Source organism: Mirounga angustirostris, unplaced genomic scaffold, assembly GCF_029215605.1.
Source record: "Mirounga angustirostris isolate CCGP_5_RB_7025 unplaced genomic scaffold, mMirAng1.0.hap1 SCAF_2, whole genome shotgun sequence".
NCBI classification, from domain to species: domain Eukaryota; kingdom Metazoa; phylum Chordata; class Mammalia; order Carnivora; family Phocidae; genus Mirounga; species Mirounga angustirostris.
Genome location: NW_026991710.1, coordinates 133729572 through 133978393, shown reverse-complemented (window position 1 = coordinate 133978393; position 248822 = coordinate 133729572). Strand labels below are relative to the sequence as shown.

Here is a 248822-nt window from a genome sequence, read left to right as displayed (position 1 = left end):
CCCGATGTGGGACTCGATGCAGGACTCGATGCAGGACTCGATCCAGGGACTCCAGGATCATGACCTGAGCCGAAGGCAGTCGCTTAACCTACTGAGCCACCCAGGTGCCCCCTCAGCTTACCTTCTGTTCCCTCATCATAAATGAGTAAGGAAAAGGTTAAGGTCTAGGCAGGGAGAGGTAGGGGGCCCCTGACTAGGCTCTGAAACACTTCCTGGCAGACAAAACCACTAAGCCAGACTGAACAAGAGATAAGGGACTAGACCAGACCACCTGGCCCCGGTTAGGGAGTATTTTTCTTTGGCGGCTACAGTGCAATCACAGAAAATGACCAGACCTCAAAGAAGTCAGTCATTAAGGGGGTCATCAATAGTCCTTGCTCAAACCAAGATGGCACAAGAATCTCAAGGCCACAAGTTCCCTGGTCAAGTTTTCAATAAAAGACCGGCCTAAAAACCTTCAGGGGCAACCCATTCGGGACCCCTCTCACTCTAGAGAGCTTTCTCTTTCCTTTCTGTCCTCATCTTCGCTTTAAAAACTTTCACTTCATTTCAGCCTTTTGTGTCCATGAGATTCATTCTCCGACTGTGTGAGACTAGAACCCTGCAATCCTGCAACAGAAACACACCAACAAAGAATTTTATTTATTATTTTTTTAAGATTTTATTTATTTATTTGACAGAGACACAGCGAGAGAGGGAACACAAGCAGGGGGAGCGGGAGAGGGAGAAGCAGGCATCCTGCTGAGCAGGTAGCCCGATGTGGGGCTCGATCCCAGGACCCTGGGATCATGACCTGAGCCGAAGGCAGATGCTTAACCGACTGAGCCACCCAGGCGCCCCCATTTAATCAAAATTTGACAGTTCATTTTGCATGACTTATTTTTAGTGTTTTCCTTCTTATTTTATAAATAACCACAGAGATGAAAATCTAGCTTTCAAGTCTGATACACATTAAAGGTACAAAAACTACCATAATACTTAAAAAATATTAGAACAATTATCTTTTTTTTTTAAGATTTTATTTATTTATTTGAGAGAGAGAGAATGAGAGAGAGCACATGAGAGGGGGGAGGGTCAGAGGGAGAAGCAGACTCCCTGCCGAGCAGGGAGCCCGATGCGGGACTCCAGGATCATGACCTGAGCCGAAGGCAGTCGCTTAACCAACTGAGCCACCAGGCACCCGATTCAGTCCATTGTTATCTCTTGTCTCTTATCATAGCCTCCTAACTGATCTCTGACCTACTCCTTTGTTCTTATCACAACAGCGAGAATGATCTTTTTAAAAATGTAGGTTACATCAGGTCACTCCTCTGCTCAAAATATTCCAGTGATTTCCCTGTTTCCTTACAGTAAAAGTTGAAGTCCTTAAAATGACCTATAAGACCCTACATAATCTTATTCTAATACTTCTCTGACATTTCTCCCAATATTCTCCCAATATTCTACCCCCTACTCAGGCCATGCTGGCCCTCTTAACTGTTTCTGTCACATACCTCCTCTCAACTCACCCTAGCATTTGATGTTTTGCTTGGTGTGTTCCTCCCACATTTTCAGCTTGGCTCACTCCTTCAAAAGGTAAAAGATTTTACCTTTTAAATGGGTCCTTTCCTGACCACCCTCTCTAAAATTACATTTCTCTAAAATTGAGGAGTCAAAGAGCATAAGCATTTGTGTTTTGATAAATATTAAAATATTACCAAATTACTTTCACCAATTATGTATGAGTATACAAGTTTTCCCCATAACCTGGCCAACTGAGGCCATTAGCAACTTTTGAATTTTTGACAATCACAGTGAAGTTTTAATTTTCATTTCTTCTCTTATGAGGGAGTTTAAATATCAATTTAAGAGCAATTTGTTTTTCCATTTCTGAAAACTGGAAGTTCATATCCTTTGTCCACTTTTCTAAGGATGTTGGTCTTTCTCTTATTTATTTGTAGAAGCTCTTTGTATGCTGTGGAAATGAACACCTAGTCTGTCATATGAGTTAGAATAAAATTTTCCCAGTTTGTCATTTGTTTTTGACTTTATTTATGGTGCGTTCTTCCATGCAGAATTTTTAAAAATTGGAAGTCTAATTCATTGATATTTTCTTTTATGGATTCTGAGTATAGTGTCATACCATGAAAGGCCATACCATATCTCCCACCTGAGATAATTTTTTTATCATCCTTTTTTTTTTAACATTTAAATCTTTTATCCATCTGGAATTCATTTTGTTACAGGATGTGAGATACGGTTCCAATTTTATTGTTTTTCCAAATGGCCAACCGTTTGTCCTAACAATTGCTCTGATTTATTGAATGCTCTGTTTTCTTCATTGACATGAAATGCCACTCAGGAGATTCTTAGGCAGACTTTAATGGCCGTGAACTTAGGTTGATGTAACACTGTTTTCTCTTTGTGAAACCTCTGCTGGCAGGCAGAGACCTCAGACTTGCCACTGAGAGCTGCAAACAGGTCAAACCTGTAAAATGCTGAAAGCCCACACCCAGTAAATGAATACATTATGTCTTCAAATTGTAGCTTGAAATGTTGTGAGCACATGATTCTCATATACTTAGTTGCTCCACCCCACCCACATTCTTTCCAATAATGCCAAAAGGTGGCCGGAAAAGAGTCACATGGTTTTTGGTTGTTCAATATTTGAAGAAAACCAGAACTTAATATTTGCAAATCACTTTGAACTGCGGAGGAGGGCGCTGCTACTGTAATCCTCATGTTACCTTTTATACATCAAGCATGTTGTAACATCAGCATTCTGGGCTTAATGAGGTTTTATTCTAATTAGTATAAATTCATCTTTGTTCAACTAGCTGTGAAACCAGGTCACCAGGTGTAGATTATGAGGGTCAAAATTTGGGGGGATGGAATGAAATTTTTCAGAATTGATGATGTCGTATGAGACCATTAAAGCCAGTTCACCTGGCACCTACCTATTAGGATGTTTTTAAAACTAGGACACATATGTATTGTTCAGTGATAATTATACTGATAATGCTGATACTAAGATCCTGCAAAATACTGCTATAGCTTTTGAATTAAGTGCTGACTCATAAAAAATAATTATGAGATGGGCGCCTGGGTGGCTCAGTTGGTTAAGCGACTGCCTTCGGCTCAGGTCATGATCCTGGAGTCCTGGGATCGAGCCCCGCATCGGGCTCCCTGCTCGGCAGGGAGCCTGCTTCTCCTTCTGACCCTCCCCCCTCTCATGTGCTTGCTCTCTCTCATTCTCTCTCTCTCAAATAAATAAATAAATAAAATCTTTAAAAAAATAATAATAATTATGAGAAATATAATTTAAGTTTCAAGGTTATTTGGCTATGTTCCTTAATGGAAATACTGTATGACATAATAGGGGTTTTGTTGACAATGCAGACAGGATAAGTTTATTTTTATTTTAATTTTTTAAAGATTTTATTCATTCATTTGACACAGAGAGAGCACAAGCAGGGGGAGCGGCAGGCAGAGGGAGAAGCAGGCTCCCCGCTGAGCAGGGAGCCTGACGTGGGACTGGATCCCCGTGAAGGCAGACACTTAACTGACTGAGCCACCCAGGTGCCCCAGACAGACAGGGTGAGTTTAATCTTGATTCTTCCACCTTTTATCTAAGTAATTTGAACAAGTAACCTTATTTCTGTAAGCCTCAATTTCCTTATATATAAAATAATATGATACTATTACTTACTGCTTTAGGGATTAATAAGAAAATCCACATAAACCGTAAGTAAGGCGTTTCCTCCCTATCTGATTGGCAAAGACCAAAAAATGTAATGATATATTGGGTGGTGAGAGTATGGTGGAGACAGGTACTCTCATACATTGCTTGAGGGAGTGTAAATTGGTACAACCACCATATAAAACTGTTTGGCAATATCTATCAAAATTACAAATGCACATACATACTTTTGACCAGCAATTCCTCCAGCTGGAATTTATCAAGCAGATGTACTTCTATTTTATTTATTTATTTATTTATTTATTTTTAAAATATTTATTTCACAGAGAGAGATAGCGAGAGCAGGAACACAAGCAGGGGGAGTGGGAGAGAGAGAAGCAGGCTTCCCACTGAGCAAGGAGCCCGATGTGGGGCTCGATCCCAGGACCCTGGGATCATGACCTGAGCCGAAGGCAGACGCTTAACGACTGAGCCACCCAGGCACCCCCTATTTTATTTTCTTAAAGATTGTTTTATTTGAGAGAGCAAGAGAGCACGTGAGAGAGAGAGAGTACATGTGTGTGCATGCAAGCAGGAAGAGGAGCAGAGGGAGGAGAGAGTAATCCTCCAGCAGACTTGCTGCTGAGCACGGAGACCCAGGTAGGGCTCCATCCCAGAACCCTGAGATCATGGCCTGAGCCAAAACCAAGAGTCAGACACTCAACCAACTGAACTACTCAGGTGCCCGCAAGCAGATGTACTTTTAAATGAATAAATTGATAACCATATGCTGATATTTATTGCAGTACTCTTACAATAAGAAAAGAGTGGAAACAACCTAGATTTCCATCTAAAAAGGGCTGATTTGGACTCATGCAATCAAATACCATGCTGTAATAAAGAACAAGGAAACAGTTTTATTATTAAATGAGATATTACCAAAATATATTATTGGTAATCAGAAGAAGCAAAGTGTAGAACAGTGTGTAAAAACAGGGGATGGAAAGTACATAACATATATACATATTTGCTTGTATAATCACAGAAATGCTCAAGAAAAACACTCAGGAAGTGGTAGCATTGATTTCCTCTAAAGCTGGAATTGCCTGGTGGAAATTTTCTAAGAATTTCCTGAGTGTCCAGGAAACTCTTCACTATATATCCTTTTCATCCTTTGATTATATTCTGTGAATGTGTAACTTATTTTTTAAAAAATAAATCAATAGACGGGCGCCTGGGTGGCTCAGATGGTTAAGCGTCTGCCTTCGGCTCAGCGCATGATCCCGGTGCCCTGGGATGGAGCCCCACGTCTGGCTCCTGGCTCAGCAGGAAGCCTGCTTCTCCCTCTCCCTCTGTCTCTCCCCCTGCTCATGCTCGCTCTCTCTCTCTCTATCTCTATGTCTCAAATGAATAAATAAAATCTTTAAAAATCAATTAATCAATAGGGAAACACCTGGCTGGCTCAGTGGGTAGAGCACGCGACTCTTGATCTCAGGGTTGTAATTTTGAGCCCCATGTTGGGTGTAGAGATTACTTAAATATAAGATCTTCAAACAAAACAAATCAACAGGGGCACCTGGATGGCTTGGTTAAGTGTCTGCCTTCGGCTAAGGTAATGATCCCAGGGTCCCAGGATTGAGCCCCATGTTGGACGCCCTGCTCAGGGGGGAGCCTGCTTCTCCCTCTACCTCTGTCCCTCCCCCAGCAGCACCCTCCCCCCACTGGTGCTCTCTCTCTTTCTCTCTCTCTCTCTCTCTCAAATAAAATAAAATCTTGGGCGCCTGGGTGGCTTAGTCGGTTAAGCGTCTGCCTACGGTTCAGGTCATGATCCCAGAGTCCTGGATCAAGCCTTGAGTTGGGCTCTCTGCTCAGCTGGGAATCTGCTTCTCCCTCTCCCTCCACTCCTCCCTCTGTTAGTTCTTTCTTTCACTCACTCTCTCTCTCAAATAAATAAAACCTTTTAAAAAAGAAATAAAACTTTTAAAAAAATTTTTAAAAAATGAACATAAAGTATATAGAAAACTCATGACATATTAAGTGTACAATACATATTAGCACTTAATATAAAATTTCAACTTAATTGTAACTATCTTGCGCTAAAATAAGATACCCAGAAAATTTTAAAAATCAGCTGCTTAAAAATCTAAATACTACGTTTTTTGTTTTTTTTTAAGATTTTATTTATTTTTTTGACAGAGACACAGCGAGAGAGGGAACACAAGCAGGGGGAGTGGGAGAGGGAGAAGCAGGCTTCCCGCTGAGCAGGGAGCCCTATGCGGGGCTCAGTCCCGGGATCTGGGATCATGACCAGAGCCAAAGGCAGACGCTTAATGACTGAGCCACCCAGGTGCCCCTAAATACTACGAGTTTTATAATATATGAGTAATTTTAAACAAGAAAATTGGTCTTACTATAAATTGTAAAGGCATTTCTCTTAGCCCATTAAGTCTTACAATCTGGGTCTGTTATCATTTAGATTTCTCATAAAGGTATTAAAATAACTAGTAATTTTTTTCAAAGATTTTATTTATTTGAGAGAGCGAGAGAGAGAATAAGTGGTGGGGTGGGGGTGGGGATTGGGAAAGGCTTGAGTCAGAGGGAGGAGCAGTCTCCCCAAGGTGCAAGGAGCCTGATGTGGGACTCAATCCCAGAGCCGAAGGCAGAAGCTTAACCAACTGAGCCACCCAGGTGTCCAAAATATCTAGTAATTTAAAAAAATCTTACTTATGCAAAGAACATGATTAGAACGAAAGGTTTTCCATATACAAATGCAAATGTCTCCTGTTAGTCATTGAGCAATTAAGAGTTTTGATAGATAAGAGGTGTCATTTAAACTTCTCTCAAACATTACTGGGTTTTGGGGCGCTTGGGTGGATCAGTCCTTGAGCGTCTGCCTTGGACTCAGGTCATGATCCCACCAGGGTCCTGGGATCGAGCCCCGCATCGGGCTCCCTGCTCTGCGGGAAGCCTGCTTCTCCCTCTCCCACTCCCCCTGCTTGTGTTCCCCCTCTCACTGTCGCTCTCTCTGTCAAATAAATAAAATCTTTAAAAAAAAATTACTGGGCTTTGAAGAAGAAATGAAAATACTTAGAATCATTTATTTATTTATAGTTGCGTTTGCTTATAGTTCTGAGTTTTGAGCAAATTTGGATAAACTGAGAATAAATGGAGAATTTTCTATTTTACTTATATGTACTATCAGGATGCCCTAGTTTCTTTTCGGTAAACTGTGCATCTAGAGTTGTCACACTTACCACATATTCTACTATTAATATCTTGTTCTCCCCCATACTTTGGTAATAATACTTTCTCTGGTTTTTAATTTCTTAGACATAAATAGTTTTTAGGCTATGCTGTATATGTAATATTAATATGTGTCCCTCTAGACTCTAATCACCCAGTCTGGTAAAGTATTTTCCAGAGTGTAAGAAAGACTTCGATCACATGGCGTCTTGCCTATGATATTGTTAGAGATCTCCAAAGCTGGGTCTCCCAATTTTTTCCCAGTGTCTTGAGTCTACCTCTCTATATTATATATATATACTGTAATTGCTTTGTCTCTTTTAGCAAGCAGGAAACACCTTAAAACATCAACTCTATTTTTTTTTAAAGATTTTATTTATTTATTAGAGAAGGAGGGAGAGAGAAACAGCATGAGAAGGGAGAGGGTCAGAGGGAGAAGCAGGCTCCCCGCTGAGCCAGGAGCCCGATGTGGGACTCGATCCCAGGACTCCGGGATCATGACCTGAGCCAAAGGCAGTTGCCCAACCAACTGAGCCACCCAGGTGCCCAAAACATCAACTCTATTTTTCATCCTTATAACTGTGTGCCAGACCTGGCAACCAAGTATTAGGTACTCAATAATATTTGCTGAATAAAGACCAATCTTTTCCAGTAGATGTTATACTTCTAATGAAAGTGCTTCAGCAAATGTTATCACTTTATTACATTTGAGTATTTAATTAAGTATAAAAGTAAATCAAATATAGAGTTTTTATCTAGCATGTCTCAAAAATCTGAATACAGAGGAATTCTGTTTTTCTCAATCAAATTCCAATTTAATAGTGTAATAAATAATTGTGATCTAAATTCCCCATTTTAAGCTTAAAAGATTCGTTTTTTGTTTTTTTTTTTATAACTGAGTGCACAGCCTTCTTCCAACAGCTTGGCCCAGTGATCACTTTTAGGGGACTATTGAAGAAGCAACTGAAAATGTTGGCTATTTTTTTCTCAAAAGCAACAAGTCACCTCATTAATGATAAAAAACAAAATTGTTGGGGCACCTGGGTGGCTCAGTCGTTAAGTGTCTGCCTTCGGCTCAGGTCATGATCCCAGGGTCTTGGGATCGAGCCCCACATCGGGCTCCCTGCTCCACGGGAGGCCTGCTTCTCCCTCTCCCACTCCCCCTGCTTGTGTTCCCTCTCTCGCTGTGTCTCTCTCTGTCAAATAAATAAAATCTTTAAAAAAAATTGTTATTGGCAGATGTAGATGGACAAATAGGGAAATGCTTTTTCTGACCTAGGGGGTCTGTTTTGTGGTCTGAGATAGAAGCAAGCAGGACTCTGACAGTTTGGCCCGGAGGTACATTCTTCAGCCTCCCTCAGCCAGGTTCTTCTTCTGTGAAATGGGATCCAAACACCGGCCTCAAAGTTTTTATAGCCAAGGTTGTCTGTTTTTGGATGATGCTCTGTAGTACAGATTTCTGGGGCTCCCAACAGACTTCCAGAATCTAAATAGATCCACTGTTGCAAATTGAGAAAAGTCCTAACCCCCTCTGAAAGGTTCCTCCTTAAGAAGGTGAGCTATTCTTTCGGTCGGCAAAAATACAGACTCATTTCTTTGCTGCCCACTGGTCTGGTAGCTAGGGCGCTTAAATTATATTCTTCAATCAACAGCACAGAAATCCCTTATTTCACATTGTTACCTGTGATCTCAATGATGTAGCCACAATGCAGAAACTGTTAAAATCTTAGCTGGTAACAAGTAAAAGTCAGCAGGAATTGCATTAGGAACATAATAACCATTAAGTCCTATGGCCTCACTAATATATCCATCCTTCAAATTTGAATTCTAGAAATCTGTACACTTAGGTAGACAGCACTATTCTGGCCGCCTATAAAAATGACTTAACAATATGTTCTTTTGCATGTTTGTTTTGAGGGTCAATATAAGAAAAGACCTGGGGGAGTAGTACATTCTGTGTTTTTGGTATTATCAGCAACACCATCCATCATGTTATTTAATGTTCCTCTTATAAATTAGGGGAGAACCTAGAGATGGCAGACCCATTAATAACTATTTCATTTAAGTTTGAAAGCTCCTGAACAGGAGGGAGGTGGCTTTGAGAGACATAATTTGAAAGACAGGAGGAAGAATAGACAAATTGTGACAATGAATGTTACTGACCTACTGTGTGCCAGATGCCTTAATATTTCTAGCCTATGGTACCTTTTAAAAAAAATAGAGAAGGGCATGTAATTTGAGTGTGGGGATTTGTAGAGGAGAGTTCAGATTTGAACACAGCAGCTTTGGTGGGACAGGATATAAGAAAGAGGACTTAAAAACTTCCATGTGCTAACTCATCTCTTTAAAGAACTTCAAACTGTCACCACCAGTAATCAATACTTATCTAGAATGGTTGACACTGACATTAGGATACAGAAGATAAGTTATTAGATATGTAAATCATCTGGCATACAGTATATATTCAGCAATGTTACTTTTACTTTTAATTCTCACAAATCATTCTGCCAAAGGTACTGGATCTCACCATGGAAAAAATTTCTTTTTCCAAAGACATTTATATGTCTACAGGAATTCTGTATTGTACTTTCTATTTTCAGTAAGTTTAAGGACATTCAAATAATATTGATTATTGGGAACAAATGTCAATATTATGAATTTAAGACATTGATAAACCCAAATTATTCCATTAGAGATATGATGACATTGATTATTAATATCTCAGCAATGTCCCCAAAGACCTCCATGTCACTAAATTCAGTGGGTATTTATCAGTCCTCTTTTTACTTAACCTCCCAAGTTTACCAGTCAACCTGTTTTTCACTCCATCCATCCTTCTATGTCACATCCCATGTCCAATCTATTACTTGGAATTGTTGATTTTATACCCTCTCCCTATATGCCTTTCTCATGCATCAATTTTTGTCCATCTTTACTATCATCACTTAAGTACAAGCTAGATTCATGTCTCATTACCAGTAATTGCCCCACTGCCCTCCCTACCTCCATTATGGCTCCCTTTGATTTTGTTCTCCATGTTAGAGCCAAAATAGTCTTTTAAAAATGCAAATCTTTTAATGTTAACCCTACAAAAATTCCTACATTGGCTTACTTAACAGGTCACAAAAGTCTCTTGTCAATCAATAGGACCTAACAGACCCTCTCAATATAAACTCTTCTACTTTGTGTATATCTTTTTTTTTTTTTTTAAGATTTTATTTAGTTTTCAACAGAGAGAGAGAGACAGTGAGAGAGGGAACACAAGCAGGGGGAGTGGGAGAGGGGAGAAGCAGGCTTCCCGCTGAGCAGGGAGCCCGATGTGGGACTCCATCCTAGGACCCTGGGATCATGACCTGAGCTGAGGGCAGACACTTACCGACCGAGCCACCCAGGTGCCCTTTGTGTAACTCTTCTGTCAGAGTCACCAGGATTTATAACTACCTGTCTTCTCTTGGCTTCTTTTGCCTTCTATCTCTGCCTCAAATTAGGGAAATTCATGGAGATGCCAATAAGTTGGCACCAACTCTCCTACCTCCATGCAAAGTGATTAGGAGGAAGTTTTATTATTGCTTTCATTTTCTGTGGAAAAAAATGGTTTTTTTTCTCACTTCACAGTCTATAGATATAGAATACCTTTCAGAAGGCATAGAAGCCTAATCTGTTTTAGGATGCCAGATCAAAGCCAAGTTACGAAAGGATAAAACAAGTCCAGTGTTAATGCCATGAGGAGCTCAAGGATCCTTTATATGTCATTATGTCTCTTATACAATATCTAAACCTTGTATATTTAAAGATAGATCTAGTACATAGGGAAGTGGCTTTGGAATCAGATCAGGCAACTTTCTTAACCTCCCCAGCACTCATCTGTCTGATAAAGTAAATAGGATAGTAAGATTACTGCTGACACAGAGTTATTTTGAGGATTAACTAACATAAAGTAAGTAAAGCACTTAGCAGAGAGTCTGGTACATATCAATGACCAATATGTTCTAGTTACTATTTTTGTTTGTGATAGTCATAAAATCCATTTTAAGGAAGTCCTTTTAGATTAATGTAAATTTTTTTTCTTTGGAGGAAGGGAATACTAGGATTTGAACAATACTTTTGTTGGTTCAAATCACTGTATTATTGATTTTGTTGTATTAGATAAATACACATTTCACAACTGAAAACAGTTAAAATTAATCTTATTACTATTCTTCAGGAAAGGAATACACAAACCCTGTCTTACCTGGTATTATTGTAACCTAATAATCAATATCCATTTTTGACCATATCACTTCCAGCTCCTAGAAGATTCTTATCATTTTGGGAGCTCTCAAGCACAAAGTTCACTGCACTATTTCTGTCTGTGGGATGATTTCTGTTGGTGGCAGAGACTCTACTGTCCCCTGGTGGCATCTGCTGTCTTCCATTGGTTCAATGTTCTAGCTCAGAAAAAATTGTAATTATTCTTAGTCATAAATTTTAGCAGGCAGGCAGAACTTGAGAGTTGCTTTTCCATTCTGATATGGAAGAGTAGGGATTCTTAGTTAGGCCTCTCTCCTACACATTAGTTAGTATCTCAACACCAATGCTTCCTCTAGAAGCAGAATCGTTTTGTCTCCTTAAAGAGTTATGCATTAGCCTCTTGGAGTTCCAATTTTGCAGTCAGAGCCTAACTCAACAGATAGAACCCTGAAACTTTCTCCCCAAACTCTGGTGTCCTTTCTGACTTCTTACCTGTGATGAAGCGGTTGGGTGTTATTTCAAACTTGTGACCAATCTATGACCCTATAAGGGTATGAACTCAGGTGTGTGAGACACAAGTTTTTCCTATTACTTACCTTAAGTTCAATTTGAATCACCTATTCCGAAGGGTTGGTAATGCCATAATTTTGCCAATTTCTGGTATCTCACTTTTTCCCTCTTGGGATTGGATCTAAACTTGATAATGTCTAGCAAATTTTCGGGTTGGGAGCCTCTGGTTCTCAAAGTCATCTGTCTACATAGGCATCCAATGAGAAACTAGACATCCTTTTCAATTGTCCCAGGCTCTTGAGTTCAGATTTCCCTTCTGCAAGCTCCCTTGAAGTATGGAGGCCATCTTTCCTTTTCTATGGGAATACAGGGGTATTGTTTTGCTCCCACTCCAAGTTAGGGCATAGGAAATCTTTGGGAGTCTGTCTAGTTCCCATCTACCTACTCACACCATTAATCCATATTCTTTCTAGGGCCTGCTGCCTTCCTGAGGCTGTATTTCGGAATCCAGGCACACCGTTCCCTCTGCTCTCAGATCTCATAAACTTTTGGAGGTTTGCTGACTTCCCAGGGATGTGACTGGGGAACATGGTTCATAGACTTCTCATCTCTGGGATAGTGGAAATCTGCCCTGCCATTGCTGCCCCTCCTACTCTCCTCACTCTACCATCTGTAACCCCCTCATTCTCCAGCATGGGAGATGGATTTGTTTGAGTTTTACTATTACTATTTTTTGCCAGTGGAAAGCCATGCTCTTAGATGCTCTTACAGCCATTTTTGTTCCGATCTCTTGCTATGCCAGGAGTCTTTCTTGTTTCTGTAAAGCCAAGCTTTTTGCACTCCAAAGCTAGGAAAAGACTCTGTTTTCCCTAGTTTTCTTTGCTGTCACATGTTTTCTCCTTAAGGAATGAGCACAGAATGCCTCGCTGCTTGTTTGGGTGGAGTAATGAGAAGAGATCGAGAGAGGATATTGGGTGGGGGATGCAATCTGTTAATATTATCCTCCCAAACTTATAGGGAAAATGACAGAAATAACAATAATGATAATAATGATGATGATAATAGAGCTCTTAGAGCAAATATTCATCCCTCTTTCCAGATGAAATTGTATAACCTTAGCCCTAATAAATAGTGCATGCTCCTTAGTCTGTCTTTCTACACATAGACAAGACTTCAGAACTCAGAAGACGGGTTTTAAGTAAGCAGACTGACAATGGGACAGGTTGTCTTCTAGGAGGATTTATCTTTTCACTAGAGATCAGTACTGGAGTGGTTTCGAAAGGTACGATTCCGTTATTCAAGTTTGTTCTAGGAAAATGACAGTTTACATAAAGCTGTTACATTACTGTGAGAAATCTAGACACAGTGAGAGTAACATTTAGTCTTTTACACCCAGAAACCTGTGTAACAGAAAGAATCATGTTATATTTTCTGAGAATGCAGAGGCATCTTCAAAGTACCTTTGCAGTTTTAACTTTCATTTTGAAATACGTTGATACTAGTAATTATTTTAATAAAGTATTAGCTATTTACGATTAATAATTGCTTATACTTGTTGAGTACTTACTATGTTTCTGATACTACAACATCTAAATAATTCTTCACCTAATCCTCATAAGGCACCTGGCTGGCTCAGTCAGTGCAGCATGAGACACTTGATCTTGGGGCTGTGAGTTTAAGCCGAACACTGAGCGTAGAGCTTACTTAAAATAAATAAATAAACAAACAAACTTAAGAGATATATATCATTATCCTAATTTACAGATGAGGAAACTGAGGCACAGAAAGGCTAAGTAACTTGTCCAGAGTCACAAGTTAGTTAGTATCTATTAGTGATTGAATTTGAACCCCAGAAGTGTGATGGCACAGAAGTGCTTAACCATGTTATCTAGTTAATGATAATAATGGTTAGGAGGATATGGAGTAAAGTGACAATTCTTGGACTTAATGTGCTAGAGGCTAATTTTAAGCTAGTAGAGCAGAATAAAACTTTTAATGTGAATTTATCATTTGATATTTGTGAGACAAAGTGTAAATTACCAGTTTGCAGCCTGGAAATGAGACTGGATTAGTGAGCAATTTATTTTGACTCATATTCATCAAAGGACACAGAGGTTATGTGCTGGGCTGACCTAGATCCTCGGGGAGCTTTAACGAATAATCACTATGGAATTCAAGGGCATCAGCTCATAAGGAATTAACATTTTACATTAATTTTAATGTGCTGGAATTTGAAAGGATCAGCATGAAGTGCTGATAATCTTCTCAAATTATACATAAATACACATGGAAATGAAATTTCTTATGAACATTCTTATAAAAATTCTCAAGGCCATTCACATTCTGTATAACTTGTTCATTCATTCAAAGACATTTATTGAGCACCTATGGGGTGCGTGGGTGATGCAGTTGGTTAGGTGGGATTCTTGGTTTTGGCTCAGGTCATGATCTCAGGGTCCTGAGATCCAGCAAACCCCTCCACCCCAGCTCAGCAAGGGGTCTGCTTGAGGCTGTCTCCCTCTGCTTTTCCCCTCCCCCCACCCCGCACTCTTTCTCTAAACAAAAAAAATAAATCTAAAAAAAAAAACCCATTTATTGAGCACCTACTATGTGCTGGACACTTAGAAGTGCTCTGAATAGAGCAATGAACAAAACCAAATTCTTGTCCTCGTGGAGTTTAATTCTAATGGGAGGAGATAGATGAAATAAATGAATAAACAGAATATTACCAAGTGCTAAAAAAACATACCACTTCTCTCCAAAATTAGGCTTTATCAAGAGGTGAGTCTATGTTCATATAAACAGGTAAAATGTTTACACAAATTCCCAGAAGGGAAAAGTGGACTATAACACAGTTTTATCAGGAAACTAAACTGTGCTCTCTTCTGGACGTTCAGCTTCAGAGCCTTTGCCTAACCTCTTTATCACTTACACAATGTTAATAGCAACTTGTAACAAAACGGCAGCAGTAACACGGTCACTACAGATTAGCTACCACCTGGCTGTGTTAGGCACTGTGCTCAGCAATTTGCGTCTTTAATTCCCAAAACGACCCTCCAAGGTAAGCATTTTTATTCCTATTTTCCAGACAAGCAAGTTGTGTGTCAGAGAAGCAGTCACACGCCCGTTATCACAGTAGGAAAAGCGATGAAACACGCAAAAAGAGTAAAAAGGACCGGGGCTGCAACTTCAGTACACGAGAAGAGAGGAAGGACAGAGAAAAGGACAGAAAACTACGGAGTACCAACGCCGCCTACACCACGCGCAGACGCCGCCGGAAGGCGGCGCCGGAAGTCGGGGCGCGGCTTCCGGACCTCACGCCGGAAGGGGCTCGTCAGCGCCGCCGACAGATCTTCGTGGAGAAAGTCGCTTCTGGGTTGAGCTGCCCGTTGTCCACGAGGTTCTTTGAGTTCGCTCCCAAGCGTATCTGCAATTCAAAATGTCGCACCCGTCCCCCCAAACTAAGCCCTGCAACCCCAGTAACCCCAGAGTCTTCTTTGATGTGGACATCGGAGGGGAGCGAGGTGAGCGGAGTCTGATCCTTGCGGGATGGCCCCGAGGAAGCTCTGCTTCCCGGGATTCGGGGGATTCCGATGGTGGCGTGCGGGTCGGGCCAGGGGCTGCTCTGTGGTGTGGAGGGGACGGCAGCCCAGACTGGACTGCTGGAACAAATCCAGGCTTCAAAGGCTGGGTCGAGCCAGCGCCCTTGTACCAATGCCATCGGTCTTGCGGAAGTTTCTGGAAATTTTTGGTTTGGGGATTGTGGCGGCCTTTATGTTTGCCTCCTGATTCGGTTGTACCTCCTCGCCACCTTGCACTCTCGAGCAGGCATAAAATAAGATTATTTTATGTTTGCAGTGGGACATTCAGAAAACTGATAATGGGTTTGTTGGGTTCCAGTCACGCCGTGTCTTAGGCCACGCGAGATACACCAGCAGTTGCCAGACTGTAAATTAAAGCGACTTTTGCTGGTTGGTTTTTCTTACTACCGGTCTTTAACTTAGAGGTCCCGTCAGATTGGCGAACGTTTTCTCTGTGTTGGCACTGGGGAGAATGAGCTCAGTGTAGCAATGTGGTTGCCTAGGCTACGTCAGCATCGGGAGCTCCTGAGGTCTTGTGAATTTAGCGTATTGCTTTGTAACTGAAATACCCTTGTTCTCGAACAGGTTATAATCGTTAGCTGGTCTGTGTGAATGCGTATATAAACGGGCACATCGGGATTCAGGGACCCCCGTGGCTGATTATGGACACACACATGTATTTATATATACATTTATTTTGTTTTGAAGTTAGTGCGAAGTTTGTTTTTACCTGCCTTTAGGCGTTGTCTAAAATGGGAACTTTTTCATCTTTTGCTTCAGCGGCTGCACTAGGGGGGGTTCCATAGAGCACAAAGGCTACAGCTATACTTAAAACTCAGCCAAGCCGACCACTCAAAGGATATTTGATTTTTCTCCTATTGGTTACTTGGTGGTTGGAATTGCTGAGTACAAGTATAAGAAATTACTCAGAATTTAAAACCATTTGTACTTCATGCTGTCCCTTATATGGTCCTAATCTGCTGGCTCTGTATTTTTGGTCCTTTGTTAACATGTAGAAAAATGATTGTTTCAAATTCATCTAGATACATGACACTTAACATTAGACTAATTTTGAATATTTAGAAAAATGACCAAAAAGAGAACTTGGTATCTCAGTCACTATACTTTCGCCAACCATCCTTTTATCATTTCCTTATTTAGTTGCTTGTTTTCCATACTGACATGTTTTCATTTTTTCTTTTAGTTGGTCGAATTGTCTTAGAATTGTTTGCAGATATTGTACCCAAAACTGCAGAAAATTTTCGTGCATTGTGTACAGGGGAAAAAGGCATTGGACCCACCACTGGGAAACCTCTCCATTTCAAAGGATGCCCTTTCCATCGAAGTATGTGTAAATTTTTTAATCTGATTCTTATAAATAATTCTGTTCTATAGCAGTTAGGGAAGAAAATACTAAGTAAAGGGAAGTAAAGAGTGAAAGTTAAAAATTACTGTTAGTTTCAGGAGAATGCTCTAACATCTGAGGCAGTAGCTCAATTTCATAAAGGTTGGGCTGTGAACAGTGGACATATGAGAGGGTACTAAGGTTTACTTATAGAGAAATGGACTACCTAGCTTCACCAGTGCCCTAGCTCTTCACTCCATTGGGATTAGATTGAGAAAAAAGGGTGTGCCATGATAAAGAAGCAGACCTTAGATAGTTTGACTGCCTGGTGGCAAAAAAGTTATAACTACCACTTGGGCAAGATTGCTTGGGAAGGCTGTAGCCGATTTAAAGATTCAGTGTCTTGGTGTGATATTTAATTAAAAAATGACATTTCAACAACAATGCTTATCACACTTTGTAACTATACCTTTGTTTAGTGATTATTTGATGCTTCCCCTAATAGACTGTAGGTTCCATGAATTAAGGAACTGTATCTTTTCACCATCTTGTTTTCAGCATGTAGTATAGTTCATATACTACATATTCAATAAATATTTGTTTACTGAATAAATATGTTAAAATATAATCATGAGTAGTTTATTAAAAGCAACTTAAGAAAAAACTAACATTGATTTTAAAATGTTTAAACTGTTGGTTTATATTCATGTTTAATAAAATACTAAAATGTACTATAGAATGTAGTATTTGGAAAAGAGTTGACATAGCAGGCCTGAGACTGCTCTCCTTGGAAAGGTTTGCTTGCAGCCTGGCCATTAGCTGGAGTTTAGGAACTTGGCACTGGAACCATTCCCTGAATCATAAAGATGGTTTACTGTGCCTGGATTATTTTACAAACACTTTGATTTATGCTAAACACCTGCTTTCCTTTTGGGAGTCTGGAATTTTGGTACATGCTAGGTAGAGAGTAACTGCATGATCTGGCCTGGTAAAAACCTTGGGCTTACTTGGGCAACAACATTGTGCATATGTTGCAGCATTTTTTTTTTGCTGGGGGAAGAATGTGCTCTCTGACCTTTCATGGGAGGGAGAGAGTATAAGGAAGCACATAGATTTCTCCAGACTCTGTTGTATCTTTTCCTTTTATCGACTAGCTCTGTGTCCTTACTTTATTGCTGTAATATGACCAAATGCTGAGTCCCATGAATCCTAGGAAATTTCTGAACATGAGGGTGGTCTTGGGAACCTTTGACACCAAGTGATAATACTTGCTGAAGTACTCGCATTATGGTATAACAAATCTGGGAATAATTGGTCTTAGTAGACATCAGTGAGTAACACATGTCTAGCCATATACACAATGAAAAACAGTTGCTGTACTTAAGGAATTAATGTTTCCTGGAAGAGACATCATTACGATATACGTCATGAACGTTATAAAGTGGAGGTAGAGTCAAGATATTGTGGGAGAAAAATTATGAGATCCAACTTTGGGGTCTCAGTGACAGTTATATAGGGGAGGTACCATTTGAACTAATTCTTATGAGTGATCAGTCAATAAAAGTAGTTTGGACCCAGGCTATGAAAAGTTTAGAGTTATAGGGATGGGTGGGGAAAGACAGGATAGTGGTATGACTAGAGTCATGTTTTAGGAAGTTTCTTTCTTACTACATGTTCATTAGTTAACATTGCTGTAGTCATCCATATTTTAGTTTCTAATAGTTATTTTCCTTTTTTGTAGTTATTAAGAAATTTATGATTCAGGGTGGAGACTTCTCAAATCAAAATGGGACAGGTGGAGAAAGTATTTATGGTGAAAAATTTGAAGATGAAAATTTCTATTATAAGGTAAAGTAGGCAAAAGTGTTTATTGCTAATAATAAAGGTCGTTGTGTGGTCTGGGTTACTAATTGGATTAAGACACCAATAAATGTCTCAAGTGTGCGTAGATTCGCCTTTTCTTGTAAAAGATACCATATTTGTGAATATGCTCTTTAACAATCAAAAATTTCATCCACAAATTTTATTTGGCAAAAATATGATGGTTATGTCAGTATGATCCAGGTTTACATACTTCACTAAAGCCAATGTTTTTTTGTTTTTTTTTTTAAAGATTTTATTTATTTATTTGACAGAGAGAGAGAGACAGCGAGAGAGGGAACACAAGCAGGGGGAGTGGGAGAGGGAGAAGCAGGCTCCCCGCAGAGCAGGGAGCCCGATGCGGGACTCGATCCCAGGACCCTGGGGTCATGACCTGAGCTGAAGGCAGTCGCTTAACCAACTGAGCCACCCAGGCGCCCAAGCCAATGAGTTTTTAAGAGCAGCCACCATATGGCAAATTGTTTCCAGGAAAAATGTTCTCATTATCAGAAGGATGGTAACTTGTGCATTTTTACGCTTGAATTTGAAAAGCAACAAAACCATCGCTAACATCCAGATGTCAGGGGATTTGCAAAGTAGCGGATGTGGTTAATGTCCAAGCTCCTAAAGGACATTAGTGGTGCCTGCGCCTTCTTACCTTCATTGTCCCAAGATGTAATCGGGTATATTGCATCATTCAAGTTGTAAGAATGGACATGTAAGTACAAAAGTAGAGTACTATCTTTGGAAATGAGGAATATGAGCAAGGTAATTAGGATAATTTGAAAAGAAAATGTCATCAGTCTTTTAAACAGTATTTATTGGCTGCAGCTGTTAGGTATTTAGTACTGTCACTGGCACCAAGTTTATAAAAATGAATAGCCTTGATAACAAGGAATTTATGATATTTACGGGGAAGACAAGATTAAAACACATGGGACAACAGGAGAATAATATAATAATGGGCAAATAAATGCTAAATTGATTGAGACTTTCAGTATATATTATAGGAGAAAGAGATGATTTATATATTCCAAATTATGAGGGAAGATATTGAAGAGGAATGGGTACTTAAGCTGGGCCTTGCAGGGTGGCCAAGACTTGGTTAGACAGGAACTAAAACATAGATTCCAGTTTGAATGAGGGATATAAGTAAGTAAAGACAAAGGCAATAGGAGGCTGAGAAAATAAAGTTAATATTCTATTTGTTATTATGGGAAAAGCACCACACTTTTGGAAAGGAGAAAGGGAAGCTACCTCTGAAGGATGAAAACTAAGATTATGTGATTGTTTGATCAAAAGAAAGGACATAGTTTTTGCCTTCTGCAAACTTGGTAGCCCTGAAAGCTGAATTTTTTGGGTTGCAGGGGTAAAAGACATTTTCAGTGGGAAGACTAACATGAGAGTACAATGCATGGCCCAATGATGAATAATAATTTAGAAAGCCTAAGGATAAAGTGGAAAGATGAAGAAATCTGGTTTCACAGCACTTTTGAACAGGTTGATGCCAAGTAGAAATTTGATTTCAAGATGTATGCAGCAGTTTCTTTAGGTCATTCCCTGAAGAATGGTTCTCTGACGATTCACCTGGGATGAAAGCCATGTTTGGATTCCTTTGAGGTTAGGGAAGTACCTAAGGAATGTCCTGTCTAAATTGAATATCCCATCACTGTTCCCAGTTTATTGATGTGTAAAGGAAGAATCATAGCGTAGGCCCCTAAAAATGGGAAGATTATTGAGTTCTTCTCAGAAAAGAGAACATTCATTATAAAAAAGGACAAAAGTGTAATCATTAGATTTCCTTAATGCAGCGTCTTTGTCTTAAAGTTGAGATATAAGCCTGTTCTAAAAATGGCCAATTTAGGAATCTACATTGTTATTTTATTTGGTTTCATAAGGTTTTTTTAAAAGCCTAAAAGGTGATTAAGTACCCCATGTTTGTGAATTAAAGGTTGCAATTTATACAAAATAACACTACATTGTTTGCTCTAAATGATATTACAGCCTGCCCTAGTTTTCTGTGAATGGTCAGTAAAAGAACAGTTCACACTAGGACCTCTAACCTTCGTTTTCTTTTACTGATTTGTATTTCTACAGCATGATCAGGAAGGTTTATTGAGCATGGCAAATGCAGGCTGCAATACAAATGGTTCTCAGTTCTTTATCACAACAGTCCCGACTCCTCACTTGGATGGGAAACATGTGGTATTTGGCCAAGTAGTTAAAGGAATGGGTGTGGCAAGGATACTGGAAAATGTAGAAGTGAAAGGTGAAAAACCTGCCAAAGTAAGTAAAAAGTTACAGTGAAATACACTTGTTATCTTAATTACTGTCTTAAAGAGATGTAAGTAAAAGGATCAGATGATTATTAACTGGGAAAATGTTAAGATGACTTTTGGCATAAAAGCCTAGACCTGCCACTTTTTCTTGAAACTTTTCTACAGTGGGAAGGATAACATCAGGGTAATTTAAAAAGAGATTTTTATTATTTCCACTTCAATTTTGGTGATTTTTTTTGTAGGTTTCTTAACTCTTCTATACCTGCAAAAGTTTGAATCAGTATGTACACTAGTCATAGTAGGAAGAGGATAGGAAACCAAGAATCCTGTTGAGACTCTGCTGTTTAACTGGTGGTTTGGCCTTGATCTGGTTATTTAAATTTTCTGGGCATGTTTCTTCATCTTATATAAATTTCTTTAGGGTTTAGACTAGATTATGTAACTCTAAAGAGCCTTGTGTTCTAAATGTCTGTGAAATCACAGTGGCCACAAAACTACCTAACCTAATTGGCAGGGCTGTGATTGGGAATTGGAAACTGAAATACCTGCAGGAAGTAGGCTGTCACCATTGTATGAAAGAAACAGTAGTGGAATTGCAGTCAAATGCTCTACCACTGAGCTATACCCCCGAAACAGTAGTGGAATTGAAAGGACATGCCTCACCTAAAGAAAATTACATAGAGAATGATAGTATTTTCAACATATTCTTCGTATACTGAGCTGCTGAATAGCAGTAAAACACTTTCCTAAAATAGTGTCATGGTATTACTGGGAATGTATATAAAGGGCATTATTGTAATTAGAGCAGATAGAGGAGACTTCTGTCAATCTGTCATTTGAGAAGTGACTTGGACAGTGTTGCACATGACTGACAGCTGTATAGCTTTTAAACCCAGATTTCTTGTTTTTAATCTCATTAATATGGTAGTAGACCTCTACAATTTAGGATTATTTTTACAGTTGTGCGTTATTGCAGAATGCGGAGAATTGAAGGAAGGGGATGATTGGGGCATATTCCCAAAAGATGGCTCTGGTGACAGTCATCCAGACTTCCCTGAGGATGCAGATATAGATTTAAAAGATGTGAGTACTTTCAGATTAGTCAAATTTTAATTATTAAAAATAGTACTAAAATTTTGAATTACTCATATCAATCTGTCTTAGTGATAGAACCTAGCATTAATTACTAAAATGCAACATATTTGTATTTTTTAATACAGGTAAATAAAATTTTGCTAATAACAGAAGATGTAAAAAATATTGGAAATACTTTTTTCAAATCTCAGAACTGGGAGATGGCCATTAAAAAATATGCAAAAGTTTTAAGGTAATAAAGTATTTTTAATTAATTAATTCTAAGAGTTTGTAGATTGAATTATAAACTGAAATTCAGAGTTGTTTATTGTCTTTTTGGCAAAATTACTTTGCAGAATAACCAGCTGTGTTGAAATAGTTTCACATCTTTTGTTTCCTCCAGCTTCTTACTTTGAAAAATTTCAAAATACAGGAAAGTTGAAAGAATAGTATATGAATACACCTGTACCTTTATTTCTTTACACTATTTTTAACTCTTACTATATTTGTTTTTGTAGAATCATTTTGAAAGGAAGTTACAGATACCATGACACTTTACCCCTAAATAGTTGAGCAGGTAATTCCTAAGAAACGAAAACGTGCTTCTACGTAACCTTGATACACAATATTATCTAATATGTAATCCATGTTCAAATTTCCACAATTACTTCAATTTTCTTTTTTTAGTCCAGAGTCCACTGTATCATTTGGTTTTATGTCTTTAGTCTCTTATCTTTAGTAGTCCCTACTCTGCACTAGGTTTTTGTAGTCATTTGTATCTTGTGGAGTCTTAAGTCAGTTGTCTTATTGAATACCATCTGTATTTATTTGATTACTTCCTCAAGATTAGTTTGAGGTTCAATATTTTGGTAAGAGGACTTAAATCGGTGGTGAATATTTCCTTTGATATCACATCCTGAAGGCACACGTCAGTTTGACCTATTTTGAGTTTTGGCACTTGGTTAAAGTGGTGTCAGCCAAATGCTTGTGTCATAAAGCTACCTTTTCCCTTTCGTAAATAAGTACTTTGTGAGGTGATCCTGTGAGATTGTGTGAATATCCAGTTCCTAACCTTTCTTTCATTCAGTGGGTTTTTGCATCATTGAAGATCCTTCCCTGAATCAATTACTATACTGGTCACAGAACTGATGTTCTAATTTTTTCATTCTGCAGTTATTTTCTTGCATTCTAATGTTTACAAGAGCCTCTTCCTTCTCCCCAGCCCTTTTTAGTATTATATACTTGGGATTTTTTTTAGGTTCAACCTATTATACTATCATTCTTTTTGATGCTCAAAGGGTTCCAGATTTGTCCAGTGGAAGCCCCCTTTTCCTGTATCCTTTGGACATGTTCCTATTAGTCTGTGAGCACTTGCTTTCTGGTACAAGGTGTTTCAGTTTCATCTTTTACTTAACTGTTTCCAGATCTGGTATTAGCAGTTTCTCCAAGGAGCCCTGGTTCTTGGTTCTTTTTATTGGGTTCTTGGTTCTGGGTTCTGGGTTCTGGGTTCTTGGTTCTTTTTATCTATCGATTTTAGAAACCATATTCTGAGGGCCAGGTGTGCCCATTGTTTCTGGGCCCTTTTCCGTGGGCAGAGCCAGGAACTGTATTCAAATACAGTTCAAAATCAACACTGCAAAGGTTCTTCACCTTGCCTCATTCTGTTCTCTCTCCCACGGTGACAACCTTGGCCCAAACATACTTAATGTTGGAAAATACATAATGGAGACCTGAGCTTTAAAAATTGGGAAGTGTTAGTAGTGCATAATTATCTTTAGATTTGAGGAATCCTGTTAAATTGGTTTCTTTGAACACTTTGGGGAAAAAAGTTGGAACAAATAAAAATCTTCTAAAGGAAAATAAGATTGTGATCATTAAGAATATTAATATTAGCATTTGATGAGCTTTTTATATCAGAAATGACCTAACACTTTTTGCCATAGTTGAAGGAGCAGAGTAAGTTGTGTGTGGCATTATATGCTACCTTTATTAATGTATTCTCCAGATATGTGGAAGGTTCAAAGGCTGTTATTGAGAAGGCAGATAGATTGAAGCTGCAACCTATAGCTTTAAGCTGTGTGCTGAATATTGGTGCTTGTAAACTGAAGATGTCAAATTGGCAGGGAGCAATCGACAGTTGTTTGGAGGTAAGTCTCTTTGACATCAGACTTTTTGAAGGAGTGGGATTATGATTTTTCAACTTGAAAAACAATTTTATGTACAGTAATATATTTTATTACAGAGGACCAAATGAGACTTGATGAAGCATAACTTAAAAGTCATTTTATCTCTAAATATTTTGGACCTTCAGTTCTTCTGTTAATCCATTTATTTAGCTGATGACATTATGTAACTTAGTATCTGTGAAGATACTTTCCTTTTTTCCTCAGAGCACATGTATCATTTATTCATTGAACATATTGAGCACCTTTTGTGTGCAGGGCATTGGAATATGAGTTGCAGAGCTAGTCAGACTTGGTGTTTTTGTTAGACTTCTGTCACTAACTTTGTGATCTTGGTTAAGTCCTAATTTTAGAGTTTTTTTTGTTTTTTTTTTTAAAGATTTTATTTATTTATTTGAGAGAATGAGAGAGAGAGCATGAGAGGGGCAGGGTCAGAGGGAGAAGCAGACTCCCTGCCGAGCAGGGAGCCCGATGCAGGACTCGATCCCAGGACTCCAGGATCATGACCTGAGCCGAAGGCAGTCGCTTAACCAACTGAGCCACCCAGGCGCCCTAATTTTAGAGTCTTAACATCTTTGTATTAAATGAAAATAATCCGTGCCTCACAGGATTGTTACAAAGATTATATAACATATGTAAACCATTTAGCATAGTTTTGGGCACATGTTAGGCATCTAATAGAGATTAGGTGCTTTAATTAAAAGACTCAGACTTGTGTTCCCTCTCTCACTGTCTATCAGAAAATAAATAAAAATCTTAAAAAAAAAGGGGGGGGAGCACATAATAGAGGAAAAAACTTATCCAAGGAAACGATGGGTCTTCACTCTGGATTTCTTTCTTTAAGTAGGCTCCGCACCCAACATGGGGCTCGAACTCATGACCCTGAGATCGAGTCGCATGGTCTTCTGACTGAACCAGCCACGTGCCCGAACTCTGGATTTCTTTTTGACCTTTGAGAGGCAGATAATACAACTTTTTCAGTAAAATCTTAGTATTGACCTTTAGAAGATGTGAAGTAAACAAAATTATTTGTAATATGTTTATTTTAAAGGAGAGACCTATTCAACTTTACTCACACTCCTTAAAAAACCCTGTAGGTTTTTGTTTTTTTTTTTAAAGATTTTATTTATTTATTTGACAGAGAGGGAACGAACACAAGCAGGGGGAGTGGGAGAGGGAGAAGCAGGCTCTCTGCCGAGCAGGGAGCCCAATGTGAGGCTCGATCCCAGGACCCCGGGATCATGACCTGAGCTGAAGGCAGACGCTTAACGACTGAGCCACCCAGGCGCCCAACCCTGTAGGTTTTAAGTAAAAGAGTATAACAAATTTTTTATTCATAACAGTTTTCTGTTATCATTTAGAGCCCAATCAGGAGATAGAAACTATACAGTAATTTGAAAAGAGAAAGTTTAATATAAAAGTATGTAAGAGGGGATTGGAATAATGAGGGAATGGCTAATAAAGAGAATTCTAAAGAATATGGGAAAGCAGATATATCTATCTGCTATATATATGGAGCAGTCACTCCCCCTAGGCTAGGATGGAGCCCCCAAGGAAGAGGCACCTCATGACAGCCCCTAGGCTGATGTCCAGATCTCACTGGGGAGGGGGGATGGCTGTGACTTACTGGGTGGCAGAGAAGTTCACTGGCTACCATACTTATGGGACTCCGCTGTAGCGCTTGGGTAAGTTGCCTGCAGTGAGCTGCCGTGTGCTCTCGACCAAGCTCAATGCAGGAGCCTGCAAGAAGTGTACTGGAACCTGGAAGAGAAACAGCTTTTCTCGTCTGTGTCCTTTTGGTGCCCTCTACTGATAAAATGTAATGTGCCCGCTGGCAGAGAGAAGAAATTTACAGGGTCCATCCAGCTCCATTATCACAGAGCAGTGAAGGGTTGATTTGGAGTTGAGTGGCAATAAATTGAAATTTAGTACATATATTTAATAATATTTAGGTAAAAATAATAATTTTATAATTTCTTGTAGGCTCTTGAAATAGACCCATCCAATACCAAAGCATTATACCGTAGAGCTCAAGGATGGCAAGGATTAAAAGAATACGATCAAGCATTGGTAAAATTTTGTTCTAAGCTTTAATATTTTTAGACAATCACCTTCATAAATCATGTATCTAATATTTTTTTAAATGTCTTTTTTCAATTAAAGGCTGATCTTAAGAAAGCTCAGGAGATAGCACCGGAAGATAAAGGTAAGTTGGCAATTTTTATGGTCAAAGTTCATTTTGTCCTGTTAAGAATGTATCTTTATGAACCATTGTACCCTTTGCCACTTAGATATTTGTTCAACAGATACTACATAATGACTGTTATTGGTACTGATCATATGGCAGTGAACAAGTCAAGGTCCCTGCTCTCAAAAGAGCTTACATTCTAGTTACTCTTCAGAATACTGATTTTCACATACCCAAATATTTTTCTCTCATATCATTTGAGATCTGGTTCCTATTACTTTAATTCTAGTTGAAAGCACAGCAGTAAAAGATACAGTATTTATGATGAATTTAATGTGTGGGACCATTCCTTAAGCTGAATGAGGCCATAATACAAGTATTCTAGTTACTGGATGTGTATTTTAGGAAAGCTTTGGGAAGTTAGGACAAAAATTAGTTTGTTTTTTTCAAATACGCCTGCTACAAATAGTGATACGAGATCTAGATGTTAAAATATATCTTCAGTCTCTCACTGCTAAAGTAAAACAGGGGAGGCACTTAATTGCCTTCTCTCACAGGGAGAGAGAAGGCAAATCTACACAATTCAGTTAGACTTCTCTCAAATTGACAATCTTCTAAAGTTATGTTTCATGGTTTTTGTGTTTGTGTGATTGCTTTGTCAGTAAAATAGTCTATTAATTGAGCTCAGTTACTTTACAGAGAAGAGTTGTATCAACGGGGAGAATTAACTATCATATGTAAAACATTAGTTGTTGGGCATCCTAATTTTTTGGATGTTTTGAGAAATAACCCCTATTACGTATTTATTTTACAGCTATCCAGGCAGAATTGCTGAAAGTCAAACAAAAGATAAAAGCACAGAAAGATAAAGAGAAGGCAGCGTATGCAAAAATGTTTGCCTAGTAAGAAATTCAGTTTTATTTAAATATGCATTGATTGTTATATGAAGGCAGTAAGAAAATTTAAAGGTTTTTGTCAGTTATATATGATCCCTGATGTGTTTCCTTTGATACTTCAGTTTCCCATTGTTTACATTTCAGGAATACTGAAAAGAGTTCACTCTTAATAAAACAGTGTTGCAAAATACAGTGAAGTTTGATTTTTTTTTAAATGGCTTTCTGCATTAATCACAAAGAATAATGGTGTCTGTTATTCTAAACTCGGTACCTGTTTCTAAACTCCTGAAGACACATCTTGTTGAATAAACAGTTTAAAGCTTAAGTTTGTATACTGTTTCCCTCAATTCTTTGATGTATTTCTCTGTGGTTGGTTTTTGCTGGTGTTTTGTACTTATGTACAAAATATTCAGGGGTCAACCCACTTTCTCCAAAGGGCCAGATAGTAAATATTTTAGGTTTTGTGGACCATTGTCATCTGTCACAACTGCTCATTTCTGCAGTTGTAGCCACAGACCGTATGTAAACCATTGGGTATCATGTGTTCCAGTAAAACTATTCATGAGAAAAGTGGTGGGCTGGATGCTAAACTGGTATAGAATATACATTTATATTTGAAGTTTTGAATTTGACAAGTCAAATCTACATTAAAGGCCAGTAGTGTATTTGCTATTGGTACTGAATCTTTGAAGAATTATAGAGGTAAGCAGATGCTACCTCATTTGTAAAGTTTTATGTAGGAGGAATATTCATAATTTCAGGTTTAAGTATAAAATGTTTATTTCTTTGATAATTTTATGAACATTCTGATCAGTAATATGCAGTAAAATATTTTGACACCTGTTGACTTCTTAGCATTTAAAGTTAGTTTGCCATACGTTTTAAAGAAACTATCAAACGTGCCTGCAAACGAAATCAGTTGCAGTTTACATTCCATTGTAAGCAGGTCCTCCACCACCTTCGGGTACCACCCAGTTAATATTCTGACTTGGATCTTTAATATCACATGTTTTACAGTGCACGCAGTTCTGAGCATTTATCTGTAACCGAAATCCATCACCTTGTTCCAAAGGTACAAATTCATAAACTCCTATAAGGAAAAATAAATAATATTATGAAGTACCTGTTTTAACTTCTGAGATTCAAAAGTAGAAACTGAAGTCCTGGAAACAGTAGCTACAGAAACCTTGAAGGTTTGTTTTCTTAATGTTTACCCATGGAGAATATTATGAAGATCTTGGTGTGTGCTATTGCTATTAGTATAAATTAAGTATGGATAAAAGCAGAAAGTATACAGTTATTTGGCCGAGTCAGTCTTACTAAATAAGGGAACAACATTTAGCAATTTTTGAGTTCCAATTTTATATGTGTGTTACAACTAAAAAGACAAATTGGATCCAATGCTTACCCCTTGAAGAGTTTACAAACCAGTGTAAGGACAGAAATGATTTAAGAAGTCAAAAGACAGTCAGGGTCCCTGCCCTCAGAGTTTACATTCTAATTCTAGTCCCTCCAGAATATACTGATTTTCATATATCTGCATACTGTTCTACCATATTAGAGATCCAGTTCCTATTATAATTCTAATTGAAAGTTTACATTAAAGGATAGAGTATTCATGATGAATTTAATGTCTGGGACCATTTTTTGAGCTGAATGTGGCTATACCCTAATGTTTTAGTATATATATAATGTGTGTGTGTGTGTAGGAGCAGCCATGACAAATGATTTAAGTCATGGAAAGAGGTATTAGGTGTTCCATAATCCTTGGTCTGAGGGTAAGGGAAAGGCTTTTTTTTTTTTTTTTTTTTAAATTCATGACCTGGAGATCAAGACCTGAGCTGAGATCAAGAGTCAGCCACTTAACCAACTGAGCCACCCAGGTACCCCAGGAAAGGCTTTGAGAAATGTCAACTGCATTAGGCTTACCAAAAATTCCCTATTACTTTAGCATTGCTAGAGTAAGAACCACAAAAATGAGTTTTCTAATGGAAGCTGGATGTACGGGGTCATTTACAGTTTCCATGCAGTGGAAGGAGACATTTCTTAAAATAATGGAAGCATATTTCCAACATGGTTAAAACAAGTATGTGTGTTTTAGGAATGGACAGAAATCACATTACTGACCTGCAGGGCAGAATCGCTGCTCCGGTCCATCATATATTGACAGATTTCTATTTACCGGAATACTGTCGTCCTTTAAGGTTAAATGTGCTGGCTGGTCATGTTCATGGTTAGTACCACTCAGAGCCACAGATGACAAAAGGTCAAAACTGATCTGTCCATCAGGTTTGGGATACTCAATAGGTGTGCAGTCCTTGGCTGGCTTGAGCTGATCAGAGTCAGAACCTTAAACAGTTTTGAGGAAGATTTTGAATAAAAATAACACTAATGTAAAAGTACTTTCTCAAACATTTTTATGAAAACTTGAAGATATTATACCAAAGAAGTAAGACTTTAGTCCTCTTATAGTAATGATAAAGATTAAAGATACTGAATTTATTATTTCTCTAATAAAACAAGTTTGAAACAAAAAACTCACTTTATTACTTAATGGATCCTATTCGTGAGGTTTAAAAAAAGTAAATTTTCTTTTTTTTTTAAAGTTAACTCTACCCTCAACATGAGGCTAGAACTCACAACCCCAAGATCAAGAGTTGCATGCTGTACTGAATGAGCCAGCCAGGCGCCTGCATTCATGAGTAGCATGAATAATGATTATAATATTAATACTCAAATATGTTAGAATTACCTTTATGTTTTAGAGTCCACGGCTCCATTCCTCTCAATATCCAGTAAAAGACTCCAGTGTAAAGCATCCCGCCATATACACCCAGTATCCCATGGCAGGATGGTCTGATATTTCTAACAGTGTATAGCTCTTTCCACACCCAGGATTTCTTTATATTGTCTTCATATTCAGGTACATGAAGTCCTTTTGTTAAAAACATGAAATTAACTGTTAAGTGTCAAATTACCTTAAGGAGTATAAAATACTTTATCAGGAAGGTATTTCGCTACTGAAATACCTGATGAGTGAATCTTAAATTTAAACAGGTGGTCATGAAAGACCACACTTGAAGACTCTTTCACATACAAATGCTGGCATCTTCCAAAAAGATAACCATTTGATATATGTTAACAGGTGGTAACGCATTTGATTTCTTAAACTTAGTAGTATGGAAAATTAGTTTTAAAATTCAGTGAACCTGAAAAGGTTAAAGAGTTCATGCTACCTATAAAAGTGAAAAATTTTTATAGTTGATTAAATGAAACACTTCTACCTGTTAAACGTTGAACTGTGCCCCCCCCCAAAAAAGATTATTTTCAAGTCCTAACCCCCAGTTATCTCAGGATGGGTCACAACAGGGTCACTGCAGATTAATTAGTTGAGATCATACTGGAATAGAGTGGGTCCTTAATCCACCAACTGGTGTCTTCATGAGATACACGGAGAAGAGAGGAGAAGACGGAAGCAAGAGATTGGAGTTATTCTGCCAAAAGCCAAGGAATGTCTGGGGCTCTCAGAAAGCTGAGGGGCAAGAGGACTAAAGACAGGAGAGAGTAAGGTGCTATCAACACCTTAATTCTGAACTGCTAGCCTAAAGAACTCAGAATAAACGCCTGTTGTTTTATGCTGTCCAGTTTGTACTTTGTTGTGGCAGCCCTAGGAAATTTATAATACCGAAATGGTGCATGCATTTAATATTTAATGGGACAAACTGGTTCTTCTTACTAACTGGCCCAAACTCCGTAGTGGCTATACACTTTCCAGTCACTGTTCTGTTCTGGCTCCATTCCCTTTCCCTCAGGCTTTAATCCTCCCTCTGTCTGGTCTTCATTGATCTACTTGCACCAGTACTGTCTGTGCTGGTACTGTGTGTACATGAAGTGCAAGTATGGCTTGTGGTCCCAACAAGGAAAGCTACTTGGCAAGAAAATGAGAAAAAAGTTCCACTACTCAACAATTACACTTCTTACCTATTCTGTTCTCTCTGGCCTCGCCTATGTTCTACCTATCCCCTTCCTCTCCCACAACCTAGGCCTCCATTTCTACAAAGACATTTGAAGGCATAATCAGGTTTCATATTTCTCCCTGGAGGAACATTTGTTTTCTGGAATTCTAAGGAATAAGGTTTATTTATCAAATATCTACTAAGTTGTTACTATGTGCCAGGGATTTGGGATTCCTGGTGAACAAAGTCTCTGCTCTCTCGGAGTTTTCCATCCAAGAGGCAGGAGACAAAGTTGGTAATTATGTGCCAAAAGGGGGAAAATACTATAGGAAAAAAAAAACCCAACAGTCTGTTGGGGGAAGGGGTGGGAGTGCTCTGTGTGCATTGCAAATTAACTGGTACAGTCCATATAAGGCCACCATGAGGGAGAGATCTGAGCAAAGGGGAAGGGAGCGAGGGAGTCAGCCATGAGTAAAGATGGTCTTACAGTCAAGAAGCCAGTGTGGCTGGAATGGAGAGTAAAAAGAGATGAAATCAGAGGAGTGCGAAAACTTAGGCTCTTATTTTGAGAAAAATTGAGAATTACTGAACGGTTTTCATAGATTAAGGGTTTATGGAGGTAGAAGAGTTTAGCTCTTCCTCTCCACCAGAGCAGAAGGGTCACATCTATGGCTGTGCTTGCAAAGCCTGCAAAGGAAAAGGTGCTGCTGGATTCTGCAGTCTGCAAAGAAAGCTGTTCTGTTTTCAGATTGAAGATACTGCAGTGTTTCTGAGGTATCTTAGTGTGTATATGATACATACAAAATGTAACAAAGTACAGTCAAACTTGAAATCATTTTTTTTAAATTTTTTAAAAAGTTTATTTATTTAAGCAATCTCTGTACCCAACTTAGGGGTCCAAACTCATGACCCCAAGATCAAGAGCCGCATGCTCTACCAACTGAGCCAGTCAGGTGCCCCAAACTTTATTTATTTATTTTTTTAAAGATTTTTATTTATTAATTTATTTGACAGAGAGAGAGAGACAGAGAGGGAACACAAGCAGAGGGAGTGGGAGAAGGAGAAGCAGGCTTCCCGCTGAGCAGGGAGCCCCATGTGGGGCTCGATCCCAGGACCCTGGGATCGTGACCTGAGCCAAAGGCAGACGCTTAACGACTGAGCCACCCAGGTGCCCCAGGTGCCCCAAACTTTAATCATTTCTAAGTAGGTGGGACATCACTGGTACTATTCTACTTTTGATGTGAATAAAACAGAACATTGATATAAAAATCTAATTACTGAGATTAAGTCACATAGTCATATAGTTCTTTGCACAGCATACACCTGAATGCTTTGTGAAAAGGGACAGATCTTTTAATGTCACCTGAAATATGCATAAAGACCTCAAGATTTTTAATTGTATTTATTTTCATCCTCTATCTATATACTAAGTGTATGTTTAAATAGCTTCTTTTTAAATATCTCAGTGAAGAACCTGACAATTTTCAATGCTTTAAATAGGAAGTTCTTACCTATTGTCTTTGATTGGAGATTTTCACTAGTTAGTTGATTAAAAATAGATTCTGCTGCCAAAATTCCACTTTTCATTGCTGTGTGGGTACCTTTGATCTTGGGAACATTCATGAAACCAGGACTACAACCAATTAGTAAGCCACCAGGAAAGGTGAGTTTTGGTATAGACTGAGGAAAGAAACATTCAAAGTGCATTTTCAGCTTAAACAAAACTGAATACTACAGATTATTATCATCTCTTAAAGTCTTCTAAAGCTGTAGGGAAAAATGTGAAGGGAAAAAATCAGAGCAAGGGCAGTTTTTTCCCCATTTCCTAAGAATGAGGATTAGAACTATTACTATTTTTCTAAGACTTTTCCCTCTTCTTCCCCATGACTAACCTATATGAGACAGATTTAGGACCATATTAAATAAAATGTTATTTTTACATATCCATGTCTAAAAATACTCCCTAAACCTAAACAACTATTATCTAAATTGTAATGTGCTTTTATGTGCATTCTCAGTAACACATGATTTACAAAAGGATGTTAACTCTATATGCCCTTTTTGTTTTACTTTGATATCTAGGGATGGAAACTTAGGTTCTCATCATGGCATCATTACAATTAGCTACTTCCTTAAAGAATATATTTTAATATATGAATTTATGATTATGGTTCTCAGACTGAATTCAATATTAGAACCACCTAGATAAAAGAGCATGAAATCAGGATCACAGAGTAGATAAGATGGGGGAGGGCTTTCTGGAATATTATTAGCTGAAAAGAGAGAATAAGAATTTGGATAATGGCAACATTTTTCTTAAATAGGGCTGTGGCCTTGCTAACACTAAGTTTGATTTAATAACCAGAAGACTGTGAAGTTTAAGAAAAGGGCATGGATTACTAGTGCAAGGTCTTCCAAACTGGTGCATAAGTCCTACGAATAAAAGTCTTATGGCCCAAGCAAACATATTTTTACATCCTGGGAGGATCCTACCCTGTAGGGGCAGTGTTACTGGCAGCTGGGTATCTTGTTAAGGAACTGAGGAAAAGTTGCACTGAGAAATGTATTCTAGGATATTCATTAAACCACAAATTATTGGAAACCCTCCCGAAAAGGTAAGTTTTGGTACAAACTGAAAAAGAAAAAGTCATGTATATAGAAACAACCTTATTTATAAAGAGAACTGGTGGTTGCCAGAGGGGAGGTGAGTGGGGGGGACGGCAAAATATGTGAAGTGGATTAAGAGGTATAAACTTCCAGTTATAAAATAATGATTTAAAAATTTTAAAAAGAGGGAAAAAAGTCAGGTTATATTTGTTAGCTCAAAATAAAATCAAATGTTTTAAATCATTGCTTAAGGTTCTTCAAAAACTTACTAGAACTAAATTTCTGAATCTTTGACTAACTGAATCAGAAAATTTAAGCAAAAAGTGAGTGTGTGTGTATAAGTGCATGTGTGCGGTCAACTCTTCCTGCCATTCCAAAAAATCACCTGAGATGTTGAAACACACAAGGCAGATGTTTTTAAATACAGATCTGTATGTCCTATTGAATATACTGGGAACTTTATAAATTAAAAAGAGTAGAATTAGACTGACATTATAGAGATTGTGCAAAAGAGCTGAATGGGCTTGAACACAGTTATGCAATTTAATAAATATTTGTTGCAAATGAGTTACTACAGAAACAAAACCTCATGAGAAGTAATCCCATAGCAACAGAAGTTAGGGATACTGTTATTTTAAGATTCTAGTGATTACATTTATAATTTAACTATGATTTTACTTGACTTTATGAATTATTGTTACAGTAATAAAGTATTTGGAACTTCATTTTAAGGGTTAACTCCCCTCTCCCCCAATTTTCTACCATCTGTTACTTCTACAACAGAATTACGGAAAAAAAAAAAAAAGATATCCAATCTATCAAATGGCTCCAGATTCCTAGAATATTAGAGACAGAAAGGATCATCTATAAAATAAAGGCCAGAGAAGATAAGTAACTTGCTTTAAATCACTTGGTATAAATTTTAGTAAGCTAATTTTTTAGATCATCTTACCTAATATTTTTACAGCAGTACTAACAGCTTTTATCATAGCTACCTAGGTTTTTTATCTCATTGACTATATATACTTAATACATTAACATTTTTTTTATAACCATGCTGTTTTATAGCTTGTTTTTTTTATTTTTACTTAATGTCGTATCTTTAACATCTTTTCCATGTCAACATCTGCAGATGTACCCATCATATTTTTAATGACTACAAAATTCTTTGTATAGACTTGAGCTACCAGTTTCTTCTTTTTTGTATGTTATATGTATTATATACTGTATTCTTTTTTAAAATTTAAATTCAACTAATTAACATATAATGTTACATTAACATAAGATTTATTATGAACATATACTAAAATAGACAATTAAGGGCAAAAGCTTGCCAGAGGCCACCTAAAAGGCATGGATGTTACTAGGTAGTTGGGATGGGTTACTAGGTAGTTTTGAAGAACAAAACTAAATCTTTGTTTCCTGGCAGCTAAGGAATAAAAGAAAATATCTTTGGATCATATAGTTTTAATTTTCTGGCTAAAAACCAACCAACCAACAAAAAGCCTATAAATTTATCTCAAGAAATCAATATATTCTTAAAACTAAATTCATGGTGTAATTTTATTTAACTATGGTGTAACACAGTTTTATAAACACTAGATGCTCTGATTAAAGTTTCTTCCTATGACATAATTTTCTATTCTTTATCTGAATTTTTTACTTTATAATACAGAAATAAGAAAAAGTTGGATGAGTTACCTGAAAGCCACCTTCATTCAGGGCTCTGGCTCCATATGCAATCCTTTTTCCACCTTCCAATGTTGGCTGAATGCTGGGATGGTGTTTCCACCTCTGGAACTCTTTAAATGGACTCAAATATGGATTCTGGTAGTCTAGACCAACCTTAAAATTTTTATATTTGGTAGATTTATACGATTAGACATTTTTATTTCAAATTATATCAAGCTAAAATGTGATCAATATTTATAAGAAAACATGTATGTTAAATTTCTTATATTCAAAGTACTTGGAGAAATATATGCAGTAACCCAAACTTAAATAAATGAATAAAATCTCTTTGGAAAAGAAAGGGTAAACAAAAAGATACCTGTGTTTATAATTGGCCAAACTTTAAAAATTTAGAACATATTAATAAATCATTGTGCTCTGTAAATAAAAGCCCAAATTAGAAAAATATTTGTAGGTAAGTGTCTAACATTATGTTTCTACAAAAGGAGTTGTAATTATTTTTCATTTTTCAGTACCCATTCTAGTAATCAACTAATAAGCTATCTGTGGTACTAATGAGGCAAAAATGAAGAAACAGAACGTAATCATACTTAGAAAAAAGAGGACAAGAAATATAAGAAGTTACATTTTATAAGGCATTATCAAAATGCTGGAATTAATAACCAAATCTTTTTTGCTTTGAAAAAATTAAGTCACTGGAATAATCATACAAAGATGAGAAACTGAACACTTGGCTGGGTGTCAAAAAACACCAATAATGCGAAAACTTAATAATACATATACAAGTCTAGCTATGACATTAAATTATAAAGCTGCCACCAACTGTAAGGTGCAGAAACCCTTATTTTTCCATTCCTTGCAATGTTCAAGATGTAGTTACTGCAAAGATGTAAGTGGCCAAAAAGGGAGAAAATGCTTACATTTTTTAAAAAGTTAAAGATTCAAACCCAGTGCTGATTTCATTTTTCGTGACAGCATGCCATAGTGAAAATGGGCTTGGAAGTCACGCAAACTCAGGTGTGGATCCTGCCTCTGTCATTTAATGGGTGTATTTGGGAAAGTTGTGTAACTTGTTTGGACTTCAGTGTCCCGTCAGTAAAATAAGGATATACATACTTCATAGGACTTTTATGAAACTTATAATTCTCCGTGAAGCCTAGGGCATAGTGTTTGGCATTTAGTAGCTACCACCACAAAAGCTATGTGTGTTTAAAGCTACAGACCAATGCCTGTGAAAGCCCCAAGCACCTTACCTACGGACAAAATTAGAAAGTGACCTTTAAATGAAAAGCATTCTACATGCTCCAGATTTTATAACACTGATGATCCAAGGACTCTAACAGTAGAGTTTTCCAGAATGGGGCATGTAACTTACCACAAAACCAAGGGCTACCAGAGGTTCGCCTTCATTTAAATGGTAGAGGAAGGAGCCTCCATAAGTGTGTCTGTCCAAGGGCCAGCCGACAGTGTGATCCACTCTCCCTGGTTTCCACTTCTTTTCATCAATAATCCATAACTTAAAAAAAGAAGTCCTAGGGCATTATTTAAATTTTTTCTACCACCACAATATATCAAACTTGCCAGGTTTTATGTCTTAGTTATGAAAATTTCAAGGGAAAAACTGTAATAAGAGAAGAACTTCACATATCAAGAAAATTGTATCAAATAGCAGTATGATGAACCGAACTAAAAAACAGGTCAAAAAAGCTATGAACTCTTTAAGAAATTTCTTTAAGAAAATGATTAGATTTTCAAATTGGTAAGACTTTCATGCGATTATAGGGAACACCACTGAAGAGATGAGGAAAACTTCTGGGGTGTTGGTAATGTTCTAGATCTTGATCTGGGTGGTGGTTCCATGGGTATGCTCACCTTATAAAAATTAATTGAGCTGTACACTTATGATCTGCTGCTTTCCAGTATATATGTTGTTCTTCAATAAAACAGCTTTTGCTCTCCTGCACTCCCCTTTTCCCAAATGAAACAAACTGTTCATCTGTTTTCAGAATGGTAAGCTTTGTTTTTTTTTTTTTTTTTTTTTAAAGATTTTATTTATTTATTTGACAGAGAGAGAGTGAGCACAAGCAGGTGGAACGGCAGGCAGAGGGAGAGGGAGAAGCAGGCTCCCCGCTAAGCAGGGAGCCCGAGGCGGGGCTCGATCCCAGGACCCTGGGATCACGACCTGAGCCGAAGGCAGACACTTAACTGACTGAGCCATCCAGGTGCCCCTGGAATGGTTAAGTTTTAAATTTTTAAAAATTTCCATTTGAAATATCTAAAAATCAGATAATATTATGTGCTACGTGCAACCTACCAAAACAATAAAGCCTTTACTCACAATAAATCTAGCTATATACAGAATTGGAAATGTTCTGAGTTTTACCCCCAAAAAATTTAAACAGAAGCATTGTAATGAATCTTTTACACTCTAATAAGCCTAAGGTTTGGGAAAACAGAGATTGGATAAATTGAGAAAATATATTAAATTTAATCTAATTAAATTTTAGGTTTCAGATCAATACACTATGGCTATATTAAATTATCTTCCTAGTGCAATTTTAAAGAAACAATTCTTGTAGGATGTGGTCACCCTACAAACAGCATAGGGGTATTAAGTCAAATCTTATTAGGACAGATGGCATTACAATGAAAAGAAATTCATATTACAAATATTTTTGTGATTTCAAGCCATGTTTCTTAAAACAATTACAACACACAGAAACAATTTAGGTAATAATGGAATTTGATTAGTAATATTTTCTAGCCCCTTAAAAATATCCCAAATATTTTTAGTTATGATGAACATTTCAAGTGAATGAAAAATATAGCAATTATAAAATTATATCAATGTTACAGACTACATTATAATACAAATGAGTTTAAACTCCATAGTTTAAAATTAAAATTACAAAAACAAATCCGGATACCTCCTTCAGTCCAATTCCATAGGTCTGGGGATCACAATTGGCTCGCAAATCAAACTTCTTATATAATTGCTTGGCTAGATGTCCATGGCACCCCTCTGCAAAAACTGTGACTTTTGCATGTAGTTCTAGTCCTCTCTCAAATGTTGTCTAAAAAATAAAAAAAATAATGTTAAATTGCAGCATTTGACAATTCAAAAAATATTCACAATCTGGTCAGTTTTGAATTGAACTATGATTCAGGTATAGAAGAAACAATACAAATACATAATACTAGAAATAAAACTACTGTTGTAAGTGGAATCTAATTTAAATTTTATAATATATCCTATGTCTTTGTTTTATTTTTCTTTTTTACTTCCAAAGTACCTGAATGGTTAAGTGTGTAAGAATTAAAAAAGCAAATAAAGCATGCTCATGCTAAAAATATTCTCTACAAATGAAAATAAAGTGAAAAGTGAAAATCCATTTCCCCCCTGCTCCTGGTTTTCCAGCTCAATCATCTGAAGCAAAAAACACTATCAAAAGCTTTCTTGTGAATCATGACAGAAAATTTCCATGAATAAAAAACCATATAGAGCCTATTAATATCCTTCTAACACAAGTAGAATGATACTAAATATACTCTTTAGTTACTTGCTTTTTTCACTTTAATTTTACTTGTTCTCTATTGCTGAATGTATATTCTAAAACAGAATTTTTTTTCCAAGTGGAAAAAAAGCCGTAATTAAAGTCTTTACCTCTCTTTTGCTCTCTGTATTTTGTACTTACACCTACCACAAGGCACTCAATAAAGTTACTTAATAAAGGAATACAGAATAATCAGTGAAGTCTCTTATGAAATATATCTTTTCTGATAGTTCTCTATTCATTCTATGTGCATGTCTGTGTATATGCAAAGACAAAAAGTAGTTTTACACTGAGTTTTATAACTGTTTTCACATTAGTTGAATGTATACACCAAGAAAAGAATTCTTTTTTTTTAAATAGAGAGAGCTCACGAGGAGGGATTGGGGCAGAAGGAGAGTCTGGAGAGAGATTCCTAAGCAGGCTCCATACCCAGCACAAAGCCCGATGCTGGGCTCAATCTCAGGACTCTGAGATCATGAGGTGAACCAAAATTAAGAGTAGGGCGCTCAACTGACTGAGCCACCCAGGCGCCCCTAAAGCATTCATTTTTAATGCTTGAATAGATTCCCCTAATTTTTCAAATAATTTTCAATACTGGGACAGTTAGGCTGTTCTAGTGTGTTTCACTATTATAAAGCATTGCCTAGATGAATATACTTGGTGCTAAATATTTTCAGTCTGAATGGTAAGAATTATCTCATTATTAATTTAATAAATTGATTACTACAAAGTCTGAACATCTTTCACACATTTATTGGTAACTATTTTTTTCTTGTGCAATGCTTATTAGTGTCATATATATGCATACATGTATATTACACTTACATACACATCCTGTAATTTCACTCAGTATCTTTTTATTTTGTTCTTGCTTGCTCACTCTCATTATACTTCACTCATCCATAAACCATGTTAACAATCCAGTATGTACAGTTTTACCCAAATATCTAAACACACATACATACTGAGATACATATACACTTAAGCTTTTTTGGTTCCTGATTTATTTTACAAAAAATAGGATAATTTAATACTGTATCTTACTTTTCTCACTTAAGAATACTTCATGGAAATCTTTTTACACCATTGTAGAGCTCAAATCTTTCTCTTCAATGGCTGGATAGTAGTCCATGTGAAAATACCATAGCTTATTCATCTATTCTGCTAATGTTTAATAGCCATTCACTCTGTTCCCAGTTTATTTGTGACCAGAAACAGTTATAAAACATACACCCTTGTGTATATACCTGTATCTATATATATATTCTTTTTTTTTTTTAAAGATTTTATTTATTTATTTGACAGAGAGAGAGAGATAGCGAGAGCAGGAACACAAGCAGGGGGAGTGGGAGAGGAAGAAGCAGGCTTCCTGCCGAGCAGGGAGCCCGATGTGGGACTCGATCCCAGGACCCTGGGATCATGACCTGAGCCGAAGGCAGACGCTTAACGACTGAGCCACCCAGGCGCCCTATATATAGATATATTCTTATAATATTGGTGCTTTTATTCCTGTAAGGTAGATTCCCAGGAGTGGCACTGTTCGATCAAAGGGCACACCTATTTTTATTTTACAATATTACCAGTTTGCATTCCACCAGCAGTGTATAAGAAAAGCCTTTTCCCACAGTATGAAGGTTACCCTACAACCCAGCAATTGCACTAATGGGTATTTACCCAAAGATACAGATGTAGTGAAAAGAAGGGGCACATGCACCCCAATGTTTACAGCAGCAATGTCCACAATAGCCAAACTGCGGAAGAAGCCAAGCTGTCCTTCAAAAGATGATGAATGGATAAAGAAGATGTGCTTCATATATACAATGGAATATTGCTCAGCCATCAGAAAAGATGAATACCCACCATTTACGTCCATATGGATGGAACTGGAGGGTATTATGCTAAGTGAAATAAGTCAATCAGAAAAAGACAATTATCGTATGGTTTCACTCATATGTAGAATATAAGAAATAGTGCATAGGATCATAAGGCAAAGGAAGGAAAACTGAATGGGAAGAAATCGGAGAGGGAGACGAACCACGAGAGACTCTTAACTCCGGGAAACAAACTGAGGATTGTGGAAAGGGAGGTGGGTGGAGGAATGGGATAACCAGGTGATAGGTATTAAGGAGGGCACATGATGTGATGAACACTGGGTGTTATACACAACTAATGAATCACTGAACACATCAAAAACGAATGATGTACTATATGTTGGCTAATTGAATTTAAATTAAAAAAAAAAAGAAAAGCCTTTTCCCTACAGTCCAGTTACTGAGAGATATAACTGTTTATTTTACATTTTTGCTAAGTACAGTGCTAAGTCACTGTTATTTTAAGTTGCATTTCCCTGATTACTGTTTTAAGCACTTTTTCCCTTTTTGAGTCAAGAAATATTAATGAGTACCTACAGTGTGCCAGGTTTTATGCTAGGCAATGGGAATACAGAGATGAATAAAAGTCAGGTCCTTTTCCTCCAGGCTAGTCATAGAGGGAGATATTAAAGAAATACATGAGCATATAATTACAAATTATGATTAAGTGCTATGAAAGAAAGCACAGGGTGTTATGAGAGGGAATAAAAGAAGGAAACTGTCAGGGACTGGGTGAACAGGAAAGGCTTCTTTGAAGAAATGACATTTAAGCTGTGGACTCTGAAGAAAAGATACTTAAGTATCTTTCCTTATGAGTTACAGTAGTCATCTGGATTTGCTCTTCTGTGAATTGTCAATTTTTTAGATATTGCTCATTTTTCTAAAATGCTGTCTTTTTTCTTAATGTATATGTGCTATTTGATATTACGGGTAATAAAAAAAAACCCAATCGACTGTTTATCTATAGACTTTATAGTAACTTTGGTATACAGAAGTGTTTAATTTTTATACAGTTAAAAAGGTCTCTTACAGGTTTATTATTTCTTGTCTCTATAGGATGGCTTAGCTTCCCTTTAGGTTATAATTGTAATCTAGGTTTCCTTCTAATTTTTTTATTGTTTTAAGAAATCCTCAGAATTTTTTAAAAAAATAAAGGCCCAACTCTATTTGTTTCCAGATGGCCATCCGGTTTTCCTGGCATCAATTATAAAACAATTCAATCTTTTTTTCTTTTTTTAAAGATTTTATTTATTTATTTTATTTATTTATTTTAAAGACAGTGAGAGAGAGAACACAAGCAGGGGGAGTGGGAGAGGGAGAAGCTGGCTTCCTGCTGAGCAGGGAGCCTGATGAGGGGCTCAATCCCAGGACCCTGGGATCATGATCTGAGCCGAAGGCAGACGCTTAAAGACTGAGCCACCCAGGTGCCCCTAAAACAATTCAATCTTGATGAACTAAAATGTTACTTAATATATTTCAGCTTCCTCTTAGAGGCAGTATGTCCCCTAGTTTTCAAGGGGCAGGCCCTGGAGCCAGCCACACTGTTTATATTCAAACCCCAGCCCCACTATTTATAGCTGTCTGATCTTGGGCAAATCACTTAACGTCTGAAACTTAAAAATGTCCAAATCAGAATTCTTATAATAAGATGGCCATTAGATGTGGCACAGAGTTACTGAATAAGCAGTAGGACATAGGATTCTGGACTTGGGTATTTAGAGCCATGTGACCAGATGTGTGTATGCCTTCACAGCGTGCTCATGACATTCGGTTACAAAGGTGGTGTGAGAAGCCAACCGTGTCAGTGCTGCCTACTAGGATATCAAGTAAAAAAGAGAAGTGATTACTGGGTTGACAAGGTGGGGGTATTTGTGACTCCGACAAGCTGTTTCAGTGAAATGGCAGGGAAGAAAGCCTAACTAGGTGTGTTAAATAGAGTGGAACAACAGAATAAACACAGTTCTCAGTTCTCCCCACGTCAAACCTGTGGCACTAAAACAGTTATTTTAAAAATTTAGATTCTGGAGCTCATATCACCAAGACTCCATGTACTCTTCTATGTTTTTATATCTATATGAATACAATATAGGAAAGATATGTTTCTTTTTTCTTTTTTTTAAGATTTTATTTATTTGTCAGAGAGAAAAGAGAGCACAAGCAGGGGAAGTAGCAGAGGGAGAGGGAGAAGCAGGCTTCTCCCTCTGAGCAGGGAGCCCGATGCGGAACTCAATCCCATGACCCTGGGATCATGACCTGAGCTGAAGGCAGACGCTTGACCGACTGAGCCACCCAGGTATCCCAGGAAAGATATGTTTTTATAACTACAAAGCCCAAAACACAAAAATTTACTTTTGAACAAATTTGAGAACGTACAAAAAATGACATATCAGAATAGTAGAACTTGTGTGCCTCAGTTCTGTTGTAATATTAAATATAAAAATCTTAAAAGAATAAAGTACACTTTAAAATTAAATGACCACAATACAGGAAAGAATAACTATAACACAGGAAAGAATACAGGAAAAACAATATTCTTTTATCATTATGAAAAGCAGTAGGAGATAATAGTTGTTTACAAATCTAGCTATGCACCAGAATTCTTTGGGGGCTTGTTAAGAAATAGCTTCTTGGGCCTACTATAGGACACAATGAGTCCCAGACCTCACAGAATTCTGATGAAACCAGCCAAACACTTAGAAGAACAATGAAGTAGGTAAGACTCAAGAGTTTTGCCACTTGCTTATCTCTAAGCAGGAAGTAATGAGAAGCAGGAAAATCCACTGGAGGAGACTCAACTAGATTCCCCATTGTATTCAAGAATGGCAGAGAGAAGGATAAATTCTAAGTTAACAAATACTTATTGAGGACCTGACATGACATGGCGCTATGGTAGGCACTGGAGTAATCCTCCATGATCTCTGCCCTTATGGAGCTTATGATCCAGTTGAGAAATTATGACAATGAGCAAATAAATATGAATTGACAAATTAATTTACTGAGATGTTAATTTATGTTTTGTTCTGTTATTATGGGAAAGCAAGGTGTTTTTTTCTTATCCTTTCCAAGGAATCTTACACAGTGAGAGATCCAGATCCTGAGAGGTTTTCTTTTGCAAATTCAAAAATAAAAGTTGTAAAACCTGAAAACCATCCAGGATTATATCTGAATGAGAGGAAAGCAATCAGTTTTATATTTGCCAAGAGATATTAAAATCACTCAAAGACTCTATCAGCATTACTAACAGTAATGCAAATGATTCTTGTCCATAGAAATGAAAATTATGGAAGTGGCAATGCAGTTGACTGATGACCTACATATATGTATGTTTTTTTAATTCTCCTTGAACTGGCTGTAACATATTATTGATTCTGTCATTTATTAATGAGTGAAATAAAATCTTTGTCCCATGTTTGTTTTATATTTGTATGAGTCATGTTTTTATCTTTAAAAAAAATTATTCTTAAACATGTTATATCTTCTTGTCTAAGTCCTTTTTAGTTCAAAGATGCCTCTATATTTTTTTAAGAGAAAAATTCCACATTAATAATTATATTCTAACATATACTTTATTAATGTGCAGTTTGTAGCAAAGCTAAATTATTGCATTTAAGTCGATTCTTTTTTTGTCAGTTTGTTAAGCACATAACTGTTAAAATGTTTACCTTTGGTGCACCATCCTTTTGTATCCCTACATCGTTAGTGGCAATTCCTTTTACACTGCTATCTTCGTGAAAAAGTACCTAAAATGAAAACATATTTGGTTATCACCTTAGAGGATTCATAACCAACCTGAAAAGAAGCAATAGATATTTAAGAAAGTGAACATGTTCTCTAGATTACAGAAATAACAGGCTTTAACATGTTTAGGCAAAAAAAGAGACATGTTTTAAAGATACTCCCTTCTAGAGTATAAAAGAACACAGCTCAAACAGTTGGAAATGAAAGAAATGCCACAACCTTGATGAAGAAGAAAAGGGGGAAGCTACTACAGAGGTCACTTAAGAAACCAGTGAGAATAAACAAAGAGCTCTGAAGAGATCAGGTATCAAAAACAAGTATACAGACCCTGAAATCAGGGCCTCTAACAAATGAAGACCATCAGTGTTGGGTGGGAAGACAACAGTGTCAGGAAAGCCTCTGTTCCAAATGAGCGAAGATCCCAAAAAAACAAAAACCAAAGCAAATGAAACAAAACAAAACACAAAGAGGTTCAAGACAGTCCGAAGGTGATTAAAGTTTATTTCTGGTGCAAGCAGTATTGGCAAAAACTTATCAAAATTGTAATTCTGAGGATGAGAAATAGCAATATTCTATAATTCTTACTTAGTTTCTGTTTCTTCTCCAGAGGAAAATGCCCTTTAGATAGGAAGTACAAAATATACATTAGACACACAGAAGGCACAGGAGTGGAAAGGTAAAGCAAGCATTAGCAGCAATGGATATGAAAAGAAAAACATAAACCTTTTATTTCATACCCTGAAAATGAATCAACAGTATAACCTGGCTTTGAACTAAAACTGAAGTCTGGCTCAGAGATAAAAAAAACTTGACAAACCTGACATTAATCTATTGATGATGATCTTTAAGGGACTGAGGAAAAGAGGAGAGTTATGACACTGTGTGTGTATGGGGTGTGTGTGTGTGTGTGTATAAAAACTGAAAATCATAGATTCTATAAATCACCTACTTGTGATTTTGATATTAATCCCAGTCAAGAACATTTTAACCAGGAGAAATAAAAAACCCACACTTGGGTCCAAAAACCCAAATGTATGTATGTATGTATATACCTGACTTCCTGCTTGTCAAAAAATTACAAGAAATTTTATTTTTTTCTCTGGATAAAGACAATTAACTTGTATGTAATGGATTGTATCTGTGTGGCTATGTAAGAGGGTGAGATTTCTTCGTCTTGGCAATCTCCCTAGCAGAGTGCCTGTGACATGCACTGCACTCCTGGTTTAATGCTTACTAAATAATAAAACTTTTAAATAATTTATAGAGGTGATTTTTCTGGGTTGGCAGGATATTTATTTTTAGTCATTTCCCCACTAATACTTAATGAGAGTTAACTCTATGATATGTGTGCCAAAAGAGTTATTTGGAGAGAATTAACAGAAGAACAGTTTCTAGAGTGAAGAAAGCAAGAGCCCTGCTCTACACTAGACTTGAAGTAGTTTTTTCATTCTGGATGCCACTTTATAAAGGGGATAAAAAGGCAATGCATTCAGAGTGCACTGAGAATACTGAAGGAACTCAAACTAATGTAACATCATGGTTGAAAGAACTGATAATATTTAACCTAGGAAAGAAAACGACACCAGAGTGAAAGTGGGGAAGAAGAGAGTGGGGCATAATTATAATTGGAAAACTGTCCTTGGAAGAGGGCATTGATTTGTTCTATGTAGTGTAAAACAGAAGATATATTTCCATTCAACAGAAGAAAGAGAATATTATCAACAATCCAAACGTCAGATAGAGATGATCTCATCCCTGATGGTGTTCAGTCATAAATTAGACAATCACATGATATATATACATACAAGATCAGGAATTCAAGTACTCTTTGGATTAGATCTTTCCAAGATTCCTTCTAATCTTACAATTCTAAAATCCTATGGCTTTTCTAAAATATTTATTTACCTCTGTACCATTCTTGGTTTATATTCAAAAGAAAAAGAGATTATTTCCCAGAAATATTAAAAACAAAATACAACTATACAAACCTCAGCAGCAGCATAACCAGGGTATACTTCAACACCAAGGGCTTCTGCTTGTTCTCCCATCCAGCTCACTAAATGTCCCAAGCGTACAATGTAATTGCCATGATTATTCATTGGAAGACCTACAAATACATGCTTAATTTATCAATCTGACATTTTATCGGTAAAACATCTCAAAAACATAAATACTTAATTTAAAAATTCTAAGCAATGTGTAATTTCTGTGTAAATATACACATCATCCTATGGTCATGATTTCACTTATATTCTACAACTTTGGCATAGAGTTCTAATTATTAAATTAAAAAAACATTACAACACTACATTAAAATTCTGGGTTGCCTTACAAGGCTAACCCAATTCTTCTAGACTGGAAGACGAACTAGGTTCTAGTCCTGTTTTACTACAAGCTAGCTATATAACTTTGGGTTAGTCCTTCAATCTCTGAGCATCAGTTTTCTCATCTGTAAAAAGAAAAGATTTCACCAGATGAAATGTGGTTTCCTCCAGGTACGGAATTCTATGATTCTACAAATATTTATCATACCCTACCTGGAAGAATTGGCACAGGAATTCTGTATTTCTTTGTTAAAATTCCAAATCTGTCTTCTGTTACAGGAGTGTTAAGTGGAGCCTAAAAACAAAAGAAGGAAAGAGAAGGAAGTTTTTAGTTCATATTCATAATGGTAAATACAAATAATAAAAAAACTGTGTCAAAAGGGAAAGTGAACTACTCTCCTCACTTTTCTCTCATCATTTCCTTTAGAAAACTTGGAACTGTAAATCCTCTTTGTCTCTTTGAGATGTATGGGAATCTTTTTAGAATCTAAATAAGCCAGTTTTATATGCCAGAAATCTTTCTTGGGGGCCTTGGAGACATCTTGGATAGGGCTTCCTGTCTCCCTGTCTCTGTGGGAGTTTAGCCTAGGTGCTTGCTCCAAGTTGTAACTTCCTGCTTGATGAAAACATAAGAGAAGTTTTATTTTTCCTTTGGATACAGACAATTAACAGGTATATCATGGATTGTATCTGCTCAGTTATATAGGGCTCTGAAAACCTTTTTCTATTACAACTGCTATGTCAATAATAATTCAATAGTATCTATTTTTGGTATAATATTGAAAAGAGAAAGTTAATTAGATATAACTAAAGTATTTCTAGTTTAAAGGATCTTGGTATTTTAGAAAGAAGAACATAGATGAAATTTTTGGAATTCAATTTACTCCATAAATAATAAAGAAATCATGTAATTTTTTACCTTTACATAGTATATTCACAGGTAGTGAATATTCTAACCTTGGCAGGCATAACATAACCCATCTTACAGAAGAAAAAGCTAAGATATGTAACATGTAAAATTTTAACCAAAGCCATACAAATTATGAAAGGAGTAAAATTAACATTCAGTTCTCTGTATATCATACCAGTGCCTTTTCTTCTTAGGTTATGAGAGGCCATATTAATTTATTCTTTAGAACATCTGATTAGATTATCCTCTTTGGTTTTAGATATTACAATGTCCCAGGAAATTTACATAAAACTTTATTAAGAACAATGATATAAACACCTATGGAACAAGTTAGGAAATACTCTCAAAATCAAAATGCTGTATTTTATTTGGTACAAATATTCTAGTATCTTCTCAAGATAAGACCTTCTCGCATATCCAGTACATAAATACAACATGTAGAAGACATTATACGAGTGTATGAGTTAATATCTTAAAATTATAAGTATAGTTGATATGATTCCATTTTTTGGCTCTTTTTAAGTTAAGAAATACATATCTATAATAATCCTTTAAGAGACAGAATTACATAAAAAGGGTTTTCTATATTCTAGTAGTTTGGAACTAGAGATACGATAAAGATTACATTTTGTATAAGAACCAATTTTTCATACTCCCTTTTCCTTCCAGTCTGGGAATAATTCTTCAAAAGCACGTGGATCAAGGCAAGCCCCTGAGAGAGTATGAGCTCCTATTTGAGCGGCTTTCTCTACTAGACACACACGGATGTCCTTTTCATGTTTAGTAGCCAATTGCTTTAGACGAACAGCTGCAGAGAGTCCTGCAGGGCCTGCGCCAACTATAACTACATCTGCTTCTTCTGCAAACCTCTCCATGTTCACTCCTGGGAGGAAAAAATGATTTAAAAAACACATGAAAATTCTGGGATGACTATGATCTGTTAAAAATCACAAACTGGGTTACAAACACTCACTATGCTTTAGAGCATTTATAGAAATTGCCCCTCTGCTTTGTATGAGAATTATACTAAATATATTATTGTATTAATTGGATGTTCTCTTAGGTTCTGTTCCAGTATATATCTTATTTTGCTTCCATAAACCAACTTTTGGCTTTGAGATTTACTACTACAAACTACGCAGGTATTTTCTTATCTCAATATCAATATGTAATAGATTTGGTAAAGCTATGAAATATTATTAGATGATTTTATACTATCATGACAAATATTTCCACAAAATGATACAAAGTATCTAGAAAAGCCTTAACACTTCTACAGAAATTATTACTTACCTTCCCATCGCTTGTCCTTATCCCGGGGATAAATAGTATAGTGGGTAGTAATTCGAGGTACAACAGAAGTTGAAGACCATCTTGTTTGACACAGAGGTAGATAATTTTTCTTAAATTTTAAGGCATGAAAGCACTGATATGCTGCACAAAAATTATAAACATTAGTATTATTTTTTCAATCAGCTTTCCTCAGAGTAGACTAAAAAAACCATTTTTTTAAAAGGAAAAAATTCTAGGATTGGGAATCAGATCTGGTTTCTATTTAATTTTCTATTAATTAGCCCTAAGACCTTAAATCATTACCTTCTCTAGATTTCAGTTTCCTCATCCCAAAATAGGAAAGGTCACTAGATGATCTCTAAGGTACTTTTCTCATCTAAAATTGTATGATTCCACGTGATGTCTTATATTTGGAAATTTGTGTTTATAGTCTCACCATATCAACACTACAGACAGTGAATAGTTAGATCTAGGTTGTTGAGCCATTAGTTGTGATATGACCTGAAATAGACTGTACTATTTCCTAGATGAACAACTTAGCTTCTTCTCATAAAGCAATGTTTTCAAACTATATTTAAAAAATATCAAATAAACTAACTTATTCAATTTAGCTCATATCAAGCTTAACCTATAAATAGGATGACCATAAAATTTATCAACCAAACTGGATACTTTTTTTTAAAAAAAGATTTTATTTATTTGTCAGAGACAGAGAGAGCGTGCGCACACAAGCAGGGAGAAGAGCAGGCAGGGGGAGAAGCAGGCTCCCTGCTGAGCAAGGAGCCTGATGTGGGACTCGATCCCAGGACCCTGGGATCATGACCTGAGCCAAAGGCAGACGCTTAACCGACTGAGCCACCTAGGCTTCCCTAAACTGGATACTTTTGAGAGTAATAACGGGCAGTATTAATGATTATGCTGGGACAATGTGGGCTAAACTAGGTTTTATGGTCAGCTTTTTAAAAACCTGACTCTCCCATATGGCAATATCTGTACATATTCATCAAGTTAGCAAACAGAAATAAACAGAAGTGTGCAAAAATTTATCTGCAATAATGTTCATTAAATCTCTGTTATCCTTAAACCTTCAATTCTACTTCTTCCTTCCCCTATCTGAAGCAGATACCCTAACACACCAAACATCAATGAAAGATAGAAGCAATTAAGTGGGAACTTTCCTATATCCTTGGCAACAACCTCTAAAGTAATCTGTATTTGTGTCCACTCTTTGTTCATTTTCTCAGGTTATAACATATCTTTTCACTTAGATTACTGATGATGAGGCTTATCTCTCCCATTTTCATAGGGACATCCCTCCACCTGAAGCCTTCGCTTTCACCTGTATCTTTAATTTCTGTCTCCCTTCTCTGGTACTCTTCTCCTTGACACTCTATCCCATTATATAAAAAAAAGGACAGAGAATACTTCCTTGGAAATAGCCCTGACAGATATAAAAACTTATATTTGGAGTTAGAGTAATTAAAAGTCTGTTAAAGGAGAAGAGATATGATAATCAAAGGAAAGGAAAGGAATAAAGAGTTCAGAAATAGAATACACATAGGACTTGGTTTATGCTAAAAATACCATTTCTAATCAGGGAAAAGAAATGGTTACTCATTAAATGGTCAAAGATAGGGAGAAATTCATTTGGAAAAAAAGTATACCTTCCTCTTCCTATCAAAATGAATTCCATTTGGTCTATGGTTTTAACAGAAAAAGTCAAAGTATAAAAGATTATGTTGATATGTCCACAGATTATTTGTTTCTCCACTTTTGAGCGTGGACTGCAACTAGTGACTAGCTTCCAACAAGGAGAGTACAAAAGGGAAAAATATTAACTTTACAGTGGAGAAATATAGCAGACCCTTTAACCAAATGATCAAGTTTAACATTACTGGCAATAAGACATGTTGGTATCACACGCTCCCTGATAGGATAAGAAGGGCTTTTTACCTCTGTGGCATACTTCCCCAAAATCTGTATCCTCAGTTTAAACATGAGAAATCATCAGACAAATTCAGATTGAGTGACATTCTACAAAATGCCTGGCTAGTATATAATATTGAAAGTAGCAAGGTCATGAGAGACAAGAAAAGATACATTACACATGTCAAATATATATAAAATGTACAACATAGAGAGTGAATTCTAATATAAACCATGGACTTGAATAATGATGTATCAAAATTGGCTCACCAATTGTAACAAATGTACCACACCAATGCCAGATGTTAATAGGGAATGGGGGAAAGTTACATGGAAACTCGTGTATTTTCTGCTCAACTTTTCTTTAAACCTAAAACTGCCAAAAAATTAAGTTTATTAATTAAAAACAAAACAAACAAATACAAAAGGGCAACATGGAAAAAGACAGTGGTTAAGTGCATAGGTTTTGGAGTCTGTGTACATTGTGTTTGAATTCATTAACAGTAATGAAACCTTCAGCAAGTGATTTTAACTCTCACCCCATCAGTTCTAAAGCCTATGGTCAATTTTGTCTTGGAAATATTATGGTAGAAGATCTAGTATAACTCTTACACAAAACAAGTGGCTAATACATATTTGATAACTAGATAGATACCTTCCTAGTTACATTTTTCACTGTAATTTAGGAACCTGCAAATCTCTGGTGTAATTTCCAAAAACTAACCTGGGTTATAGAGCAATAAATATAATGAGGCCTTTCCTCATTTTTAACTTGTCTCTTATAATGAAGCATGTATCTGCAAATGAACAAGTTTCTAAAATGGACTATAACAAATAATTAGTAAAGATCAACAAAGACTTTTGCATGGATTTGAAATGTAAAATGTAATAAAATTTACATTTTAATGGATATACTGAACAGTTAAGAATTTTCAATTATAATATCACACCTTATCCTTCAGGACCTTATGAAAATTGTGGGGCAGCTACAATGCCCATTTACAGTAGATACATATGAATTCAGACGATCCCACCCAAGCTCTCAATCCTTCCAACATCAGTCAAGCTCTGAGACTACAATTGGATTTGAAATGATTTGTGAAGTAATGGAAACTGAGCTGTGATGAAAACAAGATTTTTCTTTCTTTTTTTCTGATTAAATGGAGAGAGAACAGCCTGGCACATAGGCTAGTTATTATTTAGCACCCAAATGCAGAATTAACATATTTTTATGTTTTACTCTTTCCAATAAAATAATTTTTTAAAGCAAAAATCTGGCATCAGACGTCAATAAAGATTATGATGAATACAGGAAGGGAAGAGATTTAGAGTGGCTGAACTCTAAAGGCTTTTAAACACTAAAAAAATCTGTTTTTGATAATCTTATAGTGGCAAGGAAACTAATTTTCTCTACTTGCAAAGGCATACTAAAAATTATAGTATTGGGAATAATTTTTTAATTATTAGGTAACCTTTCACATATCCTAAGTCTTGAAAAAATGTACATAAGGCACATAAATAAAGATATTATAGGAGAATTCAGTTCTAGAGTTCAAATAAAGCATTATCATCATTCAAAAGAATATTTATTAAATAATTATTTGTATTATTTATTATTAAAAGATATTAAAATCTTTGTCTTATGATGAATTGTAGTTTAGTGTGTACAAGTTATCATTTGCTGCTGAAAGTGATGATTTGGTATCAGATAAAAGTAATTCTATTGCTTATATAGCTAGTTATTTTCTTGAGAATATTTGGAACTGGGTAGTTTGATTTCCCCCACGGGATAAAAATTAAAAAGTCACAACCTTTACTCCCTTTCTGAAAACAAATCTGACATTCCACTTTGGGTATCTGAACAGTTAGGCACCTTGGCTGAATTTTGGTAGAGAAGTAAGGTCAAAAAGTCCATTGAACTCATAACATCACCATATCAAAGTCACACTGCCAACACATTTGTGTCCATCTCTTTGCTGCCAGTAGTGTGAACACTCAGGTATGAAAATGGCAATGATTTAAGTATCCATGGAAAATGGAAATGCAAATTTTAGTGGACTGTAATTAACACTTGGTCCAAGAATGATTTCAGCTAAATTAGGCAATAGGGCAGACAGCATCTGACTACTTTGATATTTCACAAAACATAAAGTGTATCTATCTACACATTAGGTGTAGTAATACATGCACAAGTATCAGGAACTTTAAATAAAATTCTAATTTAACCTATGGTGGCCAAATCTGACAAACTTCTACTTTCATGAAATATACATAATAAGAACATCCTTGAATTTGCAGTATGTATACTTGTTTATTCTATAACCAAATATTAATTTAAAAAACTAAACCAAAAAAGCTAAGCCAAATGTGACAAAATGCAAGATCCTGTACTGAACCTTTTTGAATTTTTAAACTTTTAAGTAAAACAAAACAAAGACCGTCCAACTGCATTATTATTTTTACTTAAGAGAAAGGGAAGGTAATGAGGTATTTTCACAAGTCACCGTGATGGTTCTAGGAGCACCCATAACACGATAAGCCTCTAAAGTTAATTTTAGACAATGCAGAAAAACTCCTGGCTCCAAATATAATCTGGTGACTTGGGTAGCGCATATGGATGTTAATCATGCTGTGACAGATCAGACTTTAAATTCTTAAGAATGGACTAGGATGGATGGCTGCAAAGACGAAAGTCAGGGCACAACCAAGAAGAAAAACCGTGCAAGTATTATTTTATCCATTTCCAACAATGCAACAGAAAACACCTGAGCTTTGGGTAAGAGTTAGGACCAGGATTTGGAAGATTCAGCTCGGGAGTCCACCGGAGGGCCGTGTTGCTAAGTTTCCTCCGCTCGTGACCTTTAGCCTAGTTCAATTCTTCCAATTGAGGCAACTCTATGGGGAGGAATCTAGGATCCACTGCCAGGTGCAGACAGCGTGACCTTTACCCGAGTTTAACCTGAGGACGTCAGGAGAGCAGGTGCAGAAAGGTAGGTGTCTAGATTCCCCCCACGTGTAGCCCTGTCCGTTTCGCCCTAACTCCTCGACCTTCCTCCACTTATCCCCGCCCGGAGTTCCCTCTCACCCGGGCAGGAGAGCTTGGCTAGCGGCACCAACATATTCACTGGTCCCAGGACTCTCGGTGGGACACAACGGAAGGGCTGTCTGTGGCTCACCGCGGGTGCTGGACCTCTAGGCCGCGGGGGGCGCCATCACCTGCCGAAAAAGACAAACACCTCCACTGAAGTTTGCCTCCCAGCTATGCCCAACGCTTTGGCTTCACGGTGCTCCCGCCTCTTTCTCGCTCTGCGCCGGCGCCGCACATGACGCTATGGCCAGCAGAGACATCCGGGTCACGTTCCGAAGGAGGAAAAGGAAAGGGACTCCAAGTCCCAGCACGATCCCGGCTTCAAGCTGAGGATTGGTTCTCCGTTTGCGTCTCACCAAGACATGGTGAGGACGCGGGAGTGCAGGTGAGAGAGACCCACAGATCCCGTGGTATACGCGCGCATCAAAAGTAGTGGGAGGTGGAGCGACGCATACAGCATTCTGGGAGTTGTAGTCCTCTACTGAAGTGCCTTCCGAGCCTGACTGGAGTTTTGCGCAGGCGCGATGAACCGCCCAAGGTGATTGGCTGTCCCGAAAACATGACTGGTATTCGCGGACTTGGGCGGAGACCCACAAGGAGACTGGGCGGGACTTCAGGCGGGAGGAGGCGGGGCTTCTGGGTGTTGGGCGCGAGCAGTTTGAAAGACAGTTGGTGTTGGTTCGGCTGCCAAGGTCCGATTCCGCAGTGCCAGCCCTGCTCAATGGCAGACCCTGAGGAGGTGCGGATTTCTTCGCCGCCCCCGCCGCCTCCTTCCTCTCCCTCGTCTTCAGACGCCTCCTCGTCAGCATCTTCCCCCGGCGTTCCAGTGAGTTTGGGCTGGCCGGTTGCGAGCAGGAGCAGCGGCCGAACGGTGGACCCTCTGGAGGAAGTAGAGCTGCAGATTGGAGACGTGAGTGTCGCTCGACAGGTCCCGGGCTGCGTCCCCACTTGGCCCTTGTGGAAGACAGACCGTTGCTGTGCAAGGGAGGGAAGGACCAGGAATCCGCATCTCGCCCTTCTGCCCCTGAGGGTGTGGGCTGGGGGGTGGGTAGGTAAACCGGAGACCCGATGCCCCCTGTCCACCATCCCTGAGGACTCCGCCTTTAGAATCAGTGTTGAGGAGTGAGGGGTTATCCCTCCACCCGCCCCACCCTTCACTGTTCTCTTTTTGTCTCGCCTCCTGGTTTCAATCATGCTCTGTAACCTGAAACCACGCAGCTTTGCTGCGCCGGCGCGTGTTGGCGGTGTCTGCCCTCTATTCCTCCTCCTTGTCTGTTGGTGCCTTGGAACAGGCTGTGATTTCTTTTCGTGGGTCTTAAGATCCCGCTGCTCTAGTTGGCCACCTGCCAGAGCCTGCTGGCGATGCTACGATTGCCTGTCTCAGGCTTGCTTCGCGCTGGACCCATTTGGAGGGTTTGCTTAAGGCGCGTGTAGTCCAGATTGGTTTCATTAACCGCTAGGTCAAAGGCCCCTCCCTATGACTGCTGGAGTGCATAGTGTGGTTTCTGTTGAATCTCGAACTCCACTGCCACACACACACACACACACACACACACACACACAGTCACACCCACCCACCCACCCAGAGGAGTTTCAGTATATAAGGACTCTTGGGTGAGTCAAGTGAATGAGGTATGTAGGATGTAATCCTCCTGGGAGAAGTTTGTGGAATAGACTCTCCTGTGCAGATTGGAAACTGGGTAATGAACTCGGTTATCTCTCATTGCTTAATAAGTACTTTTTTAAAAAGATGACTAAAGTGCTGATACAGCTTCTGCTTTTGTTGAACGAGACTGGCATCAAGAGAATATGTAGAATGGGCTGCTGATAGGTTATCTAGAAACAGTGTTATTTTATATTCTAGGTGAAGAAAACATTTGAGTAAGAAGTGAATTCCACCAAGAGTTGGGTATTTTCTGTACGCTGCTTTTGTTTGTTTTGATTTTGTTGATGTTATTTGTCCCTTCAGAGTATCTGTTCTTTGGTCTATACATTTTCATGGTCTATATAGTGTTCACAGGTAAAATTAGTGGGACAATGTCCTTGTTACCTAAATATCAGTGAGTTGTTTGTGATGAAATCCTTCAGATATTGATATCTGGTACTTAGTGTCAAGGGATCCAAGTCCTCTTTTTGAGCTATATGAGTCTAGTGTATTTTCTTTCTTTCTTTTAAAGATTTTGGTTTTGTTTTTTTTTTTTTAAAGCAATCTCTACACCCAGCGTGGGGTTTGAACTCACAATGCTGAGATCAAAAGTCACTTGCTCTCTATGACTGAGCCAGCCAGGTGCCCCTGGTGTATTTTAAGTTAAAAAAAAAAAAAAGTACTGACTTGTTATGTCTGGTGCATAATGGATATCTTCCCAGCAGACATATTTCCTCAACGCTTACTTCATAATAAAGAATTTCTTAGGTTCTCTGAAAAAGCTAGTGTTTCAGTTTGAAGATTTTTTTACCTTTATGGAAAATAAGTTGGGCATGGGAGTCAAAGTTTTAAGCTATTTTTAGACTATTTATAAAATGAGATGAAAATCTGAAAGATACACTTATATGGTTTGACTCTTTTATTTTTTTGAATTTCAGGCAGCATTTTCACTCACCAAACTTCTTGAAGCCATATCTGCAGTATCAGCTCAAGTAGAAGAGCTTGCCTTCAAGTGTACAGAAAATGCACGTTTTCTTAAAACGTGGCGGGACCTCTTGAAAGAAGGCTATGATTCTTTGAAGCCTGACAACTGATTTGGCTGTGTACTAATTCATACGTCCTCATTTATGATGTTTGAACGTGGTATCAGGTTGTCTCCAGCAGTTCTGTGTATTCAGAATGAAATTTTCTGAGTGGTTGTCTCACTTTTGTGAAAGCAGAATACCGATGCTATTTTTGATTCTGGCCAATATTTATCTTTAAATATTTTCTGTCCTCTAAACTTCCATAGACTCTTTTATGAAAGTTAATTTCATCAGTGGATAATGGTAATAATGCTACAGTGTGATCAAACTGAAAGGCTACACTTCCTGGGCCATTGGACTGTCTGTGGCAGATTTGGCAGAAAGTATAATGAAGAATCTTAGGCGGGTGCATCCAATTTCCACCATGATTAAGGGTCTCTATGGAATTAAAGATGTCTTCCTTAGTGTCCCTTGCATCTTGGGACAGAATGGAATTTCAGATGTTGTGAAGGTGACTCTGACTCCTGAGGAGGAGGCCCGTTTGAAGAAGAGTGCAGATACACTTTGGGGGATCCAAAAGGAGCTGCAGTTTTAAAGTTTTCTAATGTACCACTTCACTGTCTAGACTACAACAGGATTTTAGTTGGAGGTTGTGTATATTGTCCTTATTATCTGATCTGTTACTCAAGTAATATTAAAATGGCCTAAGAAGAAACATCCGTTTCCTAAAGTTCCAAATCGGAATGGTTCACCAAACCCTGCAGCTGTATCCTGATGCTGGATGCTACCTGTCTTTGTAGCCCTAAATTGGTTAATGTAAGTTAGCCCCACCGTCTCAGAGTCACCACTGCCAGGACTGCAGAGCTGCGGTCGTGTGTTTACTGTGCGTTCTGTCACTTCGGGTTCCTTCCCCCAACACCCGACATGCCTAGTCCATCTTTTCCAGTCAGTCACATCCTGGGATCCAATGTATAAATTCAGTATTGCATGGACGGTGCATAACTGTTCTGAAGGATCTTATTTTGTGTACCATATATGTCAGAATATAGTGTACATGGCCATATAATGTAAAAAGACAATGCAAGCAACTATCCTAAGTGTCATACCAACTAAAATACCAAATAAATTCTGAACAGTGACTTTTTTGGGAAAAAAAAAAAAAAAAAAAAAAAAAAAGCTACAGTGTTAACCAATAGGAAAAAATGGGTAGACCATTATTCTATTTGATTTCCAAGAAGATGCCAAGAGTTTGAAGTTGAGCTTCATTTTCTGGACCAAGGGAAGTAACTTTAAGGTTACCAGTGTTGGCCCAGCTCCACTAGGCCAACTTCCCTGGGACTAGACATTGTGTCTTCTTTATCTTCAGCACCTAGAACAATGACAGTGTCACACAACAACCAGTAAATGTTTGTTGAATAAAAGAGTTGACAATACAATTAAAAGCTGTCTTTTTTTCCTGTTTTTTAGCGTGAAAATTGTAACTTTTTCTAAAAAGTATTTTAATCAGAACCTCACTGACTTGAAGGAAAACATTCTTTTCTTTACGGGAATTTGAAATTTAACTGATGACAACTTTTTAAAATATATGATAAATACTTTTTATTCTTTTTAAAAAGCTTTTAGTTCAGAAAATAAAAGCCGTCTGGAAAGAATGTATATATATATATATATATATATATATTTTTTTTTTTTTTTTCCCTGTTCTGTTTCTCAGGTTAATTGCTTTGTGATGTTGTATGTTCAATTGTTCTCTTTAAAGTGCCTTATCAAAATTATGGCTCTGTACTATTACTCTTTGAACTTTGCACATAATAATTCTAAATTCTAAACATAATTCTAAAGATACTTTGTTTTTAATGCATCAAATTTAAATGATGTGATTGGTTTCATATTTGACTTTAATGACAATGTTCTACTTTACTTGTCCCATATCTTATTATTGTTCTCTTTTTGTTGGTTTATGTCATATGTGTCAGTGATTAAGCCAACTAATTCTCCATAACTTATAGACATCTTTGATGTGGATCTTAATTCTTTGTCGATATGGAGATGTGTACAGAACTATATTCTAAAGCTCTACAGTGGGGTTATGAAAGGGGACAAATAGATGGACAAAGAATTGTTTAGTATATTAAGTCATAGTTCTTGATTAATTTTTTTTAAGTTAAAAATAACACATATGGTGTGTTTATACCAAAGAGATACTTATTTTGATATTGGAAAAATATTTTTATGTGTCATCAGAAGTGCAGTTTTTAAAATGTACAGAAATAAAAGTGTTCAAAACAAATTTTATTTCCATTTCTTTGGGTTCATTATTTTAAAACTTTTATATAAATATTTCAAGCATAAGAGTAAAATATTAGAGATATATTCCCACCATGCAGATTTAATAAATGTTAGTATTTGGCTATACTTTCTTCAGATCTACATATGTTTGTAAATGTTAGATACATTTGAAACTTTTGTTACCTCTTTGATCCCATCCCTTCTTCTCTCCTAGAGGTAACCATTGTCCTAGAAGTGGTGTATATTCTAGTTTGTGTTCTTATATTTTTAATGCATACGTATGTTTTCAAAGCACTACAAAATACTGTTTTGTGTATGTGGTAGCTAGCCTCCAGATGGCCACAATAGTCAGCCTCCTGGTATTCATGCCCTTGTATAGTCTCACACATTGAATAGTGCTGACTTGTGTATCTACTAGGAGATTGAGGAAACGCAGTGTGTGATTTCTGAGGCCATACCTTTGTCCATTTTTCTATTATGTTTTGTCTTTCCCTTATCAATTTGTAGGTATTACATATTTTGAATACTAAATAATGATCTGTTATCTATGTTTCAACTATCTTTTGTAGTTTGTGATTTATCTTTATATTTGATTGTGGAGTTTTATGAAATAAATGGTTTTAATTTTAATGAAATCTTACCAATTTTTCCTAATAGTGCTTTCTGGGTCTTGATTGGAAATGTCATAAAGGTACTCTCCTTTACATCTTTCCAAAAGTTAAATTTTTGTTTTTAATGTTTAGGTGTTTAATCCATCTGATTTTTGCTTATGGTGTGATTTTGGGATCTTGTTTATTTTTGTATGTGTATTGGTGTTCCTCCAAGTATCAGTATTTTCAAATGCTACCTCTGTCATTCAATTACCATATAAGTGCTTGGTTCTGAGCTCATTATTCTATTCTGATCTATTTGCTTAACCCTATGCTAAGATTCCCTATAACTTTTGTTATAGCTTTATCCTAAGTATGATATGTACTACTTTGATTTTTGTGTGTGTGACTTCCTTCCCCAACCATGTATATATTTTTTTATGTTAGAAAAGAAAAACCATGTTAGTTGATTTCTAATTTTGTTGAATTGTGGTCAGCTGAGGTTAACCCCCGGTTTTAGGCAGTGAGCTTTCTGTGGACACTTAACTTTATTCCTCAGCACTAAAACTCATAGCTGCTAGTGTCAGGAGTCAGGGAGGCCCAGAGCTCAGCTCTGTTTAATTTCTGTTGCCATGTGTGGCCCACAGAGAAGTTCATCTTATTTTTAAGAGTTGCTTTTTAAAAAAGCATTCCTTTTTATATTTCTTTTTGCTCTGCTTCATGGGAGGGGTTGGGAAGGCTTCAAAACATAAACGTTTTCTTAGAGACTTAAATTTTTTTCTTAGTAGCTCATTACCAACTCTATATGAACCTCAGAGGAAAACTTAGTATTTTGACTAATGTAATTAAAGTCTTATGAGGCCAAGGTGAATATGATGAAATTTTTTTTTTAAGATTCTATTTATATATTTATTTGACAGAGCAAGAGAGAGCAAAAGCACAAGCAGGGGGAGCAGCAGAGGGAGGGGGAGCAGCAGAGGGAGAGGGAGAAGCAGGCTCCCCGCTGAGCAGGGAGCCCAACAATGGGCTTGATCTAAGGACCCTGGGATCATGACCTGAGCTGAAGGCAGAAGCTTAACCACCTGAGACACCCAGGTGCCCAATATGATGACATTTTTAATATTAAAAATAATGTGTTTCAAAACTTCTGAGTATGAAATATGTGTTAGGCACTATGCTAGGAGGTTTATAAGCATTATTTCATATTAGCTTTCTGAGGAAAGTGATATTATTCCTATCTACAGAAACAGGATAGGAAAAAGGCTGATATGAAATAATTTGCCTGTGGGTCTCTTACACCAAAATTAATATGCCTGTCTATACCATACCTAGCTACCTAGCTCTTGGTTAGACCTATTAGTATTCAAGCTTACTTTGTGGACTCTCCCCAATCATGATGGTTTATTTTATGTGTCGACTGGGTCACAGGATATCCAGATTTTTGGTAAAACATTATGGGTGTTCCTTTGAGGGTATTCTTGGATGAGATTAACATATTGGTAGGTTGAGTATAGCAGATCGCCCCTGGTAATGTGGGTGAGCTTCATTCAATCAGTTGAAGGCCTGAATAGAACAAAAGCCTGCTCCTCCCCTAAGCAATAGCATTCTACCTGATGGCCTTGGAAAAGTGGCTGGTCTTGCCGGAAGACCTTTGAACTAGGACATTGGTTTTTCTTAGTTCTACAGTAGCTTCTGGCCTTTGGATTCAAACGGAGACATGAGCTCTACAGATTTTGGACTTGCCAGCCTCCATAATCATGTGGGACAATTTCTTATAAATCTCTCTATAAATATATAGATTCGGTGCCTGGGTGGCTCAGTCGTTAAGTGTCTGCCTTCGGTTCAGGTCATGATCCCAGGGTCCTGGGATCAAACCCTGCATCGGCTCCCTGCTCTGAGGGAGGCCTGCTTCTCCCTCTCCCACTCCCCCTGCTTGTGTTCCCTCTCTTGCTGTGTCTCTCTCTGTCAAATAAATAAATAAAATCTCTAAAAAAAAAAAATATATATATATATATAGATTCTGTTTCTCTGGAGAATTCTGACTAACACACCATTTAAAAATGGAACTTACATGTTTGTCCGTTCAGTCACCCATCATAGAATATTTGTGCTAATAACTGTATTATATTCAATTTTTTTTCCCTTAGATTAATTTGAGAGCTCTAAATACTTGAGCAAATTACAACTGGAGGTATAGAAACTTGTTAGAAGGTTATTGCAAATATAGTGATGGGACATGATGTTGGCCCAAACTAAGGTATTCAGAATTGGAATAAAGAGAAGTACATAGATTTAAGAGCTGTTTATTAGATAGAATAAAGGTGAGGCTAGGTGAGTTTGATACGATGGATAAAGGAGAAGGAAGAGCCAAAGGATAACTCAAAGATTTCTAGGTTGGGCTGTTGGTACCATTCACCCAGATAGGGTCTTGAAGAGACTCAAGTGTCAGGGTCAGAGTCCATAATAATGACATTAAAAAGCCAGTGAGATACCCAAGTGTAAATGTCTAGGGGTAGTTGTATGCATAAGTGGCTAATTTAGGAAAGAGAATAAGCTAAAGGCAAAAATGTAGGAATCATCAGTATATACATAGTAATTGAAACCACAGGTTTCAATAGTAGGTAAGACTGCTAGTCTTTGGATAAAAAGATTTAAAACAGGGTAAATGAGGCTTCTAGTGAAAGATTTTCTCTTTAAAAGAGGGGTACATCAGTAAAAATTAAATACATTTTTGAAGTATCAATTCACTTATTACTTAGTTTATTAAGCAGTGAAATGCATGGACCTCACCATTTTAGCTGCATATATCCCTTTCCCATTTGTTGTTTTCCTTTAACTTTATCAGTGTCTAAATTGCTAAAAGTCAGTAAATAAGTAATTGCTTTGTGAGAGATTATGTACTAGCCTGATGTATTAGGAGCCCTTAAACTAAAAAGAGAAAAGAAAGAAGGAAAGAAAAAGGAAAGAAAGAAAGAAAGAAAGAAAGAAAGAAAGAAAGAAAGAAAGAAAGAAAGAAAGAAAAGAGAAAAGAAAAAAGAAAGAGAAAAAAAGAAAGAAAAAAAGAAAGAAAGAAAGAAAGAAAGAAAGAAAGAAAGAAAGAAAGAAAGAAAGAAAGAAAGAAAGAAAAAAAAAAGTTGAGGTCTTTCTGATATTTATTTTTAAATTTTAAAACACTTTGGTTTAACTTAGAGGATCACTCTGACCTAGAGCATGGTCCATGAGTTTTGGAACACAGTTTTTTTTGTAAGAAAACTATGACTTGTATCTGCATTAATTTAGTGCTTCTATTGCACCTTCCACTGATAGTAGGAACTAGTTACATGGTATGCTAGTAATTACATATCAAATTAAATTAAATGGAAGTTATTCTGTTTGGGGAGGTGGAAGGATGGAAGAAATGAGTAGACTGAATAGACAAACCAAATTGCTTCTAGAAAATTATTTGAAAATATTTTAAATGCTAAAAAATAGTTTCAGATGTATATTTTGTAAAGTCACTGCATTCTAAGACTCTTAAACATAGGTTACAATCATAATTTTTATAGGATTACATATTGTCTAGCCTTCATGATTATTGCTTTTTTCTTTTTAAATTTTTTTTTTTTTTTTTTTTTAGAGAGAGAGAGAGCATGTGGGGGTAGAGAGAGGGGAAGAGTGAGAGAGAGAGAATCTTAAGCTGATTCCATTCTCAGCAGGGAGCCCCATGTGGGCTCCATCTGGGGCTGGATCTCAGGACCCTGACATCATGACCCTGAGATCATGACCTGAGCTGAAATCAAGATCCGGACACTTAACTGAGCCACTCAGGTGTCTGTGCTTTTTTCTTTTTCAGAAATTCTTTTCAGTCTGTTGAGCATCTGACTCTTGGTTTCTGCTCAGGTTGCAATCTCAGGGTTGAGCCCCAGGTAGGGCTTCACACTCAGCCTGGAGTCTACTTGTCCCTATCCCTCTCCCTGCTGTGCCATACCCCTCACCCCCATTTGCTAGCAAGCGTGCATGCTCGCACTCTCTCTCAAATAAATAAAATCTTTAAAAAAAATATTTTTCTATTCTATTACTTACTAGTAATAAGATTCTTAAGAATAATAAGTAATCCCAAAATAATCTTATAAGAGAATTTAAATATGTTTTCATTTTTGTAGGCTTTAAAAAATTATATAGTCTGAGTAGTTAGAGAATTGACTATATATATATTTTTAATTTTATTATGTTAGTCACCATACAATACATCATTAGTTTTTGATGTAGTGATCCACGATCCATTGTTTTCATATAACACCCAGTACTCCATGCAGTATGTGCCCTCCTTAATACCCATCACTGGGCTAACCAATCCCCCCTCCCCCCTCCCCTCTAAAACCCTGTTTGTTTCTCGGGTCCATAGTCTCTCATGGTTCATCTCTCCCTCCAATTCCCCCCGCCCATTTTTCCCTTCCTTCTCTTAATGTCCTCCATGTTATTCCTTATGTTCCACAAATAAGTGAAACCATATGAGAATTGACTTTCTCTGCTTGACTTATTTCACTTAGCATAATCTCCTCCAGTCCCATCCATGTTGATGTAAAAGTTGGGTATTCATCTTTGCTGATGGCTGAGTAATATTCCATTGGATATATGGACCACATCTTCTTTATCCATTCATCTGTTAAAGGGCATCTCAGCTCTTTCCACAGTTTGGCTATTGCGGACATGGCTGCTATGAACATTGAGGTGCATATGGTCCTTCTTTTCACTACATCTGTGTCTTTGGGGTAAATACCCAGTAGTGCAATTGCTGGGTCATAGGATAGCTCTATTTTTAAATTTTTGAGGCACCTCCACACTGTTTTCCAAAGTGGCTGTACCAATTTGCATTCCCACCAACAGTGTAAGAGGGTTCCCCTTTCTCCACAACCTCTCCAACATTTGTTGTTTCTTTCCCTGTCTATTTTTGCCAGAGAATTGACTATATTTTTTTAAAGATTTATTTATTTATTTTAGAGAGCGTGAGATAAAGACCATGTGGGGGAGTGAGGAGGAAAGGGAGAGAAAGTCCCAAGCAACTCCAAGCTGAGCACAGAGCCTGAGGTGGGGCTCGATCTCATAACCCTGAGATCACAACCTGAGCTGAAATCAAGATTCAGATGCCCAAATGACTGAACCACCCAGGTGCCTTGAGAATTGAATATTATAAGAAGAACTATAGCTTTCTATTCTGATTTTTTGTTGAAAGCATAACCATATTCCTCAGGTAGAAAATTTATTGGTATTATTCCAAGTAAGAACGGAAAGCACTCAAAGCAATCCATATTTTTAATAGAATTAAATTGTAGGCAATTTACTTTCAAAAGAAATCTATACAATTATATATTCAATAAATATATTTTTGATTCCAGTATTTTCATGTTTCAAACATTTTTGGTGTATTTAAAAGTACCTGAAAACATTTTATTCCTATTTAAAGATTTCAAATTATGAAAGCAAAAAATTCCAATAGCTCAGAGACCAGAAGAATAACTAGCTAAAAAGTTAATCTCTTATGAACTGGCCGGCCATGCAAAAGGCAGGTAAATCCATCTCTTGATGACAACTACTTCCTCTTTGAAGTAAAACATGTACATGCAGACCTTTCCTTCCTTAACTTCTTGAGTCAGTTCATTCTAGCTCTTTTCTTTCTTTTCCCTCTTACCAGCTTTACTGAGATCTAATTCAAATTCATCCACCTAACATGTACAATTCAATGGCTTTTAGCATATTCACACAGTTGTTTATTCATCACCACAATCAATTTGAGAATCTATTTTTTGCCCAAGAAAATACTCTGTACTCTTTAGGCAGCATCCTCCCAACCCAGTCACCCCCAGTCATCTCTAATTTACTGTCTGTCTCTATGAATTTGCTTCTTCTAGATATTTCATGTAAGTGGAATCATACAGTAGTTGTCCTTTTGTGTCTGGCTTATTTCATACTCATCGTGTTGTAGATGATGTGTCAGAACTTCTTTCTTTCTTATAAATGGTTGAATAATATTCCATTGTATGTATATACCACACTTTGTTTATCCGTTTATTAGTTGATGGGCACTTGTGTTGTTTCCATCTTTTGGTTACGTAAATAACTAACACAATGAGCATTTGCATACAAGTACCTGTTTGAGTCCTGTTTTGTATTCTTTTGGGTTTATACCCAGGGGTGAAATTGCTGGATCACATGGTAATTCAATGATAAGCTTTTGAGGAACCACCAAACTGTTCTCTATTGCAGCTGCATCATTTACATTCCAACGAGCAATGCAGAAGGGTTTCAATCTCCACATCCTTGTCAATACTTATTTTCTTCTTTTTTCTTTTGTTGTTTTAATTACAGCCTTTCTAGTACGTGTAATCTATCTCATTGTAGTTTTAGTTTTCATTTTTCTAATGATTACTGATGTTGACCAACTTTTCAAGTGCTTATTGGCCATTTGTGTATCTTTTTTGTGGAAATGTCTTTTTAAGTCCTTTGCCCACTTTTAAATTGGGTTGTTTATCTTGAGTTGTAGGAGTTCTTTATATATTCTGGGTATTAACTCCTTCTCAGATATAGGATTTGCAAATATTTCCTTCCATTCTGCAGATTGTCTTTTTACTTTTTTTTTTTTTTTTAAGATTTTATTTTTAACTAATCTCTCTACCCATTGTGGGGCTCATACTTACAACCCCAAGATCAAGAGTTACACGTTCCACCTACTGAGCCAGCCAGGTGCCCCGTCTTTTTACTTTTTTGATAACATTCTCTGGTGCACAAACTTTTTAATTTAGGTAAAGTCCAATTTATCAATTTTTTCCCTTATTTTTACTTACGATTTTGTTGTCACATCTAAGGATCCGTTGCTAAATCCAAGGTCTTGAAGATTTACCCAAATGTTTTCTTCTAAGAGTTTTATGTCTTATATTTAGGTTGTTTAATTTTGAGTTAATTTTTTGTATATAGTATAAGGTAGGGGTCCAACCTCAATCCTTTGCATGTGAATATCCAGTTGGCCCAGCATCATTTATTGAAAAGACAGTTCTTTCTTCCTTTGATTGTCTTGGTATCTTTGTTTAAAATCAATTGACTGTAAATGTGAGGATGCATAGAGAAGTGCTATTTTGAGTTTATATCAGAACATCTTTTTTCAGAGTAACATTGTGTATTACCTCTCAAGCATACAGGGACTTCAAGAGAGGTAAGATGAATTCTTAAAACAAAATATCTATTTTGCCAACAATCAGATATTTTCTCATTCCTCATTTTTCATTATTTTGAGTATTCCAAAACCTTAAACCTTTATTTACAAGTGTCCATGATTATTGTGTTTGCTGACATGCATGACAGACAAAGCTCTGCCTTAAACTAAGAACTGCAAATGGCCTTCGTATATTCTGTTGTAGCTACACATAATTTGACATTGCAAATTGAAAAGGTTCTATGCTGTGCACTTCCGGAAATTTACTGCAGTGCTACGTGCATAATGGGTACTCAATAAATGCATGGTAAAAGAATGAATAAATCTTTCTGAAATAGATTTCTCTTAATTTCTTATGCAAAATATGTACTAATATATACACATTGTCGATATAATTTATTTCCCTTTATACGGGCCCCCGTCACTTTGATTTTTCAAAAATAACCTCATGTCCTTGTAATAGCTTTATCTTAACCATTATAAATTATTAATTTTGCGGCATTCATTTTATACTAATAAATCCATCGTGAAGCATCCCACAACATTCTCTGCATAGCAATGGGTTTCAGAGTCAGTTATGAATAGGAATTGAGTCTAGTTGATTGAGAAATTAGTGACAATTCACAGGGGTCTGTGAAAAGAGCTGGCTTTATTAACTCAGATGGTATCTCTTGCAGTGGCCACATTTCTACCCAGATGAATGATGGAGCATATGTTTTCTGACTTCCTTTGCTGTCAATAGATCTTCTTTGTCTGTAGTTATACCAAAACTGATGGATCATTTCTTTGAATGGTCTTGTGGTCAGAGTATACAGAATTGGGTTCAAAGCACTGTTGATAGGCAGAATAAAGATCACTACCCAAGAGGTTATGGTACCTAGAAGAGAAAAATGCAGTAGTTTTAGTGTTCAGGGATGTTTACAAGGTACAGAAACCCCTTTCCCTTGTTTCTCCCCCAGCCCCCTTTTGAGTCTTAATTTTTTCCCTTTGATGTCACATAATTAAATACCAAGTCTAATGTGTTTCCAGGATGTCTTTCCAGGGTGCCAGTGTTTGAGGGGAGTGCTGGTGCTGCAAAAAGACAGGGTTCTTTGCTAAGTAGCTTTTCTTGAATACATCCATAAAAGTATTCCATTAGGTAGAAACATTTTCCACCAAGTGATTGCATATTATTGTGATATGATTCCATTTTAGGAAAAACAGTATCGTTTAGCATTCAAATCATACCTTTTCCAGTATTTTAATTGCTGGATAGTACATATAGTGTTTCTCAAAATATATAGATAGATTTCTGCTATTTCTTTGGTTTTAAAAATAAGTATGCATTTTTAGACTTTTGACTAGATATTTCGGTAAAAACATTGTTGGCTAAACTTATCTTAAAAATCACTGTAGTACACAGGTAACTACCAAAAGTTCAGATTTGTTATTATAATTTAATTGATGCTATTTTCCCTCTTTGTTGTTTATAAAATGTAAGATACTATTACCACCAACCATAAGATAAAACAAAATTAAAATTGTATGTTTATAACTTTTAAAAATGTGAATATATACTGCACTATACTTATAATTAACAGCATTTTGCACATTTTTTATTGTGATAAAATATACATAACATAAAATTTACCATTTTAATCATTTTTAAGCGTGCCATTCAGTGGCAATAAGTGCATTCACAGTGTTGTGCAACCATCACCACCATCCATCTCCAGAACTTTTTCATCTTCCCCACTGGAAACTCCATACCTATTAAACAATAACTTTTCACCCCCTCTCCTCCCAACCCCTGACAACACATTCACAAACTTTCTGTCTCTATGAATTCGACTACTCTGGTTACCTCCTACAGTGGAATCACACAATATTTTCCTTTTGCGACGGGCTTATTTCCCTTAGCATGATGTCTTCAAGGTCCATCCATGTCGTACCATGTTTCAGAATTTCCTGCCTTTATAAAGCTGAGTAATAAACCATTTTGTGTGTATAACACACTTTGTTTATCCATGCATCCATTGATGGACACTTGGGTTATTTCCAGCTTTTGGCTATCGTGAATAATGCTGCTATGAACCTGGGTGTACCAATGTCTGTTTGAGTTCTTGCTTTTAGTTCCTTTAATTCCCAGAATTGGAATTGTTGGGTCATATGGTATTTCTATGTTTAATTTTTTGAGGAACCACCACGCTGTTTTCTATAGCAGCTGTGCTATTTTGCATTCCTACCAGTGATGCACAAGAGCTACAATCTCTCCAAATCCTCACCAGTTTGTGTTATTTTTTGTGTTTTTATTTTTTTTATTATTTTTAATTTTTTTTAAATTTTTTGTGTCTTTGGTAGTAGCTATCCTAATGAGTGTGATGTACATTATTTTTAAATACCAAGAATGCATTCTTCAATCATCCCTCACACTCTGGGGTAATGTTCTCTAAATTGCTATGCAGGGCGCCTGGGTGGCTCAGTTGGTTAAGCGACTGCCTTCGGCTCAGGTCATGATCCTGGAGTCCCTGGATCGAGTCCCGCATCGGGCTCCCTGCTTGGCAGGGAGCCTGCTTCTGCCTCTGGCCCTCCCCCCTCTCATGTGCTCTCTCTCTCTCATTCTCTCTGTCTCAAATAAATAAATAAAATCTTTAAAAATAAATAAATAAATAAATAAATAAATAAATTGCTATGCAATCTGGGAAGAAAAATGTCTTATGTTCTCAAAAAAAATGAAGTAAAAAAAGAAAAAAAATGAAGTAAATATTTGATAGTCATTTTTACCTGTTTGGTCATCTTAAGCATGACATTATCAGAATTACAAAACACAGAGTGTTATTTATTTGAGTCGTTACTTTGTTCCAATAATAATTGTGCTTTAGGCATTTACGGAAATAACTGGACAGTTTCCTCCCAGTAAACTTTTGATTGATGAACAGAGCCTGAGGTACATGTAACTCTGACTTACAATTCTTAAAATGAGTTGGTGTTAAGGATCTTAATTTTCTTTCTTAGAGGAACGCTGCAGAGACAGACTTATTAATTTTTTACAGAAAGAAAAAAAGTTGTACCTGGTATTTCTACCTGAAGCAATGAAAGAAATTTCAGTACAAAAATGGGTATCCAGCATAATGCATCAGTAAATACAATAAAGAAAAACCGTTTGGCAAGGATCATCTCTTTTTTAACTTGATTCCGTATTTCAGTTGCTGTTATGGCACTTTGATGAACGCTGTAAAACATGCTTCCATAGGAAAAAACTATGATGATAAATGCCGCCAAGTTAACACCTGTTTAGAACGTAAAGATTATTATTGATGTGTATTAGCATCCTTTCAAAACAAACACACACACTCTTAGCTGTTTGAACATGAATATGTTTTTTTGTTCTTCATAAGAATTACTAAGGTACACAAAAATAATGAATTTTTTAAAAATTTGAAGTAATGTTGAACTAATGAGGAATAAGGGAATTTTAATTTAAAAATGGCATATTAAAATGAGATCATAGTGATTCAGTGAATATCCTGGGTCTTTTAAATTAATCTTTATAGGTTTTTTAAATCATTCAATTAGTTTAAGTTATACTTTGAGAATATATATATATATATATTTTTTTTTCTTTACCCTCCCCCTGAGAATTTTTTTTACAAGAGAAAAACACTTGTATGTCTATTTTCAAGGCAAAGACTTGTGTGGCTATTTTGAATTTGTTCATATTATAAGTGCAAAGGGTTAAAATATGTTTTATTTAGTATTATTAGGGTGACTGCCCAAAATACAAGTATTTACTGTTTTGTCTTTTATTAAGGACCATGTTGGAATTTATATGATAAAGTGGTAATTCAGGGCAAAAAATCCCTTTAGGGATATTCTGACAGAATTCGTCCCAATGTCAGTGAGAAAAACTGGTTAGAAGATCTGAAATAAAAATTTATAAACTTTAGAAGAAATAATGAGACTGACATTATGATTTATTCTAGTCATTAAATAAAAGGACTTATAATCCAGGGTTTCTCACCAAGAAAAATTGTCACTGAATAAATCTGGGCTCCAGTACTTCCGGTATCTTCTGAATGAAGAGGGAAACACACTCCATTGGTGCCATAGTAGTTTTTGAAAAATTCCTTATTGGTCAATGGAATGAGAGCCACTATAAACCCAGTAATCCAAATGAGAATCAGAACTGTAATTGTTCTGCATTTTCTAGGTCTTAAACACCTAAAAGGATAGACAATGCAGATATATTTTTCCAGTGTCAGAAATGTTAGCAGTAACACTGATACTTCAGTGGACAGAATGGCCAAAGATCCCACAAGCTGACAGTGAATACTCTCCATCCACAGCTGCGCATGCTTGTTGTATTCTCCACGAAACTTTAGGTCAAAGGCTCCGATCAGAAACAGATATATTCCCATTAGGCAGTCAGCACCTATAGGATCAGTAGATGTTGCAAATTTAGAGAAATAAATAGGTATAATGGAATTAACAATAACTGGTAATATTTTTAGTATTAGCAAAAAATGCCTAATTTACTTCCATCTTAGGAGGAGGTACTTTTATTCTAACAGTTCATTTATGGGTAAGGACCTCTTCAGCAACTGTCTTCAAAAACCACTCTTATAGCACCCTCTATAGCTAATTATGTAATTATTTCCTCTGTTTTTTAAAATTTTCAAGTCTGTGTGAGCAGGGATTTTGTCTGTTTTGTTTTCCATTCTGGTCTCATCACCTAGAGGTGTTGTTGAGTAAATGGATAAAATGCAATTATGTTGAGGGGCGCCTGGGTAGCTCAGTCGGTTAGGTGTCTGCCTTCAGCTCAGGTCATGATCCCGAGGTCCCGGGATTGAGCCCAGAGTCAGGCTCCCTGCTCAGTGGGGAGTCTGCTTCTCCCTCTGCCTGCCACTCCTCCTGCTTGTGCTCACACTGTCTCAAATAAATAAATAAAATCTTTAAAAAAATGCAATTATGTTGAGCATTCGATTAGGGACCAATATAGGGATGTTATTATTTGGATCACCTCTTCTGCTGAAATATGCTCCTAGCTTAACAAGCTAAGGATATCAACCAAAATCCTAGAGAAAATAATTCAGAAGTTGTTGTGATAGACTAATGACTATGAATTTGGGGGTCTATAATTTAGATGATTTGCATAATTAAGAAGAGCTCTATAGGGGCACCTGGGTGGCTCAGTCAGTTAAGCGTCTGCCTTCAGCTCAGGTCATGATCCCTGGGTGGTGAGATAGAGCCCCACATGGGGCTCCCTGTTCACCGGGGAACCTGCTTCTCCCTCTCCTCTACCACTCCCCCTGCTGTGCTCTCTTGCTCTCTCTCTCATATAAATAAATAAATAAATAAAATCTTAAAAAAAAAAAAAGTGCTCTATAGTCAGTATAATTTTGAAGGGCTTAAGTTATTTACCCAGAGCTGGTCTAAGCAAACCTGTTCTCTTTGATTCTCTCTTCCCATTTTTACATCTTTCTCGGTCTCTTTTTAGGCTCCCCCATCCCCAAAATCAGTTGTTAATGTGATGCACTATTTGGTGATTTTGCTTTTTAAGCAAACATTTCATATCAGAGAGTAGGTGAGATTTTTTGACTACACAGGCAATCTACACAAGGTTTCTGAAATCACATCACTGTATAAATCATAAAGCTGTCCCTAATCCTTAAACACTGAAGTTATATTCTAGCCTTCACCAGAGAAATTGAGCATACTCAAGATTTTGTAATTAACAATACAAAGTAGTAACTAATTTCTGACTTCTATTTCTTAGGTAGTTTGCAATGAATAAAACAAACATTAGACTTTGAATGAGTCTGGGGGGAAGACATGGACAGCACACATGAAGCAAAACATCATGTAGATTGATACTTGCTGGAGAAAGTATGAATACATTGTAGGTCACTTGACACTATGAACAGCCTGACCACTTGCTTATTTCTTGCTTATTTTTCTTTGTAGTCCTCATTTAACACAGTACTTGGCAGTCACATTTCAAAAACTTAAAAAAAATTTAATACTATGTAAAAACACTTTCTTATTCAAATATTTCAAATTACGAATGGAAGAGATTTTAGTAGCACAGAAACCAGAAAAACAGCTATCAGTTAAGTCAATATCTATGATCCAGACATGCAAACAAAAAAGTAAATACAATTCTGAGTGTAAAAATATGACTGTGAAAAGTTGCCATTTTATTCATAGTAGAAGAGTTTATATGCTTTAACAAAACATGCCTTCAGAGAAGAAAACTAATGAACAAGATATTTTTTATGAGACAAAACTAATAAACAAGACCTTCATTAATCTGTGTAAGGTAACTGAATTTTCCTGTTTCAAATACTTATTTTCCTTCTCACCAAAGTCATTTTATTTTCATTACAGTGAATGTGAAAACAACATATAAGCAAAAAGGAGAAAAATGTAAAATCTTGTAATTCTACCACTCTGTTTACTTATTTTTAATACCAGTGCTTTTATGTATTTCAAAACTATAATTCTTCTTCAATCAGGAAATACTCACAGCAGAGAGAAATGATTGACATGGCATGTAGCTTGTTCTCAGACCTGATATAAGGTCTCATACAAATGACAAAGATGTTTCCAAAGCATGTAACTGCAGATACAACCCAGACAAACACTCTCTGAATAATGTTTGCCAAGAGGTTTTCTAGAGATGAGATCCCATCAGTGTTTGGTTTACAGCTGCGAACATGGGGTGCATACCCACAGTACTGGAATTTCTTAAAATATCTGATGCACAAAGAGAAAGTTAAATAAGATTTTAAATTTAATTCAGTGTCACTATACATTCATATTTCTTTTCTACATTTTCTCAGTAGAAAGAAAATGTCTTAATATGAGGCTCACAGTCATGTAAAACATTAAGGATACTGAAGGTTTACATTTTAATTCTTGTGAACTTGATTTCACTGCAAAAGAATATGTGGGTCAGAGCAGCAAATAGGCATCATGAATATACAAGTGTGCATCATGCCTCAAAACATAAATAAACCATTAGCATGGGATCAAGAGAATTAATCCATCTAAGGGAACTTTTATTGGATTTTTAGTGTTTATGTAGCTCCTATTGTTGCTTCATCTAATCTTTTCAGCCCTCTGGGGAAGAGGAAGCGAAATGTTTTCTCCTCTGGCTTCCGAGGCTTTTCTGTTATAGAAGTTATTATGTGAGCTGAACCTGCCTGTTCACATGCTTATCTCTCGACCAGATTTTGGTACGTAATAAGGTGTTCAATAAATATTTGTTGAGTTAATTTTTTCATCAATAGAGAGACCTCTCGTGTTGATGAAGACACTACCCAGATAACCAGTAATGGCTACTGTGTTACCAGCAACACCAACACCATTTATTGAGCATCTTCTAGGTATCAGGAATCAATTCTCAAATCAACTCCATGAGCAAGGTATTAGCATCACCATAGGAGGAGATGAATCTTCAGTGGAGGCAAATTATTTGCTATGAAATTTTCTAATAAATGTAGAAATTGGAGATCAAATTAGATCTATTTGCCTCTAACGCTATGTACTCTGGCAAAAATTATAAATGATCATTATAGTATAGAGAGCTGGAGTAATATAAGATAAAACCTTGACAATTACAGTATATTGTCCTGTTTTTAACTCTTGCTGCCTGAATTCCTTAGATCTGATATGGTTTCTGCCCAATTCAAGTCTGTTCCTTGAGTTGTTTCTTGGGTTTTATGAGCTATACCATTTTCTCCCAATAAACTATGTTTGGCTTACACTAGTTCGAGTGGTATGTGTTGTGTGCAATTAAAGAAACTTTTATAAGCATCTCTCTGAAGAGTTATGGAAAACAAAAGAATGTCCTGCGTTAGACTTAAAATATAAGCAAAATTATAGAGTGATGTTGGCTGACATGACACTTTCTAAATTGTCGACACTTAATTACCCTGGCACGGAGATCATTCTAATCTCTGCTGTAAGACTGCATTCAATTAAAGAAAAATGTTTCCAAAGCATGGAATCAATGGTACCATAATACACACTGTTTGAATAAAAGATTTTTCAAAGCTTGCCATTTTATCCATACACACTTGCTCCAATCATGTCCTGACATTGGCGGCAATTTTTACTGAGGATTTCTCCATACTTTCCTCATTTACAGCAATTATTTATTTACAATTATTTTGTGTTGCTTATATAAGTTCCTATTTCTTCACCTGGTAACACTTAGACCATGTGTGTGAATTACTAGCTCATCAGACAAATATCACTATGTATGAATGGTATCAGTGCTAAGGAGAGCTTATAAGACTGAGTGTGTTCTCTCCACACTCATGTTCTCTGACATTGAAAAAAATCACCTTTGATTCTACCAAACCATGGAACACTAAAAATCATCCCACCCAATAGCAACACTTCAAGAATAATATTGTTTAGGCAAATGAGTCGGCGGAAAATTTGATAGATTGGATGCATTGGGTATGGATATATTAGCACAGTGCACGTGGAAACATAAGATTGAAATCAAGGTGAAAAACAAGAAAAACATCTGCTTACATGTGAGAGAGATTCATTAGAGGTCTAAACATCCTGTGTTGGATATTTGAAATTTCAATTCCTTCCAGGCTGCTAAAAATATCAAATTAATTATCAAAATAACATATATCACAAGGGTGTAATAAAACGAGTTTTTGTGAAGGACAGTTAAATAAAATGCTGTCAGTTAACACTGATTGTGAACCAAACGTTAATACTCAGCCTGCCCTATGCACTTACTTCCCCAACTCTTTCTTGATTCTGACATTTTTACACAAATATCTCCTCTATTTGAATTTTTTTGATCCTTATAGGTCATAACACATGCTTTGTGCATAGTAACTACTCAATAAGGGTTTGTGGAATAAATGAACACACATTATCTTTTAGATAATATTACAATAGCAGAGAGGTTTGACATTTTTCTAATAATTTTTAGATAATATATTTTTTTCTAATAAGATGCCATTTTACTGAGAGAACATTTAAATTAAATGAACTGAAGCTTATCTTTTAAAGGCAATTCTTAGACCACAACAGATTTGTGTGTGTGTGTGTGTGTGTGTGTGTGTGTGGTGTAAGTACTGATTTATATAATCTAGAATATTGCATCTTTGGGATAACGATGGCTATAATAAAATCCTAGATACCAGTGCTAATGGAGAAATGAATATGCAGAGTTGCCTTCAGAAGATCAAAGCAAACAATCTAATATAAGCTCATGGTGATTACAGAAAAATATAAAATCATTATCTGATTTTTAGTTTATAAACTTGTAAGATAAAACTGTTTGTTCATAGTCTAGTGAGCACTCATATGGTTTCATGGTGTTTAACTCATATCCTGGGAATAAAGCTTCTGATTTGAAAGATTGTATACATTTTATTTTATAAAATTTATTAGCTATTAGTTTATAAATAACAATTTCATCGTAAAACTATCCCCATAGGTATATACTTACAGAGACTTGAGTTTGACAAGATAATCAAATTGATCTGCTTGAATTTTCTGGATTGGGTTATAGGAAAGATTCCTGTTTTTAAAAAAAAGGCAGCAATAGGTCATTTCTAGAAACTGCTTAAGTAAAGAGACAGTGTTATCTGTTGACTGGATTACTTTTAAACATTAACAAAAAAAGTGTAGTAACAACACTTGCCTTACAGAGTACATCAAATATTTAAATGAATTAATGGAGATAAAACACCTAGAATTGTGCCTGGCTCTTAATTAACACTATGATTTTATTAGTGAGTGGGAGCTAAGACAACACAAGAATGAAAGTGGACTTGTCAAGAAATGGCTCTCACCATAGACACAGTAGGGTGCTCTGCAAGAAACCGCACATACCTCACCTTTTGCTTAAGATCTCATTTAGTTAAATGAAAAACAATCTCATTTTGTCAAAATTTGAACTGATAGAATCACCCTGAATACTTTTTACAATAAATCTTATGCCAAAGAGTGACATTTGTGCTAATGGTTTGTGAGGCATGAAATGAAAAGTAAAAGGCTATAGCTGGGAACAAAGAGATAGAGAGCAGAGTTACAGTGCAGCTCAATTTCGATAGAAAAGAATTTCAGAATCTTTGTAAAAAAAAAAAAACCTTGAGACAAAAATCATTGATTAAAGGGAGCTTCTCAGGGCAAATTCTCTTAGAGAAATTTATTCTAGTTTAGATCGTTAGTTAGGTGGGGAAGCTTCTGGGAGGCAGTGATTGTAGAAAGAGTGGAAGAATGACAATGAAAATTGAGTTGTATAAAGAAACAAAGTGGACTCAACAGTCTAGGACTAGAAGGAAACTATCTGAACACAATACCGGCCATATATGAAAAGCCTACAGCTAACATCATCCTCAATGGTGAAAGGCTGAAAGCTTTTCCTCCAAAATCAGTAACTAGACCAGGATGACCACTTTTGCTTCCATTCAACATAGTATTGGAAGTCTGGCCAGAGTAATTAGGCAAGGAAAAAAAAAAAAGGCATTCAAATTTGAAAGGGAGAAGTAAAATTATCTCTGTTCACGTATGACATAATACTGTATGTAGAAAACCCTAAAGAGGGGCGCCTGGGTGGCTCAGTTGGTTAAGCGACTGCCTTCGGCTCAGGTCATGATCCTGGAGTCCCGGGATCGAGTCCCACATCGGGCTCCCTGCTCGGCGGGGAGTCTGCTTCTCCCTCTGACCCTACCCCCTCTCATGTGCTCTCTCTCTCTCATTCTCTCTCTCTCAAATAAATAAATAAAATCTTAAAAAAAAAAAAAAGAAAACCCTAAAGATTTCACACACACACAGAATTGTTAGAACTTATAACTAAATGCAGCAAAGTTGCCAAATACAAAACCACTACACAAAAGTTGAATGTGTTTTTATACACTAACAATGAACAATCCAAAACAGAAATGCAAAAGGTAATTCGATTTACAATAGCATCAACAGAATCAAATATTTAGGAATAAACTTAACCAAGGAAGTGAAAGACTTGTGTTTGAAAATAAAATGCTGCCAAAAGAAATTTGAAAAGACACTGTATGTTTATGGATTAGCAGACTTAATGTTGTCAAGATGTCAAACTCCCTGGGGCGCCTGGGTGGTGCAGTCAGTTATGCATCCAACTCTTGGTTTTGGCTCAGGTCTTGATCTCAGGGCTGTGATCTTGGGCTCCTGCGATTGAGCCCCAGGTCTGGCTCCACACTGAGTGCAGAGTCTGCTTAAGATTCTCTCTCTCCCTCTGCCCTCCCCTCCACTCCCGTGCTCTCTCTCTAAAATAAATAAATACATATTAAAAAAAAAAAAAGATGTCGATACTCCCCAAAGTGACCCATTGATTCAGTGCAATCTCTGTCGCAGTCCTAATACTTTTGGCATAGAGAGAAAAATCCATTTTGAAATTTGCATGGAATCTTACAGGAGCTTGAATAGCTAAAACAATTTTGAAAAAGAACAAGGCTGGAGGCTTAACACTTCCTAATTTCAAAACTTATTACAAAGCTACAGTAATCAGTACCAGGTAGTACTGTTACAAAGACAAGTATATAGGCCAATGGAATAGGATAGAGAGCACAGGAATAAACCCTTGTATATATGGTGTCAAGACTGTTCAGTGGGGGAAAGGACAGTCTTTTCAACAAATGGAGCTGGGAAAACCAGATTACTATCCACATACAAAAGAATGAACTTAGAACTTACCTTACATCATGTATAAAATTAACACAAAATGGATCAAAGACCTAAATATAAAAGCTACAGCTATAAAACTCTTAGGAAAAAAACATAGGGGAAAAGCTTCAGGGCACCGGATTAAGCAATGATTTCTTGTATACAACACCAAAAGCATAGGCAATGACAACAAAATAGAAAAATTTGACTACACGTAAATTAAAAACTTTTGTATGTCAAAGGAGACTATCAACAGTGTAAGGGCAATTTACCGAATAGAAGAAAATACTTGCAAATCATATATCTGAAAAGGATCTAATATCTAAAATATATAAAGAATTCCTACAATTCAACAACAGAAATCAACCCAATTAAAAGATGGGCAAAAGACTTGAATAGACACTTCTCCAAAGAAGATATATGGCCAATAAGCCCATGAAAAGATGTTCAACATCATTAACCATTAGGGAAATGCAAATCAAAATCACAATGACTTTCACATCCATTAGGATGAATATAACCCCCCCAAATAGAAAAGAACAAGTGTTGTTGAAGATGTAGAGAAATTGGAACATCCGTGCACTGCTAGTAGGAATGTGAAATGGTGTAGCTGCTTGGAAATCAGGGTGCTGTTTCCTCAAAAAGTTAACATGGAATTACCGTATGATCCAGCAATTTTACTTCTGGGGGTATATACTGAAAAGGATTGAAAGAAAGGTCTCAAACAGATATTTGTACACCCATGTTCATAGCATTACTCACAATAGCTAAAAGGTGGAAGGAACCCAAGTGTCCATTTATGGATGAATGGATAAACACAATGTGACATATATATGTCACATTATATATATAGTGAATTACTATTCAGAATAATATTATGAATTAATGCTATTATTCAGAATAATATCCAGAAATTCTGACACATGCTACAAAACGTATGCACCTTGAAGACATTATGCTAAGTGAAATAAGCCAGTCACAAAAGGTCAACTATTGAATGATTCCATCTATATGGGGTACCTAGAGTAGTCAAATTAATAAAAACAGAACAGAGATGCTGGTCAGGGGAGGTGATGAGGAGATATTGTTTAATAGGTATGGAGTTTCAGTTTGGGAGGATGAAAAAGTTCTGGAGATGGATGGTGGAGATGGTTGTACAACATGAATGTACTTAATATCACTGAACTGTACATTTAAAATGGTTAAAATGCTAAATTTTGTGTTATGTATGTTATTACAATTTAAAAGATAAAAGACATTAAAACAAAGAAGTGAAACGACAAAATTAGTATCAATCTTACAATTGTGAGAGCTCCTTCAGATCCTTAAATACTTGCGGTGGAAGATTTTCAATCTTATTACTTCCTAAATCCCTAGGGAAATAATTGCAACCATGTCATATCAGTTTCTTAAGACTTTATTCATTGTTCTGTAATTTGTTAGGAAATGATTATACAACTTTTTTAATAGTGCTGTTAGTGAGTTACACTAATTACCAGAAGTCTAAAAGTTTTAGAAAAGTGAGTGTAATGGGAAAATATAAAAATAATTTATCCCATTTCATCACTTCTTCAGAGACAAATGCTTGCTGATATTTTTCTATTTTCTAATTTAATTAATGCATGTGTTGTGCCTCTTTTCCCCTTCCCTTCATTCCCTTCTTCCTTTTACATTAGAGTAGGACTATGATTTGGAACCTTAATTTTTGCACAGTTCAAACCCAAGTTGTTCAAGGGTCGACTGTAGTGGCTAGTCCAAACTTTAGCAAAATCCAATTGAGAAAATTAATAGTAAAACATAAAAAAATTGTCTGAAGGACATGTACTTCATCCATTGCCCAACATATATTTTATTCTGATAATCAGCTCCTATGTGCTCGGGCCACAAAGCTTTGGTTTATCAGAGCGTTGTTTTAATGCCCTTTGGAACTGGGTCACTGATCTTAAAAAAAGGACAGTGTAGACAATTGATTTAACTTATGTCTCTCTTCCATTATTATAGGTTGGCATGTTATCCAAGGATGTCTAATTTCTTTGTGGATCCAAGATTATCTCTTATTTCCAGAATTAGCAAAGTATGTCTTTTTATCTTATAGTCTCTGAATCCTAACTCTTTAAGAAACTTAAAAACAAATATGCTGTTCCTCTCTAGCAGCGGGACAGAGTGATGTAGGATGTATTTTATTTATTAAATTTACCCTGACTTTATTATTTCTTTGTAGCTGTGTTTCCTTTATCTCATTTTCCTCAAGTAGTTATTATATATATATATATATATATATATATATATATATATATATATTAATGTGTATTTTGTAAGCTATATAGAGTTCATTTATGGCTCAAAGTACATACAAATAATGCTAGGAAAAGAGATAAATGTTTCTCAAATGTATAAAAGCATATATGTGTAACAAGTTTGAACTAAAACCGTAGAAACAAAAGTCTTATCAAACTTACAATTCATCTAGCTTCTGGAGAGGTGCAAAAGTATTTTCATTTAGGTGATTAATTTTGTTTTTCCTCATTACCCTGAAAGTAAAAAGAAAAATATGTTGTGGCTCCTTGAGATAAGAGGTAAATGAGTTTTTGGAGGGAAGATTAACAATCTGAAAAAAAAAAAGATAATTATATATAGTGCATTTTCACATCATGTATTTTGTAGTACGGTTACTTACCCAGTCTAATTTTAGTTTTAAATTTCTCAAGTCTTTTAACGATGATAAAAATAAAATATTATTCAAATTTTTAAGTGAGGTAGGGAAGAACTCTGCAAGGGAAATAGTGAAAATGTGAACCCTTGAGAATACAGACTGAATTTCGTGCACCTGGAGCTGTGTTAGAGAGTCGCCTCTTCTTCAGTCCGCCCAGCACGTCCCTAACAGAAACCCCGCGCGCATGCGCACAGTAGCACTCATATGCATCTGGTAGCTGATGCGACTTGGGGTGGAGTTGCCTAAGGATGTCTAATCTAAACTGGACCAATTCAGAAGGTCTCTAGTTTGGGATGTTGAACCAGACTGTATGTAATTCTTTTTTTTTTTTTTTTTTTTTAAGATTCGTTTATTTATTTGACAGAGAGTGCGAGAGCGCACAAGCTGGCTCCCAGCTGAGCGGGGAGCCCCCACTCCAGGCTCAATCCCAGGACCGAGATCATGACCTGAGCCGAAGACAGATGCTTAACGGACTGAGCCACCCAGTTGCCCCACAGACTGTACGTACTTCTTGACCAGGACATTTCTGCACTGATCTCGTGTATTATGAGCCAGCATAAAGGAGTAACTCATGGAAAAGTTTTAAAATCCCGTGGCCTGGGTTGCTCAGTCCCTTAAGCGTCTGTCTTCGGCTCAGGTCACGATCCCAGCGTCCTGGGATCGAGCCCTATATGGAGTTGTTTGCCCAGCGGGGAGCCATCTTCTCCCTCTACCTGCAGTTCCCCCTGCTTGTGCTCTCTCTCCGACAAGTAAATAAATAAGATCTTTTTTAAAAATGTCTTAAAATGTTTCCAATTCTTTAAATGTGTGATATTCTCAGAGGTTGGCCTTGTTCCATCTTGAAGTATTTATTTTCTCTCTGCTCTCCAAACCATTACCACCTCCTGCCAGTATCCCTAGACCAGAAAAGCACAAGCCCCTGCCAAGAGGAAACTCACAAATGATTTCCTCACACAGAGGCTTCTTTAAGAACAAATAAAAGTAGAACAGCAAAGAAGTTGCAAGTTTTGGTCTATGTCCTTCAGGTGCAATTTGGTTTCTTTTGGGCAGTTAGTAGGAACTGTTTTGCATGACTGATATAAAGCATCCCGCACCCGAAGACTGCTGAGCTCACTGTGCAAGAATTCAAACATCTTAGTGGCTTGAACTCATTGGAATGGGGGATGCATATTGGAGGAAAATTTTTCTTGTATCAGTGATAGCTATTGCATTGCCTGTACACAGAGGTCCTAGTATTATGTTTCTAGTATGGATTTCAAGATGGATTCTGGGATGTTTCCAGAAGGATTCTAGTATAGTGGTTTTCAAAGTTTTCCCCTGGTAACTGCTCTTAAAAACTTTGGGACATAACATACACCCACAGAACCCGAGACTCAAGAAACAGTACATTTAATTACCTGACCTGCACTCTGATATTTCTATTCAATTCAATTAAACTTTGTTTCATTAAAAAAGCAAGTCAGAAGACACCATATTGCTTTCATCACCCACTTGTGACTTTCAACTCACAATTTGGAAAGCACTGTTCTGAAAGAATAACCCATAAATGAGGCAGTCGTGTTTTTATATTGAAAGAAGCTCCAGCATCCTTTGCTTTCATGGAAAAATCAGTGTGAGTTTAAAATAGGCCAGAAAGACGTAAGGAGAAATCATACTCAGTAACATTCTGAAGTTTATCCTGGTGTCCACAATTATATATCTTCAGGGGTGTAGACATTCTGCAGTATTTTAAAAAATTTTGGTTGTAATTAAATTTTTTCTGCAATCTCTACAGTAATAATTTGCAAAGGGCAAACATTCTTACAGATTAAGACTAACTTACTGTTTCTCAAACTGATATCCAAGGAGAGATTTTAGGTGGTCAATGAAAATTTCTTTCCATTAAAATGGGCATTATTTAAGTGTGAGAAAAACAGGTCTCATAAATAGAGTACTGTTGTGATGATCCATGCATGTTGTGAATCTTGATGAAGCTTGGTGTGAACTTCAATAATTTTGCCAATGCACTTCAGTTTCAGAAAACTTCAAGTCATAAGTGAACATTTGCCATAATTACTGTGCATGTTTATGCTAACTTATGTTCGCATAAATGATTAATTTTGTTTGTAAAGATATTTAACATCACTTCAAAAGGATAAAACACTACTTACAAAACAGTTAAATTACTGCAGGAAATGAAAGTCAAATTTCTTAAATTATGGATATGGTTGCCTTCAAGGTCCCTGAAACATAAAAACAAGAATGATAAAGCTAAATTTTAATCATAGAAATAAATTGGTCAAGAATTATTTGCTTTCTCATAAAATATCTTTTTTTCACATGCTGTTTATTTCATATAGATTCCCACATGTAGCCACTTACATAAGAGCTGAAATAATACATATATGTAATGCTTCTTTTTCTGTGTTCATAGTAAAAATGTTTTGAGTCACATCTGTATCATATGTTCATATGGGTACATATGTTATCCTGAGAAATGTGAAGAGAATGAGAAGTCAAATTAAAAAATTTGTTATGATAAATATCCACTTCCTTACCAGATATTTAATAGCGATATGTGTTAAACATCTGTCTACACCTCTCCCTTGTGGTATATTCAATAAAATCCTATCTCCTTAAAAAACGACAACAACAACAACAAAACATGTGTCTAGACTTACCAATGGCATTTCTCTAAGTGGTGTGAACCTATTTGCTACAGAAGTCTGCAGAAGATTCTAACATTGCTGCAGAAGCTCCTGCTGTCAAAACAGTGTTTCACCTCTACGTCCCTTGCCTAAACACACCCTAGGAAAAATTCTCAATAACCTTTTACCACTGAGAACACCATTGTTTGCTTTATTATATTGCCACACAGGCTACACTGTCCTTGGTTTTCCAACTTCCAGTTCAGGGAGATGCATAGAGACCCTTGCTGTGTGATGCCGTCACCAGCAGGAGTCTGGTCTGAGAAGTAAAACGTGTCAAAAACCATATATTTTAGTGTCTCTTCTTTATGGTGATCATGAAGGCATTCTTTTATTGTCCCTGTTTTGTCTTATCGTTAGGTTTATGGTGGAAGTTTGTAGAACAGAGAGTTAGCCAAGTTTAGGGATATACTTTCAGGAGTAGGTCCTTAAATCTCTTCTTTCTACCCCAAGACTTAGTTTTCTGGTCACCAAATAATATAGAGCTATTCAAGAACAATTGTGACTAAAGTGTATGAGCTGAAGTATGACACAGGTATCAAAATCTGCCAGGGAAACATGGGTAACCTTAAAAGAAACACCTATATTCTGCTGGGTAGGCTACATCTGGAATAGTCAGTTCTATTTTAGGCATTGCAATAAAAATAGACTTTGACCAATCAAGGCATATCTGAACAATCTGGAAGACCAGGATGTAAGGGGCCTAGAAATCAAGTCAATTGAAGAAAAGGGTGTATTTGTAATAGAAAAGAGCAAAATAAGAGAGCTATATTTGAAGTCAGGCTGTAGAAGATATCATAGGGTTTTTCTATGTTGCATCAGGTTGCAACATTAGATTTACTGGATGAAGGACACAAAATATGTTGAATTTCAGCTCACAATCTAGTGTCTAGAGAATAATCTTATTATTGCTATAGATATTTAGCAGAGGCAATATACCACAACTCAAGAATTTTGTAGACAGGATTTCTGTACTATATGGAATATTGTATTAGGTTTTAAATCTTGATTCTAGATCATCCTTCTAAAGAAAAAATTCTATTATCCTATGAAATTGGAAACTAAGTACTTATAGTACTACTTTTTTTGGTCATTAGCTTTGGTCAAAACTTCTGGTCTCTCACAATATATATTGTCAGTGACAGAGACCATCCATTTCTTTCCTCTTTTATTGCTGTTACCGAGAATCTACCACCAGGTGGTGATGCTTTCTTAAGTCTCACAAAGTATCCTTAGGTGAGTTGATATATTTTTCTTGTTAGTTACTATTATAACATCTTTTTTCCTATTAAACCAATAAAAATATTTAAGTTTTAATTTATATTTATATATATACTTATATAAATACATATATATAAGCATTAATTTACTAATTTGTAAAAATCAGTAAGAGGCACACCTCGAGGCATCATTTAGGGACTTTTGATTAAATTGTCAGTTTAGTTTAATTTTGAATTCATTTTAACCTTTATTGGGGAATTTGTTTTTGCTTTCTTCCTAAAATGAGAGGTTTTGGTCCTTGATACACAGGGATTTGGTTTGAGGCATAAACTTGAAAATTTTTTCTTTGATCTGAAGAACAACAGTAACAACACCAAAAATCTTGCCTGTTTCTTCTCAGCTTCCTCTCTTATCCCCTAGTGGCATTCTAAACATGCAAATCTCCTTAACCTCTACTTCCTCCCCCTACCTTTGAAACATTTCTGACTCCTATTTCAAGGAGAAAATTGAGGTGATGAGGCAGGGAGAACCTGCTGACCTTCTACTCAACATCTACACACTTACCTGTATATGCACCTGGTCTCCTAGTCTCAAGAGGAAGAGATGACCCTTCTCCTGTTTTAAGCTAATCCCTCCATCTGTTTTCTTGAGTTTGGCTTATGTATGTGTATGTCCTAAAATATATTATCAATTTTGGTGAATGTTCTTTGGACATTGTTTGCTTTCAGGTTTATATCTATTAGAACTAGGTGCAGGTGGGTCTGGCAGACACCCAACCATAACAGCATAAATACGTAACTACAGTTTGGTAGTCCAGGGCTAATTTGGTGGTTTTACAAAGTTGTTTCATGTTCACTTTTTTTTTTAAAGATTTTGTTTATTTATTTGAGAGAGAGAGAATGAGAGACAGAGAGCACGAGAGGGAAGAGGGCAGAGGGAGAAGCAGACCCCCCGCTGAGCAGGGAGCCCGATGTGGGACTCGATCCCGGGACTCCAGGATCATGACCTTAGCTGAAGGCAGTCGCTTAACCAACTGAGCCACCCAGGCGCCCCTCATGTTCACTTTTTACATGCCCTTGTCTTCATGGTTCGGGATGATGCTAAAGCTTGAGCCATCATATCCATGTTTTCTGGATAAGGAAAGAGAGGAAGAGCCTGCCTATTTCTCCTTAGGGAGAAGTTCCACACTATACTTCTTCCACCTTATTCATTGGAGCTTAGTCATGTGGCTATATCAAGATGTAGGAAAATCTGGGGATGTCATATTTTTGCTGGGCACACTGCTGTCCCAAATAGATCAGTTCTATTATTGAAAAGGGACATTGCAGTTTGATATACATAAATTAGAGTTAGCTCATTAGTTATGTTATTTAGTTCTTCATATTCCTTTTGGTTACTATATCAATTATTTGGTGCATATATATTTCTAATGTAATATCTTTCGTGAGAAATTGCACACTATAGCATTTAAATGTCCTTCTTAGTGTTGTTTAATGCAAATAGGCCAGAATTTTACATACTTAGATAAAAAAATATGATGTCTGTTTTTTTTTTTTTTGGTTTGCATCTACACGGAATACTTTAGAACAGCCTTTTATTTTTGATCTGTCTTAATCACTTAGTTATAGTTGTATTTTTTTTTTTGTAAATAGCAATGAATTAGGTTTTGTTCTGTGAGCCAATGTGAAGATCTCTTTTTTTTAAAAAGATTTTATTTATTTATTTGACAGAGACACAGCGAGAGAGGGAACACAAGCAGGGGGAGGGGGAGAGGGAGAAGCAGGCTTCCCGCTGAGCAGGGAGTCGGATGCGGGACTCGATTCCAGAACCCTGGGATCATGACCTGAGCTGAAGACCGACGCTTAACCATCTGAGCCACCCAGGCACCCCCTCTTTTCTTTTCTTTTTTTTTTTTTAAGATTTTTATTTTTATTTATTTGAGAGAGAGAGAATGAGAGACAGAGAGCATGAGAAGAAGAAGGGTCAGAGGGAGAAGCAGACTCCCTGCCGAGCAGGGAGCCCGATGCGGGACTCGATCCAGGGACTCCAGGATCATGACCTGAGCCGAAGGCAGTCGCTTAACCAACTGAGCCACCCAGGCGCCTCCCCTCTTTTCTTTTTAATAAGTAAGTTAAACCTGCTTAAGTGTACTGATATGACTAATTATCTGACTTCAGTCTGCTATTTAAAAATATTACCACATGGTTTTATAGGTTAAAAAAACTCAACAAATTAAAAAAAACTTTCTTTTAATCTTTAGAAAGGTTTGTATATTCTATTGGTTATCTTTATAATTATAACTTTACCTAATAAATCGTATCTTCTCTTTCTTAGAGAATAACAATACTTATTAATTTCCTATTATAATTTATATTATAAGCAATGATAAAATGAGAATATATTGTCTTCGTTTCTGCTCCTTTACTTTTCTCCCACCATATGATTTTGATCAGTTATATGCTTTTTATTAATGTTTGCCTTAGGAATATCAAATATCTACATATTGGTAGATTTGTTGGTTTTAAGCGATGTATTTTGATTCCTGGATATTTTTCTTTATAGTTCCATGGTTATCGCTTTATTCATTTTGAAACTGTTTACTCATCTAAGATTATTATGTCTTCTTGCTGAATTGACCCCTTTATCATTGTGTGATATCCCTCTTTATCCCTGGTTATAGTCCCTGTTCTAAAGTCTATTTTTTCAATATTATTTTGTAGATGATAAAGTTCCTTCTCATCCATGCCAAGGGAGCAATGTTGTTTTGTGGCTTTCCATAGCCTAAGCATAGTCTTGTTGGAACAGAATCGTAATATATGTACTCTTTGGTGACTTTTTCTTTATAATTCATATTACATTCTTGAAATTGAGCCATGTTGATTGAAGTAGGGCTAGTTCATTCATTCTAAATGCTGTGTGTGTATCGCATTTTATTTTTCCATCTGGGTCCATGTCTTCCAGCACCTTGCTCCATAATGTATTTTGTTGTTTTCTATAATTTCAAATTCTTCATATTAGCTTCTCTTGCCTATAAATAAACCTACTTCATCTCCCATCAAAATAAGTTTAATTTACTCTCTTGATCTTTAGTTCACCTTTGGCTATTGCCCCATCTGTTCATGGGCTTATTTATTACTTATATTTCTAACTTTTTGAATTTCCAAACTTCTATTGTGGTGTTTACAGTTTTTATTTTTTGCTTTGAAAGAACTATAATAAAGGTTTTAATCTGTTGTCTGTCATATATCTTGCAAGCATATTATCCTGGGCTGTCATATGTCTCTTATTTTATGCATATTTTTCCACTAAATCAGTTAAATATTTTTTTTTTTACCAACATACCTAACAGATTTTTCAGTTTATACTTTGCTAAATAAAAGTTCATGTGCAAGGTAAAGGTATTGTGATTAGTTTTAAAAGAACTGAATATTTATAAAGCAAAAATTATTATTACTAGCATTAAAATTGGGATAATACTATCAGGAATGCATATGAGATGACTTGTTTGGATAGTTAAAATTTAAAGATAGTAACTTTACTGATGAAATTGTAAAAAGTCTGACTCTATAGTAGTAAATCTTTTTTTTAGATTTATTTATTTATTGTATTGTGAGAGAGAAAGAGAGCTGGCATGTGGGAGTAGGGGGAGGAACAGAGTGGGAGGGAGAGGGAGAAGGAGAGAGAATCTCAAGCAGACCCTGCACGGAGCATGGAGCCCAACCTGGAGCTCGATCTCAAGATCCTGAGATCATGACCTGAGGTGAAACCAAGAGTTGGACGCTTAACCAGGGCTGCCTGTGTGACTCAATTGATTAAGCCTCCGACTCTTGATTTCGGTTCAGGTGGTGATCTCATGGTGGTGGGATCAAGCCCCATATGGGGCTCACAGGTCAGTGGGGAGTCTGCTTGGGATCCTCTCTCCCTCTCTCACTGCCCCTCCCCCTACTTGCGCACATGCTCTCTCTCTCTGAATCAATAAATCTTAAAAAAAAAAGAAGTTGGAAGCTTAACCGATTGAGCCATCCAGGTGCCCCTTTAGTAATAAATCTTAATTATTTAAAGGCACCTGGGTGGCTCAGTTGGTTAAGCATCTGCCTTTGGCTCAAGTCATGATCCTGGGGTCCTGGGATCAAGCACTGTATGGGGCTCCCTGCTCAGTGGGGAGTCTGCTTCTCCCACTGATCTGCCCCCCCCAGCACACATGTGCTCTCTCTCTCTCAAATAAATAAACAAAGTTTTTAAAAAAATAGAGTTTTATCTGGGATGTAGATTTGGCTGCCTTTTAAAAAGCAAAGGAAATGCTTATTAATGTATTGCACAATATCTGCTACATTTGCTTCTGGTCTCAGCGCATGAATTTTTAATTGCTAATTTACTTATGTAAATATTAATCAATTTTGCTTTATTACTAAGTTTGGATTACTGAGCATGTAATAACTGTTTAATGTGTTCATTTGAAAAAAATTTAATTACAATGAAGGATATTGAACTTAATTAGCTCTTTTCTTGAATACTTTAGCTTGTCAACAAGGGGGGTACTATGCTGTCATACCAAGACGCCCTCTGGACTCAGTAATGATTCTGGGGATGTTTGTCTTCCTCTAAATAGTTCCAAACTAGTGTGTTTTGAATTATTATGTCTGCTTTTTATAGCACTTCCCACTCCTGCTTTACTATCAGGTTGAGAGTTGTCACTTCACACTAATGTTTTGAACTTATCTTTCCCCTCTACTTTTTTTTTTTTAAGATTTTATTTGTCTATTTGTCAGAGAGAGAGAGAGAGAGAGCACAAGCAAGGGGTGAGCAGCAGGCAGAGGGAGAAGCAGGCTCCCTGCTGAGGAAGGAGCCCAATGCAGGACTCAATCCCAGCACCCTGTGATCATGACCTGAGCCAAAGGCAGATGCTTAACAACTGAGTCACCCAGGTGTCCTTTTCCCCTCTACTTTTAATCTGGCTCTTCTACTCTGCCATGAGCTTAGAAATCAAGCAACAAACAAAACTTCTGAGAATTTCCTACAGAATGAGAGACAGCGGAAGTTTTCATATAATACTGTATATGTGGTTTATTGATTGAACTTTTAAATAGTTATTTTGGTTACTTATTTATTCATTTTTACCTGCATTTTAAAAAGGCAAATTTACTGGGTAACTGAGCTCTGAATAGGTAGAATGATACTTACTACCATAAGCAAAGTTACTGTAAACATTTCCATGAAACATATTCTATTGTGATTAGACTTCAAAAATAAATTCTAAGTATCATATTCCCATGAGGCAGAATTTAGGAATGAGACTAAAGTGACTTAGTCTTTCTGTATCAAATTAATAGGTGAAAACAGACCGACAGAAGGAAGGAAGAAAGAAATGTTCTATAGCTGCTGGACATCCCTTCTGTTTTTCTTCTTCCTGCCTCCAAATTTTTTTTGTGCATGTGGGAGGTGTTTTATCTTGGCGAGAGTCTAGAGGAGTTCGTTTAGACAATGGGCACGTTTAGTAACAAAACCATGCTAAAGTAATTTGAGGAAATGTGATATGACATTAACAACTTATAATTTTTAGAAACCCAATATCCAAAATGAACTAGGCAAAACCAGGAAAGTTAGCTGACATCTTTAAGAAAAGGTTCATCAACTTACAGCCAATGCAGTCTTGGCATGTGCTGGCAAAGAGGTTTATCTGGTAAATGGGTAAAGACGTTATTCATCAATGTTCTGAAAAAGAAACGAAAGAAAAGAAGTCACATTTTTCTGGTTCTTTTCTCATCTTAAGTCAAACATGGTATTATCATTATCCTTTATGAAACCGCAAAAATCTATTAAGTTAGTTGTCTTCTCTTTTTTTTTTCTGTAAGTCTTGTTATATTTAAGTGCTTGTTAGTAATAAAATTTGACAAATGATAGTTGTCATATGGAGGAAGCAGCAATGTTAGTAACTGAAAGAAAGCCTGTGCCCTTCATAAGTGGGTAGTGAGAAGGAGTTGATTTTTCATTAATGTTATTTTTCTTTACCAAGCATAATACCCCGCAGTAATGGTGTGCTTGAGAATATTTCAATAAAATATGCCAGTAAGGCTGTATTTAGTTTTGATGGGCTGATGTCCTAGAAGACAGAAGATCTTATAAAAATCATTAAAACTACAAAAATAGCCTCACAGAAAATGATGAAAAGATGGCTTATAGTTGGAAAGGCCTTTTGGGGGCTTTAACAATTCCATATTTAATGCTGTTAAACTTAAAGCAGTAATTTTTTTTCATGTCTTTTCCTTCAATTGAAATATTTGCTTTAATTTTTAGTACTTACAAGAGAATAAGAGAATTTAGTCCATAAAATGTTAGTGGGGAAATTCGACTGAGGTGATTATCTTCAATTATCCTGCCAGCCAGAAGAAAAAATTGATTCATTTATATATTTAGAATGTAAAAACTAATACTATAAAATGCATGTAAATTAAACATACAGCCATTCTAGTCTGTGGAGATCTTCAAAAACACCCGGCCTCAAGGAAGTTATTCTGTTATGACTGAGATACCTGAAAAAAGAGAAATGACTCCAATAAATGTGTTACCTTCTTTTTTCTTGATTCTTTTTTAAAGATTTTTATTTATTTATTTGAGAGAGAATGAGAGAAAGCACATGAGAGGGGGGAGGGTCAGAGGGAGAAGCAGACTCCCTGCTGAGCAGGGAGCCCGATGCGGGACTCGATCCAGGGACTCCAGGATCATGACCTGAGCCGAAGGCAGTCGCTTAACCAACTGAGCCACCCAGGCGCCCTTTTCTTGATTTTTTAAAGATTTTATTTTTCAGTAATCTCTACACCCAACGTGGGACTCAAACAATCCTGAGATCAAGAGTCGCGTGCTCTTCTGACTGAGCCAGCAAGGTGCCCCAAATGTGTTACTTTCTTGGTATCTTACAATAAGGAAAGGAAAAACAAGAATCATCCATCTTAGATTTTCTTATATGCTATTCTCATCACACCTTTTCCCTTCTTTTGGGTCTCTAAAACGTCTTTGTCACGTACCTTTTTATGTCTAGGTTTTAGTTCCCCTTTAATCAATCAATCAATCAATCACTCTATTCATTCATTCACCTGTGCCTTTACTCATCAAATTGTTTTCGCACCTACTCTGTGGCACTATCATCCCTTTCTCTGAGGAGCTTTGAGTCTAGAGGGAAGACAGAATATGAACAAGTTATTACAGTAACGTGGGGAAAAGAGAGAAGTTTATAAGGTATGGTTGTTCTGACGTTGCAGCGGAGAACTTGGCTTTGTTGGGGGTGGGGAGAGCAGAGCATGGAGGAGTCAGGACACAGAAGCCTTTACTAAAGGGGGCACAATTGGATGAACGGAGATTTGGATGAAGATGTCATTCGCAAAACAAAGAATGGGTAGGAGTTCACATAGGCAGAGGAGATTGCTTATGCAAAGGTAAGAGGTCGGAGAGAGAGCAACAAGTGAAGGGATCACCAGGCATTTCAGTGCAGTCTCACCATGAAGGGGCTGGGAAGAGAGACTGAAGATGAACCTGGGAGGCAGGTGGGGGTCTGTTCTGGGAAAAAAGGACATTGCATGCCTTACCAAAGAGTTTGACCCCACCTTACCTACCCAACTTTACTTCTTATCCTTCTGCAGAGTGAACCAACTCTGTTCTGTTCTGTTGGTCTCGCCCTCCCTCCGTGTTTATTCCTACCTCAGTCTCTTTAGGACAGCAATGCGCTGCCTGACTCTGCTGTCAGCTTGAGTCCTGGCTTTGCTACTTATTTATTTATTTATTTATTTATTTATTTATTTATTTATTTATTTATTTATTTTTAAGATTTTATTTATTTGCGAGAGAGAGAATGAGAGACAGAGAGCATGAGAGGGGGGAGGGTCAGAGGGAGAAGCAGACTCCCTGCCGAGCAGGGAGCCCGATGCGGGACTCGATCCAGGGACTCCAGGATCATGACCTGAGCCGAAGGCAGTCGCTTAACCAACCGTGCCACCCAGGCGCCCCGAGGCTTTGCTACTTATTAACAGTATGACCCTAAGCAAGCCGTTAACTTCTGAAAGCCTCAGTTTCCCCAACTCTAAAATGGAGGTAATATTAGTACCTGCTTTATTGGGTTGTGGTAACGTTGGAGGCAATGTATGTCATAAGCACTCAGTACATATTTATTACAACAGCACCTCTGTTCATGCCTACAATTCTGATTTCTTTCCTTTCCTTTTTCCTCTCTGCCTATGACTCATATGCAAGTTTTAGTTGAAATTTTACTTCCACGGATACATGGACCACACTGATTTCTCTCTTTTCTCCATTCTGACAGTTTTTAGAGTTGACATCTTATAAAATTTCTCCTGCCGGCTGTCTTCCCTGTCTCCAGCAGGTTTGACTTTTGCTTAGGGATAGCAAGAGATGATGCCCCGTATTAGAACCACTTCTTTCCCTCTCCTGTAAACCTGGAACCCCATTTAGGCACAGGAAGGGTAAAGAATAACTACAACATTTCTCATGACCACCTCAGGGCTCTCTATTTATTTATTTATTTATTTATTTATATTTATGTATTATTTGTTTACTTGTTTTTTCTTTCAAGATTTTATTTAAATTCAAGTTAGTTAACATATAGTGTAGTACTAGTTTCAGGAGTAGAATTTAGTGATTCATCACTTGCATATAACACCCAGTGCTCATCCCAACAAGTGCCCTCCTTAATGCCCATCACCCACTTACCCCTCCTCCCACCCCCTCCCCTCTAGCCACCCTCAGTTCCCTATAGTTAAGAGTCTCTTATAGTTTGCCTCTCTCTCTGGTTTTATCTTATTTTGTTTTTCCTTCCCTTCTCCTCTGTTCATCTGTTTTGTTTCTTAAATTCCACATATGAGTGAAATCATATGGTATTTGTCTTTCTCTGACTGACTTATTTCCCTCAGCATAATACCCTCTAGTTCCATCCACGTTGTTGCAAATGACAAGATGCCATTCTTTTTGATGGCTGAGTAATAATCTATTGTATATATATACACATTTTCTTTATCCATGCATCGTTTGATAGACATTTGGGCTCTTGCCATATCTTGACTATTGTGGACAGTGATACTACAAATATTGGGGTGCATGTGCCTCAGAGGTCTCCTTTTAAAGCCAATAGCAATCCCCTAGGTACATTTGACCCACTCCCATATCCTATACCCATCTGTTTAGCCTAGTTCTGTTTATTTTCCTGAGTCATCCTTCACTGCTCCAGACCCCAAATGGTCACTCATTTCAGTGAATCTTTTTTTTTTAGATTTATTTTATTTATTTATTTTAGAGAGCAAGAGAGTGAGAGAGAGCATGTGCATGCACAAGTGGGGAGAGGGGAATAGGAAAAGGGAGAGAATCTCAAGCAGACTCCGCTCTGAGTGAAGAGCCCAATGAGGCCAGGCTCAATCCCACGATCCTGAGATCATGACCTGAACCAAAATGAAGAGTCGGACGCTTAACTGACTGAGCTGCCCAGGCGCCCCTTTCAGTGAATCTTAATAGCGGTTTTGATCTGAACAACACAGGTTTAGGATTTAATTAAGGAACTTCTTTTCATCATTCTTTAATTGTTGTGTGCATACTGGTTTTGTTTCCCCACCCTAGATCGTAAGCTTCTGGACTGCAAGAGGCATGCCTCTCTCTAGTGGTAGCATAGCCCTTTACCTGAAACATTAGGGTGTAAGCTGCTGGAAGGCAGCCTGTCTGACTTATCTTTCTATCCCACCTCCCCATGGTGTCTAGCTGAAAAATTACATACTATAAGGGCTAATGAATATTTATGGAAGAATGAAAAGCAGGAATCCAATGATTATCGCTGATAACCTGGAAGTATGTAACATCTTTAACAACCAAACAATATTCCAGTGCTATGAGTAACCATGGAAGGAGATGGAGGACCCTTTAAAATTTGTGGTACTATTCTTCACATCCGTTGAACTTTATACCAAATCTGGACTATCTTTCACATCCATTGAACATTAAACCAAGCAGAAGTTTTGAACAGATTCATGGGGGATTAGAGAGAAAGATAGTCAGGAGTCTAATGGGAATGAATCCAATATCGACTTTGGGTGATTTGCCAAGACAGGAAAGAGCAGGGATGGGATAGAAGGGAAGAGGACTTGACAAAAGTGGCTACTCTTAAGACATTGAGTTTCCAGGGCCCTTCTTCCATTTTGCTAGTGAAATGATTAGACAGCCTTTCCTCAATCCCAAACCCTCATGCTACAAACTAGGAATCTGACTGGAGTGACTTTCTTGGATTAGGATTTAAAAAAAGTGGTATAAGATAGAAAGCAAGGGGGGCAGAAATAGAAATATAGGGAGTTGTTGATTTATGCGAGTTTTGGTTATACTTCCATGCCATTACTTCTTACAGGAGGTTAGGTTCAGCTGCTTAGTAAAACTCAGTGAAATGGAACTTTGAGAAAGCCGATTTTAAAAAACTTTGCTAACTACAATGAAATATTACTTCATACCCATTAGGATGGCTGTTTTAGAAAAAAAAAAAATCCCCAAACAGCAAACCCCCAGAAAATAAGAAGTATTGATGAAGATGTGAAGAAATAAGGGCTGTTGAATTCAGGACTCACACAGAAGCTTGTCTGAGTCGGAACCCCAAGGGCACAGGGCTGTGCTGACCCTTCTGCGGATGTGGGCAGGAGGGCTGTGTGCAATGGACAAACTGTAGAATGGGCAAAGTAATTGGCACGGGTACTTACAGTTTAGTAAGACTGTAGAGTCCTCTGAACGCATAGATGGATATGGATCTAATCTTATTGTTTTGCAGGCACCTGTGGAGAGAATTATAAAAAAAATCATAATGAAACAGAGTTTCAGTTTTGCAAGATGTAAAGAGCTCTTTGGATGGGTGGTGGTGCCTGTAACACAATAGGAATGTATTTAATGGCTCTGAATGTACCTTGTAATTGGTTAAGATGGTACATTTTACATCCTATGTATTTTAGCGCAATAAACATTTTTTTAATTAAAAAAAGGTAAACATAGCACAATGAGTTAGGGAAACTAGATATCATGTCATTTTGTTTTGCTATTAAGTTCGGGTATGATTAGGCAAGTTTTATTTAGAAATTCTAGTTATAAACATGAACATGTAATAGTTAAAATTTAATATTTGAATTTTCTATAAGTAAAAATTTAATGCACAGTAAGGCACTCAATTATCAAACAGGCCCAGAAGTCAGACTTTTTAACATTTCCTGCTATAATAGGAAGATCGGCATTTAGCAAAGATCTGGCAAAAGTACAAGTATGTGATATCTTTAAGGCCTTGGATCATATTCTATGTTAATCACAAATCTGCCCAACAAGTCAGCTTTAATTTCATTAATTTGACACCCCAAGCCTTGCTCCAAAAAGTGTTTGAGGAAGCTTATAAGGAGTATTTATGGCAAAAGAAAAAAATGAAGTAAAAAGACTCAGGACTAGAAGAATATAAATTAGACTGGCACGTCAAGACAAGAATGCAGTCTTAAATAGTTAACTAGTCATCCAGGATGATTGGCCTTGGGTTAACTGGAGGTCAAAGGAGATAGGTACCAGAGCGCAAGCAAATGCATCAAAGGCACCCTTGCAAAGTTTTGTACCTCTGCGTGTACTGGCCCAGGTTGTAAGAAATGACAAAGTAAGGGCTTTGAGCCTGACTTCTTGTTCTGAATACAGGTTATCATTGTCCTTTAGGGCGTTCTGAAGTTTATATATATATATATATATATATTTATAAATATTAGGAGCAATTAGGAAGAAACCAATATGAACACATTTTTTTTTTTAAAGATTTATTTATTTGAGAGAGAGAGAGCGAGCGTGGGGTGGGGGGGGCAGAAGTAGAGGGAGAGAGAATCTCCAGCAGACGCCCTGCTGAGCACAGAGCCCACTCGGGCTCGATCTCACAACCCTGAGATCATGACTTAAGCCAAAATCAAGAGTCGGACACGGGATGCCTGAGTTGGCTCAGTTGGTTAAGCGTCTGCCTTCAGCTCAGGTCATGATTCCGGAGTCCCAGAATCAAGCCCCGCATCAGGCTCCCTGCTCAGCGGGGAATCTACTTCTGCCTCTGACCCTCCCCCCTCTCATGTTCTCTCTCTCAAATAAATAAATAAAATCTTAAAAAAAAAAAAAAAGAGTTGGACACTTAACCAACTGAGCCACCCAGGCACCCTCAGTATGAACGAGTTCTTAGTTAATTAGAAATTTTGACTAAAAGGGGTTCCCTATTTCTCGAACATGCAAGAAAGCCTAACTTTGATTGTAAAAATGTTATTATTAAATTTATTATGCTTTTAACAATTTCACAGAACATGCCGTGGTTCCAGTTACATAATAGGGAATGCATCTTTTTCACTAATACACAGAGAAGCTTTAGCATGTGTTTATTTGTTTCTAAGTATTTTAATGATCAGTGATTAATAGACTGTATTGCATGGAGGTTGAGCAAAGCTATATCTCTAATAATCAGGTAGAATTTTTTTTGTAATTAGGCTATTTTGATCTACCAGTTAAAACAAACTGGCTGTTCAAGAAGTAATTTGGGGCACCCAGCTGGCTCAGTCAGTAGAGCACATGACTCTTGATCTCGGGGTTGTGGGTGTGAGCCCCACTTTGGGTGTAGAGATTACTTAAAAAGAAAATCTTTAAAAAATTAGTTCAATGTTTATTGTGTAAAAATACTAAACTACTGTGTTATATAAACCTGAATTTTGATATTTAAATTGGGAGTATTAACGCCTTTTAGACATGTGGACATAAGGTGGTGCTACAGATCCAAAAAATTCTTCAGTCTCCAAAAATCAGAAAATAGAATACCGAAGCAACCTCTTGAAGTTTTTACATAAGGCCTAATTTTGAAAAGCTCTTCTCTGCTGACTGTTAAACATCCAGAATAAAGTTTTGAAAGTCATTTTTATTGAAAAAATTTTTTTTAAATATGAAACATACTTTTTTGCAGATTATCTGGGTTTTGAGTACATTTCATTGGATGAAGTAGATTAATTTTTCTTCTGATTTTGCTCTATTTCTATTTGTTTTCTTAAAGAAGAATGTACAGATAGATATAGATCTATGTGTGAGGTTTCTTCAGTGTAAAACCAGAACTAAAACCGACATAGTATGAAAATGAAACTAGGAATTCTGGGATGTTTTCTAGTTAGCATGATTCAGGCACAGGATATTTAAACCCAACAGTTCAAGTATGATATGATTTAGTCACAGAGTTGCACTAAATAACAGGTAAACATACCCCGGGCCATTATGGATTTTTGGAGTATACATGAAAATGCTGAACTGATGGGAACCTAGCATGTCAGATACTACTTGAGGCGAAAATAAAACAACCTGCACGGCAGATACGAAAATGGAATGAAGTCCCCCAAACAACATGCTCTGGGGTTTCAAACCACCACAACTTGCTCTCTTAGCTGGAGACTGAATTTGCAAACGCGGAAGAAAATTCTTCACAGGCTAGTGTGTGGCAGGAGAACTCAAAACTTACGTGCTCCAGTTTTTTTGGAAATAAGTGTCTGTAATTTTTCTAGAATGGCTTCTAGAACACCTCAAAAAAACGAGTTGCCTGGTAGTGTCTAGCTAACAGCTAAATAATTTCTTGAGGAGGCATTAGACTTAAACAGTGGTGTAGTGCTGGTCCGTGCAGAAGTGGGAAGAGATAGGGGCGCCTGGGTGGCTCAGTCGGTTGAGCGACTGCCTTCGGCTCAGGTCATGATCCTGGAGTCCCGGGATCGAGTCCCGCATCGGGCTCCCTGCTCAGCAGGGAGTCTGCTTCTCCCGCTCCCCCTGTGGTGCTCTTTTTCTCTCTCACTCTCTCTCTGAAATAAATAAATAAAATCTTAAAAAAAAAAAAAAAGAAGTGGGAAGAGATAGGCCAAAACAATGTGAGTTAATTTTAATGCTGGGAATTAAATTTTTTCTTACAGCTTCTGAAGATCACGGTACTTCTTGAAGCCGTCAGGAGGAAGCTTCCTTATTAAGTTCCACTGAAGTGACCTGAAATAAATGTAAGTTGTGGTTCTTAAAGTGTTTTTTTCTTTACTTTTATACTACAACAGTGTAAATAATTATAAGCTTCATTTACTTTAGCACCAGCCTTCAGGAGACATTTTATTTCACGATGTTACTCTCGTATCCATAGTACCATTTGAACTAGGTCTAACTGTTAGTTTTGTATTATTACAGATATTTATCTTTTCTTAAATTTAGGTTACAACATTGTCATTCTAACAAAACACAAAAGTAATGAAACTGGGAAAACAGTTGTCAGTTGCATTTTCCTTTCCTCTTTTTATTTAACAGACACTAGAAAGCATCTCGTTTTTGAAGTGGCAGTAAAAACAGTATGTTCTGTTTAAAGCACCTTCAAGAACTTAAGTAACTTTATATTCTTCAATATTGCATTGCTCACATCCCACTACCTTTACTTCCTTTTAAAATTTTTTATGAAGGCAACTGTCAAATGGTAAGTACAACTGAACCGTCTTTATTCAATGTGATTTCATTTCAATTTCTAGTAAATTGTATAGATTCACTTGAATCACAATTTGATATGTAGCTTGCCGCAAACCAGGTCCACATAATTGTGGTTGTACTGGGAAGGATTTAAACCTTTAATTTTTTAAAGAAAAGCAATGTGAGGTAGTAGGAAAAGAAAATTAAAGAAGCAAAAAACCAAACCAAACAGAACACCCCCCAAACCATTGCAGTTGGAGTCTCTTGCATGAACCATACATAATCTTTCCTTGTCAGTCTCTTTAACTGTGAAAGCATCTATTTGTACTAAATGACCTGTAATAATATAATGCAGTTGTTACTGTCTTTATATAATACGATGGAGCAGATGCTCCTTGTTAAGTGAACGATAGACTGCATTGTGTGCAGGTTGTCCGCTGTGGGATAAACCTTTGGAGATGCTTGATAGGCAAAAAGGACTCAGGTTATGACAACATCATACAGTAGGCATTACCAGTGTTAGTTGTTATGTTGGTTTGGACCAGTGTTGCTTAAACTTGATAATCAAATGAAGACTTCTTAAGGCAAAATAGTTTCTCAGACTCCTCAGGACACAGTTTTGGAATCTAATTTGAGAAATGCTATTCTAGGGTTTAGGAGACCATGTATTCTCAATGGGTATGTTATTGCTCCGAGGTGTGAAAACCGGTTCTTAAGGAGGGAAAAAACATCTTACCTTTTTAAATGGATGAAGAACAGGTATACATAAACAGAGATACAGTATATGTGTTCTATTAAAATTTCACAGGAGGGGACAAATAGGAAAAAATGTCTGAAAGGGCTTGGGGGGGGCAGTAATGAAAAGAAAAAAAATTTAAGAAACACTGTTCTGGACTATGCATAGCAGTCACTTAGTGGTTTTTAATGAATGAATGCCAAAGGCTGATTAACTACGAACTCTCTCTTGAAATCTTTCTTAGCTGCCAGGCGATCACTAAATGTTCTTTCATTCCTTATGTTAGCTAATTGAGAATTCCTGTTCTACTAATCATTCTTCCTTGGCTTGGATCTTCAATTCTGCTTTACATCATGTACTACATGTTTGTGTTGTATAAAAATGAACAGTTGAATATTTGAGTTTGATTTAAAAATATGGATTAAGCTTAGTGTGTTTTCAAAAATGTGTTCATTCATTCATTTTCTCAACATATGTTGAATTCCATTTGCACTTTGGAAGAAAAGGATAATGTCACTGCTCTTAAGAAGCTTATACTCTATTTGGGTGACAAAGAACATAGTTTGTCTATAAATAGAGAGTTTTCTTTGGACCATGACTTCAGTTTTATAGCCCAGGGCTGAAAAGGCCATCATCTTGTTTTATTTTTATTTTATTTATTTTCTTTTGACTTCAATTAAAAAACACTGTTTAGAGCTTATTATATTCCATTAGGAACTTTGGAGGATATATAGAAAAGCCAAGTTGTAGGTCCCCATTGAGCTTATGGCACTTCCCTTTTTCTGGTAGAGAAGATTAGGACCCTAATCACTATAGCGCAAGGAAGAATGTTTGATGATCTTCAAAGAGACACAAGTGGGGTTCTATGAGAGAATCCAAGAGGAAGAGGCTAATTGCACCTGAGTGGGAAGGTTACTCTGGAGGGAAGGAAAGCTCATTTAAGGATTCCTAAGTAATGTTTCTTAGAAAGTTGTTTTTTTTATTGATAGTGCCTAGGATTTATAGGCTACTTCTTTCCAAATATTTTAACAAATAGCATTCTCCATATTTTCATAATAACCTGTTGAAATGGAAAAAGGTAGGTGGTATTATTCTCACTGAATAGGACAAGCCAAAAAACTTTTTAATACGATAAATTCTTGTGTTTTAAAGTGTAATATTCCAAGTCTGACTCTTTACAAAGTGGTGTGTGTATGCGAAAGAGAGAAACTAACCTAGTTTAATTATTATTGTCAAGGCTAGCCACAGTTTTGATAAAGTTCTTACAATCAGATTATGTAGTTTAGTGATTGAATTCTAGGATCTTATAGTCAGCCCTCACACAGTCAAAACTAATGTTTAGGAAGTCAGAACAATGTATAAATAATCATATTTATTTGTTTGTCTCTTTTGTTCAATTGAGTTTATGTGAAATGTCTTAAAAATCCCAACTTCAATACATATTACTTGGATTATTGGTTTCTTTGATACTTATATATGATTTAGTCCATTTCTGACATTTCCCTATGAGAGTTCCAATTCAAAATATGGAACGAGCTCAGTAATAAAATTTGATATTTACTCTTCTAATGTATTTGCTGTAAAGCCCACAGTTCCTTTTCTCTATGGAATTGAACGAAGACTGGGGCGAGGTGTGATGTTGAGTCGGAGTTCTGCAGAGTAAAGTAGAAATGGACAACCTGAATCAAGCTGCTCAACCCAAAGCACAAGAAATTACTATTTTTTTTTTTAATAAAGTGTTACAGACACAAACTCCTGAGCTTTATTTCTCCATCTCCAAATTCCTGTTGAGAATTTCTACTGACTGACCTGTTAACTTCAAGTTGAAAAAGGCATCTAAAATTGGAGTCCTAATCTTTCCCACTTACTGTCACCCAGTCTCCTCATTCTCCCACCGCTCTATTACTCAGGATGGAAACTCTGAAGTCATCTTGGACCCTTCCTTCTCTCTTGCTTTCCTATAGACCATCTTCACGAGGAGCTGTCCCATCCCAGTTTCTATACCAAGGCTTGAAAACTGGTGGCTCACAGGAGTGCACGCACTTCTTTATAAATATATGTACGAATGGTTGTACTAATGGCTGTATGAATGTATGTATGAATGTACTGAGCCAGAACAGTTTTTTACTTTAATTTGAATCCGAGTACCTTTGGGTATTCTTTCGGGGCATGCATCTTCTGGTTAGTATTGCCTATCTTCTTCCATCCCTCCAGTTCTGTTCCTCTCTTCCTTTCTTATGCAAAGTTTGGCTAAGTTGTAGAAGAACGGATTCAATTCTTACTTTTAGGAAAGTGAAAAATGAGATTGGCAGCATCAGGGTATTCTTTGACTCATTTTCTGATAATTTGATACAAACAGTGGGGGTGATAAATGTTTCTCTTTGAAAATAGAATGAAATCATCTCAAGTTTTATACCAAGCAGGTCAAGTCATGATTTAAATCATGGAAACTCTCCACAGAACCTCAGATTATTTTTTTATTCTAGTAAAATATTATTATTATTTTCTAGTAAGACTAATCACTATGAAAAAGAGCTCTGGTGACTTGAGGATAGGATAGAATGCTAGCCTTAGTCCGAGTGGGACTGTCACCTCCTTTGGAAAACAAGTCTTTGTGGTTTAACCTGCTTGATGTTCTTAGCTCATTGCCAATTTGGATAAGTTCTTTAGGTCTTACTTACTCAGTTGAGTAAACCCACCCAGATTTTGTTAATTTAATGCCACCACTGTCTACAGGAACTCTGAGCTCTAGCTCTCTCTGCCTCTTATAGTTCAAGCATATGAGCTGCTCTGTTATGTGGTTTGGGTTGGCAAAGGCAGGACTTATTTGTAAACTTAAGAATTACTCCTATTTTGTCTTCATATACTCAAAAGTCAGAGCCATACAGCACTAAAACATCTGGATGAAACAAAAAACTCAGCAAAAACATTGGATTAAAGTATCTACCCTCCCCTTATTTCTTTTGAAAAGTTTCAAACAAATGTGTGTGACTGTGTTGCTAAAGTTTGCTGAATTCAAATTAGTACTGGATCAACAAACCACTTATTATGAGGATAATTTTCTTCTACATACATAAGTTTGAGTTACTCGTGGGGGGAAAAAAACAACATCAACATCTCTGTGCCAAATGTGATTCAGAAGAGTTAGATTTTAAATATGAATTCATAAAAATGAATATGTTATCCAATTTATTTCACTTGTTTTCTTTTTTTATTTATAGATAAGAGTGTTTCCAACAAAGTCTAAAAGAGCTTTCAATAAATGTCAGTTCTTGTAATAAGAAAACTCTATATAATAGTTTAGCTGGCAGCCCTTTTTCTTTAGTAGCACGTAAATGATGACATCTTTTGTTTAGATAAAATATGATACTAAATACTAAATAAGATTATTATGAAGGTCTAAATAAGTTACATATCTAAATACTCCATAGGTTTATTATGAAGGACTAAATAAATGAATATATAGAATAATTTAGAGTGGGGCCTAACATTTAATAAATGTAAAATAAATAGCAGCAATCATTATAATTGACCGAGAGCAATGACATCATCTTTGAATAAAAATGCATTAATAATGACAAGGCCTTAATTATGATACAATTTTACAGGTGCTATTCTGGCTGTCAGGATGAAGCCATTCTTTTCTACTTACATTACAGTCACATTTGAAGAAACTGATGGAACAGCTCGTAAATTGGTCTCATCACAGTCAACCTCTAAACCTCGGCAAAGACATTGCATGGGCACAGAACCGACCACTGAATAAGGAGGAAGTTGTAAGGAATGGGGATAGTGAGGGACCAGGAAGAGGAGGGTAATGAAAAGAAAGAAATGAAAAGCTATGAGAAAATTATTTAGTACAAAAGTGTTTTACCTAAGCAATATGGGCAATTAAGGTTACAAAGTTTGCTTTTAATTTAATGTTAAAATGATGCTACAACATTAAGATAAGAAAACAGACACATTTACCAGCCCATGCATTTCTGTAAATAGCTGACTGCTCTTCTCTATTTACTGCAAAATGAATGAAGTCATCTGCTTTTACTCACCCGAGGAGAGTGGTTATGTCCAGGGGTGACATGATAGTGTGTGATGGGCTTTAATGTCCACATTAAAGCTGCTACTTAAGAATAAAGTATTTATTAATAGCATAATCAAACCCTTAATGGAAGACTAAGTCATTTTTAACTAGTGAGAAAGAGGACTAAACATGAACTTATAGTGTTGGTAGAATTCTTTTTTTTTTTTCTTCTGGAAAATTCAGGAGTTCTTTAAAGGATTATTTTTAAATGATCTTCTTTTGGCTTATGTAGGGATGTAAGGATGTCTAAAATGTCATTTATGGGAGTGAACTTTTTTTATGCATAGCCAGCCATTCTATTCTCCCTGCTAGTGTCAGGAAGAGGGAGAATTGGATGTATGACTTTGGCCATCTTGTGGGACTGCAGTCATAGTCTTAAAGATGTGATCCCATAGTTCTAAAGTCTACTAGAGACTTGCAGTGATGTGTTCATCTAGCTCAATAGTAGAATAGGATTGTTAGTCAGTTTAATAGAGTCTGATTCCTGCCTATGTGGGGAATGATTGATTAACGAGAACCATGAGGAGTGCTTCCCCTCTACATTTACTTTGAAACCCTAACCCGTAGAGCAGAGGTTACAGACTCGTGTCTGCAGGGGACTGGTGAAATAGGTGTAGGCCTTGTCCAGATGTCCCAGTGGACCAGCTTCTCCTGTTGTCATGTTGGACGGGAATACATGTAGCCAAGTCAACAACTTTCTCGTAAGAAGCCAGAAATACAATGTTGTATAGATAATTACCTATTTAAAAAATGAGGATAGCCAACTCAAAATATTTTAAAACATCACAGAACAAACAAAACTTTCTATGAGAATTTTCTGCTTGTAGGCTTCCAGTTTTTGATCTTTTACAGTAAATCTTCCAGAGAGCAGAAAAGTGTCTGAATGGCAAAGTAGAGATTTCTATGACAAAGCTGGTGGATGATTGTTAATGAGCACAGTTGGCTAGTAAATAGGAGACTTTGACCTAGTAAATATCCCTTTGCTCAGCTATGGGATGACAGGTGTTCTTCCTCTCCTCCCAAATAACTCTACCGCCTATTTTACAGGGTTATAAGAGATCAAAATCATAACTTAGGTTTTGTGTTTTCTGTAAACAGAGTCTCCGCCAAGGACTTTTAAACAGTTTTATGGTTGTAAGTAACCATTTTGGCTGTGGATCTCAGAAGCTGAAAACTGATTTTGTCTCCAAGTTATAAGCCACATCCAACATGAGTGTTGTGGGTTGGGAAGAATGTGGGTTGGGAAAGAGGGTGGAGGTTTTGAGAGTGAAACTAGGAAGGGTAAAAATGGAAGGAGTGAAATTAGCATTACTTCCAGCATGTTTTTTCCATTTATATTGATGGAGTTAAGATAATTCATATATGTTGATTACAGGGTTACCTGTAATAGGGAAAAATGAAAAAAATAACACCGAAATATCCAACATCAAAAGAATGATTAAGCACATTATGACACTTAAAAATATATTATATAGTATATTCAAAAGGAGCTTGTAACAGCATGGATACCTGATTATGCTAAAATGCTAAATGAAAATATGATAAAAATGGTTTGTACAGGAAATTTCAACAATGTTAAAATAAAAAAGATGAATAATGTGCCAGCAGGTTAATGCTGGTAGCCTCTGAGTGGTGAAATTATGGTTGAGTAAACAAACAATTCTTTCTAAATCTTTGTACTTTCCATATCCCTCAAATTTGAACTCTAATACTATGTTAATGATAGATATATTTTCCATGATATTGTTCCTGAGAGGTGACTTTATAAATGTGAATTCCTCACATTCTTTCACCCAGCCAAAAATTATTATAAGCCATTCTTAGTTTAATTTCCAATAAATCCTTATAATAATCTGATTTAAATAAAGTGGTAAAATAGGAACTGTAAGTTTCACCCCCAAATTTTACACTACACTTTCCATTCTGTTTTATACTGCTTTTTTATTACCACCCTTCCTGAACTGTCTTTAAAGAACTCTAATTGAAAATTACATATTTGTTCTTTACCAAAAACTGATAAATTTTTTTTTTGATATATCATTTAATGTATAGCTCCATTCTTCCCATTAGTTATACTTAGGACACATTTCTCCCAGAGTTCAAGATTAGGCAAAAAGTTATCTCTCTTGCTGACTTGATCTATTTTTCCCCACCATTTGTTTGTTTTTGCTTTACAAGCCAGGCTATAAAAGTTATGTAACCCATTGTCTTCCTTCTTTAGCTTGATGACTACAAAATTCAGAACTAAGCTTTGGACACAGGTATTGAACTTTTCTCAGTGAGGATTTCTTTATATAATTTTTCTTCCCATTCCTTTCCCCATTCACTGTTGATTTTTTTGTCTTATATGTTATACTAATGGCTTAAGTCTGTTAGTAGCCATATTTTTATTGTAAATTGCCTAAAATCCAGTTGGGAATAAGGAGATATAAAAAGATTCAATTAAAATTTAAGAAATGAAAATAAAAGGCTATCCAATAAAACAAAAAAAATAATAACTATGTTTTGAGATAACATGGCATAATCCATTAATTTTTTTGCATTATATCAGCAGGTAAATTATACCTGCTACCTTTTTTCTTTCCCAAAAGGTTTTAGGGATCAAATAATTTGGTCTCTGTGAGAAAATGTGAGGCTGAGACAGATTGCTGAGTAGCCTGTGGGTTTACAGGATGGATGTATGCACCCTTAAACTGGGGACTGTTAGTAGCTTTTTATTAATCTCATTTGAATACTGAAGACAAAAAATATATTAAACCTTTTTAAAAAAGCTGGACTTTACAATTTGTGATAGAACATAAAGGAAAAATTATTGTAAAGGGTCCCCCTCCCCCCCCACTATCTAACCAAGGACCAAATTATAACTCCAAGGCACAAATTTACATTTGCATAATTTATTAGAATAAACAAAATTTCTTTAAAAGGAGTTGTTTATGAGATCTTCCTGTTCTAAAATATCACAGTCAGTCCTGAGGTTATACCCTCCCACAGCCCCTCCCGTGTTTTTGGAAGTTTTCAGCATGTGACTAAGCATAGCAGGTTATAATTAATGAGGCTTTTTTGCAGTTCTAAAGTAGTTTAGACCCCAGAAGCTTTTTCACTTGCAAATATTAAAATGCAAACAGCTTCTCTGTTCTTCTGTTTCTACAATTTCTTTTGTATCAGAGTCTATAATGATGGTGAAAAAGGGACATAAGATAGCAACCCTGACTGATGGACATTAATTTTGTTCACAATATCTGGCATGATATATTGCTTTTATACTTAAGATCCCTGAGTCACTTTTAAATAAAATCCCCAAATTAAGGCTGCATGTCTAATAGAGTTTGCTGTTAGAAAACTATAGTTTATCATTTAAAAAATATGTTGAATCCAACTTTTAAAAACATGGTATCTTTTTATGAACTCATGGAAAAGGAGACTCAATCCTTCTGATTACTTACAGCATTTAGATGTTCGTGTCTCAAAGGGATATGGGGAAGTCATTCTGTAGTAATTGGTGAAATACTTGTCAAATTGAAAAGGCCATCCATTGTTGTCTCCTAAAATAAAAATCAGAGAGCAGAAAATTTCAAGAAAACAGAAATATTCTGATGTGTTGGGAAAAACAGTTCTTCCCTTTAAAAGAAACAAGAGATTCTCAGACCTAGTGAGATAAACATCATCTGGGAGCTTATTGACAAATGCAAATTTCTGGGTCCCCCACCTAGAGGTCCTGATTTTATAGGTCCAGATGGGTCCCCAAGTCTCCATTATGGGCACTGTAGGTGATTCTTCAGCAAGTAGTGTTTGAACCACATTTAAAGAAACAGTACTTTCTTAAGTATTGAAATACAACACACTGTTCCTAGCATATTAATTATGATTCCCTCAGTCTTCTTCTATCATTTAAACTGATGTTGGAGGTGTGTCGACATGGATAGACAGTCATGATTGTTAAAGAAAAGAAGAAAAAAATAACATGCCCAGCATGATTGCATTCCATTTTTTTTTCTTTTTAAAAGGGCACTATGGTGTCACATGGGTGGTTTTAAGAGGAGTTCTCTTCTGAATGCTTACCATATTTTCTCATCTATATTTTCTGATTTTGATATTCAACTCCTGTATAATTTAAAAAAACCCACAAGAATAATAAATGTCTTTCTTTGGGGAGAAAAAAAGAAAATATTTTTTTTTCTCAAAATTACTTATGACCTTAGTTATTTTCAAACATAAGAGACAATGAAGCCAATCATGTGATAGAATGGACTATGAATGGGGGTGTAGGCACAACTTCTCTGGAGATCTTTGCAGATGGTACAAGCCTTTACCCTACTGGGGGAGTTTGAATGTGATCCTTTCCAGAGGTTCTAAAATTTTTTCAGAATGTTGCCAGGACTCTTTAAGGATGCATAAACATATGAGCAGATGATAAAAACTATAAAGTTTATCTTGTTTTTATAAACTAGTATTAAATCTAGCACTGATTTTTTTTTTTTTAAAGATTTCACTTATTTATTTGAGAAAGAGTGACAGAGAGAGAGAGAGCAGGAGTGGGGAGGAGAGGGAGAAGCAGGCTCCCCGCTGAGGAGAGAGCCTGACTTGGGGCTCGATCCCAGGACCCCGGAATCATGACCTGAGCTGAAGGCAGACACTTAACTGACTGAGCCACCCAGGTGCCCCAAATCTAGCATTGACTTTATAAATTATTTCTGCCATGGATGTGTAATTCAAATCTGAGGCTTAAATCCAGATATTACAACTTTGTACAGTTGCGTAGATTTGGTGACATGGTCTTGATCCATGTCTTGAACCATGGTTCCTCGGTTTACTACAACATCTCAAATTCAACATTTCTAAGATGCAATTCATTATATTTTTCCATATAATCTTGTTACTCCTCCTAAATTCTCTGGATTGGTGAATGGTCCCCACAATCTATCAAACTGCCTGAAACTGAAAGGTTAAATTTCTGGGAATATGCTCATATCTGAAGAAATATAATTCATACGATTTCCCCCTTCTCCAGGTTATTTTCTTATTTTATTTTTCCACACTCATTAACTCCTCCATGAAGATCATCTTTGGAAAAGGAAAGGTATAGTAACATAAATGCTATTTATACTCGTAAAATTGACTTCCTTTTGTAAAGAAATCTCATGAAAAGAAGAGATTATTTAAACATTGTATTTAAAATATTCTCCTTCTTTTAGCATGCTTCATTAGTTTTAAAACTTGTCTGTTACAGAAGACTTCAAAATAAAGGTAGCAAAGTAATAGAATGTGACCTCAATTCAGAGGGAGATAAGTGATGGATGGCCCTCAAGTTTACCAACCGCGTTGGTAAAACCGTTATTTTTATTTTTATTTTTCATTTGAATACAAATTTTATTTCACAAAAGACAACATGATTCCTCCAAAATAAAAATCGGGAACACCTTTAAAGCTTTCATTCCAACCAGGCAGACGCATCGTGCCTTCCTGTGCCACCACGCTCGTCACGCATTCACGGCGGGCCCTCGCCTGTGGAGGGTTGGGCACCACGAGGCTGCCCGGAAACCTCCGGAGAAATGCACATGCTAAATCCATTTTCCAATCGAACTTTCCAGTGAATGTTGGCATTACCCGGGGGGATATGTGAGATATGTGTAAGACTGAAACGCCAAAGGATCAAAGTGGTTAGCCATCAGACATAGTCCAGTCCCCGGTGTTGATTAGGCAGGTCTGGAGGGGGATGACTGGGGTTCAGGGTGGCACTGGTAACTGGCCTGTCCACAAACTCCACAGTGCACAGCTCTGGGCCATTGTCGCCACAGGGTGCATGCCCCAGTTCCAGAAACTTGATGGTGTTTGGGGCCGATGTCACCAGGCTGTGCTGTGGCACAAATAGAGTCGTATGGAGGCCCCGCGCTGGCCATTATTGCCTGAGGTTAAAGCCATTCAGCAGGAGACCCCAGCTGGGCACCAGTAACTAGGTGGCCAGGAACAACATCCTAGAAATAGCAAATACCAGCCATCGAATACCCAGGAACCAGTTCAAGGTGCCTCCCCAGCCTTTGACATCATGAGGATGACTTCTCGGGCAGAGTAACAGGAAGAAGGGGAGGAAATTGGAGAGACTGAACTTGTACAGCCAGAGACTACAAGTTATTGAAACCATGGTGGATTTTGTGCAGTTTGCTCCTCCTCTGTTCTATACTGGGCTTAGAATGCTTTCGTGTTCTTTAGAAGTTGGTAACTCAAATCTATGTTTTCCAGACCTCGAGCAGCTAGGGTTCTTGTTATAGATATGTTTCTACCGTTTGGATGCACGCAAGTGAGACTGGACGTTTGTAGATACCCGTCTTGTGGGTCTCCAGCACGAGTTGGGGCAGTTACTGTAGCCTGCCTCACGGTTCAGTTTCACAGGTAAAGAGATGATTAGCAATACTAGTGACCAGCGGCAACAGTAGCAGATGCTTCTCGATCTTGAGCTTGCATGTGGTGATTTGTCTCCACTCTTAACTCCTGCTTCTATAGCCTTTACAATGATTCTATAAACACCTTCTTCTTTGTATGAAATCTCTTTTTTCTTAAGGGCTCCTCCCCAGACCCCAATCTGGAGTGGTTTCTGTTTCCTTCTCCCAGAAGAGGTTGTGGATAAAGACTCTCAAGGATGGAAACATTGGATTGATGATCTGACCTGGTTGGTTTTGAAGATAATGGCAATACTGTTACTATCAGAAAATAGGATGCTCAAAGGTTATGGCACACTGTGACAAAGGAGTTACTTAAATGATCATTTATGGCTTCCTTATGACACGCCTCTTAGAAGGCTACACTCTGGCAAAGTGGTTGTTATGATAAATCATTAGAATGAAAATGAGGAATTTCAAGGGTTATGGAATAAGATAGCTATGGAGATATCCTGGAGAGATTAAAGCAAGGAAATGATATGCCCGGGGTTTAACATTACCAGTTCGAAAAAGTTCAGAGAACCAGGGAGCTTCCATGACCACTCTAAGATAATCTTTTATCTCTTGTGGTCTCAGAGTTGATGTAACCTCCAATCAGTAGAATCTGATCCAATGGGTTACCAGGTTTATAGTATAAGCCTAATTCATGTGTAGTTATCTCTTTTAAGTGAACATGAGGACACTGGTTTGGAAGGAGACCCTGTGAACTGTGATGGGACATTTGAATGTGTTGAGTTGAATTTGAATACTCTAAATCCTTAGCCCAGGCAACCTCTCCTTCAGCAGAAGTAGCTCCCTTCCCCTGTCCCATGAGGTTGGCTGTAGTTTGTGGGAGACATGTGAGTTACTTTACTTGAGGTGAATAACTTATGAAGTCTCTCCAGACCCCACACTTTAAGCATTCTTCTTTGACCCCCAGCCTATTATAAGCACATCCCAGAAGCCAAGGACAAGTTGGACTTAGAAAGTGAAGATTGACATACCAAAAGATTTTGCTCTTTTAGATAAACAGAAACCCAAGGAAATTGTGCAGGAACAATTTCTGAGCGTGCTAGACCAGGAGGAGAGACTATAACTTGGATTGGGCAAAGCTCATTAATACAGGTTTCTGGATTCAGTGTGCTAGCTCAAGCAGTAGTTTGCCAGATTGTTGACTGAATCCAGACTCAATGTTGCCTGAGGCTAAATAAAGTTGAGAGGGTAATCCTAATGGGTACTGATTGAGTCACTGAAGGGGTAGATCACGAGGAACATGGCCATTGTGTTGTAGAGCTGCAATAGACCTGTGGTGGATACTGTAGATTGACTTGCTCAACCTCCATTCAATTCCCCCTTCATTGGTGTGTTCCTGGAAAGCAGAGACTGAAAAGCTTACAATAACATCTCTCATCTCCTTCACGGCCAGGATGGGGTGCACTCACAGATATTTCGGCTGCTAGAAGAGAGGTAGAGATCATTTTCCTGCTGGTATGTCTAAAACAGAGACACCGTGTTAAGAGGCAATCACGGCAGTGGCAGGGCAATTTGGGTACCAGCAACTTTGTGGGTGCGAAGAGGCAGTTGTGTTAGTGGTAAGGGCGGCAGGATCAGCAGTGGTGGTGGTAGCCACTGTCTCAGTCTCTGGATTGCAGCTATGTTGGTGCGCTATTGGATTCAATGGCACCAAGGGGAGCCTTGCGGACGCCCAGTCCCAGCCAGACTGGGAATTTTGTAAGTATCTGATTTTTGCTTAACATACCTAGAATGGGTTCTGTTTTATGCATTAAAACCCTGATAGATACAGAGACCCTTTGAATTATTGGATTAAAATATGGTTTAAGTGTGATTGGACATTTACAGCATTTTGGGAGCTCAAGTGGAATCTCAAGAGTAAGAACAAATAAGTGCATTTTTTCTGAAACTGAGTTTCAGTGTAGTTTAGTTTTGTGGTCTTGCTACAGAAATGATGACACTTTTCAACATTTTTCTGCATCTCCCATGTGGGTTCTGGGGACAGGGTCAGGAGCCTTACAAAATGTTCTACTCTTCTGGGCTCCAGAATTATCTATTTGTATTGCTTCTTGGCCTTTTGGCTAAGATCGAGTGCAGAATTTTCTATTTGTTTCCTTGCCTGTCAGGTTTTGGTTTATGGCATTGGCTTGTCCCCCTTTCCTGGTTTGGTCGTGTTTGTTGGCTTTTTGGCAAGTTTTTATTTTTAAAAACTTGGTTCATATCTTTAGATATAAGAAAGGAGAATTTTGTGAGAGATTTTGATTCCCCCATTTTATTTTATTAAAAAAATTTTTTTTATAAAGATTTTATTTATTTATTTGTCAGAGAGAGAGAGATACACAGAGAGAGAAAGCACAAGCAGGGGCAGAGGGCAGAGAGAGAAACAGGCTCCCCGCTGAGCAAGGAGCCCGATGTGGGACTCGATCTCAGGACCCTGGGATCATGACCTGAGCCGAAGGCAGATGCATAACCAACTGAGTCACCCAGGCGTCCCTTGATTCCCCCATTTTAGCAGAGAAATTGAATATTAGCACTTAGCACTGAGAAAACTTATACTTAGCAAATACCTACTACACTGTAGTAGGTACTTTATTTTGTCCACATAACTCTATCTGATCATTATTGTCATCTCCATTTACAGGTGGAAAAACTGCTTCTAAGAAGTTTAAGTGAAACAGATTACTAAAAATTACTAAAGAGTTAAAATAATAGAATTATTTTCACATTCTAAGTCAAATACATGATTTATCAGTTGATAGTCTACCTACAGAATTCCAACTTCTGCGTGATGTTGGCTTTAAATATCTAGTTATTACTGTTTACTACCTATTTTTCTGTTGTCTGTTTCATTTCCATTATTGAGGCTCTTACATCAGAATTGCGTGAGCTATACAAAAATTCATTAAAATAACAACCAGAAGTAGTTATTAACTGAAATTTACGTTCATTGCTTTGTTACTTATGGAATAAATCATTAAAATATTACTAAAAATTAATTTAAAAAACAAATTAATTTTCATATTTATGTTATGATTTTTTATATATTTATAAATGTTATAAATAAAACAAGTAAGATAAGTCATTTGGCTCTGGCTATGTTGAGGCATTAATTATTTTTATAAGCAAGTTTGTTGTGTATCTACAGAGCAAGGGAGGAAGTGGTTTGCAAAGGTCTGAAGAATTTCTCCTTGCAGGCTGCCAGTGCCTTGTTGGCTTTGTAGGAGGGGAATGTACACACCCTATGTTCATGTTCATGTTCTGAGACATCCACCCAGACCTCAGAAAACAGCAATGGAAATCAGGTGAGGTGACAGCATTCCAGAACACAGGGCTGTTGCTGTGGTTAGTGTTTCACAGCTGCTAGGAAATTTATGAGATTAAGGGGTTGGGTCAGTGCCAGTAGATGTTGATTTTCCTTCACTCTGGTTCTTAGCAGGCCCTGTATTGAACTTAACTTTTACAAATGAACTATTTCAATGTGCTGCATTTTTACCATTAACTTACAGTGCAGTGCTTAAAATCACGGGTTTGGGGCCTTGTGCTAATCCTTTGTCCCTCACCATTGCTCTGTAATTTAAGGGGTTCACTGTATATGGCCTTGGTTGCAACATTTAGGTCCAACAAATTCAGACAGTGTAGTTATTTATGCTGCTTCTCTTTTCTTTTTCTTTTGTTAAAGATTTATTTATTTGGGGTGCCTGGGTGGCTCAGTGGTTAAGCATCTGCCTTCAGCTCAGGTCATGATCCCAGGGTCCTGGGATCAAGCCCTGCATCGGGCTCCCTGCTCAGTGGGGATCCTGCTTCTCCCTCTCCCACTCCCCCTGCTTGTGTTCTCTCTCCCGCTCACTCTCTCTCTTTCTTTCAAATAAATAAATAAAATCTCGGGGAAAAAAGATTTATTTATTTATTTTAGAGAGAGAGAGCAAGCGGGAGTAGGGGGATGGGGGCGGAGAAGGGCAGGGAGAGGAAGAGAGAACCTCAAGCAGACTGCCCTCTGAGCACGGAGCCCTAGGCAGGGCTCTATCCCAGGACCCTGAGATCATGACCTGAACTGACACCAAGAGTTGGGCATTTAACTGACTGAGCCACCCAGGAGCCCCTCTTTTCTTTTTCTTAATCTATTCCTTTTCTCTCCCTTCCTACCTTATTGTACCTCAACACAACACACACACATAAAAAAAAGAGAGAGAGAAAAGAGGAGAAAAAGAAGTGATATCAGGATAGATGTGGGGAATTTTAGAATGCAGAAAGAAACGGGACAAACCTGCTTATACTTCCCCAAGATAGAACATACATTTTCCGGGGAGATCTCTTTTTCAACAGCAACATCTTCAAACACACAAGCTTTTTAGTAATTAGCTTTTACCTTCCCTTCTGTTTTCCCAAAGCATTTGCTTCTTCCCACCCATTACTTCCTCCCACCAGAAGGCAGGAACATAGAACCTAAGAATTGTAGCCAAAATTGCAAAGTTGGAAACTTAGCATTTTTAAGAAAACAGCTTTTGGTATATGTGTTTCTATATTTTAATTCCTTCATTTTTAAGGACGTCTGGGGCAGTGAGCAGAATGGTTTTTCATACTTGAGTAATGATCCCACTGAAGTTTTTTTTTTTTTTTAAAGATTTTATTTATTTATTTGACCGAGACACAGCGAGAGAGGGAACACAAGCAGGGGGAGTGGGAGAGGGAGAAGCAGGCTTCCCGCCGAGCAGGGAGCCTGATGTGGGGCTCGATCCCAGGACCCTGGGATCATGACCTGAGCTGAAGGCAGACGCTTAACGACTGAGCCACCCAGGCGCCCCGATCCCACTGAAGTTTGATTCTCCGATTTCTCTTGAGGTATCCCAAGGTAGTGTAATGAGTGCTGTCCTTAAATCACACTGTGGTAGGGACTATGGGTTCCTATGTGTCAATGTTGCTACGTGAGCAGCATTGAGGACAGATATATATGTTTACTAAAAAAGTGATTTTTCTAGCTAAAAAATGGTGTAATGATGCTAGTGTTAAAAAGGAGACAGCAGGCCCCAAATGGTGTCACTGGTACTAATCCCCACATCAGCAAACCGAGACTTAATACCTAACTTAACTGCAGTCTTAACTCCCCAGGAATGTGACCTTTAACCAGCCAACCTGAAATTTCTCGGTCAGCACTAGGAGGTAATCTGCTGATAACCCCCTTCGGTTTCTCTTAGGAGGGCAACCTTGCCGAAAACAATGCATTCTTTGTTAATAATTTCCTTTTTTTGGTTCCCTCTGCCTTTAGAAAACTTTTCTTTCTTTTTTTTTTAAAGATTTTATTTATTTATTTGAGAGAGAGAGAACATGAGCAGAGGAGAGGGGCAGAGGGAGAGGGAGAAGCAGACTCCATGCCGAGCAGGGAGCCCAATTCAGGACTCGATCCCAGGACTCTGGGATCATGACCTGAGCTGAAGGCAGACGCTTAACCGACTGAGCCACCCAGGTGCCCCTAGAAACCTTTCCTTTTCTATGGCTCAAAAGAGCTTCTTTCTACCTGTTAGCTTGGATGCTGCTCGATTCATGAATCATTAAATAAAGCCAATTTGATCAATTTATTCAGTTGAATATTTGTTAGCTAACACAGTGTGGATAAAAATTGATGACACAGACCAAGAAAAATCTGGTGTGCATGCTGCATGGACTCAGTAGATATTCGCTGAGTGAATGAATGAATGAACGAATGAATGAATGAATGAGGCTCTATCCTCAAACACACTTCAGAGAAAACCCAGTCTCTTCTTCTACAGTAAAATTTGGGAACTGGGGCACTTATCGAAAACACAGTTTTCCAGGATCTTCTACTGGACATTCTGATTTACGTGGTCAGTAGGGGGTCTAAGGATCTATATTTTTCATAGGTGTCCCAGCTGAGTCTTAGAGCAAGGTTTGGGAGAACTGCATTAGGAAATTCACCACAGTCAGCTAGAGCCCTTCCCACATGCAGTGGAACACAGCTAGATTTCGTAACAGAAAAATCCTGTCAATCAGAGGAAGCATATTTCTTTTCCTTCAGCAAAGTTGCTGACTGTTAATAACGAGTAGTCCAAGCACTTAAATAAGACTAATGCAAGTGGTCCCTCATTTAAGGGCACGTTGCTTATATCTTTCTTATTACACTTACTGTAATCTGCTTCATACTATGCTTATTTATATGTGTATTTTATCTCCTTATGAGAGTATAGTAGGAAATCTTATAAACGTAAGCATTTTTTATATACTTCAGTGACTACAGAGTACTTTTTAGCATATTTAAAATGTGGTATAGGAAATACTAAAACATTATTTCACTTGCACCAAGTATTTGTTATAATTTAGTTTTATGGAAAAGTGAATTACACATCAATTAGAATTCTGGACAAGGTACCTCTCCCACCCATGTTCTCAGATTCTCTTGGCACTGGTGTGGGGTGCGGGGCAGGGGTGGAGGATCAAGGGATGAGGTCTGGATGTGAATGGGAAAGGTCCAAGTTTCTTTGCTTTCTTCTTCTTCTTCTTCTTCTTTTTTTTAAAGATTTTATTTATTTATTTGAGAGAGAGAGAATGAGAGACAGAGAGCACGAGAGGGAAGAGGGCAGAGGGAGAAGCAGACCCCCTGCTGAGCAGGGAGCCCAATGTGGGACTCGATCCCAGGACTCCAGGATCATGACCTGAGCCGAAGGCAGTCGCTTAACCAACTGAGCCACCCAGGCGCCCTGCTTTCTTCTTTTTTTTAAATATGTTTTTATTTATTTTAGGTAGACTCCATAGCCAACGTGGGGCTTGAACTCACGACCCTGAGATCAAGAGTCGCATGCCCCACTGACTGAGCCAGCCAGGCACGCCCCAGGTCCAAGTTTCTTGAATGCACTAATTTGCTATGGTGCTATATCACGCTTTCCTCAAATAGTTTCCTGGGTTTCTCCATGAGAAGAGAGCTCTGTGGTGAAATATGTTTGGAAATGCTGCGTCCTATATCTCCACTTAGGATTAATAATGCATGCTGGCAGGAGGAAAGGAGAAAGGCATTAAAGAAATATCTTGAATTTTGTTGAATTCTTGTTAAAGACGCCATACGTTTTGGAAAGTGTTTGCTTTTGCATTTGCATAAGAAAGAGTATGCCTAGATCACTGGTTTTCAAAATGTAGATCCAGGACCAGCAGCATCAGCATCACTTGGGGACTTGGAAGAAAAGCATATTCTTGAGCCACACTCCAGAGGCACTGAATCTGAAACCGGAGATGGGGCCGAGCCATGTAGGTTTTAACAAGCCTGATCTGCTGCCTGCTCAAGTTTGAAAACTGCTGCTGTGCACTGATTAATCACTTTCTAGGTGTTCTGAATACGGCAATAAAATTGTCTGTGCATCGGAAAGTGAATCATTTCAAAATGTTAATGAGTGTGGGGTGCCTGGGTGGCTCAGTCGTTAAGCGTCTGCCTTCGGCTCAGGTCATGATCCCAGGGTCCTGGGATCGAGCCCCACATCGGGCTCCCTGCTCGGCGGGAAGCCTGCTTCTCCCTCTCCCACTCCCCCTGCTTGTGTTCCCTCTCTCGCTGTGTCTCTCTCTGTCAAATAAATAAATAAAATCTTAAAAAAAAATGTTAACAAGTGTGGTACTCATCTGCTGTGTTTGTTAAACGCAGATTTCTGGGCTCCTGTACCACCTACAAGATCAGCATTTCAGGGGGTGGAGCTCAGAACTCTAGCGCCTCTCACCAGCCCTGGGGACAATGCTGCAGCTGGTTCTGAGACCTGGCTTCCCAAAAGTTCCCACGGATTTGCAGGAGCCACTCCTGGGTACTTTTGATATTTGGATTTTGAATAATCAAAAGTTAAGGGACTTGAGTCTCTGAGAGGAGGCCAGAACAAAGGAGGATATAAGGATGCTGCACTGAATGGTCTCCTCTTTTATGCAAACGAAGGCATATGTCCTATGGGTTACAGAGCATACCTGCTTATTGACTAATGAATGAATAATTTATAAAGTTTGGATTTAGGTAAAGTGGGGCATTCCTGATTCTTAAACATTTACTCAATTCTCAGCACCCGTTCTTGGGATATATGGAGAATCTTTTTCTCAGAAAGTAATGATCCCCAAAGTAAAGGAGCCCGGGGCCATTAGAATCAACCTTTGGACGCTGGCTGGTCAGGCAGAACAATTCTCCCAACTAACTATGGGACGGTAGTAGTTTGCTGGAAAGAATGCGGTAGCCTCTTTGTAGGCTCTTAATACCTGTGGGGCAACGCTGAAGAAATTAAGGTGTGTGACGTTATCTTGGGCCTATTTTAAAGGAAATTAAGGCCATTAAAGAAACCGTCCTTTGTGGCCTCTCTAATAGGAAGTGCTCTGAGATGGAAGCCTTGGTGAAATTGACCCAAACATTGTTAAGCATTGTTGGATAAACAGTGAGGTTAAATTGAGGTTTGTCAGGATGCCTGGGTGGGCTCAGTCGGTTAAGCGTCTGCCATCGGCTCAGGTCATGATCCCAGGGTCCTGGGATTGAGTCCGCATCGGGCTCCTTGCTCAGCAGGGAATCTGCTTCTCCCTCTGCCTGCAACTCCCCCTGCTTGTGCTCTCTCTCTCTTTCTCTGACAAATAAATAAAATCTTAAAAAAAAAAGAAACTGAGGTTTGTCGAGCAAAGGGGAAAAAAAAAAGAGAGGGGCAAACCAAGAAACAGACTCTTGACTGTAGAGAACAAACTGATGATCACCAGACAGGAGGTGGGTGGGGGGAGGGGTGAAATAGGTGATGGGGATTCAGGAGGGCACTTGTCGCGATGAGCACCAGGTGTTGTATGGAAGTGTTGAATCACAGGTGTTGAATCCATACTACACTGTATATTAACTAACTGGAATTTAAATAAAAGCTTAAAAAAATAAACTGAGGTTTGTCTGTATAGAAAAGTCAAGGGTTCAGCTACCTAGGTAGTGTCAATGCTATTGTGAGAATAAGAGATCAAAAACCACGTATTTTTGAGCATACAATGCATGTTTGTGTATTAATACATACTCATGACCCATGTCACTTTTCCTCTTGCATTTTTAACCTTAAAAAAGGTAAGTCACCGGGCGCCTGGGTGGCTCAGTCGTTAAGCGTCTGCCTTTGGCTCAGGTCATGATCCCAGGGTCCTGGGATAGAGTCCCGCATCGGGCTCCCTGCTCCGTGGGAAGCCTGCTTCTCCCTCTGCCTCTCTCTCTCTCTAACTCTCATGAATAAATAAAGAAAATCTTAAAAAAAAAAAAAAAAGGTAAGCCACCAACTTTAAATGGAATATTCTAAAGTGAGAAGAGCTAAGTTCTACATCAAACTGCCTGCCATTGCCATCATTCTGACAACTGGATAAAAAGCTGTATTTAGGAAATGAAGGGATATTTGATGTTCCAGAATTTTCAATTCAGGCTCAGTTACAAATTAAAGGAGTCCTTGAATACACTTCAAACATTCTTAACATCTTTTTAAAATTTAAAAATATATATCATCACCTTCACACTCGTAAATAAATACTGTGTATCTAATTCTCATAGGTTAGGAAGTGTCAAGCCAGTGACAGGAAAATATTTTGGGGTATGAGCAAAGTTTTTCTTCCCTTGAATTTTTTTGCATTCTCTGTCCTTTTTCCTACAGCAGGCAGCTAATTTTTTCCACTTTCATTGCCTTGGGGAAAGGATAAGCAGAAGCTTGCAGATAACAAAAGGAGTCAAATTCTTAGCATTTGATTTTCAAAGGCCTATATTTGAGCATTGAGATTTGGAAAAACAAAAAAGGAGGGCGGGCTTTGCTGTTCCTCCTCTGCACAAGATACCTGGACCAGAGAAGGAGAGAATGGAAGGGTCTTCTTGCCCTCCCTTTTCCCTAGGCAGCAGAATCTGGGGGAAACCAGAAACTCCTTACCTTCATTACATCTGCAAAGACCTTATTTCCAAATAAGGTCACATTCTGAGGTTGTAGGTGGACATAAACTTTTAGCAGATACTAGCCTACTGTGCCACTCAAAATGTATTAGAAGAGATTTCTCTTTCCCCTGTGGATTATAGAAATACTAACATGGAAACAGAATAACAAATATCTTCATCCTTTTTCCTGTAGACATCCTTTTCCTCTGCTAAAGTGAGGAATGTTCCAAGAAAGAGTCTACAGAGGGACTCTGTAGAGGCACCCAGGCACCTGAGAGATCAGAGCTCGGGTCTTCATGGTAGAATAATTCAACTTGGATCCAGATGAGGTGGGTTGATGTGACTTCGACGGGGAGCCCTCTTTGTATGACCATCTGCTTATAATACAAAAGAAGGAATACTAGCAAATTTCTAATCTGGAAATGCAGAGTTCTTTTTAAATAAGAATCTAGAGGTAGTGAATAAATGCCATAGCATCTGAGAATTTGATTCTACTTTAATATTTCATTTTTACTACTGAGTTAGCACTCAGTTTAAAATGGACATAAATGATTTCTCAGTGAAGGCCCTCACCTTTTTTGTAATCCAATTCCCTCAGTATTTACCCAGATGTATTCTCCCAAGTATCTGAGAGTTTTAGCCAAAAAAGCAAAAGGTCCCACTTTTTTTGGTTTGTCATTCTTGCAACAAATACTGCTCTAATGATTCCTGAAGACTTTTTTTTTTCCTTTTTTGGGGGGGCTCTAGCCTTTTTGATTGCATCTGTGACAGTTCTGAGAAGAAAAATGGGTTAGTGATACATGGCAAAAACATATGTAAATTGTATGGGAATTATATCAAATGGTATAACTCAGGGGAAAAAATTGTTCATTTTCATGTTGAAGTTTATCAGTAAGGATCAAAGTTATAAAAATGGTGCAAATGATTTTGACAAATGTATGTCTATATATGTCTATAAATTCTGTATTGCCCAAATATTTTAGGAAGAAAGGGATTTTTTTTTTTAAAGATTTTTTATTTATTTATTTGAAAGAGAGAGAATGAGAGAGAGAGAACACATGAGAGGGGATAGGGTCAGAGGATGAAGCAGACTCCCTGCCGAGCAGGGAGCCCGATGCGGGACTCGATCCCGGGACTCCAGGATCATGACCTGAGCCGAAGGCAGTCGCTTAACCAACTGAGCCACCCAGGTGCCCCAAGAAAGGGATTTTTGTGCATGCAGTGGAAAACTTTAAATCTATTGCTTTTGTTTTCATTGTGTCCATGAAAAATATTCAGTGAGTAGATGTGTTATATTTTTTATACTGAGACATTTTATTTTATTTTTATATTCAGTAAACTATCCCATTATCGAGAAATTATTTTTTAAAAGAAAACTGGGAATTCAATAGCCAAATCAGAGTGCTTCTTTAAAATGCCTGTGATAATACAAAGGTTGTATTTTTTTTCCAAATATATTTAGTTCATATTCCAGTTCAATACATGCGGAATCAGTTTAATTTATTTAATGGTGTTTCATTTTTTTGGTGACTCTGCTAAATTTTATTACTACTATTTTGATTTGACTTACTTTTCCACTTTAATAATTATTATTGGTGTCAATGTTAAATAGCTTGGAGGTATTTTTTTGGATATATCTTAAAAATTCTAATTAAGGAAAAGTAGCCCCCTTCCATTACAAAACAATTTTTATTTGGCAATATACTGTTAAGTTGTAAATGATCCCTCTCAAATTGATTTTTAGGTGTGGGCTTTTCTTTAATTTATATGTTAAGATACTGTATTTTATGTGATTATAAATATATTTAATGCTGCTTATTCAAATATGCATGAGGTTTACATATTTTGAAAAGAACCAACTTTCTGACTTAATTTAATTAGCATTAAACAGAATATAAACTTGAATATCTTAAAAATGAACAGCCAGGGGAACACAAATTATCCAGATACTGTAAAATGAGAAGAAGGAAAAAAAAAAACAACCCATAGCTGGTGAAGGGAATTCAGTAATAAGATGCAAGAGAAATAACTGCATTTCATCATTTTTATCACCCGGGCCCTCTCAACTTCCCTTTCATGCTTGTCTTTTCCTCTATTCTTTTCTCTCTCAAACCAAGTCCATCACACTATCCATTCAGGGAAGTTGGTGGTAAAATTCTGTTATCCTTCCTGAGATGTCCCAGCCTACTCACCCATGGACAGCAACAGCATGTCAGCTGACCATGGTTGAGGTTTTGACCAGAGTTCAATTTTTTAAAAATATATTTCTAGATAGATGACTGCAACCAATGCAGTGTCAGGGTTTCTTACGGAAACAAACACATTTGATTATAATTATAATGGAGTTTGTTAGCAAGTGAGCATGCTGGCGTACCATATGGAACACTTGATTCTAGTTTATTTCTACTGATGCTACTATTTCACATGTATTCCTTATTTTCTGCTCACTTGGGTGTAGGTCAGTGGTTCTCAAAATGTAGTGTGCATCAGAATGACTTGAAGAGCTTGCAGAAACATCGTTGAGCCACTGGCTGAGTTTCAGATTCAACTGGGCTGGTCCGGGGCCTGAGAACTTGCATTCTTAACAACTTCATGGCTAATGCCATGAGGGGTTTGGTTCAGAACTACACTGGGAGATTCGCTGGTCTAGATGAATTTCAGGAGAGATATATTTCTTTTCTTTTCTTAAAGATTTTATTTATTTATTCATAAGAGACAGAGAGAGAGAGAGAGGCAGAGGGAGAAGCAGGCTCCCCGCTGAGCAGGGAGCCCGATGCGGGACTCGATCCCAGGACCCTGGGATCATGACCTGAGCCGAAGGCAGACGCTTAAACATCTGAGCCACCCAGGCACCTGAGAGATATATTTCTGACATAAGACCAGTAATAGTTTAACATAGTATTTGTTACATAGACATGTTTTCATAAGAAGAGATTATGATTTCACCCATATTTCCAAAACTGGATTTGAGGGTTTTCAAATGTTGGCAATGGTGAATAAAGGAGGTTTTAAAATAGCATACTCTTTTTGGTCTAATAAAAACATTTTAATATTAATTGCTTTTCAGATGTTACTTGTATTTTTAATAATTAGTATTTTTGATTAAACAAAATGTTGTTCATTTTCATATGCCAAGATTTAAGGTCTTTATATACATCTATAGCTAGAACTTGAGTTATTTCATCTGTGATCTGAATATTTTATTTTAATGAATGAATTCCCTGCTCATGTCAGAGGTCCTTAAGACAACAAATTAGCAAAACTTTCAGAAGAGGGGCACCTGGGTGGCTCAGTCGTTAAGTGTCTGCCTTGAGCTCAGGTCATGATCCCAGATTTCTGGGATCGAGCCCCACATCAGGCTCCCTGCTCAGCAACAAGCCTGCTTCTCCCTCTCCCGCTCCCCCTGCTTGTGTTCCCTCTCTCACTGTCTCTCTCTCTCTCTGTCAAATAAATACATAAAATCTTAAAAAACAAAACAAAACAAAAAAAACCTTTCAGAACAGATTGCTTATACTATTTTGACTCAACTTGCTTCACACTTCCCTTCATACATACAGACCAGGATTTCCCTGTTTTGAAGTCCAATCAAATATAAACAATTCCTGGGATCAAATTAAAAAGATGTAAACTCCAGAGTAACTACTGAATATAGGGGTCAATAATCTGATCTGCACAGATTGATTCCCTGATCTATCTATCTATTTTTCATCTACCTATCTATCTATCTATCTAATCTATTTATAGATACCATACCATACTATATAGATATAGATATAGATATAGATATATGTAATTCACTTAATTCTCACAACAAATTTATCATTCCAATCTCACAAATAAGGAAAATGGGACTGAGTCAAAAATGATTTGCCCAGGCAGGTAACAACAGATAGAAAGAGGCACTTCTAGGATCTGAGCCTGAACTTTCTGATGCCTGGTTGAGGAATCTTCCAACAATTCTGTTTCTATTTAAAGAGAAATCAAAGAAGATAAGGAAAAGTCATTACTGTTGTGGTTGTTTTTGTAAACTATTGACAATATAATAATTTTACATGAGTGAATTCGGAGTGCTAATTAGGGGAAATTGATTCCAACTCAGGATGAAATAGTTTTTTAGGAGATTTCTGTTTTAGTCAATGACAGGGATTAGGAATCTTTTTTGCCTTTTAAAAGCTATAAAACCTTTTGCAAAGGTTTGATGTTATGGACACTGTTTTCACTGAAAGTCTATATGTGCACAAATACACAGCATTTTATAGTTTCCAGGCAATTCACAGAACCCCCTGAAGATTTTCTTTCTTTCTTTGTTTTTTTTTTTTTAAGATTTTATTATTTATTTGACAGAGAGAGACAAGAGACACAGCGAGAGAGGGAACACAAGCAGGGGGAGTGGGAGAGGGAGAAGCAGGTTTCCCACCGAGCAGGGAGCCGGATGCGGGGCTTGATCCCAGGACCCTGGGACCATGACCTGAGCCGAAGGCAGATGCTTAACGACTGAGCCATCCAGGTGCACGCCCCTCCAAGATTTTCTTGAACCTCCGAGTCTACTTACAATAAAATACAAGCCACTATTCTGGGATACAAAGCCCAAGGGTGCAGTAGGGGTAGTGGGTATCTATTGAGTGCCACATGGAAATTAAAAGCAACTGCTTGGCTTTTTTTTCTTTGGAGGTAAAGATATTAAAATCTTTTTAACAACCAGTTTATAAACTTAATGAGGTGAGAGAAATGATAATTAAAGTCTAATTTATGAATATTGTGATGGACTTGGTTTGAGAGAGAAAAGAATAGAGGAAAAGACAAGCATGAAAGGGAAGTTGAGAGAGAGTGAAAAAAGGGATGGGGACAGTTACGGGGGCAGAATGGAAGTGGGGAGACACATGGAAACGATAAGATGGAAGGAGAGAGAATGGCCTCATATCCACAGAGAGTTGAATAAAGACTGGGAGGGAGAAAAAGTCAAAGAGGTGGAAAAAGAAGAAACCATGATGGGTGGATACATCTCTAACCTGGTTTTTATTCCGATTGGTATTGTTTTCACAAGAGTTAAGCCCATGCTTGTCACCAGAACTCAAATTCTAAGTATAAAGAAATAGGCCTTAATATTTTCTCTGTTATATTCTCTCTATTAAAATTCACCAAGATAATCAGGATAACTAACATAATTAAGGTACAAATATACAAATCTACACAGTTTACCTCCCCCCCCCCAATAAACTATAATTACATTTTCAGGAGATGTGGGAAAACTTACCCACCTCCTGACTATCCCATAATCAATAGGATACAGGCGCATCCACCAACCCACACACATGCACACACACATCTACTTGTATAAACATATAACTACAAAAGCAAGCATATGGAAAAATATAATTCCTTCAAATATGCTATTTCAATAAGTAAATAGACAAACCATGGTTGTTCCTAGAGATATTTAAATTGTTTAACTAACAGGACTTCCTAAAGTCACCAGGTGGGGACTCTGAGTCACTGAGAGTTAATACCAATGCTTGTGGGAAAAGCAATGATAATAGCACCTGTGGTAGAATTTGCAGAAGAGGTTGCAGTCACTGCCCTCCCTCTGCCCAAGCCCCTGGCAGTGTGCCTTTACAGCCCCTCTTAGCAGGGGTAGGGGCCCATTTGACCCCTTGAAACAGGGCCGACCTTGTGACTCGCTTTGGCAAGGACGTGGGGCGAGTGCGCCATTTTTGAGCCTAGGAGTCAAGAGGCCTTGTATGCTTCCAGTTCACTCCTGGGTGCCATGTCTCTACTGCGAGAACAAGCTTGGCTTAACCTGTAGGAGGATCACTCTGGAACTGAGTCACTCTAGTTATCACAGGCATGACGACAAAGCTGATCCACAGATAACCGCAGATGCCTGAGAAAGTCCAACTGAGCTGAGTTGTTGACCCACCGAATGGCCAGCGAAATAGATGATTACTTCTTTTTTTTTTTTTTTAAAGATTTTATTTATTTATTTATTTATTTGAGAGAGAGAGAATGAGATAGAGCACGAGAGGGGGGAGGGTCAGAGGGAGAAGCAGACTCCCTGCCGAGCAGGGAGCCCGATGCGGGACTCGATCCAGGGACTCCAGGATCATGACCTGAGCTGAAGGCAGTCGCCTAACCAACTGAGCCCCCCAGGCGCCCAGATGATTACTTCTTATGTCACTAAGTTTGTAATAATAACAGCTCGCTGATACACAAGTTAACATTTACTGAATGCTAATTACGTGTCAAGTACTGGGCTGAGGATCTTAGATACAGGATCTCACTGAATCTTTTGAAGACTGGGTGGTCACAGATACTTTTATTATTCTCATTTCACAGAGCAGAAAACAGCCATTTTTACCTTCTTCATAGCCAGAACTGAAGTCCAGATCTCCCGAGCCTGATCTCCACACTCTAATGTCATAGTACCTCCATCTGAATTTGCTGGATGGTAAATCCTGAGAAACTTGAGTAACTGAGTATTATCACGGTGAGGATTGTTACTTTTGTTACTTGGTTTCTTTAAATTTAGCACTCAAGCAGGAGCTCCCAAGCTTTTTTTTTTCGCTGAGAAACTAATTTTGGTGGCAAATTTCCTGTCCCACCAAGTTTTTTCCTGCTTCTGACCAACATTTCCATTGGTGGGAAGCCCTGAAGCCACTCCCTCTATCTGAACTGCTTGCAACTTGAGAGTGGCTGGCAGTGGGCAGAACACTGTTTTCTTTTCTTCTTCTTTTTTTTTAAATTTGTTCAGTATTCAGGTATTTTAACAAGATAGAATATATATTTTTATATTACATATAAAAATTTATATTTATGTATACGTATATCTAATATGTATTTATATATTATATTCACATATATATTTATATATATTTAAAAATATTTTTAAAGAAGAAAACACATATGTATAGCCATCCAAATCAAAGGCAATTTTAGCTTAAGCTCACCAGTTTAGAAAGTGTTTTTGAGTTAACCTCCACCACCTAGAGACAATGTTCCAAACATTGAAGTGTTAACTCCTTCAAAGTGGTGCCTTAAAAAGTCTCTAATACTTTAGGGAGTGAAGACATCAAGTCCTCCTCAGTGTATTATTTAGGCAGCACTTCAAATTGTCATGCATGTTTTTGTCCTCCAAAAATAGTACCTTGTTTCTCCATGAGTGAGAAATCTTATTATATTTACATTATTAACCAAAGCTCATTTTCCTAGTGAGTCAAATCCAGGCCACTGAAGTTCTTTTATACATTTGTGTTTTTGAGGTTTCAGAAATTTGAACAAAATTCTAACTGAAAGCCAAGTTTTCCAGATATTCTAGCTGGCCGGAAGCCCTACTTGTTGGCTTTATGAGATTATAAATAATGATTGTTGGTTAAGTAATAGGTAGGCTGGACTTAATTGTTTGTTCTTTTCTAGGAGGTCTCATTTGTCCTTCAGAACGGTAGTCAGCAAAAGATAAGAAAGGGCAATAGCTGTTAACACTTAACTAGCACCTGCTGTATGCCTCTTTCTTCTAATCTCTTACATATAATCTTCCCAAATTCAAAGGGTCAATTTCCAAACCCTTTCCTAACATGAGAAAAAGGAAGCAAAAAGAGGCTAAAACACATTCGCAAGACTACATCATTGGTTATCGTTGTATCCAGGTTCAAACCCAGCAGTCTGGCTCCAGAGCCCATATTCTCAGTTTCTACACCCTTACCTGCAGAAGGGTAAGACGGTAAGACGCTTCTGCCGGTAGGAGGCTAACTGGACCGGTTTGCGGGATAAAAAACTATGTGCACAATCACCACTTTCCTGAAATATTGGCCGTGAGACTAACACATTGAAAAGAATGGATGCTTTAAGCTAATAAAAGAAATGGAAGATTTCCCTAAGTGACATCTATTTTGTATTTCAACTTAGTTTTCTCTTTCCCCTTTCCTCCTTACGAGATGTCTCAGCGACTTCACCTTCGCTGCATCCGCCCCGGGTCCTGCGGTGACTACGGGCAGGGGCTTCACTCACCGCAGTTGTCCTCATCTGCCTGGTTGCCACAGTCGTCCACTCCGTTGCAGTGAAGTAGCTGAGGCAGGCACTTGGTGATATTCCCACAGGGGAAATAGCCGAGGGAACACTTGACATCCTGCCCGCTCCCAGGAACCACTGATGAAGAATGAGGAGAGAAGGTTAATATAAAAACATTTCAAAAAGTGGTTTTCTCCCAGTATCCTAAAACAGGTACTCTCATTCTGGCAGGTACAGCTCTCTATGTGGGAGCCCCACCTTGCTCACTAGCCCGAGGCCAACTCTTTTCCAAGAACCTCCGTGCTATTGGGACATTCTTTTCCATGTTCCCAGAAGATGCCAGGATTCTCCTTTCTTTGTCTTTTCTCATGTTGTTTCCCACGTGGAACGTCACAGATAACCATCCCCCTGTGGTTGGTTGAGGGAGCAGGGTTGGTGGGGGTGGTGGTGGCGTCCCCCCTGCTCCCGCAACCAATCCTTCTTTTTCTATGCAATGTCTGCCGTACTTTAGAGTTGAACTCAGTTCCTTTCTTCTCTTTCAAAAACCTCTCAGCCAATCATTTTAAAAATCAGGAATTTATTGAGTTCTCACTCAGAATCAAGGTTGATCTGGTACTAGAGGAAGAAGACATAGAGACCATCAGGAAAGTACATGCACCTGTTCACTCACAGATTGGATAGCTCCAATGTGTGAGGCTTTGTGCAAGATTTTGTGCAAATGGCATTGAATGAAATAAAGTTCCTGCCCTTTTCAGATGGGCTTCTTTCACTTAGTAACATGCATTTAGGGGTCCTCTATATCTTTTTATGGCTTAATAACTAATTTCTTTTTAGTACTGAATAATATTCCATTGTCTGAATGTACCCACAGAAGGACATCTTGGTTGCACCCAAATTTTGGCAATTATGAATAAAGTTGCTATAAACATCCACATGCAGGTTTTTGTGTGGATATAAGTTAATTATGCCACTTTAAAACCTCAGATTTATATAAACTTTAAAGATTACTGGAGACTCCAAATGTAATTCTGTTGCTTATTATCCTTATCAAGTTTGTAACCTGTTTGGAACTTTCTTGAATATTGTCAATTATAAGAAATAAGATCAGAATAGTTTGAACTGTCAATAGCATTTAATTTGTAAAAATGTATTTGTAATCTGTCATCAAGACATGAAAAGAATAAAAGTGGCTATTTTCTTTATAAGATGCAGCAGGACATTTAATAACAGGGCAAGTGACATTTTTATAGAGAAGAAATCTAGCTATGTCAGGTTTTGACTGTACTTAGTTTTTCAGAGCACATCATTTGTTGAAGGAAATGGTTAAATCTATGTAATAATGAGCTATGTTGTAAATAGTACCTTCACTTGTGAAATTATTTTAAAATTATCAATATTTTTTCAACAAACTGATTAAAATGAAGTCAAAGGATTTGTGTACCACTGGATGTCACTGGTAGAACATCATACATTTCAGAGACTTCAAGTGTACATAAAATAAGGTTAATCTGTGTTGATACTGACTTTTGATATCTTTATTAATTTCTTAAGAACAAAATTTAAAATTTAAGGGTTTCAGGGGTGCCTGGCTGGGTCAGTCGGTAGAGCATGAGACTCTTGATCTCAGGCTCATGTGTTCGAGCCCCACATTGGGTGTGCAGCTTACTTAAAAAAATAAAAATCAAGGGTTTCAGAAAAATTCCTTGATGAATTGTCAGCCTTCAGCCACAGTTACTGTTTGAAGATGTTTTAAGTAGACATACCTGCCTGTGTTTTCATGCTGCCGTTTTGAAAATTCTTCTGGAGTAACTTATTTTTATGGATATTATGCTCTTATGTCCTATCTTTTAAGTTTATCTTTAGAAGCAGATACAGCTCTTCAATGATTGTGCCATGAAATTAGTTCCACGTTTTTATAACATTATGATTCAAAGATATATTTAAAGTCTTAAATAGTGGTATTTTAAAAATAACTTTATTTTGAGATGGTATCAAACTTAAAGTTTCAAATATAGTATAAAGAATGATTCCCCCCCAAATCATTTGAGAATAAGTTCCTGATCAGATGCTCCATCACACCTAAAAACTTTGGTTGTGTTTTTTCTATAAGCAAGGACATTCTCCTACATAACCAAGCTAGAACCATCAAAATAAGAAATTAACATTGATGCCTTACTACCATTTCAACCTCAGAACCCATTCATGTTTCACATATTGCTCAAAAGTCCTTCATAGTAAAAGAATCTAGTTCATAATCCTTGCATTTAATTGTCACATTTCTTTAGTTTCCTTTGATCCGTAGTTTCTTAGTCTGTCTTTACCTTTTATGACCTCAACACTTTTGAAGATTGCAAGTTAAATATTTTGTAGAATGTCCCTAAATTTTGGTTGTATGATATTTCATCAAAATTAGATTTCGATTATGCACCTTTGGCAAGAAATTCACAGAAGTGATGTTCATTTCAGCCTGTTAGGTTATGCAAAATTTTGATTTGTCCCATTACTGATGATGATCATTTTGGTCACTTGGTTAGGGTGATGTCTCCAAAACTCCTCCACTATAAAGTTAGCTTTTGTAATTAATAAGCATTTTGTATAGGGGATTCCAATTCCCAGCCAACACCAGAAGATTCAGTCTGGTTTTTTCCCTTTACGTAGCTCTAACTCCCTCCTCTGACAATGAGAAACTGCTTTCTGATATCCTTAATATAGTTATTATCTTGACAGATCCTCTTCCTGCATGGTTGCCCTCCTCACCCCCATTCAGTTCTGAGTCCTGGTAATGGGCATTTTTCCTATATGAGCACTCTCCTTGCCCTGTTAGAAACCTGATACATGGTACCAGACACCAGCTGCCTCCGTGGACACCTCCTCACCCCAGCTTGGCCCCAAAATTCCTCTCTGGGCTACCACAGCTCCTTTGTCTCGCTCAGCACAGAAGAATACCTTTCTCTGATCACCAAATAGCTTTAGGGCTTCATTGTTCAGAAACAGAATGATAGAGTAAGGGGACAGTACATGATGGTTATCGGATAATTTTGCAGTTGAAGGGGATCATATTATGCGACCCCAAAATATGCCACTTTGGCCCAAGTATTATTTTAAACTGAAGACAGTTAAAAACAAACAAACATAGGGAGGGCTCTCTGCCCTCCCTTATCAGCCTGAAAGCAGGGCAAAAATTTCCCTTTGTGAAGGTGTCTTCTTCCACCTTCCATACAAGGAGGAGAACAACTCTTGTCACTGGAGATGGAAAGTTGGCACCAAGGTGAGTCTGCACAAACAAACCTTACTAAAATAACCCTTTTCTTCCCTCTTGGGACTAAAGTCTTAATAATAAACATTTTTTGGAGGCAAAGTTCCTAGTGGTTTATCATCAATGGAATAAAACTTAGCTTTTACTTTTTGACAGACCTTGACATAAATGCACAAGCACTTACAATTGTGTCTAGGGAACTCATGAAAATGCCAGCTCAGGGAAATTATAACCCTTATTGTGAAACAACCTTAAATGTTAATATGGAACATTTTAATATGGTTGCTCTGAAGTCAATGCCTTAAGGGCATTTCTGTTCAGTTAAATTTAAAATAAAGCAGGTGAGTGTAATTGGTACATTTCATTAAAATGTTTATTGTGTTTCTGTTCAGCTATGACTCGTGTAAGCACTAAGGTAAGAGTGTCATTGGATTCTATAACTTATTTCCCGCATTTGAAATCCTTTTTACGACCTCTGGAAAATATGCAATATTCTATTTTCTTAGATAATTACAGCATCAAAAGTATAGAGGTAGTTTACTGAATACTTTGTTAGGAAGTAAAATAAACACGCGTGCACGCACATGCATGCACATGCACACACAAAGACAAACTTTCCCTACATTCAGTCCTTTTATTTTATTTTAATATTTTATTTTTTTAAAGATTTTATTAATTTATTTGAAAGAGAGAAAGGGAGAGTGAGAGGGAGAAGCAGACCCCCACTGAGCAGGGAGTCTGACATGGGGCTCAATCCCAGGACCTTGAGATCATGACCTGAGCTGAAGGCAGATGCTTAATCGACTGAGACACCCGGGTACCCCCAGTCCATTTATTTTAAAAGATAATTTCTATCTTAAATGATGACTGCCAATAACTATTTAAGATATATTTTTTAAAGATTTATTTATTTGTCAGAGAGAGGGAGAGCGAGCACGCGCATGCGCACAAACAGGGGGGAGTGGGAGGCAGAAGGAGAAGCAGGCTCCCCGCTGAGCAAGGAGCCCAGTGTGGGACTTGATCCCAAGTCCCCGGGATCATGACCTGAGCCTAAGGCAGACGCTTAACTGACTGAGCCACCCAGGTGTCCCACTATTTAAGATATTTAAAAACAAAACAAAAATATCAGTCTCAGCAGAGGATTGTTAGATACATGGGGCAATTTCAGAACTATATATTCACATATGTACATTGAACAGTAGTCTGTATTGTTTGATCTTATTTATATAAAATAAAGGCTATAAAATACTTGTGTTTATAAAATGCTGATGTATTCACAACAAACCATCAACAGTGGTTGTCTTTGGGAAATGGGACCAGTAATTTCAGGAATAGGGGAGATTTTACTCTGCAGTTTATATCTTCAAGAAAATTTGGACTTGTTTTTTAAAAGCGAGTACTGCTTTAATAATAAAAAAATAATCTGAGGTTATTTACAAGCAGTTCAAATGTGTGAAAATTTGGTTTCTTAGCTATAGATTAAAAAAATCTCGTTTGTAAAAAAAAAATCTCGTTTGTAATAGTAGTTAGCTCTCTTTAGACCTTTTGAAACAAGGTAGTATAAGGTCAGTGGGTCTCAAATAGGAATGAGTTTTCCTTGTACCCCAGGGATCAAATGGTAAAGTCTGGAGACATTTTTTATTGTCATGACTGGGGGGGGTGCTGCTAATAGGTAGAGTCCAGGGATGCTGGTAAACATCTCACAATGCATAGGAAGGCTCCCTCAAACAAAGATTTATCCGTCCTAATGACAGTAGTGCCCAGGTTGAAAAACCCAGGACTCGGCATTGTTGAAGAATCAATGGGAAAGCACTCCATGCCTGCAGACTACTAACACATGAGCTCAATTTCAGAACAGGCAATCGATTAATTAATACTCAGTGGCTACTCATCTTCTAGTAGAGACTTTCCAATAGATTTTAAGAGATTTTAGAAGTAGAGGGACATTGCCAAACAGAGGGACCAGCGCAGCTGTTGTGTCTCTGGATTGCTGTTGTTTTGACAATTGGGAAAGCGGCTGCACCTTGTTATGCCCACTAATGCCAGGGAGGGCATTCATGGTAGTTAGAAAGAATAATTTCTTAGCTATAAGGATTATTAAACAATGGATTGGGTTACTAAGACGGTCTCTGGAGGTTCTGAAAAATTGGATAGATAATTTAAGTATATTTTGCCAAAAGTAAAAGAATCAGCCACAAAACATTTTCAGGCCTCTTGAACTAGTTCCATGAATCTATGAATAACAAAACAGATGTTTAAAAGGAAGTATTATTTGGGGCGCCTGGGTGGTTTAGTCGGTTAAGTGTCTGCCTTCAGCTCAGGTCATGATCCCGGGGTCCTGGGATCGAGCCCCGCATCGGGCTCCCTGCTCGGCGGGAAGCCTGCTTCTCCCTCTCCCACTCCCCCTGCTTGTGTTCCCTCTCTCGCTGTCTCCCTCTCTGTCAAATAAATAAATAAAATCTTAAAAAAAAAAAAGGAGGTATTATTTAAAAGGACAGTTTAGACTTCAAATTTGAGCATTTGAGATGTGTGCACTCTGTACACACACAAAAAATCTTGAAAAAAATTCAATTGTCTATACCTCAATAAAGTTGAAAAAATAGCCAAAAAGAAAGTTCATTTGACCTGACAAAATCCAGGTACTCAACAGCTCTTAGTGATATTGCCTCAGCCCAGTTTCTCATTTTAAATATTTTATTATGATTTTTTTCATAACTTACACTGCTCCGGATAAATTAAACTTAGTTTCCCAGGAATTATGCCTTTCTCTAGGTGGAGAGGATTAAGAGCGCACTTATCGTGGGGCACCTGGGTGGCTCAGTCAGTTAAGCATGTGACTCTTGATTTCGGCTCAGGTCATGATCTCGAGGTCATGAGATTGAGGCTCTGTGCTGGGCGTGGAGCCTGCTTGGGTTTCTCTCTCTCCCTCTGCCCTTTCTCCCCGCCCCCCACACATGTGTGTTCTCTTTCTAAAAAAAAAAAAAAAATTACACTTGTCATGATGAGCACTGAGTAATATATAGAATTGTTGAATCATTATATTGTACACCTGACAGTAATATAACACTGTATGTTAATTACACTTGAATAAAAAATAAAATACCATTCTCCCACTAAAACAAACAAACCATGCTTCCAACAACAACAAAGAATTATGACTTTATCGTTGCCTCTCCCTATTCCAGTCTGACTTAAGGTCTCACACAGAACTGACCCAAGGACAGACTGTTTGCAGTCTCCAAATGTGTCATGCACATTGCTGTTTCCTACTGACAAAATGGCAGTAAATAGGCAGTGTGATTTCCTTATTTACCTGCCAATATCCTATACTTTCTTTAGGATTCACCTATCACCTTCCTCTGAAAGCTTCTATTTCTTCTCTAGGCTGGACTGTATACCTCTTCTTTGTTTTCTTAGCATCCTGTACATATCCCATTTCAACAGCCTCCTTTTGCACTATGTTGTAGTTGTTGTCCACATATGTCTCTTCTGTCAGCATTCTGGGGGCAGAGAGACTGTGTCTCAAATAATGGTCATATTCCTGTGCTTAGGTAGTATAAGATAGCAATCAATACTTATGAATGAATGAATGCATAAATGAATGAATGAGAATGAGTGATATGTGGTGAATTGAATTAACTGGAGATGGACTGAATTTTCATTAGCATTATCTACTCATTCTCACCAGCTTAATAGTTCATGCCCTATTTCACTCATATCCTCCCTATATCATTAGCCTAGGAGTACATGCCGTTAAAAATAACTTCCCATACGGAGGGGGGAAAGATGGCAGAGGAATAGGGGACCCTATTTCAACTGGTCCCTGGAATTGAGCTGGATATCTACCAGACCACTCTGAGCACCCACGAAACCAGCCTGAGATGTAAGAAGATCTGGATCTCTACAAACAGAATATCGCAGGTGGTTGGTTTTGAGGTACGAAGCTGAGAGCCGTGATCCTGCGGGCAGATATCGGAGGATAAACAGCAGTGGGAGGGTGCCTGGCCATGGGGATCCTACACCGCTGGTGAGCGACAGCCTCGTGCGCTGCGGACGGGGCACAGACTCGTAGACCAGTGGCGTCGGGAAAGGACTTTATGGCAGTCCCTGGGGTGGAAACCCGGAGCCGCGGAATCGCACCTGCGAACTGCAGCCCCCAGGGCGGAAATCAGAGCTGTGGGGTCACGCAGGCAAACTGGGAGCGGCTAGTGGTTTTAGAAGCACAAAGGGCAGAGACGTGCCCTGACCTGGAGGCAGGACTGGGGAGCGCTGCGGAGGGGCGCACAACCCAGGCTGCCGCAGTTTATAGCAGCATGGACAGAAACGGAGACGGTGTGGCCTGGAGAGCTCACTGAAGAACAGACTGAGGTCTCTCTGCTCTGAGGCAGAGGGTTGGGAACGGTCTCTTCTGCTCTGACTTGTGGAAAAGACGCGGAAAGCCACCAGGGAAAGGCGCCAGAGAACAAAAGCCCCCAAAACTGATTCCTGCTGAGCCCATCCCCCACCACAGGGGCGCAGGGCAACTCCGCCCAAACAGGGTTGCCTGAGTCACAGCATGGCAGGCCCCTCCCGCAGAAGACAGGCTGGGAAAACAAGAGGCCAGCAACCCTAAGGTCCCAAGAAAACAGGTGCATCTTGCTTGGGTTCTGGTCAATAATTTCGACTCTATACATTCCCTCAAACACCCATAAACAGAATGATTAGGAGGAGGAGCCCCCAAAACAGAAAAGACTCAGAGATTATGACTTATGCTGCAGATTTGCAAATGGATGCAGATATAACCAAGATGTCGGAGAAGGAATTCAGGCTAGCAATTATGAAGACAATGGTTAGAATGGAGAAATCAATTAATGGCAACATAGAGTCTCTAAGGGCAGAAATAAAAGGTGAATTGGCAGAATTTAAAAATGCTATCAGTGAGATCCAATCTAATCTAGATAATCTAACAGCCAGGGTAACTGAGGCAGAAGAGAGAATAAGCGACATGGAAGACAATATAATAGATAAAAAGGGAAAAGAGGAGGCCAGGGAAAAACAACTCAGAATCCATAAAAATAGAATCAGAGAAATAAGTGACACCATGAAGCGTTCCAATGTCAGAATCATTGGAATCCTGGAGGGAGTGGAGAAAGAGAGGGCTAGAAGATGGATTTCAGCAAATCGTAGCTGAGAACTTCCCTAATCTGGGGAATGAAACAAACATTCGCATCCTAGAGGCAGACGGGGCCCCTCCCAAGGTCAAGGAAAACAGGCCAACACCCTGGCATGTAATAGTAAAACTTGCAAATCTTAGAACCAAGGAAACCATCTTAAGGGCAGTTAGAGGGAAGAGATTCCGTACGTACAGAGGGAGGAACATCAGAATAACATCAGACCTATCCACAGAGACCTGGCAAGCCAGAAAGGCCTGGCAAGACATATTCAGGGTACTAAATGAGAAGAACATGCAGCCAAGAATACTTTATCCGGCAAGGCTTTCATTTAGAATGGGTGGAGAGATGCAGACCTTCCACGACCGGCAGAAGTTGAAAGAATATGTGACCACTAAGCCGGCCCTGCAAGAAATATTAAGGGGGGTTCTATAAAAGGAGAAAGACCCCAAGAGTGATCTACAACAGAAATTTACAGGGACAGTCTATAAAAACAACGTCTTCACAGGCAACATGATGACAATTAATTCATATCTTTCAATAATCACTCTCAACGTGAATGGCCTAAATGCTCCCATAAAACAGCACAGGGTTGCAGATTGGATAAAAGGACAGGACCCATCCATATGCTGTCTACAAGAGACTCATTATGAACCTAAAGATACATCCAGACTGAAAGTGAAGGGATGGAGATCTATCTTCCATGCCAGCGGACCTCAAAAGAAAGCTGGGGTAGCAATTCTTATATCAGGCAAATTAGATTTTAAACTAAAGTCTGTAGTTAGAGACACAGAAGGACACTATATCATTCTTAAAGGGTCTATCCAACAAGAAGATCTAACAATTGTAAATATCTATGCCCCCAACATGGGAGCAGCCATCTATATAAGCCAACTGTTAACCAAAATAAAGAGTCCTATTGATAACAATACGTTAATTGTAGGAGACCTCAATACTTCACTCTCAGCAATGGACAGATCATCTAAGCAGAAAATCAACAAGGAAACAAGAGCTTTGAATGATACATTGGACCAGATGGACCTCACAGATATTTACAGAACATTCCACCCTAAAACAACAGAATAGTCATTCTTCTCGAGCACACATGGAACTTTCTCCAGAATAGACCATATACTGGGTCACAAATCAGGTCTCAACCGATACCAAAAGATTGAGATTATTCCCTGCATATTATCAGACCACAATGCTCTAAAACTGGAACTCAATCACAAGAAAAAATTTGGCAGAAATTCAAACACTTAGAAGCTAAAGACCACTCTGCTCCAGAATGTTTGGGTCAACCAAGAAATCAAAGAAGAACTTAAACAATTCATGGAAATCAATGAGAACGAAAACACATTGGTCCAAAACCTATGGGATACTGCAAAGGCGGTCCTAAGGGGGAAATACATAGCCATCCAAGCCTCACTCAAAGAAAAATAGAAAAATCCCGAATTCACCAACTAACTCTACACCTTAAAGAACGAGAGAAAAAGCAACAAACGATGCCTAAGCCATGCATTAGAAGAGAAATAATTAAAATTAGAGCAGAAATCAATGAATTAGAAACCAGAAACACAGTAGATCAGATCAGCAAAACTAGAAGTTGGTTCTTTGAAAGAATTAATATCGATAAACCACTGGCCAGACTTATCGAAAGAAAAGAGAAAGGACCCAAATTAATAAAATTATGAATGAAAGTGGAGAGATCATGACTAACACCAAGGAAATAGAAACAATTATTAGAAATTATTATCAACAACTATATGCCAATAAACTGAGCAATCTGGATGAAATGAGGGCCTCCCTGGAAACCTATAAGCTGCCAAGACTGAAACAGGAAGAAATTGACAACCTGAATAGGCCAATAACCAGTAACGAGATTGAAGCAGTGATCCAAAACCTCCCAAAAAACAAGAGTCCAGGGCCTGATGGATTCCCTGGGGAATTCTACCAAACATTCAAAGAAGAAATAATACCTATTCTACTGAAGCTGTTTCAAAAAATAGAAACAGAAGGGAAACATTAAACTCATTCTATGAGGCCAGCATTACCTTAATCCCCAAACCAGGCGAAGACCCCATCAAAAAGGAGAATTTCAGACCGATATCCCTGATGAATATGGATTCCAAAATCCTCAACAAAATCCTAGCTAATAGGATCCAACAATACATTAAAAGGATCATCCACCACGACCAAGTGGGATTTATCCCCGGGATGCAAGGGTGGTTCAACATTCGCAAATCAATCAATGTGATAGAACACATTAATAAGAGGAGGGAGAAAACCAGATGGTCCTCTCAATTGATGCAGAAAAAGCATTTGACAAAATACAACATCCTTTCCTGATTAAAATTCTCCAGAGTATAGGGATAGAGGGAACATTCCTTAAGTTCATAAAATCCATCTATGAAAAACCCACAATGAATATCATCCTCAATGGGGAAAAGCTGAGAGCCTTTCCCTTAAGATCAGGAACACATCAAGAATGCCCGCTCTCGCCACTATTGTTCAACATAGTACTAGAAGTCTTAGCAACAGCAATCAGACAACAAAAAGAAATAAAAGGTATTCAAATTGGCAAAGAAGAAGTCAAACTCTCTTTTCGCAGACGACATGATACTTTATGTGGAAAACCCAAAAGACTCCACCCCCAAATTACTAGAACTCATACAGATTCAGTAATGTGGCAGGTGTATATACAAAATCAATGCACAGAAATCAGTTGCTTTCTTATACACTAACAACGCAACTGTAGAAAGAGAAATTAAAGAAACGATTCCATTTACAATAGCACCAAAAACCATAAGATACCTCGGAATAAACCTAACCAAAGAGGTAAAGGATCTATACTCTAGGAACTACAGAACACTCATGAAAGAAATTGAAGAAGACACAAAAAGATGGAAAAATATTCCATGCTCATGGATCGGAAGAATAAACATTATTAAAATGTCTATGCTACCCAGAGCAATCTATACCTTCAATGCCATCCCGATCAAAATTCCAATGACATTTTTCAAAGTGCTGGAACAAAGAATCCTAAAATTTGTATGGAATCAGAAAAGACCCCAAATCGCCAAGGAAATGTTGAGAAGTATAGCTGAGAACCAAGAAATACATGACTACTGGAATTAACTTATAAACTTTTAGTTGAAGCATTATTATTGAAAGCCTGGATTTCCATTGCAAAAGCCAAAAATTTTTCTTTAAACTTTAATTTATTTATTTGAGAGAGAGAGAGAGAGAGAGAGAGATCATGGCAGGAGGGGCAGAAGAGGGAGAGAAAGAATCTCAAGCAGACTCAGTGCTGAGTGCAGAGCTGGTCTTGAGGCTTGATCCCATGACCCTGATATTGTGACCCAAGCAGAGACCAAGAGTGAGATGTTCAACTGACTGAGCCACCAAGGGCGTTCCTGCAAGAGCCAGAATTTTGAGGAGAGAATATTCCTTTTCCTTTAAGCTCCACAGGCTGATTTGTGTGGAGAACTTAGAACATAAAATTTATACATAAACCACAGAGTGAGAATGCCTATGTGATGGTTAGTTGTTCGTGTTAACTTGGCGAGGCTCTAGTACCCAGTTTTTCATTCCAGTACTAATCTAGGCATTACTGTGAAGGCATTTTGTAAATGGGATTAACATCTGCAATCACTTTAAGGAAAGGAAATTACCCTTGATAATGTGGGTGGGCCTCATCTAATCAGTTGAAGACTTTAAGAGCTGAAATTGAGGTTTCTCTGAGGAAGTCTCTATGGACTACAGCGTCAGTTCCTTCCCAAGCGTTTCTAGCCAGATGGATTTCAGACTTGACCAGACAGACCCCACAACCGAGTAAGCCAATTCATTGAAATAAATCTTACTATATATCTATATCTACCAATCTATACATGTATATGCATATACACATACATATATATGAGCATATATGAAAATAATATGAACATAAAAATCACCATATGTATGTATGTGTATATATATATATATAGAATGAGAAATATATAAAAATAAAAAAATACATATCCTATTGCTTCTTTTTCTCTGGTAGAACCTTGACTTAATATGGTGAGGTAATTTTCCTGCCTCCCAAAGATACAAAGATTCATCAGAAGAAGGAGGAAATGGATTGGACAGAACCTCCATTCCTCTGGGCTGGGACCAAATAATCTGGAGGGAAGATCAAAAAGTAGTAGGAAATTATACCCTTGGTGAGTAAAGAGATTACAAACTTCAGTGGACCTTCTTCACCCCCACCACATAGTTTAACCACCGTAGAATAAAACAGAGATGTGTTTAAGGATAAAGACCTGAGCACTCCTTTTTACACTCTCTTATTTTATGAAATCCTGGAGTGGAATGGAAGGGTGTCCTGAAATTGACGGCACTCCCCAGAGGGGAGAGAAGTAGGAGGGAATGAGCCAGCCGACTCAGAGAGGTCTCATAAGGGGGGAGAGGAAGCTGCAGACTGACCCGTGTGAGGCAAACTGCGGAAGAGTGTGGGGGAGCAGATGTCTCCACAACAGAGATGACAGGAATGGAGAACCAGGTACCAAGCATGCGTGGCGTGGTTTCCTGTGTGAACGATCCAGCAGTGGACAAAAGGACCAAAAGCCAGATGCCCCTCCCACCGGAGGCTAGATGACACAAAAAACATGGCCCAGTATAGATTCCACTTCTGGAGAGGAGAGGAGACATTGGAGGCGGAGAGCTTTGACTCAGGCAAAATATCAACCCAAAAGATACTGAAGGGAAAAAAGTAAGAAGAAAACAGAAGTGATTGGATTACCTGGAGGCACATTAAGTTTTCTGTTATACGCAGGAGGAGTGGGCATTCAGGTTAATTTCATTTATTGAGAAATGAAGTTCCATGATTCTGCCCCTAAGTTCCTAAAAGGAGTTTTACTATTTCTGTATTACTTGTGTCGAAATTGTATCGTTAGATCCACATTAAAAAAAGGCATATTCTATTGAGTGTATATTTTTAAAAACATTTAAATCAAGCATTGTGGAGTTCAAAGTATATTTTAAATGGGTTCTTTCCAGAATTACAGAATCACTGAGATGAATTCCAACCTTAATCTACTCAAAGGCTACCAAGCTGCTACCATGCAAATCCTTTCTGGAAGAAGGTAACTCCTTAAGCAGTGTGTAGGATTAGCTCGTCTGTCATTGCTGGGAAAGAGCTGCTTGGTTTATTTTGCATGCTCAGTGACGGGCTATTCCTGGGAAGCATTTGGAAATCTTCATTGAAGGAATGAGTAGTAGCTCTTGAAACAGAGCAGTTGAGATTCACGAATCTGGCTGTTGCTGATTTGCAGCATTTAAAATGTATCCCTTCTACATTTACTTTTATGGCAAAGCTGAAACTTCAGTTCTATCCAATTCTCTTTCTCTTGGACCTGCACATGTAGGGCTAGACTTGGCAAGAAAAAGCACATGATCCATTTCATAACAGGACCTGAATATTGGGGGGCTCTTAATGCTGCTCAGAGGAGCCCCACTATTCCCCCCACTGCCTCTCCCCACAGACCACCCTCACATGCTCCACCTCCCCGCCCTTGTTGCAGATGAGCCCTCTGCTCTTGCGGAGAGTCGGCCCTTCCCCTGAGCTGCAGGTATCACCTCCTCTCCCTTACTCAGGACACAATCCACTGTTTCCTCCTTCTCGCTAGGCATCATCAATTTTTACCGCTTTCCTGGCTCATTCTCGACAGCCTGAAAACGTGCTGTTACGTCTCCCTTCCAAAAAACAAAACAAAAGAAAAAAAAATTCATGACTCCATTTTCCATGCCAATTGCGTTTCCATTTCTTGTCTCCCCTTTTTAGCAAAACTTGTCAACCATGTTCTATACTGGCGTCTGTGATAGAATTTTTGTGTTTAGCTTTACCTCCAAAGTTTCGGAAAGCTATCAAATACTATCTTAATCTCCCTTGTGAATTTGGGTTATCATGTTGAACAGCACAATGATACCTTTGGGGCCTTTTGAGGGGATTTGTGTCCTATAAATTTGACCACAGACTCCTGTGCTTTGTAGAGTTTTTCTTTGTAGTTCTTCACCAGCTGTCTGCTTCACCCATCATTAATGTTTGCCTCTGTAGTCTTAGTCCTCTAATTACCGTTTCTAATTTTGTACTTGAACTGGCTGTAGCTACAAATGCAGATACTCAGGCATGGTAAACTTCTGTGTAAAAATGAGCAAATATGCTATGAACGAGGGCCTGAAAAAGGACAAGATTTCTTTCCTCTTCTTTTGTTTTTTAATGGTTTTTAAGAATGGTTTTTAATGATTTTTAAGAATTCTGAGGTTCCACATAAGTGATCTTCAGTTGGATGAGATGTTATAATAAACATTTCTTAGGGCTTAGTATTCTGCCGTAATAAGTATTCAGTAAGAATTTATTGAATGGATGCACATATTTCCCAACACAAAGAGTAGCCAAAGTTTCTGAATTCTCTATTTATGCATTTCTAGTATATTCCTCAAATCATGACAAAACTGTTTTCTCGACTATCCAACCATCACATTTTATTCCTACTCACTGGTAGGACAGCAGTCAGTTTTATTGATTACTCTAGTGGTGTAGCCAAGAAATAGAGATCCTAAATCAAGGGCAGTTATATTTCTTAATAGCTCTTCCATCCAGCACCTTATTTCCATTCCTATTGTCTCAACTGATTCCAGTCTGTATTATGTCCAGGTAATAAATTTTTAGTGGTTTCCTTTTGATTACACTTTCAGCCTTATAGTCAAAGAGGTCCCAACTCACCATAACCTACTTTTTTAAACCTAAGAATCCATTACTTTAATCTTTTGCTCTGACTGATAGTTTTTTTCTTTCATGTTTTTGAGCACTTACAGTATGTGAGGGCTAGGCTAAGCACGTCACATGCCTTGCTTCATTTTATCCTCATGACAATCCCATGAAATAATTATTAATATTATCATGACTTTACAGTTTAGAAAGTAAGGCGTAGAGGAGTAAGTTGCGTGGGATCGCAGAACTGCTAAGTGGGAGGATTGATGCAGACTCAGGTCTGACTCCCTTCAGAGCATGTGTTCTTAACACGGTGCCTCAACTCATTCCCCCATATTGACCTGCTTGTGAGCCCCTGAAAACTCATTCATATTTCAGCCTTCCTTTTTTGGCTTATGACAGGGTCTTCTGCATATCTTTTTTTTCTGAATCTTACCCTTCATGATCAAGGTCAGTTATAACTTCTGACTGACTTCCTCTTTGACTTCTATTCTGGGTGATCTGTCTTTTGATTTGTCTTTCCAGTGCAAGGAAGAGATATAACTTCATCAGGGTATTTTATGTTTGTGTTACTTCTAACATGGATTTTCTAAGATATTTCCCCACAAAATCAAAGACAAACATAATGCATCTAAATAGACATTTTCCTATTGTTTCTTGGCAGATGTGTTGGAGATGGCATCTTTATAAATTCAGACTCATGGTTCATATGGTGTAATGATTTCCGATGAAGACAATGACTTCTTACCCTGGTTTCTCCTTCCTTCATATTTAGAGAGCAAATAAAAAATTAAAAAAGGGGGAAATACAATTCTCATGATCTTTCCTCTTAGAGAAGTTTCCAGAAATAAACAACTGAATTGATGAATCCTTGTGGAGAACTTTATATTTAAATGGCCAAGGTATGGGCAAGAGGAACCATCAGAATGAAGTGGACAAATATGTACCATTTATTCTGATATTTAGTATCAGTACTGATGTTCAGTGGAGTTATGTTTTATTCTTGGGTATGCCTCTAAATCGATGGGCAAATTTGGGCAAGTCACTTCCTCTTGCTGGATTTCAGGTTTCCTCACATGTCGAGAGAGGAGACAGTACCAGCTGTTGTAATATTATTTGACTCTGGGTAGAAGATAAAATGTTAACAAAAATGTTTGAAAGTTCATTTTTCAAGGGGAAGTACTAGGAAGAGAAGATAAATGAAAAAAAATCGAGAAGAAATATAGAATGAAAATGAGAAGTAGAGAATGGATCCAGTTAAATAGTGATTGGGAGGAGATAGAGGAATTTCTAGTTGCCTGCTCATTATCCATTGCCCCCTTCCCTTTCATAATGGGATTCTACCCCCCGCCTTTTTTTCTTGTGGTGACACTGTATTCAGTGCTGGAAAATGAGATGACAGGCCTCAACAATAATGGTACTCCTATTCCTAGCATTCCCTGCTCCCTTGGCTGTTAGGCAGGCTATGTGACCAAATTCCTACCAATGAGATCTAAGAAGTAAAAGTTTTCTTGGGGAATTTCTGGACAAGCTATTGCTTTCCTGATTGAAGGGGAAAGATGGAATTTCACGTCAGTCTTTCCCTTCTTCCTGCTTTGAACATGGACTTAATTCTGGTGTTACAGTAGCCATCTTGGCATTAGGAAATAAGCATTTAACACAATAACCAATGCACAAAAGAAGGTGGAGTGAAAGAAAGAGCTTAGGATCCTAATGGTATGGTATGGCTGAACAGCTGATCCAGTGTCATCAGGCACTTACTTCTGGATGGTGTTCATGTGAGAAAAATAAACTCTTATTTGTTTAAGCCACTGTTGCTTGGTCTTTCTCTTTGTGGCACCTAGAATGCATTTCTGATGCAGAGGGGATTGATGAAAATAGTGATACAGACTCCCTACCCCGGAGGGGAGCATGAGAACTATAAGTGCACCTAGGAAAATGAAAATCATTGCCAGCGGGTGAAGGCAAAGTGTGGGCTTAGGTTAAGGCTTCAGAAATGACTTTTAGCCTGGGTGAGTCAGTTAAGCATCTACCTTCGGCTCAGGTCATGATCCCAGGTGTCCTGGGATCAACATCCTGGGTTCCCGGAATAGAGCCCTGCCTTGGGCTCCCGGTTCAGCGGGGAGCCTTCTTCTCCCTATACCCTGCTCATGCTCTCTCTCTCACATAAATAAATAAAATCTTAAAAAAAAAAAAAAAGAAATGACTTTGAAAATTAGTCAGGATAGATAAGTGTGATGTTTTTGTTTGAAAATTGGCGAACAATGCAAAGAACAAGTGAGATATGGAAACAGGGAGTTCTGTGAGCCCTATTTTAAAGATAAAATGATGTATGTAGTATGAGGAGACAACTTTAACAAGAGATGAGCCCCCAAACATAGCATGTAGCTTCCCCTGGTATATTTCTTTCTTTCTTTTTTTTTTTTTTTAAGATTTTATTTTATTTATTTGACAGAGAAAGACACAGCGAGAGAGGGAACACAAACGGGGAGTGGGAGAGGGAGAAGCAGACTCCCTGCCGAGCAGGGAGCCCGATGCGGGACTCGATCCAGGGACTCCAGGATCATGACCTGAGCCGAAGGCAGTTGCTCAACCAACTGAGCCACCCAGGCGCCCTCCCCTGGTATATTTCTATGACAGCTTCTGTAACAGTCTTGTGTTTGGAAAAAAGGTATTATTTTAGGTATCTATAAGAGTGTACCCTTGAATCAGACAAACCTAAGCTAAGGAATGTTCTACAGAACAACATTCTTCAAAACTCACGTCATTGTCTTCAGATTAAAGGAGACTACAGACCTGTGGCTGCTGAATGCAAGGTGTGATCTTGGATTGGAGCCTGGATTCGAAAAACAAATAATTTTTTTTTTCTATAAAGGTCATAATTAGGAGATTTGATGAAATATGAATGTGGACTTTATGTTAGAAAGTCTGATTTTATCAGTGTTAAAATTTTCTGACTTTAATCGTCGTATGGGGGCTAAGAAAACGTTATTCTTAGGAGGAAGGATCATGATGTCTGCAACTTACTCTCAAATCGTTCAGCAAGAAAAACATGTGTAAGTTTGTGTGTTTGGTGAGAGATTTAGAAAGCAAGTGTGGGACAATGTTAACAATAGGTGAATCCAGGTGAAAGGTATAGGGCTGTTCGTTGACTGCTTTTGTAATCTTCTTGTACGTTTAAAATTTTTCAAAATAAAATTTAAAAAGGTTTGGTAAATATCTTAATCTTTTAACTTACTGTAGCTAAAAAGCTTTGTCAAGTTCTGTTTTAAAAATGTTTATTATTATATCTAACCTCCCCTCTGCCTGGTATTTGGGCACATACCCACACAATTTTTGAATAAATATGAAATTACCTGGACACCATATGTGTGTGTGTGTGTATGTGTAATGTATGTATACTTCAAGTTTTCTGAGAATTACGTGTGTGAGACACAAACAACTTTAAATGCCAGACATATTATTTATAAGATACGTCATTCCATATCATCTGTGTGTTTATGACTTGGAGTCTGTAGTTTCTTCCCCATCTTTAACCCAAAGGACAATTTGAAAGGCATATTTATAGACCATGAGAGTTGGACAAGTTTTAATTGGATGTGACATAGATGTCTCAAGGTACACAGTGGGGATATTACCTCTGAGGGAGAAATACAATAAGCGAGACTCTGAATATTGTTACAGGACTGTTCCGCGCACCACTATTGACTGACTGCATGTCTGCAAGCTAGGTTGACCACAGCTTCCTTTTTAGAAGTCCCATGGTGGCTATTATTTTGTTAATAAGATCTGTTATGGACTTAATTTTAATGCTTTTCCATATAGCTACTTATTATTCAGCAAAGTCAAAGAGGCTTATTTAAATTGGAATATTTTCCTGCTTGTGCCTTTTCTTAGAATTACCACAACCTCAGACAATGGCAGTCCTCAAGACTTGCTCCCCACATGGGTGCTGCATGTTCCCAGTGTAAGCTAAGCGTGGCTGCTGCCGGGTGGGGGGGAGTTATTCTTGGAAGTTCCCATTTGTGCCCTTGTGGATTTTGTGCAGGTTTCATAACTTCTCAGTTTCCTTTTCTAGAACACGGGGATTAGTAAAATCTCCCTTCCAGGTTTTTTGGCATGATTAGATGAAGCTAATGGATGTGAAAGAGTCCCTCACTGCCTTTCACAGAAGTCACGAGTATTATGTGCGAATTTCCCTTCTTTCTAAGTCCATTGTTTTTAACTTCCAGATTATTTCTATTGTGACTAACAACTGTGCTGAGAATATCTTTAAAAGAATCCCTTCCATCCAATCAATCATGGATCCATGAAATTGTAAGCATCATGGGCTGAATATTGGCCCAGCTGCTAAGAGTCACATGTGGCCCACTTTGATACTAAGACCCCCTCTGATACCAAGGAGTTATTGCTTATACCTTTCTTTTCTTATTGATGTCTATCAGGAATTAGTTAATACTCTCCTTAATCTTTTGTGGGGCACCCCCACCCTCAAACCTTTCATGATTGATTTCTAATGAACATGGTTCTCCTGGGTACTGATTTGTGTTGTTGACTGCCTGACTGCCTATTTCTGTCCACGCTGCCATCTCAAATTAAGCTGAAGCTTGTACTGGGAGATGGTTACTACTTCAGGTCACCAGGTTAGGCAGTGAGGAAGGATTCATATTCTCTTCTTTGGTCCTACTCTAGTATGGCTGTTACCAGCTGGGCTCCTTCTGAGTGGCTGCCTGCTGACCTGCCCACCTGTACCCAGCTCATTAGACCAATAAATGCATTGGATGCTCATCTGTGGCAGGTGAGGGGAAGCATCATTCCTCCAGAATTGAATTATTAAGCAGAGAATCTCTACTTCACATGGACATTTTCCTATATATTCTTCTCTCCTTTTAAAAGAAAATTCCTTTGGCTCCTCTCTGACCCTTATAATTCCTTTTGCCTTCTCTCACCTTTTAGAGATAAAAGATTCTCTTTCTCGTTGCCCCTCACCTCCCACCTGTGATCCTTTAGCAAGGGCTGGTGACTTTCTCTTCACAGCTATCCTGAATGTGCCAATGTCTCCTCATCTCGGCTTCTTTCTTCCCTCATAGGGTTTGCCACTGTCTTTTCTTAACTGCAGTTGTCTCTCACTTGGACTTCCTGCTTCCCTTTTTACCCGTTCTACGTACATTAGCCAGAGGGATCTTTCAAAAAGAAGTCAGATCACAAAAATATCCTCTTTCAAAACTTATAATGTCACCCCATTATTCTTAGGATAAAAATCCAAACTCTCTACCCTCCTCTTTCGACCTTCCATGAGTGAGACACTCCTGTTCACTGATTTGGTTTCTTTCCACTTCTCCTGCTTTACTTAATTTCAGCCATATTGACTGTCCTCTGGATGGGCTGTTTGTTCCTACTTTAGAGTCTTTGAGTTAGCTGTTCTATCCACCTGGATACCTGCATTGGTCTTCCCCTGGGTCATGGCTGACTATTGCTCATTACTCAGGTTTCAGCATAAATACCCCTGCCTTACAGAAACTGGGATCACTCTATCTCAAATCTCTCCACATTCCTTGCTAGTTACTATCCTATTACACTGTTTTTTTTTTTTTTTTTTCTTCCTCCTCCTTCTTCACAACACTTATTACTAGGAGGGACATTTTATTTATTAGTTTATCTTTTTGTTATTTTTTTTAAGATTTATTTATTTTTGCGCGTGCGTGGTGCAAAAGAAAGAGAGAGAATGCATGAACAGGGGGGAGGGGCAGAGGGACTAGCAGACTCGCCGCTGAGGAGGGAGCCTGATGTGGGGACTCCATCCCAGGACCCTGGGATCATGACCTGAGCCAAAGGCAGACGCTTAATGATTGAGCCACCCAGGCATCCCAGCAATGGTTTTTACATAATGTTTACAATATCTGCAAAAGCAGCCCATTTTCAGTTGTGTACCCCTTTTAGCACCACAATCTAACCAATTGAGCTAACCAGCCAACTCACTCGTCTATCTCCTTTAGTTCAATGCTTGCAGGAATAATACTTGGAGGAATAATAAAATATACTCTTATTTTGAAGATGTTCTGGGCAAGCTATTTTTCTAAATAGCATGACCATGGATCTGTAATTTTTAGGGAGAGCAGAAATTTGTTGAGGGTTGAGGGCATCTTTGATGCATGATCAGTAACGTGCCCTAAACTTTCAGCACCATTTTGCCCCATTCTTACTGTGACCTTCATCAAGGAAACTCCAAGAAATAAAGTAATGAATGTACACTTGTGCCCAAAACTTATCATGAGTAGTGCTACTGATTAAAACACAAACATATTAAAACAGAGAATAAAATTATATCTTACAGATATTATGCCTTGACCCTATGAACACAATATTTTACATTATTTATATCTATACTGTTTTCCCACTATTGTGAGGTTACTGTGTATTGTGAGTTGCTGAATAAAATCCCGTAAGTTTGTTTACTGACACTTTCTTAGTAACAGCTTTGTGTTGCAAGGTTACTCATTGATTAAGGAGTAGAGATTGTACTTCTAGATAATACCTTCCATTTGATTCAAATAAACACATTGTTCACCTATTGTCCATTATTGCACGTACGTTTGTTAACAATGTTTTCTATTGCGTTTTGTCTTTTGCCTTGTTTTTAATATGGATCCAAAAGCTTTATGTGATTAAAGAAAACAGTGAGAAAATAACACAAGAAAAATAGGAAACATGTAAATACAGGCACAGAGTGGATCAAAAGACTCTTTTGGGAACTAGAAGTAGGGATAATCATTGGATGTTTGTGAAGTGCAATGTCAAAAAAAGCCAGTCATATCATAATCGGGGTAGTAGACGAAAACTTTGTCTTGTATTCCACACATATTTTGTGTATTTTATAGGTAGAAGTCGGGAAGAAAATATATTAAAAATATATTAAGGACCTATGAAAACAATGTAAAAACCAGCAGCCAAATTGATTTGGTCATAGCCTCTACCTTTCTAGTGACTCGAGTGCAGTGGACACTTTCTTTAGGGATTGTTTTCAGTGTCTCACATTCCAGATCATTTTTGGTGAGTTGCCAGAGTAACTTCCTAAACAATCAATCTCTTCATATCATTCTGTGCATAACTTCTACTGAAACACTTATGCACTATGGTCCAAAGTCCATTCTTGAGAGTGGCTTACAAAGACTTCATAATCTGGTTCCCATGATCCTCTTTAACTTTATCTGCAAGTGTTTGCTCCTGAGCTATTCTTAAGCCACCCCAACTTCTCAACATTTCCTGCGCCTGCCTTGCCCTTTCCTGCCTCTGTGGCCTTGTCCACACTCTATCTGTGCCTACCAGTGACTTCTCCTTTTCCCCAGGAAGCAGTCAGTGGCGGATCTGAACTGAGTTCAACTTGCTTGATCAGTTTGCTCATCTCTAATTGGGAATAGAAATATTTGTTCTACAAAATGAGAGATAATATGCTATAATTATGTATCATGATTTTGGCATTTGTATGAGGAGTGGAAAGGACTCAGACTTCGGTGTCAGATACACCCGAGTTCAAGTTCTAAATTAAGCACTTAGTAGCCGGTGATGTTAGCAAATTCCTAAATCTGAGACAGTCCCTCGTGTGGAGAGGTGAGAACACATTTACCCTCCAGGGTTCGTGTGAGGATTTAATTAGACAATACCTTCAAGTGTTTATCTTCAACCAGAACTTCAATAATGTAACTGACTCTATTTATAACTTAGCAATATAAATAATTCATGTTAATAATATAAATATGGTAACTTTGGTCTAGCACATTTTGTGTATCTAAGTACACAGAATATAGCACCTTATAATATATATTAAACATTTGCAGCAATTTCCCCAGAATAAGTTTAAAAGTAGTGTAGGTTCCTGGGGACCCATTGGAGAAGGGTGTTTTTGATAGCGCAGTTTCTGGTGGATGAGAGCATCATGTCAGACTACTCTTTGTTCCTTCCTAATGTTGAGCACAAACTCTATTGTTTCACACATTCTATTAGAAGAAAGTTAATGGGTAAACACAATGATTAGGGATTTTTCACAATTCAAATAAAACTTTTGTATTTTGGTGTTTTCATCTATAATATTGTGATCAGTGTTGGCTAGAACAACAGGAAAAGAAAACATATAGTAAAATGTAGGGAAAAAAGATTAAAAATAAAAATTATGCAAAAGGTAGGTTTAAGTAGAGTAAGAGGAACGAGTTTGGGCAACAGAATGGAAGGGTGGGAAAAAATGGTACCAGCAAAAATATGGGATATAGTCATTATATTTGGGTTAGAATCCAGATAGAATAGGTACATTTTCATGTGACTTAAAAAAAACAAAAACAAAACACCAAATGAAGATATTCCTTTGATAAAGTGAATAACCCTATCCACCATTATTTAAGTTGTGAATATTTTGATTTTCCTTTAGGATTTTCTCAAAAGTGAGAATAAACATGTATATTCACTTGTATCCACTTACCATTATTGGGAAATCCAGGTAAATATTTGATATTAAATATTTTGCAAATTCTCAAGAGTTCCTATTTTACTAAAGTATGGCATTATAATTAGTTTTTCAAATTACTATGGCTTTGTATATATAATTCCTGCATCAAATGCTGCATGCTTTTATCACGTATCCAAATATGCTTCCTTCTTAGTTATTCATTTTTTACCTTCTGCCACTAACACAAGGCGGCTGGACTGGGCTTTATTGCTCAAAGAAGGCAGAGCACAAAAGGGCCTTTCTGGAATAGTCAAATTCTTGCCTGATTTGCAAAGCTTAAAAGTCATGGCTTTCAACTGCAAAAGCCAGGTACTTGAGAGAGCGTATTTTTTCTTTTTATTTATTTTTTTGAATTCTACCATCTTGGTTTTGACTGTCAAGACCAAATGCTGAAGGACTCAGAGAACTGAGTGTTTCCCCAACCTATAGAAGTGGGTAAGCATGTGTGATACCCTCAAAGCAGTTTTCTTGAAATCAGTGGAAACAAAAAGTGAGGATGAAAGACCCTGTCAACTTGGAATCTAAAGCTCCTTTGGGGAAGAGGGGAGGTGGAAATCACCAAGAGGGCTTGGGGGGTTGCCCAAACAAAGGGGATTCTTGTCCCAAATCCTAAGACGCAGCTCAAGGAAAGGACAAGTCTCTAGCAGGAGCCATATGTCCTGCGTGATGCAAGGGGGCAGGGGAGCTGTGGTGCGAGGTAAGCCAGCATGGGGGCTGAGTCTGCCCCAAATCTCCCTGGGCTCCCGACAGGTGAAGGACATTTGAAGGTTTCCTATGCTCTCCGGAGAAGCCTGCTATGAGCTGACCGTCAATGTAGAGAGGCATTGTTGCCGGCTGAGAAGCATGTGGATTATTCGGCCCTGCTAGCTGGAGAACATGGGGAAGTGTCTGAATGCTTTGGTGAGTGCTGATGCCAACACCTGACAGAGGAGCTAAACCTCACACGGAGCTGGCGAAGTTACTGTAGATGTTCATCCCTCCACCTGCCCTCCACTTCCATGTTTCAGAAGCCGCCTCTGAACCTACATGCTACTGGGTGGAGGGGGGAGAATGCGTGGGTGGACTGGGTAAGAATTCTTAAGGGATTAAGATTGTACTTTAAAGATAAAGTTGCCAATTTTTAAACGAAGCTACTTCAAATTAGCAAATTTAAATGTCTCTCATTTTTTTGGGAGTCACAGGCTCTGAGTTGAGTCACAGAAACAAAATTTTACCTTTGCACATCTGAGGTTTGTGGCCTAAAAATGAAAATTTGTATATTATATCCTATATCTGGTTTTGATATACTTAATATTAATGATCGGATAAAGCCATTACTCTGGTGTCTTTGTGTGTGTGTATGTGTTTAATAGTTTACACCTTCTCCTCAATCCATAAATTTCATGACCAATAATGTTGGCATTGCCTTTTAACCTTCTTCTCTGAACTCCTCCCCTACCCTCTCCTTCCTGAGGGGGGGAAAAAAACCCAAAAACTGAGAGATGAATTTTCCTGAAAGAAGTAGTCAGAATAGAAAACAAATTTTGTGCACGAGGAGGCCATGGGTCAGAGGAGCATATTGTATCAGAAGTGCATGAGGAGTGAGGGCTGAGTGATGGGGGGAAAGGAGGCAGGAGGGTGTCCACGCGGTCTTGCATCAAAGAGAGAAATCTGGGGAAAGAGTCAAAAGTTCTTGGAGATTGAAGAGTGATAGAGAAAAGACTGCATGGGACTTCAATAAGACTCATGTAGACTATATACAGTAAATGATTCTTTAAATCTTTTCAGAGGCACGAATAAAGATGAATGCCCTTGTTCTATAGGAGTTTCATTAAATGTGAACCCATTCTGAGACTGGATCACATATAACAGCTTTATAAATGTTACACTAACACCATCACCAACACATACATGCCTCAGCTTGTTCCTTATGCTGTCTCTCCATCATGGACTGCTGGGAGATTTCACTGAATTCTCTAATCTCTTAGAGCTTACTCTCCATTTGCGAATACTCCTTATTTTTATTCCATACAACGTAGCATCATTCTTCCTTTGATTCCTCCATAACACACTGGCTTGTTAAGTTCCATTCTTCTTGATCAGTACCACATTCATTCCTTAGTTATCTATTCAGGTATTCATTAGAGCTGTACCACTGGCAAAATGTCAAGGGGATTTAATCATGACAAAATGTTTGCCCTTGACATATCTGTTCACATAAAGTTAATAATTCTAGCCTGTGCCTATTTGGATCTATCTTATAAGACAGACATTAAAGCTGTCATAGATTGTGAACTCCTCGAGGCAAGGGAATAAGTCTATTTAATTTCTTCGTGCAGCTCCTTCTAGGTAACGACTATAATGGACCATGAGAATACCATTGAACCCGCTATATATTACCAGTGTGGAAACTTTGAAAAAGATCCTAAGAGCCAGCAGCACTACAAGAAGATTTGTATAGATTTTTTTTCCATTAAAATGGATTTGATGGACAAATGGTTTGCTACATTATTTCAGGTCAACTCTGGGGATGAATGCTCAGTTGCTGAGAAAAGTTATTGAATTTCAACAAACAAAAACAATCCCTCTTTCCAGGGAGCTCTCAAGATCAGGGGTGAGGGCTGCAGGCAGAAGGGGAGAAATAAAAATCTAAATTTAACTTGGCTAAACTAGTCACCTCTCTTGATTTTAACACAAAGAGAGAGGTTAAGTGGAGGTTAAGAGAATCTAACAGAAAGCATGACTAATGACGTCTTCTTGTCTAAGCTGGAAATGGGTGAGAAAGTAGAAACATTTATAAACCATGAAACAGTTTTGCCGCTTCCAACAAATCAGCCACAACTAGGAAAGTAAAAATGGCATATCTTCTGGACCATTGAAAATGAGTCAAACATTTCTAGCCCGCTCTGGATAAGCCTACTAAATATCAAAAGGCTGAGGGTGAGCAGGTGGAGAGAAGAGGCTGAAAAGGAACTACAAGGATCCCAGGTTTTGTGGTTGAATCTAATGGCAGCACCAATTGTGTTCTATCTCAGAAGCTGGTGCCTGATGCACCTGAGAATGTAATCAGTTATTTTCATTAATTTATACCTGCGCCATGGAACCTGGATATAAGCTTTCAAAACGGCTTTGTGCGGTAGCTTATGTGATGTCTCTCAGGCGATCCAGGCATGTACATTTATAAATTTTGTTCAAAATTTGTCAGTTGGTGTCCATCAGCATGTTTTATTCTCTAACATTTCAATTTCAAATCTATAAAGTAACATTTATCTGTTTAAATGGCTACACCTAGAGGAGCCCACAGGGTGATATCTCCCTTTACTGCTATGAGGATCAGATGTTGGAACCATCTTACTGAATGTTGCAAAAATTAGCCAAAATATCCACTGCAAAATGGGTGCATATGTAATCTACAGAAAGTGTGTTTAATAGGGAACTATCCTCTGTGAATGTCCTAACTCATGGGGAGGGGATCTTAAGGATAAGAGGTGGGTAGAAATAAGAATTCTGGTTGCAAGACTGGGGGCCAAGAGGTGAGAGTCTCTCTTGGTGTGTGTTTTGTCAAGAGGTATGGTGAGTCGGAGGAATAGAGACAATGGTTAAGATGAAAAGGGAGACATCAGGTGGTGGTCAGGGAGAAGAGAAACTGGTTGATTAGAATTGGAAATCAGTATCTGGGCCTCTTGGAGATCAGGCAGGGAAATGCTGCTGATTCCACTCGGCACGAAGCAGACTGTAGGTGGGAGAGATGAAAAGGAGGAGAAAGTGAGCACACAGCAGGATCAAAGCCTGAAGGAGGTGGGAAAGTGGCTAGGGAGACACGCTCAATTTTCACATACCCCCTTCATCTCAATGCAAAGACCGTCTCACCCCACAGGATAAGGAGGAAATCAGACTGGCATGGTAGCAGATAGCTTACTACCAGTGTGGGAATTATTTGCTACCAAATCATGAATTGTTAATGCCTTTGGGTAGCTTCACACAACAGTGAAGATGCATTGCATTGCTTCTCTAAGTGTCCTTTCAATCTCCGTGAAGTTGGAAAACGTGTTACTCTATCACAGGAAATTGTGTGTGCTGAGGTGGGGTGAGGGACAAAAAGAGCTAGTTAGGGTGACTCTATTCAACATGAACATGGTCTCAACTGTATCTCTCCTTGCTGGCACCAGCCTCAGCACAGGCAGAAAGACAGAAGACGTGGTATTCTTTTTTGGGGGGGGGGAGGTTAAGGGTATATAGGTATTTGATGCCTAAGCTATTTGGGGGTACCTAGAGAAAAGAAAGCATCTGTCTGGAAACCAGAAGTGTCAGGAAGATTCTGATAGTCTACAAATCACTCCTGAGGAGTTGACAAAATTTCTTCCACCATAGCTTCAGTGGACACCTGGATAGCAATCCTCAGACTCCTCCATCTTAGAGGGATGGCCCCAAGGGCCAGATTCAGTATCTGCAGGGCATATGATGGAAAGGGTTGTATCTTTGAAGGCAATTTAGTTGTGGGGCACTGGGTGGCTCAGTTGGTTAAGTGTCTGACTCTTGGTTTCAGCTCAGGTCATGATCTCAGGCTCGAGATTAAGCCCTGAGTCGGGTTCCACTCTCAACGGGGAGTCTGCTTCTCTTCCTCTCCCTCTGCCCTTCCCCCCACTTGTGTGCTCTCTCTCTCTTTCTCTAAAATAAATAAATAAATATTTAAAGACAATTTAGTTGTCTGAGGAATAGCATGGGAACACGGACTGGAGAGGGAATACAGATAATGAAAACATCTACTGGATCTTAATCTACTCTAAGATTGATAAAAGCCCCTTTCATTAAAGTTTCTCTGGGTCTGACGGCAAGCATGGACTTGGAGAGGCGTGATCAGACCCTTCTATCCCTCCCATTCTCTACCCGGTTGTGAGAATGATTTAAAATGTTTAGCTACTAGGCAGGTATGTGAATAATGATTATACTAAGCTAGGTGTATTGGCAAAGTCTTAATCTTCGAGGCTAAGATTTTGGTGGATAATAAATTTAATAACCTTGGTGTAGTTTCTCTCTACTTTAAGGTGATGTTCTACGTTTCTGATATCTCCTGCCCTTCTTGCCCTACACATGAAATTTGAAGGCCCATTTTTAAGAGGGAGTAAAGGATAATACAATGGACAACAAAAGGGAGCACAGCTATATGACCTCATTTTCTTCCTATGTAAAAAATGAGGGTGTTGTACTCTATAAGCTTTGACTTTCTCTTAAACTCAAAAGCCTAATTTTATGAAACTTAAGTTAAAAAAGCATTTGAGAGACATAAGATGAAACTGCCTATCTAGATAGCAATTCACTGGAGACTCAGATGCTGGAAACAGAAAAAGACATTATTTTTCTTTAAATATATTAGTTAAGAGTTAAGAGAAATGATGGTTAGGGGACAGCAGCGTAATTAGATGTTTTAATGAATTAGCTCATGTAATTGTATGGCCTCTCCGTTCAAGTGCATATTCAATTCTCTAGCAAAACCAAAATAAATATTTTAACTCTTAGCTGCCTTTTAAGAAGGGTGAATCTTACTATTAAAAATATATCAGATTATCTGCTGTCCCTTTTTGTAGCTAATCATATGGGTGATACTTGGTTCAACTGAGCACCTTGACTAAAGGTGGAGTTGAGTTTGGAGACAGGGATTCAGGCCAGAGAGCTGTTTTGTTCTTCACCATGGAAGGAGAACTTGAATTCCAGGGACAATACTGGGGGGAAGTTGGGGAGGAATGATGGAGACAGAGTGGAGAGAGGAGCTGGGACGATTGCCAGAAGCAGGGACTCCACATGGTGTAGAGCTGCAGGTGCAAAATCCCCAAGAGTCCTCCTCACAAAGGATGATTCTCAGAGGGTTTTTTTGAGAGTACTGATTATTTAAAAAAGATATATTCGTTATTATGGAAGATTTAAGAAATCAGGTGACCCTAGTTAATTCAGGTAAAACTGAAATATTATAAAATGAATTGACTTAGCAAAAAAAAAAAAATCAAACAGCCAAATTACTATAAATTACAACTGTTTCTTTCTTTCTTTCGAGAGAATGTCTGCACAGGGGAGGGGGGTGGTGGTGAGGGACAGAGGGAGAGGGAGAGTGAGAATCTTAAATAAGCAGGCTCCACGACCAGCATGGAGCTCAATCTCACAGACCTGAGATCACGACCTGAAATCAAGAGTCAGATGATTAACCAACTGAGCCACCCAGACACCCCAGGAAAATATCAATTTCTAACACAAGTAACAGGAGATCTCACTTTATACTATCCTTTTTTTTTGTTTCTTCTTAACTTGACTTTTGGCACTGTTGTGATCGACAATAAAACCCAAATTTGAAATATTCATGACTTGCTGGCCCCTGTTTATCTCCAACGAAGGAAAAAGCTTTTGGTTATTCTGATCAGGGTGAAGGGTGAAAGTGCAAAACTGAAGAGGATGAGAGAGTATCAGCTCCCTATGTACAAGACAAGAAATAGAGCTACTGGTGTTGTGGGGATAGTGAGGGGAGAATATATCCAGGAGGACGGAGAGGTAGGCTAACATAGGAATTGAGTAAATATTTATTGGTACTTTTTATGTGCATAGTTCTGTGTCGTGTGCTGAAAATAAAAGTGCTTTCTAATAAAAATCGTGGGGTCAATACAGGTTGAGTTTAATTTTTCTATACATTCAGATTATTTACATGTGTATCCTAATTCTTCTGTTGGTGTACACTGAGAGATGTCTGTAGGGCAGATGGCACCAGCTTCTAAGAGGAGACCCATAAATACTGGGCATGGATTTCTTGAACTTCCCTGGAATGGGGAGGGCCTTCCCTCAGGTTGTGCAAACTTTGTTTTTGTTTGGATATACCAGTTTTGTGACTTTGGGCTGGTCAATATTTGTTTATTGCTTAATCTCTAAAATGGAGAAATATCTAACTTGCCTCAAGGCCAGTGAATTAGAGGAGACGATCTTTTAAGGACTCTTTTAATTCTAAGATATGATAGTATTGGAAAATATTAGAACTGAATCATGTTTTACTAACATAGGCTTTTCAAGGAGAGAGGCTTGGAATGAAATCTCTCTTGCAACAATTACTAGGGAATGATGCCGGGCATGCTACTCAGTATTTCTCATTTTCTGTTTCCTCTTTTGCAAAATGAGAATATCTCTTAGGGCTTTTATAGGGATAAAATCAGATAATGTTTATAAAGCACTTAGTACATAGTTCATGGTCCATGGAAAGCTCTCAATAAATGGTAAATATAACAACTACAATTATAACCACAATCATAGTGCTTGAAATAAAAATGGTATAAGTGTTTATAGTTTTTCAGACAAAACAAAATAAAAAAAACAAACCTAAGTAGAACACCCAATTCCAAGCACATTTCGATTTAACAAGTTTGTCCTAATGTGTGAAATTATGTTTGCAAAACTATTTAGTTCACAAATGTAGTACCTTGTTTCCCTTTATACAGATGACGATGATGTATTTGCACAGACTTGTTACTTTTCTTTCTATTTAATATTTAAAAATATGATTCCAAACTCAAAGAAAGAACAATACAAAATTATTAATAACCTTCAAAAATAAAAGGTGGAATGATACATAATTCTGTAGTCTGCATATTGGAGAGTTTATTCTCTCATCTTTTGGAGGTGGGTAAATAGATCAGTATTCTCTTTTTTCATATCCTGATGGTCTGTTCTGGGAAAGCCTCTTCCTTTCTCCTTCTTAATGGTTAGAGAAAAATTACTAGAAGATATGCCTGTTGTAAGACCTAAAGAAAAGCCCAGATGATCTTGTGAGTATCCATTTGGAATCTAAAAGTGAGGACTTTCCCAGCTGGATCAGTTCTTGGCAAAATACTGAAGTGGAACAAGTTTATGTTTGGACTTCTTCTGTTTCCTATTTCCTCACTGGTTCCCTGTCTCTCCGAAGTATTAAGTAAAATGATTGTTTTTGTTTAATGATACTGTTTAAGTAATAAGTAAAGCATTTGCTGATAAGGACTTAAGATACAATTCTTCTTGGGGATTGTTTTTTAACTTTTAATTTTGAAATATTATAGACTCACAAGAAGTTGCAAAAATAGCACAGAGAGGTCCTACTCTTTACCCAACTTCCCCTAATGGTGAAATCTTACATAACCACAGTACATTATCAAAACTAATAAATCAACATTGGCACAATATAGCTAACTAGACTACAGGCAGAGGAATTTTTGGAGAATTAGAAATTCTCCCCAAGGGTGAAAGAAAACCTTTTCTAAATCTTCATGTTGCCCTGATCTGTGTACATCTAGGTTTTTGCCCTTGTCTCACTGATAATCCTGGATTAACTTTCTGTCTTCTCCATTCTCCCCTTCAGACCAGGGATCATGCTGTAGTCATGCTTAGTCTCATGCTTAGTAAGGTAACTGGCATTCAGTAAATATTTTTGGTTAAAAAGGTAACTAATAATTGCTTACGTCTTTACACACATGATCTCTCAGAGTGTTCACAGTCTAGGGGAAAGAATATAGGCTTTAAAAGCATGCAAATCTTGAGTCTTATTATTATTTACGAGCCTGAGTCTTGTGACAAGGTACTGAATGTCCTTGGGTCTTGCCTTCCTTGTGTACTTCATTTTATCTACATAATAGAGTTGTAAAGATTCAAGAAGGTAATTTATGTAATAAAGAAACAAACATAAGGCTCTGGGATGTGGATAGGGTGAAAGATTTTATTGCCATTTTACAAACTAAGGCTTGAGAGGGTAACTCATTGCTGCAAATCTTAGAACCAGTATGTGGTGGTGCTGTGAAGCACCTCGGGCCAGCAGTCTTCCAGGAGATCCCATTGCCTTTCCCAGGCAACAGAAGAGTGGATTAAAACACAAACAAACAAACAAACAAACAAACAAACAAACAAACAATAACCACCAAAGGGTAGTTACAGAGATTTAAGATTTTGTTCTTATGTAGTTGTTGACTTCTTTTGCTCTGTGCATAAGAAACCCTCTCTTGGTGGAGCTGGATGGTGAGATAAAATAGGAGATGAATTATGGGTGTGGGTTGTTATTTTGGAGGTTCCTGCCAAATACCCTTCCATCCTCCCCACTCAGTGGACACCCTATAGCCAGGAATCCTGCTTGCCAAACTCTGCATCAGATGTTTGTGCCTTCATCCTTTGCAGATGGTGTGGAAGGATGAGAACTTGGAGCCCTTAAGTACACACACTTCAATGTCAAAAAAATATTTTTTAAATCACAAGATAACTTAAGTTTTAAAAAGTTGGAGGTTTTTGACATCATCATCATCACCATCATTATCATCTACTTTTTATTTTCTGTTCATGAAAATAATTTTTTTTAACAAAAGAGAATATGTAAACAGGGAACTTTTTTTACTAAGCTGAATTGGCTGGTAACACATTAGCTAAAGTTGCTTTTCAACCTGCCCTGAACACCTTTTATATATCCTTGAATTTATCTTGTTAGAATTCCATTTTCCATTATTAGAATGCCTAACTTGGAAGTATTTCTTTGGCTTATTTAATCTATTCATTTCATTGAAACGGAATAGGAAACAGTAAAATGTTTGATTTATGAGGGTTTGGGCTACAAATGTTAAAAACTCTGGTAGCTTAAATGCTTGGATTATAATGAGAAACATTCACTTTTTAGTGGTGGTTTGCAATTTGGCTTTTGGCCCTCTAGTTAAGAAAATGGGTAATGCCATCTTAAACAGAGGAACTGAAACCATGAAAATTCTAGGAGAAAACATAGAAACAAAGCTCTTTGATATGGATTTTGGTAATGATTTTTTGGATATGGCACCTGAAGCACAAGCAACACAATAAAAAATAAACAAGTGGGACTACACCAAACTTACAAGCTTCTGTGCAGCAAAGAATGTCATCAACAAAGTGAAAAGAAAACATACAGAATAGGAAAAAGATTTGCAAATCATGTATCTGATCAGGGGTTCATATCCAAAACATAACAAGAACTCATACAACTCAATAGCAAAAAACCAAATGACCCAATTAAAAAATGGGCAAAGGACCTGAATAGATATTTCTCCAAAGAAGACGTATGCAGGGCCAATAGGTACATGAAAAGATGCTCAACATCACTAGTCATACGCTAGGAAAATGTGAATCAAAACCACAATGAGATACCACCTCATACCTTTTAGAATGGCTATCATCAAAAGGACAAGAGATAAGAAAGCTGGCATGGATGTGGAGAAAAGCGAATTCTTGCATGCTGTTGGTGGAATTGCAAATTGGCATAGCCACTATGGAAGGATCCTCAAAAAATTAAAAATAGAACTACCATATGATCCAGCAATTGCACTTCTGGAAATATATCCAAAGGTAATGAAAACCCTAACTCATTATAATATGCACCCCAGTATTCACAGCAGCATTATTTACAATAGCCAAGGCATGAAAACAAGCTACATGTCCATCCATGGATGAGGGAATAAAGAAGTAGTGATATATATAGATGTGTATATATATATATATATATATATATATATATATATATACACACACACACACACACACATATGTATATATATATACACACACACACATATATATATGTATATATGTATACACACACACACTGCAATATTATTCAGTGATAAAAATGAGAAAATTCTACTGTTTGTGACACATGGAGGGAACTTGAAGGCATTATGCTAAAGTGAAATAAGTCAGACAGTGAAAGACAAATACTGTATGAATTCACTTATATGTGGAACCTTAAAAAAAAAAAGTTCTCAAACTTGTGGAAAAAAGAGATAAAACTTTTGGTTACCAGAAATAATGGGGGGGCGGTGGAGAGTGGGGGAAGGGAAGGAAAGTGGTCAAAAGATACAAGCTTCCAGTTATAAGGGATAAAATGCTAGGGATGTCATGTCCAGCATGATGATGACAGCCCCCAATGCATTATGATATATAGAACAGGTGTCAAGAGAATAAATCCTAAGAGGTCTGATCGCAAGGAAACAATTTTTTCCCCTTTATGCTTTTCTCTTTTTTTTTATATTGTATCTATAAAGAAGATGGATGTTCGCTGAACCTATTGTGTAGTCATTTCACAATATATATAAATCAAACCATCGTTCTTTTTGACTTAAACTTCTCCAGTGATGTATATCAATTATTTCTCAATAAAACTGGAGTGGAAAATGGAATTTCAGTTACCGAGATTAGAGACAGAGAAAGCTAGGAGCTAGAATGTTTCTCCAGGATTCTGAATTGTTGCCTCGGTTTTGATGCTGTTTCTCAGATTTGACCATCAAAGTAGAGCATACTGGAGGTCAAGAGAGGAAAGGGGAAAAAAAATCACTTTGATGCAGGACATGTCATCAGAACTGGGAGAGTTCGGATGGAAATTTACTTGGAGACACTGTCAATAGAATATCTTAGGGAAACCGACTTCTGCAAACTTTTAAGATATGGAGGGATGTAAACATGCACGTGAATTCTAAATTTGTTAAAGCTTACTCACTCCCAGCATCACAAGGTATGAAAGATACACAGAAAGTTTTCTTTCTGGATTTGCTTTGGCTTTCTCGTCATTTATTACCTAGGAAATCTGATCATTTTATTTCTACTTACATAATATCATTTAAATAGGGTTGAATGCAGAATGACTCTCTCTCGATTTACATTTTTTTTTTTTTCTGAAAAATAAACTATAGCACACATAGAGAGAGCAAGAATTGTCATTATAACAAAAGTAAAAATGCCCATCTGGGCTCCTGGGCTGTGCTTTTCATTGCTTTGTGCTTTTCCCTGCTTTTCTTTCAAGGAAGAGTGAGAGATCTTGTTAAATAAAAAAGGAGTTTTATGAATGCATTTCTCAGTGAGAAGGCACACCTATGATATCAGATCACAAAGACTGGGACCACGAAACGTTAAAACTACACACAAACCGGAATAAACGTAGACTTTACCAGAATGTTTCAAATGGGCATCTTACTTGAACACAGTCTCTTTAAAGACTGCTTCTCTTGAAATATTATCAAATTATTTATAAAATAATTGTTGCTTAAACAAATTGGTTGTTATGAAGCATAGGTTTGTATGCCATGTTAATCTTGCTTAACTACTGACTCTGCCAATATATTCCAGTTTCTAATATATATACCAGAAATGACTTAAGAATAATTCTGAAGTGAAATCACAGTTTTATCAGAAAAAAACAGTTTTATATTAAAAGCATAAATGTAACTAATAAACATTTGTAATTGTGATTAGTTCATACAATATTATTAAGGTATACAAAATTAAATACTGAGCATACTTACAATATTTACCCAAAATTAAGATGTAGAAGAAGACAGGACCAGATGTCATCTCCTTCTTTCTGAGCAACTGATTAATAAAAGTGAGTACAATTTGGTCTTGGTTTCTGAGTCGCACACAGCTCACGGTGGTTGTGTGCTATTTCTGTCTGCAATCTTAGCAGCTACAAAGCAGTCCTCCCTCCTTCCTCTCTCATTTCCTCTCCCTCTCTTTCCATTCCCTTTTCTTTTCTTTCTTCCTTTCTGTTTCTCAGAATCTCTCCTCCCACCCGCCTTCTCTGAAAGTCTCAGTATCCTTCTTTACGCCCCCTCCACACCAGCCCCCCCCGCCACAGCAAACACACACACTCCAGCGTGAACACAGACAGAGCTGAGCAGTGAGCAAAAGTTTCAGACAGAGAACACACAAGCTCTTCTTGTTGACTCTAAACATCTTTTCTTCTATGTCCTGCAACAGTCTACAAATGAGGGTGCGTGTGAACTGACAAGCGTCCGAGCTGATCAAAGTCACACTACTAGGAAGAAACTGAGAGATATAACACAAACGAAAAATATTTTTTTCCCTCAGTGACTTGGGACTAGGAAAAGAACAGAACTACACGGAGCAAAATGCCTTTGTGGAGTTAACTATAAGGCGAGAATTAAAATGTAACTATAGCAATCTTTTGTGATCTGAGTTTAGGCATTTGAACGATAGGCTATTGTGTAAAGAAAAATACAAAGGAATAAAAAACAGATCTTAAATTTTCTTGAGCTCGTGAATTTTACTACAAGTGGAGACCACGAGAGGTCATTGGTTGGGGAGTAAAGCCTTCCTGGGTTTGAATCATAGTCTGATTCAAACTGTTAGTAGTGCAGGTGCTTGCTCTTGGCTGAGCTTTTGTTTTCTGGGGGAAAGTATCTATTCAGCAAGGTGGTGGTGATGATCAGCTCCATGCATACTGAATGTCTGGAATAGGTTCTAGCACAAAATAGGTGGTTACCAAATGGCAGCAATTCATATGATGATGACTTTTATCAGGGGGAAAAAAAAGCATGCAAATGTCAAGAACATTTCCATGCAAACCTTTTTCTTTTAACCAGGCTATAACATTCTTATTTTGCAGCTTAATAGCTTATGGCTAAAACAACTGGGTAGCACCTTACCAGGAGAAATTGGCTTGTGAGGTTAATGCCTCCTAATCACTCTACATGTAGAATCTATTTAAATTACACGTCTCTGTATCATCGACATCAACATAAGAAGCCTATTTCTAAATGGTAGCTAAAAGGTTATATTAACACTACTTTTCTTTTTTCCTGTAGAGGTAATTAATACCACGAAAGGAGAAATGAGGTATAGGAATCTTTACAAGCTTTTTATATGTCAGTAGATTTATTTAATGAAGACATTGTTATTTTAGTAGAAATGTTTATGGTTAACTGAATTTGAACACTCATTTAATGCTCATTGTTTATTCTTTATAATAATACTTGAAATGTTTTAAGTGGTTAATGATTTTTTACTTATTGTAGAAGTAGTGTTTCCTAGAAGGATGCTGAGGGACATATCAAGGGCAATATCTGAAGAGGAACCCATAGGAAGCTTCTCAACAGTAAAGTTAAGGAATTTGCTTTGAGAATTGTCCAGCACAAAGTAAGCTCTTGACACTGGGTTTTCAAAGAAGTCCGGAGGTTATTTTGTTAGCTTTGAGCATTTTGCCTGAGCTGATTATTGCAGACGTATACAATTAGCAGGCCAATAGCCAGGAAGTAGTCTTTAACAATATATACATGCACTGTATTTTTAATCTCAAATTATCCAGGCAAAACTTCAAAATAATTTCTCATTTCACTGAGACTATGTTAGATTTTGCTAAAATAGATACTTCTCTGAAGGAACAATTTTAGACTTCTTCTTCTTCTTCTTCTTCTTCTTTTTTTTAAAGAATATCACTTCTTTCTTATTTTAAGCCAAGACAGTGAATCTGGAATATTAGTCTCATATAGGTATATTAGTGGAAAAAACCCAGGAGTGAACATAGACTGCCCCTACCACACATTGTAGCAGGCAGTATTGGTATTTTAGGCCAGAAAATTCTTTGTTGTGAGGTGCTCTCCTTTCCATTGTAGAATATTTTGCAGCATCCCTGGCCTCTACCCACTAGATGTCAATAGCACTCCCTAGTTGGGACAGTTAAAAATGTCTCCAGACATAGGCAAATGTCCCCTGGGGGCTAACTTGCTCCTAGTGGACAACAACTGCATTGTAGCAAAAGACTTGCCTGAGCAATGTTTGAGTATTGATTTTTACTAAATAATTAAAATAGAATTCTTCTCACTTAAAATTTTAATGAACATGTGTTTCCTCATTTTGCTCTTTTGCAGGTTGAAGACCTACATTAAAGAGTTTTAAAACCAAACAGACAGTGTGTGTTCCTAACCTTCTCTTCCTGCTCATATTATTCAATTATCAATGTACACTAGGGACCTGATACAATCTGTGATGTCATTGCCTCTGTTTGGCTGAGTACTTCATGGTTATCCACATTAGATTTGGTGCTGACTCAGGCTAATAGTTAACACCGTTTCTTACCTTGGAAACTCTTCGAAAATCTTACTGAGGTTCTCTGAATAATAACAAAACTTTCTATTTGAAAATTACTTCTCGGGGCGCCTGGGTGGCTCAGTCGTTAAGCGTCTGCCTTTGGCTCGGGTCATGATCCCAGGGTCCTGGGATGGAGGCCCGCATCGGGCTCCCTGCTCGGCAGGAAGCCTGCTTCTCCCTCTCCCACTCCCCCTGCTTGTGTTCCCTCTCTTCGCTGTCTCTCTCTGTCAGATAAATAAATAAAATCTTAAAAAAAAAAAAAAAGAAAATTACTTCTCAGAACAGCCTGGTGAGTCAAGCCAGACAAGCATCATCAATCTGTGTGCACTATATAGATTCAAGTTTCTAATCTGTGGTGTTTCCATCCACTGAAATCACTAGTACGTTCTTCAGCATCAGATTTTAAAATTAGATCGTGACACTTAAGGGCTTTTTGTCTGTGTCTCAACCTACTTGCCACCATCATTTCCAGTTGTAGAAATAGCCATTAAATGTTTGACTCCTGACATGGGCAAGTCTCACTGAAAGACGTTGGTAAAATCTCAGTCAGAGCCTCATGATGTAGGCTCTGTAGATATTCAGGCAACAGTAAACCAACTCATGAACCTAGAATAAGCACAATCCCAGGGCTAAAATGCATGCTGTCAAATTGTTCATCCTATGGATCCATTCCTAACTGACAGGTGTCAGTCAGGCAACACTCTTGAGATCCTCATCATCTCTAAATCACACCAAGACAATTTTAGGTGCCTCGATTTAGCATTAATTGCACAATTCTGAAATGAAATGCCTTCTGGTGAATGATATCAAGCAAAATGTGCACTGGGACAGAGCCACAAATAGGTACAGGTATTTCAAAAGATACTTTATACAGAATCTAAACCATTTCACCCTAGATGGAAGTGATCAGAAGGTATTATGTCAGTTAGCAGATAATCAACCATTAAATGGTAAATCAAATCTCATGTGGGTTCACGTGTTGTCTTTGAGGGATATAATAGGGATGCAACAGAATTGAACAAGCCTCTGCAAAGTTGATAGTGTGAAGAAGGTAAGGACAGGATTAACGAGCTCAACACTATCCCTGTATGCATCTATCTGTTTATCTATCTGTCGATCATGATCTAATGCAGTAAATATCAGTTGCTGGCTTTCCTTAAGTGAAAACTATGTACAGAACTTAGTACTATTAACCTTGCCATACTTAGTTCCCCCAAACTATTGTAATCAACGACATTCAAGTTTTAGGCTCATTCTATCTGGATTGAGCCTACGTCGTTCTAGATCAACAGTATAAAAGGAGAAATGTCGTCTGTTGATTGAGACAGTGGGTGGGATCTGGAAACTGCAGTTGCTGTTTCATCTCTGGCAGCCTGCGTGCTCGCTGTGCCACATCTTCCTTCCTTCTCCTGCACGTGCTCAGCCATGATAGGTTTCAACTGCTCTAGGTTCCTAGCTTCATCTTCAGCTCCCCTGCTGCCAGAGAAGCTTGCCTCTAACCCTGGCTCACTTGCCTACGGTTCCGCTTGTTCTGCACTCTATGGGGTCGACCCTACAGGAGATTTAGTGCTCTTAGCCCTAGTTTCATAATCCCGGCGTTCTCCCTTGAACGCACTATCTTATCGGTCTGCTGCCAATGCCGCTACATGGCTCACCTGAGGCTACGTGATTTATGCGAGGGGCATCTCCTACATGCTAGAAGGTGAAATAGAATAGAAAAGTAAAGGTTGCTTGTTCTAGTAGTACCAGTAGAAGATGGGCAGGCAGGTTCCCAATTTTGCCACTGATTAGACATGTAACCTCTGATAAGTCACTTAAATGCCTCTGGTCCTCGGTTGTTTCACTTGGGAAATAATGAGTTGATCTTTTATTTATTTATTTGTTTAATTTTCCTTTTTTTTTTAAATTTTTAAGTAATCTCTGCACCCAAGGTGGGGCTTAAACTCACAACCCCGAGATCAAGAGTCACATGTTCTACTGACTGAGCCAGCCGGTTTCCCCAATGGTTGATCTTTTAGATGAATTATAGCTCTGTTGTTTTAAGAAACATAGTACTCTGCTTCAGAAAAATTTATAATTTAGTGTGTAATGCATATACATGATTTACCTAAAATACAATTTTACTGAATCTCTCAACGAATGTGGATTGGTGCCATTGAACATAAGGTAATAAAAAAGGTATGAGAGGGCATCAAGGAGGCTGGTACAGAGAACTAGGTGGAGTCAACTACAGAAGCTTCTTTTAGAAAATTTGTGTGGTGCGTGTAGAAGGCAGAGAAGGTCATGGGCTGATAGGGAGTAATAAAAGCAACATTTCACTTCAAAGACAAGTGCGTGCAAACGTGCCAATAGTGATTCTAGGTGAATCTAGGCCAATATAACAAGAAATGGTCGTAAAGTTATGGGGTAATCAGCTGGGAGAGTGTCAGACATTAGGTTGACTAGATACCAAAAAGTAGGATATAAAAGTTGCTATCAATTTCTGAGCAATAAATTGATAAAATCAAAAGAAAACGAGGGGCGCCTGGGTGGCTCAGATGGTTAAGCATCTGCCTTCGGCTCAGGTCATGATCCCAGGGTCCTGGGATCGAGTCCCACGTCGGGCTCCCGGCTCAGCGGGGAGCCTGCTTCTCCCTCTGACCCTCTCCCCTCTCATGCTGTTTCTCTCTCGCTCGCTCTCTAAAAAATAAATAAATAAAATCTTAAAAAAAAAAAAAAAGAAAACGAATAAAGAAGACTGGTCTCATGACCATGTGATGCAGAAGATGAGAAAGAACAGACTTTAGCCAGGGAGACGAGGCTGCTGCGTAACAGATGTAAGTCAGCTATTAGGGTTTGGTGTGATTGCGAAGGCTGCTAACACCAGCCACTCCCAGAAAGAAAACAGTTTTAATCATGGTTGATTCTGAACAGACTTTGACTTTAAAACAGGGATGTCTAATAGGAGTACAAAGTGAGCCACACATGCAACTGAAAAGTTTCTTGTAGCCACATTAGGAGAAGTAAAAAGAAACAGGTAAAATTAATTTTGAGAATATATTTTATTTAACTCAATATATCCAATATATTACCATTTCAACACGTAATCAGTATGTTCCTTTGTTTTTACTGTCTTTGAAGTCAGGGATATATATCTTACACATGCAGAACATCTCGATTTGGACTAGCCACCTTTCAAGGGCTCAGTGGCCACATGTGGCTAGTGGCTACCATACTGGACAGTGCAGCTCTAGAGAATGGTGCAAGAGGTTTCTTTAAGATTCCACCAGAAGGGGCGCCTGGGTGGCTCAGTCGGTTGAGCGACTGCCTTTGGCTCAGGTCATGATCCTGGAGTCCCGGGATCGAGTCCTGCATCGGGCTCCCTGCTCGGCGGGGAGTCTGCTTCTCCCCCTGACCCTCCCCCCTCTCATGTGCTCTCTCTCATTCTCTCTCTCTCAAATAAATAAATAAAATCTTAAAAAAAAAAAAGATTCCACCAGAAGTTTTTAGATCTGAAGGTCAAAGAAAAATGATCGTTTTATAATTAAGTACAATTTTAATAACAACAATGGGAACAACATAAGGTTACTAAACAGTTCGTCAAGTACAAAAATTAACAACAACATAAGTGTTACTTACCACTTTTTTGCCATCATTTTATAAATATAAGGACATTTGAATACCACAAAATTAGGGAAGATACAATGTTCAAACATAAAACAATCCTTTAAATTAAATATATTTAGTTTCATAAAAAATGATGACATTGTCTTTATTTTTCTTGTTTTGCTGCAAATAAAAGTAAAGACTTCTCCAAGACCCTATCTGTGGACCGTAATTTAGGGACTACTGATTTGGTCTAGGCTCAGAGTCTCTCTGGCAGCTCAGGTCCTTTAAAACCCTGATGGACTGACTGCTAGTGCCTTCGACTTTGAGGCCCTCAGCTATTACCCTCAAAATTTAGAGTCTTGGTCAATGAATCTAGGGACTACGTTTGTAGGTCTCCCTTTTAGTATGTGCTGGAGTCCCCAACCCTATTTTAAAGGCTACTACCTTGGCTTCTGCTTCAAGGCAAGGAGAATAATTCGTGGGTTCACGTGGCAGAGCTAATCTGCCATTTAATGGCAGGATGCATTCCAGGGATTGGCACTTGATGAAGGGGGGCATTGTTACCTCTGTAACTCAGAGATTGTCCTGTGGGGCATCTTGGAGAAAGGTTGGGAAGTCAGGGTTTCCTTATTTCTTTAGTTCTTTCTAGGTGTTCTTTTTCTTAGTCAGGGCCCTAACTTTTGGTTTGGGTATGTAATTGGATTTTTGCAATGCTGTAAAAAAAAAAAAAATCATCATCTGACCTATAGAGATCTTTGTAGAAAAGGCCTTTCTTAACGCAGGTTTTTTTTCTTTTTCTTTTAGAAGGTCTCTGTCAATATACACTAGATTATATGCTGTGATAAAATGTAACCACAAAAATCTCAGTTGCTCAAATCACCAGAAATTTGTTTCTCACTCTACCATGACCATCATGGGTCAGTAGGGGGCTCTAATCACTATAGTCTCTCAGGTATCAGGCTAATGGAGGTTCCATATTGACACAAAAATCCATGATCATCAGGGCAGGAAAAAGGTAAATGGTAAATTGCACACTGGCTTTTAAAGATTCTACCTGAAAGTGACACACATCATATCTGCTCACATTTCATTGGCCTAATTTCAAAATTGGTATGGGAAGGACAATTCAACCATGTGCCTGGAAGGAGGAGAGCAGAAATATTTTGATGAACAGCACTAACAACAACTTCATTCTGCCTTTCTGATTATCTATAAGTATAATACACTAATCTCTTTTCTAAGGGAGACATTCCAGCAGTTGAATCCAGTCACAGTATCAAGCCCACAGGTCATGGTCTCTGAATGATGTATTGTGGGTACTTCTCACATGATGTCTAGCAATGGTTTCTCTTGACTAAACAGCTATGAACTAAACATCTATGAACTAAAAAGATAGTTGTAATAAACATTCTTACTGGAAAGCGGAAGGTGAGGACAAACCCTGCAGATAGTTGTGTGCAGCAATTCTGAACTCCTGCTGGGCAGATGAGATGGGGCTCCTTACCCTGAGGATGGGGAATGTCCTTTAATTAGACTGAGTCTACTCCCTGGGAGGGGCTCCCCTGTCCATTGTTCACTGTGGCCCTTGGTCCGCACTCTGGAGGGTCCTTCCTTTATATTATCTGATTTTCCACATCCACACTGGACATTGAAGAATATGCCCTTCAATGTCCAGAGTTGGGGGCTGAGCAGAATTCACAGCTTCTTTTTTGCTTTCAGAAGGTTGGGTATCACCATCTTTTTTTTTTTTTTAATTTAAATTTTTTAAGCTCGGGTTGATAGTCCTTGTAGCAGTACTTCTCTCTCAAGGGTTTAGTTGTGTTATTTGATTCCAATTAATTTCATGTGTCATGGTCACCTCTATAGTTCTTTTCTCAGAAAAGTTTTGTGGACATAATTCCCTGATTTACCATACTACTTTTTTTTTTTTTTTGCCCGCATGCTTTTGTATCTCTCTGTATTTAATGGCTTAATTGCAAGTAACTTGTCCATTAAGTTTTGTTGGGACAGCCACTTCCTGTGTTCTCCCTGAGCCATTTGGTCCAATTGAAAGGATTTACAGAATCACAATCTTAATTGGGTCCTGACTCTTAGAAATTTCAGTGCCCTTTGGGGCACCTGGGTGGCTGAGTCAGTTAAGTGTCTGACTTCAGCTCAGGTCATGATCTTGAGGTCCTGGGATCGAGCCCTGTGCCAAGCCCCTGCCAAGCAGGGAGTCTGCTTCTCCTTCTCCCCTCTGCCTTCCTTCTTCCCCTACCCCCCTCACCCCTTCCCCTCCCCTCTCCTTTCCTCCTCCCCCTTCTCCTCCCCCCTTCCCCTCCCCCAGCTCACTCTCTCTCTCTCTCAAATAAATGAATAAAATCTTATACGAAAACAATGGATCGTGGATCACCACATCAAAAACTAATGATGTATTGTATGGTGACTAACATAACATAATAAAATAAATTTAAACAAATGAATAAAATCTTAAAAAAAAGGAGTTTCCCCTCATGTTAACAATAGATGTAGGATTTGATCCTTACTACAAGGCTGATTTTGATTGGCCTTTGTTGCTAAGAGATTTTTTTTTTTTCTTCTTGCTAAGAGAATTTTTCAATTTTATTTTTTACTGGTTGTGGTTGGGAAGCACACAGTTCTTTCAGTCCTTCAAGTGCTGAATTTCTGGATTCTATTTCATTTCTTCTTCCTTCCTCCCTCCCTCCAACCCTCCTTTCTTTCTTTCTCTCTTTCTTTTTTCTTTCTTTCTTTCTTTCTTTCTTTCTTTCTTTCTTTCTTTCTTTCTTTCTTTCTTTCTTTCTTTCTTTTTCTTTTTTTTCTTTCCAAATTGGCCAATTCTTTGCTAAGCTCACTTGCTTTTTGTAAAATCTTGTGAGACATAGACAATGGCAACCAGCAATGGCAACAGCAGCTACTAAATTTCTATGATCTCTTGTCCTAGGATTACAAATTCATTAGGTACACTGCTTGCTGGGTTATCATTGGTGATAATATTATCAAATGCTTTGTCACTATGTAACATGGATAACTATCCTTACAGCTTCTACAACAATTTCTTTTCTATATGTCACTTGGCCTTTCAGCCAATGCTACATATTCTCTTTTTGTTGTTATGACAGCACACCATGTCTAGTTACCAATTTCTGAATCAGCCAGCAGATGCTAAGTTGAGCTTCAGTAAAAAACAGTTCCTATGGAAATTTATTTCTCACATTGTGATCACTCAGTGACCCAAACTGACAATAGTGTCTCTTGATACTCATTTTCACAATTGTTGTAGGAAAAAGGGAAGATGGCGTGCCATGAGCTGTTCCTAAACCTGACAGGTGGTAGTTTAATCAGATGAGTTTTTGTTGAATAACTAAGTTGCCAATTTCCCAGTCTGGGATAGAAGAATCTTTATTGCTTTCCACCTCTTATCAACTCAGTTATGCCCACATTTTAGCTTCTCTTATTTATGACAATCCACTTCCCATTTTTCTATTTGTCAGGACTCCCTGGAGGGCAGGTGACAGAAATCCAACTCAGCCAAGCTCATCAAGTCTCTTTATCTATTTCTACAGATCTCTTCCTCCTTTCTCATTTTTTTTTTTTTGCTTCTGCTTCTCTCTGTTTTATTACTTTAGATAGATTTTCTCTATATGTTGACACAATGGCTACTGTTAACCTCTGGTTCTTATCTTTTCAGATCCATGAATTAAGCATTGTGTCTAGGGGAACAGGGCCTTGCAATTATCTGAGACTAGATTATGAATTTATCTGGATGATTAGAAGGTAGTATAGGACAAATTATCAGAAGATGGAGAATGGGTAGTGTTGGTGGGCAGGTACACAGTCTACCACAATCCAGAACTTTCCTCCGCCAGTAAGTATAGATGGTCAGAGTTAGTGAGTATAAGTAAGAAGAAAATGGGGCAGGGGTTGGGGGTGAGGACTGAGAAAAAGAAAGATTGACAGAGGTAAAGACAGATGGTAAATAAATGGATCAGTAACTAATGTACATTGAATGAGAATATTGTCAGGTTTTATGAGTTGGTGTATATGAACTTATGAAGACCATGAAAAGTGACTGCTGTTATCACAATAGTCATAAATGCAAATATTAAAAAAGCAGTATATCATCATGCAATTAAGTTTATGATTTTGCTATGTGAAGACAGATCAGTTTTGTCATACTACTCTCCTTCTGGTGCGATAACACTCTTCAGGCTGTGTGACTGAAATAAGGTGTGGGAATAAGAAATTCTAGTTGTGAAAACAAAAATGTGTCTCCTAGTTCTCATTGAATCTTCTTTTAGAATTACTTAAGGTCAAATCTGAGTTCCTGGGATTTCTAATTAATGTGCCAGATAACTGGCTGTTGCCCATGTTAGCTCATCAGGAAATAGCTATAAGGAATTTCTTTGCTATTGTATCTTCCAGAAACTAATCAAACTTGGGTCTGGGAGTAAAAATCTTAATGAAGACATTTTTTTGGCAGCTCCTCATTCTTATCATGTTTATAGGTTGCTATTTGCCTTTTGAAATGTGAAGTTGGCTTTTCTCCACAACCTGTCAATCCACAAACATATCAAATAGTCGTACATTGATAAGGGTCAAATATCTTACCAGATTTGCTATAGGGAAAAATTTGCTATATTTCTGGATGGAATATTGTGGGACACGGGTACGTGTCGGAACTAAGGGGAGGTGGAGAGGAGGTACGAGAGGAACAGCAGCTTCAATCATGGCACAAAGAGACAAATTATGGCCTAGAGCTAAGTGGAATCCTGAAAATTCAAACTGGAAACACCAAGAATCAAATGCACTTAACAAAAGTTAAGGCACTAACAATTATTGGGTACTAACAATGAATGAAGAGGATAGGAAGGCAGGTGGGATGAGAATGAGACTCTGAGTGTGTATGGCAAATGAGCCCACCTTGTGTGCTGGGCCTCTTGCCTCTGAGACTATTATTAGCCAGCAGATGGGACCCCTTAGACTGTTCCTGATAGTCATGTGTGTCTGGAATCCGATCCCTGGTGATTTCCTGGAGGAGAGAACCTTGGGAAAACAGTGATGCATTAAAGGATTAGGAAGAGGAGGGTTGGAGAGATGATGAATCCAGGCGTGTTTTGTCAAATTAGTCAATTGATGGCAAACTTTATTTACTTGCGTATCTTTGATGATTGTTTTTGGACTTATCTTTTTTTTCTTCCTTTAGGATAAGTAGTATCCATTCTTTAACTTCACAATTTACTCATCTTTGTCAATTTTGCCCAAATTAACTTTATAAGGTAATTAGGATTTAGACTTTATAAGTCTCCACACCATAGTTGTAATTTATATCCTTTTGAAAGGCTGGGAGAATTGGCGTTTTTAGCATGGTTAAGATGAGTTTTTGAGCAGGGTTGTTATTAAGACCATGCTTGATTATTAAATGACACATTAAGAAAAACAATCCAAAGTTCTGAGAAGTAAACTTGTCACCTTGAAGTTATCCTTGTCACCACAGAATTCTCTTTATCTGCACTAGTCAGTGTGCAGCAGAGGAGTTAGTTTTCAGAAAACTGAACAGTGAGAGGCAGTCAACAAACACACTAATTTAAAAAAGTGCTTCAAATTAACATAAAAAATATACAGAACCTAAAGTCAATTAAAACTAAGTTTTCAGGCAAACATGTTTAATAACTTGAAGTTTCAAATCTTTAATGAATTAAAACATATTTCCTTTGGACATTAATTTACACCATAAGATTTAGGAAACTGATGTGAGGCACTAATTTATTTCAAGGGCTACTCTTATTTATTCTCTAACATAGTATGTGCATTTAATATAAGTTGATTTTTTGATTAAATGCCATTTCTTACATTATCACATAAATGGTGATAAAATAATATGTTGTACAAATTGGAAATGAAAAAAAGGTGGCTTTGTTTTAAAAGAGGTACAAATAATTGGTAGCAAACCACATCCATATAATCATGTATGACTTGGGGCGCCTGGGTGGCTCAGTCATTGAGTGTTTGCCTTCAGCTCAGGTCATGAGCCCAGGGTCCTGGGATCGAGCCCCGCTTCGGGCTCCCTGCTCCGCGGGAAGCCTGCTTCTCCCTCTCCCCCTCCCCCTGCTTGTGTTCCCTCTCTCGCTGTCTCTCTGTCAAATAAATAAAGTCTTAAAAAAAATCATGTATGATTTTAGAAAAATTTTACTTTAATTGAGTTGTTTTTTAAGGGTCATACAGTGTCTTTAACCTATTATTCTGAAATGAAAGATACATGTTCTTTGGAAAACTGTCTAAAAACTAAAGTAAAATTAATAGCTGTGCTTAAACTTAAAAATAGATACAGTATAATAATGTTAGACACATTTTTGATTTGAAAGAATGGGTATTTATAATATTATTTCTTACTAAAATTCTTTTAAAAAATAGTGTGAGGTCGGGGTGCCTGGGTGGCTCAGTTGCTTAGGCATCCAACTCTTGATTTCGACTCAACTCATGTTCTCAGGGTTGCGAGATCGAGCCCCATGTTGGGCTCTGACCTCAGCATGGAGCCTTCTTAAGATTCTCTCTCTCACCTTGTCCCTCTGCCCCTCCCAACCTGCTCACACGCACACACTCTATTAAAAAAAAAATTTAAAAAAATTAAAAACATTTTTAAAAAAATGTTGTGAGGTCTTGATAAATTTTAGAGTCAGAAGTATGAATGTTTTCATTTTCTTTAGTAGTAATTTAAAGTTATTTTTTGTAACACTTTTTATTTCCTATTGGGCCTCTAGGACAGCCTCTAACAGTGGTTCTCATAGTGTGGGCCTGGGAACTGGTTAGAAACACAAATTGTCCAGCCTCATCTACTGAATCAGAAATTTAGTGGTGGAACCCACTGATCTATGGTTTAACAAGCCTTTCAGGTGATTGTGATACATACTCAAATTTGAGAACCATTGGTCTAGGTGGAGTGAGATCTTTCTTGTCTCATTCGAGACGTGAAAAAATAGTGAAGAATTTTTGTCCTCACGTATAGGTCTTTTGAATGGGTAAAACCACATTAGTATAGAATGCCCATCAGCACAGATTAGACAAAAACAATGAGAGTTCTTCTTATGTTGGCTTTTCAAGTTGGCAATTTGGAAAACAAACCACAGTAGCAATGCGGGGGGACTGCGGGGAAAAAGTATGTTTATTTAATTCCCAGAAAAATGTATTTTTGAAAGTGGTTAGAAATTGTCACCTGGCTTTGGGCCAGATGCTAAAAAGAAATCAAGGTAGTCTAGAAGACCAATCAGTGATTTAAAATAAAAAATATTTTATCTTTTTAATTGTTTATTTTGGAAAATATGTCTTAGGAATCTGTGAAGGAATTTTAAGAATGTTAAATGTTCTTTTAAATCAGTAATGTAGGGAGCAATGGGGTAGATATATATAGGAATAAGCAGCTGGTTTTACACTGCCTGCTTTTGATGGGAACAAGACAACTTTGTATTTTAAATACCACATTTGAGGTCCAGTGATTTTAGAAAGTTCTGTTATGAAGACCTAAAGCCAAGCTCTATTGCTGGAACCAAACCTGGGCCTGCTGTATCTTTAATTCCAAGTGAAACACCTGCTTGTAGATCACATTGCCATTTTAAGTGCAGTGAAGCAAATGTAATTGTGAAACTCTCTTGCAGAAGGACTTTGATAGTTATAGGAATAAGGAATATTGCCAAATGCCATATTACATCCTGATGAAATATTTACTGAACTAATTTACATTAACTGATTTACTTTATTAAAAAATATACACAGTTCTTAAAGAATCTCCAAGTTAATGTATGATTTCTCCCACTGAACTAAAAGTGATTTCAACTGCATAAGTAGGCTGTGGTTACCAGCCAAACAGATTTTCTTTATCTAGAAGGAAATGATGTAAGTAATAGTTACGAATGTCTAGTGTATAAGGAGATTTGGTTTTGCTGAGTTCTGAATTTTAATTTAAATACCTACTTATGCTATTTAAAAGAGGTTTCAGAATTTTGCAGTTATAGGAAATTGTGTGACTGGGATTTATGTTCTAATCATCTAATTTGAAAAGGTAAAAATAAATAGAGGAAGACAAATATTGTTATGATATTTATATGTGGACTCTTAAAATGCTGAACTTGTAGAACTAGAGAGTAGAATAGTGGTTACTGGGGGCTGGGGGGTGGAGGAATTGGGGAGATGTTGTTTAAGGGCATCAATCTGAAGCTAGATGAATAGTTCTAGAAATCAAATGTGCAGCATGGTTATTATAGTCAATAATACTGTATTATGTACTTCAAAATTTCTAAGAGACTAGATCTTGTGTGTTCTCACCACAAAAAGGAAATGATAATAATGTGACATAGAAGTGTTAGCTAAAGCTAAAATGGTAATCATATTGCAATATGTATCAAATCAACATGTGGTACACCTTAAACTGTAAAGGTGTGTAACAATGTTATATGTAAATCATGTCTCAATCAAAAAGAATAGACTGAGGTGCATTTTTTCTTGAGCTCAAGTAAGAAGTGGTTATGAGACCAATGCAGGTTACTTTCCTTTATTTTTCTAAATAAATTTTTCGTTCTATACCCACCCCCACCTGGCTTCATTCTTCTCTTCCTTGGATGACAAGGGAATCCCGGACCCTGGATGTCCTGGGTGGTTGCCATAGTTACCATTGCTTTTTCGATATGTGACTGCAGATGTCAACAACTTTGCAGCCCTGGTGCTTGAGACAGTGATGCCATTTTCAGAGTCTGCTCCTCTATAAGACAAACATAGTAGACATTTACCCTTACTTTCTAAGCCAGGTGCGTAAGGCTCAGAACTCTGGAAGCTCTCTACTTTCTGCTTTAGAATTTTCTTCCCCTTTGAGATGTTGCTTATGAGCTGGGCACAGGTCCCAGCACTTATAAAGCCTGCCATCCTATGGACCTCCCTGTCTTGCAGAAGCCAAACCCATCGCTTGAAACTTAAGTGAAGAACTTCTTCTGGCCTAGAGTAGCCCGTTCCCCTACATTCCCTCAGGGATTCTGGAACCCTAACATTCCTGGATTGGCACAGGAATATTTTTTTTTTTTTAAGGGTAAGTTTCTAAAATCGAACCTCTAGGGTGCCTGGGTGGCTCAGTTGGTTAAGCGACTGTCTTCGGCTCAGGTCATGATCCTGGAGTCCCGGGATCGAGTCCCACATCGGGCTCCCTGCTCGGCAGGGAGTCTGCTTCTCCCTCTGATCCTCCCTCCTCTCATGCTCTCTCTCTCTGTCTCATTCTCTCTCTCAAATAAATAAATAAAAATCTTAAAAAAAGAAAATCTAACCTCTAATATCTCCCTCCTCTAGTCAAACTGAGACTGGGAACAGAAAGATTTGGTTATTGTTTAGGAAAAGGAGATTGGTTGAGACTCAAGGGAGTACAGAAGAAGCATGCCACACCTATGACTGAGAAGGTGTGGTGCTGAAAGCCCTGAGGGACTCACTTTCCTTTCCAACTGGATTTGCTCCAAAAGTGGGCAATGGCTGGGGCTCCTGGGTGGCTCAGTCGGTTGAGTGAACGACTCTTGATTTTGGCTCAGGTCAGGATCTTAGGGTCCTGGGATTGAGCCCTGCTTTGGGTGCTGCGCTCAGTGCAGACTCTGGTTGTCCCTCTCCCTGTGCTCCTTCCCCCACTCTCTCTCTCAAATATTATGCATGCATGCATGCATAAATAAAATCTTCAAAAGCGGGCAATGGCTTCTAAGAAACACCATCGTCCTAGGGGCCCTAGCAGCATATCCTTGCTTACTGCCATACTAGCTAACCATTCACCCGGAGAACCATGACAGAGAATGAGAGTGAAAAACAGAGCGACTCAGTTCCTTTTCCTTTCAGCTCTTCCTGATTTTTCAGTAAGCCAAAGGTGGAGAGTATTGCAGAATGTGTGGTGTCAAGAGATGACGTGAAAACAGTTAAGTTAGTTCTGCACAGTGTTTCCAATGTTTCACTAAGTATTCACGTATGAGCTACAAAACATAAATCCTGTAAGTTTGGTGATTTTGCATACAAGTTAAAGGTTCTTATAGATGCGCTTAAAACCAGCATTATATGATGTAAAGGTGGATGACAAAATTCATGCAAATAATTTAAAATTTTAATTTCTTGAGGCACTGGGGTGGTTCATTCATTAAGCATCTGCCTTCAGCTCAGGTCATGATCCCAGGGTCCTGCGATCCAGTAGCATCCGGCTCCCTGCTCAGCGGGGAGTCTGCTTCTCCCTCTCCCTCTGCCTGCCCTTCCCCTTGCTTGTGCTCCCTCCCTCTCTTTCTCTCAAATAAATAAAATCTTTAAAAAAAATAAAATTTTAATTTCCTTTTACTTAGAACAGAGAGAAACAGAGAGAAACAGAGAGAGAGAGAAAGAAGCCATGGGAAAAAAGTAATGTTTTATATTTTCATACTTTTAACGATGGTTTGCTCTGCTTTTTAAAAAAGTGGAGTCCCACATTTTCATTTTGCATCTGGCCTTATACCTCGTGTAGCTGGCCTTGTGCCTGTACCAACGAAAATGATGCCCACATGTCAACTTGCCTTTTTCCTTTCTTGGCTCTTAGGAGTCCTTATACCAACGAGGACATGGCTGCCACTTCAAAAATACAGCCATCCCACTCAGTATTCCTTTGACTCTTTAATAAATGCGTTCGTTTACAAGCTCTTTGATTGCAGAGACCACCTCCTACCTGCACTGTTTATTACATAGAAACTCTTTTCCTTATTGTCAGATAGATGTATTTGTTACACCTGCATCTCAGAAGCTGAATTTAATATTTTAAAATCTAACCAACTGTTGTTCTGAGCGTCTAAGGGCGGAAGTATGGAGTATGTTGCCCAGGGTGGGATCTCTTCTTGTCTTGCTAAGTTTATTTATAGCAAGTGGTAAGCAGGACTTAAATATCAAAACTAAGGATACGTGTCTACATTCAATAAGATAATTTTCTACAATTCTGAGAAAGAAGATATTTTGTTGAAAATGAATGTGTAGCATCATGTTAAAACTGTTGAAATGCCTCTTAATGTTGTTTAATGACTTTAATGTTCTTGTAACTCAAATTGCCCTCATAAAGCAGACTTCATTTTTCCTTGGTGACCATTTATAGCCTAAATGCCTTAGGACATTATATTTCACAGCATTTAGCTTATAATAAAAGCCTTTTGAGTTGTCCAGTTTGGTTGGCCTTTAGCAAATTTTGACAAGGGCTCCATTGGTTCCTATTTAGCATTATAGAAAGCATAGCTCACATAAATAATAATTTTTATTAACAGAAAAGAAAACTGACAAATGAGTATAAATTTCAGTGATGAATCCTTTTCATTTTTTATTTAGTTATCTGTTTTATTTTTCTCCCTTTGTCCCTGCAGTCCATGATGGTACCGTGCCTGAATTGCTTTTTGTAGCGTTAGGAAATAAATGGGAAGATACATGTTCCCGTGTTCACTTAGTCATTCATTCAAAAGATATATATGAACCACCTGAATCTAATCTATTTTTGGAACAAGAAAAGGCAAAAATCAAATGGAAAAAATGGCAGATGGTCTCCGATACCAGTGGATCAAATAATCACTCAACAATTAGATTCCTTGTGTTCCAGGTACTGGGGACTCAGGCTTCCTGCCTGCAGGAAACTTTCCTGTTACTGGTGGAGGTATACCATAAATATGTATGTGTGCTTGAGCTAAGTGGTGGAGAAGGCCTTGCTGAGAGTTGGCATTCAAGCTGTACCCTGAATGATGGGATGGGGACATTCTCATACTTGAAATCCTTCCTTCTCTTGGACCCCGGCCTGAATCTTTCTGCTTCTCTGTCTCTCTTGCTGCCAGCAACTTTTCAGACTCTATCTTGGTCATGATACCTTTTATGTGTATGAACATGATGCCTTTTATGTGTTCTTCAGGGTGTGCTTCCTAGAGGTCTTCATTTCTGAATCTAGACCTCTGGTTAAAAACCTTTTGGGGTAATGAATTTTGGAGAATCTGAAGAAAGATATAGACCCTATTCCCATGTGAAATGAACATGCTCACAGAATCTGTACATAATTTTTAGGGGATTAAAAGAACTTGCTGAAGATTACTCATAGAAACTATAGGGGTGCTCGAACCCCACACTTGAGGACCCCTCCTTTACGTGCTCTTCCTGGTTAATTTCAACCACACTGATGGCTTTAGACACACCAGGGACTCTGAAATCTGTGTCCTCAGCCCAGCTTTGGCTCTGTATAACTGACTGTCTTCCAGTCATTTCCACTGCTTGTCCCTAAGTTACCTTGATTCAGTCTGTTCCACAGGCAATACACTCACCCGCCACCTCTTATTATCACCATTTTGTAACAGGCAGAAACTTAGCATGTTTGATTCTGTATTGCTTCTATCTCCTTGCTGCTGTGATCTATAGCTTAGAAACCTCTGCCGAGCCCTGCACATAGGCAAGTTACAGCTAAGATCTGTAAAAACTGCTTTTTACATGAAATCTACCTCACCTGAGGAGATAAGGAAGTATGTATAGAAATGACTATGCTGGGTTAAGATTTACCGGAACAACATGACCACACAAAGATCAACTGACCAAGGACAAAGAAGTTACATGACCTTCCTCAGAAGTCTACAGATGTCAGTCATCTTTTGATTCCAACCCCTTCTGTTTCCCCCTTTTGCTAACATAAAAGAAGCTCAAATTTCATGCCGAGGAGAGATGGTTCTTTGGGACAATAGTCTGTCATTTTCTTGGTTTACTTGCCTTCTGAATGAAGTCACTTTCCTTGCCTCAACATCTTAATCTTGACTTATTGGCCTGTTGTGCAGCAAACAGAAAGATCTGGGGCTCAGTTACAATTCCTTCCTTGCCCTTTCACCTTCAGCTTCTTCTTACATGCTCTGTCTTGGTGAATAGTAGCACCATTCCCTGAGCTATGTATCAGTTATCCTTTCTTGTTCTTCGGAGCTGCCACACCGATTATCTTTCCCTCATTCCCAAAGCCACATCTGCTCTGTAATCCCACCCCCATTGCATTTATTTATGCCTTTTAATCTTTCCTGGATATTACTGGAGACTGGGAATGCCATAGAAATCTTGAAGAATGTGGCAAATGTTTGCAAAAGCCATTCAGAAGAATAGGCGAGTTTGCAGTCTTGGGATGGCTGAGTAGCACTGGGGGTCCAGTCAGTTCTCATTAAGAAAGAATTCTCCTCTCTTTCCCGACTTAAATTCCTCATGAAATAGCAAGGGTTGAAAAGTTATTAATACATAATGCTTGTTTCCCCTTCTAACCTGAAGACGGTTATTGAGTTTCTCATTGCATTGTCATTGACCAGTTAACCAGTTCACAGGTTCTCTTCCTTTAATTTCCACATATTTTCATCTGTTATTTCTTTTGAATCCTTTCAATAGTTTCTTCATACATAATGTTCAATTTAGAACTGGATGTTTCGTCCTAGTACTTTAGCCAATTCAACAATTATATATATCTTTTATCCTCGAAAAATTGAAGATCTTGTGGTAGATGGGAGTTAGGGAATGTTGATTAGATTTATACATGATACTACGAGACAAAGCAATTTAAGGCAATACAATACAGAAAGTAAAAATGCTGAGAAAATATATATGGTTAAGCATCAACATATCTGGCATTGAGATGAGTAGAAAAAAAGTGAGGCCAACATAAAGTATTGACCAAGCCCTGACTATATGCATATCAATGAGTTTTGGTAGTGGGGAAATCTTAATGGGAAACTATTAGGGCAGTGCAAAGAATGGCAGCCTGAGATTTCTTTCCTGTGATTCTTCCACCTGTGCTTTCATTCTCAGCTGTGCTCTAAGAAGCCCACTTGAGGAAGGACCTGTGCTCTGATTTTTTTCCCAGGTGGAATGACATCTGTGCTTCTATCTCTCACCCCCACAGAAGTAGTTCTTATTTCATTTGTTTTGCACTTTTGTCTTCTCTGGAAGATTTTATTTAAATGCAGAGTTCCAGGAAAGAAATAGAAAGAAAATCATTGTTATGGATGATGAATAAAGTTACTTTCTACACAAAATATTTCTTTTCACTGTTTGGATTCTTCCATCAAAAATCAGAATGTTAAAATGTTATTTTATTTTAAAGATTTTATTTATTTATTTGAGAGAGAGAGAGCTCCAGCAGGGGGGAGGGACAGAGGGAGAGGGAGAAGCAGGCTCCCAGCTGAACACCCATGTGGGGCTTGATCCCAGGACCCTGGGATCATGACCTAGCCAAAGGCAGATGCTTAACTAACTGAGCCACCCAGGAGCCCCAAAATGTTGCTTTAGATAGCATTATTTATGTTTACTATATGAATGTATGATGTGTCTGATTCGAGAGTTCTAAGATTTACAAGATTTTACTGTCTAGATCTTAAGTGAAAAATTACTTTCATTTTTCCTAGCTGTAATTTTGTAGAATCATAGGTTTTAGCAGTGAAAGAAAACCCAAGGCAATGTCTGACCACCTTCTGACTTGGGTGGGTTAGTTATAATTATTTACATTTTATAGATGTCATACCTGAGGCTCAAAAAATGACTTGGCCAAGATGTATTATGACAATGAGTGCCAATGAAAATTAGATCTTTCATGTAAGTGTGTATAGATTTTGCATTAAATATGGTTGAGTATTCACATCTTGAATACTTTGCTAATTAATACCAAGCAAGGGCGCCTGGGTGGCTCAGTTGGTTAAGCAACTGCCTTTGGCTCAGGTCATGATCCTGGAGTCCCGGGATCGAGTCCCGCATCGGGCTCCCTGCTCGGCAGGGAGTCTGCTTCTCCTTCTGACCCTCCCCCTCTCATGTGCTCTCTCTCTCAGTCTCTCTCTCTCAAATAAATAAATAAAACCTTTAAAAAAAAAAAAAAGAAGGTTAATACCAAACAAAATACGCATAAATCAGTGGATCAAGTTTTCACAATTTCAACATGGGGTAATATATTCCTTAATTGCTAGATGTCATCAGTTTTTTATTTCTTTAATAAATATTTTCTTTTCTTCTTTCCTTTAATAAAAACTGGTTTTCATTTTATGGTTACTGCTCCCTTGCAGAGAAGTCTATATATTCTCTTATGTCAGGGAGACATTGGAAACACATCCTGCATCTGCCTTTATTCTAATAGCACTTGCTGATTATAATACCCCCTGAGTAAATCTTACCTCCACCCTTCTGAGATTTATCCTTTCAGCTACCCCTCTTTCTTCACCTCATTTCCTTCCCTCTCAGTTACTTCCTCTCATTCAGGGCTGACTAACCAACTAGCTAATGATCTCCTCTAAGTCTTACCATTATCCTGAGTGACTTCCAGGTCCACAAGAAAAACCCATACCATTTTCTAGAAGTTTCTTTCTTTCTTTCTTTTTTTTTTTAAAGATTTTATTTATTTATTCATGAGAGACAGAGAGAGAGAGAGGCAGAGGGAGAAGCAGGCTCCCCACAGAGCAGGGAGCCTGATGCGGGACTCGATCCCAGGACCCTGGGATCATGACCTGAGCCGAAGGCAGACGCTTAACCATCTGAGCCACCCAGGCGCCCTTTCTAGAAGTTTCTTGACTTTTTCACCTCCATTGACCCTCCTTCCACTTCATCAGCCTTCTGTGGATATATCTGGGATATCACCAAGGATTGTTCCAATTTGGATCAATACCTTATGGACATGGTCCCAGTCTAGAATCTTTAATCTCATGGGAAATTCATGGCTGAGACAGCTAGCTATGTACCAAAAATTCATGTCCCCCTTCCTTAATGTAGAGTCTTGTTTTTTTTTTTTTTGGTTAAGAAGTGGCTATATAACCAAGTTATTATATTTCTTAACAGCTCTTACATTTAGGTAGGGGCAGTAATTCTTGCCAAGGACCCTGAATGTAAGTGATATAATTCCAAGTCCAGGTGATTAAGAAGCAAATGTACTTTCTTCAGTCTGCTGGATGAATTTCATGTCCAGGGATGACCTTGGAAAGCAATGTTGAAAATATTAGGTCATCTGTTAGCCTATGTCCCTGAATGCCTGTTGGAGCAGAAGCCTTCATCTATCCTAATCATCACCACTCAAGTGAGTGTATTTTTGGATTAAGCTATTGGAATACTGGTGCTTGTTACAGCAGCCAGTAATGCTCTGATTATTATTAATAGCTAAATATATTTTCTTGATCTTCCCCTGTCTACCTTTTTCACTTTTTTTCTATAATCCATTTAGAATACCTGGCTAACACTTTCTTGCTAATCTTTAACCAGGTAAACGTTTGTCTTTAAGTCCCTCCTGCTGAGAAAACCCACGAACTTGGATCTATCTAATCATATACTATTTTGCTTATGTCTCTACTATTCTGTGCTGTTGAGGGAATATCACATAACTATGTAGATTTGCACACTACAAATTCATGGTCTCCATTTTCTACTCCATTCTCTGAGTGGTTGTTTTTAAATGCTAATTTTTTCATATCAATCTCTGGCTTAAATGTCTTTGTCAAAGCAATCTTGAGAAAGAAGAACAAAGCTGGAGACATCATGCTACCTGATTCCAAATTATGCTACAAAGCTATAGTAATCAAAACAGTATGGTATTGGCATAAAAACAGACAATATAGATCAATAGAACAGAATGGGAGGGCCCCAAAATAAATCCAGGCATATATGGTCAATTAATTTTAACAAAGTAGCCAAGAATGTACAATGGGGAAAGGACAGTCTCTTTAATAATTGGTACTGAGAAGACTGGAAAGCCACATGCAAAAGAATAAAACTGGACTACTATCTTACACCATACACAAAAATTAACTCAAAATAGATTAAAGACTTGAAACTAAGACATGAAATCATAAAAAGAAGAAAACATAAGTGAGGTAAGCTCCTTGACATCAGTCTTAGCAATGATTTTTTGGATTTGCCACCAAAAACAAAGGCAACAAAAGTAAAAATAAATAAGGGGGACTAAAGTAAACCAAAAACTTCTGCACAGCAAAGAAAACCAACAACAAAATGAAAAGGCAACCTACCAAATACAGAAAATATTTGTAAATCATATATCTGATAAGGGGTTAATATCCAAAATATATAAAGAACTCATACAATTCAATAGCAAGAAAAAACAAAAACAAAAAAACAAAACACAAAAAACCAATTAAAAAATGAGAAGAATATCTGAATAGACATTTTTCCAAAGAAGATATGCACATGGCCAATAGGTACATGAAATGATAAAACATTATAAATCATCAGGGAATGCAAATCAAAACTGCAATGCGATATCACCTCATACCTGTTAGAATGGCTGTCATCAAGGAGACAAGACATAAAAAGTGTTGGTGAGGGTGTGGAGAAAATAAAACCTTTGTGCACTGTGGTGGGAATGTAAATTGGTGCAGCCACTAGGGAAAACAGTATGGAGTGTCCTCAAAAATTAAAAACAGAACTACCATATAATCCAGCAATACATATGCACCCCCATGTTCATTGTAACATTATTTATAATAGCCAAGAGCTATTATAAATAGCAGCCTAAGTGTCCATTGATGGATGAGTGGATAAAGAAATTGTACATATATATATGTATACACACACACACACATATATATATTTGGAATATTATAATATCATAAAAAAAGAAAGAAATTTTGCCATTTGTAACAACATGGGTGGATCTTGAGTACATTCTGTTAAGTGAAAGACATCAAACAGAGAAAGGCAGAAACTGCATGATCTCACTTACATGTGCAATCTGAACACACACACATACACACAGACACACAAAAGGAACTCATAGATAACAGAGGATAGATTGGTAGTTGCCAGAGGTAGGAGTTCAGGGTGGGTAAGATAGGTGGAGTGGTCAAAAGGTATCACTTCCATTTGTGAAATAAATGAGTCATGGGAATGTACATAGAGCATAGTAACTATAGATTATAATCCTGTATTGCATATTTGAAAGTTATGAAGAGAACATATCTTAAAAGTTCTCATCTCAAGAAAAAAAAATTTGTAACTGTGTATGGTGATGGATATTAATTAGACTTATTGTGGTGATTATTTCACAATACATGCAAATATCAAATTATTATGTTGTATATCTAAAGTTAATATAAGTTATGTGTCAATTATATTTCAATAAAAATATTTAATGGTTCTTCATTGCTTTAAGAATAAAATAATAGTAGATGTCTACACACTGATATTGTAAGGGTAAATAAATGCAATTATGCATTTTTGTTGATCATTGGTAGACATTGTTCCATAGATTGATAACAGCAAAACCATTGATCTAACTTTTTTTAAAGATTTTATTTATTTATTTATTGGAGAGAGAGAGGGAGAGAGAGAACGTGTGTGTGCAAATTTGGGGAGGGGCAGAGGGAGAGGGAGAGGCAGAGAATCTCTAGCAGACTCTGTGCTAAGCATGGAGCCTGATGCAAGGATCAAGATCACTACCCCAAGATCTTGACCTGAGCTGAAGCCAAGAGTCCTATGATTAACTGACTGAGCCACTTAGTCGCCCCACCATTAGTCTAACTTTTTATTATCTTAATCGGGTTTGGCTCTTTTTCAGAAATCATTTATGTTTCAATGAAATTTTTGAGTCATTCTCTCTCTTGCTGAGAGTGGAGTGGTAAAATCTGTAACTATGATTCTGGAATTGTCCATTGCTACATTAATGCTATTTTTTTCATATATTCTAAAACTGTTATTAGGTGCATACACATTTATGATTGTTATATCTTTCTGATATTTTGGTCCTTTTATCATAATAAAATGTCCCTCATTATCTCTGATAATACTGTTTGTCTTGGAGTCTAATTTATCTGATATTAATGCAGACACTCTAGTCTTTCTCATGCTTACAGGTGGCATGGAGTATTTTCCCCAACTATTTAATTTCCATCTATTTGCATATGTATATTTAAAGTACATCTCTTTAAAGTAACATATATTTGGGCCTTTTAAAAATTTATTCTGATAATCTCTGTCTTATAATAGAGGGTGTTTAGTCCGATAACATTTTTTTTTTAAAGATTTTATTTATTTATTTGAGAGGGAGAGAGAGAGAGAGAGAGAGCACCAGCAGGGGGAGGGGCAGAGGGAGAGGGAGAAGCAGACTCCCTGCTGGGCAGGGAGTTAGACCGGGGCTCAATCCCAGGACCCTGGGATCATGACCTGAGCTGAAGGCAGATGCTTAACTGACTGATGCCCCTCTGATAACATTTAATACAATTATTGATATGATTACATTTAGGTCTATCATTTTACTATTTGTTTTCTGCTTGTTCCTTTTTTGGTTGTTGTTGTTCCTCTGTTCCTCCTTTCTTCCTTTCTTTTAGATTAATTGGATATATTTTTTGGAATTCCGTTTTTGTTTACATGTTTGGTTTTTAGTTATACTTTTTTTTTTTTAAGAAAGAGAGTGAGTGAGTGACAGTGTGTATGAGCAGGTGGGTGGGAGGGGCAGACGGAGAGAGGCAGAGAGAATGGTAAGGAGGCTCCACAATCAGCACAGAGCCCAATGTGGGGCTAGATCTCACAACCTTGAGATCATGACCTGAGCCAAAATCCAGAGTCGGTTGCTTAACCAACTGAGCTACCCAGGCACCGCTAGTTAGTTATACTTTTTTGCGTTAGTTTTAGTGGTAGCTCTTGGGATTACAATATACATCCTTAACTTCCCCAGTCTATTTAAAGTTCATATTGTATGACTTCATGTAAAATGGAAGCACTTTATAACTCTGTAAGTCCAATCTGAATACCAGGAGTCATCTCACAATTAGCTAAGTAGCAGAGAGTTTAAAAGCTGTGAACATCGGGGCGCCTGGGTGGCTCAGTTGGTTAAGCGACTGCCTTCGGCTCAGGTCATGATCCTGGAGTCCTGGGACCGAGTCCCGCATTGGGCTCCCTGTTGAGCAGGGAGTCTGCTTCTCCCTCTCACCCTCCCCCCTTTCATGCTCTCTCTATCTCATTCTCTCTCAAATAAATAAATAAAATCTTTAAAAAAAAAAAAAAAAGCTGTGAACATAAACTAAGCCAAAGACCAAATGGCACCAGCTCTTCCAAATATGTTATTATGGTGGGTGGTGGGATGGTGGTGGTGGTGGTGTGTGTGTGTGTTTGTAGTTACAAGCAAGAAGACCAGACAATACTATTGGCAACAAAAATGGTATTCTCGCTGGATTTGTCTCCAGCACCATGTAGTGTTCTTTACAGCACGTAAGATGATGAGATATAAATTCTATTTTTTTTTTATAAATTCTATTTAATAATCAAAATTTATTCTTCTGGGTTTTATTACATGATTGATTATGACATTTGAAAATCAGCACATACCATTTACTTTGGTAGAGCTATGCAAGTACTGATGCTCTGGCTCCCAGTATGCTATGATTATATTTTCTTTTTAGGTATCTTTTGGGTTTTTTTTCTGAAGATTTTACTTATGTTTCTGATTTGTTGAATTGACTGTCTTTGTTACATTCTGAAGTTCTTATTAACTTCTCAAAAATCATAATAAGTCTACACATATTTTTCTCAGACAGCTTCTTCCTGGAAACCTGTGTCTTCTTGCTTCAAGGTTTTTAGTGAGTTTATATCTATTTTATTCTTTATAATATAATAATTTTAAGGAGTCTTGTTAAGGAGCAAAGATAAATACTTGTAGTTACTCCTCCATTTTAACCTTTATTACTCCTTGACATTTACTGTAGCAGGAAGATGCTTGCTAGAACTAAATTCTAAGCTGGCTTCTTTTTGGATTTTTTAGTCTTCTTAAACTTTGGATGTATGAAATGGAAGTCATTTTCTACCCAACCCATATTTCAATTTGCACTTCTTTAAAAATGTAAATGTTTGAAATCATATGATAATTGTCTTTTTCTGATTGACTTATTTCACTTAGCATAATCCCCTCCATTTCCATCCACATTGTTGCAAATGGCGAAATTTAATTTTTTTGATGGCTGAGTAATATTCCATTGTGTGTGTGTGTGTATACCACATCTTCTTTATCCATTCATCTGTCTATGAACATTTGAGCTGTTTCCATAGTTTGGCTATTGTGGACATTTGCAATGACGTGGATGGAACTAGAGGGGATTATACTGAGTGAAATAACTCAATCAGAGAAAGACATGTATTATATGATCTCACTCATATGTGGATTTAAGAAACAAAACAGAGGATCAGAGGGGAAGGAGGGAAAACTAAAATAAGATGAAATCAGAGAGGGAGACAAACCATAAGAGACTCTAAATCATAGGAAACAAACTGAGGATTGCTGGAGGAGAGATGGGTGAGGGGTATGGGGTTACTGGGTGATGGGCATGAAGGAGGGCACGTGATGGAATGAGCACTGGGTGTTTTATACAACTGATGAATCACTGAACTTTACCTATGAAACTAATAAACACACTATACATTAAATGAATTTAAATAAAAACAAACCAACAAAAACAACAACAAAAAACCCCAAATACTCTCAGACATTAAAGTTATTTGCAGTTAAAAAAACAGAAATGTTTCTGAGTGGGTTAAATCTTCCTCTTTCTTAAGGTGTTCTCTTAGGCCTTATTCACATCTTATTTTTACTCTAAGGGAAATTTCATCATATCTTAGTTTCAGTTACCATCCATTTGCCAATAAGTCCTGAATCAGTATCTCCAGCTAATATCTCTCTTTTAAGTTTTTTTTTTTTTCCCTAGTGGCAGTCTCAGAGACATCCCAGCATCAGAATGTACACAGCATGTACACAGCCACATCACCATCTTTCCTCCCGGATGTGTTTCTCCTCATGTGGTCCTAGCCTTGTCAAGTAGAAACATCATTTATTTGCTCAAGCCAGATGTCTGGGAGTCACTGTTGGCTCCTTTTGTTTCTTTACTCACCTGGATCTCACCAATCACTAATTGCTGTCAGATCTATCCCATAAACCTTTCTCAAACTTATTCCATTTTTTAATCTCTGCTGCCACCACTTTAACTGATACCACCATCTGAATGATGCCAATAACTTCCCAACTAGTTTCTTTGGTTCTCTTTACCTTTGTTTGGGCACACTCCCCCCTCCATTTGCTCTGACTAAACTGCTATTCATCTATTGGGTAGTTTTCCTTTAGGAAGATGGGGAAAAAAAACTCATATATGCGGTTAGATGTTCTTGCTAAGTATTTTGCACATCACATCAAGCTTTTCTTATCTGTAACAGTATCTTGCTTTGTAGTATAATTTTCCTCTGCTGACCTTTTCTGTTGATAATGAAAATTGTACCTATCTTACTCAACATTGTGTCCCTGATTCCTAGCATAACATCTGGAATATAGCAGAGGCTAAATACATATTTTGTGTGTTGAATAAATGAAACTTGTGTTTGGTATTCCTCTGGAAGCTCTTTTCCCATTGTAATCTTTTTAGTGTCTGAATATCAAATTAGGTTGATCATGTATCAAGAGACAGGTCTTCGGGTGCCTGGGTGGCTCAGTCCGTTAAGCGTCTGCCTTCCGCTCAGGTCATGATCCCAGCCTCCTGGGATCGAGTCCCGCATTGGGCTCCCTGCTCAGTGGGGAGCCTGCTTCTCTCTCTTCCTCTGCTACTCCCCCTGGTTGTGCTGTCTTGCTCTCTGTCAAATAAACAAATAAAATATTAAAAGAGAGAGAGAGAGACAGGTCTTGACTAATGTCTCACCTAGTTATTAAGTACCTGTTATCGGGGAACCAGGGTGGTTCAATTGTTAAGCGTCTGCCTTTGGCTCGGGTCATGATCCCAGGGTCCTGGGATTGAGCTCCCCATCTGGCTCCCTGCTCATCGGGAAGCCTGCTTCTCTCTCTCCCACTGCCCCAGCTTGTGTTCCCTCTCTTGCTCTCTCTCTCTTTGTCAAATAAATAAATAAAATCTTTAAAAAAAATACCCATTATCCTAGGAATATGACAGGGATGTCAACTATCACAACTCTTGTTCAACATAGTACTAGAAGTCCTAGCCTCAGCAATCAGACAATAAGAAGAAATAAAAGTCATCTGAACTGGTAAAGAAGAAGTCAAACTCTCACTCTTTGCAAATGATATGATACTTTATGTGGAAAACCCAAAAGACTCCACCCCAAAATTGCTAGAACTTATACAGGAATTCAGCAAAGTAGCAGGATATAAAACCAATGTACAGAAATCAGTTGCATTTCTACACACTAACAATGAGACAGAAGAAAGAGAAATTAAGGAGTCGATTCCATTTACAATTGCACCAAAAACCATAAGATACCTAGGAATAAACCTAACCAAAGAGGCAAAGGATCTGTACTCAGAAAACTATAGAATACTCATGAAAGAAATTGAGGAAGACACAAAGAAATGGAAAAACGTTCCATGCTCATGGATTGGAAGAACAAATATTGTTAAAATGTTTATGCTACCTAGAGCAATCTATACATTCAATGCAATCCCTATCAAAATATTACTAACTTTTTTCAAAGAAATGGAACAAATAATCCTAAAATTTGTGTGGAATCAGAAAAGACCCTGAATAGCCAAAGGAATGTTGAAAAAGAAAAGCAAAGCTGGTGGCATCACAATTCCAGATTTCAAGCTCTATTACAAAGCTGCAGTCATCAAGACAACATGGTACTGGCACAAAAACAGACACATAGATCAATGGAACAGAATAGAGAGCCTAGAAATGGACCCTCAACTCTATGGTCCACTAATCTTTGGCAAAGCAGTAAAGAATATCCTATGGAAAAAAGACAGTCTCTTCAACAAATGGTGTTGGGAAAATTGGACACCACATGCAGAAGAGTAAACTAGACCATTTCCTTCCACCATACACAAAAATAGACTCAAAATGGATGAAAGACTTCAATGTGAGACTGGAGTCCATCAAAATCCTTGAGGAGAACACAGGCAACAACTTCTTTGACCTTGGCCACAGCAACTTCTTGCTAGACACGTCTCCAAAGGCAAGGAAAGCAAGGGCAAAAATGAACTATTGGGACTTCATCAAGATCAAAAGCTTTTGCACAGCAAAGGAAACAGTCAACAAAACCAAAAGACAACTGACCGAATGGGAGAAGATATTTGCAAATGACATCAGATAAAGATATACCAGATACTTGCAAATGACATATCTATAAAGAACTTATGAAACTCAACACCCAAAGAGCAAATAATCCAATCAAGAAATGGGCAGAGGCATGGACAGACATTTCTCCAAAGAAGACATACAAATGGCCAACAGACACATGAAAAAATGCTCCACATCACTCGGCATCAGGGAAATACAAATCAAAACCACAATGAGATACCGCCTTACACCAGTCAGAACAGTTAAAATTAACAAGTCAGGAAACAACAGGTGTTGGTGAGGATGTGGAGAAGGGGGAACCCTCCTACACTGTTGGTGGGAATGCAAGGTGGTGCAGCCACTCTGGAAAACAGTATGGAGGTTCCTCAAAAAGTTGAAAATAGAGCTACCCTACGACCCAGCAATTGCACTACTGGGTATTTAACCCAAAGATACAAATGTAGGGATCTGAAGGGGTACGTGCACCCCAATGTTTATAGCAGCAATGTCCACAATAGCCAAACTGTGGAAAGAGCCCAGATGTCCATCAACAGATGAATAGATAAAGAAGATGTGGTATATGTATACAATGGAATACTATTTAGCCATCAAAAAAAGAAATCTTGCCATTTGCAATGACATGGATGGAACTAGAGGGTATTATGCTAAGCGAAATAAGTCAATCAGAGAGAGACAATTATCATAGGAGCTCACTAATACGTGGAATTTAAGAAGCAAAACAGAAGATCAGAAGGGAAGGGAGGGAAAACTAAAACAAGATGAAATCAGAGAGGGAGACAAACCATAAGAGATTCTTAATCACAGGAAACAAACTGAGGATTGCTGGAGGTGGGGGTGGGGGTGGGGGGATGGGGTAACTGGGTGATGGACATTAAGGAGGGCATGTGATGTAAAAAGCACTGGGTATTATATAAGATTGATGAATCACTGAACTCTACTCTGAAACTAATAATACATAATATATTAATTAATTGAATTTAAATTAAAAAATGCCCATTATCTTGAATTTCATTCATAAATGGAATTTTTCTTTCATTGCCTGCAAAAAGCATCTCTCACTTTCAAATTTATTTTACTTTCTATTTATCAGGGCTATGACTCTGTTTTTGCTGTTCTAGAGGCCTCCTGGTTTCTCTTGTAATAAAGTCATTTAAAAAAATGTATGAAGATAAGTTTTCAATTAGAAGTTTGGCAAAGGGTTTTTATCTACAAAGGCAAAATATAATTGAATAGAGATAGAAACCATGGAAATATACCTGACAAATTAGGATATATATTATAGTAAACCTTTGAACCTTTGAATAATTATCTTAACTTAAAAATTTTAAATTAGAAGCTGCCTCAGCTATGAGTTTAATACGTGAAATGACAAATATGTGACAGCATGATGGCCACTTCATTTAATGACACTTTCCGTAGGTTACAAAAGTTATATCCTGTATATGTTGAAAACTATTTCATTCAGAGTGGGAAATTTGGGCAAACCAACACAGTATATAAAGTCACTTTCTTTTTTCAAGTCAAATGTGTGGGAACTGAAGAGGATGAGGAGAACATGCCACCCCCCAAGTACGCTGATTTGGCATAAGGATTATTTTGAACTGAAGGCAATTGAGCATCAGCAGATGTAGGAGGAGTTCTCTTCCCTCCCCCTTTTCTGCCTAAGAGCAGAGCATAAATTTTCCTTTGTGAAGGTGCCCCCTTCTCCTGTTCCAGAAAGAGGAGAGCAACTCTTATCACCAGTGATGCAGAAATGACAATAAGGTGAGTCTGCATAAACAAACCTGACTAAAAAAACCCTTATCTCCAATTAGTTCCCCCATAGATTTCCTAGTCACTTAGCCACTATTTATCATACCTCAAAGCCCAAACCCCTTTTCCTTTGTTAAAATGATATATACAAACCCCTGAGTCTAAGTGCTGCTTTGAGTTTCACTTATTTTCTGTGAACTCCTATGCATGTAAGATATTAATAAAGTTTATGTTCCCTTTCTCCTATTACTCTGTCTTTTGTCAGTTAAATTTGCAGGCTGCCAGGCAATGAAACTAAGAGGGAAGAGGACAAAACAAAACAGTTTTAACACTATGTGAGGAAGAAAATTATGCATCCCTATCAAAACTGTTTAGAAGCCTCTGCTTAGTGATGCTTATTTCTGGCTAGTTGCTGGTACAGCCAGAGGTCCCCCAAAATGGGTTTTTCAGGATGGAAAACTCTTTGCTTTTTTACAAGCTTAGGGAGATGAGTCAGTGGGAAGGTGAAAATGTTAGAGAGGGAGAATGTAGTGGGTCTTCAGGTCCCTTAGTAGTTGCGGAAGTTTGGCATCTAGGACAACGGAGGAATTCGAAGAGTGCAAGGATAAAGTATATGTGAGAAATTATATATAATAAAGAGGTGAAGAAGTTGGTGGTTGATGGAACTTTTATGGCATTAACCTTGTTTTCACACAAAGTAGGAGGCCAAGGCTTTTGGTTAGATTTGGGGAAGGGAGGTGTTACATGGGGGAGTTTTATCCTCAATTTATAGCACTGCATCTGCCTATTAGGAGTTAAATTGTCCCCTTCTTCCCCTATGCAAATTCATATGTTGAATTCCTAATCCTCAATACCTCAGAATGTGACTTTATTTGGAAGTAGGGTCCTTGCAGATGTAATTAGTCAAGACGAGGTGATACTGGAATAGGGTAGGCCCCTAATCCAATATAGCTGGTGTTGTCATAAAAAGGGGGAAATTTGGGCACAGACACACAGAGAAGGAAGATGATGTAAAGAAGCATAGGGAAAAGATGGTCATCTACAAGCCAAGGAGAGATGCCTAAAACAGATCCTTCCTTCACAGCCCTCAAAAGGAATCAACTCTACTGACACCTAGATTTTGGACTTTTAGCCTTCAGAACCATGAGACAATAAATTTCTGTTGTCTAAACCACTTAGTCTGTGTTACTTTGTCGCGGCAACCCAAACAAACAAATATATTGGCCATCGTAGTAGAAATTCATCCTTGGTGAATTGAATGGATGAATGAATAAATAAATGCATGGACAAGCGCAAAAATGACTCTCAGGGTTGAGGATAAGAAGAAAAATTTCTAATCAGTGGTGAAGTTTTCCCAGAGGGTTGAAATAGTCCTCAGAGTTCAGTCGATGATTTGGAGAAATAGTGAATTTGAAATTCAAATGACTGGAAGGAAGGTGATAAATTGTTTAGAAGTAATGAGGTGGAGTAAGGCAAGGATAAACCCTTTATCCCGTAACACTGAATTAAGGAGGGATTGGAAAAAGTGAATCTTAACCAACTGAGCAGCTGGGGATGTGGTTTAAAAAGTATGCATTATCTTCACTGTCCTTGGTTCTTCCTATTGGAAAAGGCTTCCTATTTCTCATTTCTGTTCTTCCTTTGCAGTTGTTATGCTTCTAGTGTTATAGAGCTAACTTTAAAAAAAATTATCTCTTGAAGTCACACAATTGACTCCTATCCCCGGGATCATACAGAAAATATGTGTTAAAATGCTGCATTTTTTAAAAAAGATTTTATTTATTTATTTGTCAGAGAGAGAGAGAGAGCATCAGGCAGAGGGAGAAGCAGGCCTCCTGCTGAGCAGGGTGCCTGACTGGGGGCTCGATCCCAGGACCCTGGGATCATGACCTGAGCTGAAGGCAGACGCTTAACCAACTGAGCCACCTAGGCATCCTTAACCTGCTGCATTTATGGTGGGCTCATTAACCTGGGAAGTAGATAATCTATGAAAAACATTTAAAGTTAATATCCCACTTCTTATGTTGGTGCAGATAATTAACATGGTTTTCTTGCCCAAGGAAATAATTTAAACTTATTTCTTCTTCTGTAGAATTTGGAGAACTCCAGAGAAACAGAACCAATAGGAGATCTCTATGTCTGTCTATCTAAGGAGAGATTCTATCATCTATCTATCTATCATCTATCTATCTATCTATCTATCTATCTATCTATCTATCTATCTATATCTATCTACCTATCTATTATCTATCTATCTATCTATCTATCTATCTATCTATCTATCTATCTATCTATCTATCTATCATCTATCTATCATCTATCCATTATCTATCAATCTATCTAAGAGATTTATTTTAAGATATTGGTACATATAATTATGGAGGCTGACAAGTCCCTTGATATTCCTGGATCTCTGCAAGTTGGAGACCCAGGAAAGCCAGTAGTGTAGTTCGAAGGCCTAAGAAGTGGAGGGTTGATGGTGCAGATTCCAATATGGGTTAGAAGGTTTGAGAACCAGGAGTGCCTAGGGCTGAAAAAGATCGATGTCCCAACTCAAATAGTTAAGAAATAAGTGAATTCAAGCTTCACTCTACCTTTTTGTTTCATTCAGGTCCTCAGTGGATTAGATGATGTCTGCCCACATTGGGGAGGGCCATCTGCTTTACTCAGTCCACCAATTCAAATGCTAATCTCTTCTGGAAACACCCCCACAGACACACCCAGAAATAACTTAAAAAAATTTTTTTTTTTTCTTTAGATTTTATTTATTTGCGAGAAAGACAATGAGAGACAGAGAACATGAGAGGAAGGAGGGTCACAGGGAGAAGCAGACTCTCTACCGAGCAGGGAGCCCGATGCGGGACTCGATCCCGGGACTCCAGGATCATGACCTGAGCTGAAGGCAGTCGCTTAACCAACTGAGCCACCCAGGCGCCCCCAGAAATAACTTTTAATTAGTTATCTAGGCACCCCTTGGCCATGTCAAGTTGACACACAAAATTAACGATCACAACTACCCAACCCAGGAAGCTGTCTTCACTCTAGAACTTGATCTCAGTTCCATATTGCTATTCAGCCAACCACTGAGTCATGCTATATATTTAAATTTATATAGCTTTCCTAAGTGAACTGTAACCTTTGGTTTGTAGCCTCTTGTCCTGGAGAAAATGTCTATATTTCTCCTTTATCTCCCTCTCTAATCTCAATAATGCCACTTGCCTTAGTCTGTTCCATAAATTCAGCCTATAATCTCTCAGGCAAGTCTCTTTTTGTCACTTCCAAAGGACCTACCAAATTGTGAGACACACAGCAGATGTTGCAGACATTGCAGAAATACAGATTGATGTTTGCATAATTAATTGTCTGGACTCAGACTGCACTTAAACAGTTAAGAATTTGACTGAGTTTGGGGAGCTCACAGATCACTGGGCCCTTTTCAGCCTATTCATGGAGGCCTGGACTGGCAGGTTATTTGAGAACCAAAGGAAATCTGGTAAGAAACAAATGGAATGCTTCTAAATATCAGGTTATTAATGTTTATTAGTTTAGCTAAAACTTTTGAGCATTTACTCTGTGCCAAACACCAGAGTAAAAGGCTTTACATTTAGCAGTAATTATGGGGAAGAATTATCCCTATTTTTCAGATAAGGAAATTAAAGCTTAAAGAATTAAGCAACTTGCTCAAAGTCACAGAGCTTATATGGCATTTAAGTGGGTGGGATTTGAACCTAAGGTTGGCTAAATTTCCAGTGCCTGCTTTCCACAAGGGAGATACTCTTTTGCTATTAACTTATGTTTGAGTTAGGGCCTCAACTACTGTCGAGAACAAGTATCTCCCCTGCACTGCTCAGAGCGTTGTCAGTAGCTGCCTCTAATAATTGTTCCCGTACCCAGCTGGCTCTTAGGCATTTATTAAACTCTGCCTCACATTCTTGAGCATGTTTCCTATAAATATTTCCAGTTTTAGGTCGACTGCCCTTGTTCTATGTTTCCTTCAAGGGTTATAACACCAGTTTGATCTGAGGGAGTGATTTTCGCCTTAACACCCCAGCTACATAATATTAAAGGGGCATCTGAGGTTTTCTTACATAATTACTGCATAACCTGCCCTGCCCCCTGCCCCCATAAAGGGTGTAAGCTTACACAACCCTGGTTATTATTCCCAGGGTGATTTTAGAGTTTATGTGTGCATATGTTTGTGTGTGCATTCATATTGGGAAAGCAAAGATAAAACATGATAAATTGATGTTAACCTTAAGATCTCTTCATTTTCTCTAGTAATTGCACAAGTCACATGTGAAACTAATTACAAAAGGTCATACTGAGTGGTACACTAGTTAAAATGCTTTGGGTTTACATTATTCATGGAAAGATTAAACATGGGAAAAATCCAATTTTTGTAAAAATTATTTCCAAAAAGAGTCAAATAACTCTAAAATCACTATAGTTTGGAGGTCCTTCTATTTCAATGAAATGATTCTCTGAAAAATGCACATTTTGTTTTGTTTATGAGGATACCTAGTATATTAAGTTTGGCATTTTCAACCCATGCCATTCAGAGACTTAGCTTTTACCTAAATATTTTATACATGCTGTATTATTTGACCATCTGTTGTCTTGGACATATTGTTTTTCTCTTTAGGTTTTATTTATTTATTGCTTTTAAAGTTGTCTTTCAGTGAGTTACCCATTTAATTGTTTATAGCTACATGTCTGCATGTGAAGTAAAGACCATTTGTTGTCTTTTAAACGGTCCTACATACACACCATTCCCAGTTTGTATGTAATATGTGTTTTCATGAACAGCTGTCAGCCCTGGGTGGTGGATTGCTGGGAAGACTGGTCAGAACAAAATGGCACAAATACCCAGAGACCTTGATGGATGAAGGACAGAAAGGGAAACACGATGCTGTAACCTGGAGAAAGCAAAGTGAGTTGACGCTGACTATGAATAAAGCAAGTACCATAAATTCAGAGGATGAAACTGACATCAAAGTCAAGGGATGGTGACATCAGAGTCAAAGGTGTCATGGGAAGGCTACTGAAGACTTGGAACAGAGATCTGGAGGAGGTGGTACAATTCAGACAAGAGTGGAGGGCATAGGGTTTAACAGAACAAGAATACAGTGAAGTGACCAGGAAGAGTCTCAGGGTCTAATAACTATTGGTGGGTCTATAATAAATATAATTCTTCATTTCTGGAAAAGAGAAGGATAATGTTTGGAAGCTGGGTGGCACTTCCCAGCCTAGAAAAAGACATGGGACTGAAGATTTATTTATTTATTTATTTTGCTAAATCATTTCAATAAGGGGAAAGCTAAATCCTCCTGGGATACTGACTTCTTGACTGTCATATTCTGAGGAATAATGATATAATATTTGTAATTGGTAAGGCTCAATTTGGAATTATTCCATAAAATAAATATCAAGGCCTGTTGTTTTGGTGCCAGATATCAGCTAAGGTATCTATGATCAGGAGTTTCAGGTATAAATATGTGCCCATATTTTATTAAAGATTTTTTTTATTTATTTGACAGAGAGAGAGAGACAGTGAGAGAGGGAACACAAGCAGCGGGAGTGGGAGAGGGAGAAGCAGGCTCTCCACCGAGCAGGGAGCCCGATGTGGGGCTCGATCCCAGGACCCTGGGATCATGACCTGAGCTGAAGGCAGACGCTTAATGACTGAGCCACCCAGGTGACCCTATGTGCCCATCTTTTAAATGGTAATATTGGGTTTTGCTTTTTGATAATCTTAAAATGTATCTCTGCAGTAAATAAAGAGGAAACCATGAGATTACTATAGAAATTCCAGTTTGAGGCTAGTATTCTCATGAAGATAAGCCATCCATCTTCCCTATACAACCATTCCTAATTAAAACTCATCACTCTTGCTGTGTCAGAAAATTCCAATTTTGATGGTGAGATTAGAGTTGCCAACCACTTGATGAGGTCAGTAAAATGATTCATGGGTGCAAAACAGGCAATTTTTGGAAAGACTAGGTGCTGGTTTATGCAACTGGCCTGATTATAGACACAGCTGATGGCTCAGAAAGGCAGACTTTGGAACACTATGTGTGGATCTTTCCATAAACATGAATTGTTCTTGAAAAATTTGTTGGGTTTATTGGTGGTAGTCTTCTCCATGAGAGATGAATGTTTCCATTCACCAATGTTAAAAGACTAAATCTCACCATTAGTTTTGGAAATCTCAAAGAGCAGAGCTTTTAAAAGGTGTAAGTTTTCTTTTTTTTTTTTAAAGAGATATTTGAAACTCTGGCAAGAGTCTTGCACTATAATTTGTATAAAGTGGGATGCATTCATGGAAAAAGAGGTTATTGTGCAAACTACTGGGATTCTGGGAAACTAAGATAACATCAGTATCATAATACTAATTTAGTAAACTTAGACTTTATTTCTCCCTCTCCCACTGATTAAACTTACTGGATGAGCTTAAATGAGTCATTTAATGTCTGTACCTCAATTCTTCTCTAGAAAATGTAAATTAAGTTGACACACAGTACAAATAAGAGCTTATTTCTAATCCTTGGATCTTCAGGTATTTTGTATATACTTATAATAACATTGTCATTTTCCAAATGAATTCATAAAGCAATCAGATTTCAGAAGAATCAGACGTGGAGATAGAAACTTGTTTACAAAATCACTGCTTCTTCATTTTTCAAGAAACATTAGTATTTTCTTACTGTGTTTTTTTCTAAATAAATCATGTGTTTTAAAATAGGACCTCTCTAAATATTTTATAAGCCAAATTTGTTTTTTAGATTGAGTCAGAGGTCCTTTCTTTATTTTAGAGCAATGATCTGGTCCTGAGATTCCATTCTAAAATTTAAACCACGAGTATAATATTTCTCAAAAAATTATCCTGAAAAAAATTAATGATACAAGATTTTATAGAATTGAGCTCTTTTTTTTTCCATTAGAACACAAATTCAAGTTCTTGTGTTAATTTCAGGAAAAAGAACTTGAAAGAGGAAACTTCTTTATTTTTTAAAATTTATTCATTTGAGACACAGAGATAGAGAGAGAGAATGAAGAGGGGAGAGGCAGAGGGAAAGGGAGAAGCAGGCTTCCTGCTGAGCAAGGGGCCTGACGCGGGGCTCAATCCCAGGACCCCAGGATCATGACCTGAGCTGAAGGCAGATGCTTAACCATCTGAGCCACCCAGGTGCCCAAAAAGAGGAAACTTATTCCCAAGAGTGATCTCTAAATGAAAGATTGAGTTATATTATTCATTTTGTAATAAGGTTCTTGATTCTGATTACATATAACTTAAAATAATTTACTAATTGGTTTTATGTGAAGTTGGACATCAAATTTGGCTGCTTAGTGGAATCACCTAGGGAGCTTAATATGTGATACATAGTCCAGGTATTCTGACCCAATTGCTCTGGATCTGGCTTTGGTACCATGAGGTTTTTTTTTTTTTTTTTTTTTTTTTAAAGATTTTATTTATTTATTTGAGAGAGAGAATGAGACAGAGAGCATGAGAGAGGGGAGGGTCAGAGGGAGAAGCAGACTCCCCACTGAGCAGGGAGCCCGATGCGGGACTTGATCCCGGGACTCCAGGATCATGACCTGAGCCGAAGGCAGTCGCTTAACCGACTGAGCCACCCAGGCGCCCGGTACCATGAGTTTTCAGAGCTCACCAGGTGATTCTCATGTGTAGCCACTGGTCTAGAGATAGGACATGATTGGAAATCAAGAAACAAGAGCTCTTGACAGCATAGCCTACAAGTTTCAGGACCAGATAAGAGCAACTTAACTCAGATGGTGATTGAGAGTGGCACTGATACCAAAGGTTTGGCCAATCTTTCATATATGAGAGGAAGACCTGACGTGAGGAATCATTAAATTAATTAAACAAGGAGGCCAATAGACTGATATGGCTCGAATGCTTACATAAACAATCGAGCTTGCATAAACAAACCAAAATCTAAGCCTGTAAATGCCTCAAGGTTACAAACTTGAAACATAAGGACAACAAACAGCTAGGTAGGCCTTCAGCTGTAGTCAATCAATCATTTCCTTTCTTTGTTCCCCCCTTTTCCCTATAAAAGTCCTTCTCCTGGTTCCTGTCAGTGGATTGTTCCCAATCACCTGCAGTTTGGTGCTGTTCGATTAGAATTGGTTTTAGCCCAAATAAACTCTTAAAATTAAAAAAAAAAAAAGATATCAGTCCCAACAATAACCTCTATCAAATAGAATAAGGTACAAGACAGAGGGTAAACATTACCTTTACCACATTGCCTCTAGCTAAGATGAAGCTTCAAGATGGCAGATGTCTTATTCTTCTTATCCAGAAGGTTTGACATTGTAAAATATAGCCTTGGATTGGCAGTGATGAAATCGTCCCAGGTTTCTGGAGGGTTTATCTGACTAATTCCTACTGTGCACATTTCTGTGTTATTGTAATAACAGGTAAGAAAAACCTTTGGCCTTTTCTAATTTCCGTTTCTGGCAACAGTATCACAACATAACAGAAGAGTAAAAGTATTTTCTGACTCCAGGGTGATTTCTCTTTAGAAATCTTTGAGAACAACTTTTCTTTTAAGTATAAAAAAAACCCCTTTGCTTTCTTTATCATAAAAATGGAATATTTACAAGGGTCTGAGAGACCTTTGTTCTGGACAAATTTTGAAAACTCTCTAAAGAAAGCTGGATTGGCTTTCATATAAGCATAATTATTCAGAAAATATACCAGATTCCTTCTGAGCTGAAACAGTACATCCTTTAGTAAAAATAAGAGCTGCTACTCCAGGAAATGAAAATAGGAAAGGTGGCATGAATCAATGTTTCTACAATTACAGATGTCATCTAGGTGCTTTGTCTTGTGTACACTTAGGTGACTCACTGCTGTCTCATGTCACTGCTTCCTGTGTGTAACAAAGCAAGATGGTCACTACTGGTTCCCAATTTGGTGAAAATTTGGGTTTAGAGTGAACTGCAGCTAAGGTTAGTTTTGGAGGTGATGCTGACACCGTCTGATTGCAGAATTTACCTCTAAGTTGTTTTAGTTCTGAAGATGCTCCAGGAAGGCTCATCATGCTAACCATTCAATGTTTCTTTGGCTGATAATTAAAATATTTTGCTCATTACATAATAATAACTAGGAATGACTCCAATATCATCAAACACCTTCCATATTGAGCCAACTCAATGGAAATTTAAACTAATTCATGTAATAAAATGTAAAATCTTTAAATAAAATCTGAATGAGGAAAAATATAAAATAATGTGAGACAGGGAAAAGGAATGTAAACATGCAGGTCATAGTGTTTTGCATACGTAGTTACTGAAGTTGAGTAGGAAATTGGTTCTAGGCTTCCTGGTTTTTGAAGATAAAGGGGAACGAGAAAATATTATATATGTCATTTATAATGAGAAAATACACTATTCTTAGGGAAATCGTCATATTATTCTTAGAAAAGAGAGACAAGTAAAATCTCCAAAAATCATTGTCTGAGGGAGGAGAGTTGTACTCTCCGTGTCCACATTGGTCAGTAAATTTCTTAAATCATTAGAGGATGCCATGTTTGTCAAGAACATTGACAAACATTGAGAAAGTGTTCTGCCAGTCTACATTGGCTCAGTGGACACAGCATGTACTATCAAATCTTTTCAGGAGACCTCATCAACCATCAGGTCTGAGGATTTATAAGGAGTTGTATTTATGTTAATCCACCAATCCTCAAATAATGTCACTACTACTGTTCTATACTCTCAGTTGGAGTCATTCCTGGTACTAAAATGATAGCCACATAAAAGCATTTGGATCCCTGTTGCTTTTAATTTATGTAATATTTATAGATTATTCAGGGTGAAAATTAAGACAGGTGCTTTTATCTCTGGCAGTACCTCCGAATCTTTCATGGAAAAATGAGTGAATATGCCCAGGCCCCACAAGAATTCCACAAAATCAGAATATCTGTGGGCAAAAGACCAGCATCAATATTTTTAAAAAAGTTTTGCAGGTAATTTTGATGTAGAGCCAGGGTTGAAAGTCACTGCCCTAGTAGTTGCTACTGTCTGCCAAAGAAAAGATATAACACTTAAAAGTGAGGAGAAAGAGGAGGATTACCTACTAGAAACTACCTTAAAAAATCAATTGGTACCAGGGTGCCTGGATGGCTCAGTCAGTAGAGGATGTGACTCTTGATCTCAGTGTTCATAAGTTCAAGCCCCATGTTGGGTGTACAGATCACTTAAAAATAAAATCTTAAAAAAGTTGACCAGTACTGCCTTCTGTATTTTAGAATTGCTTCAGAATAGCCAGTTCTTTATAAAAATTTATTCACATGCTGTTTATAAAAGGCATGGCATTTAAGAACTCTAATAGCATGGCCATTAATTATTCCTGTAAGACATTCAATAAAAAATGACTTCCTAATATATTAAAACTTCTGTAATAATAACTTGATCCAAAATAGAAGTAACCCCTGGCCACCTCTGTTCCATGCACTGATCTCATATATCTTCATTTTCTACCTTCCACTCACATTAAGATAGTTTGCTTAAGAGGCCCAGAACAATGTGGAATGGAGATTGTGCAGAGCTGAGTGAAGTCAAAATGACTTTCAGAAGTTTCCTATGCAGGGCGCCTGGATGGCTCAGTTGGTTAAGCGACTGCCTTCGGCCCAGGTCATGATCCGGGAGATCCGGGATCGAGTCCCGCATCGGGCTCCCTGCTCGGCAGGGAGCCTGCTTCTCCCTCTGACGCTCCTCCCTCTCATGCTCTCTGTCTCTCATTCTCTCTGTCTCAAATAAATAAATAAAATCTTAAAAAAAAAAAAAAGTTTCCTATGCATTAGGTCTAATTTCTGTAGTTACTACGGCCAAGGACAGATGGTCTGTGAAACACAAAGGCTGTACACAATGTTATCTCAAACAAATACGTCTGATGGCTCAGTAGTACAGATAAGTTATTAATACAGAAATACCGTTTTCGGAATTTGAAGTCTAACTTATCTCTGAAGGTAGATGCATGCCTGCCATGAATATTATTGGTGTTTCTTTTATATCCAAACCTCACACAATATGTCAGGTGATTCATCTCAAATTGGAGTGTGTTTTAAATAAGAAAGAAAAACATTGTGTATTTTAAATAAGAGAAAAGTCTATTATTAGATGGATAGAACAGAAAGCTTATTGTTGTTTGTGGTATGAATTTGACACTCTACCATTTAATTAGGTGTTTGAGTTTTGGTTATATGGTTCATGGTCAGAACTCACCTCAAGATCCCTAATTCCCATGGTCTAGAATCCACTCTATTTATCTTAAAGCTCTCTCTCTTTGCCTGGAGACCACACAGTTATAATAAATAGGTATGAAGATGCTTTCTACTTCCCATCTTTTCTTTCCTCAATGTATTAACACTCTTCTTTGCTTCTCTGTATTGAGTTTCTTTTGTTCAGTTTCTAGATCTTTCTGTTCATCCACCTGGGTCTCTTACTTTCTCCATTTTGTGATAGGCTATAGGAATTGGTATCTCTTGGGGTGCCTGGTTGGCTCAGTCAGTTAAGTGTCTGTCTTCGGCTCATGTCATGATACCAGGGTCCTGGGATCAAGTCCCGCATTGGGCTCCCTGCTCAGCAGAAAGCCTGCTTCTCCCTGGCCCCCCTACTCTCTCTCTAATAAGTAGTCTTAAAAAAAAAAAAAAGGAATTGGTATCTCCTGTACCTGCTACACATTTCCATTGGCATATTTAACAGGGGGCTGGAAAATTGCTCTTATATGCTTGGGATGAGTTCAGAGAGTCATTTTCGACTCATTATATGCCTAAGATTTTTACATTATATGAATTTTATTCTGTTTGGGGTTGAAAACTTTGACTACAATGTATGCAAGTAAATTAGGAAAGATGTCTTAGTTCATATGATAGGAATTGAAAAATGAACTTCTTGTGACATAAGACATTTCCAGCCCTATTGTAGTCTGCACTTAAAGAAACAGGATGGAAAAATCAGTATGATACCTATTAATATTTACATATTAAGCATTAGACATCATGTAACATAGGTTTCTGGTCTCAGAGAACTTACAATCTTGTTAGTTAGAAAAGACAAAAACTTCATAACAGTTAGAGAATTTAATGCATTTTAACTTGGAGCTTACTTTCCCAGCTTGTTCACTGTAACTCCTGATAGTCTCAATATTGTAGAGAATATTGACTCTATTACACATCTATGAATTCTTACTTTATCTGGACTTCAACACAGTCGGACTTAATCAATTCCTTTTCCTATTTCTCACAGCAACGAGCTTATATCCTCCCCACCCACTGTTGGTATTTTTTTAAAAACTGCTTTGTCCTCACCAACAACTATTTTTCTTGTGTTGTTGATTTTAGCCATTCTGACAAGTGTGAGGTGATATCTCATTGTGGTTTTGATTTGCATTTCCCTGATGGTCAGTGATATTGAGCATCTTCTCATGTATCTGTTAGCCATCTGTATGTCTTCTTGGGAAAAATGTCTATTCATGTTTTCTGCCCTTTTTTTAGTTGGATTATTAGTTTTTTGGGTGTTGAGTTTTAGAAGTTCTTTATATATTTTTGATACTAATCCTTTATCAGATATGTCATTTGCAAATATTTTCTCCCATTCTGCAGGCTTTTAGTTTTGTTGATTAATTCCTTTGCTGTGCAGAAGCTCTTTATTTTGATGAAGTTCCCATAGTTTATTTTTGCTCTTGTTTCTTTTGTCTCAGGAGACATATCTAGAAAGATGCTGCTCCAGCCAGTGTCAAAGAGGTTACTGTCTGTGTTCTCCTCTAGGATTTTAATGGCAAGGATGTGGGTAAGGGGAACCCTCCTACACTGGTGGTGGGAATGCAAATTTGTGTAGCCACTCTGGAAAAACAGTATGGAGGGTTCTTAAAAAGTTAAAAATAGAACTACCCCAGGATCTGGCAATTGCACTACTAGATATTTATCCAAAGAATACAAAAATACCAATTCAAAGGGATACATGCACCCCAATGTTTATAGCATCATTATCAACAATAGCCAAACCATGGAAAGAGCCCAACTGTCCATCGACAGATGAATGGATGAAGAAGATGTGGTATGTATACAATGGGATATCACTCAACCATCACAAAGAATGAAATCTTGCCATCTGCAATGACATGGATGGAGCTAGAGAGTATTATGCTAAGAGAAATAAGCCAGTCAGAAAAGACAAATATCATATGATTTCACTCATATGTGGAATTTAAGAAAGAAAACAAATGAGCATGGGGAAAAAAAAGAGAGAGAAAGGCAAAACAAGAAACAGACTCTTACCTTAGAGAAGGAACTGATGGTTACTGGAGGGGAGGTGGTTGGGGGGGATGGGTGAAATACGTGATGGGGATTAAGGAGTGCACTTGTTGTGATGAGTGCCAGGTATTATATGGATGTGTTGAATCACTAAATTGTATACCTGGTACTGGTATTTCACCGTATGTTAACTAACTGGAATTTAAATAAAAACTTAAAAAAATAAAAATAAAAACCACTTTATTAAGTTATAATTGACATAAAAAAGCTGTACATATTTAATATACACAACTTAATGAGTTTGGAGATAAGTATACATCTGTGTAACCATCACCACATATGTCTATGCCATAATCATATTCGTTACCTCCAAAAGTTTCGTCCTGTCCCATTAATTAATTATTATTATTTTTGTGCATTATTCTTAGGTAAATGTTTCTTGTTAAATTCATTTCCTGAGGTTGGATTTGTCCATTTCTATCCTAATGACCTGGGATCCTCTCTACATCTGAATTTGGTCATAATTAGCTTGATTCACTTGGGTCAGCCTAAATCCTTTTATTGGTCTCCATGTCTCTGCTCCTTTATTCTGATTTACGCCACCTTCGTTACCTTGTTCCAGCCTCTGTATTTCCCCTGTAGTTTTGTTTGTATTCCTGTGATTTTGGTTTTGTTTGATATGATTTTTTGTTTTTGTTCTTGGATATGCTTCCCTTAAAAGTCTCAGTCTCTCAGTATTGTAATAAGTGCCCATGAGCTTGTCTTATTGACTCCAGTCGTGACCCTCCCTTCAGTTTTCACATCAGCACTCTCCACATGCAATTTCCTGTGCACATAATATATGATCTTTCATATATTGTTTCTTCCTGCGTCTCCATCTGCTCTCCAAATGCACAAATTTCTGCCATATTGTACTATTTACTGTAACCCCAGCAAGTTTGAATTCTGACACCATTTGAGAGAGTCCAGGAGTGCTCTAGGCATTCCTCAGTCTGAGGTAAAAAGAAAAACAATACAAAGGCATAATAAAATAATGAACAAAAACATTAAAATAATTTTACAATAAAGAAATATGATAAGCCAAAAATATAGAGGGAACTATCAAGTGTCTAGATAAATTTTTTTTTAAAGATTTTATTTATTTATTTGAGACAGAATGAGAGAGAGAGAGTGAGCGAGCACATGAGAAGGGGGAGGGTCAGAGGGAGAAGCAGGCTCCTCGCCGAGCAGGGAGCCCGATGCGGGACTCGATCCAGGGACTCCAGGATCATGACCTGAGCCGAAGGCAGTCGCTTAACCAACTGAGCCACCCAGGTGCCCAAGTGTCTAGATAATTAAGTAATGTTAGTTATGATAATAATATGTCAGTTTCAACTATCAAATTGATACAAAATTTAAAAATAACGAATCCTAGTATTTGTTCTGTGTGAGAAGTTTTTATTATACTCACAATCACCTAGAAACAGGAGGCGTGTCATGCCTACAGGGCCACACAGAAAAGCACAGACAAGGTGAGCAGGCTGGGGGGTGGGGGAGAAGGAGAAGAAAGAGGGAGGGGGAGAGAGGAGTTGCTGGGTAGGACCCTTTACTGTGGCTTTTCTGAGAGGGACTGGATGAGACAAGGTAAGCAAGGAAGATAGTTTGAATAATATGGGTGGGCTCTGAGCTGTTAGGGTGATTCTTAGTTGTCCAGTTATTGGCCCTGGGGTGATTAAGGTAGGAATAGTCCTTTCAGAGTGCTTGAGCCTGATAAAATGAGGCAGATGGGGTATGGGCTAGGATTGGTTGGTTTGCATATCAAAGACATGCTTCCAGGCAAATCCTTTACTATGTCTAGGAATTAGCTAACCCTAGGAGGGACAATTGTTCCCCAGTTAGCAGGCTCCAGATGCCAGAGCATCAAGAATACACAAAATAAAAAAAATGTAGTCAACACAATGATTGTGGGTAATCTCAAATACATGTCATAACAATTGTTTCCCTCTTCGAATCACCAATTTTCTTCAAGAGTCCTGTGAGAGAAGAACAAAGTTAGAGAACTTTCACCATTTGATTTCAAGGATTACTATAAAGCTACAGTAATCCACACAGAGTGGTATTGACATAAGGTTAGATAAACAGATCAATGGAACAGAATAGAAGGTCTTCACCAATTGATATTTGAAAAGGTTAGCAGTTCAGTTCAATTCAATTCAATGGGTAAAAACAGTCTTTTCAACACATAGGGCTGGAATAACTGGTAAATATATGGGGGAAAAATGGGCCTTGATACTCATCTGACACTGCACTCAAAATTAATTAGAGTAAAGCATGGACTCAACATCAAAACTAAAATCATAAAGTTGCTACAGGAAAGTTTCTTCCATAAGAACAAAACCTTCCACATGATCTTCCTGACCTTGGAGTAGGCAGAGATTTCTTAGAGAGGACAATAAATCCACTAACTTCAATAGAAAGAAAATTAAGGAATTTACCTCATTGAAATTAACATATAAAGAAAGAAAAGCCCAATAATAATAATAAAAAAATGGTCCAATGAAAATGAGCAAAACTCTTGAATACACATCTCACTGAAGAGGCCCAAATGGATAATAATCTAAAGAAGAGGTTCTCAACATCATTCGTTATCAGGGAAATGCAAATTAAGTACAGGATGAATTGCCACTTTTTACTCTGAATGAAATGGCTAAAATTAAAAAGACCAGGAGGAGGAGCAAGATGGCGGAGGAGTAGGAGACCTAAATTTCGTCTGGTCCCAGAAAGTCAGCTGAATAGGGATCAAACCATTCTGAACACCTACGAACTCAACAGGAGATTGAAGAAAAGAATAGCAACAACTCTGAACAGAAAAGCAACCACTTTCTGGAAGGTAGGGCGTGCGGAGAAGTGAATCCGAGGCGATATTCGGGAGGATAGACCACAGGGGAGGGGGCCTCCGTCGGCCGCTTCTGGCAAGTGATAGAGCCACGGAGCACAAAATCGGAACTTTTAGAAGTCGGCTCCGCTGAGGGACATCGCTCCAGTGGCTAAGTGGGGGATGGAACCCTCGTGGGACAGTGTGGTCTCAGGACCCTCGGGGTCACAGAAAGACCGGAGTGCCTGAGTGTGGCAGAGCTCCCAGGTATCAGAGCGGGGAAGCCGGCTCCAGAGATGGAGCCGAGGTGCAGGCTCTCAGCTCGGGGTTGCCATAAACAGTGATCCATGGCATAGTCGGGCCACTGCTCCTCCAGCAGGGACCCAACAAGTGGCAGATCCGGGGAGACTCCCTTTCCTCCCCTGGGAAGAGTGGCGCGGGGGTGCACTGCAGGGATCTGCTGGGTTTGGAGACTCTACATGGGGTCAGGTGCCAGAAATAGAAATGCGCGGTCACAGGCCGGGTGAGCATGGAGTGCGGCCGGAGACCAGGGAGACGGGAGTGACTGACTGCTTTTCTCTGGGGCTCACTGAGGAGTGGGGCCCCGAGTTCTCGGCTCCTCCGGGGCAGAGATTGGGAGGCCGCCATTTTCACTCTCCTCCTCCAAAGCTGTACGGAAAGCTTGCAGGGAACAAAAGCTCCGGAGAGCAAACCTGAGCAGATTACTTAGCCCGGCCTGGCAAGGGTGGGGCAATTCCGCCTCCGGCAAAGACATTTGAGAACCATGGCAACAGGCCCCTCCCCCAGAAGATCAGCAAGAACCCCCAGCCAAGACCAAGTTTACTGATCAATGAAAACGGCAGAACTGCAGCGCTAGGGGAATACTGCACGTAGAATTCATGGCTTTCCCCCCCCCTGATTCTTTAGTCTTTCAAACTTAATTTTTGTAATTTTCTTTTTTTTCTTCTTCTATTTTTTTTAATTTTTCTTTTTCCCTTTTTCAACCAACATCTTATCAATCCCTTTTTTAAAAATATTTTTTATTTTTCATTTTTAGAGTCATATTCTATCCCTTCATAGTAGTTAACCTTATTTTTGGTATATATATATACATTGTTCTCTCTTTAAAATTTTGGGACACAGTTTCTTCTAATAGATCAAAATATACCCTAAATCTCTAGTGTATGGCTTTGTTTTAGTCTCCTGCCTGATCACATTATTCTCTCCCTTTATTTTTTTTAAATTTCTCTCTTTCTTTTTTCAACCAACTTCTTATCTTATCAATTCCTTTTATAAAATCTTTTATAATTTTCATCTTTATAGGCATATTCCATCCCTTCATTGTATTTACCCTTATTTTTGTACATATATAAGCTTGTCTTCTTTAAAATTTTGGGAGGCAGTTTCTTCTAACAGACCAAATATGACCAAAATCTAGTGTGTGGCACTGATCTATTCACCAGCCTGATCATATTTGATCAATTCTTTTTTTTCTTTATCTTTTTCTTTTTCTTTCTTTCCCTTTCTTTTCCCCTGGTTCAGGTCTCTTCTGATTTGTTTAGTGTATATTTTTCTGGGGTCATTGTTACCCTGTTAGCATTTTGTTCTCTCATTCATCTATTCTCTGGACAAAATGACAAGAGGGAAAAAATCACCTCAACAAAAAGAACAAGAGGCAGTACTGAATGCCAGGGACCTGATCAATATGGACATTAGTAAGACGTCAGAACTAGAGTTCAGAATGATGATTTTAAAGATACTAGCTGGGTTTGAAAAAAGCATGGAAGATATTAGAGAAACCCTTTCTGGAGAAATAAGAGAACTAAAATCTAACCAAGTCGAAATCAAAAAGGCTATTAACGAGGTGTAATAAAAAATGGAGGCTCTAACTGCTAGGATAAATGAGGCAGAAGAGAGAAGTGATATAGAAGACCAAATGATGGAAAATAAAGAAGCCGAGTAAAAGAGAGAAAAATAACTACTGGATCACAAGGGCAGAATTCGTGAGATAATTGATACCATAACATTAGAATAATTGGGATCCCAGAAGAAGAAGAAAGAGAGGGGCAGAAGGTATATTGGAGCAAATTATAGCAGAGAACTTGCTTATTTGGGGAAGGAAACAGGCATCAAAATCCAGGAGGCAGCGTGAACCCCTCTCAAAAATCAATAAAAATAGGTCAACACCCCGACATATAATAGTAAAACTTACGAGTCTCAGAGACAAAGAGAAAATCCTGAAAGCAGCTCAGGAGAAGAGATATGTAACCTACAATGGTAGAAACTTTAGATTGGCAACAGACCTATCCACAGAGACCTGGCAGGCCAGAAAGGACTGGCATGATGTATTCAGAGCACTAAATGAGAAACATATGCAGCCAAGAATACTATATCCAGCTAGGCTGTCATTGAAAATAGAAGGAGAGATAAAAAGCGCCCAGGACAAACAAAAACTAAAGGAATTTGCAAACACAAAACCAGCCCTACAAGAAATATTGAAAGGGGTCCTCTAAGCAAAGAGAGAGCCTAAAAGCAACATAGACCAGAAAGGAATACAGACAATATACAGTAACATTCACCTTACAGACAATACAATGGCACTAAATTCATATCTTTCAATAGTTACACTGAATGTAAATGGGCTAAATGCCCCAATCAAAAGACACAGGCTATCAGATTGGAAAAAAAAAAACAAGACCCATCGATATGCTGTCTGCAAGAGATGCATTTTAGACCCAAAGACACCCCCAGATTGAAAGTGAGGGGGTGGAAAACCATTTACCATGCTAATGGACACCAAAAGAAAGCTGGGGTGGCAATCCTTATATCAGACAAAGTAGATTTTAAACCAAAGACTATAATAAGAGATGAGGAAGGACACTATATCCTACTTAAAGTGTCTATCCAACAAGAAAATCTAACAATTGTAAATATCTATGCCCCTAACATGGGAGCAGCCAATTATATAAGCCAATTAATAACAAAAGCAAAGAAACACATCGACAACAATACAATAATAGTAGGGGACTTTAACATTGCCTCACTGAAATGGACAGATCATCTAAGCAAAAGATCATCAAGGAAATAAAGACTTTAAATGACACACTGGACCAAATGGACTTCACAAATATATTCAGAACATTCCATCCCAAAGCAACAGAATACACATTCTTCTCTAGTGCCCATGGAATGAAACATTCTCTGGAATAGATCACATCCTAGGTCACAAATCAGGTCTCAACTGGTACCAAAAGATTGGAATCATTCTCTGCATAGTTTTGGACCACAATGCTTTAAAACTAGAACTCAATCACAAGAGGAAAGTTGGAAAGAACTCAAATATATGGAGGCTAAAGAGCATCCTACCAAAGAATGAATGGGTCAACCAGGAAATTAAAGAAGAATTTGAAAAATTCATGGAAACAAATGAAAATGAAAACACAACTGATCAAAATCTTTGGGATGCAGCAAAGGCAGTCCTAAGAGGAAAGTATATAGCAATACAACCTTTCTCAAGAAACAAGAAAGGTCTCAAATACACAACCTAACCTTACACCTAAAGGAGCTGGGAGAAAGAACAGCAAGTAAAGCCTAAACCCAGCAGGAGAAAAGAAATCATAAAGATCAGAGCAGAAATCAATGAAATAGAAACCAAAAGAACAGTAGAACAGATCAATGAAAGTAGGAGCTGGTTCTTTGAAAGAATTAAGAAGATTGATAAACCCCTGGCCAGACTTACCAAAAAGAAAAGAGAAATGACCCAAATAAATAAAATCATGAATGAAAGAGGAGAGATCACAACCAACACCAAAGAAATACAAACAATTATAAGAACATATTATGAGCAACTCTATGCCAGCATATTAGATAACCTGGAAGAAATGGATGCATTCCTAGAGATGTATCAACTACCAAAACTGAACCAGGAAGAAATAGAAAACCTGAACAGATCTATAAGCACTAAGGAAATTGAAGCAGTAATAAAAAATCTCCCAACAAACAAGAGTCCAGGGCCAGATGGCTTCCCAGGGGAATTCTACCAAACATTTAAAAAAGAATTAATACCTATTCTTCTGAAACTGTTAATGGAAATGGAAGGAAAACTTCCAAATTCGTTTTATGAGGCTGCCATTACCTTGATTCCCAAACCAGAAAAAGACCCCATCAAAAAGGAGAATTACAGACCAATATCCTTGGTGAACATGGATGCAAAAATTCTCACCAAAATACTAGCCAATAGGATCCAACAGTACATTAAAAGGATTATTCACCACGACCAAGTGGGATTTATTCCTGGGCTGCAAGGTTGGTTCAACATCTGCAAATCAATCAGTGTGATACAATACATTAATAAAAGAAAGAACAAGAACCATATGATCCTCTCAGTAGGTGCAGAAAAAGCATTTTACAAAGTACAGCATCCTTTCTTGATCAAAACTCTTCAGAATATAGGGATAGGGGATACATACCTCAATATCATAAAAGCCATCTTTGAAAAACCCACAGCGAATATTATTCTCAATGGGGAAAAACTGAGAGCTTTTCCCCTAAGGTCAGTAACACAGCAGGGATGTTCACTATCACCACTGCTATTCAACATAGTACTAGAAGTCCTAGCCATTGCAATCAGACAACAAAAAGAAATAAAAGGCATCCAAATCAGCAAAGAAGAAGTCAAACTCTCACTCTTTGCAAATGATATGATACTTTATGTGGAAAACCCGAAAGACTCCACCCCAAAACTGCTAGAACTCATACAGGAATTCAGTAAAGTGGCAGGATATAAAATCAATGCACAGAAATCAGTTGCATTTCTATACACCAACAACAAGACAGAAGAAAGAGAAATTAAGGAGTCGATCCCATTTACAATTGCACCCAAAACCATAAGATACCTAGGAATAAATCTAACCAAAGAGGCAAAGAATCTGTACTCAGAAAACTATAAAGTACTCATAAAATAAATCGAGGAAGACACAATAAAATGGAAAAATGTTCCATGCTCATGGACTGGAAGAACAGATATTGTGAGGATGTCCATGCTACCTAGAGCAATCTACACAATTTAAAGCAGTCCCTATCAAAATACCCTCCACTTTTTTCAAAGAAATGGAACAAATAATCCTAAAATTTGTATGGACCAGAAAAGGCCCTGAATAGCCAGAGGAATGTTGAAAAAGAAAAGTACAGCCGGGGACATCACAATTCTGGACTTCCAGCTCTATTACAAAGCTGTCATCATCTAGAGAGTATGGTACTGGCACAAAAACAGACACATAGACAAATGGAACAGAATAGAGAGCACAGAAATGGACCCTCCACTCTATGGTCAAGTCATCTTTGACAAAGCAGGAAAGAATGTCCAGTGGAAACAAGACAGTCTCTTCAACAAATGGTGTTGGGAAATTTGGACAGCCACATGCAGAATGAAACTGGACCATTTCCTCACACCACATACAAAAATAGACTCCAAATGGTTGAAAGACCTCAATGTGAGACAGGAGTCCATCAAAATCCTAAAGGAGAACACAGGCAGCAAGCTCTTCGACCTCAGCCATAGCAACTTCTTCCTAGAAACATCGCCAAAGGCAAGGGAAGCAAGGGCAAAAATGAACTATTGGGACTTCATCAAGATAAAAAGCTATTGCCCAGCAAAAGAAACAGTCAACAAAACCAAAAGACAACCTACAGAATGGGAGAAGATATTTGCAAATGACCTATCAGATAAAGGGCTAGTATCCAAAATCTATAAAGAACTTATCAAACTCAACACCCAAAGAACAAATGATCCAATCAAGAAATGGGCAGAAGACACGAACAGACACTTTTCCAAAGAAGACATCCAAATGGTCAACAGACACATGAAAAAGTGCTCAACATCACTCGGCATCAGGGAAATCCAAATCAAAACCTCAATGAGATACCACCTCACACTAGTCAGAATGGCTAAAATTAACAAGTCAGGAACCGATAGATGTTGGCGGGGATGTGGAGAAAGGGGAACCCTACGACAACTGTTTGTGGGAATGTAAGCTGGTGCAACCAGTCTGGAAAACAGTATGGAGGTTCCTCAAAAAGTTGAAAATAGAGCTACCGTATGACCCAGCAATTGCACCACTGGGTATTTACCCCATAGATACAAATGTAGTGATCTGAAGGGGTACATGCATCCCGGTGTTTATAGCAGCAATGTCCACAATAGCCAAACTGTGGATAGAGTCAAGATGTCCATAGACAGAGGAATGGATAAAGAAGATGTGGTATGTATACACAATGGAATATTATGAAGCCATCAAAAGGAATGAAATCTTGCTATTTGCAACGATGTGGATTGAACTGGAGGGTATTATGCTGAGGGAAATAAGTCAATCAGAGAAAGACATGTATCATATGATCTGAGTGATGTGAGGAATTCTTAGTCTCAGGCAACAAACTGAGGGTTGCTGGAGTGGTGGGGGGTGGGAGGGATGGGGTGGGAGGGATGGGGCTTGGTGATAGACATTGGGGAGGGTATGTGCTATGGTGAGCACTGTGAATTGTGTGAGACTGATGAATCACAGACCTGTACTTCTGAAACAAATAATACATTATATGTTAAAGAAAAGAAGAAGATAGTAGAAAGGGTAAAATGAAGGGGGGGAAATTGGAGGGGGAGACAAACCATGAGAGACGATGGACTCTGAGAAACAAACTGAGGGTTCTAGAGAGGAGGGGGTGGGGGAATGGGTTAGCCTGGTGGTGGGTATTAAGGAGGGCACATATTGAATGGAGCACTGGGTGTTATATGCAAACAATGAATCATGGAACAGTACATCAAAAACTAAAGATGTAATGTATGGTGATTAACATAACATAATAAAATTAAAAAAAATTAAAAAGACCAATAATACTAAATATTAGTGATGAGGTTGTACAATAGGGACTCTCATTTTGGAAATCTGTTAGAGTTGATTTGCAACCTCGGGAGTTCCCTAGGTGAAATCTGAAGCTGGCCCTTGTACACGGAGGGCAGGAGAGATGGAAGAAAGAGGCAGACCCCTCCAAGTTGCTATGTGGCTGTTTTAAAAAGCAATGGCATGGGGCACTTGGGTGGCTCAGTCGTTAAACGTCTACCTTCGGCTCAGGTCATGATCCCAGGGTCCTGGGATCGAGCCCCTCATCAGGCTCTCTGCTTAGCGGGGAGCCTGCTTCTCCCTCTCCCACTCCCCCTGCTTGTGTTCCCTGTCTGTCAAAAATAAATAAAATCTTAAAAAAAAAAAAAGCAAGGTCATTTACACATGAGACTTGCCTTGGGCAGCGGCAAGATGAGCAGATCTCTGTACTATCCCATCAGAATTTTAAAAGTGTATGTAAAGGCCTTAACAGGGATTAGTCCAGATGGTCTCAACAACACATTACCCTCTCAAAAGGCTGCAGCCTTGAAATGGCACCCATTGTGGGAATGATGGGGAGAACATATATTCCAAAGACAGGGGAAGGGATAGGAGGCTCCCATTGCCTGGGTCCAGCTTGCAGATCCACCAGAGTTCACATCCTCTCAATGACTTCCTCCAACAGTTAAGTAGTTTCTTACAAAATTAATCATAAATTTATCTTATGACATGCTAATTCTACTCCTATGTATTTATCCAAAAGAATTGACATTTTCCTCCAGATTTTCATTTACCTTCTGACTAGGTTTTGGCAATGTGGACTAAATATGTTTGTTTTTGTTCTTCTTCCTACAATTAGGTCAAATCAATACTCAATGCTAATGAGTGTGTTCTCTAGAGAAGTAAGAGCTAGTTAGAATTTTTTACTACAAAGTTTACCTAATCATTTTGCTTAGATACCTTTCTCTAACTCTGTTTCATTACAATTGTAATGCAGATAATAATAGAGTCCATACTAGTACAACTTGCTTATCCCAGGTTGTGAGGATTAAATGAGGTACTACATGTAAAACATAAATGTGGATGATGATTATCATAATTTGTTAATCTAAATAAATAATTTGTTAGTCTGGTTCCATTTTCTTGTGGGAATTTTCTTTTCAACCTGTGATTTAATTTATCCATTTCTGGGATATTTCCTTAATTTATATCTTTTTTTTTTTTTTTCCTATTCTAGTCCTTTGATTTTGTTCTTTGGTAACACTATGTATGCAGATGTTGGATCTTCTTCACATATCTTCCTTTTTTTAAAGATTTTATTTTTAAGTAATCTCTACACCCAGTTGAGGCTCAAACTTACAACGATGAGATCAAGAGTTGCATGCTCTACCGACTGAGCCAGCCAGGCACCCCTCCTTTACTTATCTTCCTAAAACACCATTTCCTTTCTAATGTTTTAAAATCTTTTTCTCATTTTAGGGATGCCTGGGTGGCTCAGTCCGTTAAGCGGCTGCCTTCGACTCAGGTCATGATCCCAGGGTTCTGGGATTGAGTCCCACATGGGGCTCCTTGCTCAGCGGGGAGCCTGCTTCTCCCTCTGCCTGCCGCTTCCCCTGCTTGTGCTCTTTCTCTCTCTCTCTCTGACAAATAAATAAAATCTTAAAAAAAAACCAAAAAAATATTTTTTCATTTTATTACTCGATTTTATGTAACTGTGCTGTATGTTTCTTATTGTGCTTTCCGTTTGTTTATTTTTCTTTGTGCCACGTCCAATGTGATTGTTATTTCTGTGATGGCTCTTTTTCCCCCCCCTTCCATTTCTTTCTTAAGCTGATTTAGCTTATTTTCCATCTTCTGTTGTTATTTCTCCATGGCTTCTCTGAATTCTAGTATCTCTGATTTGTGTTTTTGTTTTAAAGAGGCACTTGCTTCATTATGCTCTTCATATTTAGTACACTATATTTGACTACCACTTTTATTTACTCCATGTCATTATTTCCGGAGTAACTGTTCTATACATTTTAGTTATTTTCCTCATTGTTTTCCTTCCTCTTTAAAATGTAGATCTTATGTAGTTTTCTTTTTTTAAATTATTCTTCATTTTTTGAATGAGGTGAATTATTCTTGGATAATCTATCTGCAGGAGAGTTTGATAAAGAGAGGATAGTGTTAGGATCCAGACTCATAGGAGTTCTACTTATGATATGGGCTGTATAAATTCTTTTAGGTTTTATTCCTCTCTAGTCAACTAAAAATTATACTTTCGGTTGTTTTTAATCTTTATCCTCGTCTCCCACTCAGATAGTTACCAAAATATAGCTTATCTATGTGTTTCCTAAATTAGCTCCACTCTCTCAGATATTTTAGACTTGATCCCCAATAGAATCTGTTGGTTCACAACCTCTGGAGCTTCCCTGGGTGAAATCTGAAACTGGTGTCTGTATGGGGAGGACAAGGAGAGACTGAAGAAAGAGGCAGACTACTCTGGATTGGTAGGCGGCAGGTTTAATAAACAAGGGAGCTGACTTCCAAGGCTTGTCTCAGGCAGCTGCAAGACGAGTAGATCTCTGCACCCACTTGCCAAAATTTTAAGTAGGTTCAGGCATGTATATCATCCAGATAGTTTCAACAGCGCATTGCTCTCTCAGGGCTGAGTCCTTGAAAATGCCTCCCACTCTGGGAATGGTGGGGAGAATGTACACTGCAAGGACAGGGAAAGGGGTGAGGGGCCTCAATTTCCGTGGTCGCATCCTCTCGATTACCTCCTCTAACAGGATCCAAGGGGGCTTCCGTTATTAATCTACACAACTCATTTATCCTGTTGTAAGTATGAAATAATTAAAAAAATATATCTTATTAGAGTATGCCACTTACTTTAGAGAAGTATGCTCTGCTGGCTTTGTTTGAGCTTTTAGCTGTGATTGTCCTTACTCTGTATCTTGCTGTACTTTCCTTTTTTTTTAAAGATTTTATTTATTTGTTTGAGAAAAAGAGAGAGGGGGTGAGTGAAAGGAAGAGGGAGAGAGAATCTGAAGCAGACTCTGCGCTGAGCACAGAGACTGTCCCTGGGCTTGATCCCACAATCTCGAGATCATGACCTGAGCTGAAACCAAGAGTCAGATGCTCAGCTTACTGAGCCACCGAGGCGCTCCTCTTGCTGTACTTTCTGTTTGACTTTCACAATTTTTTGTAACTCTTTTTTTATGATATGGAGGTTCAGATTTCTCTAGTTTATTTTGTAAGAAGCAAAATGATCATTTATTTTTTTCCATTTTTAAAACTTAAATTCAATTAATTAACATATAATGTATTATTAGTTTCAGAGGCAGAGGTCAGTGATTCATCAGTCTTATATAATACCCAGTGCTCTGACATCACGTGCCCTCCTTAATGTCCATTACCAGTTACCCCATCCCCTTATCCTCCCTTCCAGCAACCCTCAGTTTGTTTCCTATGATAAAGAGTCTCTTATGGTTAGTCTCCCTTTCTGGTTTTGTCTTGCTTTATTTTTTCCTCTCTTCCCCTATGATCCTCTGTTTTGTTTCTTAAATTCCACATATCAGTGAGATCATATGATAATTGTCTTTCTCTATTTCGCTTAGCATAATATCTTCTAGTTCCATCCACATTGTTGCAGATTTCTCTAGTTTAATCAAGGATAGATTTGTATTTTGTTTCTCATATTACTTATCGAGGAAGCAATGCTCAGTTTATTTTATTACAATTAAATCAGATGTTCCTCCAGACTCATATATATACCCCAATCTATCAAGGTGCTTAATGGAATAAAAGGGTCTTAATTTTGCCATAGTCTGCTGAGGTTGGATGGTGGTGTGTTTCTAAATAGCAAATTTCTTTTCTCCTTCTCATATATGTCTGTATATATCTAAATCAATGTCTATGTGTACCTTTATTTATCTAAAAAATAAACTTGAAGGAAAAATTCTAAAATATTGATAGTGATTATGCATGAAAGAAACCACTGTAGCCCCAAATTTTGTAGATATACCAGATTCTAAGAAAATACTAACCATCTATTGGGTCACAAATACCAAATGGGGAAAGACGGAGAAATAAAAATCAGGGTATGGAACAGAAGTCCAGGGATAGGCAAATCAGGGATGAATTAGAGATCGGTGTGGGAGGACAGATGAGGTCAAGAAGCTCTGTTGATCTTTAAACTTGCATTTCTGAGCCATGTGGTAAAATGGTGTGTGGGTGTTTTGGTCTGGTTTAAAGGATGGTGTGTCAGCGGGAAACAAGCCTGCCATATATATTTATTCCTCCATGCTATCTTGACCCTGCCAGCCTGGAAAATACAGCCTAGAAAATTTTTACTCATTCTTTTAGGTACAGTTCAATGATGATCAGTTCTCTCTGGCTTTCTGGGTTCCTAATATCTCCCATTCCACTTTGATTTCTTCTTGTCTCCCCTAGTTGTTTAAGCATATCTTTGTTACAGTGCTTAAAAAGTGCATTTAGATTGTTACTTGTTTGTCTGGTTTTTTTTAGATCATGAATTCACTGAAGGCTAGGATTTAATCTCATGATTTTTAGATCCTAGCACATAACTTGAGATACAGGGAATTCTTTTTTTAAAAAATTTTTTTATTGTTATGTTAATCCCCATACATTACATCATTAGTTTTATATGTAGTGTTCCATGATTCATTGTGTGTGCATAACACCCAGTGCTCCATGCAGAACATGCCCTCTTTAATACCCATCACCAGGCTAACCACTCCTCCCACCCCCTCCCCTCTAGAAACCTCAGTTTGTTTTTCAGAGTCCATCGTCTCTCATGTTTCGTCTACTCCTCCGATTTCCCCCCCTTCATTCTTCCCCTCCTGCTATCTTCTTCTTTTTTTTTTCTTAACATATATTGCATTATTTGTTTCAGAGGTACAGATTTGAGATTCAACAGTCTTGCACAATTCACAGCGCTTACCAGAGCACATACCCTCTCCAGTGTCTATCACCCAGTCACCCCATCCCTCCCACCCCACCCCCCACTCCAGCAACCCTCAGTTTGTTTCCTGAGATTAAGAATTCCTCATATCAGTGAGGTCATATGATACATGTCTTTCTCTGTTTGACTTATTTCGCTCAGCATAATACCCTCCAGTTCCATCCACGTTGTTGCAAATGACAAGATCTCATTCCTTTTGATGGCTGCATAATATTCCATTGTGTGTGTGTGTGTGTGTGTGTGTATATATATATATATATATATACGATATCTTCTTTATCCATTCATCTGTCGATGGACATCTTGGCTCTTTCCACAGTTTGGCTATTGTGGACATCGCTGCTATAAACATCGGGGTGCATGTACCCTTTCAGATCCCGACTTTTGTATCTTTGGGGTAAATACCCAGTAGTGCAATTGCTGGATCATCTGACAGCTCTATTTTCAACTTTTTGAGGAACCTCCATACGGTTTTCCAGAGTGGCTGCACCAGCTTGCATTCCCACCAGCAGTGTAGGAGGGTTCCCCTTTCTCCGTATCCCCGCCAACATCTGTCGTTTCCTGCCTTGTTAATTTTAGCCATTCTGATTGGTGTGAGGTGGGAGATACAAGGAATTCTTAATAAAGGTCACACATTTTATTAAATCATGGTGTTTTTATATAGCATTAAATGTCCTAGCATAATGGATGCCTTAGGAGTTTGATAATGTTTAGTTCAAAAGTCTTCAATGCATCAGCTTAAATTTTTGTAGTGATCTTTGAAATATCCGTGTACAGTTATAGTTTCTATGATTTAAATGCCTAGAAATCTTTACTATAATTGCAAATATTTTAGTTATAAAACCATGTTTCATTCATTTCAAGCCTTTTTGACCATTCTGTGGAAAGTTCTAATTTTAAGGAAAGTTATAGATCATAAAGTCACAGTGTGTAAAACTTTCATTGCCAGCTCTTTGTGAATTTTTCATTTAATCTGGGGATTTTTAGTTCTAATCAACCTGGACTAAAGTACGTTTCCTTAGGCTGTGCTTAACTCATGGCAATAGAACAGTTGCAGAATGTTTCTAAGAGTTGCTTTCCAATGTTTTGATGATCTGTGATCTGCACATACCGTGTATACTAGCAAAGACTGCAAGTATGATTTGCTCTGCTATTTTCATGAATAAAATTTATTGAATTACTGTTGCCGGGTACTGTGCTAAATACTTTACACAAATTATTGACTCTGATTCCTCATTTTATTGATAAGAAGACTAAATCTTGGTGAGATTAAGTAACATGCCTAGCCCCACCTAACTGGCAAGTGACTGATCAGGGTAACCCCAAAGCCTGTATTCTTCCCTACTGTGCTACTTCACTTCCGTAAAAGATGAATGAAAAATAGCTACTCAATTTGACTCAATTTGGTAAAATATTGTTCAGTAATACTTCTGGTTCTGCTCCTGCAGACTCAAAGTTAGGTCTAGAAAGGCTCAGAGGTTTCTTGGCACATGATACCACTTAACAGAATTTTTCAGTTAGCTTGCAGAGCATCACGGAGCCAGTCTCAAACGCCTCTGATTTGTGTGCTTGAAATTCCAATCCCTTGGGAAAGGGCCGAGGATGTTTAAAATTGGAAGAAGCTTCGGTAGGCTGTCCCTCCATGACCTCCTTTTCTGCCTCAATCACAATGCATATCTGAGTCCGGGGAGAGCAAGATAGAGACCATTTATTTCATAGCAACAGTGGTATGTTGCTGGGTATTTTGTGTGTGTGTGTGTGTGTGTGGTGAAAGTCTCAAATTTTATTTTATTTTTATTTTTTTATCTTTTAAAGGTTTTATTTATTTATTTATTTTTTAAAGATTTTATTTATTTGACAGAAAGAGACATAGCGAGAGAGGGAACACAAGCAGGGGGAGTGGGAGAGGGAGAAGCAGGCTCCCCACAGAGCAGGGAGCTCGATGCGGGACTCGATCCCAGGACCCCGGGATCATGACCTGAGCCAAAGGCAGTTGCTTAACAACTGAGCCACCCAGGCGCCCCAAAGATTTTATTTATTTATTTGACGGAGAGAGAGTGAGAGGAGAGCACAGAAGGGGGAGCAGCAGAAGCAGACTCCCCGCTGAGCAGGGAACTTGTTGCAGGACTCGATCCCAGGACCCTGGGATCATGACCTGAGCCGAAGACAGATGCTTAACTGACTGAGCCACCAGGTGCCCCATGACTTTTTTTTTTTTTTTTTTTAATATATAAGGCTGAGCTAAGAAACCAATTAGGCAAATAAACTGATAAACTATTTGCAAAATACAGCAAATATTTTCTGAAAAACAAAATAAACCAACATAAGGGCTAGAACAAATGACTGTATATACTGCTTCTTCAAATTTTTTTTTTTTTTTTTTTTTACCTCTATATATCGGTGCTATGCCCAAACAGAAGAAAGAGAGAAACGGAAGGAGGCAAGAAGCAGCGCATGGGCTCTTGTAGCACATCTTGTCTCCAGATCAACATAATAGCCTGGGTGTGTGGTAAGCAGCTGTGAGAAAGATAGGTGAGTTCCCACCCTGCAGGAGTTATTTCCTTGGGACAGGGAATGGACAGCAACTCCTGCTGCTGGCAGTGAGGGGGGCACTTAATTTCAGAGAATCTGAGTGCAATGAATAATTAGTATAAAACCTATGAAAACTAGACCAGAATATATTTCTACATGTAAGTATGTGAAATAAATTAGAGCATCAATTTATAGGGGAATGACTAAGCTCTAGATCAGATCAGCTGTAATAATTGAATTTTGCTCTTGGATCGACTACGATAATAATTACCAGATTAATTTTCCAAGCCAGGTACACCGATTGAGTGTAATGAATGCTCCCTCTGCACTCAGAATGTACGGAGGTGATGAAGGCAGGGTCTCACTATCCTAACCACCTGTTATAAACAAGGCCTTTAAGGACCTGAAGAGACATTTTTCCAAAGAAGATGTACAAATGACCAACAGGCACATGAAAAGATGCTCAGCATCAGGAATCATCAGGGAAAGGCCAATCAAAACCACAATGGGGTATCATCTCCTACCCTTAGGGTGGTTATTATCAAACAGACAAGAGGTAAATGCTGGTGAGGATGTGGAGAAAAGGGAGAGTCGTGCACTGCTGGTGGGGATGCAAACTGGTACAGCCACTCTGGAGAACAGTATGGAAGTTCCTCAAGAAATTCCACTTCTGCAAATATATCCAAGGAAGTGAAATCATTATTTTGAAGAGATATCTGTACTCCCAAGCTCATTATTCACAATAGCCAAGGTAGGGGAACAGCTGAAGTGTCTGTCAATGGACACTTAAGAATTTTTTTTCTTCCGCCACCTTTTTTTTTATTGTGTTGAAACATACGTAAAATAAAATTTACCATCTTAACCATTTTTAAGCGTACACTTTGTAGGCATTAAATACATTCACTTTGTTATACAGCCATTACCACCATCCATCTTCGTAACTCATTTCATTTTGTAACACTGAAAGTTTATACCTATTAAACAATAACTTCCCATTGTCCCCTCCACCCAGCTCCAGGTGAACACTATGATGCTTTCTGTCTCTATAATTTTGACTACTCTAAGTACCTCATACAGGTGGAATGACAGAATATCTGGCTTTTTCACTCAGTATAATGTGCTCAGTGTTCATCCTGTTGCACCATTTGCAGTGTTTCCTTCCTTTTTAAGGCTGAATAATATTTCATTGAATGTATATACCACATTTTGCTTATCCACTCATTGGTTGATGGACACTTGCATGCTTCCGTGTTTTAGCTATTATGAATAATGCTGCTATAAATGTGGCATACAAATAACTCTTTGAGATCTTGCTTTTAATTCTTTTGGGTATATATCCAGGGGAATTGCTAAATCATATGACAGTTCTATTTTTTTTTAAAGATTTTATTTATTTATTTGAGAGAGAGAGAATGAGAGAGAGCGAGTACATGAGAGGGGGGAGGGTCAGAGGGAGAAGCAGACTCCCTGCCGAGCAGGGAGCCCGATGCGGGACTCGATCCCGGGACTCCAGGATCATGACCTGAGCCGAAGGCAGTCGCTTAACCAACTGAGCCACCTAGGCGCCCGACAGTTCTATTTTTAATATTTTGAGGAACCTCCATACTGTTTTCCAGTGGCTATACCATTTTACATTCACACCTAACACTTGTTGCTAACACTTGTTTTTTGTTTTCTCGAAAGTAGCCATCCTAATGGATGTGAGGTGATATCTCATTGTAGTTTTGATTTGCATTTCCCTTAAGTACAGCATCTTTTCATAAGCTTATTGGTCATTTGTATGTCTTCTTTGGAGAAATGTCTATTCAAGTCTTTGTCCATTTTTGAATCAAGCTGTTTGTTGTGTTTTAGGAGTTCTCTATATATTCTGGGTATTAATCCCTTATCAGATATATGACTTGAAAATATCTTCTTCCATTTGTGGGTTGCCTTTTCACTCTGTGAATAGTGTCTATTGATGGATAAGGAAGATGTGCTATGAATATACAATGGAGTATTATTCAGCCTTAAGAAAGAACGAAATCTTGTCATTTGTTACAACATGAATGAATCTGGAGGGGATTAGGCTAAGTGAAATAAGCCAGATAGAGAAAGACAAATACTGTATGATATTACTCATATGTGGAATCTAAAAAAACAAAAAGTTGAACCCATAGAAACAGAGACTAGAAAAACCATTGTCAGGGGCTGGGGGCCGGGGGATGGAGGAAATACGGAGACATTGGTAAAGGGTATAAATTTTCAGTTATAACATCGATAAGGTCTGAGGATCTAATGTATAACATGGTGACTATATTAATAGTACTGAATCGTATAGTTGAAATTTGTTAAGAGAGTAAAACTTAAATATTTTCACCAAAAAAAGAAAAAAAATATATGAGGTGATGGATGTATTAATTAATTCCACGTGTTAGTCCTTTCTCAATGTATACATATATCAAATCATCAGAGTGTACACTTTAAATATTATATAATAGTATTTGTCAATTATACCTCAGTAAAGCTGAAAAAAAGAAGAGTAGCCTCTTGGAATATTTGTAAAAAAATATAAAAATAAAAACCAAAAAACCCAAGGCTTATAGGGGTTACTGTAGTACATTATTAAAGTGCTGGATGTGGAGGTAGAATGGAGAGTTTTGTATATCCCCTTGGTATATGAAAAGGTTGAATTATTCCATCAGCCAATTACTGAGCACCTATTACATATGCTTTGCTACAATGGAAGGGATTCAAGACCATGCTACCTGATCACAAAGCCCAAAAAGAAAAGGAAAAGAAGAAACAGGGTGTCAAAGATAAACTTTACCAAACTGGTCTTAAGCCTTGGTTAGGAAGAAATCACTTATGCGAACTAAAAATCACTGGGGCCTCCTTTGCCCTAGTGTCATAGCTTGTCTCCACCTAAAAGGCCACGATGGTGTGAGAGATAAGTCACTAATGACAGTTTTAAAATAAATTTATATTAATATGCTACTCCTCTCATTTGAAATCTGACTATAAATGGAAGCTTATAGGAGCTAAAAAGACTATTCATGGCAGGTCCTTTGCTGGCCCTAACCATCCCTCTCTACTACTTAGGAAGGGTTCCTCTTCTTCAACACAGGTTACTACTATCATATGATTTTGTTAAAACCAGACACTGTACAGCCAGTCAGCAGGAAATGATCATACTACATATACAAATATGCAACATCTTTGGTGTGCATCTCTCCTCTCCCCTGAGTTATGTAATGGCATAACCTATGACCTTGATTCAGGGCACCATGGGTATGTATATTAGTTAAATGTTTCCTCTGATAAAAGTGAATATTTATGAAGTGCTAGCTTCATCTGACATTTACGTGTAAAGTGCTCAGAACAGCACCTAGAACACGGTAAGCGGTGGCGATATCAGAGATGTTTATGCTATTAATCCACTTGAGCCACACAAAAAAATTCTACAGGATAGATACTCTAGGTTTTTTCACTAAAATGCAACACACGTGTTCCTAAAAAACACGTTCTGCAAACGTTTGCACTAAGCCAGCAGGGTTCATAGTGAATATAAGGTTAAAAGGAGACCATTCAAAACAAAGAAAACTTTCTAAGCGCAGCATTGATAGAGTTAATTAAAACAGCACATTTTTAAAAACATGATAAATGCCTGATAAGTAAAATGGGAGTTTATGTGTAGTTTTTCCGGGTCAACAATGTAGAAAAAAGTGCTATAGAAAATACGAGACTTTAACTTTCTAAAAATGTGGGGTTTGCTGGACTGATGAGGATGTAAGAAAGAACAGACACTCCTTACAGACATGACATGCGCCAGTCAGGAAGCACCATGCAGATAATCATTGCCAGGCAGATTATGTGCCAAATCAAGTCACACTTACTCAAGTAAGAGGGGGCCCCGTTTGCACCCCTCACAGCCCTGCATCCCCCCATAGCTCACTGCATCAGGGTCTTCACACACTTTGCATTCAACTGCGGATACTTAGTGAGGCGAAACACAAACCACATAGAGAAAAATCTCATGTGAACCAGCACATTACTGCATTATATCCACAGCATTCTCTCATTTACCAGTCATGACTGAATCAACTCACATTACAGACACATGCTGTAGCAGAGCAAAGGTATCGTCTTCGCTTTACCAATGAGAAAACTGAGGGACCAGAGGGCAGGTGGGTGGGGGATGGGTGAAATAGGTGATGGGGATTCAGGAGGGCACTTGTTGTGATGAGCACCGGGTGTGGTATGGAAGTGTTGAATCACTATATCGTACCCCTGAAACTAATACCACACTGTATGTTAACTCACTGGAATTAAAAAAACTTAAAAACTAAAAAGTATTTAGTATTTAGAGCCCTCCCTACTCCAAAAAAAGAAAAAAAAAAAAAAGAAGAAGAAGAAGAAGAAGAAGAAGAAGAAGAAGAAGAAGAAGAAGAAGAAGAAGAAGAAGAGGAGGAGGAGGAGGAGGAGGAGGAGGAGGAGGAAGAAGAAGGAGAAGAAGAAGAAGCAAGGCTGGGAAACTCTCCTAAGGTTAACAACCAGTAAGTGCTGAAATCACGGTTTGGACCTCAATGCTTAATCACTTGACTGCACTGTGTCTTTCAGATTTCATAAATGATTTCAAGAGTGAAACCTTCCATTGTATCAAAGCACACATAATAGGTGCTCAGTAGATAGTGACTGGCTGACTGAATGATTCAACTTTTCCAGATACTGAAGGGATATATACTATTTTCCATTCTACCTCCACATCCAGCCCTATAATAAGGTAGAACAGTAACTCTGACTGCAGGTTCAGACTCTAATTCCTGCAGTTTTCAGTCCACTGGTGATTCAGATGTCAGCTGTCCCCTCATTGCCTTCTGTGAACTCCCCTCACAAAAGAATGTGCTTCAGAAAAAAACATTAGTGAGCTATATAGAACTTGCTGGTTACCTCACAGGTGATTTGGAGGAGAGAGGTAATACTGCATATGTCTATAAGTAAAAAACTTGAGGTACTCCTTAAGTATTTTTCTTTAACGTCCTTTTCTTTGCCACAAGACCATCAAGTGCACTTTGCTCACTTCCCTGATTTATTGCCTAAATGTATAACTTTATTTTCCTTCCTTCCAGATTTTTTCTGGACTTTCAAATGTGATTTTAGTAGGGAAGCAATCTATCTTCTTCCTCAGTTCCTACCTGTTCACTTACATACTCATATGGGAGCCCAGCAAAATAGAATCATCTAGCTACCAAGATGTAAACTCTCTGCCACTTGGTGTTATAGTAACTGAGTGTTTTTTTTTTTAATTGCATACTTATTTGTCATATGTAATTCACAATGTGGGGCAAAATACCAATAGATTTAACTATCCCTCCGAATATTTACCTTTAAGCAAATTCACAATCAACAAAGCATACTAATGAAATGATGTTTACTTGATGTAGGGCAGATTGAGTGTGTGTGTGTGTGCGCGCGCGTGGTCATTTACTCTTTCTTGGTCTCTTCTTAGTCAACCACTCTAAGCCATCTATTATGATAAGGGTCATGCGACTGGTTTATGGGCTGAATTTGTAAAGAAAAATGCTAATTCTGGCAGAGGCTCTGAGTAAGAAAAGGGAATCAAGGTTGGCTCCAGTGACCCTTGTACCCTTTATGGGCCATCATTTCCTGCCCAATGTTTTCTCTCCTTATTCACAGCAGGGATTTTCCAAGATGCTTCAGTGCACAGCTACCCACAAACAATCACACATCTTAATGTTCTCTCTCGGTGTACCACTTCAGTCTTAGGGTGATTTTAAGAATGTGTTCCCAGATAACTTGGCACACAGCTGCATCAGCTGATTAGCTGCAGAATGTTCCATCTATTGTCTCGGGCAGGTTTCACAATTTGCCTTGTGGGTGACTGAATCATACATGTAAGGATCATTATGACTATCTTGGCTGTGCCACGTCAAGGCCTTTTCAGTCACCTGAACTTGTATTCTAAGAAAGAGAAAATTGTTAAAGTTTTAGCTTTTAATTGGTGATGTTTTAAATGAAAGCTAAGTGTTGTTATGGCTGAGGTCAAAGAGGTTGCTGCCTGTGTTCTCCTCTAGGATTTTATGGTTTCCTGTCTCACACTTAGGTCTTTCACTCATTTTGAATTTATTTTGTGATGGTGTAAGAAAGTGGTCCAATTTCACTCTTCTGCATGTGACTGTTCAGTTTTCCCAACACCATTTGTCTAAGAGACTTTTTTCCATTGGATATTCTTTCCTGCTTTGTCAAAAACTAATCAACCATATAGTTGTGGGTCCATTTCTGCATTTTCTATTCTGTTCCATTGATCTATGTATCTATTTTTGTGCCAGTCCCATATAGTTTTGATTACTTCAGCTTTGTAATGTAACTTGAAGTCTGGAATTGTGATGCTTCCAGCTTTTCTTTTCCTTTTCAAGATTGCTCTGGCTATTCGGGGTCTTTTGTGGTTCCATACAAATTTTAGGATTGTTTGTTCTAGCTCTGTGAAAAATGCTGTTGGTATTTTGATAAGGATTGTATTAAATGTGTAGGTTGCTTTGGGTACTTAGATTGTCCATTTCTTCTTGTGTGAGTTTTGGCAGATTTTGTCTTTTAAGGAATCGGTCCATTTCATCTAGGTTATCAAATTTATGTGCATAGAGTTGTTCATAGTATTCCTTTATTATCCATTTAGTAAAGGATAATTATCCACTTTTATAAAGGGAACTGTAGTGTTGTCCTCTCTTTCTTTTCTGATATTAGCAATCTGTATCTGCTTTTTTTTTTTTTTTTTGGTTAGCCTGGCTAGAGGTCTATTAATTTTATTGATATTTTCAACCAGCTTTTGATTTTGTTGCTTTCCCTATTGATTTTCTATTTTCAGGTTCATTGACTTCTGCTCTAATTTTTTTTATTTTTTCTAGTTACTTTGGATCTAATTTGCTCATTTTTTTTCTGTTTTCCTTAGGTAGGAGCTTAGATGATTGATTTTAGAGCATTCTTCTTTGCTAATATATACACTCAATGCTATAAATTTCCTTCTAAGTCCTACTTTAACAGCATCCCACACATTTTGATAAGTTGTATTTTCATTTTAATTTAGTTTAAGTTATTTTAAAATCTTCCTTGAGATTTCTTCTCTGACGCATGTGTTAATATGAAAGTGTGTTGCTTAATCTCCACGTATTTGGGGATTTTCCAGCTATCTGTTTGTTATTGATTTTTCGGTTAATTCCATTGTGGTCTGAAAGCAGACATTGTATGCTTTTCAGTTTTGGAAATTTCTTTCTTTTAAAAAAAAATTTATTTATTTATTTGACAGAGAGAGACACAGCGAGTGAGGGAACACAAGCAAGGGGAGTAGGAGAGGGAGAAGCCGGCTTCCTGCAGAGCAGGGAGCCGGATGTGGGACTCGATCCCAGGACCCTGGGATCATGACCTGAGCCGAAGGCAGCCGCTTAAGGACTGAGCCACGTAGGCGTCCCAGTTTTGGAAATTTCTACTGAGATATCCTCAGGTGCAGAGATAATCTCCTCAGCCAAGTATAATCTACTCATCAGCCCAATCAAAGGCATTGTTCATTTCTGTTAGAGTGCTTTTGATCTCTAGCATTCCCTTTGTATTTCTTCTTGGAATTCCCATGTTGCTGCCTGCATTGCTCATCTGTTCTTGCATACCATCTACTGTTTTCATTAGAGCCCTTAGTAGGTCAGTTAGAGTTGTTTTAAATTCCTGGTCTGATCATTCCAGCAACTCTGTCATATCTGAGTCTGGTTCTGATGCTTGGTCTGTCTCTTCAAATTTTTTTTCCCTTTTTGTATGTCTTGTAATTTTTTCTTGATACCTAAACATGATTTGCTGGGTGAAAGGAACTGCAGTAAATAAACTTTTGGCAATGTAGTGGTAAATTTTAAGGTAAGGGAAGCATTCAGTAGTCCTATGATTAAATTTCAGGCTTTTAGTGAGCAATAAAATGACGAGTATTAGCTAAATTTAAAAACCAGTATTGTTTTCTACTCTAGTAATAAATTTCAGTAAAGTAAATGAAAAAAATTGTAATAGTAACAAAACTATGAAATACTTAAGAATAAATATAGTGAGGGCTGCCTGGGTGGCTCAGTCCTTAAGCAACTGCCTTTGGCTCAGGTCATGATCCCAGGGTCTTGGGATCGAGTCCCGCATCGGGCTCCTTGCTTGGAGGGGAGCCTGCTTCTCCCTCTGCTTGCAGCTCCCCCTGCTTGTGCCCTCCCCACTCTGACAAATAAATAAATAAAATCTTTAGAAAAAGAATAAATTTAGTGAATGACAAAACTCATGTTTTAATTATTTAATAAATGGTGCTGACACAATGGGGATCTATCATATATTACCAATCGAGTGTAAGAAATAAGATGATAAAACTCCTACAATAAAATCTAAGCTATATGCACAGTCTAGGTTTGTGAAAGGTCTTCTTCTTCTTTTTTTTAAAGATTTATTTATTTATTAGAGAGAGAGATAGAGAGAGCAGGGGGAGGGGCAGAGGGATAGACAGAATCTCCAGCAGACTCCCACTGAGTGTGGACCCCGACGTGGGGCTTGATCCCATGACCCCAAGATCATGCCCTGAGCTGAAAACAAGAGTTGGTGCTTAACCAACTGAGCCACCCAGGTGGCCCTGTGGAAGGTCTTCTTAAATAAGCCTAGAAACTTAGATAAGTATATTTGATTTAAAAACATTAAAAATATATGGTAAAAGTGCAATTAGCAAAACAAACAGATATGTAATATCTATAAATATCTGACATATAATATTTGTTTTATTGCCTCTTTGTTATATTAACAAATAGACAAACAATATGACAAACTTGAGTAGGAAATGAATAAATGAGCAAATCCAAATGACCAACAAAAGCTGAAAGGAAGCCAAACTCATAATAATCAGCAAATTTAAGGTAATACACAGATATCACTTCACATCAGATTGGCTAAAATTGAAAAGACTGCTAACACCAATTGCTGCTGGGATATAGGAAACATGAACTCTCAAACATGCTTGTGAAAATGTTAATTTGACCACTTTTGGGGAAAGCAATTAGGGAATATCTATCAAAAATTTTAAAATACACATGCCATTTAACTCAGTAGTCATTTACTTGGGAAGCATCACATAGAATTATGAGCCTCAGTACATCAGAACATATTTTCAAGGATGTCTATTGCTGCATTGTGGCAAAAATAAATAAGTAAGCAAATAAATACAGCAAAGGAGAAATGAATACATAACTAAATAAAGCAAAGTAAATGTTCATCAATAGAATGGCTGAATAAATTATAATATAGGTGCACAATTAAAAGTAAATACAGCTACTCTACCAGGCATAGTGGGATTTACATGAGATGTGTGAAAAAAAGCAAGAAACGTGTGTGTGTGTGTGTAATGAGAGGGTTATTAGTTTACTTTGCACGGGTGTTATATGATATGCACATCACATGTATATACATATATCATATGCTACAGTGTATGTGTATATGTATGTATGTCTTGTAAAAACCTGAAAAAATATAGATGATAAATTTTAACTTAACGCCAGTACCTAGAGATATGTGGGTGGGTGGGGGCAGGTGATATGGAACCTGGGGATGATAGAGGAACAAACTGAAAAAGGAAAAGATTTTAAAAAATGAGTGTTTTAAACATGTGTGAATGATACCATATTTATGCATTTATGTGAAAATTATAAATGCATGTACATATGATATTTAAAAAGAAGTTGGAATGATCTGCCCAATGTCATAAGGTAGATAGCGATTAAGCCAAGATTGGAATCCAGATTATTCTGACGCCACAGCTATGGCTCTTTTCAGTACTCTAAGCTTTCTTAGTTTACAAATATGATTTGAGATATCAACAAAGATATATTGGTTAATAGAGAGATCGGGCACAGTGTGCAATACTCTAAAAATCCTAGATGCTTAAAAAATAAAATTTAATCATCTTCTAAAATTTCCACCAGCCTTTCCTTTACTTAGCAAGGTCACTATCAGCGATAGGTATGAGAAAGTTCTCATTGACTGTATTTTTACAATTCTCACCTTTCCTATAACTTTTTTGTCAGCTTCTTGGATGTTAAGGTCATGCAAAATATTTTAGTTATTTGAGAAAATATTAGCTGCTGTATCTGTGTCTAAAATTCATCTCCTGAGTATATTCCCACTGAGAGTTTCAAGGTAGTCTTCTTTGGAAATTCTAACTGTAAAAGTAACTAATTATTTTTAGAGAGAAATAATTAGAAATTAGTTACACATACTAAGGAATGAGAGAAAACTTACAACATTGTCTATTATGACTTCATGTTGTATAATGATAAAATATTAGGTAGGATTGTAGGTTCTTTGGAAGTTAGGACACAACACACAGGCACTGGGATAAATGAAATGCAGAATTTTTTGTGACATCCAGCTCCAAATGAGTAAAGTTGTCACCCAGGGCCACAGAGGAGGTTGCATGGGGACATGGTAACAGTAAGTTGCCATAAGAAGTGGCTTGAGTATGGCAAGCAAGGTGGAATTAGCTAGGTTTTAGGGACTCCATGTGGATTGGCTAATTTGAATAATTTCCAGGGCTGCTGACATAGAGGTTGTCTGGAGCTGTCTAGTTTCCTGGCCTGGGACGATTAGGGTGGGTACCTGTTGGCCCTGGAGTGTGAGAGACCCAGAAGGTAAGGGAAGGGGTTGGGGTATGGACTTCATCAACTGCTCAAGAAAGAGAACTGACTGGCCTCTAGCCAGGGCCTCCAAACTGGGTCAAGACGACATTTCAAAACAAAACTATATTATACTTCATAAATGTCCAAAGCATGAGAATACTTCCCAAAGAAAAGTCCTGTTTTAATCTTCCCTAACCTTTGATTCCTCTATCAGTATCATTCTTGTCTTATTGGGCTAACAACCAATTTCTTTCTTTCTTTCTTTCTTTTTTTTTTTTTTTAAGATTTCATTTATTTATTTGACAGAGAGAGGGATAGCGAAAGAGGGAACACAAGCAGGGAGAGTGGGAAAGGGAGAAGCAGGCTCCCCACCGAGCAGGGAGCCCAATGTGGGGCTCGATCCCAGGACCCTGGAATCATGACCTGAGCTGAAGGCAGACGCTTAACTGACTGAGCCACCCAGGCGCCCCTAACAACCAATTTCAATAATAAGTTTCATTTGCATAAATTTCTGTGACTAATCAATAGGTAAATATTTGTATTTATGAGAAAATTACCACAAGCCATGGGGCTATAATTCACTTTCTTCTAGATTCTTTCTGAGAGCTTCCTTCTATAGTCTACCCCCAAACTGAGCATTAATCATGAGGGATTATCCTCCATCCATGGAGGATATGGAGTTCACTGAGAATTAAAATAGCATATAGTACCATAAAAATGACCTAGCCATTGTTCCTCTGCTAGATAAATTAAGGAAATACATTTGGATGCAACAACTGCTTCTGAATGTCATCCCCATAAACAAAAAGCAATGCTGAAATAAAGCAAATTATACATGTACTTAAGGGCAATGCATTGAAAAAAATATTTTGTGTAAATGTTTCTTCTTTTGTAAACCTTCCTTTAACATTATTTTCATTTTAAAATATACAGCAAATAGTCAAAATAATAGATTTGGCATTGAACAGATATCCCAGGGATCAGATAGAGAACATGTGTGCAAACGTTTGCCTTAATCCTTAATCCTTAATCCTTAATCGAAGGAGCTGAATGAATGTGCAGGCAGGAGGGAACATTTGCTTGTGCTTACCACATACCCAGCATTGGGCCTGCAGTTTGGAGTTATTCGCACCTGCTGTGAGTGTTCTCTAGTTGCATCCGTGGGACAAGGTGAGCCTATGGTCCTCCTACTCCACCATCTTCCCTGGAAGAGCCAGGCCTGCAGTTTTGTAGTCAAGTAAACATCACAAGACCTTTGAACACTAGGTATCATCTCCATTTCACAGAGGAAGGAACTGAAGCATAAGGACATTAGGTCATCGGCCCATGTCACATATCTAATTAGCAACAACACAAAGTTTTTCACTATAGGGCGGTTGTGTACTTCAGTCATGCAAAACATGGGAGCCATTTTTATTTTTATGGTTCCATATTTCTTTTAATATGTTGGGAAAGCTATGAAAAGCATGTTTAGCTTGTAATTTCACATATATATTGCCAAGTTTTAAAATGAATTAATTTTAAAGATAAATATTACACAACTAATAGTGTCAATGGTATGTGGACATGACAACATATTAAGACTAAGTTTGCTTGAACTTTTTGCTCTTTCTTAACTTACTTCTTTTTTACCAATGACTTTATGTCACAAAGTTACCTATAGGATAAAATCCAAAATTTGGCATTATACTATACAGTTTAGCTCTAGGCAGCTGACCTCTAAATCTCTCTTCCTGAGAACTGCCCACTGGAGGTCAGGAAGTTGATTCACTGTACTTGAAGAACACGGTGGGCATGGGTTAGCTGAATGCCCACCACACTCTTTCTGCCTATTTTTCTATTTCAAGAGCTACATTGTATCACTTCCACTATGATGCCAAATAACACAGACTCAGAAGGCTCTAATCTCTCTTTTTTAAATAAAGCTATTAAAAAAATCAATAACTTATAAGGCATGTCTCTATATTCTGGGTAACCAATGAATGTTTATTATGCACTTTTTGTATGTAAGGCACTATGTTAATTTCTTTGAGCACTGTCTTCTTGGCTTCTTATAATTGAGGGGCATGAGAGCTACATGTGAAAAGTGACCTTATAAAAAAAGTGTGGGTAGAGTCCATGCTGGTCATTATAAAAGGACAATAGGATGCATTGGAAATGTTACAAGGTAGAATTAGATATGTGGATTTGCTGCTTATTAATAGCATATTAGTGTCACTTTGGGCAATTTACTTAAGTGTTCTGAAGATTTCTCACTGTAAAATGGGGGAAAATCTATTTTGCAGACCTATTGGAAATCATAATGTTTTGCAAAATGTTTCATAAACTTCATAGCGACCTGCAAGTATATCTATATATTGAAAGTTTTTATTTATTTAAGTAATCTCTATACCCAGTGTAGGGTTTGAACTCATGATCCCAAAGATCAAAAGTCAGATGTTCTTTTGACTGAACCAGCCCTCCACGAGTATATATATATATTTTTTAAAGATTTTATTTATTTATTTGAGAGAGAGAGAATGAGAGACAGAGAGCATGAGAGGGGTGAAGGTCAGAGGGAGAAGCAGACTCCCTGCTGAGCAGGGAGCCCGGTGCGGGACTCGATCCTGGGACTCCAGGATAATGACCTGAGCAGAAGGCAGTCGCTTAACCAACTGAGCCACCCAGGCGCCCCTCCACGAGTATATTTTTAACTGCCACAATGTTTTCTATGACAGAAGCTTATATTACTAATAGGAATTTTGAAACTTGAGTTATAAAGAAACTGGTTTTCATGGTATAGGCCTAGGAAAACAGTAAATTTATTTTTATTTATTTTTTTTATTAAGTTTTTTATTTTAATTCAAGTATAGTTAATGTACAGTGTTATATTAATGTCAGGTGTACAATATTGTGATTTAACACTTCTATACATTACTTAGTGCTCATCATGATAGGTGTATTCTTCAATTCACATCATCTATTTCACCCATCCCCACCACCCCTTTGGTGACCATAAATTTGTTCTCTATGGTTAAGAGTCTGTTTCTTTGTCTCTCTCTTGCTCTTTTTTTTTTTTTTTTTACCTTTGTTCATTTGTTTTGTTTCTTAAATTTCACACATGAGTGAAATCATATGGTCTTTGTCTTTCTCTGACTGACTTATTTCGCTTAGCATTATACTCTCTAGTTACATTCATGTCTTTGCAAATGACAATATTTCATTCTTTTTATGGCTAAATAGTATTCCATTGTATATATATACCAGCTCTTTATTCATTCATCAAAACAGTAAATTTAATATAGTCAAAAGAGAGTATTGCATAATTACAAAATTCCCCCTTTGGAATTATTAAATAAGAAACTATTAGAAAAGACTAATTTGTCCCACCAGATTCCAAGACTTTTTATAAAATAATGGTGATTAAATCAACATGGTTTTGATATTGGGAGATGCAAATAGATCCCACACATGCATGCATCCACACACACACACACACACCCTTTCATGTACACGTGCACAGAAACTTGGGCTATAACAGAGGTGGCATTGTAGACCATTGGTGGAAAAAGACTATTATATAGGATGGACAATTGCTAACCAGATGGGAAAAAATAGGATTAGATACCAACCATGCAATCTCTGTAAAATAAATGAATAACGTTCTGGTAGATTATAGATCTAGATTGTGAAAATCTAAATCTTAAAACTTTTGAAAGGAAATATAGAAGAATATCTATATGACATTAGAATAGGAAAAGGAAAAAAAAATTTCCTTTTCATCAAGGAAAATTAGAAGTTTTTGACTACACTAAAATTAAAAATTTCTATATGACTCAAGAAACCATAAATAAAATTAAGAACTTTACTGGAACATTAAATTGTCAACATCCATAGCTAACAAAAGCTTTGAGTCCAGAATAAAAAAACAGGTACAACTCAATTGGAAAAACACCAAAAATAAAAACAAAATAGGCCTAAGATATGGATAGATAATTCACAAAAGAGGAAACATATGTGGTCCATAACCATATGTAAAGATGTTCAAACTCTCAGTAATTTGGGGAATGCACCCATAATCAGAAAAAATTTAAAGTTTGATTATATCACCTATCGGTGAGAATGTGAGGTGAATGAGAATTCTGACATTACTTGTGGAATGTAAATTAGCACAACCATTTTGGAGGATAATTTTATGATTTTCAATAAAGTCAAAGTGCACATACCCTACAAATTGGCAATTTACATCTACATATTAATTCTCATACATGGACAAGGTGACAGGTGCAAGAGTGTCTATTTCAATGTTGTCTGTAATAGTAAAAATGATAGATGTGGGATCAGACAAATTGTAGAGAAATGAATAAGTAAACTCTGGTTTAGTGTTACTGTGAAGGGTTTAGCTGAGAAGATCAAGTAAGGAAGCAAACAAAGTTATCAAAATGGCTAAATCTCAGTAATGTTGGAAAAAGCAAACTACACAATGATAATTGAGTGTGATACAGTTTCTACATAAATTCTATAGCATTTAAAAATATATACATAGTTCATGGATATATACTTGCATAAAATGTGCTTGGAATGATACAATTGAATTTCAGTTTCATGTTACATCTGGGGATGTTGGGAAATTAGCTAGGATGGAATCTTAGTTATTTCAAATATTTTATTCCTTAAAAGAGGGAATCTGTAAATCTGAAGCAAATAAGGAAAAATGTTAATGTTTTAAAAATCAGAATGATAGGAAGTAGTATAAATAATCTTTTTTACTATTTTGTCAAATGCTTTTCTTCTGTATCTGTCACAATTTTTTTATGATCTAGGAATTCTACTCCTATTACCTAGGAGAAATAAAACATATTTTCACAAAAAGACCTATACAAGCATGTTCATGGCACCTTTATTCTTTTTTAAAAAATATTTTTAAAAGATTTTATTTATTTATTTGAGAGAAAGAGAGCGAGAGAGAGCACGAGTGGGGAAGGGGGCAGAAGGAGAAGCAGACTCTTCTCTGAGCAGGGAGCCAGAGATAGGGCTTGATCCCAGGACCCTGAGATCTTGACCTGAGCCGAAGGCAAATGCTTAACCTATTGAGCCGTCCAGGCACCCCTGGCACCTTTATTCTTAATAGCTCTAAACCTGAAATAATACAAACGTCCATCAACAGGGGGAATGGTAGTCATATAATGAAATGCTGCTCAACTATAGGAAGAAATGAAGTGCTGCCACACATAATAACATGGATGAATCTCATAACATTTCACGTTTACCTAAAAAAAAAAAAAGGACACAAGGAAGCCACATTGTAAGATTCCATTTATATACAGCAGGGTTGGCCACATTATTTGAATAGCCCAGTGCAAAATGAAAATGGGGGGCATTGTTCATAAAGCAGGAAAAAATGTCATTAAAGGTAGTAAGATATAAAGCTTTTTCTTCCTTCCAAAGTCTTTTGAATCGTGATGGCATTTTTAACTTGTTATTCAATGTTGTTCTCAACAAAGAAAAATTAAAAATTAAAACCGTTATATTTAAATTTAATATTAAATATTAAAATTTATTGTTCATCCTTATATTGTGCAATGCTAGTTTTAAATGCAACTGTAAGAACATTTATCTTGTATGCAGAATAACTGAAATTACACAATTCATATTTTGTGGCTCATGCATACATACGTATTTTGTTCTTATCCAAACAGTGAATGTGCTGAACAAAACTCATAAAACTGTTTTTATTTCATGGCCTGATATATGAACATTCTGCCAATGCTTTGTCCCTTCTGCTTAATGGGGGGTCTGAAGGGTAAAGGAACTATGGGTTACGCTCGGCCCTATCTTTCCCTTTTCTTTTATATCATCATTTTCAGCATAAGTGATTGAAGTAATACAGGGAAGTAATACAACTAGCAAAGGATAGGTTAAGGTTCCTTGATCATTAACGTTTCTTCGAACCCCATTGCTTTCTTTCTGTGTTTGAAGCAAGTTCTGACTGCAATGGAAAGTGGTGCCCATGCTTATTCATTCCCAGAGGTGACATGCTGACCTCACACTGAGTCTCACTGGACCCTCACTCATCATTTGTCCTCTGGAATTCTGTCCTCGTGGGGCATTGTACAGCCCATGTGTGAATGGCGAGACAAGGAACGGCAGACGCACACCACTGCTCCTTTGTCCAATCAGACTCGACTTACAGAACACAAGTTCAAAGATAAAGTTATTGAGCATTTCAAGAAAATAATAATAACAGACTAAATGCGAAGCCCTTTTGAACACAATTATATGTGTTTGCATTTCAGTTACTGTATGCATACATTTCTCAAAACTCAGCAAGCCTAAAATCTGTGCAATTTATTGTATGTAAATTGTAAGTAAATAAAAAAAGAAAACAATGAAAGATGACGCCCCTCTCCCAGTTTTCTCCTAAATTTAAATTACAGAAGCTTTTTATACTTCGATTAAATTTTTCTGGTGACTTTTCATATACCAAACAAAATTATATTGATTAAATAATCAAGACTATTAGATTAAATTGATCAGTTACCAGCCTCCTCCTCCATTTCCTCCCAGCTCTGTGACCTACTTCAATAGTGGAGAATGGCAAAACTATTACACAGCCACAGAAGGTAATTTTTTTGTTGTCTTCCATACTTTTTTTTTTTTTTTTTTTTTACAAAGAAAGCATAATTATCCCTTTGAATAGTCTAATACATGAAAAAGAAGATTGTAATGATCAGGCTACAATTTCAACAAAAAAAGAAGTATTTCTTGCTTCTTTTAAGTCTTATGAAATATGTAATGTGTCTGCAATTCATGAGGAATTTACATTCATTTTTCTCTATGACAGTATAAGCCCCTAGAGAGAAAAGGGATCATGATATTTTGCCTCAATGTACTCATTTGTCCTGGTCAAGGATGCAAATTGAAGGATGTTTCCCTCAGTGCCATTATCATCACACCATTGAGAAGGACGAAAGTTCAGTATTGCTGGACTTTTGTTCACACTTAGTTACCACATTTGCAATGCAATCAAGAGCTTGAACATACTTTCTTAAGATTTTATTTTACTGTTTTCACAATAACTAATATTCAGCAGGCTAGTGAATTATTTTTACATTTGTTGGTAATACAAAAGCTAACATGTTATTTAATTCTTAGTTCATGGAGGCAATGTATAATAGAAGTACTTTGTAAAGGGACTTATGAATACATTTTTTTCTAAGCACTGTGTTGTTTGTTCAGAGCTAATATTATTACCTTGAATGGAACACTACATCAAAAACTAATGATGTAATGTATGGTGATTAACATAACATAATAAAATAAAATTTAAAAAAGTAAAAGGAAAAATCATTTTAAGAAAGTACTACAAATGGAAAAAAATTCAGGCATGAAAAAGTTATTTTTAAAAGCATATTGCAGTCCAACAAATTTCTCAGTGCCTTTATATGCTGTCTATATGAGATGATCCTCAGGCTAGGTGTACAGACAGTGAAGTCAACAGCTTGCAACTATAAGGGCTGCCAGGTCAGTCCTCCCCCTGTGAGGGCCACCTCCTAGAACCCCTGCACGGAGATGCTCATTGTCGGAGGCAACTGGACTAGGAGCCCCTGGTCATCCCAAATAGAGACAATTTCTCTCCTAACTCCTGAACATTTGTACTTTTCTTTTTTTTTTTTTTAAGATTTTATTTATTTATTTATTCATGAGAGAGAGAGAGAGAGAGAGAGAGAGAGAGAGAAGCAGGCTCGATGCGGGACTTGATCCCAGGACCCCGGGATCATGACCTGGGCTGAAGGCAGATGCTTAACCGACTGAGCCACCCCGGTGCTCATATTTGTACTTTTCATGGTTCTCTTCTCACTCTCATGTTTTATAGTAAAATCATTTTATTCTTCCTAATAGAAAACAAATCTCTTTGAAGACTGAAACTGTGACTTAATCCTTTTGTATCCTTGGACACTGCATCTGTAACATACTTAGCACTCAATGAATATTTGTTGAATTGCCTTGAACATAGATACAGAAATAAAATCTCTAAGAAGTTTAGTGATTAGCTCAAGGTTATGATGGGAAGTCAGTTAATCTGTTGTTAATCTCTCAGTTAAGTACTGAGGAAAATTTGTTTTTTGTAATTTGTTTTATAGTGTAGGGCAGATAAGCAGAATGGAGTATTCATTTACTTTTTTCTTCAGAAACATGCCAAGATAGTTTTGCAGTTAGGTTCGTGAGCCTTCAAATTCAAAAGATTTTTAGGTTTTGTTGTTGCTTTTAAGCCAGGGAAATCATGTATATTTTTTTGCAAATGAGATTTTTCCATGAAGTTCCAATATCTAAAACGGATAAAAGTGGAGCAGCGTCAGATGGTGCATCGGCCAAACCTGACCTTCCCCCACCAACCTGTGGGCTGTCAGGCACCCCTGGGGATCTGGGGGCTCCATGGGACACGGTGTAAAAACTGCCACCATGGCATTTTCCATGTGTGAGGGTTAAATGTCATTTTTTAAGGACAGGGCACGTCAAACATACAGAATCTCGAGCCATCCTGGCCCTACTGAATTGGAATCTACTTCTTAAGATTCCCAGGGGATTCTTACATGTACTACTGTTTGGAAGCATTCATTTGGAGGATTTGGGGGATGTTAGGATAGGAAAGGGGACCAAATAAGAATTTATGTATAATAGACATGGGAAATAAGATCGAATAAATTAAATACATGAGAGAAAATTGCACTGGAATTGCCTTTCCTGTATGATTCTGGGTGAGGGTTGGGCACAGGAGAGATGGGTACAAGATTTGGAAGGTAGAGATTTTGTGAGTCCCGGTTGGTCTTCATGGGTTCTAGTTTTTCCTTGATTTGTCCAGCTCTGCGGCGAGATTTTTTCCGCTGCCCCTGACCTAGCTGACCTGTAACAACTTGGGCCTGGTCAGCAGATGCAGATGCAGCAGGCTGGCATAGACTTCTTCACCAGCGCTCCCTGTTGTTCCTGGTTAGGGATGCTTCTCTGATTCTCCACCTACCCCCTTCTGGAGTTTCCTTTCCCCGGCTTCTCCCACAATTAAATTTCAATCCCTAAAATGAAACCCTCATTCCATATTAGTCATTGTAGTCTTGGTTCCCCTATTAAACCCTAATACACGTATTGATTCCACTGATGATCGCTCACGTGCTGCCTTCAGGTGTGGCTCATTCTCTGTGTGTGTGTGTGTGTGTGAAGATTTTATTTATTTGAGAAAGAGAGAGAGAAAGAGCACACTAGCAGGGGGAGGGGCAAAGGGAGAGGGAGAAGCAGGGAGTCTACTGGGGAGCTGAATCCCAGGACCCTGAAATCATGGCCTGAGCTGAAGGCACTTAACTAATTGGGCCACCCAGGCACCTTCTTTACAGGTCCTCTCTGTCAACTCAGCCGAAGGTTTTCTTGAGGGCTTGAAAGGGGATTTACTTTTTCTAGAAAAACTTTTAAACTTTGATACGCTGAAAACAGTTGTCTGGGTGCCTGAGTGGCTCAGTCGTTAAGCGTCTGCCTTTGGCTCAGGTCATGATCCCAGGGTCCTGGGATCGAGCCCCGCATCGGGCTCCCTGCTCCGCGGGAAGCCTGCTTCTCCCTCTCCCACTCCCCCTGCTTGTGTTCCCTCTCTCGCTGTGTCTCTCTCTGTCAAATAAATAAAAATCTTAAAAACAAAACAAAACAGTTGTTCTTTTTTGGTTTCTTGATGAGGCACAGAGGATAGCTAAGATGCTACTTAATGCCTCTCTATATAATTTCATGCAGATAAGTAAAAAAAAAAAAAACAAACGAAACCAAAAAAAACAACACGCAACCCTAATCAAGGAGCACTAAATAGGAGGAGAAAGCTCAAGGGAGATAGGCTATTAAGAGAAAGAGGACAAGGGTTATTGGAAAATATAATAGGATAATAATAAACTAAAGTTGTTTTGTACCAAGAAGCTAATCATCCCGTTGAGTCAGCCTCTCATCTTTTCCTTTAACTATGTTTTGTTTTTTTTTTTTTTTTAGTTAACCATTTTACATCAACCAAATGTGAGTTTCAAGTAACCAGAGGACATAGGATTCTCTGTTTTCCTGTTTTAAGTTTTACACCTTCACACAAAATACTCTGTTTATATCTTAAGAGTCTGCTTGTACCTTAAACTGAGTTATAAAATGGAAACAAAAGGCACTAATAGTTTCTCTTCCTCATAATGCAGTCTATTTAACCTGCAGCCAACTCTTCATTGCTTCTGGAATTCATTCAAATTTTGAATTTTTTTTTTCTACCCTTGACCAGAGTATTCAACAGCTCACCTCTTCAAATATACGGTTATTTTATTTTTTACAGTAAGTCCTAATATTTTTGTGCTAGCCCTTGTCAGGCAGTTACCTTGGAAGTCATAAATTTAATATTTTCCAGATCTTTAAAGTAAAGTAATACAGAATGTGTGAACCTCACTACCTTTCAACCAAGACAAACCTTGCTGGTGGCACTTAAAAAGTTCCTGGAACACTGCTCTCCCTCTGCTAGAATGAGAGCTCCGTGAAGGCAGAGGTTTTGATGTGCTCCCTGCTGTATCCCCAGTGCCCTAACAGTGCATGGCACACGGTGGATGCTCGACCAAGATTTCTTTTGTTGTTTGCTACACATGCTATCACACACATAGTCAGCCTTGAACACAAAAGTCCTCAACTCACTGAAGGGAGTCGGGCAAGTTTTAGGGAAGAAGAAACGTTGAAGGATCAGTGGTTCATAATCTGTTGATTTGCATGATTCAGTGGAATGTTCTTTATGTAGGTGCCTGAATTGTAAGTGTGTTTGCATTGTTTACTGTGGCAGGCTGAAAAATTCCTGCCCTCACCAGATGTCCACGTCCTAACCCCTGGAACTTGTGAATGTTACCTTATATGGCAAAAGGACTTTGCGGATGCGATAAATGGAAGATCTCAAGGTGAGATCATCCTGAATTATCAGGTGCATCTGATGTCATCACCAGGGTCCTTATAGGAGGGAGGCGGGAGATCAGTGTTGAATGGCTATGGAAGCATGTTGCTGGAGTGAAGCAGCTAGAAGTCAAGCCACGTGGCAGCCTCTACAAGCTGGAAAGGCTT

General features: G+C 37.8%; 4 protein-coding genes across 7 annotated transcripts; 2 read left to right on the top strand and 2 right to left on the bottom strand.

Annotated features, from left to right (window-relative positions):
• Positions 1–14734: 14734 nt before the first annotated feature.
• Positions 14735–27239, top strand: PPID (peptidylprolyl isomerase D). Of its 2 annotated transcripts, XM_045880226.2 has the most exons (10): positions 14735–15165; positions 16427–16567; positions 18309–18415; positions 20525–20713; positions 21667–21789; positions 21927–22033; positions 23786–23927; positions 25947–26033; positions 26127–26169; positions 26966–27239. In XM_045880226.2, exons 1-10 carry the CDS (start codon positions 15081–15083, stop codon positions 27052–27054), a joined length of 1113 nt encoding a protein of 370 aa, XP_045736182.1. In that variant the 5' UTR covers positions 14735–15080; the 3' UTR covers positions 27055–27239. The 2 variants fall into 2 exon arrangements, with proteins under 2 accessions (XP_045736182.1, XP_045736181.1); XM_045880225.3 differs by having other exon boundaries at positions 26127–27239.
• On the bottom strand, positions 24175–54253 carry ETFDH (electron transfer flavoprotein dehydrogenase). 3 transcript variants are annotated; one of them, XR_010409601.1, is made up of 15 exons: positions 54004–54253; positions 48993–49133; positions 48353–48582; positions 47003–47084; positions 46454–46572; positions 44390–44467; positions 38230–38376; positions 36678–36818; positions 35312–35455; positions 32515–32683; positions 29800–29982; positions 29175–29396; positions 27951–28137; positions 25591–25724; positions 24175–24913 (listed from the first exon to the last, which is right to left on the bottom strand). XR_010409601.1 is itself a non-coding variant. In XM_054508698.2 (14 exons), exons 1-13 carry the CDS (start codon positions 54035–54037, stop codon positions 27974–27976), a joined length of 1854 nt encoding a protein of 617 aa, XP_054364673.1. In that variant the 5' UTR covers positions 54038–54253; the 3' UTR covers positions 25354–25724; positions 27951–27973. The 3 variants fall into 3 exon arrangements, 2 of the variants coding, with proteins under 2 accessions (XP_054364673.1, XP_045736180.1); XM_054508698.2 differs by lacking the exon at positions 24175–24913 and having other exon boundaries at positions 25354–25724; XM_045880224.3 differs by lacking the exons at positions 24175–24913; positions 25591–25724 and having other exon boundaries at positions 26035–28137.
• A 289-nt stretch (positions 54254–54542) lies between these two features.
• Positions 54543–58966, top strand: CUNH4orf46 (chromosome unknown C4orf46 homolog). The gene is made up of 2 exons (XM_045880227.3): positions 54543–54916; positions 56590–58966. The coding sequence occupies exons 1-2, from the start codon at positions 54566–54568 to the stop codon at positions 56743–56745; spliced, it is 507 nt and encodes a 168-aa protein (XP_045736183.1). The 5' UTR covers positions 54543–54565; the 3' UTR covers positions 56746–58966.
• A 5869-nt stretch (positions 58967–64835) lies between these two features.
• On the bottom strand, positions 64836–164881 carry RXFP1 (relaxin family peptide receptor 1). The gene is made up of 18 exons (XM_045880228.2): positions 164590–164881; positions 128649–128786; positions 107774–107872; positions 103902–104007; positions 98983–99054; positions 95757–95828; positions 91482–91553; positions 91325–91396; positions 90661–90735; positions 83266–83337; positions 80862–80933; positions 79704–79775; positions 76208–76279; positions 75268–75339; positions 73247–73476; positions 70742–71152; positions 69792–70010; positions 64836–67618 (listed from the first exon to the last, which is right to left on the bottom strand). The coding sequence occupies exons 1-18, from the start codon at positions 164636–164638 to the stop codon at positions 67317–67319; spliced, it is 2277 nt and encodes a 758-aa protein (XP_045736184.1). The 5' UTR covers positions 164639–164881; the 3' UTR covers positions 64836–67316.
• Between the last annotated feature and the right edge of the window lie 83941 nt (positions 164882–248822).

Coding starts and splice junctions, on each gene's coding strand:
- PPID (XM_045880225.3), top strand. CDS start 15,081: ATGTCGCACCCGTCCCCCCAAACTAAGCCCTGCAACCCCAGTAACCCC. Junction 20,714..21,666: donor AAGGTGAAAAACCTGCCAAA/GTAAGTAAAAAG, acceptor TTATTTTTACAG/TTGTGCGTTATTGCAGAATG. Junction 23,928..25,946: donor CAATCGACAGTTGTTTGGAG/GTAAGTCTCTTT, acceptor AATTTCTTGTAG/GCTCTTGAAATAGACCCATC.
- ETFDH (XM_054508698.2), bottom strand. CDS start 54,037: ATGTTGGTGCCGCTAGCCAAGCTCTCCTGCCCGG. Junction 48,583..48,992: donor TAAGGACAAGCGATGGGAAG/GTAAGTAATAAT, acceptor TTTTCCTCCCAG/GAGTGAACATGGAGAGGTTT. Junction 36,819..38,229: donor ATGGAATTGGACTGAAGGAG/GTATCCGGATTT, acceptor TCTTTTTTTAAG/TTATGGATTATTGATGAAAA.
- CUNH4orf46 (XM_045880227.3), top strand. CDS start 54,566: ATGACTGGTATTCGCGGACTTGGGCGGAGACCCACAAGGAGACTGGGC. Junction 54,917..56,589: donor TAGAGCTGCAGATTGGAGAC/GTGAGTGTCGCT, acceptor TTTGAATTTCAG/GCAGCATTTTCACTCACCAA.
- RXFP1 (XM_045880228.2), bottom strand. CDS start 164,638: ATGACATCTGGTCCTGTCTTCTTCTACATCTTAATTTTGGGTAAATAT. Junction 107,873..128,648: donor GGCAGATGAGGACAACTGCG/GTGAGTGAAGCC, acceptor TTTTTATTTTAG/GAGACAACAATGGATGGCCT. Junction 79,776..80,861: donor CTCCAGAAGCTAGATGAATT/GTAAGTTTGATA, acceptor TTATTTCCCTAG/GGATTTAGGAAGTAATAAGA.